At 37.1% G+C, this 275,153-nt stretch overlaps 2 protein-coding genes across 2 annotated transcripts; both read right to left on the bottom strand.

Moving 5' to 3' along the window:
* Nucleotides 1-26,097: 26,097 nt before the first annotated feature.
* Nucleotides 26,098-36,969, bottom strand: LOC131037686 (small ribosomal subunit protein eS21y). Its single transcript, XM_057969869.2, has 3 exons — nt 36,739-36,969; nt 29,327-29,459; nt 26,098-26,435 (listed from the first exon to the last, which is right to left on the bottom strand). The coding sequence occupies exons 1-3, from the start codon at nt 36,786-36,788 to the stop codon at nt 26,373-26,375; spliced, it is 246 nt and encodes an 81-aa protein (XP_057825852.2). The 5' UTR covers nt 36,789-36,969; the 3' UTR covers nt 26,098-26,372.
* A 60,061-nt stretch (nt 36,970-97,030) lies between these two features.
* LOC131037665 (AMP deaminase) lies at nt 97,031-189,934 on the bottom strand. The gene is made up of 19 exons (XM_057969846.2): nt 189,088-189,934; nt 167,894-168,093; nt 167,517-167,730; nt 137,479-137,657; nt 137,220-137,271; nt 136,906-137,033; nt 136,556-136,735; nt 136,297-136,364; nt 136,039-136,181; nt 135,309-135,370; nt 134,774-134,887; nt 134,146-134,286; nt 99,005-99,157; nt 98,850-98,903; nt 98,642-98,752; nt 98,336-98,509; nt 98,126-98,206; nt 97,930-98,028; nt 97,031-97,844 (listed from the first exon to the last, which is right to left on the bottom strand). The coding sequence occupies exons 1-19, from the start codon at nt 189,482-189,484 to the stop codon at nt 97,776-97,778; spliced, it is 2,619 nt and encodes an 872-aa protein (XP_057825829.2). The 5' UTR covers nt 189,485-189,934; the 3' UTR covers nt 97,031-97,775.
* Nucleotides 189,935-275,153: the final 85,219 nt, after the last annotated feature.

Here is a 275,153-nt window from a genome sequence, read left to right as displayed (position 1 = left end):
CAATTTGGGCTCATTTTTTAATATGTCAGTGTATTAGTTTCAGCCAATTGATTCTCGATCTTAATATTTTAATATGACTATTGGAGGTTGGCCTAATTTATGAAATATCTTGGGAACCCTATATAAGAGCATATTTCTTAATTCATTTTCATCCTACCTCCATCAATCCACACTCAAGAACTTTCTTGAGTAGATGTTATGATTGAATTTCTTCATATATGAGCATTATGGAGTAACCAGTTGTAACAATCTTCATGCAAGTGTGTTTTTATGATTGATTCTTTTATGCCTTGTCATGATATGTTATTACGTTAATATTTTAGGGTTTCTTCAAAAAGCATTGCATCATCATCAACAACAACAACATCAACCTTGAGGTATAATATTGTGGATCCAACATTTTACTTCAAAGATTTTATTTTTATTTATTTTTATTGAAGGGTTAATTCCTAACCCGAGATTTAATTAAGGGAAACCCCTATCAACCCAACACCATTTTTCCTCTCTTGTCTATGTAGGTTATAGGTTAAGAAGAGAAGGAAGATACATTCAAAAAGTGTAGACTGGGAAAAAGAGAACCAAATTTTGAAGAAGTAGAAAACCCTAGATGATGTAGCTTAGCTACAGTGTCTGATACTTTTCTAACAAAATTTAAAGGAGATACTCATAGCAACTCCTTGATCCAAAATCTATTTACAATATCCGCATTTGACGCTAAAACTTTTAGGCTCAAATTGTAGACACAAGTTCTTTTTTGACTCTAATTTCTAGATTTGTAGTCAAAGTCTGCATATCTTCTCTAAAACTCATTGTTTATGCTAATTACTTTCAATCTTACATCATTATCCCTAGTTCTCACATTCTCTTATCAAAATCAAATCATCAAACAAAATGATATGGCAAATCATTGTGCCTAACTCACCTTAATAGGTCTAAAGTTTGGCCTAATACCTTATCCCCCAATGTATTGATGTGGTAAATGTGATTACATAATTTGACTAGTGGGTCCTATTTATTCGTCATTACAAGAATACCAAGAGTCACAACTTATAAACACACTTATTTAAAAATAACCTCCAAGTTAGAAGCCAACTATGGACGACCAAGAGTCACCAATTATAATTTCACATTAGATGTCCCATTGGAATTTAAACTTGGTTCTCCAAAACCACACTAGAAACCACCTATGGAATACCAAGAATCACAATTTAAAAATTCATTTATTTATAAATCATCTCCACATTAGAATCCAACTATGTGTAATAAATGCCATTGGTTGCTACTGTTTTTTGTCTAAATTTCACAGGTACCAACTTAACCGAACAAGCTTCTTGTTTTATCTTACAAGTGTTCACTTCATAATTTCTTCAATCACCATATTGGTGACAACTCTATGCCACTACTTATGCTTGCACTCAAAGGTGGTAAGCTCTCAAGGTCAAGATCCCCATTAGACATAGACCTATGCCTCGAGGTTTCATTCTTGATGAGCCTACCTACATATCCCTTTGAGGGAAGTCAGAGACTTTGTAGTTCACCCTTGAAGTTTAAAGGGACTTCATTCTCTCTTGTATGAGATCTTTGATCTCTATTTAAATTAGGGCTATTTATTAAAATTAGTCTAATCATAATGTAGAAATAACTAATTTCCATCAAGTAGTGTACAAACATACACAATTACTCGAGGGTTATATCCTTTCATAATCCCCAATTCCATAAAGAGTGAATCAAGCTCACATCTCAAGAATACTAGCCCAAACATATCATATATACATAATGGCTAACTTAAGAATACGTCACATATACTCAATGACTAGCTCTATTGTGTGTCATATGCATAATGAATACCATTTACATGGTGAGAGTCTAACACATCCACAATGGCTAACTACTTGCCCATAGTACATCCCAACTAAAGGAAATGTTGATGTATTGTGCACTACACCATGGATCACATTCTTTTCCCCTATCTTCTACACCAACGAGCAAGTCAAAGCAAGACTCGATGTATCTCATACTACATTGAGTGTTCATCCTCATCCTAACAAGATCAATTATACCTTTCCACATCAAGATATGCCTAAAATTATGATATGAAGTTGGTCCAATTGTTACGTACCTATTATTCATTATAAATTCTCTTCCCTACAGTCAATCAGACAACTAAACAACAAGGACATCTATCACCAGCATGGAACTAACCCCCAAGCCCACATGCTCCTAGTGGAATTTTTTCAATACCCTAGATCAATGTGGAGTATCCCTTGCCTACATATGAATAGAGGTACCCATCGGCTAACTTGGTGGTAGGAATGATAGTCTACCAATGTAGTACACTCCTTTACTATAGTCAATCTTGAGTGAATAAGTTTATCTTAAGTGGTTAATAGGATTTATCCTTTGATGATCGCCTCAAATAAAGAGGACAAGTTTATATGTTAGAGGAACTCAATCCTCTATCTATGCCCTTGTAGGGTCCTAACTCCATCTATTACCATAAAAGTCAGCTCCTGTACCCTACTAAGTATTGTAACTAGAAGAGTGGTTCCTAGTTTGGAACAAGTAGATCACAATTGATTGATCTAGGAATATATACACAAAGTTTTATAGGACTAGGATTAAATTTCACAAGCACATAAAATCACTTGGATCCAACACAAGATGACCTATATTCATCAAGTATATATAAACCAATAAAGACCATAAAGTATTCAACCCATTCACTTCATTCAACTCATTATTCTAAAGTGCATTATGTACTAAATACAAATGATTAACTTTTACTATCTCTTTCTTCACCATCTAATACCTATTTTGGCCTCATCTAAACCCTACCAAAGAGAGAAGGTCAAAACAATTAGGAAAAACTCCTAAACTTGGGATTTCTCCCCCTTAGACCTCCCCCTGCGAACTTGAGGTCACAAGAGAATTCTTCTTCCAAGTACCACCTTCCTACCTGCTTCCAAACAAATCAAAGTTAGATGTAGTTCTTCTCACCAAGTCTCACAAAGGACCTACACACAACTTCCCAATTTAGTAACACTATACCACATCACTTCTATTCATGTATGTTGAGATCTCCAATTAGACATCATCACAATTATTCAACAAGAATATTCTAAAACCTCTTATAGGTTCACCTCCTTGACACACAAGTTAGGTTGATCTCCTAATTCTCTTTGTTCACACAAACTACACTTATCAATAGACCAAGACACCATTCCATAATAGGGACACAAACAATAAATTACATTATTGTAAATCACAGTTACCACATACAAGGAGTTATATCTTGATGCAATCCATTTAAGGTTTAATTGACTAGCTCACAAGAATGAACAACACTCGTTAGACACATCATTATAGAGTCGAGATCTCTCGATTCTCTATTTAAGTATGATTGGTGCGCAAGTCATGCTCAACACATACAACAACACTATATTATTTATAGCATTGTGTGAAGATGTACATTCAATAATATGATTAGTAGCAGTCTTAACCTTCTAATCTCTTCTACCTTATGGTGTAATCTAATACTCTTATACTATTCTGGTTCATCGTCTATATAATATTTGCCCTCACCTTTTATAATTAATTATGATTTTAATGGTCAACAATAAGTTATTAGGATATGTAATACAAAATACTCACATATGATTCTTAACTCCATCTTATTGAATTAAATGATAGTTTTCATTTATATAATCACACGATAATTTGATACAACTATAGTACCTCACCTTATTTCACATGATATGCTATGCAAAATGCTTATATATGGTTCTTAACTCCATCTTATTGAATTAAATGATAGTTTTCATGTACATAATTACGCGATAATTTGATAGATAGTTCAAATATGCAATTCTTTATATTTAAGAGTTCTACAGTCATTATGTATCTATATGAAGCCTATACTCTCAAACTAGAAGTAAATTAGCCAAAAGTGTCACTTATATAATGTTTTTTATTAATAAAGTAGGAAAACAAGGATGTTGACCCTATACAAAGACAAGCCAAAAAGGCTACATACAACTATCAAGAACATACCTTTGACAACAAAGGCCAAAATGGCCCATTTACAACACACTATCAAAGCAACTAGTAACCGACATCAAGGGTGGGTAGAAGTTTCACCCACAAATTGAGGAAGAGTTTCGAAAGAAGAGGAAGAATTATCTTTCCTCCATTGACACACAACAGTCCACACAAGACTTTCATTTGGAACACCAACACAAGGGGGAGGAATCCCCTTGGTGGGATTGTTAGCCCCAAGAGTAGGATGTTGACCATGTAAGGAAGTTAAGTAGCGGAAACAACTTCCTACACTAACCTTGAGAGGAGGGTAATGCAAAACTTTTTCAGATCATTACAACAGTTATAGAAAATAGAAATAGATATAATAACATTCATACCACAACACAATGATTTACGTGGGGAAAACCCTTTCAGGAGAAAAACCCCACCCTCCAAAAGCAGCTCTATATTTTATTCAGCAATCAAAAACAGATTACAAAATACTTGCAGAGCAAGCTCTTCGCAGGAGTAGCACTAAACAGAGATTCAGAGGCAACTCAATAGCCATAGGACTCTTACACCCAACCTCTATCTCTCACACCTCATAAATAGGAGATACAATACAAGAAACCGTCAAACGGTATTACAAAACCATGGGCTAAAACCACCCAATAAGGTGTAGCCGACCTTATCTTCCTTCTAGATGCCCTATGACATGTTAAAGCACACATCAACACGTTTCGCTCCCTTTTTACAGCTCAATTATGTATTCGATACAAATTATTTTTCCTATTTCAAGAGTACAAACTTCCGGAGGCCATAACTTGAGAACCGGGTGTCCGATTGACGAACCGTTTGAAGCGCCGGAAAGCTCGCGAAGTGCTCTATCACCTTGTAACCTGATTTTCCGGTTATGGCCACTTTTCAGGGCATTTAGGAGCCTCTAAAGTCCCCAAAATTAAGTTTAAACATTTTATTGCACCCCTCCAAGACGAAAACTTTAATATCTTCAAAACTAGCTGTGACCTTGTGACGCAACTTTACCGGAATGCTTATCTAGCCAACCAGAAGCTTCAGGGAGAGTTTCGCACCATTTTGTGCTCAAATGAAAACTTACTATAAATAGTAACCTCGCATAAATGTAAGGTTGAGACACCATTTTTCCCAACAAATCTCCCACTTGTCGAACACCTTGCAAGAGCGGAAGGGAATGTCAACACAATGAATCAATTGCTAGGGGCCATAAGGCCCATAGACTCTGAACACCATCTGAACTTCTCTGTGCTCACAGCCTTAGTTAAAGCATCTGCAACATTCATCAAAGTTTCCACCTTAACCAGCTTCACCCTACCATCTTCGACCATATCTCTAACAAAATGATACTGAACATCAATATGTTTGGTCCGGGCATGAAATGTCGGGTTCTTAGCTAGGCTAATTGCACTCTGACTGTCACAGTAAACTGTCACTGTACCTTGTTTTATTCCAATATCTGAACACAGTCTCTTAAGCCAAATGGCCTCTTTACAAGCATGAGTAGCTACCATATACTCTGCTTCAGTAGTGGATAGAGCAACCACAGCCTGTCGCTTACTCATCCAACTAATTGCACCACCAAACAAAGTAAACACATAAGCACTGGTGGATCTTCTGCTATCAATATCACCTGCCCAATCTGAATCCACATAACCATGGATATCAAGGGAAGTCATGTCTCCAACTGAATTACCATGATAACACAAAGAATACTCTGAAGTACCCTTCAAATATCTGAAGACTCTTTTGACTGCATCCCAATGAACTCTACCAGGATTAGACATATATCTAGAAAGTACTCCCACTGCTTGGGCAATGTCTGGTCTAGTACAGACCATAGCATACATCAAGCTTCCAACTGCACTCTGGTAAGGCACTCTGCTCATGTCTTCCATCTCCAATGGGAATGTAGGACAATCTGAAATAGATAGTTTCATTCCAACTGTAAAAGGAACACTCAATGGTCTACAATTCTGCATGTTGAACCTCTATAACACTGAATTCACATACTTACTCTGGCCTAGCCATAGCTTTCTGTTCACCCTATCTCTTCTAATTTCCATCCCAAGAATGTGCTTTGCTGCACCAAGATCTTTCATTTCAAATTTAGCAGGGAGCTGAGACTTCAGTTCTGAAATCATACCTTTCCCTTTGCCAATGAATAACATATCATCAACATACAATGCAATGAATAAGAAATGATCACCATAAGATTTATAATAAACACAGTGATCTGATTTAGAACGTTCAAATCCCAAACTCAACACATATGTATCAAATTTCTGGTACCACATCCTAGGACTTTGTTTGAGGCAATACAAAGATTTCTTCAATTTACAGACCAAATTACTTTTGCCTTTCACCACATAGTGCTCCGGCTGTGTCATATAAATATCTTCCTCCAAATCACCATGAAGGAAAGCAGTTTTCACATCCATTTGCTCAACCTCTAAATCATAAGCAGTAGCAATAGAAAGCAAAAATCTAATGGACGTCATTTTTGCAACAGGAGAAAATATCTCACCGTAATCAACACCCTCAACCTGAGAGTAGCCTTTTGCAACTAACCTTGCTTTATACTTCTCAATGCTTCCATCTGAACCAATCTTTTTCTTGAACACCCATTTACAACCAACAGGTTTTCGTCCTTCAGGCAATGGTACAAGATCCCATGTATCATTCTTTTTCAAAGCTGTCATTTCTTCCTCCATAGCAATCTTCCAGGATTCTGCATCATTCATACCTAATGCCTCTTCTACAGATTTCGGTTCATCCACACTAGTATTCAGAGCAAAAATACATCTCCAATCATTAGGTGAATACCTTTCAGGTGGTTGTCTATGTCTTGTAGACCTTCGAACAAGCTGAGTTGGAGGTTCTTCCTCCTCTTCTAAAGATTCAGAGCTAGACGAGCTCTCCTCAAATTCTTGCCTATCTAGGGGTCTCGATTCAACTCTTTCAGGTGTAGAAGGAAGTTGAATCACATCTTCCTTTTTAGTTTGTTCTGGCTGCAATGTAACAGAAGGAGACTTAATTTCTCTAAAAATAACACTTCTACTGTGAATTACCTTTTGTGCAACAGGGTCCCAAAGCTTGTATCCTTTCACACCATAACTATACCCGATGAAGATACATTTCACAGCCTTGTTCTCCAACTTTGTTTGCTTCTCCTTTGGCACATGTGCATATGCCTCGCAACCAAAAACTCTAAGATGTCTCAATGAAGGCTTGTGACCTGACCATGCTTCCATAGGCGTTTTATCAACAAGAGCTGATGTAGGAGACCTATTAATCAGGTAGCAAGCAGTGGCAACAGCTTCAGCCCAAAACTTTTGTTCGAGACTAGCACCACTCAACATACTCCTAGCCTTCTCCATCAGTGTCCTGTTCATTCTTTCTGCAACTCCATTCTACTGTGGAGAATACGGAGTTGTTTTATGCCTATTAATTCCACAGTCTTTACAGAATCTATCAAAATCATTAGAGCAAAACTCACCGCCATTATCAGTTCTCAAACATTTTATTTTCTTTCCAGTCTGCAACTCAACCATTGCTTTAAATTCTTTAAAACGACTAAAAACTTCAGATTTACTCTTTAGAAAATATACCCATGTCCTTCTACTAAAATCATCAATAAATGAAACATAATATGTGGATTTTCCAATCGAAGAGACATCTACTGGACCAAACACATCAGAATGAATAAGATCCAAAACACCACAAGTTTTATGAGAACTCGAGTAAAATTGAACGCGGTTTTGTTTTCCATAAATGCAATGCTCACAGAAATCAAAGTCAAGATTACAATCATTCAAACCTTCAACAAGATTTTTATTTTTCAAGGTCCTTAGACCCTTTTCTCCAATGTGGCCAAGTCTCTGGTGCCATAACATAGTCTTCTCTGCAGGTAACTTTGCTTCAGACGAAAGAGCACCCTTAGGTACCCAAAAACCATTTCCATCTGCTGAAGGTGAAACCTTCAAATCTTCCAATGAAGTATCCGCAGATTTACTTTTTACAGAAGTGCTATTACACTCAACAGTGTATGCATCAAGCTTATACAAAGTGCCAAACCTGACACCTCTAGCAACTACCATAGCACCCTTAATCATCTTACATCCTGTTTCAGAAAAAACTACCTGCACACCCGCATCTATTAGTTTGCTCACAGATAACAGGTTTCGTTTTAAACCAGGGATATGCAGCACACCATTAATCCTTTTTATTCTACCATCAGAAAACCTGATTCTAACTTTACCTCGACCAACAATGTCTAGAGGTGAATCATCACCCAAGTACACCTTACCTCCATTAAATCCTTCATATTCAGAAAACCAATCTCTATTGGAAGTCATATGAAAAGATGCACCTGAGTCAATTAGCCAGGCATCATTACCTGTATGAGTCGCCAAAGCCGCAATAAATGCATCGCCATCTTCCTTGTCGGACTCAGAATCAGAATCGAACCTTTTCTTTTTCTTCTTCTTCTTTTCTTCTTTGCAGTCCTTATGGATGTGACCCGGTTTACCACAATTCTAGCAAATGACTTTGGACTTTCCAGGAGATTTTGATCTCCCTTTGGATTTGGACTTGTCGCGCTTCTCATTCTTCTTGCCTTTCTCCTTAGGTCTTCCATGAATGGTTAGGGCTTCCTTTGAACTGATGGATACCTTCCTTCGCATCTCTTCACCGAGTAGGGCACCCACCACGTCTTCAGATTTCAAAACAACAGAAGTACTACCGATAGCCATAACAAGAGAATCCCACGAATCAGGCAAAGAGCAAAACAAGATCTGACATTTCTCCTCCTCGTCCATCTTAACACCGACGGATACTAATTGAGCTACCAACATATTGAATGCTTCCAGGTGGTCTGCAATTCGTCCGCCCTCTTCCATCTTCAAGGAATACAATTTCTTTCTTAAGAAAATTTGATTTAATAAAGATTTCACTTGATACATCTCACCAAGCTTAGTCCATAGCTTCTTTGCAGAGTTTTCTTCATGGACATTGATTAGAACAGAGTCTGCCAGGCACAGTCTGATTAGACCCTTGGCTTTTCGGTCCATAACATCATATTGAGCTGCCGCAGTAGGATCTGAGGGCCTTTGGACATTCGCATCAATAGCATCCCAAAGATCTCGATCTATTAGCAGATCTTCCATCTTCAGCTTCCACATCTCAAAATTACTTCCGTTAAATTTCTCCACCTCTATTCTCCCTGACGAACTCGCCATCTGAATATTCCTGCAACAAGATCAAAAAGTGTCTTCTGCACAAGCTCCCACTCAAATCTGGATTAGTTCAAAAAACCCAACTGCCCACAATTGAAACCAAAGGTGATCAGGCTCTGATACCACTTGTAAGGAAGTTAAGTAGCGGAAACAACTTCCTACACTAACCTTGAGAGGAGGGTAATGCAAAACTTTTTCAGATCATTACAACAGTTATAGAAAATAGAAATAGATATAATAACATTCATACCACAACACAATGATTTACGTGGGGAAAACCCTTTCGGGAGAAAAACCCCACCCTCCAAAAGCAGCTCTATATTTTATTCAGCAATCAAAAACAGATTACAAAATACTTGCAGAGCAAGCTCTTCGCAGGAGTAGCACTAAACAGAGATTCAGAGGCAACTCAATAGCCATAGGACTCTTACAGCCAACCTCTATCTCTCACACCTCATAAATAGGAGATACAATACAAGAAACCGTCAAACGGCATTACAAAACCATGGGCTAAAACCACCCAATAAGGTGTAGCCGACCTTATCTTCCTTCTAGATGCCCTATGACATGTTAAAGCACACATCAACACGTGTCGCTCCCTTTTTACAGCTCAATTATGTATTCGATACAAATTATAACTTGAGAACCGGGTGTCCGATTGACGAACCGTTTGAAGCGCCGGAAAGCTCGCGAAGTGCTCTATCACCTCGTAACCTGCTTCGCCGGTTACGGCCACTTTTCAGGGCGTTTCGGAGCCTCTAAAGTCCCCAAAATTAAGTTTAAACATTTTATTGCACCCCTCCAAGACGAAAACTTTAATATCTTCAAAACTAGCTGTGACCTTGTGACGCAACTTTACCGGAATGCTTATCTAGCCAACCAGAAGCTTCAGGGAGAGTTTCGCACCATTTCGTGCTCAAATGAAAACTTACTATAAATAGTAACCTCGCATAAATGCAAGGTTGAGACACCATTTTTCCCAACAGACCAGGCAACAAATCCTCCACTAAAGACTAGATCAAAACAAGAGAAATAGGCAAAGGGTCCACGGGTCTAGATAGGAACACACTAGTAGCATGAGTCAAAGGAGGATACACAAGGTTTGAGGAGGTCGCACTAGTAGCAAGAGGATCATCTTGTGAGGAATTATCACCATCCTATGAAGATTCAATAGAGGTAGAATCAAAAGTCAACATAGTGAGGTGATCACCATGAGTGTCCTTAAACAATGCTAATATATATATATATATAATTTAAGTTATATAATAATGAAGTTCCTATCACATATCATGTAATTGAGGAACCAATATGATAATGCTAATAAGACATCAAAAGAACCTAGCATTGTAGTGAAAGGAAGCTAAGGTGCAGAAAACGCTTCCTAACACTAATCTAGTGGGAGAGATGGTGCAAATTTTCCTACAAATATTCTATTACAGAAATAGAAACACATTCATAGAGAGATAATAAACATGCATAAAGATAAACAATGAACACAAGATATATCATGGGGAAAACCCTTTCGAGTAAAAAAACCCACACTCCAAAAGCACAATACTTTGTATTCTAGTAATCAAAATCTTACAATACAATGCCAGCACTTAGCTTCTTCAATAGGAGTCTACAACTACAACCCACAACCTGGATTAATTTCGGCAACATAACACTTCTCTTGCAAACATTACATATCTAACACTCCTCAAGACTACCTTTTATACAGAAATACAACTCAAGAGGAAGCTTCTAGATGAAGCATCAAGATGGGGTCGTGCATAACATTTGGCCCTATTTTTTTGCCACAAAAAAGCATGCAAATGACATGTGTACATCTCCAAATGACTCCCCATACAAAACTCCTAAGTTGGGTACCCAAAATTTACTATTTCGAGGTATGACAGATGCTCTTATGTATCTTACTGTTGTCATATCTTACAACACTTACAGTTGTAAGAGAATCCATCATAAATGACTAATTTTAGCTTATTCTCTTACAACTCATCATAACCCTCTCCATGCAAAAGGTATCTCTTGTCACTTGTCCATTCTGTCATAGAATCTATCATAGGCCGACACTTGTCAATATCCTCATGTGTGATGCCTACCTCCACATGTGCAACATATGTTGTTGGCATTGTGTTGTCATTGATGTCAACCGGTATGGGATGACTACCGGTAGAAAAGATGTATGTGCAACGCTATTATGAAGGAGTATAGAATGTGATATCTTGGATATCACCTTGTATTTTAGAACACCGGTAAGGTAAGGAAGATGATCCATAGAGTCATCGGTACACAAGTTTGTGCCTGACTTGTGTGGATGGAATGGTAAGGTTACCGATACTGGCACAGTGTATCACTAGCAAGAAGAGTATGTCAACTGGCAAGTGAATTGTTGGCAATGAGAAGAATGCTTGGATGGTGTTTGTGATGAAGAGAAAGTAGGACTCCCACTGGATGAAGAATGCAGTCACCATATGAAGAGATGACTGACAGTGAATGTGCCCACACTGGATCACATGTGTATGTTTGAAGACATGTTGCACAATCAAGGAAGTCACAAGAGTACATTGTAGGATGCAAATGACAATGTGTCACTCCACCAGTAAGTGGAGCTTATCTCCTATTATGCATTATGTGCATCATAGTTTTGTGAGATAAGGAAGCAAGGGATATGCACTGGACCAACTGAGAAGGCATGTTGAGATGCCGGTACATATGAAGAGTGATGTGTTTGTCACTTTGACAAACCGATTATGATATGGTCAGAGTTGATCAGGGAGAAGGCAAGGCTAAGCATATGCAGCCAAAGGAGAATGGTCAGACTGAAGATGAAGTATGTTGAAGGTTGATGATAGAGTGTCATCAAGAGTGCTTACTGATATGTAAATCCACCGGTTCTAGGGACAAGGTGTAGATACATATGACCTCCCACTTGATGGGAATGAGAATGCTATGCATAGACATGTCTGGAGACTGGTTTTGGTATTCCATCAGCATTTCAGCAAAGAGAAGACATGAGGAGTTAACCGGTAGAATGTCAGATACCAGAAGGGTTAGAAAACCGACAGGAAAGGCGAATCGATAGAGTGTTTGGTCGGTGATCCTATCTGGACCGACATGAAGTATCAAGCTGGCAGTTGGTCGATATGGATGCCACATGGAGTCAAGGTGGCGGACCTACATTCAAATGAAGAAGGAATGTACACCGACGGGGTAGTTGCAGAGTTGGTCAACATTAATAGCAAATCCCACAAATCACGGGACGTGTTGTAGAGTCGTTGCAGAGGTTTGTAGCTCGAGGTCTAGAGGACAACTGAGAGACAGATAAGAGTGATTGATTGAGGAGATCAAGGCAGATGAAGGAAACAACAAGACCAATCTTGGTGTTTGATCTAGAGATCAGTCGATAAGGGAAAAAGCAAATTGCCAGAGATAGAAGGTGTGATCAATAAGGCACATTAATGGCGGAGGTGTATAGTTGGTTGTCAGAGAGATCAGATCAGGAAAGATCTGATTGGATTTGGTTTGCCTCGAGGATGATGAGGAAACCCTAACCGCCCAAAGTTTGAATTGGTTTTTGGTGGGAAAACCAGGCTATAAATATGCAGGCCAAAGACATAGTTAAGTATTGTTGAATAGAAGAATATTATGCTGCTGTGAAGTGATTGAGTATTACTTCTGCATGTGAGAGTGAATCACTAGTTAAGTATTGTTGAATAGAAGAATATTATGTTACTGTGAAGTGATTGAGTATTACTTCTGCATGTGAGAGTGAATCACTCAAGTGCACAAAGCATATCTGAGAAAAGACTGAGTGTGAGGGGAAACCTAGTTGAAGTGTTCAATTGGTAGAAGAGCAAAACTGGCAATGTCCATACCGGCAGAGCAGAAGAGAAGGAAGTTACACAAAAGGCAGACAGAAAACCAACAAAGTGTTGTATCAGCGAAGAGCAAAGAGTAAGGTGGAGATCTAGTAGAGAAGAAGAAGAGGAGAGGTGTACCGGTAGAGTTTACCAGCAGTTAAGCAGCAGATGAGAGCAGCAGAAGAGTGAGTTGGTGCAGGAGAGAAGGTATCTCACCGACAAAGTAAGTTATATGAGATGGTTACAAGATTCACTTGTAACAGTAGTTTAATTGTGTATTTGATGTTATCTTTGTGAACACTGAGTTGTAGCTCGGTGCAGGGGTTGTAGCTCCTTTGGGTTGTAGCCCATAAACAAGTTAGGGGTTGGTGCTCCTTGGGTTGGTGCCCTAAATCAGGGGTTGGTGCTCCTTTGTTTGGTGCCCTAAATCAAGGATTGGTGCTCCTTAGGTTGGTGCCCTAAGCATTGTAACAAATTTTCATTGTGAGGTTGGATTGGAGCAATAGACTCCAACAGCATTGCTCACCGAGGTTTTTCCCATTTTGGGTTTTCCTTGTATAGATTGGTGCTATGTGATGTCCCACTATGTGATTGCATTTGTGTTGGTCTCCCCACTAACCGGTAAGTCTGTTTTGAGCTAGATATAATAACAAGTATACTCACATAAGTCAGTCAAAGGGAAACAGTTTGAGAACCACTGATTCACCCCCCCCCCCACTCTCAGTGGTGCATTGTGTCTAACATATGTGTCATACAGTCATCGCCAAGTAGGATGCCACCAAGCCTATGGATCCCACTAGATGACTAGACATTTGTAGGCAATAAATAAAATAATAAATTAATAAATAAATGCATTAGCCAATGTTAGGATTTGCAAAGGTTGAGACACCTTAATCCTAGCATTCTCCCACTTGTTGAAGACCTTTCAAATATCCCATAAATCAACTGCAAGGGGCTGAGAGGCCCATAGAATTGGAACACCTTCTGAACTTCTTTGTGCTCACTAGTTTTGTCAATGTTCATTCGTCAAAGTGTCAACCTTCTCCAATTTTACCTTCCCATCCTCTACCATCTAGAACAAAATAAAACCGAACATCAATGTGCCTTGTTCTAGCATGGAAAGTTGGATTCTTTGCTAAGCAAATAGGACTTTGACTGTCACAACAGATAGTAATCAATCCCGCATCAAACCCAATATTTGAACACAACTACCTAATCTAAATGGCTTCCTTACAAGCATGAGTAGCTACCATATACTCTGCTTATGTCATGGACAAAGTGAATATAGCTTGCCACTTACTCATCCAACTAATAGCACCACCATTCATAGTGAAAACATAACCACTAGTGGATCTTATGTTGTCAATGTCACCTGCCCAATTTGAATCCACATATCCACGAATACTTACAAAATGTTGAGGTCTAGTAGGATAACTATGATAACAAAAGGAATACTCGGAAGTACCCCTCAAATATCTGAACACTCTTTTAATTGCATCCCAATGCACCGTCCAGGATTAGCCATATATCAACTCAGAACTCCCACTGCTTGGGCTATGTCTAGTCTTGTACAGACCATAGCATACATGAGACTTCCAACTACACTCGCATATGGTACATTGGCCATGTCCTCCACCTCAGAAGGAGAATTTGGAAAATCCTCCACAGATAATTTATTCCCAATGCAACAGGAACTATCATGGATCTACAAGTTGTCATGCTAAATCTCTCCAACACTGAATTCACATACTTACTCTAGCATAACCAAAGCTTTATGTTAGATCAGTCCCTTTCGATCTCCATCCCCAAAATGTACCTAGTTGCACCTAAATATTTCATCTCAAACTATGTTGACAACTGAGACTTCAAGTCAGAAATCAAATTTATATTCCCAAACAATAACATATCATCCACATACAATGCAATAATGAGTATGCGACCATTAACAATTTTAAAGTAAATACAATGATTAGATTTAGACCTCTGAAATCCCAAATTCAACACATAGGTATCAAACTTTTGGTACCACATCCTAGGAGACTATTTCAAACCATACAAAGACTTTTTCAACTTGCAAACCAGATTTTATTTACCTTTCACTACAAAATACTTTGGCTATGACATATAAATCTCTTCCTCCAAATCACCATGAAGGAATGTTGTCTTCACATCTATTTTCTTGATTTCCCAATCATGAACTATAGCAAGTGATAACAAGAACCGAACGGATGTCATCTTTGCAACAGGAGAGAAAATCTCACCATAATCTATTTCCTCAACTTGGGAATACCCCTTCATGACCAAGTGTGCTTTATGCTTCTCAACACTTCCATCAAGACCCAATTTTTGTTTGAACAACCATTTGCATCCCACAGGCTTATGACCTTCAGGCAAAGGTACCAGATCCCAAGTATTGTTCTTCTTCAAAGATGTCATCTCATCATTCATGGCTTCCATCCAGGAATCTGCATCATGCATACCCATAGCCTCTCTAACAATCCTAGGCTCATTAGTGTTAGCAATTAAAGCAAAAATACAACTGGAATCTAACAATGAATATCCAAACCTTTCTATTGAATACCCATATCTAGCAGGTTTCCACCTATCACGAGTAGACCTCCTCAAAGGCTGAGGTTGAGGTTCCTCGTCTTCTTCAGAACTTTCAGAGCTGCTAGAACTCTCCTCATCATCAGGTCCACCAGGAGCTCGTACTTCTTCTTTCTCAAGGGTAGAAGGAATTTGAACTACCTCCTTATTTTGTTTCTCTTCTTTCTTTGGTTGTAGCTCAATAGTGGAAGGTTTCATCTCTCTAAAAATAACACTTATTCTATAGATAACCTTCTCTAACATTGGATCCCAAAGCTTGAACCCTTTAACACCGACACCATAGCCGATAAAGATACACTTCATTGCCTTGTTCTCCAACTTAGATCTCTTTTCATTTGGAACATGAGCATAAGCTTCACAACCAAATACTCTGAGATGTCTCATCGAGGGCTTCTTTCTTGACCACACCTCCATAAGTGTTTAATCAACAAGTGTTGATGTAAGAGATCTATTTACTAGATAGCAGGCAGTGGCTACTACTTCAACCCAAAACTTTTGTTTGAGGCTAGTACCACTAAGAATACTCCTTGCCTCTCCATCCATGTCATGTTCATCCTCTCTGCAACTCCATCCTGATGAGGGGTGTATGGAGTTGTCGTATGCCTCCCAATTCCATGATCCTTACAAAACCTGACGAAATTTGCAGAGCAAAACTCAACACCATTGTCGGTCCTCAAACACTTAATCTTTCTACTAGTCTAATTCTCAACAAGAGCCTTAAACTCCTTAAACCGACTAAAAACTTCAGATTTACTTCTAAGAAAATAAACAAATGTCCTTCTACTATAGTCATCAATGAATGAAATGAAATACATAGATTTTGAAATCGAAGGAACATTAACAAGACCAAAAACATCAGAATGTATCAAGTCCAACAACCCAGAAGATTTGTGAGAACTAGAGTAAAAATGAACACGATTTTGTTTACTATAGATGCAGTGTTCGCAGAAATCGAACTCAAGATTACAATCTTCAAGACCCTCTACGAGGCATTTACTTTTCAAGGTTTTGAGTCCCTTCTCACCATTGTGACCAAGTCTGTCTTCTCTGTTGGAAGTTTCATCTCCATAGCATTGGCACCCTTGGGTACCTAGAAAGCATGACCATCAGATGTAGAAGCAATAGTCCTCTTCACGGATCAATCTGAGAATGAGGATGAAGAATCTAGAGCCCTCTTCTTGGACTCCACAGAAGCACTATTGCACTATACAGTGCATGCATCCAACTTCTACAAGGTGCCTATCCGAACACCCTTAGCAAGAACCATAGAACCTCTAGTCATCTTACATCCACCTTGCGAGAAAACAACCTACACACCCACATCACTCAGCTTACTTACAGAGAGTATATTTTGTGCCAAACCCGGGATAGGCATTACACCATCGATCCCTTGACTCTTTCATCAAGGAATCGAATCTTGACTCTTCCACGGCCAACAACCTTCAGGAGAGTCATCACCAAGATACACCTTTCCATCATCATATTCTTCACACCTTAAAAAACCAACCTCGATGTGAGGTCATGTGAAAAGATGCACCCGAATCGATTAGCCACACATCTTCGGATGCATGCGTTGCCAAGGCTGCAACAAATGCTTCACTGTCATCCTAAGACGATTCGCCTAAATCTTAACCGAAGGGTTTCTTCTTCTTATTTTTATGCTCCTTACATTCTTTATGGAAATGACCAATTTTGCCGCAGTTCCAACACTTTGCCTTGGACTTTCCAGGAAACTTAGATCTCCCACATGATTTGGATCTGCCTTTTTCATCTTTCTTGTCCTTCTTCTTGCCTCTCTTTTGATCTACCACGACTGCAACGGCCTCCTTAGCTGTCTCAGAAGTCTTCCTTCACATCTCTTCAGAAAGCAATGATGATACCACTTCATCCATCTTGAACGTGGTGGTTGTACTCCCAATAGCCATAACAAGGTGGTCCCAAGAATCAAGCAAAGAACATAACAGAAGCATGCAATGATCCACTTCCCCAATCTTGTCACTGACATAAATTAATTGAGCAATAATCATGTTGAATGTATTGAGATGATTAGCAACATATCCTCCATCTTCCCTCCTCAGAGAGTACATTTTCTTTCTCATAAAAAGCTTGTTTACCAGGGATTTAGCTTGATAAACATCTCCAAACTTCTTCCAAAGATCTTTCACAGTCTTCTCTTCACAAACATTTAATAATACAAAGTCTGCCAAATAGAGCCTTACAATCATGCAATCATCTGATTTTTCGGCATAACATTTACTAAAACTTCTTTACTATTTCGAGGTATAACCGATGCTCTTATGCATCTTACAACTGTCATATCTTTAGTTAAGAAGTTAAGAAGTTTGTAATTATTCCAATTATATGCTATTTGCAATTAGTAAAGAAGTTTGTAATTATTCCAATTATATGCTATTTGCAATCATCTGACTTTTCTATTTTGTTAAAAGTAAGTTCATCATGTTATTGCTAGTATATAATTTTATATAGATCTGGAGTAATGTTGTGCTTGCAAACGAATTTCAAGGCCTAAGGTTAACTAGTATCTCAATATCATTAATGAGATTAGATAGATTTTGACTTCTAGAATTTGAACACTTGTATATCATCAATCATGACTTTCAATTTAGGGTCAACTTCCAGTTTTGCCCCATCACATACTATTTATTGCTAACATTAATAAAACCTATCCACATGGGAATTATGCTTCCAACATAGTCAATATAAAGTAAGCTTAGCCACACTAGAACATTGAGAAACAAAAAGTAATCAACTATTCCCCAAGTGAAATTATACATAAGTTACTCCATACAAACTATGTTTGCTCGTAAGAAAATCATAAGATAGAAAGCACTCAATTATGTTAAATCCCCAATGACAATAAACATTATCATTTTATAATTAGTGTATTTGTTTCTAAAATGAGTTGTCACTTCCTCGTATGTTTTCTTAGCAAATAATAGCATATCTCATTGCATCATATAGATAAACAATTACAAGTCAAATGATTGAGGATATGGATAAAAAAGAAGAGACAAAAAGAATTAATGCACCCAATGCCACTAACATGTATAGCAAAAGAGACTAGATGATATAATTGATGAATACTAAGAGGGGGGGTGAATTAGTATACCAAAAAATATTGTACTTAAACACTTTAATAGTCTAGCAGTAAACCAGTAAAACAGTTTAACAAACAAACTGGTTAACACATATGCAAACCAAATAGCAAATAAGGCATTCACCCATAGAAGCACAATCACCATAACACAAGAGATTTTGAAGTGGAAACCCAAATGGGAAAAACCATGGTGAGATGAAACTCACAAGTAACTATCTGCAGAATAGTAACCAGACCAGTTAAGGTCATACAATGTTCTTACCAGAACAGATCCTGTTAGGAATCTCAATCTTTGTTAGGAGATAAGTCCGATTAAAGACTACCTTGTGAGAGGATTTCAGATCCACAGATGTGAACCACCTTGTTAGAGGATTTACAAAGGCTTTTCTGGGCCTACCCGGTTAAGGGTTTCTGACTTGTCAAAGATGTGAGTAATCAACAAGTGAATGATCTAGCAAATGGCACAGTCTGCTTGATTAGATCCATTGTAGCTCATAGCTAATGCTCTTCAGCATTACTTTAGTCTTCAGTAAATCCACACTCTATTGCAGTACACAGACTTGATCTTCTCAGTTAAGATCGCGCATACAAGAGCTTCAACGACCACCAAAACCTAACAGCTACACTCCTACATACACACACAAAACCCTAGACATGATGTCCTTAAAAGGAATCTGATTTCATGTCGGTCCAATAGGATTACATTGCAAGTTCCTAGGTTCATTGTATCTAGACACATTTGGTAACACAGCACAAAATCACCGTCAAAGTGTCAGTGGATGGTAACGCATCACAAAAATATACCGGTTGGTAACTCATCACAGAGTATTACCGGTTTATACTTTTCCGGTTACCGGTTGGTAACTCAGAGTAACACCGGTTCAAACAGATTACCGGTTGACAAAAATTGAAGACTGGGAAAATGATAACTGTCGCTTTTGGCTCCTTTGCTCCGCTCCGCTTGAGATCTTTAAACCGCTTGATCTCTCTATGCTGCTTGGGTCCTTATACTGCTTGAGATCGGTAAACACTTTCTGCATAACATCAATAGTCTAAAGACTACAACATGATACCGGTTTGGAACAATTACCAGTTGAACATAATTCATACATTCACAAAGTGATCTCATAGCAAGTGTGTGTCCATCAATGACAATCACAACATAATCATCAAAATGCCAACAATCTCCCCCTTTGGCATTGATGGCAACACTTAGGAAAAAATTTGACATCTAAGTGTTTTACAACAAAATTATGCCATAATCAAAATTACTCCCCCTAAGCATATACACTATCAGAAAATACAATGTATACTACTTCCTTACTGAGATAAACATGAAAGTATACATAGCATGCATCAAAATTTAAATACAGAATACTACTCCCCCATCAAAATTTTAAATACAAAATACTACTCCCCCTTTGCCAACAATAATGTCACACTCCTCCAAAATAATACTTATGGCCTTTTCATTAGCCTAATCGACCTTGATTAATTATACTTAGTTTTAGCAATGAACTTGAAGACATTTTGAACTAGACGTTGAAATCAACTTGTTCGCTTGGTATGCCACTACGCCTTCAGCTACCTCGTCCCACGTTGAGCCCACCACATCCTAGAAAATGTCATCTTCTCTCTACACCTCCTCCCTCTCCCTATTAATTGATATGTGACTTGTCAATCGCCTATGCTTGAAAGCTCCCCTGAGACTTTTCGATGAACTCAATCATGCATATCCCTACAACCCATATAATGCATGAAACCATGATTTTCTTTTTCTTACTTTGAGGCATTTCACCCAACTTAGGTGTGCCTTCTTGAAGCCTCTACATATTTGCCATGCTATGTTGCCTCCTTTCCCATCACCCCATTTCTTCTCTCACAAGTCCTCCCTCACTCTACCTTCCAAACCCACTCCAATGAAAAGAATGTTATTCAAAGGGTCATGAGGGAGATTTTATGACTATATTGTGTACCAAATTCACCTTCGAGCTACCATATTGGATAGCAAAAGGGCAAGATGCCATGCCCTGCCAACTAGGTGACCATTCCTACCATACATGAACCATTCTTATTAATTTTGGTTCTCTCCCTCTCACATTCTATAATCATATATGGAGGCCCATACCTCCTATCATTTCATCCTTATTTTTTTAAATGTCCTTTTTGTTATTTAACTATTTCTTTTCTTTCGTGTTCATTCATAGTGGAAGTGGTGGACATGGGGATGCGACATTATAGACAATCAAGAGTCACCAATTAGAATTTCAGATTAGATGTCCCGTTGGAATTGGAACTTGGATCTCCACAACCACACAAGAAACCAGTTGTGGAATATCAAGAGCCACAACATAGAAATCCACTTATCTAGAAACCAACTCCACATTAGAAGCCCACTATGGATGACTAAGAGTCGCCAATTAGACTTCCATATTAGATGTCTCATTGGGATTTGAACTTGGGTTTCCACATTAAGAACTCAAAAGCTTTAACTAATTAATCTCAAGCCCTTGAATGATACAAATTTAATATTCCTTTATTGAGTGCCAAAAATTTCTAACCTTTTCCTAACTCTCCCAAAATATATATGGATCTCATGGGGAAAAAAATTGCAAATAGAATTTTTAAAAATATTTGGTATATTTCATATAGCTTTAGTAGCAAAATTTATAGCCACAAGTTTACCGTAAGTTATCAAAGTGACATGATAACTTTTAGATCCATTTCCCCAAATATTAAACTTATTTTGTTTTAGTACAAGGGATATCTACTAGAAACTCAACTATAAGATGTTAGGTCATTCAACCAATATAGTGATCAATATTTAGTTTAATAGAGAGAATGGAATGTTCGACCAATTTGATAATGGGATACTTACAATTATTGAATAGCAAAATATTTTAAAAACATGAAAAATTCACAAGTACTCAAGTTTTAAATGTGTACAAGTTATGTTGTATTGTTCCATTTTTTTCAACAACTCGGGATCAAAATAATAGAAAACTTAAAAACATATTTAAAATGTACAATTGAAAAATGTATGTTTTCACACAAGCCATGGTTTTTTCTATAAAACCAAATTGAATTTTTCTCAGTTATTAAGTGTACAAACAAATTTTCAAACTTTCTTAGAGTTTTATAAACATTATATCAAATATTTTTTCATTATCAAACTAAGATATAATGGCAAACATTTAACATTGCCTTGTTTTGCATTTGTCAACTACACAATGTGAGGTTACACTTTTCAAAAAGAAAAAATCTCAACTTCTTAAACCTTAACCCTATATTAGTTTGTAAGAAAGAGTTAATTAGGGCTAAGATTAAGTTTATTTAAATAAAATGGTAACCATTTTTTTTACCCCAAAACCTCACCTATAAACTATTTTTTAAGTTTTGGGTTAAGGTTTTCTATATTTTAATTTTACATGTAAGGTATTTTGCTCTTTTTTATTTTTTCAATCTAGTAGAAAATACTAAGGTTGGATTTTTGGTTCTTTGAGTAACCCTGAAGATTGCAATCTATTAAATACTTATTATATTACTTTTTAATTAATTTTAATAGCAACACATGTGAATGTGTTTAATTTTGATTTATATTTAATCATGAAATCAAGAAGAAAAAGACGATAAGCATATTGTTCTCTAATTTCTAGCATCAAACCTAGATGCCAACCATCATTGAAAAGCATGGGATGGCGGAAAAATATCCGTGCACAAACAAGGAAACTAAGACCAAAATTTTGAATTACTTATAAAATCCCATTCAACATTGCCTAATTTTCTTGTTACAATTGAAGGTAGGCCCTATCGTTTGATAGCCTCATAGGCCATTACTAAGCATCACATCCAATTAAGGATTAAAATGCACATTCTCTCTAATGGGTGAACTAATAAAAGAGAACATACAAAACTTTTTGGTTACATTTAAAAATGGCACAATCTTCATGAAATCAATAGTTGGATCAAATAAAGTGAAATCAATCCAATTATTTTCGCCATTTGATGAGGTCACGATAAAGGTTGTGCCACATGTATTCCAATTTATCATTAACAACATAACAATATGTGTAACAATATGCAAAGTTCTTGTGAAAAAGTATCCCCCATTATTTTCAATCCCTTGTGAAACACATTGCATTGATTTAATCTATGAGGGTACTCATAAAACTCTATTGAATTAAATCTACAATAGAAGAGGTGGTTTCATCACCAAAATTATTATAATCACCCCAATTTTGAGCATGATGAGAAATATACCAAAGGAAAGGAGGTTGTGAAACTACGGAAAAAAAATTCTATCATTAATTTAAACTTCTTAGTTTTGAATAAATCACTCAATTATCATATTTTCTCTCAAAGGCCTTGTCCAAAATGTGTAAGAAAAACTTATTAATTTTACAAAGAAAATATTTGGTCAAAAAAAAAATTAAATTCTATATTTGTTCTATTCAACCATACTTGATAATCTCAAGAATTATAAAATCCCATTGAAACTTGAATCTGAAATATAAAATAGCAAAATTCATCAATTTCCTAGTATATGCTTGTCTATAGTTACTTAGCTTTGCCTTGCCTTAGGAAGCCACCTCAACTTTGATTCCCTAAATAACTACTTAAATTTGTAAGCTTTTGACATTTACTTTCTAATCTCAAAATTTTGAGAATGCCAAGACCCTTCAATTTATATATCTTTATTAAGAAAAAATTGTGATTTTAACTTCATCATGTTATTATTCAAATGAATCATGCCTACTTTACATTTTTCCTTCACATCTCATAAATGTTATACTAAATAATTTGACCATTTCAATGTTTTTGATTAAGAAAGCAATAAAACAAAGGTGTTGACCTTTTATACAACAGTCCAAAGGCGACAAGTAAAAACTACAAAATAGGAGTGTGAGCCCCTAACAAACCAAGGTCAAACAAGCGAACAAAAAAACCTATCCAATCTGCAAAACACCAAAACCCAGCTCAAGGATGAGGAGAAACACCCAAGGCTTGACCAAGAGGGGTTTGGGGGAGGAGAGAAGGCTTCCCCTTCCACCTGCAACAAACCATAGTCTAGGCAATACTTTCATTAGGACCACCAAAAGATGGATCAAGTGGGAAAGACCCTACAGAGATTCTATCAGCAACAGCAACAAGCTACTGCAATAGAATAGCATTGGGAGCAGAATGGGCAAGAGTAGATTGAAGTTGCAGAATAGGAGAATCGTCCACAATAGGAGAAGATTACTGCTGCGAAACAAGGGCAAGCTTACCAAGAGCAAACCATTGGGGAAGGACGAGCAATAGGAGACAGCCTCAAGGCCAAAAGGGGGCCAGCAAAAGCGACATTAGCAATCAACGGCACAACCTCAACCCCTAAATAATTTGACCATTTCACACACAAATGTAGCCCTAATTTTACAAATAACTCCACATTTGATCTTTTCATAACACCAATCTTCCATTCAATATAACCATTGACACCAACATGCTATCACCCACAATGACAAAAATTTTAATACTACATTTTCATTCCAATTCCCATACTAACCTAGTCCATGTCTAAGAAAATCAAAAACAAATTTTGTTTGTTGATTTATAAAAACAAAAAATTAAACAAGTTATAAACAAAACATCATCCTAAGGAAAAACTAAGAAATACACAAAATAAGCCATTGAGATGCTTCGTCAGCACAACCACTACTAACACTTCTATAATATTGTGAATTCCCCAATGCTTTCATCATCTAAATCTTTTTAAATTTTTGTGGGCCATAGCTAAAACTTTGTTATTAACCTCCTCAGGAGAAACCCCTAAAAGCGTCTACAACACCATTCAATCCCAATTGTATTTTTACAAAAAGCTACCAAGTTGCATTTAATGTTATCATTTGTATATAAATCTCCACAGCATTAGGTCACCACCATGACTCTACTCTCACTACTGCACTAAAATAGAATGGCTTCCACACTAGTCCTAAATCCTCCACAAAGTTGGATCAAACACCAAACAGATGAAGCCCTCTATTCCCATTCTCTCGTCTAATTTCAATGATCTTAACATTTTTCCTTAATTAGGAGAACAATAATAGGAATAAAGTTGTCGAGAAAACGATAAGATTTTTGTCGCACAGTAAGACTTATAACACGGTTTGGTAAAACACAATGTGAACCAAAGCAATAACGAACAACGAAAAAAAACACGGACAGATTGTTCGTCAAATATCATTCTAAGTTATCACATTAGATAAAAATGTAAACGGATAAAGTATAACAAAATTGTTTTGAATTTAATCGTTACTCAATCCCCATACACTAATTCAAATCCAGGAGTTCACAAAAATATCGTCAAGCAGAGTACCTACCGTTTTCCATAAAAATCCTGATATGGCATTGATCACAATATCAGAATAACATACAAAGCAACAAGATTTCTTCATGATCTTCAGCACTTAACAATGTTCTGAGACAAATATCATCCGAACTGCAGTACTTTTGTATACAAGTACGTAAGATAATGGGAATTCAAAAATAAAAATAGTATATAGTCTGGAATTATATATTGCTAATATTTTTTCATATTTTCATTATAAAGTTCAAACTTGTAAAACAAAATGCTAGAATAGATAGAACTGCAGAAGAAGATTTTTGATGAACATCCTACTGCCTATTTGAAATATGCATTGAGACACTTGGGAGATACTCACTAAAGCTGGTTATTCCATTATCATTTGTTATTAGAAAAATATGTTTCCATAGCACTCTTTGAGAGAAAGACTATGGTTGTCTTACGCTGTTTTCTTCCAATTTCATTCTAACAATTTACTTGCAGATAATAAGTAAAACTGTGAAATTAATTTAAGAATATATGTCCACTATTTTGTCCCTTAAATTAACGGCACAATCTCATCAAAAGCGAGGCACATAATGGAATGAATGTGAGTAGCTTGAACAGGTGAGAATAAGAAATTCAAGCTTGTAGTTACCAGAACCCATATAATCATTTTTTCTTTGAGAGAGAATGGTTCTTACATTATTAAAACCTATTATTTAGAGTTAAATTATAATATTACCTGTCAGGAATGACTGATTATACTTCGCTGTCTTCTTCCAATTTCATTCTAATAATTTGCTCGAGAACAAAAAGTAAAACTGTGCTATTAGTTGAAGAAAGTCTCATCATAAGCAAGGCACATAATAGGATCAAATGAGTAGTTTGAACAGGTGAGAACTAGAAATTCAAGCTTCTAATTACCAGAAACCATAAAAATCATTATCAAACAGAAATTCATTTTCCAGCTCTAACATTGAGGATGAAAAAAAAACACTACACCTGAAGAAAAAAAATTTGACAAATAATTTGAAATTCTGGTAAACGTTTTCTTAAAATCCATTTTCCAGCATCCTTAAGACCCAAAAAAAAATGGTACACCCAAAGAAAAATTTCAAGGCAAGTAAATTGAAATTCTGGTAAACATTTTCTTAAAATCTCTTATAAGCCAGTCATTGTGCTAATTCTGCTTTCTTCTTATGCCAGAGTCTATCCACAGAACTATCAGCCTCTCCCTGCAAAAAACAACCAAAAATAAATAATTTGGACTGTTGAAAGCCCAAGGCTAAAACAATAAAAAAAATGCCATTTCTACATATTATGTTGACACCATGGAAGGCATCAAACAGCCAATAGGACTGAGGCATCAATCAAATAGGCAATCTCTAATAGGAGGACGTTTACTGTGGAGCTATGACTTTATTCTCAATTTTGGTCTTCTGACTACTACTTGGCATGAATTAAAAATCTGCATGGCATCAAAGCACCGGTATACTCTAGATGATTTTTCTAATTCTGTCTTGTGTTACATTTCAACTTTGATATTCAACAGTTAAGGTTAAACAGTTGAAGAAGTCAATATAGAACCTAGCGAGGGAAGACTGTCATAAAAGTATATTGTTTGAAAATGGAATTTGCTTGTACTTAAATTATTTCGATATAGACAGATAATGAAGCACACAACTGCAGAGCAAAGAGGTGTTATCTGAAAAAATATTTCTATCCAAAACTAGCTGCTAACAATTTTGTTTTATAAAAAATATCTCTCTATCCAAAACCAGCTACAAACAGTTTTGTCCAAAAGAATTGAATAGAAATGCAAAAGACTGGAAGCAATTGCAAATCAAAGAGGTGTTATTTGCAAAAGATTTCTCTTATCCAAAACCAGATATTAGACAAATATTTTAAAGAGTTGGAAGAATTGCAAGTACTCTAGATGCAGCTGCATATCAAAAAGGTATTCTGCAAAAAAAACCCTCTATACAAAACCAGCAGCTAAGCTTCTGACAGGTTTATTTATAGTAATTCCATGGACGATGACAAAAGCCATCACACACCAGGTTTACATTCAACGTGATGAAGGCACATTTTTTGCATCTCCCACATATCAGGCATCAGGGGACCAATAGAAAATTGGTCCCCATGTAGCTCAAACACAGGATGAGAAGCAACATCCTGAACATATTCTGCATGCAAAAAAGAGAGAGTGGGATGGTATTCTGAAAAAGCATTGGAATATTCATTGAAGTCTATAAATTAACCAAGGCAAAATTACGGTTGAACAATAGTTAACTTTTTATAAATTTGAAAGAACTGAGTTAATTTGAATTTATATTCTTTTAGAACTTTCTACTTTCCAGGTTTGGATGCATCACTACAGCTACAATGATTTAGGTTCCATAACATTATGTACTAGAAAGCCACTGATTTCAGGCAGACTGATCATATTGCAAGTTTTGTGAGTATTGAGGAAATTTCTAGCATCCTTTATAGGATTCACAAGGAGATCCCTCATATCTTAACGTATAATTTGCACGATCAGGTGATATATACATGTCACATAGCTTCAAATCAAACACCAATTAAGATACAGAAAACATTTCCTAGGTATACAGACTTGAGAGCATTAGACCTTAACTGTTCACAGAAGGAAGAGATTCTCTCTCCAGATAGATTTAAGGACACAACATTCTCTCTGCAATGCAGAATTTTCCCCAGGTCGATAGGGTTACGTGCTAATGCAACTGTTGCTAGAACTGTGGTGACAGTTTGGGAAGTTTCCCAATGGCCATGATTGTAACCTGGATAAATGTAAGAAACATGACGCATGCGTTTCTAGCTCAAGATCAAAGAATAATGATCATTTGTCTTTTCAAGAGAGAATATCTTGTTTATAATATTGATCACTAGAAAATTGAAGAATAAGATACTACGGGCACAATAACTTTTTATAAATGGTGCACACAAAGATCAAGTGTTATTTCTGGTCACAGGCCAAGAGAAGTTTTAAGCTTTAGTATGAACTTATGATTTAAATTGTGTCAATAAGATGCTCTCGAAATAGGCCCATAGCTATAGTTAATACAGGCATGTAAAAAGTAACAAGGGCATGATGTCAATGCTTGTAAAAAGAGATGAGCTTCAATTAACATTTAAATAGTTTTAGATGAAAGAAGGTAAGGCAGCATATAGGCTAATAAATAAGGGCTGTACACTGAGGTAAAACAACAGAGGCTAAAGAAAGATTATGTGAGAACCGTACGAATGTAAACCTCGAAAGGGAAAGAACTAAGGGATCAAACTGTGACATCAAAAAACACTTCTGAACCATTCATTGTGGATGGATGTTGAGATGATGATGAATGTCAATCTTTTATAAACTAACTGTAAATGTATGTAAGATGTCAAGTACAAAAGCAAGCCAATGTACAAGTGAGTCTTTAAGAGTGTCATGTAAACATTGTAAAGTGTCACATTTCACGACAATAATATGGAAAACCATTGGAAGTGCAGTTGTACCTATTGGTAAAAGATGATCTTCACAGATTCAATAATATGTGCACATTCAGAAGATTTTCTGTTGCCTATTAATACAAGCTTTGCTTCAATCAAAATTGTTGAAGGTCAAAAAGGATTCTGAGAATGCTCTTTAATGCACAGCTGATCCACAACTCTGGAATAATTAACAGACCTTAAAAGTTGAAAGCAAATTTGAGCTCTATTTATCCATCCCCTAGAGCTTCAAATATTAATAACTCAAATTGTAACACATAGCCATAAAGGACCCTTTTCAAATTCACATAAACAAATATCTGTTTGTAGTTTAATCACATGCACTGAACCTTGCTATATAAGCTAGTGAGTGTATTGATAGATAGATAAGACAAAACTAGTTATCACAGAAAATGACTAGATCATGTGCATTGGTTGCTTGGTGAAATGAAACTAGTCAAACAAACAAAAAATGAGCTAAAAATTGTAGGCATTTGGTATTATCAACAGATACCAACAGTCTATCGGCAATAGAGCATTAAGGATCATAAAGATACCATGCAAGGAATAAATAACTAACATGTTAAATGAACCAACCTATAACCACAAGCATGTCCCAGAATCTGATACATACCTGAGCTCTAACAACCCCACAAAGAGCAAATGTGGTAAACTGGCCTGTGCATATACCATTCTCATCAACGTGTCCTATATTGATTTGGACAGATGCATGGTCTTTTGACGTAATCAGCCTATTGGTAGCCGAGCTGGAGCAGAACAACCAAAATCAGGAAAATACAGGCTATACAGATTTGATTAAGAGAAAAAAAATATAGTTATTTCAATAAGTCACAAAGTTATAAATTTACTTCCAAGAGAGTTCCAAACAAAAAGCTCATAGTAAATCACCTACAACCAAAAACAGAGAAGAATGGTTCAAGGGCTGTGATCTCGTGGCAGAAATATATTTCAACTAAATGAATTGAGTTCCAAATCCATCACAAATAATATGCAAACCTCTATAAGTGGTATAAGGTTTTAACTTTTAAATTATAAATAACTTTTAATATTTAAAATTTAAAAATAATTTATTAATTTAAAATTATGTACATATTTAAAATTTAACAATTTACCCTATTAACAGGATAAGAGACGAACATAATGGTCATAAGAATGACAAATGGGAACCTCCACCCCTAGCTTTCTTAAACCAAACTTATATGATGCTTCTCGAGGCAACCCAGGAATGTCAGGTGTCAGGTGATCATCAGAGATGAGCAATAGAATTTTGTCACAGGTTATTCATTTTTCCTTGAATCAAAATCTAATTAAGGGACTGAATGGATGGTGACTGTTGAAGGTTTGAATATCACCCTGTTGACAAGATGGAAGGACACTCTCCTGGTGGAAGCACGCTTGATATGCCAAAGTTTTAAGAATATCTCCTAATAATATATTATTTTCCTACTGTTCTCAGGAGTCAAACCAGGCAGCAGATCTCATAGTCAATCATGGTATAGACATAGATCCCATGATGAGTCTCCTTTCAGACAATATAGTTGCATGAGAAATTTTGTAAGGAATTATTCAAAAAGAAACGTCACCATAGGTGCTTCTAAATCAGTTGTGTGGTTAAATGAGACTGTACATTGAGAAATCTTTGGAAAAGATTTCCTTTGCAATCAAATATGACCTTTTCATGACATGATGTATGTGTATATATGGCAATCAAGCATTGCCACGCTGGGATGAAATATCTCCTAATAGCATCTTCTTTTCCTACTGTTCTCAGGAGTCAAACCAGACAGCAGATCTCATAGCCAATCATGGTATAGACATAGATCCCATCATAAGTCTCCTTTCAGACAATATAGTTGCATGATAAATTTTGTAAGGAATTATTCAAAAAGAAAAGCCACCATAGGTGCTTCTAAATCAGTTGTGTGGTTGCATGAGACTGTACATTGAGAAATCTTTGGAAAAGATTTCTTTTGCAATCAGATATGACCTTTTAATGACATGATGTATGTGTATATATGGCAATCAATTGCCATGCTGGGATGACCAGTAGCTGAATCCCATTCTTTCAAGGTAGGGTGTGGTAGCTTGTGTGAGAGGCTTTATCAACAGGCACGGTCTTGCTTTGGTCTCATTTGCAATATGGTGTGGCTTGTTTTGTTCTCCAGATGAGCTTGGCTACTTGTGACCCTCCCCTTCGTGGGCTTCTATCTGATAGTAGATCATAAGTACCTTTTGACTGGAAAGGAGGTGTGGGCAGTGCGAAGCTAGGCACCAATTCAGGAAGAAATTGTTGCTCATCTTACTCTAAAGTTTAAGATGTTGTAATTAAAGATTGGCTGCACAGGCTCCTCCTCCCCGAGGAATCTCTTTCAATTCCTTCTTTATTCCAGTTGCCAGCTATTTAAAGTTTGTACATTACAAGATGCAGTATCCAGGAATAACTTTAGGGTTCTTAACCAGTGTTCCACGGGCGTTGGGGACAGGGGGACGGGGGGGACGCGTTTCCGGGACGGAGGGACCAAGGGCCTAAGTTTGGGGACGGCGGGGGGACGGGGGGATGGGGGGGACGCGTTTCTGGGACGGGGGGACCAAGGGCCTAAGTTTGGGGACGGTGGGGGGACGGCGGCGGGGGGGTGGCTGGGGGGTGGCGTGCTGGTGGTGCTGATATAGTTATACATATACATATAGTACTTGAAAAACTAGTTTTGAAAAGATGTATGACAGTATTACAGAGTAAGAATTACATTTCAAATGAGACTATAGGAAATTTGAAATACTAAATCTAAATACCAAGATTTCTAAGTTGTGTTGTTATATGGAGCCTAATCAGACTCGGAGGTAAGATTTTCCCTACTTCTATCGGCGCGGTTTCCCCCTATATTTTTCAACGGGGGTTTGGGGGCAGCGCCCCCAAGTTGGGGTCAAGGGGCATTGCCCCTTGCTAGGTCAAGGGGCAGCGCCCCTTGCGCGTTATACAGGGCGGGGTCGAGGGGCAGCGCCCCGCGAGGCCAAAAATACTTTTATTGTTATCTAAAGGCATCGGGTGTTATTTTTCTATCGGCCCACGTCCAATTAGAGTTACCCCTTAACCCTCAAAAAACTTAAAAAGTCACTTTTTTTTTAAATTTTAATTTTAAACATTGCATATACGAGGGGCGACAGGAGACGTCTGGGCGTCTCCCCGTCCTTGGAAAGACGTCTACACGTCTCTCGAAGGACAGGGAGACGCCCAAACGTCTCCTTGCTCCCAAGGAGACGTGGAGGCGTCTCCATGTCTGTCGGGGAGACGCCCAAACGTCTCCCAAGGAGACGTCTCCACGTCTCCCTGGGAGATGCGGGGACGTCTCCGCGTCCTGGCAACGCTTGGGTGGCGGTGGTAGGACGGCGGGGAACGTCACGTCCCCGTCCCCTTGTCCCTGAGACGTTTCTGACGGGGGGACGCGCCAAAAAAATGGGGGGGACGCGTCCCCATGGAACACTGCACAGACCTGAGCTAGTAGCTTCAGCAATGGCTTCCACTGGCGGCGGCAATGACTTCCGCGATGGCGAGCACGGTTTTGGAGATGCAATGGCGGATGCCAAACTGAGATTCCGTAGAGTTTATTGGAGTTTAGTGACTTTTTCCGTCAACTTTCATCTGGATTTTTGCGAATTTCAAACATGGGTTTCGAGATTCGGCAACTTTCAAACCTGAAGGCAGAAATTTGCCGAATGCAGTGACTTAGACCCATACTGATTGCAACCTTTAAGTTCGTGAAAACTAGTTGGCCTTTCATGGGGCACTCACAAAGATGTTATATTGCAGATTTTGCCTTGAAGATTTCAATTCACTTCTATTTTTATACAAGCATCGCCCCCCAACCACTGCTCTGCCATCATCCCCAAATTTAAGCCCTCGATCCCAAGTCCCTGAAACCCATCCCAGCATCCCCCTGTCCTCTCGTCAAAAACTTTGTGGAACTATGGGAGTAACTACACGGTCTTAAGGTTTTTGGGGTTATTGTCTATGTATTTTGTTGTGCTTATGTTTCTTTCACTGTCGGTGGTGTCTGGCTAACAGGTCTGTTTTCCTAGGCCTCATCTCCATTCCAGGTATATAGTTTTTGTATTCTAGGTATATTGTTTTTCTGTTGTTCTGCTGGTCTCTGTTTGTCGTTGGAGGTTTTCATAAATTATCAAAAAAGAAAACTACTTAGATTAGATTATAAATTTTTAAATTAATTCACTGTTTCCAGAGGACATGTTCCCATGGGTTTTTTGTCATTTCTGACCAGGGACAGATTTTGGGAAAGGAAAAAACCATCATATTCACTTTGTCCTGTGTTTTCTGGGAATATCTTTTAGAAACACCCCTCAAAGGGAAACAAATATAATAATTTTTTAAATGGAATAATGAACAAATATGATATCTCGTGCGTATTTTACCTATATTCCTCTAAAAATAGGTATGCTAGTTTTAAGTATTATTAATAGATAAATTATAAATACAATATATTATGAATAAAATCTAATTTAAATGTTTTAAAATATTAAATTTAAATATATTACTAAAAACTAAAATAAAAATAAAAGTGGTTTAATCATAAAATGCAAATAAAATATAAAGAAAACAAATTTTATTTGAAAAAACAAACATCTAAAAATGAAAACAAAAAGTTAAAAATAAAAACAAAACTTAAAAGATAAAAGACTAGTTCGTGCAAAACCCCGCTTTCTTCAAATGGGCTTCCTATTCCCCCTCCAATCACTTTCCAACCCCAACCCTTGTTCGACATTCAGATCCGTTTGTTGCATTTTGACGGGTCCATTCATTCTGACTGTGAGGACCCATTCATTGTTGACAAGCAATTATAGATTTGTGTCAAAAGCAGCACGAGATCAAGGGTTAAAGGACACGAGCACAGGAGTTTTGCTCGACCCATTCTGGCCATGCGATTGGACAAGGCAGAGCTTCCACTTCCATGGAAAGAAAAAAACATGCCTTATATCCATACAAATCTGAGGTGAATTTCAACAAATTTTTAATCCCGTTTTGAAGTTTGCAGAAATTTGAACTCCATGGCTGAAATTTGGTGAACTCTGTGACACAGTATATATATATAGCCATCCACCCGCCATCCCTCAAAACCTGTCCCCCTCCTAGAAACTTGAAGAAGCATTGAACTTTTTATATGTTAATCTTTTTAACTTTAAATCCCATAGGAAAAATCCAGACTTGGCTGGGGCTGTCGTTGTGCTTAGAGACAATGCATAGATCTTTTTTAATGGTGGTTCTTATTTTCTTGGTTCTAAAATCTGAAACCAACGATGCTATGGAATGGGAAGCAGTGGTAGGTTGGTCTTTCTTTGGAAAAGATTATGGGATGTCAGAAGTTCTTAGTTGAGGCAAAATCAACTATTGTTATTCTTGGTTTGAGAATATTTAATTGCCTGAACTGGAAGCTTTGGGGTGTTTTAAAGAAGTGTTGTCTATTCGCAAGGATTTCAAACATAGAAATAGATATCTTTGAAATGACAATATATTCTGAATCCTGGTATATCTTTTCCGACAGAGATCCCAACATTTTCTTGAACATATACACAACCTTTTCAAAATATCTTTGACCAAAATTTTCACCAATATAAATTATTGGGGATGTCTTGCTGGCATTATCAAAGTAGATTAGCTTTTCTTTTTATATAAGCATCAAACCTGCAAGTTTTTGGTCATTCTACTCTAGAACTTTTATAGACAGGTTATACACCTCTAACAGTGAACATAGCTGTTAAGATTTCCAGCTGCCATTATTAAATAGCAGTTATATATGTTGCCAAGGGACACCGACAACTATTGCTACAGTTGTGAAACACCTGATATAATTGGATTTCAAAACCTTATGACTAGGGAACATGACTATTGTGATTGTCATTAGTGACTATGACTGTTGCCTTTGACAACAGCAAACACTGTTGGCATTATTCACAATTTGTGAGCATAGTCATTAATAGATAAAATTGTCAAATGATTATGCTATCCTTTGACTTGTCATCAGAGTAGCCGGACACTGCTCTGTCCCTGGATACTATACCCACACATGCTCAAAAAACCTTGATTTTCCAACCATACCAAATACAATGTGATTTAATTATTTTAAAATTTTACATAAATCTTTGTAAATTTAATTTAAAAAAACTTCATTAATGCAATTTTAAAAAAATGATATAAACAAAACCTACACCAAATGAGAAAGACAAATGAAACGTTTTTCTATTTCAGCGACCCATTTATTTTAATTATCTTCCAATGCAACTCTACTATTTTTGCATATTGGAAATTGATAAATCAACTTATAATTATTTATGTAGCAATTATGTGTCTGCAATGCTTTTGAAGTAATGAAAAGCTCCTCTAATAACTTTAAAATTGTGTTAAATATATGTGTATGTGTTTTATATGAATGTCATATCCAGCCGTATCCATATTGGGGGTCTTAAAAAATCGTCGTATTTGTATCCGTATCCACATTTGTATCTGTATCCACGTCCATGCAACTTTGCCTGTCATCATTGTTGCATCACAAATGTTAGTGCTACCGTTGTCAAACCTACTTATCAATGCATATTGATGTTGTTATTTCATTTGTCAAACAGTTATATGATTATGGCAGATGTTTGGGGATTATCATCATTGCAGATCAGCTGTTAATATTGTCATATTGGGATAATCATCATTTGCAGATAAGCTGTTAATAATGTCATATTCATTGGTATTGTTGTCCTCAATATTGTCTTTTGACATGACTCCTTTTGTGATTAGTAATTCTCTTATGGTTACTAATCAGTAGCATTCTGTCCCTATTGGACCCACAAATTCTTGATCAGTACGGTGTTCAGTAGCAACCTTATAAAGTACTGTGAACAATTAATATGGAGATAAATACAGCAGTCAACATTATAGGAAATATTACTGATCATGAAACATTGTTAAGACAGTACATTGCTGTCTTGAAATGCCAGGCATGAATGTTGCCACTGCAATAATCTTTAACAGGCATTTGAAGATGTTAGGGAGACTTGGATAGCGACCAGTTGTGGTCACTATAAACCATAGTGACCAGTTGTGATCAATCGTCACAGTTCATAGACACATGCTCTAATCCTCTGAGCTACTGACCAGGGGTCTGCAGGATCTGTATCGATAGAGAAATATGATTACACTTTAAAGGCCACAAATCCAAGTTAGGGAACTCGAGATGACTGATGTCAAGCTCATATACCAAAACCAAGAACTGCAGTAAGGCAACGGAATCCAAGAAAAGCTGCTAGGCCAAGGATTAGAACTAAAAGGCTGGGTTCAAAACTTATATGCAAATCCAATCCGTGTTTTATTTCTAACCAGCATGAAAAAAACATAAATTGTTGTATCTATTGGCTTCCATTCTTATATCTTGGATGCCCAAGCCCTAAAACTGGATAACTTAACTACTACCCAATTCAACCAGATGATTTGCAAATTGACTCAACGGTCATGTTAATCATTCAGTACGCTTGGGGTGGTAAAGCAACTGATAAACATAGTGCATTCATGTCCCCTTGATCTTAGGGGCTTGCTCATACTATTAACTTATAAACGTAAGAGACGGTGTTGTACCACTTTCAGAAATGGACTTAATCAGGGGATTGCGGAATCTTAGAATCTAAATTGACCGAAATCAGTTATATCATTCATCTCTTCTCAATACAGAATGAGCGAAAGAAGGAAAAGAAAAAGAAAATTTTAATAAGAAATTGCAATCTACACAAAAACATAACTCTTCCATTACTGTATCTCTCTTCGATGCAGATTGACTAGCCTTAAGAAAAGAAAAGATGAAATAAAAGGCATACTATCCATCTGTACATTGTATTGATGCATGAGTATAGCAGATCATAACTTGTATTGCATACCAATGCATGTCATTATATATTCAAGAACCCTAAGAAACATTTATGGTTTCATATATATTCATGGTGAATAGAAGTTGTGATAGAAACTAAATAAGATACCATTTTCTGGGGATGTAGAGATCCACATTCTGTCCCTCTTCGTTCTGCATGGTTAAATGAATAGAGTCAACTCAGCTCACAACTTCCTTACCTCGTCTCCGTTACAGCAATAACCTTCTGTAGGGTGTTGCTCCTCTTAAGTGCTATTCTGCTGCTAGGAGACTTAGGGTTTCACCTCAGGGTTTTAATAGACATGAAAACACTAACTGTGGGTGTCCAGATCATTATAATGTTTAATTCATGTGGTGTGACGAATTAAAAGAATTCGTAAATATTTAGAAAACATTTAAAACCCTTAATTTTTATTTTTGTCTTTTTTGTCTCTCATTTTAGTTGTCTTTGAATCCTAACCTATTTTTATTATTTTTTATTATTTTTTATTATTTTTTCAACTCCTTGTTCTCCATGCTTGATGAGTGTCTTACTCTTCCCCATCTTTCCTTTATAGTCTTGAGTTTGTCTTAGTATGATCCAAAACATTGAAGCAAAACGTTGATCCAAAATGTTGATGCAAAAAAGTCACACAATAAAATCCAGAAGGAGTTATACATACTATTATGGATTGTGGAAATCATGATTTTAATCCTTATATGTTTAAATAACATTTAAATAAATATTTTTAAAAATGTTTATATTTGTATTTTGGTGATGCTTATGTTATGTTAAAATTTGTGTCAAATCAGATTTATTATTCACTCACATGATATTCACAAAGCTAGCCGGTTAAGTTTTTAATGGGGTAATTTTTTAAAAGTTGAGGTATATAAATTGTGAGAATTCTTTTTATTTTATTGAAAACAAGTGTCATTTATGTTGAGGATATAGCTTCATTCGGATTGAAGCAAGTAATATATAACGACATTGAACGAAGGGTCATGTCCCCATAGGGTCATGACTCTACGTGGCATAAGCCACGTAGAAGTCATGCCCCTACGTGGACATGACTCTTCATCCTTTTATTTATAGGCATCGACACTTGTTGTGAACTAAAACCAATAACTATGGCAGTTTCATGAACCAGCTATTGGAAATGTGCCTCTAATTCACTTGACCTTTGTTCATACTGATCGGGTTAACTCTGCCTGATGAAACAGTGTGAAGAAAATCTATGAGCTCTATTGGCACAACCTTTGCCGATGAACTCGACATACTGAAGTAGGTGTCGACAATCGGGAGTGGTCTCGGTCTGCTATACTGATACCCGATGAGTCCTCCTTCTTATGTCTTGAAGTGTAACGGAGCTCGGAGAAGCAGATTTGAAGTCATCCCGAAGACCTGATGAAGTCGCCTTCTGTCATCGGGGTAGCATCGGCTATTGGGTGGACTTGTTCAGCGTTACGTCGATACCCGATGAAGTCGCCTTAGGCGATCGGGTTGACATCGGCTATCGGGAGGATTGCATGGAAGCTATGCCGAAGTCCAATGGATCCTCCTTGGGTCATCGGAGTGCTATCAGCTATCGGAGGAGTCTGTGAGAAGCTACACCGATATCCGATGGATTCATCTTCAGTGATCGGGTCTGCCATCGGCCATCGAAGATGCAGTTTTGGAGTTTTGTCGATACTCGATGGAGTCGACTTGTTTGGAGCCGCGTGTTTAGGAACCGCATACTTGTTCGTCGGGGATCGAGTAACCTCGTTGAGGGTCTTCCGATGACCGATAATGTGCGACCGACCGCGGATGCTCACTTCGAACCGAAGTCCAAAAGATGAGCTCGTGGTCACATTAGAAGTTCCTGCCTGTGTATTTGAATACGAACCAGTGCGATTCCTGGGTGCATGTGGGATAATTGTTTTCTCACGAATGCAGACTGACGCAAAAAGTTAGATGTCTAACCGATTGGTGCAAACTAACAGTTGAACGGTCGACATGGAAAATGTATATGAAGCCAAGAGGAAACTCGAATATGGTTGTTGTTCTGATGATAAGCCACATACTGTGGTGTGTAACTGAAGTGATCAAAGTGAACGTCTGTGCTGCGATAACAGACTTTATTGTAAATATTATTTGTTGTGAATAAAGTGCTCTTGTTGTCAGTGGTGGGTTTTTTCCCGAAAGGGTTTCCCACGTAAATTCATGGTGTTTATATGTGTGTGTTTTTTAATTATGATATTGTTTATGTTTTGTATATGCTAGTCTTAGTATTTTGTAAAGTTTAAAACATACTAGTCTTATTTCCCTTGCAAATTGACATTAGGGAAGTGTTTTTCCGCATTGTGCTTTCCTTACACCAACAAGCTATCGATATTATCATAGAAGATTAATAGTTAGAGTTATATATATATACACATCAGAGGTAAAACATATTCATTGCAGTGATCTTATTAAAGTCTATCCTCACTACATATTACCAGACTATTGTATTCTCTATCTCTGATCTAAATTCCTTAACATGGTATCAGAGCCACGTCGATAGAGAACTAATAAAATAGTGACACCTATTTTCTAAAAAAAACTCAGACTTGCACTCAGAATCAAAGGAAAATCGATCATGGTGAACAATGTTAGAGTGGGGGATAGAATCGAAGGTGCATCCAACTTCGTCTCATGGAGAATTCGAATAACAACAATTTTTCAAGAACTCGAACTAGATGCATACATAGAAGAATACTAAGATGCCCGAAGACGAGCCAGAGAAAACAACCTGGAAAAGACACAACAACAAGGCTAAGAAAATCATAATTGATGATGTTAAAGATCACATTCTCCCAACCGTCTCAAAACTAACTATAGCTTATGATATGTTCAAGACCATTCAAAACTCATGTGAAATAAATAATGCAAGCACATTGCTCACTTTAAAACAATAATTAATGCATATCTACATGAACAAAGGAGAAACAATCACATCCTATTTCATGAGGATTTCAGTAATAAAAGACCAATTGTCAACTATTGGGAATAATATAGATGATATGGAGCTATCTCTAATAGCACTTAAGGATTACCATCCAGTTGGGAATCCCTTATTCAAGGCATTAGTGCTCGTCCGACACTACCAAAATTCAATCAACTCAAGAAGAATTTCGACTAATCACAAGAGGATTGGGTCCAAACAAAGGGGGAGAAATTCGAGCACTACATGCTAACACAAGCAACAAAGGGAAGAAAAGGAAGTTCAAATGGAAGAGAGGAAATAATCACAAAAGCAAAGACTTCTCCAAGATTCAATGCTACAAGTGTGATAAATTTGGACACACTCACAGGTTCTGCCCAAAAAGAAAGAAAGCTCAAGCAACCATAGTTGAAGTCAAGGAAGTAGAGAATCCTCTCTTTTTCTTAGCCTTATCAAGCGAACTAAACTCAAACAAACATATGTGGATAATCGACAGTGGAGCATCTCGACACATAATTGGTTTTAGAGATCAATTTGAAACCTTTGAAGGCCACTCAACTGAAGAAGTTACAATAGGAGACAATTCTACCCATCCAATGAAAGGAATTGGGACCTGCTCAATTCAATTAAGAACAAGAGTTACATTACAATTGAAAGATGTTCTCCTTGTACCAGTTATCAAAAGGAATTTAGTCTATATTTCAGGACTAGCTGATCAAGGATTTCGTGTCCCCTTCCATTAAGATAAAGTTCTACTCTAGCCTAAAAACTCTAACATAAAGAATGTTATTCCTATAGGATCTAGAGATGGTAGTTTATACAAATTATGTAATACTAAAAAACAAGCACTAAATCATGAAGTATCAAACTCCAATGAAATTTGGAATAGAAGATTAGGACATCTTCGATTTACTGCCCTACCTTCTATAGGAAAAATTACCACAGGATTACCCAATCTAAAATCTGATCATGTTGGAACTTGTAAAGGATGTTCTATAGGGAAGAACTCAAAAGGGTCCTTTCCCTCAAGTGAACACAAAACAAAAGTTGTACTAGAACTTGTTCGCACTGATTTGTGTGGTCCAATGTCATTACCATCACTAGGGGGATTCTTGTATTACATGATATTTGTTGATGATTACTCTAGGAAAACTTGGATCCATTTCATAAAACTCAAAGAATCAAATGAAGTGTTATTGAAATTTAAAGAATTTAAGGCTCTAGTGGAAAATCAAACTGGGAAGAAAATAAAGACTCTAAGATCAGATAATGGGGATGAATATATCTCTGAAAATTTTAAAGAATTCTACATTTCTATTGGGATTAAGAGGGAGTGTATTGTACCTTATAATCCTCAACAAAATGGAGTTGTAGAAAGAAAAAATAGAACAATCATCAAAGCTACTAAAGCCATGATGCATGATCAAAATCTACATATCTCATTTTGGGTTGAAGCCTCAAATACAGTTGTGTACATTCAAAACAGATGCCCTCATTCAATCCTAGAGAATATAACACCCGAAGAAGCCTTTACAGGAAATAAACCAGATTTAAGCCATCTAAGAATCTTTGGTTCCCACGTGTATATTCACGTTCCTAAAGAAAAGAGAACCAAACTAGAACCCTCCAGGAAGAAAGGCATATGTGTTGGCTACAGTGAAACCACTAAAGGATACAGAGTCTATATTCCAGGATGAAGATCCATTGAAATCAGTAGAGATGTCAATTTTGAAGAACATGTTGCTTATAAACTATCTCTAAGTGCAAAAGATGATCTAACCGCAAAATCAGATGAAAATCCTACAATTGAAAATCAGAGGGAGAATAGCATAGAAAATCATGAACTTCAATCACCTAATTTCGAGAATGCTGAAAATCCTAACAACAAGAAAAGACCACTATGGGAAAGAAAGATGATTGAAGAAAATAATGTGGAACCCGATGAAATCTTCAAAGAGAATAAGAAAACAAGAAGTCAATCATGCTATGTTGCCCTCATGACCGAACTTACAAAATCTGAACCATCAAATGTTGAAGAGGCTTTAACATGTCAAGCTTGGAAAGATGCAATGATTGAGGAATACCAATCTATCTTAAAAAATGATGTTTGGGACATTGTACCTAGACCAAAAGACAAATTAGTTGTCTCATCAAAGTGGTTATTCAAAATCAAATATGCACCAGATGGTAGTATTGAAAAACACAAAGCCAAATTTGTTGCGAAGGGGTTCTCTCAAAAGGCTGGAATTGATTACGAAGAGACATTTGCTCCAATTGCCCGATATACTTTTGTAAGAACCATCATTGCCATTGCAGCTTCCAAAGGGTGGAAGATACACCAAATGGACATGAAGACCACATTTTTGAATGGTGTTATTGAGGAAGAAGTATACATAGAACAACCTGAAGGCTTTGCTACATATGATAGAAATCTCTATGTGTGTAGACTAAAAAAAGCTCTCTACAACCTTAAGCAAGCTCCCAGGGCATGGTACAGAAGGATAGATAGTTATCTCTCCAAACTAAGTTATTCCAAAAATGAAGCAGACTCTAACATATACTTCAAAATATCGGATGGTGACATGTTAATACTTGTTCTCTATGTTGATGACTTGTTGATAACAGGAGAAGATCACCTCATTGCAAAATGCAAACTAGATCTTGTGGCTGAATTCGATATGAAGGATCTAGGTCTACTGTACTATTTTCTGGGCCTAGAAGTATGGCAAAAAGAGAATTATATTTTCCTAAATCAAGAAAAATACACCACTGATATCCTGACCGGATTTGGTATTGATAGATTGTAAGCCTCTATCCATTCCAATGGAAACAAATCTTCATAAGCTCAAAAGTGAAGTAGTAGATTCAGAACCTATAGATCCTACATACTATAGACAAATTATTGGATCTCTTATGTACCTGGTAAACACTTGCCCTAATATTTGTTACGCTACCAATGTGTTAAGTCATTTCATGTGCGAACCTAAGAAAATTCACCTAATGGCTGCTAAGCATATTCTGAGATACTTGCGTGGCACTATTGGACTTGGCCTGAAGTATAAAAATGTTGAGATACAACTCCAAGGGTATTATGATTCTGACAGGGCAGGAAGTTCCATTGATTGTAAAAGTACAACGGGGTGTTGCTTTAGTCTTGGATCAGTTGTGATATCCTGGTTTAGCAGAAAACAGTCAGTAGTTGCTCAGAGTTCCACTGAAGCCGAATATATGGCTGCCTCCATGGGAGCACGTGAGGCAATATGGTTAAGGAAATTGCTAGTTGGACTATTTCGAAAGCCCCTAAACCCCACTGTGATTCACTATGATAATCAAAGTTGCATCAAACTTTTTGTAAATCCAGTTTTTCATAATCGATCCAAGCATATAGAAATCCCATACCATTACATAAGAGATATGGTAAACAGAGATCATCAAATTGACCTACATCAGCATTGAAGAGCAAAGTGTCGACATATTCACCAAACCTTTTGCAAAGTTGAAAGTGGAGTACTTTAGAGGTAAACTTGGTATGACTAAATTATAGTGGAAATTTTTTATATTAATCTTAGTCATATGTAATTGATATATTCATGAATATCTTGAATGCAATATTGCATGTATGTGTTATGTCATGGAAGGTGACGATCTTTCATGTGTAGCCTGATATGTTATCAAGATTGACTACATTAATTTGCTGTCCCAAAATGTGTTGGAAATCTTGATACTAAATTTGCTATGATGAGTTATTGAATTGCTATCATTAAATGATTGTTCTGAAATATGTTGAAAATTATGATAACAATCATATCATGATTGACTACATTAATTTGTTGTCCCAGAATGTGTCGGATATCATGATACTAAAATTATTTCACCTGTGATAATGACAATGTTACAATTGTCACTAGATTCAAGGTTGTAATCTGATAAGACTTCAAGTAGTTGTTGTCCCAGAGTGCTAGATATCAGATAATCCATATATCTCTGAGATAGAGATATGAAGTATTTCACTAGTAAGTGTTACTAAGTGAATGATCATGTCAAATGAATGTGTATATCTAGAATGTTGTTCCTTAAAAATTAATTATGAAATTCAATCCTCTTTTGCTAAGAGGGGGTGTTAAAAATATAGCTCCATTCGAATTGAAGCAAGTAATATATAACGACATTGAAGGAAGGGTCATGACTCTACGTGGCATAAGCCATGTAGAAGTCATGCCCCTATGTGGACATGACTCTTCATCATTTTATTTATAGGCATCGACACTTGTTGTGAACTAAAACCAATAACTGTGGCAGTTTCACGAACCAGCAAGCTATCGATATTATCATAGAAGATTAATAGTTAGAGCTATATATATACACATCGGAGGTAAAACATATTCATTGCAGTGATCTTATTAAAGTCTATCCTCACTACATATTACCAGACTATTGTATTCTCTATCTCTGATCTAAATTCCTTAACAATCTAGTCATAAATACTTGTCTTTATGGTATTATTGTAGAATAAATGATAGATGAGTTATGGTATAGACAAGATAGATAATAGTTCGAGAAGTTGAATGTAGATACATAGGCACAAATATGAGTATATTGATAAACTATTTAGCGCTAGTCTCTAATTAATTTTTTTTAAAGTGAAATTATAGTTGATATTAATCATAAGTTAATTTTTACTTGGCTAAACAATATTATGAACATTTCATATAGTATATTGTAGACACCTAAAATTGTCATGTCTAATTAAATAAATATTTTATTTATTTAATTACTTTAGCCTAATTCTTCTATTAATTAAATAAATCCTTATTTATTTAATTAATTCATTTATCCTCTTCTAGCCTTATTTCTCATTTAAATAAATACATTTATTTATTTAAATTATCCTTTTCCTAAATTAAATAAATATCTTATTTATTTAATTGATCTCACTTCTTCTATTAATTAAATGAATCTTTATTTATTTAATTAATTCATTAACCTTTTCTACCCATGACACATGTCATTCATCTCTTAATTCCTACACTACCTCCCCCTTTCATTATTTTATTATTTCTTTTACCTACCCTCTAATCATAGCCGACCTCCTTTTACACCTCTCAATCTTATCCATCCATTTCATATTGTGTCTTCTATATAAGGAGATGCTTCTTCCATTATCAAACCCTGGCTAACCACTTGATCGATTAACTACTTGGCATAGGTGATCCTACTTGCAACCACATTCTATTCTTTGTTGAGCTCTTGTGCACATAAAATCTGAGAGAAAATATATCAAGCAAGATCAATGGAGATAGGAAGAATGGAGATCCAAACCCTATTGGACATGTGATGGTATAATCTTTGTGATTTCATTTGATTTATATTGTCTTAGGTAATCTTCATATGTTATGGTGGATCTTTGTTCTTGTTAGGCTAGCGTTTTGTGGTTGAATTCATTCAGCCTTTCAATATCGTTATTATTGTTGTATCCATTTTCACCATATACATTTTGGCACGCCCGGTGGGACACTTGTCCCTTTTGCATTTAACATCCTTGTTGCAGATTTTGTGTTTTGAAGTTGCAGATCTGACATTTTCGACAGCATTTTGATATTTTCGCGTCTACGTACTTTCGGATCGCGTTTTTTATTTTCTACCGCGTCTGTGACATCTGGAATCGCGTCTATGTCCTCGACAGTATTTTATTTTGCAGATTTTGGAAACCGCATCCATGTTCCTCAGTCGCGTCTACGATGTTTTTAGACGCGTCTGTGTCTAGAAGTCGCGTCTGGGTTCTCGAGCCGCGTCTGTGTCTCACAGAAGCGCGTCTACGTCAGGGAGTCGTGTCTGTGTAGAAGGTAACCGCATCTATGTGCATTGATTTCATTTTTGGAGTTTATTGATTTAGCTTTTGGTCTTGCATTTAAGGTTTCAGATCCGGTTTATTTTGAGCTAACATTTTCAGATCTAGCTAATGAAATTGGTGCAGCTTGTCTTGAAAGCAAAATCGTTTTGTTGAAGGCCCCTATTTTCACAAAGTCTTTTGGGTTTAAAATTTACCTAACTTGTGTGCTTGCAATAAGGGGTGATTATTTGAAACAATCCAAACTACTAACAACTCTTTGTTGCAGGTCCTTGGCAAGGGTTTTTTGGATTTTTATTATGTGCTTTGTTTTCAATAGACTAGCAAACACTTCAATTGGTGCACTAAAATTGAACCATTGTCTTTTGTGTCTTGAGCAATAGGCTCTTTTTGTTTAATCTTTGGAGGGCTTGTCTTCCCGTGTGGTCATTAGGACTACTAGTGAGAAGAGAACGACCCAATTGGTAGCAAAAGAAAAGCCATCTTCTTCCAAACCACTATAAATAACTGTACTCATGGTGAAAACTATGAATAACGTGTGTTGATTAGTTCATACCGACACTATGTCTCCCCATAAACCCGTTTGATCAAATTTATTTGATCAGTTGTAGGGCGTAACCCCTACCGACTAGGAGTCTTCTGTATTTATAGAGCTGAAAGTGCCGCATGTATGGCCACACGAGCGGATGCCCTTACTAGCACCTTTTTGTTTTAGAAGCCCAAATCCTTATAGTTGTTGAGGCAGGAGGTCGGACCTCTGGTAGCAGCCCACACACATACGGTTCTTAGTAGAGATACAAAGTTCGCCACGGGGAGTTTTCATGGGGACTGATGCTTGGCTAACCCGAGAAGTGAGTGCTGAGGGTGGAGCTAGTGAGGTCAAGCATCTAAGTATCCACTCTGAATAGCGTAGCCTCGGGGGTAAAACCCCATGTGGGATCAACAACTATTGTCTTGGCCAGCCATAAGAATTATGCTTGACTTATTTTAAACATTCAAAACATTCAAGACCAAATAGCAAAACATTGTGTCTTTTGTGTCTTCAAGTGTATGCAAAACAAAAAAAAAATCAAACAACACACTTTTTGGAGTCATTTTGAGTCTAGACACTTGCAAACATTGGGTCTTCATCAACACTGTGTCCTCTTGTCACGAAAAATAGTCAAACAGACATATTTGGTCACAACAAAAATGACTTCACAGATTGGAAAAAATTGCACAAATTTTGCAGAAACGCGTTTGTGTCTGATACAATAGCGTCTGTGTTGTATAACCGCGTCTGTGAAGGCAGAAACGCGTCTGTGTTTCCAGAATCAACAGTGCACTTTACAAAAATCTCAGAAACGCGTCTGTGTTAAACAGAACCACGTCTGTGTTCAGAATTGAAAAAAAAAAAAAAAAAACTTTTACAGTCCAGCAAACAAACAGAGTCAATTTAGGAATTCTTGAGCTTCCTAGGTCATTTCTCCAGGGTTCATTTAGCATTCAACCTATCTTTGGGTCTCACAAAGTCCATCATTGCTTTGCACCTCACATTACATTCACATTTGTCTAAACTTGAGTCAAAAGGTCACTTGCTGGTCCTCATCATACTTTGTCAACACACTACATACAACAACACTTTGCTAAGTGGTCCCTCATCAAGGTCTATCACCTTTGGGTCTCATTTGGTTTTACTTAGAGTCAAGGTCAACTTACCTCATCAAGAGAAACTGTCCTCTCTTTGGAAGTCACACCTACTCTACTACATACATACTCGGTCTTACACTTTGGACATTGCAAGAACACCTTAGATTCATTTACATTACATCCAACTCTTGGTCTTCCATACTTTTTCCATTTTCATCTAGTCTAACACATCTTGGTCAATACCTAGTTCATGGTTGAAACCCGTCTTCAAAAATCTAGGAGAGAAACTAAAGAGGCTCAAGAGTCCGCAAACATGAGTGTTTATGAGTATGACAATGATGTCTTTTTCAATATTGATCATAACACATTACCTGACATGGATGCCTATAGAAACATTCCAAGTGTTGAGCACATGGACACTACAAACAACAATGATACACACAATGACAACATGGACAACTTTTTCGTACATTCAGCAGATGTGGAAGAATCCATTATGGACCCCCGCTTCAATCGATTGATTGAGGAAATAATGAGGAGGGATAGACAATACTTCTTACAAATGATGGCACAAAGTGGAGCCAAGATACCTCATGATTTTGACATGTCTCAAATAATGGAAAATCGACCTTCACAACAAACTCACTCCAACATGGATCAAAGGAGACCTAATAGTGGAGGCAATAGAGGACCATATATGGTACCTGAATCACCATCATCTTTGTTTCAAAAACCAAAGGTCCCACATACACATGGTCAAGCATATGATACTCACCTTCGCAGACCATTATGGAAGTCTTATGCAGAAAGATATGCTCAATCACATACCAATGCTAAGGATCAACCACCAAAGCAATTGGATATTCAAAGGCATGCTCAAAATTTGGACACAAGGAAACCCCGTGTCAAATTTGGGGGTAACACATTAGAACATGACATGCCTATAGAATATGGTATACATGGACAAAATAGATATGGCGTTCCTCAACATGAATCTATACCAAGTGGTCCATATAAGCAGCATCATTATAGACCTCCTCCATATGAACATGTGTATGATCAATATCATCCATATATGCAACATGCTCCTCCTCCAATTGGTGCCTCAAGCACGGGGTATGGTCCAAGAAGTCGATCTCCACCTAAGAGCAATTTGGAACAACAAATCAGGGACTTACAAAAGAAAATGGAGGACATAAATACACCAAAGCCAACATACACAACGAGAGACATATGTCCTTATCCATTTGACAAGAGCATTCCAATGCCTCCTTTTCCTACACACTTTGTGACGCCTAAATTTGATAAGTATAGAGGAAAAGGGGATCCTAAGGCACACATAAGACAGTTTTTCACAGCCTGCATTGAGGTAGCAGCAGAAGAGACATATTTGATGAGATTATTTCCACAGAGCCTAGGCAATCAAGCTATGGAATGGTTATCCCAACTTCCACCTGGTATTAAGTCATGGGGTGACTTAGCAGAGGCATTTATTCAACATTTCTCCTACAACATAGAGATAGACATATCAGTCACTACTTTGTGCAACACCAAGCAAAAAGAGGGAGAGTCTTTTGCATCATTTTTACAAAGATGGAGAAATTTAGCCAGCAGATGCTCTTGTGAAATTCCACAAAAACAAATGGCAGAAATGTTCACCCAAAATGTTAACAAAGAGATTAGCTATGATCTGAGAAAATCTTGTTTGTCTACCTTCAAGGACGTCATTGAAAAAGGCTTAGCGACAGAAAAGGTCCTAATTGAACAAGGAGTCATTAATATATTCAAGGAAAACAAAGATGACTTTAAAGGAAAGGACAAGCCAAGATTTTGGAATAAAAACAAGAACACAGTCAATGATGGTGTTGTTGATGCCAATACAGTGCAACCCAAATTCATTTTTTCCGGATCAAGCTCTACAAACAATCAGGTGAATACTCAAACAACTTCTAGATCACGAAGGAAGTACACTCCATTGGGAGAACCACTTGAGTCAGTTTTCAAAAAGCTAGTGGCAAACAAGGTAATCACAGTTCCAGATTTTCCTCCATATGAACCAAAGGTTAAACCAAATTGGTGGAATGATGATGAGTATTGTGAATTTCATAAGAGCAAGGGTCATAAGATAGGAAATTTTCATCGACTGAAGAACATCATACAAGATCTCATTGATAGAGGTGACATTGAGATTGAGGGACACTCATCCAATCAAGAACATGAAATGTTTAAGGAACCATTCCCAAAACATGACAAGGGAAAAGCTAAAGCCATAGATGACCAAACCAACTATACCAGAGCAACCTATAACTATGATTCAATTATAAATCACATTTGGATGGACAATTACATCTCTACCATTATCATCAAGGATAAAAACCCTGAGAATTCTACCCGGAGACCCAAGATTGTCCTAAAAGGTGTTGGATCTTCTTCCGAACCTACTTCTGAATGTCATGTTACAACCCGTCGAGGTAAATTCACTTTGCAAGGTGCTCCAGCCAAAAACACCCCTTCTTCATCAACCAAGCCTGAGTACGACCTTGTAGAACAATTAGGGAAGACACCCGCGCTCATCTCCATTCTTGAGCTCCTACGCATATCCCCCGCACACAAAGCTATTCTTGACAAAATCTTGAGAGACGCTAACATTCCTACTAATCTGAATGTGGACTAGTTTCAAGCCATGGTGGGATACCTTTCCATTCCACACTCTCTTACATTCACAGAAGCTGATGACGCCTCTGTAAGTAAGCCACATAATGCACCACTACACATTGAAGCCTTCATACACAAACATCGAATAAAACGAGTCCTGATAGATGGAGGAGCTGGTCTAAACATTTGTACATTGAGCACAATTAAACAATTGGGATATTCTGATAAAGCTGTGAATTCTACAAACAAAATCACCATCAAGGCATATGATGATGAAGAGCGTTCATTCAAGGGCACAGTCACCTTACCTCTCAAAGTTGGGCCAGTTACGAAGGATGTGGTTTGTCAAGTCCTAGACCTAGATCTCACATACAACATATTGCTAGGACGTCCTTGGATCCATGAAATGAGGGCAGTCCCATCTACATATCACCAATGCATTAAGTTTCCTCACAATGGGGTGGAGGTAACAGTTAACGGTGATCCTAATCCGTTCATATACTGCAATAACCTGAGATAAAAAAACTGAGACCATCATTCCCAGTAATCGTGAAGCTATTCCTTCTTCGGTATACATTGATCCTGAGTCATTAAAACCTTCAACATCAAAACGAGGTGAGCTTAAAGGCAAATTTCAGGACAAGGGCATGGGGGAATACACTTTAAATCAGACCATGTACTTACAACAAGTCATGAGTTCACCAAAAGAATATGGAAGACCACATCCTAACAAGCAAGTATCCATCATTGTACTCAAATGGGACCCTACTACCTTTCAAAGATGGGGTGAACTGGAAGTGGAAGACTTATACAAAATGCTTTACAAAGACCTTGAAGATGATACACAAGATCACACCAGTCTACCATGTGAGAAATATGGCAAAGGTTTCAAGATCTTACAAAAATTCGGGTATGATGGAAAAAGCCCTCTTGGGTTACGAAAGGAAGGTATCATTGAACCTTTACAACCTGAATTGACTTTCAAAAAGGAACACTCGAAGGGACTTGGTTTCCTGACTTCCAAGGTCCACACTTAAAGGACAGAAGAAGCCCTACAAATCAAAGCTGCCAAAATTCAACAAGAGGATCGCTATTCCACAGATTCCAACGAATGGGAGTGGGGTTTCAGACAAATCTTCCAGTGACTACGAGCTCACCGAGACATTCAGAGAGCCAGATGAACCCACAGAAGAAGAGGAATTTCATAAAAGATTCAAAGTTGGTCAAGAAACAACCCATGAGGATTCCACACAGTCCTCGTCTCAAGGTCCTAGGTTGAAATCACATAGGATGAGAGCACCTATCCCAGAATGTGCTACTAGTGATGATAATTTGGATTCATTCGCGATCGAGACTGATGAGGAGAGTGCCATCGATGACCTCGATAATTACCTTGACATACCCGAATATAACTGCATCTTCACTCTTAGCCCCGCTAACTTCGAAGACATTAAAGGCCTTCCCCTTGTTCACCACCAACTCATTGACTGGGATCATGAAGGACCTGCACAGTTTGACACATTCCAAAATGATGAAGCTTTTATTGACTATCTTGGCATACGAGATGATCTTCCCCCTGGGGACCATAAAATGGGATACACTATAGAACTCAATAGTGTGGCATATTATGGTGAGGGCGTCGGACCTTCCAGTCGCAAAAATGTGAAAATAAGAACAAACCAAGGGTCTTATGGAAAAAACCACACTGTGGCACTGTCTGACCCCAAAAAAGTAAAAAAAAAAGGACATATCTGAGGGTGAAAACCTCTTTGAGGCACCCGAAGATGGAAGGCTCGACATTCTCCCAGCATCATATGAGGAAAAGTCATCCATGTTGGTAGAGGAGACTATCAAAACAAACATTGGTACAGAAGAGGTTCCACACAACATATTCCTGGCTCAATTGTTGACGGAGTCAGAAAGGTCAAAATTCATAAGTTTCTTCAAAGAATGACAAATCAACTTTGCTTGGTCATATGTTGATATGCCTGGATTGAATCCGGATTTGGTAATGCATCATTTGACAATTAAACCAGGGGCAAAACTAGTGAAACAAAAATTAAGAAAGATGCATCCACAAGTCGCATTATTGGTCAAAGCAGAGCTTGAGAAATTATTGGACGTCGGATTCATACGCCCAATTGATTATCCTGAATGGATCTCCAACTTAGTGCCTGTCAATAAACCAGATCGCAACATCAGAATATGTACAGATTTCAGAGACATCAACAAAGCTTGTCCTAAGGATGACTTCCCATTACCAAATATTGACTTGATTGTCGATCTCACAGCAGGTCATGAAATGTTATCGTTGATGGATGGATTCTCTGGTTATAATCAAATAAAGATTGCGTCCGAGGATCAACATAAAACATCATTCACTTGTCCTTGGAGAACCTTCTGCTGGAATGTCATGCCCTTCGGGCTAAAAAATGCAGGTGCTACATATCAAAGAGCCATGACTACTATCTTTCATGATCTCATGCACGTAACTGTGGAAGATTATGTCGATGACCTCTTGGGCAAATCAATAGACAGAAATACACATTTGGACATACTTTCAATCGTCTTTGATCGGTTGGAAAAATACAAAGTAAGGTTAAACCCCAAGAAATGTGTCTTTGGAGTAACCTCCGGGAAGCTCCTAGGATTCATTGTATCCAAAAGAGGAATCGAAGCTGATCCAGCAAAAGTCAAGGCCATCCTGGAGATGCAACCACCAAGAAATATCAGTCAACTTTGGTCTTTGCAAGGGAGACTCCAGTCCATATGAAGATTCATAGCGCAACTTGCAGATAAGTGTAATCCTTTTCAACACCTGCTACATAAAAACATCAAATTCAAATGGGATGATAACTATCAACAGGCTTTCCAGACACTCAAAGATTATCTTCTGAATCCGCCAGTTCTGATGCCACCAGTTCCAGATCAGCCTCTGTTACTATACATATCAGCTACTCCAACAACACTGGGGGCACTCTTAGCACAACAAATTGTTGAGGGCAAAGAAAAGGCAGTATACTATATCAGTCGCACATAGGTGGGATATGAGCTAAACTACACACCAATTGAGCGTGCATGTCTCGTCGTGGTCTTTGCTTCGCAGAAATTACGACATTACATGCTCACTTATAAGACTAAGTTGGTTGCAAGAATCGATCCATTGAAATACCTTCTCAATAAAGCAACACTTACTGGGTGACTAGCCAAATGGGTAATGATCTTGAGTGAATTTGACATCGAGTATGTGGACAGAAAAGTAATAAAAGGAAAAGCCATCGCAGATCAATTAGCAGATGCCCCCATGATAGATGATGTTCCTCTAAGTTCAGAATTTCCAGATGAATCCATTTTAACAATGTCACATGCGAAGCCATGGCAACTGTACTTTGACGGCTCATACACACAGCATGGGCCAGGAGCTGACATCCTCTTTATAACTCCTCAAGGGGATTCTATACCAAAATCATACCGCTTATCATTTCCTTGCACTAATAATATAGCGGAATATGAGGCATTAACAACTGGATTACGGATTGCAGTTCAGTGGAAGATCCAAGAACTTCGTGTTTTTGAGGACTCTCAACTTGTAATCCGTTAAGCAACTAATGACTACCAAACAAAGGATGAAAAATTAATGCCTTACAAAAAAATGGTGGATGACTTGAAACAACACTTCACAAAGATAGACTTTGAGCAGATACCAAGAGAGCAGAATCGAGCCGCAGATGCCATGGCTACAATTGCTTCACTGATCGATCTACCTCCGAATGAGACCCGCTATGAGTTCTTGGTGGATAACCTTTTGGTTCCTTCATATGAAATCAATCCTACTGAGATGATATGTGTTGTCGGTCCCGAGTCTCAGTTATATGGTTCCATTTTCACATACCTTCGTGACAATACCCTACCTCCTGATCTATCAAATAACCAACGTCGCACTTTCATTCGCCAATCCTCTCGATATGTCATTTTAGCTGATATCCTATACCAACAAGGTCTAGATGGCACTCTTCTTAGATGTTTAGAAAGCGACGAAGCTCAGATTGTGTTACGTGAAGTACATGAAGGGATATGTGGTCCACATGCTAGTGGTCCTACCTTAGCTAAGAAACTCATGAGTACTGGATATTACTGGCCCAATATGCAAAAAGACTCATATCAGTTTGTTAAGAAATATAAGCAATGTCAAATTCATGGAGACCTCATACATGCGCCAGCACAAGAACTTCAACCAATTGCGTCTCCTTGGCCCTTTTGTCAATGGGGACTCGATCTCATAGGCAAGATTCACCCTCCTCCTTCCAATGGTCATAAATTCATTATCACTGCCACAGAGTATTTCAGAAAATGGATTGAAGTCGTGCCTCTCACACAAGTCACTGGAAAACAGATTGCTACGTTCATCCTCAACTATATCATTTGCCGATATGGTATTCCTGTTTCCATTATCACTAATAACGGGCGTCCCTTCAAAAATCAGGATGTTCGTGAACTCTATGACCGCTTCCATATTTCCCATCGTTTCTCCATGCCATATTACCCCCAAGGTAACGGTCAAGCTGAGGCATCTAATAAGACAATCCTTAAGATCCTAAAAAAGATAGTCGACGATGCTGGCCATAATTGGCATATCCAACTTAATCCTACACTTTGGGCATACCGCACAAGTGTCCGCACACCTACAGGAGCTACACCCTATTCACTTGTCTACGACGCAAAAGCCATCTTCCCTATTGAGGTTGAGCTACCCTCTTTACGAGTCTCCTTGCAAAACATATCAGTGATGAAGACTATAGGGTCTCTCGCTTACAAGAACTTGAACTACTGGATGAACGAAGACAAACTGCTTTTAATCATCTCAAGGCTTACCAACAATGAATGAGTCTTAGCTACAATCACAAGGTCAAGCCTCGCACATTTGAGGTAGGTGATTTGGTTCTCAGAGAAAACCCCAAAAATCAGCAAGACAGAGAGAAGAAGGGCAAGTTTGAACCAATTAGCTTGGTCCTTACATCATTACAACAACATATGGATCTGGGGCATGTCAGCTCTCAACTATAGAAGGTGAACCTTTGGAGGATCCTATCAACAACATGCACCTTCGCAGGTTTTACACATAGCTCTTCAGAGTATCCTAATTTCAAAAATACAAAAAAAATCAAAAAAATCAAAAATACAAAAAAAATTATAAAACAAAAAAAATTGTTACTTGTTGAAAACTTGGCAAACAGGCGCCTTGTGACACAAAAAACATTGAAAAATCGAAAAAAGTAAAGAGAAATAATTTCGTCCAATGGTGAAAACCACTTTGGTGGCGCCCTGGGCAAGTACCATGGTGAAAAATGGGTCACCAACGCCATGTGTAGAGACATTGCTACTCCCTCCTTCAGGATTCACTTTCATCCTTTCACTTTGCACACACTCACAACCTATTCGTTCATAATAAACTAACACATTCCCATCATGGCTTGTTATTGATCTACCCAAGATTGGTTAGCCATTCATAATAAACCTCCCTTTTCACCTCCCTTTCCATCCATAATAAATCAGATCCTATCTGTGGCTAAGGCAAATCCTACATCTAGTGATGGGTGTGGAACTGAGAACATCACATGTTTCGAAGAGTACAGTTTCTTCCAGCTTCCTTCAGTCTATCCACGCACTATCCACAATAAAGCAACATCTGCATCGCCAATCCGCAATAAAGTTTCATTTTCTCCGCAATAAAGTATCAGTTTCATAGATTCAGTCAGTTTCATATGAGATAGCAGCAACAATGGACTTCAACAAAATCAAATCTTTCAACAGACTCAGACAACATATGGTTCCGTGCTATCTATCCTTTTTGTGAAAGTAAACATTGTGACCACAATCAAATAAGACTTATACAAGTGACAAGAGACACTAAACTTGAGGAATACAGTGGATGTTGGTGTCGAGTCTTGGTTTTCTTTTGATTTTATCTTTTGGTGACATGTCTTTTAGCTTTTTTAGGATGTCTTTGACTAGAGATTCTATCTCCAGGATGTCTTTGACTAGAAAAGCGGGGATGGGGTATCGTCACCTATTTGTATTTGCTGTCTATGGATTGTCTCTTAGTAATGCTATGACTTGTCCAAGGATATGAGGACACTATGAGTCTAGTATGAACTGGGGCATTCTTTGTTTGTGACTGTGTTATCTCCATGCAAATAGGTACAATGACTTTCTGGGTCGAACATATGCCTCGATTGTCATAACCTACTTGCCATAATAAAGCTCAATGATGATAATGCACAAGAAGCTCTTTCACTTTCATATCTTCTATCTTCCATCCCCCTTTCTTGATTGACTTCCATCGTCCTTCTTGAGTCCGCGTAGCCTGCTATCACATGACTGAGTATAATGACACACCAAAAACATTTGCATTTCATGTAGTTGCACCTGTATTACCACATATAAGCATTGCATACATACATATAGATATCACAACTGCATCACATCCTGCACACAACACCTGTTAGCACAATTTACATTTGCATTATCATATTCATCTGCATTACATACATTCACATTTGCATCATGCATACACATATAAAACATAAAAGAACAAAAAGAATATATTGCATTGCATCATATACATATTTGCATCCATATCATAAGCATCACATAAGAACATCTCATCACATAGGTACACATGCATATAGTAGCCACAAAGACGAATCATCTCATATATAATCATAAGTGTCATGATACAATGATGTCAAAATCATATGGCTACAATCACCCGCAGGTGTCTACATCATCATACAAAATGGTACAAAATTGATACAGAGGAACCCACTGATAACTCCTGCCAACACTGTTGGTAGTGCTAATCCTGTCCATGGCATGGTATCCCATGCCACATGTCCCACCCTCATCTCCAATGCCAGATCCTAGAACACTCGTCTAAGGGCATCCCTGTCTCCGTCTCGATCGTACGGAATCAGCTCCCCATCAATCGGTATCCGCAGAATCCTGTATACATCCTCTAGGGTGACTGTCATCTCCCCCATCGGCAAATGAAAAGTGCAAGTCTCAGAGTGCCACCTCTCCACCAGTGCAGTCAGCAATCCCATGTTCACCCAAAACTCAGGCACATACAGAATATGTCTCAATCCCATAGCCTCAATCGCAGCTCGGTCCTCGGCTGTCAACTCAGGTCGCAACCTCTGAGTCGATGGGAATCTCTCCCGTGACTCCAGCATAGGAAAATACTCCTGCAGTCACACAAATCAATCATCCTAGTCCTAGCGACACTCACTGTTCATCACAAAGTGTTGCTTCTATCCTAGTGGTACTCCTTGTTCATCACAAAGTACTACGTGTTTGGCACTCCCTGTTCATCACAAAAGTGCTGCTCACATTTGCACTCACTGTTCATCACAAAGTGTTGCTCATATTTTAGTACTCCCTGTTCATCACAAAGTACTATATCTTGGTACTCACTGTTCATCACAAAGTGGCTTGATCTATCTTATCCTAGGGCCTATGCTTGAGTGAATCCTCTTGAGAAGTTTCCTAATTGGCAACGTATGTTCTATCACAGAATTGTCAATCCTAGCCCTATTTGCAATCCTAGTCTTCCCTAGAGGACCTGCTTGAGTCTATCCTCTCAGCAGCTTATCCAATCGACAGTGTATGTTCATCACAAAACTGTCGATTTGACCTAGAAGACACAAATTCACATTTTTGGACACAAACAAGCTTTCCTGACATAAATGCGCTTGCAGACTGCATAAATGCGCCTATTTTACACAAACGCACCTGAAGCACACAGACGTGCCTATGCTCTGCATAGACGAGCTTGGATGACACAAACGTGCCTACCTAGCATAGATGTGCTTACACAGCGCAGACGCGGCCGCATTTTGCACAGACGCGTTTTCCAGCACAGATGCACCTAGCACAAACACAGACGCGCCTAGCGAGCACAGACACACCTGGCACCAACGCAGACGCGCCTGGACATTTTTGACATTTTTTGGACCCTAACCTAGAGCGCATTTATTACCCTGTCTAGCGTGCATTAATGACAACAATAAATGCAACAAAGTACGAGGAGGTTTTGTGGTACTTACCGGCTCTCCTGCCTCTACTGGCCTCTGGAATTGGCGAACGCAATTGAATCTATGAACAAAAGCCATCGCTGCTAACTGCTGCTGCTCTATTTCGCTCTACACTCTGCTCTTGTGGATGTGTGGATGGCAATGAGGATGGATTTCCCTCATGGTCTATCTTATAGACTGCCCTAGCCCTCGTTTCTCGAGTCAGTCTTCATTATCCCGTGACTCTGTCACTTTATCCGGTCACTCCATTCTATCCCGTCTTTCTTATCGAGAGATTGTTTGTGGTCTTTTCACACATTTTCATCCAATCTCTCAAGGGGGCATATCATTCCCATCTTGGGGCAACTCTGTATCAGTTCATATTATCTTCTTTGAAACAACGCGACAAGCCGCATTGTCTCAAAGAGGGGCAAAATGTAGACACCTAAAATTGTCATGTCTAATTAAATAAATATTTTATTTATTTAATTACTTTAGCCTAATTCTTCTATTAATTAAATAAATCCTTATTTATTTAATTAATTCATTTATCCTCTTCTAGCCTTATTTCTCATTTAAATAAATACATTTATTTATTTAAATTATCCTTTTCCTAAATTAAATAAATATCTTATTTATTTAATTGATCTCACTTCTTCTATTAATTAAATGAAACTTTATTTATTTAATTAATTCATTAGCCTTTTATACCCATGACACATGTCATTCATCTCTTAATTCCTACACTACCTCCCCCTTTCATTATTTTATTATTTCTTTTACCTACCCTCTAATCATAGTCGACCTCTTTTTACACCTCTCAATCTTATCCATCCATTTCATATTGTGTCTTCTATATAAGGAGATGCTTCCTCCATTATCAAACCCTGGCTAACCACTTGATCAATTGACTACTTGGCATAGGTGATCTACTTGCAACCACATTTCGTTCTTTGTTGAGCTCTTGTGCACATAAAATCTGAGAGCAAATATATCAAGCAAGATCAATGGAGATAGGAAGAATGGAGATCCAAACCCTATTGGACATGTGATGGTATAATCTTTGTGATTTCATTTGATTTGCATTGGCTTAGGTAATCTTCATATGTTATGGTGGATCTTTGTTCTTGTTAGGCTAGGGTTTTGTGGTTGAATTCATTTAGCCTTTCAATATTGTTATTATTGTTGTATCCATTTTCACCATATACATATATAAAGCATGATATTAGTTTTAAATTATAAATATGTAATAATGATAAAAGTTTAAATAATTTTTTAGTTTTGTAAAATTAGAAGTATTTAACACAAAGTAAAAGTAGAGTTGATATTAGAAAAAAAATAAGGTTTCGGAAGCCTCTACAATGGAGGTCCTGGATTAGGTATGAATCCTCACAACATGTGCAATGGAAACCATGGCAATTGGAGATTGAGATTGAAAGGGCCAAGTCAAAAAGCAATATTGTGGCTACAGGAGCAAATAGAATACCGATTGGGGTGAGGAAAGATAGAATCCTTCTCAACAAACAGAAGGAAAACCCTGAGAGGAAGTAGAATGGCCCATGGAATAGATCGGGTTTGTAGAGAAACCAAGGACCATTTAGATTCGGTCCACAGGTATGGAAAGAAACAAGAAGAATTTTTTGGTCCATGAATCATAGCAATAATAGGCAATGGAATGCTAAACAATGGGGGAGGAGGAGATCGATGGCCCAAAAAAGATATAGCGAAAGCTTGGCAAAGAAGGGATTCGACTTATGTGAAGAAAATTGGGAGTAAAATGATCGTGCTCCCACCAAAATTTCTTAAATCATTTGTAGATCGATTGAAGGAGTGAGCATTATTTGTCAAGTGGAACAAGTATGAGAGCTCGCAGGAAGAGATTATGACATGGTGGAGAGAATCATATCCAGGCAAGTTAGTCATTCAACCCTTACAGAATAAGCTTTTTCTTATAGAATGCATTGATCTGCATTTGAAAATGGATCTATTGTATGGTAGTCTTGTGTTTTTTAAGGGATATAGCTTTTATAGACTTAACTAGAACCTAGGGTTTAATCCTCAAAAGCATAACATAGTCAGAAAATAAATTTGGATTAGTCTAGTGGGCCTCCCTACATAAATTTGGCTAGAAGAAGCTGCCCTAATTAGAATAGGAGACACATTAGGCACTTGTCTAGGTATAGAAGAGGATTTCTTGATTGGAAATTCAAGTGATCTGGTCAACCTGTATGTGGAGGTTGATTCAAACTCAGGAATATATAAAGAGTTGGAAATCCTATTAGATTTTGGCATATGGAAGCAAAAATTGAAGAACTAAAGAACAAAAATCCTGGGAAATGCATAATGGGAAAAGACATGAAAGTTGGGAGCCCTTTCCCCTCGCCGAGATTAAACAATTCCAATAATGACATAAGAGATAGTATGGAAGAGTGAAGCAAGGATGGGAGTAGAATAGAGGGGGAGGAGTCACCAAACGTAGGGTGTATGAACAAGGAAGTTGCCCATACAAAGCACAAAAATCTAGGAGATAACTCTCAACCAGATTCAACCTCAAAACACATTCAAATGTGATAAAAAGAAGCTAATAAAGATCTCAGGAGCACAAACTCAGAGGTTGGGAGCTCTATTAGGATTTTAGACACCTCAAACATAGTCTTAGAGAAGAGCGTGGACAACAATGAAGAGGAGTCCCCAAAAATAGAAAATCAAAGCATAATAACACCCTATATTGGTGAAATGGAGAATTTAAAGAAAGATAGTGATGTGCTCAATAAGGAGAATTTTTATCAAATAAATCTCCTCAAGGGAGGAGGAAACCTAGAAATGCTAGAGAACATAGATGAAGAAAGAGTTCCTAAGACAATAATGGGAACTCATGGACAGGGGAACTGTACATCTAAATTAGAAGTTGTATGTGAATTTATAGGCATATCCCCATCAACAAACACAAATTCGAAGATTCTTAGAGAAGCTAATTACAAAATGATATAGAGTGTTTTGGAAAATGAGGGGATAGAAGAGATGGAACAAGGTTTACCATTGGAGGAAGGAAATTTATTTAACATGGAGGATGCAATAGGAGATCAGGAGTGTCTAGGTTTATGTCTTTGTTGTCCCCAAAAGAGAAACCAAAATATGGAAAATCACGAGGGAAAAGGAGAGGTAGACAATCGTTAGCTGAACTCAGGCTAATGCATGGTTATGTTATAGATCAAACCAATATTACATCAATGTTGAATATAGCAAAGGGGAAGAACCATCCGAATGAAACATGAAGCTTCTAACATGGAATGTTAGGGGCCTCAATGCCCCTAACAAGAGGTGCTCGATCAAGCGCGATATCAAAAAGTTGCAACCAAATATAGTGTTAATTCAAGAAATAAAACTGAATAAGGATGAAATTGAAGGAATTAAAAAGAGTTTAGGGCCTTGGGAATATAAATCAGTTCAAGCTCATGGTGTTGCAAGAGGTCTACCTTTCCTGTGGAACCCTAGGAAAGTGGATGTGGAGATGATAGCAAAGAGGAATAATTGGATGGCAAGCTTTGTGAGGAGTATTAATAATGGATTAAGTTTTAGAGTGATTAATGTTTATGGCCCAATTTATACAAATAAAAAAAAAATGCATTATGGAGAGACATTGATAATTTCTTAGCAACTATGACTCCCCTCACACAATTATGGGGGGTTATTCAAAGCCATTCTACACCTATCAGAAAAGAAGGGGGGAATTCAAAGGGAACTGCAACCATAAATTGATTTCTGAGATTGGGTAACTCGGAACAATATAGTAGATATAAAGTTTGAGAATGGGGTGTTCACCTGGAATAACAAAAGAAGAGGCTTTAGTAATATAGCAGAAAAGTTAGACAGATTCTTTTTTAGAGGAGATGTATTGTCGTTTAAAGGAGAAATGGCCTCAACCATAATAGTATAGGTGGGATCAGACCATTAACTAGTAATGTTGCATATTATGGAGGAACATAGACCCAGACATAGCCCCTTCAAATTTGAAAACATGTGGACAAAGGATGGAGGGAGAATTTTATGACCTTATTGAGAGGTGGTGGAAGAAGGAGAATTGTGTTGGCTCAAAATTGTTCTGCTTTGTTTCAAAAATGAAATCAATAAAACCGAAGCTGCTAAAATGGAATAGGAAAAAAAATTGAAATATTTTTATAAGGAAAAAGGAAGTGGAGGACGAGTTGAAGATGGTTTCATAATATGGCATCAAAGAGGGTATGGATACATGACTTTATGAACAAGAAAGAATGTTGTTAGCAGAGTATCATGAATTACTAACTAAAGAAGATATTTCCTAGAGACAAAAATCCAGAGAAACATGGTTGGATGAGGGGGACAGTAATTCAAAAAAAATTCATGCGAGCACCAAGCTCAGGAGAGAAACCAATAGGATACTCAGTATCACCAAACATGATGGATCAATGGTGGATAAGCCAAAGAATGTAACAAAAGAAAGTGTTAATTACTTCAAAGAAATATTTAATAACCAGGAAGGCTCTAATTTAACTAACCAAGCAAAGATGTTATCTTGTATTCCCAATAAGATATTTGAGAGACAAAATCTCAACTTGACAACAAGTTTACTGAGATAGAGATACATTTAGCCCTATCCCAATTTCATCCAAACAAACCCCCAGACCGGATGGGTTTCCTGCAAGATTTTATCAAAAATGTTGGCACATCTTAAGTCATGAGATGACATAAGCTTTGGAAACAATTAGAAATGGAGGCAAATTTCTAAAGGAAATCAATAACACTTTCCTAGTATTGGTCCCTAAAAATGAAGATACGAGAGGTTTTGAGGATTATAGACAAATATCTTTATGTAATACCATGTATAAGGTTTTAGTGAATGCTTTAGCTAATCGCTTAAAGCTACTATTACCATAAATTATCATAGAGGAGCAATCATGATTTGTGCTAGGTAGATCTATTTTAGATGGTATTATTATAGCTCAAGAAGCAATCCATTATATTCAAACAAAAAAAAAACCAACATGCTAATCAAACTTGATATTAAGAAAGCTTATGATAAGGTAGACTAGGGATTCCTATGTAAATGTCTAGAAGCATTTGGTTTTAACAAACAATGGATAGAGTTGATATTCTATTGCATAGCCACTCCAAAATTCTCAATAATCATCAATGGTTCTCCTAAGGGATACTTCAAGGCTTCTAGAGGGTTAATACAAGGGGATCCACTTTCTCCCTTCTTGTTTGTTATTATGGCAGAGGCATTGTGTAGAAACATTCTAAGAGCTCAATTATTCAGAAATATTAAAGGGATTAGTATTACCAACTTTGTCTCGAAGGTGACACATCAACAACTTGCAAATGATACAATGCTAATGGGGGTAGGATCCACTTAGGAGGCTTCATACTTTAAGACTATCCTTGATAGCTACACCAAGGTTTCACGACAACTGATCAGTCTGGAAAAGTCAGATGTTTTCTTCTTTTTTCATTCAACCATGGATGGAAAGAGAAATTTTGAGGATACTGAGATTTAGCAAGGACAGTCTACCTCGTAAATATATAGGCCTTCCACTTGAAAGTGGCATTAGGTCATCGAAATTATGGGACCCATTAAAGGTGAAGGTGGAGAAGAAATTGACCTTGTGGAAAGCCAAATGGCTAACATGGGCTAGAAGAGTAGTTATGCTTAGGGCAATTTTGTTTGCTATGCCCATCTATCTCATGTCTTGGCTGGCTCTCCCTATAGGCACATCTAAAAAACTTAACAATAGGATAAGGTCATTCTTTTGGAAAGGATTGGAGGAGAAGAAGAAAATGGCATTAATCGTCTAGGACTCAATTTGCAAACCAAAAGAGTATGGTGGGGTAGGGCTAAGGAATCAAGTGTGGCAGAACCGAGCATTAGTTGTAGAATTAGTGTGGAAAATATATGAGCAACCACATCTCAAATAGGTAAAAATATTGCAAGGAAAATACCTAGTGGATGAAGAGGCAGAGGCAATATTTAAAACAAACAACCCTCCCAGAGGATCCAGAGTATGGAACTTTATCCTCTCGTCAAGAACTGATTATGAAAAGACTGACTTGGGATGTAGCAGAAAGTTCTAAGGCACTATTATGGGATGATTCATGGGGGGGGACATCCGTCTATTAGCTCTATGATGAACACAGAAAGATCGAAGGACAAATGTGAGAGGGCATGAGGTTCTTATGTGCAAGATTTTGTAAGTTTTAAAGATGCAGAGAGAGCTGAGGAGTGGAAATGGAAATCTCTTGATAATCTAAATGTTCCAAGAGAATATTTACGACAACTCCAAGAGATTCTTCAGGGAAGACAAATGAATTTTAGGGAAGCAAGGGACAAATTGATATGGACTGGGGCAAATTCGGGTTCATACTCTGCTAAGGAGGGGTATAAGGATCTCATCAAGCAATAGAATTGGAATCAATCTGAACTACCTCTACAATTGTGTTGGAATAAAGGATGTCCACCCAAAGCTTTTATATTTACTTGGGCAATGCTAAAACGAAGATTCCTCACAACAGAATGGTTCAGAAGAATAGGATTTAACGGACCCTTGAGATGTGTTCTATGTGAGCAAGACAAATAAACCATTAACCATCTTTTCCTACAATGTCCATACTCTCTTCAATGCTATCAGTGGTTGTGTGCTAAACTAGGGTGGACAATAGCACTACCTTTTGATATACTATGCCTATTTAAAAGTTGGCCAATTTTAGATAGATCTGGTATATATAGTGGACAATGGATAGCTAGCCCTTCAATACTAGTATGGGAGATCTAGAAGGAAAGGAACAAAAGATTTTCTTAAAGAGATAAAGATGAATAGTGAAACATTACTTGGTAAAATTGAAACTACCATTGTGGAGGTAGTCAATAGCAAAAATGAGAAGCTATCTCATAAACACTCTTCCTTTTTACATTAGGATGGATTATCCAGGGGTAAATGGGTTGGACTGAAAATCCCCCATTTTTTGGGGAAAGGAGGGTGGGATAGTAAACAAGCCATACTGGATTGATAGTGGGAATCACCTAGAGAGGGATAGTATAAGTTAAATTTTAATGGAGCAACCATAGGAAATCTAGGTATTTTGTGTGCAGGATGTGTCATTTATAAATGTGATGGAAGGAATCTTGCAAAAATAGTTGAACCCCTGGAGCAGGGAACCAATAATATAGCAGAATTTAAAGCATTAGTGATAGGACTCCTCAAATGCAAATCCTTAGGGATTCAACGATTAAAAATTCAAGGAGACTTGCCAATTGTGATCAATGCTCCGAAGAAAGAGGCAACCCTGAATTGGAAATTGAATGTGTTGCTAGGAAGGGCGTTGAGCATCATCAAGGCATTTGAGGCAGTCATGATCACCAACATTTACAGAGTAGGTATCATTTTGCAGATGAGTTGGAAAATATAGTAGCAGATGGCATCATACTAGACATTGTTGAGAATGGATCTCAGTAAAGTTCGGTGGGACTCTGATATGTCTTGGCGACATCGAATAGAGAAATGCACCTAGTGAGGTCACATTTTGGTCATCGCGAACTCACATGTCATTCCGATAAAGTCTTTGGTTTCGGTGAGACATCCTAAATGTCTCATTGAATTAGTAAATGATGTGAGTGTTCAAAGTGACAGTTGATGAATCTTGGCGACCAGTTGGGATTTTGGTGTAACATGTGAGTTCGATAACACTCTTCAAGCTGAGAGTCAATGGCACATTTCTTGGCGATGAGCTTCTGTGTTGGTGAGATTTTGGAGTGATCCTGGTGAAAAGTTGATCTCGGTGTAACTCCGATGTTTGATGAGATGAAGATATAGTCTTTGCTGAAAAGCCAATATCAGTAAGACGCAGATGGAATCCGATTAGACATTGTTGAGAATGGAACTTAGTGAAGTTTGGTGGGACTCTGATATGTCTGGGTGACATTAGATAGAGAAGTGCTCTCGGTGAGGTCACATTTCGGTCTTGGCGAACTCGCATGTCATTTCGATAGTCTTTTGGTTTTGATGAGACATTCTTAATGTCTCATCGAATTGGTAAATGATGTGAGTGTTCAGAGTGACAAGTGATGAGTCTTGGCGACCAGCTGAGATTTCAATGTAACATGTGAGTTCGATAAGACTCTTCAATCCAAGAGTCGAAGTCACATTTCTTGGCGATGAGCTTTTGTGTCGATGAGACTTTGGAGTGGTCCTTGTTAATGGTGAAAGTGGATAACAACAATAATGAAAGACTAAATGAATTCAACCACCAAACCCTAGCCTAACAACAACAAAGATCCACCATAACATATGGAGATTACCCAAGACAATGCAAATCAAATGAAATCACAAAGATTATACCATCACATGTCGAATAGGGTTTGGATCTCCATTCTTCATATCTCCATTGATCTTGCTTGATATATTTGCTCTCAGATTTTATGTGTGCACAAGAGCTCAACAAAGACTGGAAATGTGGTTGCAAGTAGGCTTGATCGCATATGAAAGTTTGAAAGTGTAAAGTAGTCGGGGGTTGATAATGAAGGAAGCATCTCCTTATATAGAAGACACTATAATAAATGGAGGGATAATATTGAGGTGTAAAAGATAAATGGTCGGCTAAGATTAGAGGGTAGGTAGGGAAAATAAGAAAATAATGAGAGGGTAGGTAATATAGGAATTAAGAGATGAATGACATGTGTCATGGGTGAAAAAGGATAATGAATTAGTTAAATAAATAAAGATTTATTTAATTAATAGAGGAAGTGGGACCAATTAAATAAATAAAAGTATTTATTTAATTTAGGAAAAGGATAATTTAAATAAATAATAGTATTTATTTAAATGAGAAATAAGGCTAGAAGAGGATAAATGAATTAATTAAATAAATAAAGATTTATTTAATTAATAGAAGAATTAGGCTAAAAAATAATTAAATAAATAAAGATATTTATTTAATTAGACTGGACAATTTTAGGTGTCTACATTTTGCCCCTTTTTGAGACAATGCAGCTTGTTGCATTGTTTCAAAGAAGATAAGATGAACTGATACAAAGTTGCCCCAAGATGGGAATAATATGCCCCCTTGAGAAATTGGATGAAAATTTCTGGAAAGATCGCAGACAATCTCTCGATAAGAAAGAAAGGCTAAAATGGACTGACAAGATAGGATAGAGTGACAGAGTCACGAGATAAAGAAGACTGACTCAGGAGACTAGGGCTAGGGTAGTCTATAAGATAGACTACAAGGGGAAAACATCCTCATTGTCATCCACACATCCAAAAGATCAGAGTGCAGAGAGAGCAGAGAGTAGTCAACAACGATGGCTTTGGTGCATAGATAAGATCGCGTTCGTCGATTTCAGAGGCTAGCAGATGCAGGAGAGCCGGTGAGTACCGCAAAACCTCCTTGTAATTTGTCGCATTAAATGTTGTCATAAATGCATGCTAGGTAGGAAATAAATGCGCTTTAGGTATCTCAAGTGGGGGGAAAAAATGCTAAGGCGTGTCTGTGTTGGTGCCAGGCGCGTCTGGGTAGGATAGGCACGTCTATGATTTTAAGGTCGAATCGACAGTTCTGTGATAAACATACGTTGTCGATTGGATAAGCTACTCAAGAGGATACACTCAAGTAGGTGCCCTAAAAGATAGGATTAAAGAAGCACTTTGTGATGAACATGGAATGCTACTAGGATTAAAAAAGCAGTACTTTGTGATGAACAAGGAGTACTAAAAAAGAGAGCAGTACTTTGTGATGAACAAGGAGTACCACTAGGATAGGAAGCAACACTTTGTGATGAACAAGGAGTGTTAAAAAGAGCAGCACTTTGTGATGATCAGGGAATGCTACTAGGATTGACACAGTTGATTTGTTTGACTGTAGGAGGACCTACCTATGCTGGAGTCATGAGAGAGATTCCCTTCGACTCAGAGCTTACAACCATAATTGACACTCGAGTATAGAGTAGCGATTAAGGCTATGGGACTGTGATATATTCTGTATGTGCCTGAGTTTCAGGTGAACATGGGATTGCTGAATGCTTTAGCTGAGAGATAGCACTCAGAGACATGCACTTTTCATTTGTCGATAGGTGAGATGATACTCACCTTAGAGGATGTATACATGATACTGCAGATACCGATCGATGGGGAGTTAGTTCCTTACGATCTAGATGGAGACAGAGATGCATTGAGACGAGTGTTTCAGGATCCAGGACTGGAGATGAGGGTTGGACACGTGGCTTGGGATACCATGACACAGACAAGATTAGCGCTACCAACAGTGTTGGCAGGAGTGATCAGTGGATTCCTCTGCCTAGATAGAGCAAAGCGAGGGTTGGTAGTGGGATGGGGGAGTACACTAGAGACATTGGTGACAGAGCACACCAGGTTTGCATGGGGACCGTGTCTGCTGGCACACCTATATTATGAGATGCATCAGTTTGTGTATCATGGGTCAGCAGGATTGGGGTGCGGGATGACATTACTATAGGTATGGGCATATGAGCATTTGTCGGTTACATGATTGATCCACTTCAAAGGCAGAGGACATGGGTGCAGCTGTGTTCACTTATATGATATGTTTACATTGCAGCCACAGATTGGGAGACTGGAGTACTGGCGTCGGGTGATTGACGAGATAGACAGTGTGGTATGGAGGTCGTACCGAGACTGTGAGGAGTGGGAGGATGACGCAGAGGATCTACCATATGTATTTAGGAGCATGTATTTGATTGGTCGGACATCGTATATTATTGAGAGGCAGTTGGTAGATAGGGTGGACAGGCAGTTCGACAGGATACATTGGATGCCATGGGGGTCAGGGATGTATGTGTGGACAATGATAGATCAGATGCACTTGGGTCCATTATTGTCTTATGATCAGGCAATGACACAACCAGTAGAGATGATTCCCTTACGTTGGGATATGTGGGTAGATATAAAGGATGCAGGGATGGATGCAGAGTATACTGCATATTGGGCAGAGCATATGTTTCCATGGTTGACGGATCCAGGGGAGCCGATAGATGAAGATGGTGGAGGTGACGAAGATGATGATGGAGATGGCGGAGGAGGTGGGGCGCAGTAGTAGAGAAGAGAGTGGCTCCAAGGAGAGAGGGCAGAGAGGAGAGACAGACTCACATAGTGAGGGGCAGAGGTGGATTGCCTTTACAAGTGCCAGTAGCACAAGTTCCCAGACAGGTACAGGGACAGGGACAGGGACAAGAGCAACCACAAGAGAAGCCATAGGTACAGGGTGAGGGGGGAGAGGAGGAGGATGAGTTACTAGCTTTGAGGGAGATCTGTCAGTGACAGACAGATGGGATCCAAGATTTGGAGAGGGAGACAGGTAGGCTCAGGAGACAGCTAAAGGATACTGAGTGGGAGAGGGATCAGGCTATTCAGCGCTATATAGAGGCTGAGATAGCACTGAGGGTAGGGAGGCAAGCAGCAGAGGACACAGGAGTTAGATACACCTATGTTATGCGGGTCGGGGAGGAGATAGACTACTAGAGAGACCTATACTTTAGAGCGGCACCACCAGAGCAGCGGGCTAGGAGCTTCCGGAGACCATCACGGACTATGACAACCATTGGAGGGAGAGACAGGAGACAGGCATCTAGCAGTGGGGTCATGGGTCCTCCACCACCACCAAATAGAGGGGGTAGGAGAGATGATCCTAGGGCGGGTCCTTCCAAGGCTCAGACTTCGTCGAGGCCAGTTGACTCCGAAGGAGGGAGTTCATCATAGCCTTAGAGGGCTCCCTATGTATCAGTTTTGTACCATTTTGTATGATGATGTAGACACCTTCGGGTGATTGTAGCCATATGTATTTTGACATCATTGTATCATGACACTTATGATTTTTTGATATATATATATGAGATGATTCATCCTTGCGGCAACTATATGCATGTGTACCTATGTGATGCATGTTTCTATATGATGCTTATGATTTATATATATATATATATATATATATATATATATATATATATATATATATATATATATATATATATATATATATATATATATATATATATATATTGATTCATCATTGCGACAGTTATATGCATGTGTGCCTATGTGATGTTTCTATACGATGCTTATGATATGGATGCAAATATGTACATGATGAAATGCAATATTTTTGTTCTTTTATGTTTCTAATATGTTATGCCAATGTGAATGTATGAAGTGCAGATGAATATGATAATGCAAATAACTATTTACATGATGAAAATGTAAAATGTGCTAACATGTGTTGTGTGCAGGATGTGATGCAATTGTAATATCTATATGTATGTATGAAATGCAGATATTTTTTAGTGTGTCATTATACTCAGTCATGTGATAGCAGGCTACACGGACTCGGGAAGGACGATGGAGGTCAATCAAGAAAGGGGGATGGAAGATAGAAGATATGAAAGTGAAAGAGCTTCTTGTGCATTATCATCATTGAGCTTTATTATTGCAAAATAGGTTATGACAATCAAGGCATATGTTCGACCCAGAAAGTCATTGTACCCGTTTGCATGGAGATAAAACCGTTGCAAACAAAGAATACCCCAGTTCACACTAGACTCATAGTGTTCTCATATCCTTGGACAAGTCATAGCATTACTAGGAGGAAATCCATAGACAACAAAGAAAAATAGGTGACGATACCCCATCCTCGCCTTTCTAGTCAAAGACATCCTGGAGATAGAATCTCTAGTCAGAGACATCCTAGAAAAGCTAAAAGACATGTAACCAAAAGATAAAATCAAAAGAAAATCAAGACTTGACACCAACATTCACTGTAGTCCTCAATTTTAGTGTCTCTTCTCACTTGTATAAGTCTTATTTGATTGTGGTCACAATGTTTTCGTTCAAAAAAGGATAGATAGCACTGAACCATAATGTTGTCTGAGTCTGTTGAAAGATTTGATTTGTTGAAGCCCATTGCTGATGTGTCTCATCTGAACTGAATGAATCCATGAAACTGATACTTTATTGCGGAGAAGACGAAACTTTATTGCGGATCTGTGATGCAATTGTTCCTTTATTGTGGATTGTGCGCGGATAGATTGAAGAAAACTGGAAGAAACTATACTCAGAACGTGTGATGCTCATAGTTCCACACCCATTGCTAGACTTAGGATTTGCCTTAGCCACAGATAGGATCTGATTTATTATGGATGGAAATGGGTAAAAAGGAATGTTTATTATGAATGGCTAACCAATATTAGGTAGATCAATGACAAGACATGATGGGAATGGGTAAGTTTATTATGGATGGATAGGCTGTGAGTGTGTGCAAAAGTGAAAGGATGAGATGGAATCATGAACGAGGGAGGAGCAATGTCTCTACAAATGGCGCCGGTGACTCGGTTTTCACCATGGTACTTGCCCAGGGCACCACCGAAGTGGTTTTCACCATTGGACGAAATGTTTTTCTGTTTACTTTTTTTTTGTGTGTGTCACAAGGCGCCTGTTTGCCAGGTTTTCACCAAGTAATGATTTTTTTATGTTTTTATGATTTTTTTGTATTTTTGAATTTTTTGATTTTTTTTTTGTATTTTGTGAATTAGGATATTTTGAAGAGCTATGTGTAGAACCTGCGAAGGTGCATGTTGTTGATAGGATCCTCCAAAGGTTCACCATCTGGAGTTGAGAGCTCATATGCACCAAATTCATAGGTTGTTGTAATGATGTAAGGACCAAGTCAATTTGGTTCAAACTTGCCCTTCTTCTCTCTGTCTTGCTGATTTTGGGGATTTTCTTTGAGAACTAAGTCACCTACCTCAAATGTATGAGGCTTCACTTTATGATTGTAGTTGGATTGTTCCTTGACTGAATGATGTGTAGCTCGAGTGACTGTCTTCCTTGATAAAAGAACTGAGATAGAATTACTAGCGTGTGGACTACACAGGCCTGTATGTGTGTCACCTGAAGAAGTTCGGGCATCCCTAATAACTGTTGGCATTTTTGATGATTATGTTGTGATTGTCATTGATGGACACACACTTGCATTAAGATCATTTTTGTATGTATAAGTTAAAGCTCAATCGGTACCTGTTCCAACCGATATGATGCATTATAGTCCTTAGACTATTGGTGTTTTGCATAAAATGATTACCGATCTGAAGCAGTATGTTGACCCCAAGCGGTTCGAGGATCTCAAGCGGTACGAAGGATCAAAGTGGCATAACACATATTTCCCAGTCTTCATTTTGTCAAACTGGCAACCGGTATTTTCTATGAGCCGGTAATACTCTGTGATGAGTTACCAACCGATATTTGTGATGAGTTACCATCCATCGATTGTTTGACGGTGCCGACACTTTAACGGTGCTTTTTGTGTCGTGTTACTGAATATGTCTAGATGCATTGAACCTAGGAAATTGTATTGTAATCCTATTGGACCTACATGAAATTAGATTCCTTTATAAGGACATCATGTCTAGGGTTTTAGGTTGCTATTGTTGTTATTGATGTTGTTGCGAGGGTTTAAGGTGGTTGATGAGTTAGAGAGAGTATGAAAGTGTAGAAGACTGAAGTAATGCTGGAATACATTAGGAACGAACTATTAAGGATCTAATCAAGCAATTTGTGCTATTTGTTAGATCACTCACTTGTTGATTACTCACATCTTCGACAAGTCTGTAGCCCTTAACCGGCTAGGCCCAAAAGCCTTTTGTAAATCCTCTAACAAGGTGATTCACATCTGTGGATCTAAAATCCTCTAGCAAGGTAGTCTTTAATCGGACTTATCTCCTAACAGAGATTGAGATTCCTAATAGGATCTGTTCTGGTAAAGAACATTGTATGACCTTAACCGGTCTGGTTCCTATTCTATAGATAGTTACTTGTGAGTTCCATCTCACCGTGGTTTTTCCCATTTGGGTTTCCATGTCAAAATCTCTTGTGTTATGGTGCTTGTGCTTCTGTGGGTGAATGCATTATTTGCTATTTGGTTTGCATGTGTGCTAACCGATTTGTCTGCTAGATTGTTTTACTGGTTTACTGTTAGTCTAGCAAAGTGTTTAAGTGCAAAGATTTTTGGCATACTAATTCATCCCCCCCTCTTAGTATTCATCAATTGGTATCAGAGCCAACCTTTCTATAAGTTTAACCACTTGGAAAGAGATATGGGGGAATACACATTGAGGGAACTTACTCATCGGCTCACTCAGTCTGAGCAATCCTATGATGATTTGATGGTCAAATACAAGGTATCTCAAGCAAAAAGGAGAGAACATGCTGAAAAGTTGATGGAGCTACCTGAAAATAGTTCTTCTGATGAAGCAAACATGGAAGCCCTGATTCAAGAAGTAGAAAAGCTAAATGAATCCAATTCCAACATGAGAAAAGAATTGGAAGGACTGACTATCCGAATGTGCCAAGAGCTTGAGAACCGGAGGAAAGCTGAAGATCTGATAAAGGATAAAGATCATGAAATCTCCAAGCTGAAGCAAGAGATCAGTGCCCAACTGCTCAACTCCATGTGAGCAAAGTGGAAAAGGAAGACATGCAAGGAGAACTAAACATTGCCATCTCTAAGAATGAAAACCTGATGGAAACAAATGCTGCTATTTCCAAAGAACTCTCTGAGTCAAAGGAAATACTTGCTAAGTTCAACAAGAGTACTGTCAAGCTAGAGCAAAAGCTTGAATCTGCCAAACCTGTCAAGAATACTGATGGACTTGGTTATTCCAGTCATGAGGAAGGTGAGACCTTTGGTACAAATGCTGGAGCATCAAAGAAACAATCAGCATCAAAGGATAAAGGTAAGCAAAAGTTTAAACCTGTTTGCTTTAACTGTCTTAAAGAAGGACATACTACCAATGTGTGTAGGAGTAAGGCTTACAATAATTTTCCTTATTTTCTAAATGATAAGCCTAGATCCTATAGATTCAATGGTAACTGTTATGCATGCAACAAGTTTGGGCATAGAGCATCTGAATGCAGGTCTGTTATGAACAACACTGGAAGATATCCTCAGAGGACCCAAGGAGTTGGTCCTGAACCTTTTGTGAACTGGAATCACAACCGGTTTAATGCCTTCAATCATCAGTCAAGAAGCGGTGGATATCAAGCGGCAACTGGATGGAGAGCTAATTGTATGGTCTGTCATGGTCATGGTCACACTGCTGCAACATGTAGGAGGAAGAACGACAACATGAATAATGGACCTTGGAGAGCATCTGGAATGGTCTGCTATCATTGCAACAAACCGGGTCACATGGCCAGATTCTGCAGATCAAGAAAGAACAGATCGGATGATATATCGGTCACTCCAGAAGGAAAGATTCATATTGACACTGTTCAAGCGGATATAAACAAAACCTGGAAGAAGAAACCAACGGTGTTGCAAGAAGAACCGGTTTCTGTACCTAGTGTAGAAATATTGGAACCAGCAAACTAAGCATCAAAAAAGCTTAGGGGGAGCAAACGACGAAATGTTTCAAACCCTCGGTTTACACTGGTAAAAGACCTTAACCGGTATGCGATACCTGTCATTTGGCGGAAGACCGGAAACGGTAAAAGGCAAATTAGGGTTTATGCCCTAATGGTGGAGCATTAATTATGGTAGGTGAGGAATATGTTTAAAAGGAAATTTCAAATCATTTCTCACTATCATTTTTTTCGAACGAAGAAGGTTTTCAAAGTGCAGAGCGATGAAAAAGTGATTTGTGTTGTGGTACAAAGAAATCTCGAAACCCTGAAGAAGATTCAGAAGCAAATATCAAACAGTCAAGAGAAGAACTCAAACTGGTGATTCAACAACCGACGAAGTGGAAGGTGAAGTGGAATTTGCAAGCCCTAAATTCTCGATTTCTGAAAGGTATTTCTCAAGTTTTCTGTTTTGTCATGGCTTCCACATCTCATGATAGTTCTAGTGCAACTGTCGATTCTATGGATTTCATTCAAAGAAAATCGAAATATAATGCTTTATCACAAGTACCAGCTGGGGTTATAGTAGAAGAAGGGATTTCAGATTATATAGACTGCAAAATCGAAGACCTAGGGTCTCTTGTGATTCACTCATAGCTAGGTCTATTCTGTGGGAAGGATAAGAAGATCAAACCAGAGTATAGCATTTTGGAGAAGAAGAAACTTCACAATGCGGTTTACTTCCTTGAGGATTTCACAGATGATCATATTAGAATTGTTCTGAGCAGAGTTCATGGTGACAAAATGTACCTGGAGAGAACGCATGATATCACTCCACAAGCTATTCATGTTGTCACTGGTTTCTGCAATACAGGGGAAGTGCCAGCCCTTAGGAAGGTCAGCAAGACGGAAATGTCCAAGCTCACTGGTTCAGTGAGCGACTCACGAGGAATGATTATTAATTCCATCAAGGATGACCTCATGAAATATGTGTGCATGGTGATTGGATACCGGACGTTCTCTACCAGTAGAATTAACTCTGTATCTATTGCAGCGGTAAATGCCGCTTACCAGATGATCAAGGAAGATGCATCATTCGACCTCTGCACTGGTATGCAAAGGCACCTCCTGTTGAATCTGAAATCAATCAAACAGGATAATGCATTGAAGTTCAAGTTTGGTCAGCTACTGGTCGGATTATTCTTTTATTTCCAACGTTACTTCCCAGGAGTGGGAGATATTCAGTGGTCTGCGGACCAACCGGTTACCAAGCAAATCAAAGAAATCTTGCAAGTAGTTGGAACTGGTTACCCTGATGTTCTGAACAGGTACTTTGATCAGTTCAGAAGCAAGATGAGCCTAAGGATGAGGATATCTAGTGACATTGTCAAGAAGTATGAAGATGATATCTACTTTATCATCAATGTGGATCAATGCATAATGGAGGCCGTTGAGCCCAGACAAGAAGAAGTGGAGCCTATGGGCTATGAGGTGATGTATGATATGTTGGATGGGTATGCCTCTACCCTAATTGCCTCACCCCTAGATCCCAAGGCAAAAAGAACCGACACCTATCTGGAAAGGGTTGCACCAGTTGAAGAATCCCCTGACAAGAAAGGAAAGGCAATGCCTTCGGCATCGACACCGGTTACTGCAGCCAGTCCCAAAGTGACCAAGCGGTCACCTGCAAAGAAGAAATCGGTAGTGGCACCTGCCAAAGTCTTCGAGAGAAAGAGGAAGACGAGGAATGCCTCACCGGACTCAGAAGAAACTGTGCCTGAGGAAAAACCAAAGAAGACAAGACAAGCAAAGAAAAAGACAAAGAATGAACCGACATCATCGACACTGGTAAATATTGACATTTCCTCCTACAAACCTTTGACACATTGTCAAAGAACTATCAAAAACATTAGGAGAAAATTGTTGAATGATTTGATTGATTGTTTTGATGATTTCAATGATGATGAAAAAGAAGCAGTTGAAAAAAAATCATTAAGTATTTATGTGTTAATGACCGGTCACCTTCAAAAATTAGATCTGAGACACCAAATTCTTTGTATAATTCCTTAGACAATAAATGGTGCATTGCCATAGAGAAGGAATAGGAAATGAGAGAGAAAGTTTTTGCTGAACATTTTCTTGATGTATCAAATTCAGAACTGTTCGAAGTAATGAATAAATACAAAGGCCTCTTCTTCATGAGGAGAAGAAGACTCATGTTACTAGAAGTCAAGGGTCAAGAAGTGCTCAAGAATACACACACTCTTGCTCTAGAAGCTCTTAAGATGCATAGAGTGGCTGAAGCCAACAAGAAGGCTGAGCAAGAACCGACAATAACTAAACCAGATGAAGTGTTTGACAATGAAGAAACCTGGTTACTGAACCCATAGACACTATTGATGTCGATGCTCTGGATGGAGAGGATGTTGCTCAGGGTACACCATTGGAAGCAATAGGACAGAAGAAGCAGGCAAAACAGGAAGTAAAGCAAAAGGAAACTGAGAACAAAAAGGAGGAAGCAAAGAGGCAAGCGGAGAAGAAGAAGAAGGATGAAGAGGAGAAGAAGAAGAAGAAGGATGAAGAGGAGAAGAAGAAAAAGGAAGAGGACAAGAAGGAGAAGGAAGAAGAAGAGAAGAAAAGAAAGGAAAAGGAGAAGAGAAAGGAAGAGGAGAAGCGAAAGGAAGCAGAAAAGAAGAAGGAAGAGGAAGATAAGGCAGAAGAGAAGAGGAAGGAAGCAGAGAAGAAGAAGGTAGAGGAGGATAAGGAAGAGGAAAAGAGAAAAGAAGCGGAGAAGAAGAAGGTAGAGGAAGACAAGGAAGCAAAAGCGACAAAGAGCACGCAAATGGAGACTCCAAAGGCAACCGGTAGTCAAGCCAAACCGGCTGACCTCACCAGTCCCATTGACCTCCAGTCTGCAAGCGAAATGGAGCTACTACAGAGCATTAAGGTTGCTCAAGAATGCCTTGAGGTGTTAAGGAGGAAGAAGGAGAAAGATGTGATCCAAGTTGCGGTGGACACTCTTACCGATTTGTTACCCGACACAAACCTCCCCAATACTGACTCTTCATTGGCCCAATTGAAGCTCCTATGCACAGTAGTGGATGATCAAGTGCAGAGCTTAGAGGAGGTAGCAGAGGCAAATGCCAAGAAAGAGCATCAAAAGGCTCTCAACATTGCTCTGGTGAAGAAGCTTAATGAGCTCTGGTCTAAACTGCAAAAAGCACAGAAGGATATAAGGAATGCTCTGGATGAGGGGAATCTTCTACTCAGCAAGATTTGCCAACCCCATATGTTCTGTGACGATGTGCTTGCACAAAAGCAGAAGCTTCAAACTGACTTGCAGTTGTATATGAGTACCTTCAAGCTGCCATATGACTCTTTTACAACTTACGGGCAAACCGTTCACCGGTTTCATATCGAGTCTACTAAAATAGAGCATGAGATCAGCACCCGGTCACGAGATTTGCAGGAGCTACAACTGGTTCTACTCCCACATCTGCAAATACTTTAGAAGTGCTATCTTAATCTGGATGCCTTAATGGTGACATAGGAGATGAGCACACTAGATGCCATGGAAGAACGGGTCTCCTAGATGCAGACAGAGAAAGAAGTGGCAACCTCCCTACTTGAGTCATGGTCCTTATCTATGAAATAATTCTTGCAGGACTTCAAATCAGTTTTTGCCAAGTTTTATTCCCTATTGTCATAAACTCTTATTCTTTTAATACTAATGACACAGGTGTTCGTCTGTAACATTCCTTATTATTGTCATTGTTGGCAAAGGGGGAGAAGTATAAATTTTGAATGTTTTGATGTATACTTTCATGTTATTTTTGTTCAGAAGTATTATACATTGTATTTTTTGCAAAAGGGATAGTGTATATGCCTAGGGGGAGTAATTTTGACTCTAGCATATTTTTGTTGTAAAACACTTAGATGTCAAAATTTCCTAAGTGTTGCCATCAATGCCAGAGGGGGAGATTGTTGGCATTTTTTATGATTATGTTGTGATTGTCATTGATGGACACACACTTGCATTAAGATCATTTTTGTATGTATAAGTTAAAGCTCAACCGATACCTGTTCCAACCGGTATGATGCATTATAGTCCTTAGACTATTGGTGTTTTGCAGAAAGTGATTACCGATCTGAAGCAGTATGTTGACCCCAAGCGGTTCGAGGATCTCAAGTGGTATGAAGGATCAAAGCGGCATAACACATATTTCCCAGTCTTCATTTTGTCAAACCGGCAACCAGTATTTTGTATGAACCGGTAATACTCTGTGATGAGTTACTAATCGACATTTGTGATGAGTTACCATCCACCGATTGTTTGACGACGCTGACACTTTAACGGTGCTTTTTGTGTCATGTTACTGAATATATCTAGATGCATTGAACCTAGGAAATTGTATTGTAATCCTATTGGACCTACATGAAATTAGATTCCTTTATAAGGACATCATGTCTAGGGTTTTAGGTTGCTATTGTTGTTGTTGATGTTGTTGCGAGGGTTTAAGGTGGTTGATGAGTTAGAGAGAGTATGAATGTGTAGAAGACTGAAGTAATGATGGAATGCATTAGGAACGAGCTATCAAGGATCTAATCAAGCAATTTGTGCTATTTGCTAGATCACTCACTTGTTGATTACTCACATCTTTGACAAGTCTGTAGCCCTTAACCAGGTAGGCCCAAAAACCTTTTGTAAATCCTCTAACAAGGTGATTCACATATGTGGATCTAAAATCCGCTAGCAAGGTAGTCTTTAATCGGACTTATCTCCTAACAGAGATTGAGATTCCTAACAGGATCTGTTCTGGTAAAGAACATTGTATGACCTTAACCGGTTTGACCTTAATCGGTCTGGTTCCTATTCTGCAGATAGTTACTTGTGAGTTCCATCTCACCGTGGTTTTTCCCATTTGGGTTTCCACGTCAAAATCTCTTGTGTTATGGTGTTTGTGCTTCTGTGGGTGAATGCATTATTTGCTATTTGGTTTGCATGTGTGCTAACCGGTTTGTCTACTAAATTGTTTTACCGGTTTACTGTTAGTCTAGCAAAGTGTTTAAGTGCAAAGATTTTTGGCATACTAATTCACCCCCCCCACCCCCCCCCCCCCCCCCCCCCCCCGCTCTTAGTATTCATCAATAACAAAGTCCTTCAAGGAAGCTCCATTAAAGGTCCATGATGTATCACCAGAAGGGAAAGGATGTGTGGAACGAGTGGATGAGTGATGAAGGCTTATGATTGTGAAAAGAAGTGAAAGTAGGATAGCATGATGGAGACTTAGGATCAACAAGTAAATTTTGCCCCCAGTTATTTTGATATTAGGGGAGATCAACTCTTGTTCTTTTTTGTTTAGAGGATTTTTATCCTTTACTTTGATTTTTACAGAGTCCAATAGCTTTTGATTTTGATTTGGACTAAAGGACTTTTCTTTATTTTTGACTTTTAGATTTTTCTTTTCAAAGCTTGATTTGTGATCCCCAATGAGTAAGGGCTTTTGTGATTATTGTTGATCCAAGTCTAGGAGAGGACTAGAAATGGAATGTGTGGATGAAATAATAAGGCTATGTGAGTTCTCAAGAGGGTTGGCGATATGCTCAATAGATTCTTCGTTGGAACCACTCTTAGGACTATTGATAGCCAAAGATGCTTGCACCACTAGAGGAGATTTGCCTTCAAACTTAGTAGCCACAACACTAGGTGGTTCATACCCAATTCCTTGGCATTGCAAATTGTTTGTAGGTTGTTCTTGTTGACTAAATACCTTAGGAGACAGTGGGAGTTGATCAACATGAAAGATATACTCACCACATCTCAGGTTTTTAACCTTGAATTTTTCTTTGAGGTCTGTTTATTTTGATGAATAAGCTTTCAAGGATTCAGAATCAACATACGTTGAAGATGGAACAACTTCTCGATTGACTGGGATTGTTATTTCTAATCTAGGTCACAGATTGTTGCAATATATAAATGGATTTGGATCAGCTTTGACGGTCACTTCAACTCCATTGTATGGAAACTTGATACATAAATGATATGTAGATGGGACTGCGCTCATCTCATGAATCCATGGACATCCTAGCAATATGTTGTATGTGAGATCGAGGTCTAGGACTTGAAAAACCACATCCTTAGTAATTGGCCCAACTCTGAGAGGTAAGGTGATTGTGCCCTTGGATGAGCGCTCTTCGTCATCATATGCCTTGATGGTAATTTTGTTTGTAGAATTCATAGCCTTTTCAGGATATCCCAGTTGTTTAAGAGTGTTCAAAGTGCATATGTTAAGACCATCTCCTCCATCTATTGGGACTCGTTTTATTCGATGTTTGTGTAGGAAGGCTTCAATGTGTAAAGGTGCATTATGTGGTTGGCTCACATAGGCGTCGTCAGCTTCTATAAATGTAAGGGAGTGTGGAACAGAAAGGTATCCCACCATGGCTTGAAACTGGTCCACATTCATATCAGTGGGGACATAAGTGTCTCTCAAAGTTTTGTCAAGAATGGCTTTATGTGCAGGGGATATGCGTAAAAGCTCAAGGATTGAGATAAGTGCGGGTGTCTTCCCTAACTGTTATACAAGGTCATAATCGGGTTTGGTTGATGAGGAAGTGGTGTTTTTAGCTAGAGCACCTTGCAAAGTGAATTTACCTTGATGAGTTGTAACATTACATTCAGAGGTATGTTCAAAAGAAGATCCAATTCCTTTTAGGACAATTTTGGGTCTTTGGGTAAAATTTTCTTGTGTTTTGTCCTTGATAATAATGGTAGAGACATGATTGTCCATCGAAATGTGATTGATAGTTGAATCATAGTTATAGGAAGCTCTGGTATAGTTGGTCTGCTCATCTATGGCTTTAGCTTTTCTCTTGTCATGTTTTAGGAATGGTTCTTTAAACACTTCATGTTCTTGATTGGATGAATGCCCTTCAATCTCAATGTCACCTCCATCAATAAGGTCTCGTATGATGTTCTTCAGGCGATGATAGTTTCCTTTTTTATGTCCCTTGCTCTTATGAAATTCACAATACTCATCATCATTCCACCAATTTGGTTTAACCTTTGGCTCATATGAAGGTAGATCTGGGATTGCTATTATTTTGTTTGCCACTAGGTTTTTAAAAAATGACTCTAGTGGTTCTCCCAATGGGGTGTACTTCCTTCGTGATTTTGAAGTTGTTTGAGTATTCACTTGATTGTTTGTAGAGCTTGATCCCGAAAAAATGATTTTGGGTCGTACTGTATTGGCATCAACAACACCATCATTGACTGTGTTCTTGTTTTTATTCCAAAATCTTGGCTTGTCTTTTCCTTTAAAGTCCTATTTGTTTTCTTTGAATATTTTGACGATGCCTTGCTCAATTAGGACCTTTTCTATTGCTAAGTCTTTCTCAATGACGTCCTTGAAGGTGGACAAGCAAGCTTTTCTTAGATCATAACCAATGTCTTTGTTAACATTTTGGGTGAACATCTCTACCATTTGTTTTTGTCGAATTTCACAAGAGCATCTGCTGGCTAGATTTCTCCATCTTTGTAAAAATGATGAAAAAGACTCTCCATCCTTTTGCTTGGTGTTGCACAAAGTAGTGATTGATATGCTTGTCTCTATGTTGTATGAGAAATGTTGGATAAATGCCTCTGCTAAGTCACCCCATGACTTAATTCCAGGTGGGAGTTGGGAGAACCATTCCATAGCTTGATCACCTAAGCTCTATGGGAATAATCTCATCAAATATGTCTCTTCTGCTGCTACCTCAATGCAAGCTGTGAAAAATTGTCTTATATGTGCCTTAGGATCCCCTTTTCCCCTATACTTATCAAACTTAGGTGTCAAAAAGTGTGTAGGAAATGGAGGCATTGGAATGCTTTTGTCAAATGGATAGGGACATATGTCTCTCATTGTGTAAGTTGGCTTTGGTGTATTTATGTCCTCCATTTTCTTTTGTAAGTCTTCAATTTGTTGTTCCAAATTGTTCTTAGGTGGAGATCGACTTCTTAGACCATATCACATGCTTGAGGCACCAGGTGGAGGAGGAGCATGCTGCATATATGGATGGTATTGATCATACACATGTTCATATGGAGGGGGTCTATAGTGATGCTGCGTATAAGGACCACTTGGTATAGAGTCATGATGAGGAATGGAATATCTGTTTTGTCCATGTATACCATACTCTACAGGTATGTCATGAGTTTGTTCTAATGTGTTGCCCCCAAATTTGACACAAGGTTTCCTTGTGTCCAAATTTTGAACATGCCTTTGGATATCCAATTGCTTTGGTGGTTGGTACATAGCATTGGCATGTGATTGAGTATATTTTTCTTCATAAGACTTTCATAATGGTCTGCGAAGGTGAGTATCATATGCTTGACCATGTGTATGTGGGACCTTAGGTTTTTGAAACAAAGATGATGGTGATTGAGGCACCATATGTGGTCCTCTATTGCCTCCACTATTAGGCCTCCTTTGATCCATGTCGAGGTGAGGTTGTTGCAAAGGTTGATTTTCCATTATCTGAGACATGTCAAAATCATGAGGGATCTTGGCTCCACTTTGTGACATCACTTGTAAGAAATATTGTCTATCTCTCCTCATTATTTCCTCAACCAATTGATTAAAACAGGTATCCATAATGGAGTCTTCCACTTCTGCTGAATGTACGGAAAAGTTGTCCATATTGTCATTGTGTGTATCATTGTTGTTTGTAGTGTCCATGTTCTCAACATTTTGAGTGTTTCTATAAGTGTCTATGTCAGGTAATGTGGTATGATCAGAATTGAAGAAGATATCATTGTCATACTCATAGGCACTCATGTTTACGGACTCTTGAGCCTCTTTAGCTTCTCTCCTAGATTTTTGGGAACGGGTTTCAACCATGAACTAGGTCTTGACCAAGATGTGTGAGACTGGATGAAAATGAACAAGAGTATGGAAGACCAAGAGTTGGATGGAATGTAAATGAATCTGAGATGTACTTGCAATGTCTAAAGTGTAAGACGAAGTATGTATGTAGTAGAGTAGGTGTGGCTTCAAAAGAGATGATAGTTTCTCTTGTTGAGGTAAGTTGATCTTGACTCTAAGTAAGACCAAATGAGACCCAAAGGTGATAGATCTTGATGAGGAACCACTTACAAAAATGTTGTTGTGTGTAGTGTGTTGACAAAGTACGATGAGGACAAGCAAGTGACCTTTTGACTCAAGTTTAGACAAATGTGAATGTAATGCAAGGTGTAAAGCAATGATAAACTTTGTGAGACCTAGAAATAGTCTAAATGCTAGATGAAAACCTGGAGAAATAACCTAGGAAGCTCAAGAATTCTGTAATTGATTGCTCTTGTTTGTTGGACTGTAAATTTTTTCAATTCTGAACACAGACGTGCTTGTATACTTCTCAGACGCGGTTAAATGACACAGACGTGGTTGACCAATGCATAGACGCGTTTATGATATTTTGTGAATGTAATTTTGCTTAAGAGAACACAAATGCGTTTCTACCCTTCACAGATGTGATTAAATGTCACAGATGCGATTCTATCAGACACAGACGCGTTTCTGGAATTTAGTCAATTTTTCCAATTTGTGAAGTTGTTTGTTGTGACCAAATCTGAATTTTTTGACTGTTTTTCTGTGACAAGAGGACACAATGTTGATGAAGATTCAATGTTTGCAAGTGTTTAGACTCAAAATGACTCAAAGAAAAGTGTGTTGTTTGATGTAAAATTATTTTTCATACACTTGAAGACACAAAAGACACAATGTTATGATGTTTGGTCTTGAATGTTTGAATGTTCAAAATAAGACAAGCACAATTCTTAAGGTTGGCCAGGACAATAGTTGTTGATCCCACATGGGGTTTCCCCCAAGGCTACGATATTCAAAGCATATACTTATATGCTTGACCCCACTGGCTCCACTCTCGGCACTCACTTCTCCGGGGCAGCCAAGCATCAGTCCCCACGAAAACTCCCTGTGGCGAACTTTGTATCTCTACTAAGAACCGTATGTGTGTGGGTCGCTCCAGAGGTCCAATCTCCTGCCCCAACAACTAGAAGGATTTTGACTTTCTAAAACAAAAAGGTGCTAGTAAGGGCATCTGCTCGTGTGGCCATACATGTGACACTTTCAGCTCTGTAAATACAGAAGGCTCCCAGCCAGTAGGGGTTACGCCCTACAAATGATCAAATAAATTTGATCAAATGGGTTTATGGGGAGACATAGTGGCGGTATGAACTAATTAGCACACGTTACCCATGGTTTTCACCATGGATACCGTTATTAATAGTGGTTCAGAAGAGGTGGGTTTTCCTCGCTACCACTTGGGTCATTCTCTCCTCACTAGTAGTCCTAATGACCACATGGGGAGACAGGCCCTCTAGAGATTAAACAAAAAGAGCCTATTTCTCAAGACACAAAAGACACTAGTTCAATTTTAGTGCACCAATTGAAGTCTTTGATAATCTATGAAAACAAGGCACACAATAAAGATCAAAAGAAAACCCTTATCAAGGTCCTGCAACAAAGATTTGTTAGTAGTTTGGATTGTTTCAAATGATCACCCCTTCCTATAAGCACACAAGTTAGCTAAATTTTAAATCCAAAAAGACTTTGTGAAATAGGGGCCTTCGACAAAACGATTTTGCTTTCAAGACAAGCTGCACCAATTTCGTTAGCTAGATCACAAGATGTTAGCTCAAAATAAACTAGATTTGAAATCCAAATGATGAAATAAAGCCTCAAAACTGGATCAAAAAATTGAAATGCCAAAATATGAGACACAAACGTGGTTAAACCTAACAGAGACGCGACAGAAAATTGCAAACGCGCCTAAATCCGTCACAGACGCGACTTCTGAACACAGACGCGTCCAAAAGCTGCACAGACGCGATTTTCCAATAGAGACGCAACCCTGCAATCTGCAAAATAGGATAAAATAATGGTGAACACAAACATGACTACAAAGGTCACAGACGTGGTAGAAAAACAAAAACGCGGTTCCAGGATGCGCATACGCAAAAATGCCGAAAGTTTGTCGGAAATGTCAGATCTGCAACTTCAAATACACAAAATCTACAACAAAAGATGTTAAATTCAAAAGGGACAAGAGTCCCACCAGGTGTGCCAAAATGTTTATGGTGAAAGTGGATAACAACAATAATGAAAGTCTAAATGAATTCAATCACCAAACCCTAGCCTAACAACAACAAAGATCCACCATAACATATGAAGATTACCTAAGACAATGCAAATCAAATGAAATCACAAAGATTATACCATCACATGTCCAATAGGGTTAGGATTTCCATTCTTCCTATCTCCATTGATCTTGCTTGATATATTTGCTTTCAGATTTTATGTGTGCACAAGAGCTCAACAAAGAACGAAAATGTGGTTGCAAGTAGGCTTGATCGCATATGAAAGTTCGAAAATGTAAAGTAGTCGAGGGTTGATAATGAAGGAAGCATCTCCTTATATAGAAGACACTATAAGAAATGGAGGGATAAGATTGAGAGGTGTAAAAGATAAATGGTCGGTTAAGATTAGAGGTTAGGTAGAGAAAATAAGAAAATAATGAGAGGGTAGGTAGTGTAGGAATTAAGAGATGAATGACATGTGTCATGGGTGGAAAATGATAATGAATTAATTAAATAAATAAAGATTTATTTAATTAATAGAGGAAGTGGGATCAATTAAATAAATAAAAGTATTTATTTAATTTAGGAAAAGGATAATTTAAATAAATAATAGTATTTATTTAAATGAGAAATAAGGCTAGAAGAGGATAAATGAATTAATTAAATAAATAAAGATTTATTTAATTAATAGAAGAATTAGGCTAAAATAATTAAATAAAGAAATAAAGATATTTATTTAATTAGACTAGACAATTTTAGGTGTCTACAGTCCTAACGAAAAGTTGATTTTGGTGTGGCTCCGGTGTTCAATAAGACATTTCATGAAGAATGTCGCAGACATAGTCTTTGTCGAAAAGCCAATATCAGTATGATGCTGCCAAGTCTTGGTGACAAGCAGTTTTTGGGTGTAATCTTTGATGTTTGATGAGACATGTTAAGCCGATAACCGAAGTCATATCCTTCACAGATAAAGTTGAGTTTAGTAAGACATTGGAGTTTGATAAAAGAGTTCTAGGAGAGTGTCAAAGTTCGAACTCTTGTCGATAACCTTAGGGACTTAGTGGGGACCATGTCCCTATAATAGGCAAGTATTCAGAAAAGGTATATGCATGAAATTCTTTTCTTAGTAGTATATGTGGTAGATCGAGTAGTAGGTTGGGTTCTGAGCAAGGCATACATCTCAAAGCAATTTTATTATATTTTGGATATTTGGTCTATATCAAGTTACGAGTCTTGGAGCATGGTCAAGCATGGCAAAATTTGCCATCTGATATAAGAATGTAACATCTTTTATATATTTTAATTTAAATACTAGCTAAGGCCTATTACCGAGCAAAAAACAAGTAGAGTTAATACTAACCATAAGTTAATTTAACTTGGCTAAAAAATATTATGAATATTTCATTAATATTTAAAGCACGATATTAATTTTAAATTATAAATATGTAATAATGATAGAATTTTAAATAATTTATTGGTTTTTTAAATTTGAAGTATGTAACACAAAGTGAAATTAGAGTTGATTTTAACCATAAGTTAATTTTGAAGAGGGAAAAATCTAAAGTCTAATGGCTAGTGTATAAACCAAATAAAACACAAAATAATGCATTCAAATACACAAATAAACCATTATACCTTAGCTTCCACTCTTCTTCAGATTGAGCTTGATGAAGTAGAGGCACCCTTGTTGCTCTACTTGATTTGCTCCTTTGATGGTGGATTGTGGATTGCTCTCCACTACACAATGAGATTGGTTGGATTTGGATTGGATTTGAATGATGATGGATATGGATTAGATGAGAGAAGATTTGGGCATTATAGGAGTATGATAGGGGTTTTTCATCCTCAAATGGACAACATGAGCATGTGATGGAAGTGGATTTTCATGATTTGTGAGGAAATGAGACTCCAATTTATAGATTGGAGGAGGCCAAAATAAAGGGTCAAGATTGACTTTGGGATGAAGGGTTGAGATCAATTTGAGAGAGGGGAGCACGTTGATTGAGTGGACAAGGTGTGGAGACCAAGAGATATGCCATAAAGACATTTTTTGTCTCCACACCTCTCAAGGTACATGGGGAAGAGCTCTCGAGTACATTGGTAAGAGAAAAAGAATATTAAATTCCATGGGGGGAGGGAGGAGGAATTAAAAATTCCAAAATGAGAGGATGTGTGGGAAGATAAATGGAAAAAAGGAATTAAAAATTCCTTGGGAAGAGGATGCATGGGGAGATTAATTTTTTTTTAAATTTACTTGAAAGGATCAAAGTTGACCCATGATTAGGGATGTGTAAATGATTAAGGGGATTGATTAGGTGAGTTGATGATGGATTAGAATGCAAGTGGGAAAGTTAGGAGGATGTGACATGAGGAGAGAGAATGAGTGGATGAATACGAAATTAGAGAATAATGTTAAACATGATTCTAGAAGAATTAATTAGGCTAAGTATTTTTTAGAAAGCACTTTAGTTAAGTTAATGAATTAGGATTAATTAACTAAGAGGAATTTAGAAGAATGGGGAAATTAATTAATTTATTGATAAATTAATTATTGGACTATAGAGATAAAATTGATTACATTTGATTTAATTAACCTTGAGACAAATGGAATTAACACAATTAAATTGGTAACCCAAATTTTAGATGTTTAAAATTTTTACTTGACTCCAAATAATATATATATTTTTGGTAACCCAAGGTATCCCTGCGACTTTAGCCCAACGACACTGGTTTCCCATTGTGGGGCGAGACCAGTCCCTGGAGATGAGCCAAGCAACCCGTCATCCAAGCCCATTAGGTGATCCTAGGCCTCAGAGTCGAACCCGAGACCAATGGGGAGCTAACCCAGGGTCCAAGCAAACTCTGCTACCTGTTCGGGCCAAATATTATAAATATTTGATATAATCGTCATATTAGTTTTAAATTATAAGTATAAATATGTATAAGATAAAATATTTAACTACATTTAATTCTTTCACAATAAATAATATATGATTTTAATTATAATTATAATTTAATATTATTAAATAAACAAAATTAAATCTATTACATATTTAACAACATAAATTTTTTTAATAAACATAACCTAATTTATGGCTTAATCTTGATGGATTTATCTTTATGATTATAATTAATAATAATAATTTAATATTATAATATTTAATATATTTATATGATAATTGTTATTATTGAAATTCTTAAAATAAAAGTTAAAGTAGATAAACTATTAAAATAAAATAATATTAATTTTATCTTTTTTGTATAATTAAAATCTTAGGACATATTTGACAAAAGAGATAATTGTTATGTTTTTTACAATATTTAATTTTATACAACTTGTGAAAGTAACATATATAAAATAGGAAATTTTTGTGGAAGGTTAGCAATAAGATGTAATCATGTGTTATTGTCAATGCTACACATATATAATTTTTCAAAATAGAATTCTCTCTATTCAAACAATGTATACTTAAATGAGTTTATATATGGCTATATGACTCTAAATTATGTCAGTTATAATTCCCTTTGGCTAATTTTTTAATTATCATGAAATTAAAGATAATGCAATCCTTGTGAGGATGTGGAATAAGTATTATAGGTTTTGTGAAGTACTTATTAATTCAACATATAGGATGTAATAAAGCTTATAAGTGTTTCAAATGTACAATGACACCAAAAATATTTTATTTTCATGAAAACAAATTGTTTGTTCAATTAACTCAATTAAATATAATAATATGACTTGAGTATGTAATGGTATTTTGTTGGGTGATCTTATGTGATCGTATATAAATGAATAATAAAATAAGTGGATCATACAATGACATTTTGATTGTGTGTTCATGAGTAATCATGTGAGACTTGTTTAGTTTAATGGTTGTGAATACTTTGAATGGTGAATATGCAAACCATGTGTAAATGTGCTTACTTTTTTATTTGTATTCTTATTGTTGAATGATTGTAATGACCATAAAATCTACCAAAAACGAGTGAGCATTTTTTTGTGGTGTACACAATAAGATCATGTGTATTAGTCTCATCAAAAGTGAGCAACATTGAATACCCCCATTATGTGGCAAGCAATGTGGGGGTGTCCAAGAAATGATGATTTGATCACATCATTAAAGAGAGGAGAGAAGGCAAAATCATTGGTTAAGGGGTGCAAATTGTGGCATGTACCCCCAATGCAATTACGTCATATCCATGGTGGGAAGGGAACTCCCAATCAACTCATCCAATGGTCATAAACAATATGGTTGGTTTAAAACGGAGGTCAAAGATCGCATGGTTATGGATACACTTTATAAACTTACCTCATAGAGTGAAGAAGGTTAGCAACTTTAAAAGTTTAGAGAAAGGACCCCTCTTATGATTTAAAGCACGTAATAATAATAACAAACTAAAAAAGTTTTTTTTTCCCCTAAATTAGGTTTTTTGTTGGTGGAAGATTATACTGTCATTGAATCTAGGGCATCTATTAGAAACCATGATAATCCTTATGGTTGGTTATAAGAAGAGCTTGCATCTGTTGATAGCCCATTTACTAATTAGGCAAGGAGCAAGGAGGATGGGGAAAAGGTATCTCCATGCTTTGCTCCTCTTCCACCTCCATTCTTTATTGTTAGAAAAGGTATATCATTTTTTTTAATATTTAATTGTATTCTATAGGGATTGTATTTTGTTGTGGATTCTAAAGAAGGAATTGAAAGATGATCATATGGAGAGAGTCTATTATTACTTTTGATTGTAACTATTCATTTCTTTTGTTACAACTTCTTACATACAAATATTTGATTACTAGTTCTCTTATTTGCACATTTATATGTTATATAAATCAAGTAATTGTGGTTCATGATTGAAGGCAAAAATGTGTGACAAAGGGCATCTGATAACAAAAGAGTAAAATAATAAGAATAGAGAAGGATTTCAAAGATTCACTAATGGATTTTTGTATATGCAACAGATAAGAAGAAAAGAAGATGAACATTTTAGGAGAACAAGATATACGTAGGACCACAATGTAGCTTTTGCACAAGAGAAGCCAAAATCAAAGAGCTGTTTTTTTAAGAAACAAAAATAGAGGTGACAACAAGGAGTGGAATACAAATCTAGTGAAATACCCAAAAAATGAATCTACATCAAAAATTAGTAATTCAACAAAGGAAGCAATGGAGGAGGCATTAATGGGAAAATTCTATAGAATTTGACCTATGAGAAAAAGAACTAAAAGGTGGGTAAAAGAAAAATAAGGAGATAACCTAACAACAAAATGCCTTCAAAAGGATTCTTTTATGTTGTGATGTTAAAACACAAAAGAATGAGACAATATGATGTGTAAAGGTCGTGAAATCTAGATGGAAAAGACTTGTTTTTCAATAGGCACCGAAATTTGATCCTTTAATACAATGAAAGTTTGTGGATCCCTAATATGAAAACAAGTCAATTAGTAGTCAGAGACTATTTCACACAAAGGAGACATTAATCTCTACATATAAAAATTGTAACTTACATTCCAATGTGCTCTACATACAAAAAAATGATAAAAATATATGCATATTAGATTTCATAACCGAATGATTTGGGATATCTTTCAAATCTCAACATGTGATAGAAAACAAAAACCAATTAACAAACAAAATGGCATCATAATAATTTATGCTAACCTCCTAACAACTAGGAAATGGGAATTTGACTTCCAACTTTTGACATTTATGTTTTACATAAGATAACATAAGACAAACTGATTAAATAATAGAATAATAATCCTATACTATAACCAATATTGGCATTAAACTCCAATGCGCTCAACAAAGAAGAAAAATTATAGATAGTTGATGGTGAGAGATTCAATGAGCTTGCTATAGAAGTTGACCTTGCTTGGTAACAAAGTAGGAAGTGGTAGAACCATTTAAGTCTAATGAGCTTTTGTGTCAAAAACTTAGTCAAACTCAAGTGAAACCAAAAAAATCAAGAACAACATCTACAAGATAGTTGATGGGAAGCTTAGTCTCTAGTGTTGACTCATAATAGTGCTTGAGAAGATCAACATTAACAACATCATGGATGTCGAATTACACTAGAAGATCAAGTCAAAAAACATTGTTGAGCACAATTTGAAGAATAGTATAAAACCCACAATGAAGTGGCTTGACCTTACTGTGTGCAATCTCCCGGAAATGACATTTGTCCAAGTATAACCAAGCTTTATCCCCAGCTTCAAAATTATGAGGAACACGATGACAATCCATAAGTTGTTTTTGTTTTTTCTTTAGTCTTTTGAAGAATATGAAGTGTTTTGAACTAAAGCTTCTACACATGTTGGATGAACTTTTACGTCTTATCTTGCTCTTTTTGAATATGCATGGTGAATAGAGAGGGTAAAGATAAGGGCAACTCATATGGAATCAAATGTTAAAGACCAAGATATACCTCAAAGGGTGTGTGCCCTCTATATGAGTGAGTTGCTCAATTGTATGTGTGCTCAATGTGGGTTAGGCTCAAATCCTACTTGGTGAGAGAACGATTGTGATAAATTCTTGAACTTTATATAAGATTTTGGCTCACAACATCTATCTAAACATTTAATTAAGGATAAAATATGTGAAGTTAAGGTAAACTCTCAAAATATTCTACAAATATTTTTAGAAATAGCCCACAAAATGTGTGTCACAATAAGAAACAATGTTAGTTGGTAAAACAAAGGATCATCTTGTACAACTTGAGTTGGCCTAGTGGTGGAGAACTTGTGCTCTTGAAAGAGAGGTCACAAGTTCAACTCCCACAAGGGGGTAGGGTATGTACACCTTATCGGCTTCGGCCCATTACCTATAAAAAAAACAAAAAAAAAACAAAGGATCATCAAACAAAGTCACATAAGAGAACACAATCATGTTGGTAAAAAGTCAATGGAAAGTCACTAACCAAATCCATGCAATTGTTTTCCGGAGGACAAGTAGGAATAGGCAAAGGAATAATCAATCCCAATGTTATGTTTATTAGATTGGAGTGACCACAAAGTATACATCTCTTGAGAAAATGTCCCTTTCTTTCTTTCAATTGGTATTAGAGCCTGTCAATTTGGTTCCATTAATGTTAGGTTTATTAAGATCTAAAAGCAAAGAAACCAAGCTTCCACAAACAATGAGCACACAATAATTTGAAATAGTATTATGCAAGACATAAATGTATGTACATAGAAGACATAGTTATATAGAAAAGCAAGTGAAGTGAAAAGGTAGCAAAACATGAGTAACTAACCCTACATAGATAGGTGACACATCAAAACATTTAACAAGTGTATGAACAAGTGGCAAATGTGCATAAAAGAGGTGTCTGACTAAGTGAGAACACATGTCTCGATCATATGAGATTAGACAAATCACTAAATAACCACTATGTAAACCTAAGCTAATGTGAATAGGTCACCGACTAGAATAGTTAACAATTAACAAGATATCAAATGACTCTATCTACACCAACAATTAATAGGTGGATTTTTTTAGCTAATCTCATTTGAGTGGAAGCTTGTTGTAAAGCATTTTGTGACCTTGTTGCATGAAGTACATAGCTAACACAACTAAAAGGATAAAGATGGAGAAGTTTAATGGTGACAATTTTGAGTTGCAAAAACTTAATATGGAAGACATGCTCATAAATCAAGACCTATGGGTTGCAATATTTGGTACCAAACTTATCAACATGACTCAACAAAATTATAGGAAACATTTGAAAAATATATCAAACTAAATCTATGGTAAATAATTTATTCTTGAGGAAGTTGGAATCTCTAAGTATGGAAGGAGGATTTATAGTTGATCATATCAATGTGTTTAATATGCTTGTTGTCTAGTTAAGTTATATTGGTGTTAATATTGAGGACATTTCTTTTTTCTTTATCAAACTCATGGGACCATCTTGTGATTGCCACTGGGACTACCACCATCAAGTTTAAGATGGATAAGGTGGTTGTGTCATTGTTCTCCAAAGAGAGGCAAAGATTGTTCATTGAAATGGTTTAGGAGCCTCTTATAGTTCAAGGTAGATTGAAGGAGACATGCAAGAAAAATGATAACGAGTAAGAAAAGTATAGATCCAAATCCCATGAGAGATCGAAGTCTCTTGTAATGTCGAAGGTGAAGATTTGGAATTGTGACAAAATAAGAGATTTTCAAAAAGAGTGTGAACAGGAGAAAATAATATCTCTAATTTTGATTCTAACAAGTCCTCTCAAGATGATGGTGATGCTTTTGTCACAACTTTGGCAACTTGTGCATTAGAAGATTAAGGCTTATTGTATTAGTTGCATCTTTCTATATGACTTCACATTAGATTTGGTTTTTGAACTAGATATAAGACGTGTCATCAAGCAAAACTCATTAATGACCTTTCTTAATATCCTCCTATTTTTAACAATTCTAATTCATTGTAGATCACATTTATGCTAAAGTGGAAGAAAATTGTAAAGATAAAAAGTGCATACATGACAATATTCCCCTAGTTTTGCATTAGTGCCCTCCTTTCTAAACATGACTTGTGATTATTGTTGATGCTTTAGACGACAAGTTTACACTTCAACTTATTCCTCACTCCAAAATTGGGCCCATGTCACTTTTTCATCTTCACATACCCCTTTTTTGACCATTCTCACATCCTAGACACTTGTGTGCCAAACTCCAATGCTCATGGATAACACTACACAATGCACACCCAATGGTGTCCAAAATTAAAATATCCTTCTGGTACCCACATACTTCTTTTTTTCTCTCACAAACCCTAATATAACCAAAACAGATAAATAAGGAAAAAGTGTCTAAAACAAAAGATCACCAAGGAAATGAACAAGAATTAAACAATAGAAAAGGACCACAAGCACAACCAAGCATCTATGCACCAAATTGGGATTCCTTGACAAGTGCATTTTTACAAGTTTAACCAATTGGATGTAGATCCTTGAAACAAGCAATAAGCACCCTTTAACATGTCAAGTTTGAAGTTGGGTCAACCAATTTTAGAGACATTATCACTCACATTAGGACACCAACATGCTAGCACATAGACATGGTTAGGTGTGTTGTTGTTCATGAGTTGTCTATTATGACAAAGTTTCAAAATTTGAACTTGGTGACTCCAAAACCTTTTCTATCTTCTTCTCTATCATCTACAACTTTTTTAATTGACAAAACAAACATGCTAGCACATAGACATGGTTAGGTGTGTTGTTGTTCATGAGCTATCTATTATGACAAAGTTTCAAAATTTGAACTTGGCGACTCCAAAACCTTTTCCTATCTTCTTCTCTATCATCTACAACTTTTTTAATTGACAAAACAAACATACTTTCTTCTTCCATTTCTCATTTCATCTTTTGATCTAAAATGAACATGTTCTATCTCAATTTTGTAGTTCCAAATTTTAAAATATGTTAATTAAAAATTTATTGGCTATAAAAATAATAAAATGTTGGCTACGGTCTTTTATCGATCAAAAAAAAAAAAATTACATTTTAATTAAACAAATAACCACACAACTCGATTACAAAACTATTTATAATCACACAACTATTTTAATTTATAATTACACCTAATGCAATGAGATCAGACAACTTTAATGATAATACTTTTAGGTTAAATACAAACAAAGAGAACAAATTATGTCCATGTTCAATGTATCTAAATTAGATACTCTTAAATTTTTATTGAAAAATTTCTTTGAACTAGTGATTCTTTATCTCCCACCCCTTGCAAGATGGAAACTTCTTGCTTCCTAGTGACTACAAGACAAAAACTTCATGATAATTTTTCTCCACTTCATTAATATATGCTATACACAAAGAACACAAATCAAATAATTTATTGTAATTATAATATTTTTTGAATACTAAAATTTAAGCTTTTTTATGCATAATTATCTTAATGAAGATAAAGATTTACTTTAATTATAATATTGAATGATTTCTTATTCCCTTTGAATACATTTTACCATAGAAAAATTATATATATATATTTTTAATATATAATTTCTTATTAAAGCACATATATTTAAATAATAGTCAATTCCATTTTGATATATTTCAACTTTGATGAAAAAAATTGACTTTTGTTATAAGTAAAAAATATATAATATAATTTTGTATAACTTGAATTATTAAAATTAAAGGTTTTTTAATACATAATTATCTTAAAGAAGATAAAGATTTACTTTAATTATAATATTGAATGTTTTCTTATTCCCTTTGACTACATTTTACCACAGAAAAATTATATAATTTTTTTAATATATAATTTCTTATTAACTCGCATACATTCAAATATTTCTCAATTCCATTTTGATATATTTCAACTTTCATTGTTATCAAGTAAAAAGTATATAATATAGTTTTGTATAACTCAAATTGTTATTAACTGGAACTTAGCTAATGCTTAACGTTTCCTTGCTCAATCTTTTCAAAACCAAACAAAATTAAAAAATAATTGTTGAATGCATCAACTACGTTATCAAAACATGAACATGAAACTAGTTGCTACATAACATTTTTTTTTTTAAATTTAAATATAATAATAAACTTTTAAATTTTATTATTTAAAAGAAAGAAAAAATTCCTTTAAAATGGCTCTTAAAAACCAACACAATTTTTTTTTTTTTTTTACTTCTTAAGACTTCTCCCCATTTTACACTAAAAGATTTTAGATCTAAATGATCCAAAAAGGAGTTGTTTTGAAGTCACCGTACCTCCTTTAAGTGAACACAAATCAGGTTTTGGATGGTATACTTATCCTTCAAACAATTTAAGATGATAACACAAATCCTTTCAATTATTTTAGTGTTCCAATAATTTGACAAGATAACATCATGTTAGAAGACTCGTATTAAACATATCAAGCATGAAAATTGGGCGTGCTCTAATACTATGTTGAAATTGACACAATTACCTTGTGGCACCTATGCCCAAATACTTTTCTCGATAGACAACGAGGCAGATGACAATTCTATTGTAGCCAAGAATAATCCTCCTGTAACCATATATGCTGAGCTTGGCATAAGCTCGCCATGCTCTAAAAGGTTCACTACTTATGCTTATGTCTACTATTTATATTAGTAAGACAATGTGAACACACGGGTCATTGTCCATTAACAAAAAGTCCACATTACACCTACCATGTGCACACTCTTAACCATAAGATAACAAACCAAGCTTTAGTTCAGCTACTTAAAACATTTTTTGATGTAAATGTGTAAAAGTACGTCATGTTGAATCCACCATATACATCGAAAGCATTAAGTGTTACATAAATACAAATCGACCCACATAAGTAGGTGCAAATAAATGCAATTGACTTATTTGTATATACTAAATGCACTGTAGCTATCTTTGTGCCAGTATAAGCAGAGTGGATATGTTTTGTTTCAGTGCCAAAGGCCTTCCCTTATGTGCCTAAGCCATGAAGGCACATGCACAAACATTTCTTGCTCGCCCTCTACATTCATCAAAAGACCCTTCCCCGAAAAGACTTTGTAATTTTATGTAGTTTTCATGTTTTGTGGTTTGAATGCTCTATATTTTCCTTGAAAAATTACCATTAATGTTAATATTTAGTTACTTCTAAATAACCCAGGATAATTTTATCCCAATTCTTCTCTGAAGAGATGAATGTTTTTTTTCTGAAACTCATTGACCAAATTTAGTCATTTATGGACATCAGTAAAATTTTTGGTTAGGAAGATATCTGCTGATGCATATGGCAGCACCAAAGTCTAGTAGCTTTATTTGCAAAACTTTTAACATGTGGCCAAATAGACAGAAATAGAATTAGACTATTGATCAAGATTCCAAAATCGGCACCTGTCCTGAACTTTGGAAGCATTTTCTTTTAAGTTAACTGGCGAATTAGAATCGTGAGCACCTTTAGATGACTATTTCAGTGTTGGTTTGAAGTATTTCTCTGGAGATGGTTTGCAGCCTAGGCTCCGTATGACCATTATTTACCAGTTGATTTTGTGAGAGTGTGTATGCAAAAGTTGCATAATAAACCAATGGAGACTTTTTGGTACCTTACATTATCTATTCTCACGATACACCTGTAAGTCTGTACAATGAAAGTAACTACTTCCTGAAAAATTGCAAAATCCTTTGCAAGGATTGCGAATTTGAAGTTGCTTGAATCAAATCTGGAAATCAACAAAATGGCATAAACAAGCCTGAAAGAAAATGTCTACTGCAGTTTATCAAGGACAAATGTAGGAGTGACAACCTCTCCACCTCTTTTTTGAAGAAATTGATCACTTATTGATAACTGACCCACAGGGATATGCATCTCACATTACATATGCTGGCATCAAAGTCCAAGAAGTTTGTATGTGACATCCCCATACCCCAGCATATGAATACCTTTATCATGGTACTTTGTCAGTGGGCTCTTTAGTTAGCTTGGATGCTTGGGAAAGGTATGTTGACTCCAATTACGATGTAAATTTATGGATAAATTTCTCTAGGAGTTTTGGCTTGTCCAAGGTATACAAATTGCATCTCCTCTTTCCAAACCTGCAAAGAGCCAGGTTTTGTTCTATAAATCAAAAAGATAAATATATAGAACACTTTCATTTTAATAAAGGTTTGAGACTTATACCTCATGGCGAAATTCAACTCGCAAATGAGGTACATTTGTCCTATGTATGTCATTGCCTTCAGGCCCTCTTAAGAAATACGAGCTTCCTACCCAATGGGACTGACAACAAGAGAAGCCATTACCAACTTTCCAAAATACTTCAGGAACTAATAGAACTAAGAGCTACACCAGTTAGAATATATTTCTTTTCGCATACCTTGCAAGCATGAGAGAATCCAGACTGGTAGACAGAATTACGAGCTATTTCACAAAGATCGCAAGCACTAAGCTTCCATACCTGTGAAGAATTTCATTTTTCATGGGACCGCTTTAGAATATATCACATACCACAATCCAAGGCTAAAGCTACAGCCTATCCTTTTCATTAAATCCAGCATAAACATGAACACACTGAGATTAGATATACCTGAGCTGCAACACTGTATTCCTCTACAAGAGGCTCTTTTGTTAAATGAATTTGTAACGGGTCATCTGTTGAAAGTGATACATTGAGACCACGAGCAAAAAACATGGGGAAAGGGTTTCGATGGTAATCCAGAAACAGCGAGTTATTGCTTAAGGGAGACATGGCTAAACCAATCTTGACAGAGAAAAAACATTGACTTCATCAGAATCACAAGCAACATGATTGCTTTACTAAATACTCCCTACCCACTAAACATTATTATTTTTCATGAAAGAAAAGACTTAGAGCAAATCATTGGTCTATTACCTGAGCAAGATAATATAAATACTGCAAACCAGGTGACTTCCTAAGATTATTTCCATGGGCAATATTATGAGACACCAGGAATGTTGCAGCCAAGTGATCAATATCACCAGCCTGTAAAATAAGAGAAAAAAGTTGAAGTCAGCTTAGCGCTTCAGATATGTGTATAGCATATACATCAAAACACTACAGAACTGACTGATTAAAATACCTCGCCACAGTGGGGACGAAATCTAATTGTTGTCATTCCCTTAGATTCGCGAAGCTGTTTAATGCAACATAGAATATCAAGTTAGATGTGCTTCTATTTAAACGACTGCTGATAAATAAATCCCATTATATACAATATTGCAGATAGCACGTTACCTTGTTTAGTGTGTACAAATTTGCATAACAATAGTAAGCATAATATGAAAAGGCAGGATTAAATGCATTTGTCCATTGAGCAGGTGTCGGCATGTGCTTCGTTGGTCGCCTTTCAGGTTTGCTTTCATCATCAACCATATCAAAGCCAACTACCTAGAAAACACAACCATTTTAGAAAGGATAAAATTCAGACGGCTAATACAGAAGCTTTCTTTTTCCCTTCAAAATTTCAAATAAACAATGACATTTTTAATCAGATAGAAAAAGATGGTTTCTTTAAAAAAAAGAGATGATCTTCAATCAGACAACCCTTTACTATACAGAAAAAAAGAATTTTCGACAGTGAGAAAAGAATGAACCAGCAAATAAATTAGCTTAATAAATGCCAACCCCAGTATTCATTATAATCCAGTGGAACATCACAATTTAGTACCATTTTACCTATGCTAAGTCTATTGGATGGCAATGTGTTGCTCCCTCTCTCTCGTTCCCTGCTGAATGTATTAATAATATTGGCCATTGTGGAGCTCTCTATCTCTGCTTGTTCCCTGCCGAATGCATTAATAATATTGGTACATTATGGAGACGAGAAAATACCGTGGTGGGTCTCTCTCTCTCTCTCTCTGCAATAATATTGACACATTCTGGAGATGGGCAAATACCATGGTGGGAACTATCTCTCTCTCACATACACAGTTGCAGTCAAGTCCTAAAGATGCTTACAAAGGCCCAAATGAGGGTGTAGAAAGATACTCACATCTTCAATCCATTACAAACACTTACCAAGATTATTTGTATGGAATACATGTAAGGCTGGTGAAAAGCAACCAAGATGGCATTGGCCAAAGCCAGAAGAGATAAATAAGCCAGCACCAAAAAGGAATTCAAGAAGAGAAAGATTTACCCTTAATTGTTAAGGCTAGCAGCATTGCAAAATTGTTTCCTGGAATAATGAGTGGATGGCCTTCAGAGCTCCAAGACCAGCCAAATTGACCTTCACCATGGCTGCTTAGATGTGTTCTCCATTGATCAGAAGGCTAAGTTCATTATACTGAAGTTCACGGATGGGCTATGTCTTCGGGGTTCTAAAGTTGCTGAATCTGTTGGTTGACAAAAGAATCATCCATCCACATCCTTTCAGTACTGAGGGTTATTCGAAAAGTATATGTTCTGTTAAGAATATTGTGGTAAACGTGTTCGCAGAATGGCCCAACCCTCTTCCCTACATGCTGATACATAGGAGGAAGGCACACTGGTTATCTTTATTAGCTTAAAGATTTTGCTGCAGTAAACTGCAGATCTATTTGTTTTAAAATTTTGCATCTTTTGTTGTATCCCCATGGTCTCCATGACGGCATTAAGTGTACAATTTATATCAGATAAGTCTAGATGGATTATAGTTTCAAAAAAGCATGAATTTCTAGGTTTGGGATTTTGTCATTAAAAGCTGTACTGATATTATTTCTGCAATTAAGGATTTATCAAAAATACTGCATTGAGGTTCATCCTTCAGGAGATGTAAATGGAAGATAGTTCTATTTGCAATTTGACTTAGAAGAGAGGGAAATGGTGTGCAGTGAATCTAGAAGGGGAAATGTGAGATGGAAAATATGCAGACTTGGTGTAAAAGCAAAGCTAGCATTGAACTTAACCTTGCTGATCAGAGTCATTGCTATTTAGTATTTTCAGAATCCTGTGCAGCAACTTAGTATTGTTGGAGTGTATCATCCTGATAGTCCTCATTAAAAATGATGATGACTTGTCCATTATTCTCACCAGATTAATTTGTTCATCTCAGTGGTACTCATCATAGAAATAGTTTAAGTGAAACAATTCCTCTTTTTTTAATAAGTTTTTAGCAGCTTGTTACTTGCTGTCACATATATTGAATTGCACATGGAATCCAGAGCACTCCCTGGGCATTCCTGGGTGTACCCGTGAGTACCCAATGGCGCTCAGCACCAGAAAGTAAAAAAAATTATATTTTTACATATTTTTACAAGTAAAAACCCTAAAAGCATCATTTCACCCAATACAAACATCATTTTGCTCTTTTTGCTCTTTTCACTCTCTTTTCTCATTTTGGCATTTTTGAAGGGCAGTTGGTTTTTTTCAAAGGTGATCAATTGAGGAGTGGCAAAGGAGCAAAGATAGCTTGCACAAAGGAGGTTTAATCATCTAAGGCAAACATTTTATCCTATTCATTAGTCTTTCAACAAAAAAATTCAAGTTTTTGATGATTTTTTCAATTTTAGTTTTTAATTTATTTTTTTTAGAAATAAAGAAACAGGTTTCACTATTTGTTAGAATGCTTTTTAATCTTTGTTTTGAGCTTTCGTTAGTTTGTACATATTGTCACCTCGCATTTATTTTATTTTATTTTTAATAAAATTAAATAATTTCTCATAACAGCAAAAATCAAATTGCAAGAATGGTCAATAGTTCAAGTTCAATGGGTGTTGATGCGAACAAATTTTTTTAAATTGATTGAGAATCTTTTTTATGGAAATATACAACTTCCAAGAGGTGAGGCATTCCTTTGGAATTGTAATGAGTTAAAAACCAACTTTAAGAGCTCGTATTATAGAGTGAAAGATCACTTCTGTAGAAAAAGTGAGAAAAGGGTTAGAGTATGTGAAGGGTCATCTGGGAATGGATTGTCAAATGAAAAAATCATGGCATACATTAGAGAACGAGAAGAAAATGATGCTGCGACTCAAAGAGCAAAACTGATATCTCATCCTTTAACAAAGAAAAAAATCATTTTATTTACCTACAGATTCTCATTCAGTGATGGCCTTCCAACATCCTTCCTTGGAGACACCCTGTATCCAACAAGAAGATCTCACTCCTTCCCGCAAAAGAGGCCCATTGGACAAGGCATTTCAAAATGAAATAATATAATAGACATTGTAGAGGAAAATGTCGCATGTTGCATTTATGCCAATGGCCTTCCTTTCAACTTGGGGAAATCAACATTACAGTGTTGTAAATTGTATCCACATACAATTTCGTCCTCGCCTAGACCTCACCGTGGCGCTCCAACTTTCAATGCATGTTTAGATTTTGCTCACACCATCCACAGACCTACATTTTCATCTCCTTCTTTGCCTTTCCTCCAAGCCCGAGTCCTGATTTAGGACCTGTCATATATTTTAATGTTTTAATTAACATACTTTTTACATGATCCTTGATTGTTGAGACCCGATTTGCATCACACACGATCATCTTTCGACAACTTAAAGGTGTGAGAGGCATTGCGTGCCATGGTGATTAGCAACCAATGGAGTATTTGGAAGCAATCATATTTAGAGAGGGCCCAAAAAAGTCATTGATCCTAGACGATGATTTGTGGGCTCACATTGAATATGTCTTGAATTTTACCAAGCCTATCATGAGTATGATCAGGTTTGCTGATATAGATCGACCATATTTTGGGGAAACATATATTAGTATCACGAAAAGAGAATGACCCCAAAGAAACATTTTTCCAAAGTGTGAAAAAAATCATTCATTGTCACTAGAACAAGATGTACACACTACATCCTTGCATATGCATTATCTCCCAAATACTATAACTCATAGGTACTTGCTTTGCTATGAAGAACTCCACCATATAGAAATAGTTAGTTGCTAATGGGTACACGCAGGCATTCAAAGGACTCTTCTCAGATCTGAAATGATGGAACATGTTAGGAAAGAGTTTCACTTGTTCATCTCAGGACGAGATCATAGTATTTGTGCTCTTCTCTTCAAGACCAACACATTGTAGATGCTCGTACATGGCAGTACCTCCATGGAGATTTGTTCCTCCAACCTCTTGCAATCAAGATTCTATCACAAGTTTTTTTATTTTTAATATTTGTATTGTAGACTTTAGTACTTACCATTCTTCAATTTATTTTGCATTTTCTATTTTTAATTTGTGTTGGCTTTCTTTCCAATTTCAATAGGTTGCAAGTTGTTCTTCCGCTGAACGGTATTGGAGTGCATGCTCCTTTATCCACTCATTGACGTGTAACTAGTTATAAGCATGAACACTACAAAGAAGGGTCAACGACTGGGACATAGCTCCTGCATGTACCAACTTGGATGCACCTATTGAAGAGTTTGCTGGAGTCACTATAGATGATGATGATAAGACACTTACATATGATGCACCTAGTGGGAGTGGCACTGCATTTACTTGTGGTTCAAATGATATTGAACTTGAAGTGAACGATGGTCTTGATCTAAATCTTTTTGATGATTAATGAAGATTGTAGACAATTATTATTTTTCATTGCATTTATTTCAATTTTGTAACTGTAATGATTTTCATTTTAATCATTACCCTAGACATATATGATATATATTATATGGCATATGACATTATATTGAAATTCTGAAGAATCAATTGGCATTTAATATTTATCTTTATTACTACCATTTTGGCATTTGGCATTGATCAATGATGAAAGTATCATACTATCAAATATCTGTTCCTGTATAACAGACAACTCAGTAGTAAGATAATGAAACAGAGAATTTATACTTTATTGTTTAGTAGCTACATCTATTTGTTGATATTTGATGGCAAGTACAACTCTCTATCTACAGATTTACACGTAATGTTTCAAAGCCATGAAGGCTAAGAATTGTCAAGGAAGATGAAACAATTCATGTTCCATCATGACACTTCACATTTTGATAGTTAGGCTGAATGCGCCCGCAAGTACATTTGCACACTCCTTTAATTTTCATTACTATGTAATGAGTTCAGCCCCCTAGACTTGCTGGTTTGGTTCTGAAATGGCCCAAATATGGATTTGGGTCCAGTCCACCATGGGGGCTATCCAAGGTTCTTATCCAACCCTTTGGGTCTGCTCAAGATGAACTTGGGCAAACCTGAGGTGAATTTTGACATATTTCAAGCCCATCTTGTCCTACAGAGGTGAACCCATCAAGTTTTTGCCTTTTGAAAAAAAATAATCTAACTTGCCATATGACTTTGTCCACATGCCTAACAACACCCCCTAACCCTAAACTGTTGATTCCAAGACATTTTGAAGACAAAACAAAGGCATTTTTCTTTGTGAATGCATAAGAAAATATCACTTATCCTTTCTTAACTTTCATTCTTTCTTGCCATTGCATGAGTAAAGTTAAAGATTGATTTTTGAAGGTTCCAAAGTGGTTGGTTTGCTATTACTACACATTTGTAGGAACCTATTTGTTGCCAAAAAAATCATAGAGGAAGATTCTTGTAAAAGAGGTAGGTTTTCCTTAAGTTTTTGGATTTTTTCACTATGTAAATGGATTGGCTTTCAATGCTATTCGCTCACAATGTTGGCAACAAATGGTCTTAGCAATTAACTGTTAATGCATGATAGCTTTGGTAAGATAAATGATTGAATGGGAGAAAAATGAAGTCTCTCATTCAATCATTTATCCTATCGATAGTTATGATGAATAACTTCAAGCTATTAATCCTTCATTTGATAAACCATTCTTCATTTGTATATGATCAATCTAATTAGTTCGATCAAATGCTTCACTGTCGATTATCATTCTATAGCATAGAATCCCGATTTAATATCGGTTACATTATTTGTGTTCACCGATTATTAAATCGGGTTAACCAATGCAATCCGATTTATATCGGTTAACTTATTTAATAATAAACAAATGATTATCGGGTCAACCAAACACCGATTAGGATCGATGTTAATATAAGTTTGCACCGATTGATATCGGGTGATACACCGATTAATATCGGGTGGCAAAATAAACATACAGCGATTGTTATCGAGTGTTAAGACAAGCATACACTGATTGTTATTAGGTATTAATGTAAACATACACCGATTGGTATCGGTTGTTAAATGAACACCGTGTATTATTATTGTGATTAGCAAAGGGGCACGATCAAGTAAAACATGACCGGTCAAGGCATTGCTTGATCGTACCTAGCTTGCTATATATATCAAATGGCATTTGTGAGAAAGGACATCGAAATTAATAAATGCTCCTCTCACCTGCCATACAAAAGAAGATAGTCAGATTTATATTTTAAATCAGTAATACATAGAACAAGATATTATCAACTAGAATATAACTTGCATATTGAATGTAAATTGAACATCATTTACATGGTATCAGAGCTATAGTTAAATCAAACCCGAGGCTGTTCAATTTTGCAGAAAATTCAAATCAAGCATATATTCAACATCACAATTCTTTCAATGGCTAGCGCTATCAGATTTGAAGACAGACTAGGAGGAGGTGATGACTTCTCAACATGGAAATTCAGAATTCAAATGATTCTAAAAGAAAATAAAGTCGAATCATTTGTAAAGACTGAAACTGCAGAACCTGAGACTGAACCTAACAAAACAACTTGGAGAGAGGGAAATGAAAAGGCTATTAAAATCATAGTTGATGGGGTAAGAAACAATATTATGCCTATCATAAGGAAACATGAAACAGCCTTCAACATGTTCAAAGCACTTGAAGATGCTTTTGAGATATCTAATGCCAATAGAACCTTGGCTTTAAAAAGAGAAATAAATCACATAGCCATGATAAAAGGAGAATCAGTCAATGCCTACTTCATGCGAATATCTGCCCTAAGGGATGAACTGGCAACCCTTGGATATGAGATCCAAAGCAAAGAATTAACCCTCATTAAATATGTTTCACTTTAGCAAAACTTTTACTTTTAATATTTTAATTTGATTTTCAAATAGTTGTTGAGATCCATTTTGCATCAAACAAAATTGTTTTGAGATGACTTATGAAGGTTTGGGAGGCACTTTTTAATATTGATATCAGCTCAAATTGGTCCATATGGAGGCAATCTAGCACTACAAGGGCAGAAAATATTAAGCGGATAATCCTAGATGACATTTGGTGAAATCATATTAAAATCTGCTCAGTTTCATCAAGTCAATATTGAGTATGATCTGTTATACCAATATGAATAGGCCTTGTTTGGGAAAGATGTTTGATGGCATCGACTCAATGGTTGAAAAAATGAAGACCATCATAAATGAGAAAGAACAATATCTTAAAAAGCTTTCTTCAAACAACTGCACCAAATTATTCAAGAGAGATGGAACAAAATGACCACCCCACTACAGAGTCCCAAATATTATAATGTTGAGATCCTTTATGTGTCAACAAGGATTGCCCCATAGAGAGATGTTGAAGTCAGCCAAGGATACAAGACAACACTTTGTAGCCTCTTAATTGATCCTCACATGCAAGATACATGTAGGATTGAGTTCATTAACTTTTTACACTCCAACTTTAATATTGATTCTTTTCATGACAAGTTTAAGATCGATGCTCACAATTGATAGTACTTCCATGAACAATCCTTCACACACCTACAACCTCTTCCAATCAAAAATTTATCACAACAAACTTTTACAAAAATATTCTTTTAAGTTTCATTTATATTTCATAATTTAATTATTTTTATTTTATAATTATTAACTCTATAATTTTGTATTAATAGGTTACTAGTTCATCGACATCTAAGAGGAATTGGAGCACATACCCCTCCATCCACTCAATAAAGTGCAATTGACTACACTCAAAAATGGAGAGAAATTAATGTACGTGCATTCAAACTTGTGTTTCCTTTCACACAAACATAGTTGCTACAATGAAGTGACATATTAAGCCATAGCATACTAACTTGAATGTTTTCACTTCCCACTTTGTTGCACTCGATGTTGAAGACAACCTACATAGCATGTATGAGAGAGCCAATGCTAGTGCCAGTAACAATGGCACTATCTGTAAGTTTTCTAATATACCTATACCTTCATCATCTTATGTGAATGTTGATAATGGTATTTTTGAAGATCTATATAACGATGCTTGATCATATGGTTGATTGTTAACACTTGACATTATTGTTTTTTAGATTTAATACATAATATATATCATGACATTTGAGTTTGACCAATTGACATTGTAATATTTTTAATTCTTATGGTGGTTTTGTTTATTATACAATATATGATGCTATGTATATATGTTTCTTACATTTATATGTTTTTGCATGGAGGAATTTGATCAAACCCATGAACTCAACCATTTAACCCAAAACCGAACCAATACCAAGACTGATAACTTAGCATCACTACATTTCCAAGAAAGGACATTCATTCTGGAATTTTGACATGATATTATGTATTATTCACATGTTAGAAAGATGAAAGTGCTTTTATTCCAATATGAAAGACTTGCTATCATGAAACACCCCTAAAAGCATCATTTCCCACAATAAAAAGATCATTCTGCTCTCTTCACTCTCTCTTTTCTCATTTTGGCAATTTTGAAGGGCAGCTGATATAAATTATATGGCATATGACATAATATTGAAATTCTGAACTATCAATTGGCATTTAATATTTATCTTTATCACTACAATTTTGGCATTTGGCATTGATCAATGATGAAGTATCATACCATCAAATGTAATTAGCTTTAAAATTCTGTATATTTCTTTAAATTTTTACTTTTTTTGTATAAACACACGAGCACGCACACACATACACATACTGTACGCAAACGTACCGTACACAAGGAAAAAAATTGATGTATCGGCATACCCATGTCTTGTACCTGTACCTGTACCGGCAACTTAGGAACTAAACAATGATGCTTTCTAGGTGCCATACAGTCTAGGGCGATCAGACTCATATGACAACCAATCAGCAACCAAATCAAATGATTAAATTGAGGTCAACATCCATTAATCAGGCAGTTAAGTTTGGGGGTTGTCATGCCTGAAACCCTAGCTCAGGTGTCAACAATTTTCCATGAAATTGAGCAAATCTACCTATTGTTGAGTATAGAGACAAGCAGATCAGCAACCACTCCATTTCTATCTGCTGGGTGATCAGTGTATACGTCAGATCTGGGGTGTGTACATCAGAGACAGGGTTTCCATTCCATGCGCATATCAACAAGCAGTTCTAGAAACCACAATAACACCAGCCAAGCTAATTATTTCCCCAATAATTCATCGGAATTCAGATATAGAGTTTCCTTCTTCCTGCACAAGATATTAAATCATCTTCAAGATGATGTAACTGCTACCAGTAGGGTTGTATAGAAACATAAATTGTTTTGTAAGAGGACTAATACCTAGTTTATTTCTTGCTAGCAATCACTGACGGAAATAATTGTATTCTGAGTGCATTTGCTTAGTGGTATTGCCCTGAATTGATAATTATTTCCATACTTGCAATTTTTGTTAACATATGCTAGGACTTTAATTGCAAAGCAAGAAGTTTTACCAGCCTGTTATGCATTGCAACAGTTAGGTTTAATATTGGACGGAATTGCAAGGGGGACCTTGCAATTCCACCCTAAAAGTAATCATCATTCTCAACAACACCTTGCATTCCGACAACTATGACAACATTGACAAGATTTGACAAGGTTTTGCAGCATTTGACAATATTGACAACTTCAATCCCATCCTTCTCACAAGCCAAAAGGCCAAAAACCACGAAACCATTGCCAAGACAAGACAAGCTAAAACACCTAAGCTAAGAAACAAAAAGAGGGGGTCCCCATTTGCAATGAGGCGATGTCCCAATATTGTTTCAGCAAAGAGGATGGAGATGACTTTTCATAGAGGCCAAATTGCTTAGGCAACAAAGTGTTTGATAACAAATACAAGTCCATCAAAGGGATGGGAGATCTTATCATGTTGACATACAGTCCATGTTGGACAAACATGGCAAGACATTCATTGAAACTCCCCCAAGTTTACCACCAAATAGGTGCTTTCAACATGTGTTTGAGCTAGAGTAAGCAGCAAAACCAATCATCACTACACCTTATCATTACCCTTGGAGACATAAGAAGGCGGTTAAGGAGTTGTTATATGGGACAAAAACCGACCTAGCTTTACTCCCATTTGCTTTTTCATGGTGTTGCTCAAGAAAAAAAGATGGTGCTATGAGAATGTCCATTGACTACAAGCCCTCAACAAGAAGACCATCAAGAGTCGCTACCCCGTACCCACGATCGATAAATTGATAGATGAGCTTCATGGTGCAATGTACTTCTCCAAGATTGATCTACAATTAGGATATCATCAAATAAGAGTCAAAGATGAGGATGTGTACAAAACAACTTTCAAGTGTCATTTTAGGAATTCTGAGTTATGGCCATGCCATTTGGGTTCACTAATGCACCTACCACATTTCAATCATGTATGAATCAAGTATGTATTTTACAATTGAGGAAATCTGTGCTAATTTTATTTGATGACATCTTGATTTACAATAAGACATGGGAATACCTCTTGAAATACATTGATTAGGTGCTTGGGCTACTAGACTATTATTCATTCAACACCAAAGCATCTAAATCGGTATTTCGTTTGACAGATATATTGTATTTGGGACATAAGATTAGTACCCAAGGAGTTAGCATGGACAAGGAGAAGATCAAGGCAATAAGGGATTGGTCTCGACCTAGAACTTTGTCACATTTGAAAGGGTTTGTGAAAATTTGCAACTATTATAGGATGTTTGTCAAAAGATTTTCACAGCTTTCAGCCCAACTGATACATTTGACGAAGATGGGAAGCCTTCTCTTGCAACACTTCAACACAGATTTTTTGACAAGCTTGAGGAGGTAAGTTCATGCATTGTTTTGGCTATTCCAAATTGTTCACATCTTTTTAAATTAGAGTCTGATGTTTCAAGGGTGGTTTCAATACAAAATGGAAACCCCATAACATTTAAGAGTAGAAACTCGAGTTAAATAAGATCTTTTCTATCTATGATAAGGATTTGCTAGCCATCATACATATTTGGTTTATGAGAAGTATGTGATGAAAACGGATCATAACAGTTTGAATGTATTCCTCAATTAGAAGGATTTGAATGTAGACAACAAAAATGGGTAAGCTACAATCCTATGATATTGACACTATGTTAAGGGAAAGAATAATGTGGTAGCTGGTGTACTTACTAGGAAGTCTTATTTGTGTTCTATGATTAATATATTTGCTAATTGGAAGGTTTTTATAATGTTGAAATACCAAGAACACATTTCAATTGATAAGGTCGTAGATAAGCTCATTCTTTATAAGGACTGGGTGCATCTTATCCCAAAATCAAAGATGAAAGAGAAAACAAATTTGAGGGCATGTCATGACACACCACTAGTTGGTCATCCAAGGTACTACAAGACATACATAGGTAAAAGAGCGCTTTCATTGAAAGGGCTTAAGAGCGATGTTTTGAGGCATGTTCGGGAGTGTATGGTTTGTCAATAGAATAAGATAGAGCATGTACCTCTAGCTGGCTTGTTGCAAGGTAAAAAGATCTTTGTGGTTGTAAATAGATTCCCTAAGCATGTTCATTTTCATGCTATATCTTCAAAGTATAAGGCTCCACAAATGGCTGACTTGTTCTTTAGAGGCAAAGTTAGATTGCACGACCTGCCAAAAAACATCGTGGATGCCAAGGACAGTAGATTGATCAACTTGTTTGGCAAGAACCATTTTGATCGACAAATCTGAATTGACTCCAAGCACTAGCTGTCACCCTCAAATACATAGACAAACAGAGATTATGAACAAATGGATAAAAACGTATTTGAAAAATTATGTTACAGGGCCGGAACACCATGGGTCAAATGGCTCCACCTTGGGGAGTATTGCTAGAATTCTACTCATGGCATGTCTATTGGTATGACTCCTTTCAAAGCACTCTATGATTATGATGCAAATGGATGAACAAACAAAAATTATGAACAAATGGATAGAAAGGTATTTGAAAAATTATGTTAAAGAGCTGCAAACACCATGGGTCAAATGGAACCCACCTTGTGGAGCATCCCTAAATTCTACTCATCACATGTCTATAGGTATGACTCCTTTCAAAGCACTCTATGATTATGATGCAATTTCATTCATGGATTTGATTCTTTCAAATAGTAGAGTTCTTGGGGGTAAAGATTTGGTTCAACAGAGCTTAGAAATTATTAATGCAGCCAAAGAGAACCTACAATATTCCCAAAACCAACAAAAAATGTATATTCAACACCACCAAGAGACAGAATTCTAGAGGTAGGAGACATGGTTTTCTTGAGGTTACACCCCTACAGATAATCTTCCCTCAATGGAAGTGATGCAGAAAAGCTTAAGATACGGTTTTAAGGACCTTGGAAGATCATAAGGATAGTTGAGGTTACAAATGATTTTAAACTTCCAGAAAGAAGTAAAATTCATAATGTTCTTCATGCGTCATTCATTAAGGAAGCCCTTAGATAACAGATCACACCTTCATCAGATCACACCTTCATCGATTAAGGAAGAAGAAGCTACAAACCAAGGTCATTCTTGAAGTACTTGATGAAATGGCAAACCTTTCACTTTAGGATGCTACATGGGAAGGAGTGGAGATATTTGAGCATCCACGTCTGAAATTGCTTAGGCACCCAATTTAGGGCCTTAGGACTTAAGGTCCTAATCTACAATCAAGCATTTAACCAGACCTAGGCGCCATTTGGAGGACACTTTTTGGATGGTTTACCATGCAACAGTTTTTCTTAGTCAAGCAGAGACAAAAACCTCTGTGATTGAGTGCAATGGGATGAAGATGAAAACCCTCTACACAAAGTTAGTATTACACACAATTTCAGAGTTGCAGATCAACAAATTCTCAGATCAACGAGGTTGAAGTTCTAGCTGCGAGCACTTGAAAAAGGACCAATAAATCACTCCACAGTTAGCCAAACTACTTCAACAGGACAACATAAAGTTTTGTGATAGTCAGCTGGGTTCCAACACCCTCAGCAAGCTGCCTATGAGAGACTACTGAATGGGACTAAGCCAAATCTAGGCAAGAGGACCAAAGGTTCAACCTACAGGCTACAAATCACTCAAGTAATCTCCCCATAGCTCCATAGTCCTACTATATTTCCCTATATGTGACCAAAACTAAACAGCAGCACCTTCTACCCACCATAAAATCCAAAGTGACGAGCCTAATACCAGAACCAATCAACAATCAAATCAAGTGATTAACCTGAGGTTGGTGTCCATTAGTCAAGTGGTTAGGTTTGAGGGCTGTCACCCCTCAAAACCTGGCTCAGGCATCAACAATTTCCCATCAGAATAAGAAAATCTACCTACAGTTGAGTAAAGAGACAAGCAGATCTGCAACCATTCCAGTTCTATCTGATGGGCGATCAAAGACAAGTGTATACATCAAATATAGTGTCTGTGTGCATCAGATCCAAAGTTTCCATTCGAAGTGTTAATCTGTGAGCAGATCCTGAAACTCAAATGACACCAATAAAGCTAAACATTTCGCCAAAATTCATCTTAATTCAGATCCAGAGTTTCCTTGTTCCTATTTCGTTATTACACCATCTTCATGGCATTATAACTAGTGACAGCAGGGTTGTATGACAGCATAAACTATTTTGTAAGAGGGCTAATGACCAGTTTATTTCTTCTTGGTAATTATTGATGAAAAACAGTTGTATTTTGTGTGCATCCACTGACTGGTATTGCCTGTAGAGGAGAGGATTTGCTACCCTCAAGATGATGAGACTTGAGGAATAAACCTGCCTTCGCTATCTCACTAAACTGGCGCTCTAGTGAGCCAAGAAAATATATAGAACTACCTACTATTATTCTTGAAAACAGAAACAATAAATAACAGGACATCTAGTCACGATAAAAATATTTTGGCTACAATGTTAAAGAGTATTCCAATCCAATTTTTTGAAAAATGGAGGAGCGCAAGAGGAAGCTAGGGTTTTCAGGTGGAGCTGCGGCTCAATCACGAGGATGGGATCACGACCTTGGACAGAGGGTGTATCGGCGACCATGGTGTCCACCGCGTTCAAACCAGTGGCATTGGCAAGAGTCGAGAAGGAGTCGGAGGGAGGCTTGCATCAGGGGGAACAACAGATTCCCTTTTGAGCACGATAAAGCCAAATGGGGCCATTCAAGGTATCTGAACTTTCCAAAATGGAACAAATAGCAGTCGAAGGAAAGGATAAAGAAGAAACTCCAGCTCCCCCCGAAAGCCCCTTCCCTGGGTGGGATACCGATCACGACTGAGATGCGGTCGGTGAGTATCTGCATTGAATCGGAGGCCTGGAAGGAATCGGTACTATTTCTGCGCGAAAGGGCCTTCTTCATGAAATGGGGAGGTGAATGGCCAGCTTTTCCCAGAGTAAGAAACTGGGTCAATGAAGAATGGGGTAACCACTTTGAGATAAAAACTCTTACTAATGGGTTTTTTCTTATCATTGCTGGTTCGGCTGAGGAGAAGACTGCTATGATGGAATCGGGGCCGTTTTTGATGTCAGGAGTTGGTTTTTATATCAGGGATTGGACCCCTAATTTCGACCCAAGACAAGCGACCATTGAGGAAATTCCTATGTGGATAAGATTGTACAATCTTCCTCATGAATATTGGAAGGAGGAAATCTTTAAGAGTGTAGGGGAGAAAATAGGGAGATTTATTAAGTCAGATGAAGTGGTTGATAAGCTTAGTTCATGCATGTATGCCCGTGTCTGTGTCATGTGGAAGCCGCATCATGGGCTCCCAAAGGTTGTTGAAATGAGGTCTCCAGAAGGAGTATGGAGACAAGATATAGAAATCGAAGAAATCATAGTCAAATGTAAGATTTGTAAAGAATGGGGCCATGAGGATCGAGATTGTTTGACTGGGCAAAAGGGTAAAGGAAAGGCAGATCATGCTTTGGAGGAGCAGCTATTAGTTGGTTCGGTAGCAGACCAGAGCTTGGGAAATATCAATCTGAGTTTTGCTTCGGAGGCCACAAGGGATGAGGTTATTCGCCATTGTTCAGATATGCAAGTAGGGGTGGAAGAACTTTTTGACTCCAACCCAGGTCAAGAGAAGCTGCATCAGGCCGCTGTGTTGGATGGAGATAAGTCTGCTGTGCTGGTGTCGGGTGGATTGTCTGAGCAGGTCGTTGAGTTTTCTCAGAATCAAGGAATTCGTTTGGGAGAAGAGAAAGAGGATCAAGTGTGCAAGGGCAGCGGTTGGGGAGGTGGTTCTCGATTTGAAGGGAAGCTGATGGAGGTAGGATTTGGGCCCGTTTTACAGGATAGTGAATTCGAGGGAGGTTATCCATCACAGCATAGGTTCTACAACACCTCGGTGGATGGGCTGAAGGGTCAGGAGATGGGTGAAAGTGCTAAGTCCCTGGTAGTGGCAGAGGATCCTAGTGTGAATGCGGATGGTAACATAATTAGATTCAAGGACATTCACATGTCCCCAAGCAAGGGAAATGGAGTAGCAGGAGAGATGGAGTCTGAGGAGGAGGAAGGATTAAGTGATGATTCTTTGGGACTGTCGGCAGAAGTAGGGGAGACAGAAGTTCGGACTATCAAACAGTCTAAATTAAACCCACCTAAGTCTAAAGGGAACTTGAGAGGAAGAAAGAATAGGCAGAGATTGCTTGAGGAAGCAGGCAACATGAAGGGCCAGACAAGGCTTCTAAGATCCAGGAGAGACTTATTCTCTCTTGGGCAGCAATGAAGTTCCTAACCTGGAATGTCAGGGGCTGCAATGCCCCTGACAAGCGACATATGGTCAAAAGAGGTTTTGATCAGGCCAAGCCGGAAGTAATTTGTATTCAGGAGACTAAGTTGGGTCGTGATGCTGCTGCTTGCATTTTCGGGGTTAGGCAGAAATGGTCGGGTCACTTTGTGGATTCAGATGGGGCGTCAGGTGGTCTGGGCATTCTGTGGAATCCTTTGGCTGTTCATGTGGAAGTTGCGTCAAGCTCTAAGTATTGGCAGATGGTTAAAGTGATTTCAAAGACTATGAATTTCTCTTGTTTTCTCGTTCGTGTCTATGGGCCGACTTTGGCTATAGATAAGTGTAAATTATGGGAGGATGTCTCCAGGCGCCTAGAGGAAGTGAGGCCCTTTTTAGCCATTGTTGTTGGAGATTTCAACGCCACCCTCTCTTCCTCTGAGAAGCGTGGAGGGGTGAGGAGACTGAGTTGGTCGCAATTAGACTTCCAATCCTTTGTTAACGAGAATGCTCTTTTAGAAATGGTTGCTAAAGGAGGGGATTTCACTTGGACTAATAGGCGTAGAGGTTTTTCCAATATTGCTGAGAAATTGGATAGATTCTTCCTCGTAGGAGATTGGAGTGTTGCCCCTGTTGTTTTTGAGGCCGAGGTACTTGCCATCTCAGGGTCAGATCATTTTCTGATCTCCTTGGCTGTGCAGAATGATGCTGTTCCAATTCGATGTCCCTTCAAGGTGGAAAAGATGTGGCTTAGGGAACCGAGTTTTAAAGAGCTTGTAGTGGGGTGGTGGAAGGAGGCCCCAGTGGTGGAAGGGTTCTTGGCCTATCAGTTTTTCAAAAAGCTTAGTTTTGTGAAGCAGAAATTAAAATCTTGGAATAGGGAGGTGTTTGGTAATATTTTTGATGAAAAGAGAAGACTCAAAGGAGATCTGGGGGCCTTAAATGCTAAAGTCATGGCAGAAGGAATGGATGAAGTGGACTTCCTTGCGGAGAAAGACCTTCTTAGCAGGTATGGAGAAGTTTTGCAAAGGGAGGAGATCTATTGGAAACAAAAGTCGCGTGTAAATTGGCTGTAAGTGGGTGATAGAAATACGAAATTCTTTCATAGTTTGGTGAAAGCTAGGCTAAGTCTTAACAAAATTCTTTCGTTGAGGCTTGCGGATGGTTTGATTACTGAAGACCCAGATCGTATAGGTAAAGAGGTTGTGGGTTTCTTTGAAAATTTGTGGAGGAGTAGTGGGATCGTTCAGTCGGGGGTTCAAATGGAGCTTCTGGAGCTGATCCCTCCCTTAGTTTCCAGGGAGGACAACTCCGTGTTGGAGGAGCCTGTTTCACTGAAGGAAGTTAAAGTTGCGATGTTTGGATTAGGTGGGGAGAAAGCACCAGGCCCAAATGGGTTTCAAGCGTTCTTTTTTCAATCCTTCTGGGAAGTGCTTGGTGAGGAGTTGCTGGCAGTGGTTGAAGAGTCTAGGTCCAGAGGCTTTGTTTTGAAGGAATTCAACTGTACGTTGGTGGTGCCTATTCCTAAAAAGGCCAAGCCGGCTGGGATGGAGGAGTTTCGTCCTATTTCATTGTGCAACACCATCTACAAAATCATTTCAAAAGTTGCTGCCAACAGACTTAAGTTAATTCTTGATAAGTTGATCTCCTGTGAGCAAAGTGGTTTTACCCCTGGAAGGAATATTGTGGATGGGGTGATTGTGGCCCATGAAGCTATTCATACGGCTATGAAGGGTAGACAGAGGAGAATGATTTTAAAGCTTGATATCTGTTGACGTGTTTTTTGTACACCATCATACACAGAATAAAATACCAATAGGCATCTTATCCTCTCTTGAGAAAATAGTCTCTAACTGCTGAAGATTCGCGTAAAGGATCAGTTAGGTAGACTCCAAGGTTCTTTTAGTGGGGTCTCCACGTGTGGACAAGCTTTTTTAGTGGTATGATGTGATTTGCTGTTTCCTCCAAGGGGTCTTACGTATTCAAAGCTCGAAGATTTTACTAAACTAAAAGGAATTTTCAAAAAAAGCAAAAAGATAGGGTTTAAGAGGTCTAATCTAGCCTAACCCTATGAATGACTTAGCATGGACGAGATTTGGCAAGACTCAACCAACTTCAATTTTGCCATAAGATAACAACTCAATTGAAATTAGTGCGACCTTCTAAGGTAATATAATGATATTCAATGCATCAAAGACCAAGGACACTACTACGAAGGTACATATCCAAGACACAATGATAATTGAAGATTAAGGACTCAAAGTGTTCTCCAGTCGACCACGCAAGGCGTTCCTACAATCAGCAAGAAGCTAGTGGTTTGGATTGTGAATCCTACCAAATATCAAATCTCACACTTAGTCTTTCAAATTAACAAACTACTTCGATTGAGCACGATTCAAGTGTATCAAACAACCATGAAGATAACTCAAGAAATTTGCAACAAAACACCATAACTTCAATATTTTATTGATTTCCAAGTCATCATGTACAACAATTGCTTGAATTTCTCTCTTCAAGACTCAATCTTGCTACAAAATAAAATTGCTTCTAGCTTTAATCTCTCTTCTCTATTACATCAACCATCTCTATTGAAATGAAAAATGGGGGTATATATAGCATCCCCAGTTACAATGAAAGGTCCAGATTGAAAGTAAATCAACGGACAAGATCATGACACCTAAACCCTAATTAGGGTTTGTTACAAATGACCTCCTTTTTACTGAACAATATTAAATACATAGCCAAATATTAAATTTGGCACAAAAACCTAGGAGGTATCAACCAATGACAAATAAGATGTCATGTCATCTGTAACAACCTTTCATCTAGAATCTTATTCCCTTTCCAATTCTCTTTCTTAGCATACGCAATGAATTTTGTCACGATTCCTTCGATTTCTGTGATTGGAATCTCGGGAAGATTCTTGATACTCTCTTCTAAGTGGATGATCTGATCGAATGCATCTAGAAGAGCTGCGTCCCAAGTAGGTTCAAGTTCCTTTGTTCTATCAATCAGGAGCATGGTGGCATACATCTGATCATACTGTTCATCTGTAACATCTGCGTCCTTGCGAAAGATGATCTTGATTCTATCCTCAAATTCTTGTATATCCACATCTGTCTCGACCTCGATCCTTCTGCCAAGAATGGTACGAAGTACCTCAAATACTCTGTCCTGGATCGGGTTGATCACCTCCTCAACTTGACCACATCTAACACTGATGTCCTCGAAGAGAACACTCTTTATATGGAGTAAGGTTGACCACTGGAACAAACTGTGAGAATCACCCTCCAAGATCCTCTCCTGCGCTAAAATTCTTCTGGATGTATGTCTTATTACTTTCAAGACAGGGATGACAACGTCCTTGGTATGGGCAAATGCAGCTACTGTTGCCATCAATCTGTGGATTATCTCAAGAACTTGGATAGCCTGATGAATAATCTTCGTCATCCTTGTAACAAACTCCTATGGCCACTGTATAAGATCTATCCATCCAACTACATGTACGCTGGACCAGGTTCCTGAATCTTTCTGCTTCATTGATCGATTGAAGGGGCAATGCCTGCACTGGTGATCTAACTAGATCCTGACGTCCCAAAGGTTCATTGATGTGACTGAAATATGCCCTCCATGCACCGACCTCTCTCTCAAGCTTTCTATTCTTTTCCACTTCTTCTCTAAGCTTGTCCTTCAATGCCTCAAATGTGTCGGTGGCATCATCTAAAGTTTGCTCTGCTGTGGATGGTCCTAACTCAAAAGTCTGTATATCATATTCCTCTGCTAGGATCTCACCCTCATATTTGTCTGCTGCCGGTGTAGCTATCTGCAGTTTTCTGGATCCAGTCTCATCTCGAATCATCTTGGACATCTTGGTAGCCTTCTTCTTTTCTGTTACTTCATGTGAGCGTCCAACAAGGCTCTCTAAATCAATTGCATTGTCCTCGTCCTCTACTACGATCACCTTAGTCAATCTTTCCTTCAACCAATCTGGGATATTTGATCTTGTCTCTTGAACTTGAATTTCTTTATGTACTATTTCTTCTTGTCTGGGAGGAGATGTTATTTCATTATCTTCTTCTAACTCATAGTCTTGGAGAGATCCATCTAACGAAACATGCTGTGCCTGCCCTTCCTCCTGCCTGTCATTCTGTACCATCGACTCCATGGACTCTTCCACTCGAACTGTTCTATCCTCTGGTCTGGAAGAAGTACCTGGTGTTTGATCTTTGTTGGCACCTTGCTTTTTCTTGGAAGGCTCTTTCTTTTCTGATCTTTCCTTTCTCTTCGAACCTCTCGGATGGAGATTGCCCTCACTGGCACATCGAAGGTTACCTTCACCTGAATTCCTAGGATTAGGATTGCCTTCACTCACACTTGCTCCACCTTCGGCTGGTTTCTCTTCCAAAGTAAAAGACATAGCTATGCCTTGTTCTCTCAACTTCTGATGCTGAACGTCTACCCATCTGCGAGTACAAGACAAGATTGGTGCCATCAAATCATCTAAATCCACGACCTCGGGCTCATTCCAATCCAACCTTATTGTTTTGCTTTCTCTATCATAGGAAGACTGGATGTGCCTGCCATTGTCCTGAGCTTGGTCGGCCACTCTGTAAATCCTGCATTTCCTGATGAAATCCAAAGGTAATCTAGAATGTATCTTTCGTTTCACTTCGAGATCATCTAGGAGGTTCATCATAAAATCTTCAATTTGGTGCTCATGTTTAAATCTTCTGCCAACTGTCTCCTCTAAATGTCCATGTGGATCAAAACTATTTCTCCAAGCAAAAGAAGAAAAAGAATACAAGGCTAACTCCTTCTCTGCGTCATCCATGGCTAAGACATTAGGACATACCTCAACTGAATTACCCAAAATGATAGGTACTTGAACTCCATTCTGATGTCTGTGTCTGAATGCGCATATGCTGCTAACTGCCTTGTTACTTCAAGTAACACAATTCTGTCTGTCGGATATCTCGGCAACATGTATGGAGGTAAAGGACATCCATGCACTCTAATGTAAGTGAACTTGGGAAACTGAATGAACCAAGCACCGTACCTCTTGATGAATTCCTGGGCATCCTGAGATAATCTATTGTGAATCCCACCTTGCAACGTCCTCGTGATGTTCATCGTGAAGGTATCATTAACTAACTTGTAGTTTTTTCCTGGCGGATGATGCAAGTAGGCATAGGATTCACAAGCTCTGACCTCGCCGGGTCCTCTTCCAATCACTCCTCTGTGAGGCAGTCCTGCGTACTCAACACTCCTGATCAAAGCATAGATGACGTATGAACTCATGTGGAAGGACTTAGTAGCCCTGAGTCTCCTCAACTGTACGTCTAAGCAATGGCTAATCATCCTAGCCCAATGTATTGTACCTTTACCCTGAACAATCACCTGGATGAAGTAGAACATCCACTTCTCAAAATAGAAGGCATGAGATGCTCCCGTAACTCGGTTAAGCATGGTAATCAAATCTCTGTACCTGAACTCCATTCTAAACATCCACTTCTCAAAATAGAACATCCACTTCTCAAAATAATAGGTACCTGAACTCCATTCTGATGTCTGTGTCTGAATGCCTTCACATATGCTGCCAACTGCCTTGTTACTTCAAGTAACACAATTCTTTCTGTCGGGTACCTCGGCAACATGTATGGGGGTAAAGGACATCCATGCACTCTAATGTAAGTGAACTTGGGAAACTGAATGAACCAAGCACCGTACCTCTTGATGAATTCCTGGGCATCCTGAGATAATCTGTTGTGAATCCCTCCTTGCAACGTCCTTGTGATGTTCATCGTGAAAGTATCATTAACTAACTTGTAGTTTTTCCCTGGCGGATGATGCAAGTAGGCATAGGATTCACAAGCTCTGACCTCGCCGGGTTCTCTTCCAATCATTCCTCTGTGAGGTAGTCCTGCGTACTCAACACTCCTGATCAAAGCATAAATGACGTATGAACTCATGTGGAAGGACTTAGTAGCCCTGAGTCTCCTCAACTGTACGTCTAAGCAATGGCTAATCATCCTAGCCCAATGTATCGTACCCTTTCCTTGAACAATCACCTGGATGAAGTAAAACATCCACTTCTCAAAATAGAAGGCATGAGGTGCTCCTGTAACTCTGTTGAGCATAGTAATCAAATCTTTGTATTCCTCCTGGAAATCAATTCTGTGCGGTGTGTTCGGTACCTTGCTTAGACGGGGACGACTCTTAAGTAGCCAGTTCTTGTTGATTATGCTTAGGCAAGCATCTGGATCATCATCGTACACTGATCTGGCTCCTTCAATGCTCTTATATATCATGTCCCTGTGCTCTGGAAGATGGAAAGCTTCACTTATAGCTTCCTCTGAAAGGTACGCTAAAGTGTTTCCCTCATTGGACACAATTGTCCTGGACTGTGGATTGTAGTGACGGGCACACTCGATCATCAACTCCTGGCACTGAATAGCTGGAGGAAAACCGGCCGCCTTAATGATGCCACTCTCTATTATTCTCCGGGCGACAGGTGATGGCTTGCCAATGTAAGGGACCTCTCGAAACTTCTTCATGCTAAAGTTCCCCAAGTTTGTATCTCCAATGTTGCTCCACTTCGACACGATCTTGGTCTCCACTTCTTCGGTCTTCTGATCTTCTTTCATGAGAGCTGAGCGGCTGGTGGATGCTCCCGCCTTCGGGGTCGCCATACCTACACAACATTTCATTATAAGAACTATATTTTGCAATGAATAACGTTGATTAGAGAGATAAAGTTCTTAGGAAACCTCATGATAAGTCTTTAGAGTTATCATTTCCTAAAAACGAAAGATTGAGCAAAGAGATTCAAAATTCAAAACTTCAAAACTTAAAATATGACGATCAACAAATAAAGCAATAAAAAACAAATCGCCATACCTCAATAGAGAGCTAACTCTAGAATGCAAAAAGACAAAATTCGCCTAGGCAAAATTGATGTATAAATAATCTTCAAAGTTGTCTCCTCAAGATATCAATTTCGCCACCTTTGTCTTCAACGTGATCTTCAAGCTCACCTTTGGCGTGGTCTTCAATCCTTGGCAAATTCGCTCCAATGAAGTCTTCAAATATCGCACCACCCTTTGGTAGACTAGCGCCACCTTTGGTTTGAATTCGCACCACACATGAAATACTTCGCACTATCTTCGCTTCTCCTTATTTCGCATGAAGGATAAAAATAATGATATGACAATAATAGTTCTCACCCTCCATATATAGCGCTTGCATTGCATTCATCCCTTAGGCCGACTTGAGAATATAAAACAATTTTTTAATGATTTTAAATGATTTTAAATAAAACAAAAAAGCCGACTTCCCTTAAATGAGCGCTCCATGCGATTTTTATTAATTAATTAATTAATTATTAAATGCCTTACGTTTTTTAATTTGCAAATTTCGATTTTAATAAAGGCAAAATAATTAATAAATGATCAACGCCATATTAAATGCCAAATTAAATAGGATTTTCAATTTTTTATCGATTTTAGCATTTAAGGAAATTCGAATTGTCTATTTGGCGCCAAAATTATGAAAATAAAGGGACGTACCTCATCGCCCTTGTCCCTTGGAGAGGGACAGGAGCGATCCATGATTTTGTCTTGATTTTTGCATTTTTTACGTCCAACTCCTTCATCTCCACGTTCAATATTGATCATTGATGGGTCCTCCGAATTAGATCATCTTGTATGTGCGCATAAGTGCCTTTGGGTGTTCATCGCCCTGGTCCTTGTTCAAAGGACAGGAGCGATCTCCATGTTTTCACGTTCAATATGCATCTTTGATCTTCGATCTTTCATTGTAGGGCGAATAACATCTTTGCTTGTTTCTTTCATGCTCGTTCCATTTGTTTTCATGACGTGTTTGGACATTTAGGGGGATCATCGCCCTTGTCCCTTGAAGAGGGACAGGAGCGATCCATGTTTTCTCCTTGACCTTGGCAACTTCCAACTTCGATCCTTGTTGTGATGTCCTCCAAACGCCGTCCTTCACCTTATTCATCCTTGCTTTGCCGCGACTTTGAAGGAACATGAGTGCCTTTGATGAGATCGCCTTGGTCCTTGTCCAAAGGACAGGAGCGATGTGAGCTTTTAGCTTGACTAGCAACGTTTGGACGTTCAAAACTTCGGCATGAACTTGGAGCAAAACGAAGGATCCAAGGCAAATCGCCCTGGTCCCCTGGAGAGGGACAGGAGCGATATGGTCTCCATGTTCAAAATGATGATCATTCTACGTTCAAAATCTCTATATACCATCTTCAAAAGGCACCATGGACCCTCTAAGACCCTACAAAATCTTGTCCTTACGTAAAACTTGCATGAAGTGGCCAATATATCCAACATCGCTCTGGTCCCTTCCTGAGGGACAGGAGCGATCTAGGTCTTAGAGTGCAAATCTCTTCATTGTGATGGCCTTTAAGTGCTTGTGCTTGATGAAGACGCCTTGAAATGTCCTTTGCCACCTTGTCTTGACTTAGATCGGTTTTGAACTTGGAGGAAAAGCAATATATTCACTATATCGCCCTGGTCCCTTGGAGGGGGACAGGAGCGATCCTCCTTTTGTGGCTCTTATTTCACTTTGTCAGGTTCTAAATTTATATTCACCGGACTCGTCATGCTCTACTCCATTCGTCCATGCCTTAACATTGCTTGTAACTTGGCCAGAAAATCATTTATACCAAAAATCGCTCTAGTCCCTTCCTGAGGGACAGGAGCGAACTAGGCCTTTTGGGACCCCTGTGGACGTTTTAAAATCTTCAATTTGTATTCAATGAGTTCATCTCATGCTTTCTCTTGCTTTTGAACGTAAACTTGCCTTGGTTTTTGCCTGGATTTTGCCTAATGAAGGATATCGCTCTGGTCCCTGGGAGAGGGACGAGAGCTATAAGGTACTTCGCCCTGGTCCCTTGGAGAGGGACAGGAGCGAACTTTGCATTCTGGACCATTCTCCTTCGTTTTTGCATCTCAAATTATATTCATTTGGTAAAGCATCTCCCTCTGGACGTCCTCAAATCATCAAATCGTCGAAATCTCGCAAGGACAAGGCAAAATTTGATTTGTAGCTCCGGTCCTTCACTGAGGGACAGGAGCGATTTTCTTCCTGGAGGCATTTCTGTGCTCATGAAAATCTTCAATTTATATTCAATGGAAAGATCTCGCCGTTCTCCATCACTTCCAATTTGAAATTCGTCTTGACACTACAGGAATAGTGAGATATTTGAAAACGAGCTCCCGTCCTTCACTGAGGGACAGGAGCGATTTTGCTCCTACAGGCCAAAATAACATGATTTTTCACATTTTAACACTTCACAAGGCGAAAACAAATCAATTCCAATGCCCAGGATCAAAAATCAAAAAAGTCAAAATTTGGTCAAAATATTCAATCGGACAAAAATTCACACTTGACTGTCAACACTTAGACAAATTTAAGCTCTGCATCAACATTCCAATTGAAAATTAGACCATTCTGGCGAATTCATTGCATTCAAAATTTGCATCCTAGAAAAGGAAGCTCAAAAGCTCAAAAAAACGACTGGATTTTGGCCTGAAAAGACAAAAATAAGAACCCTAAGGCTTGACCCTAAATCCAGACGATTAACCAACTAACAAAATCCTAAAAACGAAGGCGAAAAACGAGGGGAAAACAAGCAAAAAGAGGGGGTCCCCATTTGCGATGGGGCGATGTGTGAAATGGTCACAACAATATCCGAAAAGCCTATGATAGGGTGGATAGGTCTTTTCTTGTGGCTGTGTTGGAAAGATTTGGTTTTGGTAAGTCCTGGATTAAGTGGATTTCCAGTATGATTATGCAGTTCTCAGCTTCGGTTTTAGTTAATGGCAGCCCTCAAGGCTTCTTTTCAACGTCTAGGGGTATTACGCAAGGGGATCCAATATCCCCCTTTCTCTTCATTTTGATGGCTGAAGTTCTTGGATGGTCGATTGCTATTAAGAGAGATCAAGGGTTGTGGAAGGGTATTGAGATTGCCCAAGGGGTTGTCTCCACAACTCATTCTCAGTTTGCGGATGACACCTGTCTGTTCGGTGTTGCTTCTATGCGCGAGGCTTCGGTTATGAAGAAAGTCTTGGACAGATTCACGTGGGCTACTGGTCAGGAGATAAACTGGCTCAAATCAGAGGTTTTTTTCTTTCATACGAAAGGTTGGTCCCAGAGAGCTATTGCTAGAGTGTTCGGGATAAAGATTGGTCAACTCCCTGGTAAGTTCCTTGGCATGCCGCTCTTTGCTGGAGCAGGAAAGTCGGATATGTGGAAAGGGTTGCTTGATGGTTGTAAAGCTAAGATGGAGGGCTGGAAGAGTAAGTGGCTTTCTTTGGCTGGGCGCATCCTAATGCTGAAGACAGTTGTTTCGGCTATGCCTATTTTCCCAATGGCTTGCTTTAAACTCCCAGGCTCTGTCATCAAGAGTATGTAGTAGAAGATGAGGAAGTTTTTGTGGAATGGTAACCAGGATCAGGATAAAGTCCCGCTCATGGCTTGGGACAGAGTTTGTAAATCCAAAGGAGGGGGAGGGGCGGGACTCCGTGATTGGAAGATTATTAATGAGGCCATGGGGGCTAAGTTGGTTTGGCAAATGTATAGTAAACCGGAACAGAGATGGGTTAGAATTCTACAAGCTAAGTATTTGGATAGTAGGGAAAAGGAAAGGATCCTAACAGTGAGAGATCCCCCAAGAGGGTCAGCTTTGTGGAACTTTTTGGTGAGTTGTAGAAGCCTGATAACAAATCACATTTCTTGGAGTATTGGTGATGGGCGTAAGGCGAACTTTTGGCAGGATTCCTGGGATGGACATCCATCTTTAGAATCCCAGGCTCCTCAGTAGACAGTTTTAAAGACTTGTCAGGTTTGGGGCTCTAAGGTGTGTGATTTTTTGTCGAATGATATGCCCTTGCTCGGGAAGAGATGGAGCTGGAAAGACCCTCCGGAGTTAAATTTAGGGGAAGATGAGGAAAGATATCTGAGCAAGATCTTGGGTAATCGTGAGGTTTCGTTCTCGAGGGAGGAGGATGAAATCATCTGGTGCGGGTCGAAGAGCGGCTGCTACTCGGTGAAAGTGGGAATCACTCTTTTGGAAAGTGATGCCAAGTCGAAGGAGTGGGAATCTAAGATTTGCTGGAACAATGTGTGCCTTCCGAAAGCTGGAGCCTTTGCGTGGCTAGCTGGCAATAAGCGGATTCTTTCTGGAGATCGCCTGAAGAAAATGGGGTTTGCAGGTCCTTTTCGCTGTGTTCTATGTGAAAAGGCTGAGGAGGATGTGGATCATCTTTTGCTAAATTGCGATTTTGCTCAGAAGGCGTGGCTTTTTGGGCTGTAGAGATTGAATTGGATGGGCCCCATGGCCGGGAACTTGTGTGAGTGGCTGGAATCTTGGCCGAGTTTGGGTAAAAATTCTATCTTTGCCGCTATTTGGAAGATTTTGCCCTCTACCGTGTTATGGGAACTATGGAAGGAGCAAAACCGAAGAGTGTTTGAAGGTAGAGTGGAAAATTGTAAGCAGTTTTTGACTAGATTGGAGAGGGCCATCTCGGAATTGGTTTCGAATGCTGCCTCTAATGTAAATTTAGCCAAGACTCCTTTCTCACAAGCTAATGCTAATTTTTTGTTGAGCTGGCCTCTTGTCAAATTTAGGCCTGTTAATGGGCTGCTGAGGGCTAATCTTCAGAGTAAGGGCAATTCAATCCCGGAGTGGACTCCACCTGAGAAGGGGTGGACTAAGATTAATTTTGACAGAGCATCGATGGGCAATCCAAGACCCTCGGGTGCTGGGGTGATTGCTCGAGATGATCAGGGAAACATTATGGCCATTGCGGCCAAGAGATTGGTGGATGGGTCGAACAATGTTGCCGAATGTCAAGCTGCGTTGGAAGCAATCCTTATGGTTGGGAAATTGGGAGTCAAGAAACTTCATTTAGAAGGTGATTCTCAGGTTGTGGTGAATGGGATCGCGCGAGGGCGAATGGAAGCGTGGTTTCTAGATAAGCAGGTGCGTAGGATGCAATTTCTGCTGAACAATTTTGAAGATTTTAAAATAACCCATGTCCTGCGGGAAGCTAATTTGGAAGCTGACAAACTTTCTAATGTGGGAGCAAATGGTTCCTTGGAAAATTTGTTTAGTATGTTTGAGGACTTTAGAGATCGTAGTCTTCTTGAGTAAGATTTGAGTTGATGGCTTTTTGGAAAAGTGAACCCAAGTTCAAATTGTTGTGTCTACTTGCAACCTTGGCTCTGTGGGAATTTAAGTCCCTCGTGGTGTGTGTTCTTCAAATTTGTTGCAAGTGGCCTTGAGGTGTTGGTTGATGATGGAGGTGTGCGGAGTGAGTGACTGGCGATGATGTTGGGAATAATGCGAAGCGTGTGAGGCTTTCATGACAAGAGATGGAGGCGGCTTTTAAGACCCTTGTGTGTTGATTCCTGGCACTTTGTAGTAAAAGCTTGGTGTTTTGACGGAGTGCTCAGGGTTGCTTTCTATGTAGCGGAGAGTTAGGATGGAGGTGAATTTTTCGTTGGAGTCGGACGAACAATTGCCTGCTTTTCGAGGGTCGGTTTCGAGAATCAGGCTTTCGAACGTCTTCAGAGTGGATGGAGACATCTTCAGGAGGGCAGTTAGGCTTCTGTTGGGAGAGGAATTTCTTTCTCAGGATTGGCGACCCAAAACAAATCTAGACATCTCATCTATATTTACTGCTTTGGCCTTGCAGGTGGGGAAGTCGAATGAGGAAGTGCAACTGATTTCTTCCCTAATTTTACGACCCAAATGGGCAGGAGGTTTGCAGGATGTGGTGGCCCGTTCTGTCATTGGTGTGGGGCTGAGGATGGCAGAGGGCCCAAGCAGGAGGATTGGAGTGGATGTTGGGGAGTTGCAGCCTTTTGTTGTCTGGTTGGCTTCTCGGCCAGTCGCTTCGCAGGTGGAGGACGCAAGTAATGGCTGGGCAGAGATCATGAACTTTGTTCGCCAGTTGGGGCCAACTGAACGTTTCAATATCCGTGGGAAGGTGACTCCCATTCGGTCCAAGGCCCCCCTGGACGAGAATGGGAGGCCTTTGGTTCGACATCAGCTCCCAAAGAAACCAGCGAAGGTGGTGGAGCGTGGGTCGTTGTGTGGAGGAAGGCCTGGAACAGTGCAAGGTGGTGGGAGTGAGTAGCAAGTGGCTGGTTCCAACAAGGGCATTCCCAATTTCTCAAGAGAGGAAGCTTTGGGATGGTTTCAAAGCTAGGTTGGGCTAGTTGGGGTTTGTGGTGTGGTCCTTTTTGTATATGTAAGCGACCCCTTTTGTGGCTATGGGTCTTAGTAGGTTGATGCTTGGGTTCTTTTTTGTAGTAGGGGCGCGACCCCTTGGTTTTGCAGATTGTCAATCTGCCCCTTGATTGTAATACTTTTCTTTCAAAGCAATATATTACTATATGTTATCAATCAAAAAAAAAATATTTTGGCTACAGAAACAGAGAACACATGAATCACAGAAGTTACTGTAGACTGGATTAAGCCTCGACATCGGATGCCAACACGCCACGGGGACATCTGCGCGTTGCACAATTTTCTATGCAGACTGAAAACAGTAACTGTACGGAATCACTTATGCAATCTAGCTCTTATGCTTCGAAACCTATTCGTCACCTACACACACTGAGATAGGAAAAATGTTGGGGGCCGTATAGAGGTTCACCTTTGTCAAACCCCCGCTTTGGTGTTTCCACCTCCACAGATTGTCAGATAGCCAAATAGATAGATTTTGGAAAAACGATAAATGGATAGCATAATAGAAACAAACCCACTTAATGGAGGAAAACCTCTAATACAAGAAATACAAAGATAAATTGATCGAAATGCAACTAGATGATTGATGTATTTAAAGATTTGAAAAAATGAGATAATGCAATATTGCAAGATAAAAGATGAATAAGATAACAGAGAAGAAGCCCGTTACAACCAGAACCCTCTCTTCAGATAGTAGGACGATAAAGCCTTGAGAGAAGATTGTTGTGAGATCTAGTATCAAGTTTGGCAGAGCTTCGTTATGAACATAAAAACAAGAGCCAGCAAACAAAGAGAGCCAAAAGAGAGCTAGAGAGCCTCAAATGAATGAAAAGTGGGGTTTTTATACCTAGAACAGGTGGGAGTAGCTGTTTAAAATGCATCCAAGCGAAGGGACACACATCAGAAAAATCCTAATGCGAAATATGCTATTTTGAATTTGGAAGATCTCGGGACATTTGCACATTGCACAGACATCCGCGCGCCACGCTATCCTCTAGCACAAAATAGTCCCAAAGAAGGCTTTGTGGTGGTTAGAGCTACTTCATCTTTGAGATTCATGATGTCAGAATGATAAAATCTTGATCATGAATTGTCATAAATGCACCACGCTTAATGCGAAAGTGTCATAAATGCACTAGGTGCAATTTGTGACACTACATTGCCCAAATTAAAAGTTCTTTCTAGATCAACAATTTTTGCCAGCATATGTTAGTGTTTTAGCTGTAATTTGATATTATTCCATGTTGTCTCTAGGACAAAAACAGTGGGATTGTGTGTCTTGGACTACAGTGGCAATGCCAAGATGCCACTTCTTTTGGACAAGTATAGAGGCATATTAGAAATTTTATACATAAATACGGAGAATTCACAAATATAACAGTACATGACATCAAGTTTCAACTTTGTTACTAGGTCTGCAAGAACCATGGCCAAACTTGTGCATGTGTGCAAGTGCTTGTCCTAGTCCTGTTGATTTGGTCAAGATATGTTCAAATGTATCAAGGCTAAATCTACAAGCCTAGGGATCCACTTAGAACCAAAAATAAATCATTTTTTAAAGAAAAAGGGAAAATAGTTATTACCACATTCCACGGGGACGCGTCCCCCCCCCCTTTTTGGGCGCGTCCCCCCGCCAGGGACGTCTCGGGGACGGGGACGCGACGTCCCCCGCCATCCCGCCACCACCACCGCCACCCAATCGCCGTCGGGACGTGGAGACGTCTCCGCGTCTCCCAGGTAGACGTGGAGACGTCTCCCGCATCCCCACACCTAAACAAACAAAAAAAGCAACATTTTAAAAAACATGTGCCTTTTGGGGGGATTAAGGGGTAACCCTAATTGGACGTGGGCCCCACCCAACCCCCCAAAACAACACAAAAGCATGTTTTTTTTAGATTTAACTCTCATTTTGGTAAACTGATTTTTTTTTCCAGCAAGCTAAAGAGGAGGAAAAACTTGAAGAAGACTGATTGAAGGGGTGAGAAAAGCTGATTGCAAGTGTGATAGGAGCTAGAAGAAGCAAGAAGAAGAGGAAGAAGAAGATTCTTCTACATTTTGGAGAGATTTTTCAAGCACAAGGTAGGGTTTTTCAACTTTTTCTTGTTTTTTTTGAATATTTTCTGATTTTCATTGTTCTCTGTCATTTTTGGATTTTTTTTCCCTATTCATCTCAAGACTCAAAATGAGATTTGATGTTAAATAGGAAAAAAATTTAAAAATATATTGTTAAACTAGGATGATTTTATTTTCATTTTGTGAAATGCAGTGTCAATTTCACAATGAGCTCCCAAGGCATGAGTGAAGATGACATGGAAATCCATTCTCATAGTGAGAATGATTCAGAATATGAACCTGAAAATGAGGGGGGTGACCATGGGGCTGATCCTGGAGCCCAATCTAGCTCTATGGCAAGTGCACCAGCTAGTACAGGTTGCCCTTCAGAGTTGTTGGCACCATATGCTAGGGGTCATTTTGATCCTAAGTCTCCTCTAAAACAGTTTGCTTCACGAATATCAATACAAGGCACTACATCACATTCAAGTGGGGGAACAAGGAAGTGGAAGTGCAATATTTGTGACACAGAATGGTTCGGTAGCATTAGTAGGGTGAATGCACACTTTTTGTTTTGGAGAGGCGTGAAACATTGTAAGTTTTTGGAGGAAGCCAAAAATATACAGTACAGAATTGAGTTTAACAAGATTTGGGGGGTTCCAGATGACACAAATATTTCAATGCCTACTACTTTGTCTGCTAGGGCAGCACTTCATACTTCTCATGCTTCGCAGACGGGAGGAATGATGTTTGGATCTCCATCCACTTCCACTTCTACTGCCGCCAGGGCTGGGAAACGTAAGTTGCAGACAGCACAGAGCAACCCCATTACTGATATGTTTAATGTGCAGCTGAGAGATGAGATAGATGAATCCATTGGCAATTTCTTCTTTGCCAATGGCATTCCATTTCATGTTACACGGTCTCCTTATTATAAGAAGATGATGGCTATGGTGGCCAAGGGAGGACCATCTTATGTGCCACCAGGGGAGACGAAAATGAGGACCTCGATCTTGGATAAAAGCTATTCCAAGATCAATATTTTGATGGAGAAGATGAAGGCATGTTGGGTGGCATCGAGGTGCAGCACAGTTATGGATGGGTGGACGAACATTAGCCATCGTCCACTCATCAACGTCATGGTCACATGTGCAGAGGGCCCATACTTCCTTAGAGCAGTTGATTGTACAGGGCATCGTAAAGATGCTGATTTCCAGTTTCAAGTCCTCAGGGAGGCTATTGAGGAGGTTGGGCCACAAAATGTGGTCCAAGTAGTGACAGATGCAGCCCATGTGTGTAGAGCAGCAGGGAGACTCGTTGAGGCAGCCTATAGACACATTTGGTGGACCCCATGTTGTGTGCATGCCATGAACAATGCACTCAAGGACATGGGGAAGATAGACTGGATTAGAGGAGTGGTCACCGATGCGAGAGATGTGCAGATGTTTATCTGCAACCACCACACTTCACATGCACTCTTCAGGACCTTCGTGAAGGAGTTCTTGAAACCAGTTGAGACTAGATATGCATCCTATTTCATTCTCTTGGAGAGAATGATTGAGTTGCAAGAGGCATTGCAACTCATGGTTATGACTAATGAGTGGAATAGGTGGGCTGAGGCCAAGAAAGAGCAAGGGAGAAGGGTGAAGGAGATAGTGAAGAGTGATGTGTTTTGGACTGATGCGAAATATATTATCTCTATCATTACTCCAGTATTCCAAGTGATCAGATATGGGGATAGGGATGCACCTAACCTTGGAGAGGTGTATGAGTGCATTGACTCTATGCTTGACCAGATGAGGGCTGTTGTGCGAGTGAAGGACCCCTCTTTAGCATTCTACAATGAGCAAATCCAGCCTATCATTCAGCGTAGATGGGACAAGTTGAACACTCCTTTGCATATGGCTGCCTTTGCCTTGAATCCTAAGTGGTACAAGGCTAGACCGGGTAGACTGACACCGATTCAGGATGATGAGGTGAAGGCGGGTTTCTTTAGGTGCATAGAGAAGATGTTTGATTCCAGAGATGCCGGCACAATGCGCACTGAGTGGGGAAGATTTGCCACTCTTAGAGGTTATTCAGATGCGGCAAAGATGGATATAGACAACATGGCACAGGAGGACCCACTTTTATGGTGGAATTGTCATGGCCCGAAATCTTTGACCACCACTCTAGCCATCTGTCTGCTATCCCAGATTTCCAGTTCTTCAGCTGCTGAGAGGAACTGGTCTACATATAGCTTCATCCACTCTCTTAAGAGGAACAGACTTACCTCTAAGAGAGCAGAGAAGCTTGTGGTTGTACACAATGCTTTGCGTCTCATTGACCGCAAGACACTTATGTACAAGGAGAATCTAGCGGCACGATGGGATGTAGAGCCAGAGGAGCCTTCACAAATTGATGAGGATGATCCTACCACTTCAGATGCAGGGCTAGTTGGTGTGAGCTTGAGGGACCTTGATCCTCAGGAGTCCAGCAATTCCAATGAGGAGGAGTTCGTAGATGATTAGAGGCCTCCATTAGCTACAGTTTGAGTTTTCACTTTTCAGTTTTGTCATTTTGTATTTGACTCTAGTCTCTTTTGTAATGCTATTGCTACACGTATTTGTATTTGGCTACTCATTGTAATGATGAATCATGTAATCATCTTTATTATTATAGACTTTGCAATGGCATCAGATATTTGTATTTTCGTTTTCCTTTTTCGATATTCATATGATAGAAATGAGAAATCTCCAATTTGACAATTTCATTTGTCAAATTTTATTTACTTTTAGCAATTAGTTACGTATCACTAATCTAAGTAATCTTGGTATTTCCTATAGTTTCATTTGAAATCTAATTCTTATACTCAGCATAGCAGCAAGGTATAAAAAGCATATCAAAATCAACTTCTAAAATTGAGTCATGCGAGTAATGCCCACTTTTTTTGTCCTTTTTCCTCTAGATTAAGACTGACAGTTGCAGGGATGTCTAGCCATCCCTAAAATGGTTAACAGGCATCTCAGACATTTTATGCTGTCGTAGGAGCAGCCACACATCCCTGAAATGTCACACACCTTTATAACATACTTTGAAGAGACGTCCCTAATTTTGAGCAGCTCCAGGACACCCAGGGGACATTTTTTGCCCATCCTCATTATTCAGTTTTGACAATGATGTTCTTTATAGTTGCCTGTCCTAAAGTTCTTATCTTCCTTCTTCCTGTTTTGACTTGGGCACTTTCACTAGCCTCTCTCATATGTGGTTGCCTTTCATTGTCATGATGATATAGTCAAACTGTTCACTGTGAAATAAATGCCAATTGTGGGTTATATCAGTTGCATGCAGACATTGAAAGGTCACCATCCATAACAATGATTACAATAGAAATGAAGCACGGCCATCATCTAGCCAAACTACGCCTTGCTAGAAAAGTGTAGATGCCATCATCTAGTTCCCCATATATGCCATCATCTTAGGATACCATGTATTTCAAATCCGTCAAAGAAGCGTGACACTTCCATTTATTCATACTGGAAGCAAAAGACCACAATCAAGTTAACATTGAATATTTAGACAATTTGAATTACCAGCTTCTCTAGGATTTACTGTCTACTTCAGACCAAGCATTCCTTGTTAACCATTCATTCCATGCACTACCCCAAACTTCAAATAAAATATGCATCATAGGCAATGTATCTTATCACTTTGATGATCAAAAAATAAGCCATCTAATGACAAGGCCACCATTAAGATAAGAGTTCTTGTAGCCACTATTTTTATTTTTTTTTTGTCAAACAATCAAAAGGAACATTTATTTTTTGATAACTAAGATTACAGATTACAAAAAGAAAAAAAATCATCTTATCTAGAAAAGGTTTCTACGAGAACTTTAAGCGAATTTTCAGTTCTTGTGGGAAGCATATTAAAAAAAAAATGACTGGAAAAATGGGTAGCATATAAAATCTCGATGACAACTCTCTCCAATACTACCTCCGGATCAAACTTGCCAAGTCTTTGACCTAATCAGCCATATCTATCATAAACATATTCTTAGTCTCATACTACATAGTGTTTGGAGCAGAATTTGTTACAAATAAATGTCTAAATTCAAATTAGCAAGATAGTGGAAGCCAACAATTATAGAAAATATGAGAAGGCTACTTATTCAAGGTGTATACAATAGAAATTTTTAGATGGCTTTTATATTATCTTCCACCAGAATTAAAACCATTTAATCAATGATGAAATGAAATTGAATTTGCAATGCTCACCTGTTTCAAAAAGACATGTAGTTGAGGATGAGAACTAGGGTCAACTGTAACCTCAAAAAGAGGAATAAAAATGTTATCCAACATATTCTGGAAAGATGTAACGATTCCCATTCCTTTGTATACGTTGTATAATCGAGGTAACTGAAATAGAAAAAAGACAAACTAAGTATACTAAACTAAAGATGAATGCTTTAATTATCAAAATGTGAAAATACAGAATTCAAGGCCTATATTCATCTAACGTCTCCAAAATCAGCTTTCAAAGTTCAAATCCCCAAACACTTACAGCTTGAATCAAATTTCAAAGGATTACACAAAATATTTTTCCCTCTTTGAAAGAAACTCAGAAAGAAGATCACTCTATTAATTGCTAGATAAAGGCAACATGTTAGGAGATTATTACTATTAGACGTTTATACCACCCATATCCTGTTAGGCAAAAGATAGAATATTTTCATTTTTAAACAACAGAAAGTTGGTTATGCATGACCATCACAGACCAACTATATTAATCCATTACCATACATTTCAAGAAAAAGGATATACTACAAGTCAATGTGAAATAAATCTACAATATCCTAAGACTGATATAAATCTAGGTGAAGACTTGAAATATTTATGAACAAACCTGAATTAACCAAATAGCATTTTCACTATATATATCATTGTTCACAAACCAGCTTGCCAGCTGGTCCCACTCACTCTGTTTCCTTCCATAAACTGATATCCTATATTCTGCCATCTGTATCAAATTTAAGGATGATTTTTGTATCATTAGTAGATATTTATTTCTATAAAATACATATGTGCAATACAAAGTGGTGGTAAAAATAGCATGATTATCAACTCAGATGGAAACAAGTTGGACAATATCAAAATGATATTCATATAATATCCCATCCACAGAGAGTAAATAAATTAGGTACGTTTCTAGATATATGGAATTTCTGTCAATAATAATCCATTGTCAATCAAAAAGCTCTACATTATCAACAGTTCTACGTTCTGCTTCCATTCAAGTACATTTTGGAAATCAAAACGGCTGATAACAATAAAACTTAATGTCAAACAAGAATGAGAATAAAATAAAGGTGAAGAAAAATGAAAATGTATTACACTAAAATTGAAAGGGTTTAACTATCAAAAATTTGCTAAGAACCAACCTGGTATTTACTTGCCACAAGATCAAACAATACTTGCTTTGTTAGCTCGGCAAGAAAGCGACCTGAAATACACAAAATTAATATTTACAGATAAACTTTTATGCTTTTAAAGGTATAAAAGACAACAGAAATCCCAATTAGGACACAATGCTTTAAAACGTGCCATATTGCTTCATTATGTTTAAGTAACATTCATGAATTCAGAAAAGTGAGTTTTCAGATTCTGTATTGAACAGCAATGTTAAAAAAATCAAATGATATGCAAGTAGACATAGTTAGAAAGCATATGCAAAGATACATGTTCATTTGCTACTAGATACAAAGCATATCAAAACATATGACACCACGCAACATTGAATTTTCTACTTCAAATATACTAGATATATATAAAATAGAAATTGTGCTTCAATTAGCATCTAAAATCAACAAGAGGAGTAACAAAGAAATGAAGAAAAACAATCTAGTAGGCTTATTTATTACCTGTCAATGAAGTGCTTCCAACTTACACAAGCCATATCACTAAAACTCCAATGAAACACATGTTTGAGTTTAAATATTGGAGATTTCCACAAGCTGCTGGGTTTCCCATGATCAAATATAAAGAACAATAAAAATGATAGTGTATCACACCATGTCATGAGATGACATGAGGAGCAATATTTTCTGTTTCATTCCTAAGTTCCATAAGTATCCCCTTCTTGGCAACAAAACAATATCATAAGAAAAATACCTTGAATGAGATTATCTTGCTTTAAGAAAATTTCTCTGAGTCTACTTTGCCCACAAGGGTTGTATTTCAAATTAAACTTATCAAATCGATGAAAAGTATTCTTGTCTGCATGTACATCCAGGAGATCAACATTAAGATCATACCTGTTTGATAAAAAACAAAATCTACATCATTCATCCATGGATATATATATAAACCTTTTAAAGATAAATATTAGCTGCAAATTGTAATATATGGCAAAGCTCATGTCCATCTCACCCTGTCAAGTCTAAGCTCTCAAAGACCTCCTTTAAAGTAAGATATTTTCCATCACGAAAAATAACCACCTGTACCAAGTACAAGAAACATAGGAGACAGAAACTGAAGAGGTTAACAAAGACAACACAGCCAGGCACATCTGTGCTATGAGATACAAAGAACCAAAGATTACAGCACATCATTGCAATATTTGCCATGGTAAAACCTATGCCTTAAGCCAGTTATGATGAAAACTTTAAAGATTGCATTCAATGATTACCTCATCAGGTTCTTTCCTCAGCTTAGATTTGATAAAACGTAACAGATGCTTCTGGTTCATACATGCCGAGTGATGAACATGGGTATCAACTTTTCTAACATTGTAAAAGTCACGATGGGGTGCACTCTTTTGAGCCATAAACTCTCTGTCTGCATTAAGCATCAAATGAAGACTAAATTTCTGCAAAAATATGTAGATATAAATCAGCCATTGGTAGTAAAAGATAGTCTACAATGTCTGAGAATCCCGAACATTGGTGAAAACTTTACATCAGTAAATTGCTACTTAAAAGTTAAATAGATATTTCTATCGAAACCTATCCTTCTTCAACAACTTGTGATCAAATTCACCTGTTCTAGAAGGCGTAATCGATGATGGCACATTGTTCTAACATTTCCTAAGGCTATGATTCTAAGGATCCGATGCAAATCAGTGAAGAATGTTGTTGAATCAGCAACTGGGAAAAGTTCTTCCTTTGCTGGCAAGCAATTAGAAAATTCAAGCAGAATCTGTTAGAAAAATCACAAATAAAATTCACATAATAATTTAACTTTTCTGCAGTTTAAAACTGAAAGATGTTTTTAATATAACCTGTACTAAACATCAACTTTTTGAATCCATAAACCCTAACAACAAGTTAAAAAGAAAATCTTGTTTTTCTCACCATCTTTATTTGCATAAACATGTACCACACCGTCTTCCATAACAAAATGATGCTGCAAAATCAACCAAATGTGTTCAAGAAAAGCCATAAATTGGGAGCCAAAAATAAACTTTCCTGTTCAAAGATTTTATGCAGGCAAGTAGAACTCTCTGGCTAAGCATGCAAAAGCCTGAGGATTCCTAACTGTAAATGAAAGACTGACATTCAGTAACAATGAATAAGAATTTCGAATATTTGATAGGCAAAAATTTAGAATTACTTCACTTGCTGGCTCGTGCTCGTAATGAAATGGATTAGGATTTCGCTTTGGTGTACAAGGATCTGTTATGATCTCCTTATCCCATGGAGCAACATTTTCTCTAAAGACGTACTTCTCTCGTAGATCAAGACACTCTTGCATCATCAGACATACCTCCTCCTCCTCACAAGTTGCTGTGTCTGCAGAAGCAACCAGAATCACAGAATAAAACTTATTAATAGCCTTGTGCAAACTAAAACAGACTTTGAAACTAGAAAGTAACAAATATAAACCATAAAAAAAATTACAATGAAATGAATGGATTCAAACTGTTATTTCTCTGAATTGTTCCATTCTAAAGGGATTGGGGACTACAACTAAATTTAAAAAAAAATCTAATGCTGCAAAATTAGGTGTAATTTCTCATTCTGCTTTGGTCCTGGTTGGATCTATGGAGCTCCTAAATAATTTAACTCATAACATAAAATTGCACTGTAGCAATACCGAAGCATATTTCTCTGTAGCTGCAAATTTGAGGTTCAATGAAAGAGACCACACAGAAGCAATGTGAATAAAGAAAGTTTTTGCAGTGCCTTGAGTCAGAATTTCTTATCAACTTTGCATTAAAATAAGTTCCAAGAAAACAATCAAATCAATTAAAGATATGATTCTAATATTCTAAATCAAACAATTTTTAAAATGAGTTATGGGTGAAAGATTTCAAAAAAACCTGTATAAAACAATTTCTAAATGAGTTATGGGTGAAATAAATCAAAAATATTAATTTAATGCATTTTGGTATAGATAGGCCTCTACAGATTCTTAATTTTAGTACTAAAAGGTCAGGCTACTCGATTGATGACATTAACAGACCCTGCACTATGCATTATTTAGTGGATGATAATCCTAGTATGCTGCTATAGATACCCATGACGAGTTGTTCTCTTCTACCATCTGGGACAGTTTTCTAAATTGGATTTCATATTACCTTCTAGTTCCAGTCTGTAAAATTTACATAAATTCTTAGCTAAATTCTATTCTTGTAGTATATTAATTTTTAAACTATATCCTTTCTGTTTACTTTTCGGGTCTTTTGTTCATTTAGGTTTCCCCTCGCTGATTGTATCTTTACAGCTGTCTTGCAACCTTACCAATCAACTTAGTCTTAGGTTATTGGCAAAAAATAAGCTGGTTTCTTTCTACCATATTAATATCTTTCAAAGTCTTCTCTTGATTAGCATCTATGATATTTAATCATCAACAAGTAGATCAACAAAATGCAATTTTTGTTCAGCTAGTTTCAGCCCACACAACCTAATTCCTATGTTGCCAAATCCAGCTGCACAATGGCCGGATCTGGGTCCAGTCTGCCTACGGATTCAAACAAGATCCTGCACAAATGTTTTAAGTTTTTGGTTTACCCTGGAAGAACACAACATGAATCTCGTGGAACTCAAGCGAACCCATCATTTCCCTACACATTTTTTATTTTTTTACATTTGCTTAGTCTTTGACCTGGGAGCCTGTTGTGACGTTTTCACACATCACCTCATCGCAAGTGGGGACCCCCTCTTTTTCGCCTTTTAGTGTAGATGTTTTGCTTGGATTGCCTTGGTTTAGCAACAATTTCCTAGTTTTAGCCTTTGCTAGTGAGGGAGAAATGTGGTCAATAGGATCAAACATGTAAAAAATGAAAATTTTTAATGCGATACTAATTTTGTCTAAGTCTGGAAGTTGCAACAGGTTTTAAATTTGAGCGTAAATATGTCTAAGTGTTGCAAGTCAGTGATATTTTTGTGCTAGAGCGTCAAAGAGTTCCTTTAAGGGTCATTTTCTTGCTCCTAGTAGGTAAATTAAGTCAAAATTGCACATTGTCCCGATACATCCCAATTTTCCCACTCAAAATCCAATTAAAATGGTGAATGTCCCAATGCAAAACGATAAAATTTGACAAGTTTGGGCATTTTTAGTGCAAAAATCATCATTGTCCCGATGGAAAATGTCTTTTTCCCATGAAATTAAGGCCTAAACATGAGTTGTCCCGATGAACGACGTTTTTCCACTGAGTTTTGAATGCATAATGGACTTTGTCCCAATGGGAGATGAAATTCCCCTTGAGTTTCTCGACTTTGTCCAAATGGACGGCGTTTTTGCCAAAGTGTTCTGACTTTTGTCCTGATGAACCACATTTTTCCTTTGGAGGACCTAATGTAATGTCGCCATTAGGGATTTGCCTTGGTTCAATCCTGAGACAACCATTCAGACTTAAAGTGAGAACTAGAATATAGAATTTACCCTAACTGAATACATTTCATTATGATATTTAATTTAAATTTTAAGAATAATTTCAAAGGATAGAACTGTATTCTTGAGATATATATATTTCCATGTAATAGTGCTGCTTAACTGAAAACTTCAGATTAGAGTCATAATAAGATAGATTTTCCACCTTTTAGGCTCCTTGCATATATCTTCCATTTCTTAGAGATATGAGCCTTAGAGTGGATAATTCTATCAGAGAAATATCCTCCTATTAATCGTATCTTGTGTCCTCCTAACTGAGCCTTAAACTACTCTTCTTTTCTGATCGCTGCATTTGATATATTTAAACCTTTTATATTGCTGTCTTTAGTTATACATTCCCTAATGTCTCCCAATATCGAAATGAAAGTCCGTTGTCTCCAATATGCCTTAATGAATATTCAGATGTGTACATGGATATTCCTTACAGTGATCTGTTGCTGTCCCTGATCTCTAATATAATATATAAATGTATAGAGAAGTATTTTTCTTAACAAAATCACTGCAAACTAATCATTGTTTGTTAATCACTTCATGTTCTATATTGAATCACACGACTTGTAGTGTATCGTATTCTTTCATAGTTGCTGCAGATTATATGTATCAAATCGATCCTTTATCTTAATGGCCATCTCTGTCTAGAACAGTCAAAAGACATTGTCCTGATCATAAAAGATAATTGTTATCATTGCTCTTTAATTGATCTTCAGGGAACACGATCAGCATTCCACTATATCTTCTATCGTATTGAGTCATACTTCCTCACTAAAGCCCAAGCGTTGGCTCAGGATGCTCGAAACACTTATACTGATATGATGCCATTTCTGATTGACGTGATTACAACCAAGGCGACGCTCATCCTTATATCGAACTTGTTCTATAACCGACCCTGATTACCCGGTTAGAATATGCTTTAATGAGCAGATCTACGTACGAAAACAATAGCCAGCCCCCCGAAAAACCAACCTCCGTCCAATGTCTGATAAGGGAACTTATTCCCCTGATACAATTCCACGTATTCGTGTGATTCGGTTCACTGACTCTGCTCATGTCCAATCATCCAAACTGCCCAATGATGGTCCTGTTCACTAGAACAGTCAAAAGACATTGTCCTGATCATAAAAGATAATTGTTATCATTGCTCTTTAATTGATCTTCAGGGAACACGATCAGCATTCCACTATATCTTCTATCATATTGAGTAATACTTCCTCACTAAAGCCCAAGCGTTGACTCAGGATGCTCGAAACACTTATACTGATATGATGCCATTTCTGATTGACGTGATTACAACCAAGGCGACGCTCATCCTTATATCGAACTTGTTCTATAACCAACCCTGATTACCCGGTTAGAATATGCTTTAATGAGCAGATCTATGTACGAAAACAATAGCCAGCCCCCCCAAAAACCAACCTCCGTCCAATGTCCGATAAGGGAACTTATTCCCCTGATACAATTCCACGTATTCGTGTGATTCGGTTCACGACTCTGCTCATGTCCAATCATCCAAACTGCCCAATGATGGTCCTGTTCTCCCGGTGATATATAGAATTGGTCCATTTAATATGTAGTGAAAAGAGTGTGAATGTAAACGGCGCCACCCTATATGAGAATACACCTCATATGAAAACTAATCGACGTTGTTGACTTGTTAATTAACTTAAGCATCTACTACTCTTCCTTGTCGGCAATTATGGGAAGGTTTTTACGTGAATCGCTTGCTATTATAGTATCGATGCTAATGTTGCGACTTGTCCTTTGGGTTTGATAAGGAATATCGATTGGTTTGCTGATACTTGATAATAATCTATTCTTTTCCAAAATTGATTATCCATTTTCATCCTAAAGATGTTGCTGAGAACTGTTTACACTCATAGTCGATATTCTTTCATATTGCCTATCCTTATCAATTCTAATTGTATTTCCATATCAACCGACACCTATGACTCTTTTCATATAAGTAATTGTTGATGTGTCGCATAGCCACTTCTCTTTGGGTGACTCCTGTGATTACCCAAGTATAATCTATTTGTTAGCATATCGATATTCTTTTGATTTTCTCAGATAATTGAGATGCAAGTTTTTCCCTCTTTGCTACGTAGCTTTCCTTGTCTAGTTGTTGCAAAGGCAGCCAAATCTGGCATGTGTCAGATTTGGTCTGCCACTATATGTTTATTTAATAATTATTTTGAAGTAATTAATATTGATTGCAAATTAATATTTATTTAATAATTTATTATTATAGAGATAAATGGTTATTCATTATTTAATAATATATTACTGATAGAAATAACTGGATGATTAATCAGCATTAAATAAGTGTGTTGATATTTAATTTAATTTAATTTTTAAGTTTTTCTGTTTTTGTATTTTAATTTTATTATCAGTATTTATTATTAAATTATATTTCAAAGTGGGAACATCACACCTAAAATTTGACTAAGTGTTGGAAATTTTCCCGATGAGGTGCAAATTTCCCCAAGAATGAATGATGAACTTAAATGCGAACAAACTTCCTTGTCCTGATGAAGTGTGTTTTTCCCTTGGGAGGATTGGTGAGGTTTTAATGAATTGTGTCTTGATAGGGGTTGTTTTTCCCCAAAAGCCAACTGTGTGGACAAGATGAACAAATGAATGAATTTTAATTGTCCTAATGCAGATCGATTTTCCCCAAATGGCCATTTGCAACGAGTTATGGTGAAATTTAATGAGAATTATTATCCCAATACAAGGCGGTTTTCCACCACACTGTTATAAAGGCAAGTTTTTATCCCACATTGCTTGTGTGGTGAACTATCAAGGAAAAAACATGAATAAGTATGCCCAGCCAACATTATAATATTATTGTATTTGCCTTGATGTGACTGTTGAAGACACTGATTGGAGGCAGATTGAAGACTACAGCTGGGTGATTTTTGTCTAAGTGTCATTTAGACACCATTGTCGGAGGAGAATTGCAGATTGAAGGGGGCGATTTTGCCCAAACAAGTTTGACGCCACCATTAGAGCCGGATTAACAGTGGTATGCCACATTTTTGGGCGATTTTTTGAATGCATTTGTGGCGCCATTGCTGATGTAGAGGGGCGAAAAGTTCAAGTTTGGTGCCATAGCTGGGAGAATTTTTTGACACCATTGCTAGCCTTAATCTGAAACGTCATTCCCAGCCATGTTGATTTGTTCTCAGACCGTATCCAGCTATCATTGGTGAAGGGTGATTTTGTTTGGACACCATTTTTGAAGAATTTGGAGGTATTTTGTTGGACACCATTGCTGGTGCAAGTCTGAAGCATCATTTTCAGACTTGTCTTCAGACTGAAAGAACATTTCCAGCCCCATAGTTGTGCCCAGGCGTGGCCATGTTGGAGTTTCAAAGGGCAAAACAACTTAAGTGCAAAAGTACACCATAGCTGTGACCACTTCCAGCCATTGATGTTCACTATTTTCTAAGTATTTTGTCTTTCAGAGGGTGTATTCAGACTTTAACATCAGAAAATCAGACTTCAATATCCCTTGGAGGAGTTATTTTGTGCACATCTATGAATGATTCATTGGGACAGCAGAAAGATTTTATACACAGTATAATTTATTAAATGGCTATGAATATATCATTCAAAAGCTGGAAAATATAACCCAGTGTTTTATTTCATATGGATGTGGGTGTTACATTAGATAACCAGTAAATATTCTAAACCTGGTACATTATATAGTATCGCTGTGAGAATATCTTTGTTAGATGATGAGATATAACACTGTGAATTGTTAAACTAGACATTATAGTCTTGTATTATGAAACCCCGGTTGGGTTTCAACTAAACACTTAAAATATTTGAGGTGCAATTATATATATATGAGATTATGAAATGGGTTCTATCTTTCAGCTGTGGAAGCTGCTCAAATGACTTGAGATTAAAACGTCAGTCAAGATGGTTAACTTATAGATAGTTTGGTAAGAAGCGACAGGCAGGAGTAGAATTTCAGTGCTCATTAATGCAGTTTGGCATAATAAATGCTATAGGAGCACTTATACATTGAGTAAACAATACCTTAGTGCGAAAAGATTTGATAGGCAAGGGAGCTCATAGCGCTTCTTAATGCAGATAGCTTATCAGTTATTAATAAAAAGTACTCAGATAATGCAGTGACAGCAGTGTCATGTCATTCATGAGATACAAATTAAAACCTAAGGTATACATGAGATCTGTCAACTCTCTAGCCTGTCTTATCTTTCACAGCTAGGGCGTTGACTTAAATCAACTCTTCATAAACCGTAGCTTGCTGAGCTTGAATAGCTAAAAACGTTATTTACCATAATTACCAGCTAAGCATAAGATCTTGCACAACAAAACTAGCTTAACATGTATCCACCCTGTTGGTTGGGGTTCATTCGTATTACTAATTGTAACCAAGGAAATATTTTGGTAGATGCAATAGTAGAAGCCAAACTCAGAAAATAAATGACGTTCGTGGAATATGATTGAATCCACAGAAGGGCCAAGAGAGAGACTTATCACTGGTAACATCTCTAAAATTAAATCTGCTGATAGATGATTATTGGTAATTTATATCAGTTCCGAAACTCACCGAGCCAGAGTTAACTAGTTAGCAACCCTCACTTTTGGATAATGCTTAATCAATCCTTAGTATGAAAGGGGTTAGCTAGACTAAGGGTACTCGGTGGTATTCCTTAAAATACAAATGATTAATATTAAGTTTTCCGGAATGGAACAGTGGCAGTTCTAATTCATAATTCATGCTGAATATAAAAATTTGGTATAAACATGAGGGTTAGATACCTCGTTGCCTACCTTACCTTTTTCACACTAAGGTAATATTTTTCAGAGGTAAGACCTTAAATTGTGAATCCAAAGGGGAACACAAACACCTTTATATACAGTAAGGTTGAATCTTAATTTCGAGTAAGTTTGGATACTGAGTGGAGAATAAAGTTCAAACTCAAAATATGAACTATGTAATTGAAATCCAAAAAAATGGCCAAGTGTACATCCGCTACTTAAGTTCTTAGGAAAGAACCGATACCTAAAAGTTCAAGTTGCAACCATGAAGGGTTAAAAAACATATGCAACTCAATGGCTAATATCAGCTAATAAAGGTCAAGTATGGGCTACTTTTCATGAGTGAACAGTATTGAAACTGTGTTAAATGTGAAGTATTTAACTGCTGTTATTTAAAGACTGAAAAATTTGTACAGGGAATTGGCACATTAATAGAGGGATAGTGAATTCTACATATCCATTAAGCATGGATTCATTCTTGTACTCGTGAGAGAGCGGGTTGCTAGCTCAAGGGCACAAGTGTGAACTCTGAAATTAAATAAACTAGGGTTTTGTCAAAGATAGGTTACACCCTAAGAGTATAAGTCACCTCAAGTTTGTTGACCAGCATGTGAAACTTGGGTCCAAACATAAATGATAGACAAAGAGCCCCATAGAGTGAGAATGCAGTCAACACAGAGACAGACATGATGACTTGAACACCTTCAGGAATTTAAATTCGACCGGGTAAGGTTATGAACAATAACTTCTTGAATTCGTGTCAACCAGTTTGTTAATCCAGATACACAACCCAGTCAGAGGTCATGCTAGTTAGGGGTAGCCTATGGTGTATGACCGACTAGGGATCTATGTAGGATTATCCACCAATTCAGATGGCATGAGTTCAACTTCCGTTACCTCCCTGCGAAGGGTCGGGTCAATCCAGTTGGATATGGCACAGGGGACGAGTAAGTCTGTGGTTGGGCAGAAAAGTGCCCTGATGATACTTTCCCCCCTCAATGATTTATTGATAAAGTTATGAAAGATCAGAATTTTGGCATCTGGAAAATGTATCTTCTAAACCTTTCTATTCAGTTAATTTGAATTGTTAAACTTTTCATTTGTATCAATTATTTTGCTCAAAGCATAGATTTTTGTTCAATTCAAGTTTCAGTTCAATGTTGTTTACAAAAAAAAAAAGTTGCAAGTTTTTCCGTTCTTTTATGCTTCAAAGATGTAAAAGTTGTAATTTCAAATTTGCATAGGTTGTTGCATGTTACAAACAAGGAATTACAAATGTCATGAAGAATGTTCAAAGCAAATTGATTAAGTCTACAAGGCAAGCTGAGGTGGCATCCTAGTCACCATTCATGTAATCAAAGAGTACCAAGTCAACGTTCATTCAAGGAGGGAATAAGTGACAAGTGGCACTACATCAAATAGTATTTACCGTACTTAACCTCATCTCTCATTGGCCAATGTAATGGTGGTTGTAACAAACCCTAATTAGGGTTTCCATCTTTTGATCTTGGCCATTGATCTTGAATCAATCCGAGCCATTATTGTAATGAGCTATCTATATAAGGCTCAGAGCTCTCATTTGTAAAGGTTAATAATAGAATAGTTAGCAGTTAGATAATTAGAAGTTAGAGTAGTGGGGTAGGAGAAGAAGAAATTGTTGCTAATACTTGTAAATGAATATACTCTTTTCATTGAAGATATGGTGAAATGTGTTGTTTCAACAAGTTGCATGGCTTCCAATTTTCATTTGCTTTAATATTGGTTAATTGAATGAAAGATTTTGTGGATGATTCATGGTGAAATTCGTTTAGTCCATAACGCTAGCTTCTTGCTGATTGTAAGTTCGCCTTGCGTGGTCAATTGAAATTTTATGTGAACTTAACTTCAATTATTGCCCGTTCGTTGGTATACATTGCCTTGAAGGTATTGATGTTGATGGTAATAATTTGAAGATCATACATTTAGCTTAGAAGATTGCACTAGCTTTGTGGAATTGTTCAATGATGTCGAAGCAAAGCCTAGTAGAGTCTCACCGAGTCATCCACTACATCCTACATTCCTAGGATTAGATTAGACTTTCTAAACCCTTTCCTTTTGATCTTTCTTTGTTAGATGAGTTAGACTCGAGTTCCAACAACGTCCTAGTATTCAAGCATTCATGTAAAACGTAAGTACCCTTGTGATTCCAACATTATCACATCAAACTATTAAGCTTATCGACATGTCAAGACCTGACATTTCATAACCTTGGAGTTGTCTCATTTGATTGCGAAGCATAGCATTTGAGAGACTTTGTTCAAGAGAGCATAAGATACCTTGGTATTTTATTCTGTGTTCGATTGTGGATAAAAAACACATCAACAGAGCCTTGAAACGAATTTGAACCCTTGAAGTCACTTCTAAAACAAAATACAAAAATTCAATCCAAGAGGCTGAAAATTCATTTTTTATTGTTGAATCAACAAAGAAGTTGATGATTGATGATCACTTATTGTACAACAATTGCATTGCCATTCTTACGTATTTACAAGTGTCCAATAGATGCCAAGAAGATCACAGAAGAATATTTTTGCAAAGAATTAAGTTTTTTTCACTTTTTTTCTTCCATTTTTGCTTGACAAGCATAAAACAAACTCTTTCCTTCGTTTTCCTAAGTTTCTTTCATTCTTCTATGAATGCATCAAAAGAGCTAAGTTTTAAATATCTATTTTCTATTTTGAAAGTGTTATTTATAAAATTTATTGACATAGTAGTCACAATGGCAGCTAGTTCTAGCTCGATATCTCGACCTAAATTCAAAAGAGATCGAAGTTATCATCTATGGAAGTATGTTGATATGATACAACCGATCCCAGGTTGTGGGGGTTATATTTGGATTTGCCAAAGATCTATTGTTAGATATTCAAGTTCATATAGTTGAATGAAAGCCCATTTGAGTGGAAACCTTGGACAAAGCACCAAAGCGAGTCATTGGAGCAAGTAATAGCAAAAATTATGGGTAAGAGCAAGTGAATGAACTATCATGTTGTAGATTAAATCATCCCTTACCACAAAAAATTAAGAAAAATAAATAAAAAATTAAAGGGAATGAACTCCATGAAGCCCCAAAATGCTCCATCTAATCCCAATGTTGTGCTAGAGAGCCACCCATTTTTTACCACTCCTAATAGTGAACCCACTACAAATAAAGACCCAAAGTGACCTTTGGAAACTACATTTCAAAATGAGACTTGAGACAATACCAATCAACACATAGCAAGATGTATTTATGCAAATAAATTGGCATTCAATGTTTTTCACTCACCATATTGACAAGAAACAATGGAAAAAAAATTAAGGAGACTCCAAACGGGTACAAGGGTCCTTGTTATAAGAAGGGGTGTGACACCTTATTGGAAATGAGATCAAGCTCGTAAAATATTCATTGAAACCCATAAGGAATTCTATGATTGACAGAGGGTTCTCCATTGTTTCCGATGAGTGGAAATATGCTAAACCAGCTCTTGATCAATGTCATCGCAATGTCCCCTAAAGAGGCAATGTTTTTGCGAGTTGTGGGTTGTGCAAGGTAAGTAAAAGATGGCTAATTTATTGTTGATATTCTCATCGCATCCATTGAGAAAGTGGGATTTTGTAACATTATTCAAGTCATAACGAACAACACATAGAATTGGACACCTTTAATGGTCCACTCTCTCAATCTTATGCCACAAAAGGTTATGGACAAAATTGATTGGATCAAAGAGTTGTATGCAGAGGTTGAGGACATCTAAATGTTCATCACCAGCCACCACATGTTGTCATGCATTTTTTCATCATTTTCAAAATTGGAGCTATTGAAGGTACGTGAAGTAGTAAACAATTTTGCATATTTTGTGTACTTTGATTATCCTTTAAAGTTTACTTTTAGTTAATTTATTTTATATTTCTGAATAGGTTGTTGAAACCCAATTCGCCTCTAGCACAATAGTGATCAGATTTAGATATAACTCAGAAATAACACAAAGCAATCACACAAAAGAGACAAGACACCAAGAATACCCTGGGAAAAACTCCCTCTTGGAGGAAAAACCCAGCATCAAGTTCAGATCAAAACCTTTTTCATTAATTAGCAGATTACACTTATCTGATTAATGACAGATGCACAGTCATCTAGCTTGTCCCAATGCTGATGTGCAGATCGAAATCAATCAGCAACTGAATCTAATTCAGATCTTCAAAGGTGATTGCTGTGCTCTTAATCAAGTTCGCTCTGCTCTAACAAGATTCGCTAAGCCTTCAATCAAGTTCGCTGTGATCTAATAATGCTTGCTGACTTCCGATTAGGATTCGCTGTCTTCTAGATATGTTCTGCTGATTACTGGATATGTTCACTGTCTTCTTGATGACATATAGGAGATATTCGCTCAATGAGATGAAGACAATTCGCTGAATGAGTTCACTGAATGAATTCGCTAGTCTTGCAGAGATAATTCGCCGATGTAATGTGTATGTATAATGCCATGCAATTTACTTGATTATATACTTGACTTGAGGTGTCAAGTTAGCAAGTCGGCTTGCTTATATGTTTTACATTTTATAATTAGACCGCTCAATAGGTCCTGCCTCATAATTAAGTTATTTTATTTCCTTGCTTTTGGCGCCACCTTTTAATTTACAAATTGGGGCCACACTTTACATAACATTGACTTAGGGCCCAATTTAAAATTACAATAGCTAATTTCTCACATATTAATTAAATTTTAATTGCCAAGGCAACATTAAAAACATAGCATAGCAGAATTCCGATACTAGCTAGATATTTCAACATTTTCTAACATGGTGATTAGACAAAATTGATACATATGGAGGCAAAGCAACACTAAGAGGACAACAAATGTTAAGCAAATAATCTTAGATGACTCTTTGAAAGATCGTGTGGAGGATCTCCTTAGTTTCACCAAGCCCATTTTGGGAATGATTTGTTATACTGATGTAGACAAGCCTTGTTTGGGACAGACCTATGATGGCATTACCTCAATGATTGAGAACACAAAAGACATCAAAAATGGGAAAGAGCAAGACCCTAAAGAAACTTCCTTCAAACAAGTGCATACAATTATTGAAGAAATATGCAACACAATAACAATCCCACTACATCTTCTTGCCTTTACATTGAGCCCAAAATACTATAGTGTTGAGATTGTTTTGTGCCAACAAGGGTTGCCCCTGTAATGTCCCCTTTTTGGGTTACCTCATATTTTGCCCTAAATTCACAAATTCAATGAAAGCAAGAAATGAAATAAAGTTAGAGAAATCATTTGCCAATTTGAATTGTTGAACAAGAGAGATTCTGGCTGAGGCCCTACTACGGTTAGGAAAATTATTTTAGTCATATGATATATTTAATTCATTAATGGAATTCAATCATAGGAGGGTTAGCGTAAGGAGACATGAATGGGTGCCTGAAACGATACTCTACCCTAGGCCCAAGAGCGGAAATACCATCCCTCTTGGCCTCATATGGCCCTTTGCCATCCATACGAAGCGATATACCTAGTGAGGAGTCCTATAGCCATTCCTCTCTTCTTGCCACCCTTATTCTCCTCCCCCTCTGATTGGGGTTCCTTAATCCAATAGTCAACCATGGTAGACGTTCAGGGCAAAACTGCAATAGGGTGTCCGAAATGCCCTTCCTTTCTAAGCCCAAGGGCGAGGCACTCGTTGCACCCTCTTGGGCTCATGGTACTATCAATCACCACCATGAGGTGGCGTGCTTAGAAGAGGACCTCATAACTATTTACATTCCTTCCTTACTATCCCTATCATGATTGATGGCAGCATTTAAACAGGCATATAAAGAATTACACATTATTGTCTATATTATATATAAGGGATCATAAAATAATAGCACATCCTTAGATTGCATACAAATTGTTCATACATGAGTAGTTATATATCAGATTCATTATGCTGCCCACCACAAGAATTATTACTTCATACTAAATCACAAGTATAAGACTAAATCTCTGCATGCCTGAATCCGATTATCTTATATCAGATCTGCTCCTGTTCTATCCCTTCTTCCCCTCAACCACTCTTATTACTCTTCTTTTATATGTTTATGCCACTTGAGGAAGAGGTGTGATCCTATGAAGGGAGTCATTCCTTCTCAACATAATCACTGCCCTAGGAATTAACAAATCACTGTTTTTCAAAGTAACCGCTGCCTTTCCTAACTGCTGTTCTTTAATTACTTCCTTTAATATTCCATCCCTCCCCTTTTATTAATTGCTCCACAATAGTTCTTATATACTTTAACTTGGGCACTTAAATAAGTTTCTTTGTGCTCAACCAAAGGGGCAGTTGGCCCAATGTAATGTTATTTAGTTTTCTTAATAGCATCAATTCTAAAATGAGGGTCAACCTAAGGAGGTGTTGATTCCTTAAGGGGGTCACCCTGAATTACTATCGCTGCTCTTTTTGCTAACCAAGCCAGATCACTGCCTTATTATATCATTTTCTGCTATTTCTAATTCTTTTTCTTGGTTCAATGCTCCTATTGCATACCAATTACTCGTTAATATACAAATCTGTTGTAAATGATCTGACCTGATCTCCTTAATATAAAAAATCAGACTCAGACTTCCTTATTCCAATTTTTTGATCCCTTATGGATGCTTTCAATCAATGGCATTCCCTCCTATTTATATGTTCATGGTAGGAGAGACACAACCTTTCATTGAGTCCATTCCCTTGCAAGGGTCAGCCCTTATTCAATTAACAATTTCTTTCTTTTTATTATTATTTATTTTCCTTAGCCCTAGGTCAGCCAAGTACGATTTCCTTTCTTTTTTACTATAATTTATTTTCCTTAGCCCTAGATCGGTCAAGTACAATTTTCTTTCTTTTTTATTATTATTTATTTTCCTCAGCCCTAGGTCAGCCCTCTTGCATTTATTTATACTTAATCACCTAAATCAGCGATTGCTATTAATTTTGCCCTAGTCTCAGGAGGAGTATGGCAGCCCCATATAGAGATTTTGTAATTGCTCAAGAGTAAAAGGTAGCGTTTTGTAGACCCTTCCCTTATCCTGATTTTCAAAATGTAGTCATGAGCAAATTCATTAATTTTATACACTCAAATGGTCAAAATTTAAGGCTCTATTTGATAAGTTTAAGAAGGATGCTCACAATTGGTTGTACTTCCATGGCCAACAATTCCAAATCCTACAATCCCTCACAATTAAAGTTTTATTACTAAAAAAAATTTAGTCTTTAAAGTTTCAACTTGCAATTATAGTTTTAAATATTTTTATTTTTATTTCATTTGCATATGAGAGGAATTAGAGCACATACTCTTTCATCCACTCAGTAAAGCGCAATAGACTACACTCAAAAAAAGCAGAAAACTTAGTCTATTTGTATGCCAACTTGTGTCCCCTTTTGTACAAACAACATGACTACAAGGAAAGGGGCATGAAGTTGTGCGATATAGAGCCAGAACATACTAACTTCGATGTTTCCACTTTCCAATATATTGCACTTGAGGACTCCAAAAGCCAACACACTTTTAGTGGAAACAGCCCTGGCACTGGCACTACCGATGGTTCATCTAACATTACTCCATCATCTAATGTCAATAATGATGATGATATTGATGATTTAGAAACTCATTTGATGATTAAAAGTTTAAAACAAATTGTTGAACTTGATATTATTATTTTAATTTTGAACTTGAAGTTTGAATGATGAATATTTCATAATATTTATCATTTCTTTTTAATGGCATTCAAGCTTATGGTGGGTTTGTTGTTTATATGATGCTATTTGATATTTTGATATTAATCACTACTAGATAAAGCAAATTGACTTCATATGCCAGCTTGCCAGCAACCCCCACACCCCAACTCACCCAAATAAGGAAATAATATGAACTTTCTTTGTTTTTGTATTTTCATATTGTAGTTGAAAGTGACACTTGCAACCTTTGAACATTTTGTTGTGACTTGTATACTGTTTTTTAAAATCACGTGCATGTTGACAATGAATTATGAAAGCAATTAAATTTTAACATTTGCTAATTTGTTGGACTCTCATTTGAACTCTCAACACACATGTCAATTATTAAAGATCTATAATGTATATGATGAATGCTTTATCAATGATATTATATGAATATTTAAAATTTTCCTATATATTTTAAATTTTTCCTTGCTTTATATAGTTGTCCCCTTTGCCATCTCTTGTCATCCCCAAAAATGGCCCCAAAAAATCCTATTACCAAAACTCGTCCCCCTTCCCTTGATGTCCCCATCCTAGAAACTTAGCATAACATAGTTTAAAACATAGCTGAACTACTCGCAAAAAGAAAAAGTTGCCAAGGCCCAAGAAAAAACTAGACAAAAACTCTGAAAAAAAACTCGGAACTTAAAAAATTGCTTAAATTTAATAGAATTGCATATTTTAGCAAAATTCAATGAGGAGATGCATCCAATGAGTCCATAAATGAGTACACAAAAGAAACAAGCTAAGTCTAGAAATATTTGATTGATTTAAATGCAAATTGGGTACAAAATGGCATCCTCTTGTGGAATGTTGATGGCTGATAGACTGAAACAAAATGAAATATCAAATTGTTCTTGTAAAACTAAAAGTAAATACTACATCAAAATATTTTACATCTTCCTCTTCCCAACTCTAGTGAAAACCAGGGGAGAGATAGAACTAGAGGATCTAGTCCTAGGAGTCTGATGTGGCTTCTCCACCTTGCCAAAATTAGGTTTAGGGTAGCACCCCTCGCAGGGGTCTGCGAGTGAGAGAGGGGTAGAGAGATAGGTCTAGATCTTGGGGAGATAGAAGAGAGTGAGAGAGAGAGTGGTAGAGAGAGGGGATAGAGGAAGACTGATAGGGAGATAGATAGGTCTAAAATTTGGGGCAGATAAATTGAGTGAGATAGAGAGAGCGAGAGAATGTTGATAGGAGCCCAATGTAATTAAATGATAAAGTTTTTGTCTACACAGGCATCTTAAGCCTTTGTATAGTTTTTTCCTTTCATTTGTCTCACTTTGCAGATTGAACCACAATAAGAATATATTTTGCTAGATGAATATTTCTAAATCTTCGTGCATAAATTGCATACTAAAGCTTGTATTTCGTCATGTATACTCTTTTCCTCTTTTCCTCAAGTATGTAAAGTTTCCTATTTTTTTAAGGAGGCTTCTGAAGACATTACTAGAAGTCATAATTTGATGTCTCAACATCTGAAAATGTTCTCATATGCTTCTCCAAAAAGAGGATGCATTTTCAATATTGAAGATGTGTACTAGGCTTCATGGTCGAGTTTCTGTTGGTATGTTTGTCGTTGCGCCAAAAGCTTGAGCTATCAACAAACCTCACAAACACCAGACTTACCAAGATCCACAGGAGGCGATTAAGCCACATCACAAACCCTCAAGGAAGTGCTAACCACCAAATCAACAATGTCCCCCTCAGCACTAACTGAGGGTTCCACACCGACGGAATGAAAGAGACCTCCCGAGATTCAAACCCGTGACCCAAGGCTCTAATACCAATTGTTGGTATGTTTGTCATTGCGCCAAAAGCTTGAGCTATCAACGAACGTCACAAACACCAGACTTACCTAGATCCACGGGAGGTGATTAAGCCACGTCACGAACCCTGAAGGAGGTGCTGACCACCAAGTCAATAGTTTCAAAGTAGCTAAATTAAGTATAGCAAAAGATACATACACACACACACACACACACACACATATATATATATAAGAAGCTTTGAAAAAACTTACTCGCTATTGATGGCTATTGAAATTCTCTGGTCTTCTCCTTCAAACTGCTTTACTAGGTTGTGAGCACACTGTTGGTGCTTTTGTGCTTAGAATGCTTGAACGATTTTGTCTAAGGGCCTTATTCTACTTCTGATCTGAATTTGATACCTTATATCTTGGTGATGCCCTAAGTTGTCAGTACGTGTATGAGTACGCCATTACAGCAATTTTTTTCCCTTGGGTACGATAAGTTTTGGATATATATACAAAAATTCAAAGAAATATATAAAAACTATAAAACTAAATACATTTGATAGTATGACACTTCATCACTAATCAATGCCAAATGCCAAATGCCAAAATGGTAGTGATAAAGATAAATATTAAATGGCAATTGATAGTTCAAAATTTCAATATTATGCCATATGCCATATAATATATATAATATACGTCTAGGGTCACAATTCAAATGAAAATCATTACAATTACAAAATTGACAATCATAAAAAATAATTGTCTTCAATCTCCATCAATCATCAAGAGGATCTAGATCAAGATCATCATTTGCATCAAGTTCTACATCATTTGAGCCACAAGTAAAAGCAATGCCACTCCCACTAGGTGCATCATGTGTAAGTGTCTCCTCATCATCATTGATAGTGACTCTAGCAAGCTCTTCAATAGACGCATCCAAGTTGGTACACTCAAGGGCTATATCCCAATGCTTTGTTGACCCATCCTTGTAGTGCCAATTGGGTATGCTTCATTGAGTGGATAACAGAGTAAGTACTCCAATTCCGCATAGCAGAAGAACTTGCAACATGTTGAAATTGGAGACAAAACCAATACAACTTAAAATAAAAAATGTAAAATAAATTACAAATTGTTAAGTACTAAAGTCTACAATACAAATGTTAAAAAATTAAAAATACTTGTGAGAGAATCTTGATTGCAAGAGGTTGAAGGAACAAATAATCTTGCCCATGGGGGTACCACCTTGTACAGGCATCTATAGTGCATTGGTCGTTAAGAGCACAAGGACTATGATCTCGTCTTGAGATGAACAAGCCAAACTCTTTCCTTACATGTTCCACCACTTTCGGATCTAAGAAGAGTCTAATGAATGCCCACTTTCACCCATTAGCAACTTCACTATCTCTATATGGTGGAATTCTCACTGGCAAAGTAAATATTTGAGTGCTAACAATGATGAATGATTTTTTCAACATTTTTGAAAAATTTGTGCTATTATGCCCTTTATTAGTTCTATCATGGACTCCATGCCATCATAAATTTCCCCCAAACATGGCTGATATGCATCAGCAAACCTGATCATACTCATGATAGTTTCTATGAAATTCAAGGCATATTACACACGAGCCCACCAATCACCATTCAAGATCAATGACCTAACCTTCTAGACCTTCTTTGAATTTGAGAGCTCCCAAACACCCATTGGTTACTAATAACCATGGCACCCAATGCCTCTCGCACCTTCAGAAGTCATCTCAAACAAATGCATGTGATGCAAATCGGGTCTCAACAATCTAGGATCATGTAAAAAATAGGTTAATAATAGATTAGAAAATATTATAAACATATTAAACATGACAAATAAAATTAAAAGATAGATTAGATTACCTTCAACAATTCCAACCTTAAAAAGTCCTCAAAAATGCCTTGTGATGTATGATGGTTTGATTTGGATCTCCTCACCCTCTTGGTATATATCTTTCACCCACTCTATTTGAGTGCCAATTGCTTGCATCACCAAGTTAAGCGAGTGAACCATGCATGGTGACCAAAAAATGTGGTCATATCTTTGCTAAACCAAAGTACCTACAACCCTGCAATTTTTTGCATTGTCTGTAATGATTTGGACAACATTTTTAGGATCCACCATCTCTATGGACTCAATGAGGATCTTAGTAATGAACTTTGAATCTATGATGAGCCCCTCACAATCAACAACCTTCAATAACATTGCCCCTTCCGAAAACAGTGCAATAACATTTATTGAAGGACATTTTTTGCAATGTTTCCATCCATTTGAAACAATAGAAACCAAAAGGTGCACTATTGATTGCTTCCAAAATTTCATACCCAAGTCTTGTGAAACCAAAAGGTGCACTATTCATTGCTACCAAAATTTCCCACCAATATGGCGATCGCACCAGGTTGAAAGGAAGAACACTGGCATGAATGCAACATGCAACTTTTTCCTCTGCAATGTCTCTTGCTTAATTTTTAAATGTCTTGCCCAATGGGCTTCTTTTGCAGGAAGGACTAGGATCTTCTACTTGGATAAAGGGTGCTCCAAAAACTAATATTGGGAGGCCATTACTAGTTGAGAATCTGTAGGTAGTCCTTCTTTTTTTCTTTGAAGGTTGAGATCTTAATTTCTCTTTGAACCATAGCATCAGCGTCTCCTTCATTTGACAACCCCTTCTTATCTAGCTCTTAACATACTCTAATCCCTTTCCCACCAATACCACAAAAGTGAAGTCTCGCTCAATAATATGAGCTCTTAAAGTTGGTTTTACCCATTACAATTCCAAAGGTATCCACCATGTCCTAGAAGTTGTTCAAGCATCCTAGTATGCCTCTATAGAGGAGATGCTTTATCAATTTTATTATTTTTCTTTGCATCCACACCCACTAAACTTGAACTATTGGCCATTCTTGCAATCAGAATTTGCTATTAAAAGAAATTATACAGTATTAAATTAGAAAAAAAAAAAGCAAGCCTACAATATGTATAAGCAAATATTAGTTCAAAATGAAGATCAAAAAACATTATAACCAATAGTGAAACTTGTTTCTTTTTTTCTTAAAAAAAATCTACAAAAGAACTTGAAAAACTACATGAAAAACATTTAAAAATTGTTAAGAGACAAGAGAACGGGGTAAAATGCTTACCTTAGATAATTAAATCTCCCTTTGTGCAAGCTATCTTTCATCATTTGGCAATCCTCAATCGACCACATTCGAAAAAAACCAACTACCCTTCAAAATGCCACAATGAGAAAAGAGAGAGTGGAAAGCAAAATGTTCTTTTTGTGGGGTGAAAGGATGCTTTTAGGAGCATTTTAGGATTTCAATGCAAAAAAAAGGTAAAAATAATTCTTTTTATTTCTCTTTCGATGCTTTTTGCTATTGGGTACCTACAAGTCCCCCTAGGTATGCACAAGGTGCACCTCGAAAGCCCCAATTTCCATGTGGGTATGTGCCTACATACCCATAGGGAATTCGATGCATCCATAACACACCCTAGGCGTAACCCCAGGCAAACCCAAACCCAAATGAACTAGGTGCGAGTGCTGGAAGAGAAACCAGCACACCTTGCAACTTAGGTGGTGCCTAAAAACATCTATATTGTACACTTATGCTACCCCTTCTCTATTGGTAATAATTGTCTTTTGAAAAATATTAATATTTTGGAGTTAAAAACTCAAGTGAAACTTCCTCCAAATGATGTCGTTAAGGGTTTGGAGGCTTTCTCTAACCTAAGGCCATATTCTAGGCCCCTCCAAATCATTTTTGGATGCACTCTATATTGTCCCATATCCTTATTCCCTAATGAGGATATAAGATATTTTAATAAAGTGGCCATGAATTGGAGAAATAGATGCACTAAATAAAATTATATTTATTTGTGAGCATCTATAAATGGCCTGCATGGGTATTCATAAAGGAGTTTTGCAACCCCGAGACAGTCGTTAACTACATCATGATAGATCTTATAGCAAGTCAATTAATTGGGAGTTAGAAATTGGTATCCATGACAAATTTTGAGCTTTTGGGGGGAGGAATTTTGCCTCAATTAGTTAGTATTATTGTGTAGGGATATGGAGTATTGGGATTTGGGCACTCAAGTTAGTCCTCGTAGTGCTTATAATTTTGACATGCTTGGCGCTGCTTGAAAATCCTGCCATTTTTTACATATAATATCTATCATAGTTTGAGCCTTGCGTTCAACTATCAATTAAAGGATGAAAAACCTTGGATTTGAAGATTGAAGACAAAACCCCTCTAGTTTCCTAGGGGCGATCTCATCCAAAGTTATTATGGGGACATAATTGGTAAAAAATTATTGTTGTATTTACGAATGATCATGAAGATCATTATAAAGAATTACAAAGAAATACAAAATAGAAAGTTTCTAATAAGAAACTAAAATTACAATATATTACATTATTGAGCATTAATAACTTAGGAAAATATAATATTAATACCCTCCCTTAATGCTCAAACTATCAATTACACCAATAGACCCCCTTAATTTTACAAACTTATCTGGACTAAGGGGCTTGGTGAGAATATCGGCTTGCTGCTCCGTTGTAGGAACATACAACAACTAAATGGATCTGTCTTCAACCAACTGTCAAATGTAATGACAATGAAGCTCTACATGTTTGGTTCTTTCATGGAAGACTAGATTCTTGGCAAGTTTGAGAACTCCCTGATTGTCAGAGAACAAGGGAGTCGGACCTACTTGAGATATTTGCATATCTGCAAGCATCCAGCGAAGCCAAACTGCCTCACAAGCTGCCTTAACGGATCCCCGATATTCTGCTTCTGTCGAGGAGAGAGCCATTGCCTACTGCTTCTTACTAGTCCAAGTGACTGCACCAGATCCCAAACTGAACACATATCCAAAGGTTGATTTCCTGTCATCAACCGAGCCTGCCCAATCTGAATCTGTGAACCCACTGAGTCTAGGATCATGACTCCTAGTGTAAAGAAGTCCATAATCAGAGGTGCCTTTCACATAATGCAGACCACGCTTCGTTTCTACCCAATGATCAACCTTGGGGGTTGTCATGAAGCGTGAAATGTAGCTCACTGCATAACTGAGATCAAGTCTAGTAGCAGTAAGATAGATGAGACTGCCCACTAGTTGCCTAAGTTGTGTTTCATCTACAGGAGGAGAATTAGACTTGGCTGACAACTTCAAGCCAGTCTCCATAGGTGTGGAAGCAGGTTTGCAATCCTGCATTTGAAACCTGTCAAGCAAGTTCCTGGCATACTTAGACTGACAAATAAAAATGCTACCATCAGTCTGCCAAACCTGAACACCTAAACAATAATGGAGAAGCCCCAAATCTGTCATATCAAAATCCTTGCACAAATCCTGTTTGATTTATGCAATCAAATGTGTTGAACTTCCAATAATGATCAAGTCATCCACATAGACAACAAGAAAGAGAATATCATCACCACAGTGTTTGTTATACAGATTACTGTCAGAAGGGCAACGATGAAAACCATGAGCAACCAACAAACTGATCAATCTTAATATACCACGCTCGAGGAGCCTGTTTAAGCCCATAGAGTGCTTTAACGAGTCTACATACTTGATGTTCTTTGCCGGCAACCTTGAAACCAAGAGGCTGCATCATGTAGACTTCACCCTGCAACTGACCATTGAGGAACGCACTCTTAACATCCATCTGATGGACTTTCCATCCAAACTGAGCTGCAATAGCGAGAAGAAGACGAATGGTACTCATCTTGGCAATAGGAGCAAATGTCTCCTCATAATCAATGCCCTCCCGCTGTGTGAATCCTCAAGCAACTAATCTGGCCTTGTACTTATCCAAGGTACCATCTGCATGATAATTGACCGTATAGACCCATTTGCAGCTAATGGGTTTCTTCCCTAGAGGAAGATCAAAGAGAACCCAAGTGTTGTTCTTCAGAAGGCTCTAGTATTCTGCGTCCATTGCCTCTTCCCACTCTGGAATCCCTTTTGCTTCAGTACAAGTCTGAGGCTCATAAATACTATGAATGTTGGCCATGAGAGAAAAGTTAACTGTATTTTTGCTACTTGCCCTTATTTTTGGAAGATCTACCCTCAATGAGCTCATCAAGACAAATATCACTGATGGTCTTAGCCCACCACTTAGGCCGGAGAGTAGATGTGCCAACATCAGATGGAGGAGGAATAAATGGAACTGGAGGTGGAAGAGGATCTGGAACAAGTGGAAGATTAGCATCATCCAGAGGAAATTCATGTAGTGCATCATCAAATACAGAATCTGCATCATCCCTCCCATCAGGTAAACCAAATGGAAGACTAACACTTAAATCAGAAGCCTTCAAAGGCGGATCCTCAGAATTCTGCTCAGAGGAGGAAACCTGAAATGGTCCTCGATCTTCATCAAAGACAACATCGCGACTGAAGATGAGACAATCAATGTTTACATCAATCAACCGGTAGGCCTTATGGTTGTCACTGTATCCTGTAAACATAAGCTTCTAACTCTTGGAATCCAACTTAGAGCAATTCGCATCTGGAATCCAAACATATGCAAGAGAGCCAAAAACTTTCAAATGACTGATCCTGGGTTTGCAACCAGTCCAGGCTTCCTCATGAATCTTCCCTTTAACAGCATGAGTGGGAGACCTATTAAGGAGACAAACTACAGTAAACACTGCTTCTGCCCAATACTTCTTGGGAACATTTATGTGTTCCAGCATAGACCTAGCCATTTCTGTAATGGTGTGGTTACAACGTTCTACAACGTCGTTTTGTTGAGGTGTGTATGGTTTGGTTAACTAACGTTTTATGCCATGTGTATCACAGAAAGTGGAGAAAGCAGTAGAACAAAACTCCCCCCCATTATCAGACCTAAGAATAATAATAGAACAACAAAACTCTTTTTCTACCAAGGCCTTAAATTTCTGAAATACAGGAAACACATGATTTCTGTCTAAGAAAGTACACCCACATCTTACGACTGTAATCATCAACAAAAAGTAAGAAATACCGACACCCAATAATAGTAGTATTCATTGGACCACATACATCAGCATGGACCAGCTACAGTACCTTAGATGCTCGCCATGAGTCACCATCCTTGAACGGTGTCCTGTGCTGCTTCCCAACCTGACAAGATTCACAAACTCGCTGATTTTGAGTTTGAATTTCAGGTAGGCCATGTACTAAGTCTTCCCGAACAAGCTAAGCAAGATAGTAAATGTTCAAGTGACCATATCGTTGATGCCATAGACGAATGATAGAGGAGGATTTTGTTGCGAAGGCAAGCTCAAGAGAATCACCTGTATCCACAAGTTTGTAAAGACCATGATCCTCAACACCAACAACAACTGTAGTGTGTGTCGCACGATCAATAATAGAACACTTAAGTCCACTGAAGATGACATCAAGATGAGGAGAATGTCGCATAATCTGACTCACAAAGAGAAGATTCAGTTCCATGCCAGGAACGTAGTACACATTGAGGAATATGAGGTTCCTCCCACTAGACTGTATCCGAACGTTGCCCTTGCCGACAACTGTATACTCCTCACCTCCAAAAATAACTGAATCAGTATAGGGAGTGAATTTTGTAAACCAATCACGCTTGTGCGTGTAATGCCGAGAAGCACTAGAATCAATGTACCAAGCAGAAGATTTCACATGGTCTACAAGTCTTTTAGCCATGAAGGCATAAAAGGCAAACTCTTTCTGCTCTGTGTGCTCAGCGACATTGGCCTTAGGTTGAGACCCTCCCTGCTTTCGTTGTTCGGAAGCTATCCGATTACGACAATCCTTAATCAGATGGCTATATTTGTGACAATAATTGCATTGAACCTTTTTCTTTTTCGAGCCTTCCTGTGACTGACTAAAGCCCTTTTGCTGAGAGGACTGAAATGACTGAGATTTGCCTTTATCCTTGTGAAAGGATTTGGCTGCAAAGGCTTGCTCAAAGGAGGATGAAGTGGCACTGCTACCAAACTGTTGTTTCCAGCGATCCTGCTGCAAAAGTTTGGTGCATAACTAGAGAAATTTCAGATCAATTCGTAGACGTAATGTTGAGAGTCTCTATGAAGTGCTCATAGGATTTTGGTAGGCTTTTTAGGGTTATGACTACCATATCCTCTTCCTCCATTTTGCGACCAATAGCTTCGAACTGATCTCAAATGTCCTTTTATCTTTGTGAGATGCTCCTATAAGGACATGCGTTCATCCATCATGATGGAGAACAATTGGTTCTTTAGAAAGAACGCTCGACTTTTGTCGGATGTCTCATGCAACTCCTTCAGATGCTCCCAAATTTCTGAGGCTGACTTGCCGGAAGGAATCTAAGGTAACTGGTCATCTGTGACAGAGAGCTTGAGAAGCATAACAGCCTCTCGATTCCGATCATCAAACTTGTCCATATCTGATGCGGTTGTGGTAGGACGAGATTTTGTTCCCAAAACAAGATCATCAAGGCAACGATATTCAAAAATAGTCAACATGCACTACTTTTAGGTGTTAATAATTCCCGCCATTAAATCGTTGTCTGCCTTCCAACATCAAGTTGGTCAATGACGCCATCTTGCACATTTTCCAATGCACAGAAAACAAAAATCCGAGAAGAGGCGATAGCACGGAATACAAAGCACAAATCCCAATGCAAAAAACAGAGGCATATACAGGTACATACTTCAAAAAAATATGAAGTACATCTGGCACAGATTTCAAGAAAAAAATTCAGCTGACTCGGAAAAATCCGAAGACAACCCAAAAATCCTTGCAAAAAACCCAAAAAGAACAAAAATCAAAATTGAAATACGTTGGCTTGAATTTCGATGCACAGAAAACGATGCACCCACAAAATTCTGAAAAACAACCCAGTTGAGCTCTCGAAAAACCCACCAAGAATCTGCAATCAGAAAAAAAATTCGCCTTCATCTGAAGGGTAAAAACCCTAATCGAAAATGCAGATTTCCATCCAAAAATAGCAGAAAAAAAATTTGCAGGTGGAAAAAATTGTATCACGCACGGAGGATTAATGGCGTCGCGGGGCGAAGTTCTAGTTAAAAAGAAATCCGCCACAGAAAACACGAAGAACAGTAGAAAAAACCACCTGGAAGAAAACCCTTTAAAAAAAAAATTTGAATTTCAAATTCTGAAAAAATCGCAGGCCCTACATTTGTTTTTTCACTGATGAAAAATTTCATTCAAAAATTTTTTTTTTTAAAAAAAATTTCTTTCTGCTCTGATACCATATTATGGGGACATAATTGGTAAAAAATTATTGTTGTATTTACGAATGATCATGAAGATCACTATAAAGAATTACAAAGAAATACAAAATAGAAAGTTTCTAATAAGAAACTAAAATTACAATATATTACATTATTGAGCTAATAACTCAAGAAAATATAATATTAATAATTGTGATATCATAGTATTTCGATTTATATGTTGTTTATTTGAGATATATTAGCATATTTGTTCAGCTCCAAAATAATTTTATTGTTCATGCAATCTATTGCTACATATTTTAGGCATTGTTGTTTATTTAAATAAAATATAAAAAATCAATATTCATCCATTGTATGCAGCTCTCACCTGCCCCTAATGGGATCTTGGTGATCAAAATCAGTCAAATAATAATATTTACTCACGTATGCTCTCACCAAACCCTCATGGGACCTTGGTGATGAGAAAGTGATAAATATTTAATATTTTAAATTGTGGACATTACCTTCTCCACAAGAACAAAGTTGTGAAGAGTAGAGAGGGGCTCGGAGATTGTAGGAACACTATGAGTAATTCTGAGAATCATTCATGCCCTAAACTTGACCATAAAGCCTCGAAACACTATGAGTAATTCTGAGAATCATTGAGAATCATTCATGCCCTAAACTCGACCATAAATCCTCGGATTCACATTCAGATGTTTGGAAAGGTTGTAATTTAAGTCTAGAATCTAGAAAGATGGTTTGATCACAAAAAGGGCAAATCAAATAACTAAGGCAATTCCTGATCAAAACAAAGAAGTGGATGAGTGAGAAAAAACCTTGATGTTGCACACTTTATTTAATAGGAAAACTGAATGATTTTTGGCCAAATCTAAGTAGCTTGTATGAATTGGTTTCAAGATTTGAAAACCCTTGTTGAAGAAAAGAATTTGCATTGTCTTGTGTGAACACTATTTCTCTAAGGGTACCATTAGTCCCCTAATGATAGAAACATAATTTTTAGTTCAAGGTTGTGGTTATAGGACTATACTTTAAGTGTTAAACCCTAATTTCAATCTTTTGATCCCCTTCAAGACTCTTGGGAGCATTCTCAAACTACTTATGCTCAAATTTGTGTAGAAATGGATTTGTATAAAGGGCGGCCAAAAGAGATCATATATAAAAAGGATAGCATATCTTGGGCAAATAAGTCGAATTATGTGAATATACCCTTTTAGTGCCACTATTGTTTTGGTTATGACTTTTTCACTTTTCATTGCCCAAGAGGACCTCTATTCCTCCCCAAGATAGCAAGAAGAACCTCTCTTCTTGAGCAAGTGGGTGAAAAGAGGAAGGGCCACATGATTGTATAATTTGCCCAAGAAAGAAGAAAGAGGATTTTGAGGTTGAAAAGAATGATCGAGTCCACCAAGAGGTTTTGAATGCTTATTCAAATAAGTACAATGGAGGCTCCAATAACAAGTATGCATTTCCACTTAAGCAAGTAGTGTTGATGATGAAAGAAAAGAATCTGATTCAGCTCTTTCCCAAACTTTGCAAGAAGCTCCTTTTACAGTTTCAAATTTGGATCCTAAGACACCCTCAATTTTGAAGGCTAAAAGGGATAATATGATGCAGCCTAAGGATTCAAATCTTGTTATGGAAATGCAAACTTCACCTCCTTTTGAGCATGATTTGGCTAAGGTGAAAAAGAAGAAAGAGCACTCACAAGAAACAAAAAAAACTTCTCTTAAGTTGACACCCAAATCTTCAACAAATATGAGGAAGAATTCACTTGTTTAGTTGCTGTGAAAATACACTTCTGTTGAGATTCAAATGAGTTGTGTGACAATTTGAATTTGGCACTGATTGTTTGTTTTATTTTTGCAGGCCTTATACTCTTACCCAAGTTAATATTAGCAAAATAATTGCTCTTCTTTAGAGTTTAGTCACTATGTTTTCCAAACTAGCCTTATTACAAGGAGCAACATCACCAAATTAAAAGAGAAAAGAAGCCCTATTCAAGTTTCTAATACCAAAAGCTTTAGGGCCATAAGCATAGCATTGAGAGTCACCTAGACTTGTGAGTCTAAGTCCATGGTACCCTTTGTCTATGGATTAGCTTGCAACTCACAAGTTTGTACAAGCTCCTATGTTTACAGAGTTGGAAGTCCCAAATTAGGACTCAATGAATTTGTAGGGCTACTAGTCAATATATAAAAAAACATAAAGATCAAAACATACATTTTTCAACTCTAAAAAGCACTAACACTCTAAAACACTAACTTACCCATTTAGAGCATAATTTCACCAGCAAATTTGCTTAAACGGATATGTATTAGATACAAATATGCCAAATTTACAAGAAACCTTGATACAAATATGGCAATATTTAGCAACTATAAAAAATATAAATATATTCAATTATTTATACATCTAAGTATACAAGACATAACTTTTTGTATACACTTTGGTTTTTATTATTTATTTAAAGTCTTTGTGGCTGCAAAGCCCTTAATTTGGGTTTGGTAGTGGTGTCTTTGAGCCTACGTCCCACCCTATATTGCAACAAGTATTGCACTCAAGGCACTCTCCCTGGACCCTATGGGTAGTGCTGACCCTCAAACTCATTTTCGACAAGTCTAAGTCGGAGTCACAAATGGTTTGCATAATTTTCGACAAGACTAAGTCTTAACACCATGGCCATAAGTTTCCCACCTAGTTTTTCATCTAATGATCATTTTCTTATATAAAATATCGGCATGAGCATGAAGTAGACGATTCAAACTGGGTTCTAGTTTAGGGATAATTGAAACATCACTTCATTGTAAACATTCGACAAAAACTATTTTCTTGATGCCAAATGAATTGTCAAAGGACCACAATGTAAGCTTGTGAGGATGATGGCTTAGGCCTTACCAGAACACAAGCTGCAACTAATTTGATTTTGATGTTGCAGAATGTTAACATATAAAGCAGAAAAATAATTACAAATCTGAATAACTAATAGCCCGGGAGGGCTACATCATATAAAATGATGTGAAAGGACTGAAATGTAAATGGAAGGATGATGATAAAATTCTTCCTAGAGCCCAAGATGCTCTCCCAATTCAATTGTCACATGTAAAACCTTCTACCCATAAAAAGGAACAAAGGAAAAGAAACAGAACCTCAAATCATTCATAGTAAGTTTTTTTTTTGAATGTTTAAATAGATAATCTATAGCAGATTAATAATCAGCAAGTCCAGAGATCAAACTGCTCTTGCAGATTTCCCAGCCCAAGTTGACCTGCATACCTTCTCAAAGAAGTCATATGTATTGTCTACAATCATTATAGTATTGACGTATTAAGTGTTATGTTGCATTTTCTGAAATTCTATTTGAAATTCAGGGGAGGGGGGTTGCAGAATAGGGGGACAAAAAATATCATATTTTAGAATTAGATTTTTCGTTCAACACAGAATCTCAGATTTCAGCATTAAAAAAAGTTAATCAGATTAGATTCAGTTTTATATCCAGTTCCAAATATTTTTGGTATTTGACAGAACTTTTTTGAATTTCCTGCTATCTAAATCCACCTAACAGTTTCTGTTTATTGCTAGATTTTGGGCAGAATTTAAAATGGTGATACAAGAACACAGACTATTGCTTCACTTTTTACACTCAAATCAGATCTAATGTCACAAATTATCTGAGCAGAACTAATTCACTGCAGAAATGAAGTGTATGGAAAACAGTTGTTTACATGTTAAATTCAACACATCATCAACTGTGGCACTAATTAATTCTGTAGAATATCATCTTATAGAAGATGGATGCAAGCAAATAAGCAAACAACTAACTAATTGATTGTCATTTGGAGGATGGCCCCACACTACATTTTAATATACAACAACAGGTATATATTTTATTCAAATATTCTTACAAAGAATCGATTTTAAGTTTGATTAATATTGGAACAACCCATCTATATGAACAAACAGCTTCAAATGCCCCAAAAAGGCTGATCCTATGCATGTATTCTTTTTACTCTATAACATCGTGCCAGATTAAAAGATATGTGCATCACCAGAAGCATGAGCTTAGATCTGAACAATTTGGCTCTTAGCTTGTAATAATACTCACCAGCGACAGACAAAATGTACAAGCTACCACTAGCCTATTACATAAAACAGTGACTGATAAAACTTTATCTTTGAATTTAGCTAATCAACAAGTAACTCTAAAACCTACCGATAGGAGTGACTTTCAACCGTACAAGTGTGTCTTGTTCTGGTTCTCTCCTTAGAATATCTGCAACCACGGGATCAGGTGCATGCATCGCAAAGTCCCCAGATATGCTATGTGATCTCATCATAATTGTTCCAGACTTATGGTTCTGATCTACATCAGAATTCATAAGATCTGGAGTAACAAGGGCTGATGATGTATGATTTCCACTTGTTTCCTGCACAGATTGAATCCAAATTAGTTCTTCCCATCATATAGAAACAGTACATTGTTAATTTATTACAAATCCCACTCCATTTTTAAGAAAATGAAGAAAATCAGTCTCCAATCCTGAAGATTTAAAACATTGAAGATTAAATACCACAGTAGGAGCTTCTTACAACTGTGCCTAGAAGATCATCATTAGCATTGTCATAATTAAAATGATGATCTTCTTGGTTAACTAGAAGATCATCCTCCTCATCAGAATCCTCAACACTTTCAAAAGCACTTGCAACAGGAGATTTAGGGGTAGTTGGTCTAATCACTGGTGCCACTGCTCTCTTTCTCGAACCTGGATGATTGAGAGATTGACTGCTTCCTGGCATAAAATTAAAAAAGATCTGTAAATATTTATAAATCGAAAGGCAAATCTTGCAGATATGTTAAAAATGCAAAAGTTTGACAGAAAGTTTCTGGTTCGTGCCTCTCCAAACCTTAACTCCATACAGCTACAATATTTATCAGGAGCTTTCATTCAAATAATAGTTCTTTCCAAATAAAGAAAAATTCGATGTAGGTAGATATGTTGTCTAGTGGTTGTGATTTGTAAATTGCTGATTGGAAAGATTAAAAACCTCTAATCTCACTAACCAAGCATGTAAACTCTTGTCCATCAGTGACAAGTGAGGTCAACTTACAATGCACAAAATAATACAACTTGTCTTGCTCAATGTCATGCAATCAGTTTTGTATTAACAATTAAAGGTACTTAAAGCAAACAAAAGCTTAAATCTAGAATGAGTTCTTGAAATTTTAATGTTTTGAAGCAAAAGGCTTCCCTCAGATTTGCAATTGTGCAGGCGTATGGAACCATTTCATACAAAAACCTCACTTTTTTTGGTTTCAAGCCAGAGGGGCAATTAATTAATTGATTGGTTATATGGTTAGAGAACAGTGCACGCAACAATTATGGCAATGGCAGAAGGTTCTACCAGCAGTGTTCACTGTGTGTTGTTACATGGGTGGATTATCTGAGTTGGAACTTTGTTGGACCTTTAAAATTAATATCTTGGACGACCTTGAAATTGTGAAGGATATTGGTGTTAAAGGTCCGTCACGTGACTTGAAGGATGCATGCTTTTCTGGGTGATGATTTGGTCAGTATATTGGCGCTTTTGTTCAGTACGTTGGTGCTTTTGATCTGTTCTGTGTCACATCTGGTTTATGTAGACTAGGATTTTGTTGAATCATCTTTCTTGAATCTGCAGTTCTAAATCTTCCACATTTTCAGTCAGATCTAAGCAATATCAATCTAAAACTAACCCTCTAACCTCATTTTAGCATCATTTCCTAGGGTTTCATCCTTTGTAGTTTGTTGCTTCTTATTTGTGAGCAGAATTTCAAGACCTAAAAGTTAACAAAGATAGCTTGGAGCTCTTCACATTGCATCAAGGGAAAATTGGAAGCGTTAAATTCAGGTTCACTTGTTCTAAACCCTCTCATTTACATTTTCAAGTGATCATAATCTTTACTAATCATCATAGAAGCACTGTTTGCTGTACACTACTTGATTGTTATGCCTTTTTCACATTGAAATTGGGCCTAAATTTAAGCTTTCACATATGTATTTGGTATCTAAAATAAAGGAGTGTCTTTTAATCCCGAAGATCTACTTACTTATGCTCTCATCTTGCACCATAGAGCAATCTTCAGGATCAAAAATAAGTGATCTTTCTTTTTCTTTTTATCTTTTTAAGGTGCCTGCCTAGTAAAGTGATCACTCTAGGGAACGACTTCAACTCTCATGTTCCAATGGAGTATAAAGAGCGGGGGGTAAATCAAAAGACACACCCCTTGAAAGTGGAATATTATATATATGAACTAAGGGCAGGTCCCCATGCCAATGCTAAGCTTATTTTTGCTAGCAGCTGCTGCTCAAATTTTTTAGGAGCAATTTGTGGTGCTAGTGGCCCCATGAATCTCAAATTTTGGTGCTTAGGAAAATAAACAGTCATCTTAACTTACATTATTGAAAAAATCTATGTAAATAATTTTTCACACAAATTTTGGAGAAAAAATTGGATGCAAATAAAAAGGGAGGAAAAAAAATTGTGGAGCCATGTGTCAATCTTCCCAATAAGCAGTTGCTGCTTATTTCTAGCCCCCCCCCCTTTTTCAAAGCTTATTTTTCAAATTTTAAGCAGTTGCTGCTCCACTTAAATAGGAAAAGATTCTAATTTATCCTTTCCCTTTAATAAAAAACTTGCATGGGAACACTCTTGCTGTTTAATTTTAAGCAGAAATTGCACTTAAGCAGCCGCATGGGGACATGGGGTAAGCCTCTAAGAACTTTATGCCTTGAGAAGTGAAGGTGGAGAGTGGGTTGCTTTTTCTTCCTCACTGTTATTCAATGTTCCTACCATCTATGAATTAGACTTCCATATACCCTTGAGGTTTATCGAAGATACCCCTAGTTCAGCTTGTAAAGCCTAGTTGAACCGTCTTGGACATCTTTTCTTGAGGTACTTTGTGACTGCAAGGATTGATACACCCAATTGCGTAGGCTTGCTAATGTGTCTTGTGTGTTTGAGTGTTTACACCTCCATCCCCTCTTCAAACCAAAAGAGGACAAAAATCCAAATTGAGCCATAGGGAGGTTGCTTTTTTCTTTTATATCTTGTGTGTATGCTTGCATATTAAAAAGGACATTCAGAAAACAATCAAGTTCAAACAAACAATTTTATTTGCATTTGTGGAACTAGGAGGGTGTATGCATTCTGCATTTTATGTTTACGCACTAAAACTTGTTCAATTAGATCATTTATTGAGTGAAATCTCTTGCCAAATTTGGAAAACTTGCAAAAGCATCCGAATATCAAACTAAACATCTGGTCTGTACTTTTGGCGCTTTTGGTCTATAGACTGCATATTTGGTTCACAGAATTGTGCATTGTGTTCACCAAATTGCTCTTTTGGTTCACAGTACTACGCTTCTGGCACACAAAGCTACGCCTTTGAACTATTCTGCTAGGAATCTGGGCTATTCCAAACCATTTTTGGATCAATGTCTTTCAAAAATCTTTCAAACCCAACACTTAAACAAATCTCCACACTGCCACAGCAGCAAACTTGAAGAAAATCAGATCTGAAACAGCACCTGAAACAAGCTTGAAACTTAAACCCAACACCTTGATAGGATTTGGAAAACAAGATACGGATATAAGAAGCTGGCCAATTCATTAAAGTCTAAGTTGAATCTCCTTTATCTTTCATTTTCAATTCGCTTTTTACTTGGTCTCACAAGTCTATTCCAAGTTGAAGAGCTAGATTATCTTTTATCATTAGTGAATTTACTGGCTTTGGAGTCTTTGTCTACTCTTGAGACCGTGTATTTCACTTTTTATTTGTTTGTTTGGGCTCACAAGACTAGTTCAAATAAGTCTTTATCTTTATCTTTATCATTTTGATGATCCATTTTATCTTTGATCAATTTTAGCTTTGAAGCAACAAGTATCTTTTATCTAACTCATATCCAATCTCATTCAAGATATCACATTTTCACATGACAACCACAAAATCACAACACAAGAGAAACACGGAAGCAAATCAAGAGGAACTTAAGAGAATTTGAACAAGAACCTGAAGGGATTAGAGTGCCAAAAATGGTCCTTCTTCAAATCTGAATCATTAGTTGTGTTGATGGGTGTTTTGTGACACTATCTAACACAGAATAAAATACTAAGTATTATACCCTCTCTTGAATAAGGAAACCTCAAATGCTAAACAATGTGATCAATTAAGGTAACCCCAAAGTTCCTATTGTCAGGACTTGACATGCAATGAATAGTCTGAATGAAATGATGTGATTTGTTGTTCTCACAAAGGGACTTATGCTTTTCACTGCTGCAAAGCACCTAGAACTTGAACATTTGATATAGCAATTTAATGATGCTTTCTTCCTAAACTAACTTAAACTTCAACCAAACAAAGATCAAAGGGATAAGGATTAGGAAAACAAAGCTAAGACCCTAGCGAAAATGATGATAATGGATAGTGCTTTAGACAAATGGATTCCTTAAAATCAAGCATTACTTCGCCATGATAACAACAACTACACAACACTAATGTGATCTCCAAAGGTAGTGAAAGATTTTCATATTGTAAACATGCATCCAATACCCAATTCTAACGCAATCCAAATGAACATCCACAATTGAACTAAGATCATAATAAGTTCAGACTAATCATGCACATCAATTTGCAATCAACAAACTACAAATGGTATGAACCAAGGAATTCATCAAATATCTTCACATTTTTCCTTTAAAATCAATGAACTTCAACTAAAACTTGAGAAGTAGACACCATGCAAAATGTTGAAACCCATACAAAGATACACAATATCTTCAATAAAAATTATTAACCTACTAACTAATTTCTAGTCTCCTCCTACTACTAACTTCTATTCCTGCCTCTATTCTTTTATTAACCTTTACAAATGAAAAGGCCAAGCCTTTTATAGACTTTGAGTAACAAAATGAAGGGCCCAAATTGATTCTAAATCAATGGCCAAGATTATTCAATGAAACCCTAAGGTGGAGTTAGTTATAACTAACACCCTAACTACCACCTTCTTACAACTTTTGACCAATGAGAAATAAGATATCCTCAATGACACAATTTGCGAGGAACAAGAGCAAATAAGATAATTCCATGTCTTCTAGGATTGTGCGCCTATTATCTCTTTCTTGGGATGAATGAAGTTCGATGAATTTGGACATGTTGACCTCAAATTATTTGATTGGTGGAGGTGAGTAAACACCACCTCAGCTCTTACACATCTTGTAGACTTTCTTCACCTTGTTCTTTGTTTCAACTCCACTTATATATCATCATAAAGAAGTCTCTACATCTCCAGCAATATCTCTCGATACTCAACATCATCCCCTTTTTTTGACTAATTGTAATGGTTCATATTCCCAAATTGCATCATCTCAGAATCCTTCATGTTGTGATGTCTTTGTCATCTTCTTGAATGTCTTGATTTTATCTTTTGCACTTCCATCTCCATCTGTCACCATCATTTTGTATGCTTCCTTGCAATCAATCCTGAAAAAAGAAAATACATTGAATTACAATTATGAATGGATCCTAAGTCAATTCCAAAACTGTAATGTTCCCTTCCGCTTGACAAGCAAATATAGGATTGAAATTTGCTAGGCTTTACTATTCCCAAAGGCTAGAGCTAAATTTAATTAATAAGGGAATAAAAATATAATTAAATATGAATGGCGCCCAGTGGCATTGAGAGTGGGGTTTTCCATCCCACCAAAGTGCCAGCACAAGCCAGCCCCCTCGTGGACACGTGGCTGCCCAATCGTGGGTGGGTCCCAGCCTTGGGTACACGCCCAGCAAGAATCCGCACCACCGCACATTTAGGCTGGAATATAACAGCCCACCACGCTCCGCGGGGCTCCACCTCGAGACCTTGACTCTGATACCAAGCAAGTCCATCACTACACCAAAAGCCTAGACTGGTGGTGAATGGCGCCCAGTGGCGTTAAGAGTGGGGTTTTACGTCCTAGCAAAGTATCAGCACAGGCCAGCCCCCTCGTGGACTCGTGGCTGCCCAATTGTGGGTGGGCCCCAACCCTAGGTACACGCCCAACGGGAATCTGCACCACTGCAGCATTTAGGCTGGGACATCACAAAAACACCTTGAACGAAATGCAAGAAGATCATGATAAGAAAATGAAAATCAAACGCCTTGCCTTCCTAATTCATTTTGAAGAACTCAAAAGAATTTTCATGATAATCGTTGTTCAAAGAGAAATTGTGAAACAACTTGTATATTAAGCAACAAAATCATTTGGATTTTCAAAAACTCTTAATCCATAATGCTTCATAGGATGTTTCACAAACCCTTCCAAGCCCTTGATCTTCCCTTTTGCACAAAATTTCTAGAAAATTGAAGCTTAAAGACTTCTGATTTCACCTTTAACAATCTGGAAATAACTTCGAAATTCTGGAAATAATGTTTCAAGTCTGGAAAAAGCTCAAAATGGTGAAGGAAATCACTCAAGTCTGCATATGAATGTCTTGTTTTTCCTTCAAAGAATTGCCTCCCTTCAATGTTCAACATCAATCCTCTCACACAACACTCGGTTTAAAATTTGATTTTCTGACAGAAATTTGCATTTACCTGATGTAGTTCACACCTTTCTGCTATGAAATTCACTTTTCTCTATTGTGGGTTGATTTGAAGTGATGATAAAATGATTCTTCTAACCTTGCATTTATAAGTGCTCAAGTCAATCACTTCTTGTCAAGGGAGATAGGCCTAGTTTTTATTTACATTATCTTAAAATTTGTGAACTATTTCCTCTTCATGAGACAGCCTTCTTTTTGCAATTTTCCTTTTGCTTTTGCATGGCTATATATACAAGTTTGAGTACTCATATTTCCAATTTCACATTGCTCATGCATTTATCCCATGCAAATTTCTACCTTGTGAATGAATTTTCCAGCAAGTTTTTGACTTCCTCTTGCATTTTAGGGTGGAATTTGACTAGGATCTTACAATTCCAAAAGGAATTTAGAGGTATGCATGCATAGTTGGGCTGGATTTTCATGTCCTCTTGCACTTTGTGATGGAAATGCTATGTAGGCTTGCAATGTAGGGTGGAAATAAGGGGTATGCATGCATTGTTGAACAAGTTTTAGACTTGTACATGCAATTTCAGTGGGAATTTCACCTCTTCATGCATTGTTGAGCAGAAATCCTAGGGTACCTTGCAATGTGGAACGGAAATTTGAGGTTATCTTGCAATTTTGAACCCTAAACTTGAATTTTTTCCAAGCGGAAATTCACCCTTATCTTGCACAATTTTTGCTTTCATAATTTTAATCTTGCAACAAATTTCCTTATTCTTTTAAAACCTTTCCTTAGCATTTTTCACTTTGCACTCTCATATTTGCAGAAAAGACAATTCTTTCATCTTTGAAAATTTGACAAGAACTTAACCTTCTTCTCACTTCTTATTGAATTGTCCTTCGTTTTGTTGCATTTGAGAGCGAATTTTCATGTAACGTTAAAATTTCGGGTGAAGTTGCATGTGAAACTTGCAATTCCTAAATGTCAAGGTAGGCTTACATTTTGTCAAGCGAATTTTCCTTATTCCATCTTACCTTATCCTAACTTATGTGAAGGCTTAGACATGTAATTACTCATGACTTAGCCATCTCTCCATTCACAAATTTTCGCTCTTTCAGTTTTTACTTTGAAACTTCATACACCCACATTTCTTCACTTTCCCAATTTCAAGTTTTGAGTTGCAATTTCATGATTTTCATCCTTGGAGTTCACTTCCACACAAGACATGTTTTCACAATTTCAACCTCAACCAAGCTCAAAACTTGACAAAACCAAACCCTTCATTCTAAGGCTAGAGACCCTAAAATTATCGCCAAGCTAAGCAAAACAACTATGCAAAACACTAAGCTATCCAGCAAAAAAAAGAGGGGTCCCATTTGTAATGGGTCGTATGTGTTTACAGCACAACAAGTTGTTAGTTCAAAAGGGTACCAATATTTTCTCTAACTTTACCATACATTCCACAAAGTCAACCTCTGATATCTACCTACATTCCACCTAATCAACCTCTGATATCCACATACATTCCACCAAGTCAACCTCTCATATCCACATATATCCCACAAAGTCAACCCCCTATTTCCACCTATATCCTTACCGATGCACTCCCTTGGACACCCATAAGTGACTTAGCATCCCAAATTAAGAGTTTGCAACAAGAGATAGTGGAGATGAAAATGCAACACATTAAGAAGAGCTAACACCCTTGAGGATGTATGCCCTTATCCCTTTGATAGATCTATACATGTGATAACTTTCTCCCAAAACTTTGAGATACCTAACTTTGACAAATACAAGGGAAAAGGTGATCCACGTGAACATGTAAGGGAATTTTACCTAGCTTGCATGGAGGTTGCCTACAATTATAATTACCTAATGCACCTCTTTGCTTGTAGTTTAGGACACCAATTTGTTGAGTGGTTTTCACATGGAGATTAAAACTTTTCATGGGTTAGCAAAAGATTTATCAAACATTTTCCATACAAAATTGAACATGAGGTTTCTATAACTGATTTATATAACACAAAACAAAGAAATGGAAAAATATTTGCTTCTTTCTTGCAATGATGGGAAAAATTCACGAGCAAGTGTCCTTATCATATTCTTGAAAAGCAACTTGTTGACATATTTGTCCAAAATTTAAATCAAGAAATGGCTTTCCACTTACAAATTCAATTTTTTAACTCAATTGGTGAGATCATAGAAAAAGGAATTACCATTGAAAAAGCTCTCATTGTTGAGCATCTTTGTGAAGATTTAAAAGGATGACAAGAATAATCCTCTACATCTAATGATTAAACCTCATCTTTGGGCTAAGAACAAGAATGTTGTCAATGAAGGTTATTCAAAACAAACTTCATAGCAATACACTCAAGGTATCACCCTTTCTAAAGAAAACAACACATTTAGACAAAAGAACAACCCAAAAAGTAAATTTACTCCTCTATGGGAAGCTATTGAAATTGCCATGCAAAAACTTGTTCAAGCTAAAATCATTTCCCAAAATTAGAAATCAATAACCAATAGTGACACCCCCATGGTACAAAGACAATGAGGTTTGTGAGTATAATAGGATTTCAAATTGTGTTAAACTGAAACATCTTATCCAAGACCTCATAGACAACGGTGATGTTACTATTGAAGACACTCCTTCCTCATCAAACAATGACATCACGATATTTAAACTCCATAAACATGGGAAAGAAGATGCTTCTAATAAAGGAAGCAATGTTAACAATGCCAATTATTATGTTGTTCAATATAATTACACCATAGCTTGAGCAGAGGGATTCCATTCCATCAAAAATGCAATTCATGTGTACACACTCAACATTTGGGAGTTTAATAGCATCCAATGAACTCATTTCACGTCTAGGTCAAATTAAACCTTCTATTTTATCCAATTATCCGCTTCCTAATCAAGATCAAAGCATCCCTTGCATGCCATCTCATAATCCTCTTCATAATCAAGATCTATGTGCTCCTTCCATCCCATCCAACGATAATCCTCCACCTCAAAAGAAAGATATCCCCTCCATCCCATCTAATGATCCTATTCCAAGCCAAGATCAAAGTTCTCAAGATCCTAACATCCTTCCTAATCCCTATCATGGTCATAATCCTCCACAAGATCCAATCATACCTATCCAAGCAATGCAGCACAAAATAAATTGGTATCCAAACTTGCTCATTCAAAAGCTTCATACTCCCTTAAGTCATCCATCACGTCATATCATATATTTCTCAATACTATACAAATGCATTTTTTCTTCCTTTGATCTTAATTGTCCTATCCATATCCTCCATCATATATTCCTCATCCTATCTACGTCTTCCCATCACACTTTTGGTCTTCAATTATCTCTTAGCTTCCCTATCTAGCTATCATTTACAAGCTTATCAAAACCATCTTTGTCATAGATACAACAAGAATATCAAACCTCATAAGTTCAAAGCAGGGAATCAGCATGCCAAATACAAGATCCAATCATACCACAATAAAGCTTTATCTATCAACCCCATCCCATCATACCTCATCCCTAACTTGGGGCAGCTCCTTGACCTAGTTTTTCAAGTGGCTAGACATCATCATCTTGAGAAAAGTATTATCACAAACCTAAACCTTGAACCAAAACAACAACAAAATCAAGCTATGCATGTCAAGAGACAAGGACATTGAGCTTTCATGAAAATCATAAGCGAGAGATTAATGTTGATCTAAGACAGTTTCCTGCATACATGCTTGCCTAATCTATTCTATATCCATCACTATCTCTTCATCTATTCATGCCTTAACAAATGTATCCTTCCTATATCAGGCCTTAAGCTATCTACACTTTGATGGATCTATCTTTCCAATATTAGGCACTATCTATTTACATTGAGCTTATTCTTTTTTGCAAGAAATATGTTGGTTGTTGACTTGTTTGTCATTTGATCTTTTGTGTTGATTTATCCTTTGATCTACTACATTTATCATTTTATTGTAATTGTTGATCCTTGATCTTTTTATCTTAAACCTTTGATCCTTGATCTTTTTATCTTGATCTTGATCTTTGATTTTTTATCGTAATCTTTAATCCTCAATCTTTTTATCTTGATCTTTGATCTTTGATTTTATCTTTTTCCCTTTTGATCTTTTCTTTTGACCTATTTTGAGGAAGCTCAAGGAAGTCTCGATCTTGATATTGTGGTGTGGTGACGAGTGAAGAATGGGGCATGGTCATTGCTTTTTATTATGTTGATTGCAAAGTCATAGTCCATGAAAAGGAATACCAAAGTCACCCTGGTTATCCATATCTAGGTGTACATATATCTATTTGCCCTTATAAAATGTTCCATAACAACAACAACAAAAAAGAATTTCATGTCCTATCCCATCCATTTTTGCACACTTGCCCATTTATATGCTTCACCTTGCATTTGATAAATGGCCTAATTTGCATATAGTTATCTCTAGTCGCATTCACACATCTTTGCACACCCAATCACATATCCTTTCCTTCTTGTCGCGAGATTAACCCAAAATTTGTTTCTTTGGCCAATCTTTAAAGGGGGCATCCATCTGGGGCATATCACTAGTGTCATTTTCTTTAAAACAACACTATAAAAAGCATTGTCTCAAAGAGGTGCAAAATTTAAACATCTAAAATTGGATAATGCATTTTTAGGACATCATCCCTCCATTATTTTTCTTCTATCCATATTAATAAAATAACATTAAATTATTTAATTTAAACTAATTTTTCTTCTATAAATTAAATAATATTAATGTTTGATTTATTCACCATTTTCTCTCCAACATTAATTAAATAATGTTACTATTTAATTAATTTCTCCTATAATTAAATGATTTTCATGAACACTTTCTCTCAAAATTAAGTAAATTCAAATAATTTATTTAATTTCTCACCTTACATAAATAAGATAAATATTTTATTTCTTTCCTCTATGCATTACACCCTCTTTATTCTTCTACCTCATCAACCCATGTGCTAATTATAGGGTCTTACCCTCTCTCAAATTTTCTCAACATTGATCTTTCTAATTAATCTCCACCATTGATCAAATGTTAAGTGAGGCATATAAATAAGACCTTCAATCATTTATGTTTGGCTTAGCACTTATCATCAAATCGCTAGCACTTTTATTATCAAATCACTAGCATTCTCACGAGTATTATCAAGCAAGCAAGCATCAAGCCTTCATCTTATCATGTTGATATCAAGAATATGCTAAAAATTTCAGGAAAATAATAGTGTCATTAATTTGCCTCTATATTTGTATTGCAACATCTTCATATTTGTATATCGGACTTTACAATAATCAAGTGATTATATTATTTGTTGAGCTCCAAACATTTCATTGAAATCGTGGCTGGAGGAGTATCGCAAGAGATTGATGAACCAACTAATTAAGTGTCTCGTATATAAGCTTGATGATGTGGGTAAATATTTGTGGACTTCTATTATCGATTCAATAAAGAAAAGACTATTGTTCGAGCTAAATATTTCTTTGAACTTTGACATCAGAAATAATACGAAGGTTGCCAAATATCTCCGCATTGTTACAATTGCACCTGAGTCCTAGTTGCATTCCTTAAATTGAGTTATCCCTTTCTAGAGTCGTGACGACTAATTTTGCAAGCCGAAGGCATTCCCACAATTCATGTGACATTTTGAGGTACCCTGCAAAGCACCGCAGCTCAAAATAAAGACAGAGACTCTTATTGAAGGTGCAGCGTTTCCTATCAGTGTGTGGATATATTTGCTGAGCGTGGAATTAAGATATTGAGGCCAGTCTATATCAGTGTTGAGTGCCAATCACTAACCTAGCATATGTTCAGATAGAGTTGAACCAAATATATAGAAAAGTTTGTGCCTTCAAACGCAAACCTTTTCTAATTCGATATCACATCAAACTGTTCCAATCTGCATTCTCTATTTTCAGTGTTCTGCATATTTAGCATTGCTGGGTTATGTCGCTTGAATCGAACTATAAGAAGGTCATTTGATACCCGATTCTCAATACATAGCTGAATGTATGTTCATTTTAATACATTGAATGACATTGTGATGCCCACTATTGAATGTACTATAATAATAGATTCTGCAATCTGAAATTAGCATAGTTGCAGATTTAATTTGTGGCAAGTGAAAACTATATGTAATCAGAAGTGAAATTCGAAAGATATTGTTATTCTCTATTATTTGTACTTGGGGATATTACAGCTATGATGAACATCATGCAATTTATCAAACAATGACACAGCTATAAGAATATAGGGCAGTCTCAGATAAAGTGTAGGAGTTTAAAATCATTATATAGCTCTCATTTCCAACCATTAGAAATCATCATGTGGCATATTAACTGTACTTGGCTAGGCTGCCATATAAGAAACTCAACACAACCAAAAACAATTGCCACACAAGTATAAAGAACACTGCATAAAACTTGGCATAAGCAATAATGTGAAAATGGTGTAGCCAATGGACAAATAAGTAAAGAGAAGATGAGGCGGCTAATGGAAACTCATAAACTAGCTCCTTCAAATCTAGTGCTCAGCTGCAGCCAAAATAAAGTATGCACAACCATATAATAAATGGCAAAGCCATTTAAAAAAATGAGCACAGCACTATAAGAGTAAAACAAAGATCTACATTATGATAAGAATTTGTTAATCGCTTACACAAAGTTCATGTGATTGAGGAGACAACAAGAAATTTCAAATGATATGTTCCATGATATGCTACATGATGATTTCTAATGGTTGGAAATGAGACCTTCTTCCCTTTATATCTTCCATTGTGATGGAGAAGTCACACCCCTTCATCATGCCTTCCCTTGGCAAGCGTCACAACCTTTCACAATTACCACCCTGTCAAAGGGTCACAACCTTTCACAATTATTTCCTTCATCAAAATTATTTCTCTTTCGATCTGTTGAATGTCTTCTTTGGTGTGATTGTGCTTGTGTGTTTTCTTCCTCCTCAAATGAGACTTTCCCTTTATATCTTCCATTGTGATGGAGAAGTCACACCCCTTCATCATGCCTTCGCTTGGCAAGGGTCACAACCTTTCACAATTACCACCCTATCAAAGGGTCACAACCTTTCATCATTTCTGTCCTTAAAAGTCACTTCCTTATTTTCTGCCCATTCCTTTCTTCTTCCATTAACCTTCCTTAATCCCTATCCTTCTTCCTCTCTTCCTTCTATATCCTTTTATAATATCCTATTTTATTGAGGAGACATATCTCTTGGAAAAGAGACATCCACTTAAAGTGTCATGTCTCCTCATTGTTGTCTTATCAGATCTGCACTTCGAAACCCATGAGTGTTCCCCTCTCAAATGAGGTTCTTTTCTCCCTTTTATATCTCGTGTGAGGGAGTTGCAACTTTTCATTTCATGTCTTTTGACCATTCATTAACTTAATTAAATTTTAATTATATTTAATTATATTTAATTATATTTAATTATATTCTTTTATATATTAATTTTATTTTTATTTTTATTATTTTGTATTTTAATTTCATTATTAATATTTATTATTAAATTATATTTCAAAGTGGAGACATTACAGAATTACATATTGTGCTATTGGCTCAAGAGAAGAGTGTTGTCACTCCTCCCAACATGTTGACGTGTTTTTTATGATAGCGTCCAACACAATAAAGTTTTCCAACAGTCACTTTACTCTCTCTTGATCAAAGTTCAATTGTATGCTAAGATTGAAATAAGTTCAAACAATTGACTCCAAGGTTTCGATTATGCAATGGATGTGACTCAGTTGGCTTGATGTGGTATGTTGGTAATCCAAGGGGACTTACGTTTGGATCGTTCTCACACTTCTTTGTTGTGATTGGAACTTCATCATCAGATATAACAATTTTGTGATGCTTCTACTTCAAATGAACTGAACTGCAATTAACTGAAATTTAAAGGGAAAAGGATTAGAAGGATCTAAATCTACTGCTAAGGGCAGTGATATCAATAGATAGTGCTTTAGTGGACAAATTCCAAATAAACCAAATTCTGCTTTGCCAAGATTTACTACAACTCTGCAAGAACCGATGCAATCTTCTGAGGATGTTGAAGGATTTTCACACTGAGAAAAGTGCATTTGAATACCCAACATGGCGCAATCCAAAGAACTATTCACAATCAAACTTAACACAAATTTAGTGGCTCAGGCTAACTTTACACTGCAACTTATAATCAACGAGATGCAAAAAGTATGAACCATGGAAATTCATCAAACACCATTACATTCTCCATTGAAATCAAAGCAATACTCTACTTCTACTCAAAGTGAGGAAGGTGAAACCATGCATATAACTTAAGTGAACATCATCAGAGAACAATGCATCATTGTTATTATCTCAAAAACTTATCGCAACAATTTCATACAAATCTCCTTGCCTTACAAATGAAGGGGTCACCCACTTACATAAGCCTTCAGCCCTAATTACATGCAAACCCTAATTAGGGTTTGACCCAAAAGATTCCACATACATGATGCAACAAGGTGGGAATAAATATTAAATGCCCCTCATGCTCATTTACAATAAATTCTTTCCTACCCAAAATGGCACCCATTGTGCATTAAATGCACCACTTCTTTCAAATTCACCTTGTGTATAATAAATGCACCATCACCTTTAAAATCAATTACATGCAAAAGATGCTCCACCACTGCATTAAGCATAGCAGCTGACATGCAATGAATTAGCCACCACCTTGGTCAAATATTCCAACAATGAATGCGCCACTATGCCTTCATGTACTCAATAAATTCTCGCCATGCAAATGGACCACACTGTCATTTAGAATTTTCTTGGTTGTGCTTCATTAATATGGAATATTCTCTTTGCATGTCGCCAACTCATCTTTTACAAGAATCTTTCCATTTTGGGCTCACAAAAGACATTTTGAAAGATTTTCCTACCCTGGAATAATTTTTAACAAATTTATCCGCTCCTACAGGAATCCTGCTCATCTGGAATTCTTGGAGAGAGATAAAAAATTTCTTGACCACTGACCATTTTCCATGCTTAGGGAATTTTGTTTTGTTTTGAGCTCTGAAGAGAGAAAATCTTCTCATTTAGCCAACTTTCCTTGTGCCATGAAATTCTTCACCTTGGGTACATTTATTCCCTAAGGAAGGAATTTCTTCAATCCTTAGCCCAATTTCACATTTTCCAAGAATTTCCAACACTTGCCAATTTTTTCACTTTCTTGGAATTTTGTCTTTAAGGAAGGAATTTCCAACACTTAGTCAATTTTTCACTTTCCTGGAATTTTGTCCTGAAGGAAGGAATTTCCAACACTTAGTCAATTTTTCACTTTTCCTACTTTTTAGGAATTTTTCAAAATTTGAGTTTTGGGGTCCAAAAGAGAGAAAATTCTCACTTAGCCAAATTTGTCATCATCTTGAAATTCGAACGAATTTTCATGCCTAAAAGAGGATTTTTTTTTTAAATTCCGAGGGGATTTTCCTTTTCTCAATTTCATCCTTGACCCCAAATGTCAATGCCTTGGAATTCATCCTCCAAGCTTGGGCGCTAGAATGACCCTGTGGAGGAATTTTCTTTTGGAAGGAAATTCCTTCCCTCTCTTGGTTTGCCTCCATGCCTTGGAATTCATCCTTCAAGCTTGGGTGTTGGAATGACCCTGTGGAGGAATTTTCTTTTGGAAGGAAATTCCTTCCCTCCCTTGGTTTGGCGCCCTGATGCACACTTGGACACTAATTGCTTGTGGTGGAGGAATTTTGGGTGTGGAGGAATCTAGCGCTCCTTCCTTGACATGAGCGCCAAAATAACCTCATGGAGGATTTTCATGCCTTATGAAATTTTTCTTCCTCTCCTTGGTCTAAGGTTCTGGCTTGGACTTGACCTTGTTTGACCCAACCATGATGCCTCGAGATTGAACTTGATGTCTTGACGAATTTATGCTTGGGGAGGGAAATCCATGACTCCCTCTATTCAAAGCCCAACCTATATACTAGAGCACTAAACACATGGCATGGAGGAATTCTTGAATTTCTTGCCTTTCCTTGACACCCCTTTCCTAGCGCTCTACATCCAACTTGGGCATTGTTTTGGCACAATGGAGGAAAAAGTGGTGTGGAGGAAAATTCCCCCACACCCTTGCTTGAGTGCTCTACCTAACTCTTGGGCGCTAAAACACTATGGTGGAGGAAAACTTCCTCCACGACCATGATCTAGCGCCCATCCACTTTTGATATGCATTTCAATGGGGTGAAGGATTTTGCTTGGTTATTTTCCAGACTTAGTCAATTTTAGCTCATTTCCAAATCAGGATGCCATCTTTGGAATTGAAGTGAATTTTTGCTCTACCAAACTTAGAAGATTTTTCAGTGCTTTCCACTTCTGGAATGAATTCCACACTTAGCCATTTTTTGCTCAAAAGCATGCTTTTTCAAACTTTCCGGATTTAGAAATGTTCAATAATGCTCAATGTTTAGTGTCGGGGCCCTTACTTGTTGATGAACCTGCCAAGAATAGACTTACTATAAATAGTAAGTATTTCAAAATGTTAAGATTAGGGCAAAACAGGACAAGACAACACCTATTAAAAATAAAAACTTACTAAAAATCGTAAGCTTGATTTTGGTGAAATAAAGACAATCCAAGAGGCAGTGAAATCCCTAAAAAAATAGGAACTTTCCAAAAATAGAAAGTTGCTCAAAATTCGCTCAAGTTCCACTAGCGGATCCCTTGGAGAGCTCTGATTCCAATGCAACGCTCAGTTTTTCCAAACGCCTAAAAGAAAAGGCCTCAAATCCAAGTCTGAAGGGCAAAACCCTAAAATGGACAAAACAAGTTCCAGACTTGGCCAAATTTATTCAAACGACTTGTAGACTTGATCAAATTGACCCCAAAACACTTGCGAAACAAGGAGATTGAAGAGGCTGTCGCGAAAAGACCCAAAGAAACACAACTAAAACACCAAGAGGACCTAAAAAGTAAGGGGTCCCCATTTGCAATGGGGCGATGTGTGAAAACGTCACAACACAACACTTTTCTCAGAACCATTCCAATCATCCACATCATCAATTTGTCCAATGATTATCACATGAGTAGAGTCGTTAAAATTGTTTTCAAGAAATGATGAGCCATTGACCAGCCAATGAGTTGAGCTCTCCTCAACGTAAGGGAATCAAAGGTGGTTATCAAAATTGCTTCTAAATCTTCAATAAAGCCATAGTGGAGATGCAATGTAGTAAATTGAATACCTTTACAATTTCACACTCACTTTGGCGGTGTGCCTAATGTACCTAATTCATGTCTAGGAGTGCTCAACTTCAAGACTGTGTACGAGCTGCTCAAATTCGAAAATTGCATACAAAGAGGATAACTTCAATCATGATGAAATTAGGATCCAACCGCTCCTTTTATAGTTGCCTTTGTCAGGCCCTTCATTTATTTTATTTTTCCTCCAAGTATTTAAAAATACTTTTTATATATAAGTGCTTGAAAACACTATTTGCAATTTATTAAAATAATATTATTTAAGTTCCCCCACAAATAAAATTGGCCAGGTCCAACTTAAATTAATACTAAAATTTATTTCCCTTGCACTATCCTTTAGCCTATGGAAATGGGGGATAGGCTAGAGGTCTTCTTTGTGATACTAACTCAGAAAAGGGGACGTGACAATATGAGGACCAGCTACTGAAATAAAATATGAAATTATTAAATTCAAAAGAATCACCACCAAGAAGAAAGGAGGCAAAGAAGGTGGTGGCCTAGGTGCCAAATAGGAAGAAGATAGATTCCACTTGTGTGGTTGAATCACTCAACCAATATGCACAAGGAGTAATAAGGAAGAGATAGAAAAGTTTACAACCAACTTGATTGGCCTAAAAGAGAAGATACAAGATATTCAAAGGCAAAAGGTAAATTCGGTAGCCATCAGAACCCTAATTTGAATTTTGGAAGGTTCTTACGTACCCAACATACCTGGATTCACACTCTATATTGGCTAAAGTGTTATGAATGTGGAGAAAGAATAGGGGCAAGATAAATTAACTGTGTGAGATAGCAGCTAAGGTTCAAATGGTGGAGAATTCCTAGAAGCAACACAATATAGGTTATTAACAGACCTCACATTCACATTATAACCTTCATTGAATTTGAGGGCTAGTGTTTTTAAAAAAATTGTAAGTGACATAACCTAACTGTCCCAGATGAACAAACAATTGAATCAAATGGGAAAACTTAGGCAGATTCACTATTTGTTGCATTAATTTTGACTCAATTAAAGGCACTGGAGAGAAATTGGATCGCCATTGATGCATAGCAGCAGCTATGCTCCGCAGTGTTAGTTCAATCCTGATAAGAGTTTATTAGAACAAAGGTAGTGAGCAACACTATTTTGGACGAGTTTTGCCTGTTACCAGCAAGGAAGATTGAAAGGGCCAATACACTGGTAGAAGACAACAACTTCTTGCTGGAGCAGAGAGCTGGTGACCTCTTTGAGACGGCAAAGAAGATGAACAGCGAGGATATTATTAATTTGTCTTACATAAACTCTCTCTAAATCGCCTGCAAAATGATAATATTCAGGATGGAGGTACTCACTAAATAAAATCAATGTTTAATTGATTTTCTTTAACTATCTAAGAACAGCAAATGCTGCAGCTTTTCAGTTTTCTTTGAAAATGCAAGAGCAAATGCCCAGACTACTGTTATCAATATGTGAAATAGCATTGATGAAGGGTTAAGAGAAATAATGCAGATTTTGAATCTTTTGTAGAAAGATACACTCCTATTCTCACAAATTTAATTCAAGAAGCTTTGTTCTCTGCAAATTTCATGGTAATGTGTTGTGTATTAATAACAGCATAGAAGTTTAGAACATATTATTAATTTAAGCCCTATTATTATAATATTGTGTGATTCATTCATTATCAATGCATTCACTATGCGAGTTTTGTGATTGCAGAATACATTTGAACCTCTGACATTTGTATGCATGATTGCAGCATCTAATTCATGCTGTTTGATTTCATATATGTGTGAACTATTGTTATTCAAAATTAAAACTGAGATATCCATTTCCTAATCAGAATTCTTGCACTTTCTCTGCAAATCTAGACTTACTGTCATTTGTTTTGTAAGCAATTATATAACTTTAACAAAAAAAAACATCATGCTCAATTGGGTTAATGAATCTGCTTTATACTCGGTACCTCCTAGCAAGATCTGAAAGATTGAGTTTGTTCATTTTAAAACTTCATTCCCTTATTCTATTACTTCTGCCTGAACATCATTAGAATAGGATTTTATCTTCTAAAAGTAAGTATTTCCAGGTCTTAGGAAGGTGTAAATGACCCATTACAAGTTAAGGGTTGGAGATTTAGATTTAAAACAGGAAAGTTCTAACCTCTTATCATGTCCATGCCAAACACTGGACAATAAGATTGGTTTTATACTTTAATATTATCTAACACTTTCTTGGTTTTAAAATCTATACACTTTAGTCACTTCTTCTATGCTCTGAGGTTGATGCTAGAATGGTTTTCTTTCTATTGCTCTGCCCAATCCCTCCTCCATATCCATTTCCTCTTTTTTAAAATGGACTTCAGCCATGGATTAAATTGTCTGAAAGAAGAGAGAAAGGTGAGAAGAGATCTATCTTTAATTGACTGAGCTAAAAGATCTACTCTCTGTTGTTTGAGATTTGTTTCTGGGAGGAAATCACAAACAGTGAGAGAAGTTTTTGATAAGTTAATCTGCGAACTCAGCTTGTTTACTGGGGTTGATAGACTGAGAGGAAAGGATAAAGAATGAGAACAAGTGAGCTTGGTTCAATCTTTGCATTCTGAATGGCTGAAATTGATCATGCTATCTTCTCTGCTTCAGTGAATCCTAGATGGAATTCAGATAACGTTCCTGTCTCATATGATCTGCCCCTGAGGTGTACCAAGATGAGTTGCCTCAACCTAACATGGATGAAGCTTTTTAACCAGAGTTTAGTAATATGGTTCTGAGTACAAAGACAATGGATATGTCAAATGCACAGGCTAGATGAACTTGGCATATGTACAATTGCACGTGGGACACTTCTTTCTTCTGTTTTCCTTTTCTCCTTGATTTTTGGGGTTCTGCGCAGCGAGGAATTTTATTGAGAGAGCGTTAGTGAGGCAGAGGTGTCTTGTATAAAGGTATGAGTATGCAAGCTGCTCGAGCTACATTTCATTTAATGGCAACCATCTCATGTGTGGGGTCATTATTGTGTGGGGTCATTATGGTCTGGATCTGTTTGGTTTGTTATCCAATGTTGTTTTTCCTAAGATAATTGGATTTGGAAATCACAAGCACTCCTCTCTAAGGCTTATGTCAAGGCTTCTCATCTCTGTATTATAAGTTACCGTGGGGTTGATTATACCCTATCTAATCTGGTATTGTATTCTTCCTTTTACTGATTATAAAGAATCAATGTCTATGAGTATGCAGCTCAGATTTCTTTCTGAGTCTTGGTCTCCACACTAAGGTGTAGGATTGGGTTGTAGGATTGGGTCTACGGAGATGTCCAATTCAATTAGAGAGAGCGAGATAGAGAGAGATTATTGAACTCCTCTTTGGTTTTATTATTGCAAGGATGGATGTATGCGCCCTGGTGTGATGGAGTGTTTATGACCTCTTCATGATATACTTTCTATTTTTTACCCACTGGGAAGAGTGAGTATACTTCCGATATGTGGTGAAGTGCTTATGGCCTCGCCGTGATTCACAGATACATTCTATATTTTTACCCACTAGGATAAGTAAGTATCCTTTCGCTGTTGGCTCCTCGCCAACTATCTTCCCCAAACCGACCATTTTGCCCACTCCCTAGGTTTGTTAGAAGAAGAAGAAATAATGTATACTCCAAAAATGTAAACTGTTATACAATTCAATAGCTAAAGGGCTTTTATTTCAAGAATATCTGAATAATCTCCAAACCAAAAATTAATGAATACAAAGCCATCCATGACAGAAAAAGATTAGTTCAACTTTGATCAAAATAAATTGCCCAGGAAATATCTAGAATCGCTAAATTCATCGGATGACCAAGTGCCGAGAAGTTTTCACTGAATAAAGGGATTGGCCCAAGAAACACCTCAATGCAGGCGTCAAAATTGTGTTTATTTAGCTTCTCATATAAAAGGAAAACGAAGGCAATAATCCATAACCTATGAATGAAAACTGACCTTCACGGTGAGTTTGGAGCCTGGGGAGACCAGGAGGAATGGTAGTGAGGCTGCCGAAGGAGGCAGTCTTATCGAAGCCCCCAGAGGACCATCCAGCGGCGGTCACGTCAGGCATTGAGATCGAGCTCCTGTATTCCGTCTTCCCCGAAGACCTCCTTTTAGTGTTACTGTTACTGCGTTGTTTGCGCCGCTGCCTGGGCGTAAGGTGCTCTTCTTCTTCGTCCTCCTCTTCTTGGCCACCAAGGGTTCCTTCAAGGGCCTGCTGGAGCAAGCGGTCGACGCTGCGTTTGTGAAGGTAAAAAGCGGATGCGGCCATGAGGGCAGCCCCGAGCGCCGCTGCCATTCCCAGCTGCAGGGCCGACGCCGCGCCATCCTTCCCTGTCGACGAAGACCCCATCGCTCCGCTTAACAGCAACAGCAGTAGCAATCGTTCCAGAAAAAAAATTCAAAATGGCGCGGCAACTCCGACGCGCAATTAAACGGATTAAAATTGCGTTTCGATTCCATAAACAGCTGGGATATGAGGCGATGCACTCAAGCTGTTTTACCTTCCTCTGACGTTAACAGAAAACCTAACCCAGCTGCCACGTGGCCTACTTTTTGTGGGATCTCCCGCGTGATATTGTCGGATAAACGTCTCACTAAAATAAACAATCCTTTTTCGGGATCCTCAACCAATACGCTGTAGGCGAATGAAATTCCTCCGCGAGGATGCCCTAAATGCTTGCTGTTACAGCCACTAGGCATATACAACTAAAAATGTTCTATTTCAATCGTGTACTCCATTAAAATTGCCAGTTCCCCTTCCCATTATCATCGAAAACGATAACAAGCCTTCTTTTCGAAAAAGATCGCCACTTCCCGCTGTCATCTCAAACGAAAGGATAACTAGGAAAAAGTTCCACGTAACTGCTCTTTTTTAATATTTTTTCTGGTTGGACATATTATTTGTTGTGACAGGTTTACTGGCAGGAAAGTTGTCAGATTTTGATTGAAATGACCGTTTGTAGCCTGTATTTATTAGAAAATATATTTTTAATTAATTGTAAAATACGATTAAGAATTTAGGAAGACCTATATAATGTGACGTGACATGTATTGGATAGTTTGTTAAAAAATATAAATTGATTATAAAAGGCATGGATATGCAAATTTAGTATGGAGGACAATTTAATTGAAGTGGGTCCAAAAAAATATGGCGAAATGATTTGAAGGTGCAATTTTGAAGGTAGTTATTAGTAAATAGTTTTATTAGTCTTTAGGCAGGAAATTAATGTTTTCGTTCGAACTCTTCTTTATTAATTTCTGCAAATTGAAGGTAATTTTTTTGGTTTTTCTATCTAGATTTGATAAATAACATTTTCCGTGATTTTTGCTTTTTGTATTGACTCTTATATTTTTCTTCATGGTTTTTTCATTTTAATTATGAAAATTTGAGAAAAAAAAAGAGTGTTCACACGTGTTGTCTTTGTAATGTTCATGTAAGTTCATCGTTGCTAATATAACTAGCATACATATATTCTTATTATATATAAAATACGCCAACTCATATCTTTCTCTTGGCGCTTATTTGACATTAGGATATAAAATTGATTAAAAATAGGCGCCTCGAGAAGGATATGAGTCGGCGTATTTTATATATAATAAGAATATATATATGCTAGTAGCAGTGGCCGCAGAAGGTAGCAGACATTAAATAAGTAGCTAATACAAAAATAGGTTGTTGTATTATTAGGTTTCGACTTAATTTTTTGGGTTTATGTGTAGATTTAGGGTTATGATCAGAGTTACGATTAATGATAATCATGCATAGGAATTATGCTTAGGATTTATGGTCATAGGGGTGATGGTGTTCGTTTAGGTATTAGAATATTTTAAACATTTCGAGTAAAATAAATTGAGTTTAATACATTTTTCATATTTGATCAGTATAATAAATATTTGAATTTGAAAAGATTTGTTAAAAATTGTCATTAGAATTTTGATTATATTTAAGTAATTGATTAGTTGTTAGTGTTAATTCAATTAATAATCAATTAAACTAATTGAGTGAGTGTTATTGAAATATTTTGAACAACTTTCATATATTAATAAAATACATTTCTAAAACATACTCCAATTTCAGAATGATTTTTATATCACCATACTCACCGTACATGTAGCGGACATGAATCGAAAAAAATTTAGCGTGTGATGATCAAATTTGAGAACACTGAGTGAAGTGTGGTTTGTTCCAACATGTGTACAAATTCATTCAACATCAATACAAGTAGAGAAATATAAATTGGAAGGGTAATACAATTATATATTGCAGTGATAGTCAATGCAATACATTTTACAATTGGTACTTATGAATGTAAAAGTTGTGTCCACGTCTTTGGGTTTATGAAGCACCTGTTAAAAACAAAAGCAATTGACATTAATATTAACATTTTAAAATATGCCAATTTAGAGGTAAAATTGTTTATAATTAATGGTTGGAAAAACTGAAAACCTTATTCTATAATATGGAGGGGGAGTAATGTACATTTTCATTTGTACAGAGTGATATTGATGTCATAGAAATTTCATTGTGTTTTCCATGTCGTCAATTTTATGTTAGGGCATGTGAGAAGAAAGCAAATTACGATTAAGATTGTCATTCTTATTATTGAAAATATTGATTGTCATTAACAGGTTTTAATTTTCATAATATAGTAGTATTCAAGTAAGTGGAAAATAGATGTACTTCATGAAAGCAAAACTTACGTGAATTGTTCTCGATGGATTGAAGCCTTTCTTCTTCTCTTTTCCTGCTGACGACTTGTTTGTCTTTGTTCAATTTCTCATACCTATCATAGCTGAATGGTGGCATGATCCGTAGGCCCTGTAAGCTTTTCACGTGAGAGATTGTCACGAACGTGAGACTGGTTCTTTTTGTTGGCCCTATATCGATGGTAGCCTTTTGAAGAGTGAGCCCTTGAGATTTGTGTATCGTTAGTGCCCATGCCAAGCGCAATGGTATTTGAAAAGAACCACCTCTTTCAATTGCTGAAATTGGAATTGTGGATGGATGACGATCATCGAATGGTAGTCCAGAGTAATTCTCAAATTCAACTAACATGTATGCTGGTGGTTGAGGTGGTGCACTTTCGGGTTTATAAACAATTTTTGTAATATTTCCTAAAGCTCTGTTGACAAGTCCTGCTTCTATCCATAGATTTGATGTCAACATTACTCTGACATTTTTGGATAATAATAATTCTACATCAAGTTCATCATCCATTCCACTTTCGTTAGCAGTAAAATTTTGTACTTGTATACGGTGAAAATGGATAACAACAATATTGAAAGACTAAATGAATTCAACCACAAAACCCTAGCCTAACAACAACAAAGATCCATCATAACATATGAAGATTACCTAAGACAATGCAAATCAAATGAAATCACAAAGATTATACCATCACATGTCCAATAGGGTTTGGATCTCCATTCTTCCTATCTCCATTGATCTTGCTTTATATATTTGCTCTCAGATTTTATGTGCACAAGAGCTCAACAAAGAACAGGAGTGTGGTTGCAAGTAGGATCGCATATGAAAATTTGAATGTTAGGATGCTTGATTATAATGTGTATGTCCAGGGGTTGATACTGAAGGAAGCATCTCCTTATATAGAAGACACTATAAGAAATGGAGGGATAAGATTGAGAGGTGTACAAGATAAATGGTCGGCTATGATTATAGGGTAGGTAGAGAAAATAATAAAATAATGAGAGGGTAGGTAGTGTATGAATTAAGAGATGAATGACATGTGTCATGGGTAGAAAAGGTTAATGAATTAATTAAATAAATAAAGATTCATTTAATTAATAGAGGAAATGGGATTAATTAAATAAATAGGATATTTATTTAATTTAGGAAAAGGATAATTTAAATAAATAAATGTATTTAGCCAAATGAGAAATAAGGCTAGAAGAGGATAAATGAATTAATTAAATAAATAAAGATTTATTTAATTAATAGAAGAATTAGGTTAAGATAATTAAATAAATAAAATGACTGGACAATTTTAGGTGTCTACGGTACTTTTGATGCAATGTTGCGTGCAACTGGATTTTTTAATGATTGTATTTTTTTCTTGTCGTGGTTGTGAACATTGTCATTTGTTGAAAATAAATGCACACGGCTATCAAATTCTTGATTGGTTGTTGTATCAATTGTCGTAGAAGACCTTGTCATTAGTAATATCCAATCTTCCAATGTTGGTTTTGCATCTCTTATGTTCATTAGCAATTGTCGAAAGTGTTCTTGGTCACTGCCTTGGCCTTCTTGTCGATAGATATGATTCAAAGTAATAATAGTTTTAAATTGTTCCCACAAAATTTTTGCCCGTCTTCTACTATTATATGGTGGCCTATCATTCACCGGAGGCAATTGTCCAAGATCGCCAACCAGAATCATGGATATTCCTTAACATTTTGTTAGAACTCTTAACTACCTTACTTTGTATGTATCATGATATTCACATTTAAACATTTCTATAGTACAATAGTTGAAATAGAATGAAATAATTATAATTTTTAAAATTTTCATAGAAAACATACCTGTGAAATTTTCATTAGCATTTGAAGGAAAAGCTTGGCGTAGACATGCATCTATGTTCTCCAATAACCTTTCGCCAATAAAACTCATTTCATCGATCAAGATATATCTCACATGTGTCATCTCCTTTTGGAAGGTAGTTAGTCTTGTTCCCTGAAGATCTGTAAAATCTCTTATGGGTATTCTTAGTCTTGAATGAATGGTGGATGCTCCTATATTGAAGGCAGCAACTCCGGTTGGTGCAAGCACAAGTAGAGGAGATCGATTTGGAATGGAAACATTTTTTAGTGCTTCATTTATAGCGCCTATTAAATGTGATTTTCCCGTTCCAGCCGTACCTTGAATTATCATGAATAAAGGAGGCTTTGTTCCATCTGTGAGGTAGTGCGAAATGATAATATTGAGTGTTTGTTCCTGTTGATTGTTGAGGTTCTAATAGTTGACAATCTGTGGTATATCATCATGGATGAGAGAACCAATAGTTTTGATGGTGGCAATGAAATTCACGGCCTTGTCAGTATATTCCTCACCTTCATAATCAGTGGACCAATTTGTCTCTTTATCTAAGTCCCTCCTGCAGAGCATTTCTAACTCTAAAGTTTGCATAAATTGGCCACGGTGAAGCCTAGATACTATCTCCCACTCATTTTTTGTTGTTTCTTCTTGCCTAGTATCATTTTCAGAGAGTTCAATGTTGTCATCATTCTCGGTTTCTATTCTCCATTGCACGTGCCATTGATCGTAATTGAAGTTATCCCAATTTGTTTGTATTGTATCATTATTATTCCCAATGTCCCTTTCAATGTTGCGAAAAGGTTTGTATAGTAGCAATTCTAAAAAACAAAATGTGAACCATTTCTCCGATCCACGTGTGGGAATGGACACGAACCTAGGGAATACTCTGACAATAGTTGCTCTTTTCCGCAAGTTCCATTTGTTCTCACTTTTTCTTTTCGGATTGTATATCCGTGAATTTGTTGTATCAATCAATGATATTGCTTCCATAGAAAATGGCCTGTTTCGAGATGCATCTATGAATGAGACTATCTGTTCTTCATCATTTTTTTCAACATCTTCTACCACATGCTTGAAAACTTCAGTGGAGACATTCAAATTAATAATTTTTCTGCTACTTTCTACCAATGGCAATTCCAATAGCATGTGGCTCGTTTCTTGTGCTCCAATGTCTCTCTCAATTATTGTTTCAGTTAGTAGCTTTTGATAAGCCTTTGTTGCAGAATCATCTGGGTTTTCAATAATTGCCAACCTTAGTAACATCTGTTGGTATGTTTCAGAACTTTTCTCTGATTTGGCTGCATACTTTGCGATGTATTTAATTATTGCATGTCTTGAGAGAACGGGTTGCCAATCAATGTTTGCTCTCCAAAGTCGTAATAGGTACCTATTGTGTGTATTTACTCTATCATCATTTCATGTGGGTTCAAACTTCTTCTCACCCATCTATGGATCATTGTACATTTTTTAACCATGCAAATTAATTGGCCACAGAGCGTTGTATCTGTTGGTTAAAACTGTCAGATGGTTGTATAATATTTCAATGTATTCTATTATGGAAATTGTTGTTAAATTAAATTTCTTACCAAAAACATTACCTGCAAACCATTCTTTCTTTTTTCTTACGTAGACATGCTCCTTCTTTGCACATCGTATGTCTTTCAACTGTGTTGAGTATTTCTTCGTAGTCATTGTCAAAATCAGCATCTACAAGTTGTCTTGTGTTTTTTAGACATGGATGGAAGGAGAAATCTCAAAATGGCTGCAAATAAATTTTGAATCGATTAATTTATGATTTTATAAGGATGTTGATAATGAAGTTTTTTGCAAAGATCGAATAGTTGCAAACACACATGCAAATTTCATTGATGTCTATCTTTTGTAGGGTTTCATGCATGAACAATGCTGTCAAAATATTTTTCTGCATTTTTTTGTTGTACATCATTCGACCAATCAATGTTATCCATGTTTGGCGATCCATGTATCCAGAGAAATCCATGTACATGTGCAGATCCTCTGTGTTGCCATTCATATCGATACCAGTAATTTCTAACATCTAATCCTTTCTCAAGGACATGTTTTCTAAAATTGGAGTTTCGTAGATGCATGTATTGTGCAACAATATGTGGATAATCAATGACATTTTTTTTCGCCATAGTTGAGCTTCACGTGGATTTGACGGTGTTATACCTGGCATGAGTGCATGTAAGTCTGGCCAATACAAATCTACGTTCCAATCTGATGTAGCATGTGATAAGTTGAGACTTTGTCATGTTTTTATCATCAAAACTCTTAGGTTTTTGACATCTTTTGGTTTGCATAGTAGTAGTGAAGTATTGTAAATTGATTATATGTATTCCATGTGTTAAACCTGAACTTATGAAATCATGCTTGAAATTTGTCGGTCTATTCCTGCAGCCATGCCATTTATTCCTGCAGCCAAGTGATTTGTTCTTGTTGCTATGCAGATTATTTAGGGTAATATAATATGTGAATTAATGAATGTATTAATTAAATAAAATACGTATGCATGTCCTTGTATGTTATTTTTGTTGTAGGGCAGATAATAAATGATGTCGCAGTTGATATTCTCCTTTCGCGCCTGAAGAAGGAAGAATCACGTAGGAAATAACTAGAGATCAAACTGAAGAGGAGCCAAGCGAGCGCAAGGTACGGCATGAGCGGAGCAGCCACGCAACACTATGAAAGTTTAACTCTAGTGGGCATTGAATTCGCAAAATATCACTACGGCATGTAAAGACTGTGGTTCGGTTTAGATCCACGTTTCCTACAACCAAGCTCTACTTATGTTCTTCATCAGTCAATCATCCGCCTCTTCTTTTGGGCGTGATTTGAGTTGTCCATTGTAGTTGATCTTTGCTTTTTAATAAGCTCTTCCTCCTTCTCAGATGTTAGACAGAATATAAAGGAATAGAGCAGAGAATTTTGATAAGTATTCTAGAGTTTTTCTTTTAAAATATGTAATCATTTTCAGGAAGCAATGAATAAAAGATATGTTGTTATGATCTGCTAAAAGTATTTTTCTGGAAGCTTGATATCACTCATCTAAGGGGGCCCACCTGGTGAGTGATCATGTGTTTATGCTCATTGAAATTAGTTCTTCTTTAGTTGCAGTAGAAGTTCATGCCTTGACTGTTCTTGCAGCCACTAGAAATAGATCCACTGACTATTCCTGCAGCCAAGCCAAAACAGAGTGATTTCTATTATTTATATTAGATCATTCCAGCATTGTTTTTTATAAGTTTTCTTGTAGCCTTCTATAATTTCCATTCTTGCTTTTCCTTTCCGCGTAATGTTAGTTACTGCAACAATGCAAAATAGCCATTGAAGGAGCTTTGTGCATATATAGTGCAGACCCATTTCAAGTTTTGTGTCCCTGGATTGATAACTAAATGAACACTAGCCATGAAAATAGTAACTTTACCAGATGAATATCCAAACTTCGGGTTGAGATTTTAATTAGAGTTATTATTATTATAGTTGGAGTAGACGACATTTTTGGCGTCGTTGAAGGGGATGGTATCAAACTAGGAACCTTTCATGGTTATTATAGTTTCTAGTTAATTGTTTTTTAGATTCCTTATTGTTTGAAAATTTCATGAATCTGCATGCATAGAAGAAGAAGAGACCCCAGAGGTAGATTTCTGCTCACTCATCCTAATCATGTAGAAGATAATTTCCCAGATATAAATCCTTTTGCTGAACTTTACCAAGCTCCACAGAATTTGAATCACCTTGAATCTGAATTTTTGGAAGATAGTCTTCAGTTCCTTTTTGGTCTTCAAGAAGAAGAATTTCCTACAGTAATAACCCCACAAGTCTAATGCAAGGGAACCCTCCTCCTAGTGGGAATAATCCACCACCACCACTAGGTCCAACGTTTGAGTTTCCCATCTCTAATCATCATGATAACGCTAATCTCAAGAACATTCCAGCATCTTCACTCCCTAAATTCTATGGATTGGTAACAGAGGATCCAGACACATTTTTGTTTGAGTTTGATGTTCTCTATAGGAGTTTTGACTATACTACAGATGCCCATAGACTCAAAAAATTTCCTGCCACTTTGAAGGAGTCATCCTTGAGATGGTTTATGAGCTTGGGTAGTAGCACAATCAATAAATGGGATGAGATGAAACAATTGTTTCTTGCAAAATACAAATATTATTGTAGAGGTACTGATCCTCATGGGGATGATATCTTTAGAATGACACAAACTGAAGATGAGAGTCTTGAAGATTACCTGGAAAGGTTTCTGTTTAGTGTCAAAAAGTCCAAGCATAGCACTCTCAATGAACATTCCCTCAAATTGATATGTTTGAGGGGAATCAGTGATGAATGCACCGATTCCTTGGATCTTATGGGAGGAGGTGATATTACACAATCCACTTGGGCTGAAATAGGACAAATTTGCAAGAAGTATTCCAGATCTACTTCTAAGAAGAATAGGAGATTTAAACTAGGGGCACCATTGTCAGCATCTGGAACTGGAGTTTCTAGATTGGAACTTAGTCATCTGTTAAAGGACTTCAAGGAGGACATTATAAACAATATGGCTACCTAGTTGGATACACTGGCATCTAAGAAGAAGCATGAGGAAGCTGATGCATTCCTTGCAGAATTTTGTCCTCATTGTAAACAACGAAAGAAAGATTGCAGATGTAAGATGGTTACAAACGTGGAGGTACCTGACTTCAAGCCAATTCAAGGTGAGGATGAGCAAGTCTTCTATGTTGGTCAAAGAAGACCAAATTTTCAAAGACAAGGTATGCCACCTGATCCACTTTATTTTTCTGGTTATAGTGGAAATTCTTATGCACCAAATAACCAATGGCAACCACAGTATTCTCAAAATCTTGGTAACTATCAAAATTGGTATTGCTCACAAGGCCAAGGGCAACATTTTGCTAATCAAATGCTACATGGCAGCAGCCATAGGGAAACTGGTACCCACCTCAGGGCCAAGGAAACCAGTTTCAAGGGAATTGGCAACCTACTTCTCAATGGAGGGGAAGCCAACCATGGCCACCCCAATCTTCTAGTTATCAGCCACCTATTCAGCAACCACAACCTCCTGCTTTAATGCCCCCTCTTGCAGCTACTGCTGCACCGCCTAAACCAACACAGTTGCCTACTCAACTGTTGCCAAATCCAAATATCAAGTCTCAGCAGCAACAACAGGCTTATTCAGCTGATGTTAATCAGTACCCAGCTTATTCTTTATCACTAGATGACATTCACCTCCGATCTGGAACAAATTTACCTAATCCCTCTCGTCTAGTTATCACTGAGGTACATGAGGAGCAAGAAATCTCTAATTCAACAAATACAATACCCCATAATCAAATATTGCCACCATTTCCCCATAGATTGCAAGAAAAAGAAGTCCCCACTGAACAACAACAAAGCTTTGATATTATTGATCAACTAAAACACATTTATGTTAAAATTCCATTGTTGCAAGCAATAAAGGATGTTCCCATATATGGTAAGGCATTGAGAGAAGCATGTCTAAAAAAAACTGGCATAAAGAAAAAGGATCCACAAATAGTGCATGTTATGGGTCAACTAGCCAATATTATGTTAGGTAAGATTGTCATTCCAAAGTATTTTGATCCAAGTAGTCCTGTTGTAAGTGTAGTCATTAATGGCAGTCAAATAAAAAATGTTTTGATTGATTTAGGGGCAGCCATTAATGTAATGACAAGGGAAATACAAAAACATCTTGAGATCAATAGTTTAAGGCCTACACCCACAGTTCTACAGCTTGTTGATGGCTCTACAGTGAGACCTGATGGTATCATAGAGGATGTAGTGGTTATTCTAGATTCCTATGAATATCCTGCAGACTTTATGATTTTATCTCTAAAGGCAACATTGGGAGGATATTTGGTCATTTTGGGTAGACCTTGGCTTGCTACAGTTGATGCATATATTGGGTGTAGATCAAGGGATATGACTATTTCAGATGGGAGTTCTACAAAAACATTAGCCTTGTATTCTCTAGCACAACCCCAGATTGAACAACAACAAGTCGTTTGGCCTATCTTGGGAGAAGAATCTGAAGAAATTGACTCTATTAATCACCTTATGATGATTAATCATGGACCACTCATGCAGTTATATGATGAGGAATCAATTATTTATAAAATCCTGATAAATGAATTTATAGAAGAGCAAAAATTGCAGGAATTGGTTTCGAATATTGCAAGTTTGGACTTTCCTGCAGCCGCTGATATATTGCATACTCTGTTGCCGCAGGAATTATCTTTTTCTTATTTTTCTGATATAAACCAGATTGATCTTACTATTAAGATAGAGGTGGAATGGAATAAATATTTGAATATCAATAGAAAACTAACAGATACTCAAAAAGAGGGCCTTGTGGACTTTCTGAAACTTCATAAAAATGCTTTTGCATGGGATTACAAGGATATGAATGGGATTGATCCAACAGTTTGTACCCACCGTATTTATATAAAGGATGAGTGTTGCCCACTCAGACAACCTCAAATAAGAGTCAATCCTGCCTTGAAGGAGATAGTTGAAGAAGAATTACATAAATTGTTAAAAGCTGGGTTTATTTATCCCATCTTTGATAGTCAATGGGTATCACCTCTGGTGATAGTCCCTAAAAAGGGAGGAAAATAGAGGGTATGTGTTGATTATAGAGCTCTGGACTTAGCAACCAGAAAAATATCATTTTCCATTGCCATTTGTGGATCAGGTATTGGATTCTCTATCTGGTAAGAGATATTTTTCATTCCTTGATGGCTTTAGTGGCTATAATCAGATCTAGATAGCCCCCGAGGATCAAGAGAAAACAACATTTACTTGCCCATGGGGCACATATGCATATTTTGTTCTTCCTTTTGGGTTGTGTAATGCTCCAACCACTTTTCAAAGAGCGGTGATCGGTATCTTTTCTGATATTTCTCAAGATATTATAGAAATTTACATGGATGACTTTACAACTTATGGTTTTGAATTTGATCAAGCATTGGGTAATCTGAAGAAAGTTTTGCAGTGATGTGAAGACTACAATTTGTCTTTAAATAGTGAGAAATGTTTCATCATGATGGAATAAGGAATAGTCCTTGGTCATCATATATCTATACAAGGCATCCAGGTGGATCCAACAAAGATTGAGGTCATTCAGCATATTAATGACCCTGTGAAGCAAAAAGATGTAAGAAGTTTTCTTGGTCATGCTAGATACTACAGACGGTTTATCAAAGATTTAAGTAAAACTGCAAGTCCCTAATATTCACTGCTTACTAAAGATACAAAATTTAAATGGACCCCAACATGCAATGAAGCTTTCTTAAAGCTTAAGCATGCTTTGACTCAAGCACCAGTTCTTAAAGGACCAAATTGGTCTCTACCATTCCAAATCCATATAGATGCATCTAATTATGCAATAGGAGCAGTGCTAGGATAGAGAATTGACAAATTGGAAAATGCAATATATTATATTAGCAAGAATTTGCAGGGACCTGAATTGAATTACACAGTTACCGAAAAGGAAATCCTAGTTGTCATATATGCACTTAACAAATTTAGACACTATATCACAAGATATCCCATATTTGTGCATACAAATCATATTGCAATTAGATATCTCATGAATAAGCCATCAATCACTAGTAGATTAGCTCACTGGTTATTGTTGATGCAAGAATTTGATATCACAGTTGTTGATAAACCAGGGAAGTCTAATGTGGTTGCAGATTATCTTTCGCGTCTTCAATTGCAAGAAGATTCTACAATAATAAATGACACTTTTCCAGATGAACATGTGTTTCTCATTCAAGCTCACACTCCTTGGTATGCTGATATTGCCAACTATTTAGTTGCAGCTAAGATGCCAATTTATTTCTCTCCTAAGGAAAGAAGGTTGCTAGTTGAAAAAAGTTTTAACTTCTCATGGATTGCTGATTGTCTATTTTATACTGGACTTGACCAAGTCATGCGAAGATGTGTCAGAGAAGATGAAACATATGACATCCTCCATGCATGTCATGATGAGCCATGTGGAGGTTATTTTGTTGCCAAAAGAACAACACTGAAAATACTCAATATAGGATACTATTGGTCCACATTACATAAAGATGCAACTCAGTACACACGAAAATGTGACAGATGTCAGCGAATGGGAAGACCTACAAAATCTGATGAGATGCTACTATATCCTCAAATATCACCTACACCATTTGACAAGTGGGGTTTAGATCTTGTTGGCCCAATTGATCCACCTTCTAATGGCAGATCTTATATCTTGGTATATACAGACTATGTAACAAAATGGGTAGAAGCTCGTGCCATGACACATGCAAGAGATAATAAAGTAGCTGAGTTTCTTTATGAAGAGATATTTACAAGATATAGAGTACCAAGGGAAATTGTCTCATACCAGGGACCTCAATTTACTTCAACATTGATAAAGGCCTTGGTCAATGAATACAATATAAGGCATGAAAAATATACTCCATATCATCCACAAGCTAATGGACAAGTAGAAGTTACAAATAGAGAGCTTGAGGCTATTCTTACAAAAACAATGTCTGTTCACAAGAAAGATTGGTCTCACCGCTTTTCAGAAGCAATTTGGGCATATAGAACAACTTGGAAAACACCAAATGGTTTCACACCTTTTGAGATGGTTTATGGCAAAACATCAATGATGCCTATTGAATTTGAGCATAAAACCTTGAGGACAACTTTGTAATTAAATATGACATTGTCTGAAGCACAGAAAGAACGCATTCAACAATTAAATGCTCTAGATGAATGGAGAAAGATAGTTGTTCAACAGACAGAATTGATTCAAAATCAAAGAGCAAAATGGCATGATAAATATACCAGGGAAAAGAAATTCAAAGTTGGTGACTGGGCGCTACTATATGATTCCAGATATAAAGATGCTATGGGAAAGCTTCAAACCAGGTGGTTAGGTCCATATGAGATAGAAGAAATTTTCCAGAATGGAGTTGTTCATTTGTCCACAATTGATCCTGTTTGATTTAAACTCTTAGTAAATGGTCACCGACTACATCTATATCATAAGCCAGCTACTAAAGAAGAGTTCCTGCAGCAGTTTGCTCCGCAAAGTGACAAGGTTCCTGCAGCAACTGATAATGAGCCTGCAGCAACTCATGAGCTTCCTGTTGCAATTGAGTAGGGTAATAAAGGTAAAGTTCTTATAGCCTCTACAGTGAACATATTTGTCGCTTCATAATAAAATGTTTCCATATTATATGGGAATATTCTTCTCCATACATAAAATCCCATCCACGACATTCCATCCCACATTCTTACCTGTCATTTCATTTCTTTTCGCCATCATTTTCGTACAATTGCAGGTACGTGTATATTGTGTTTTATTTTAATTATGGATTTATTACTTCATTATAATTATATCATGTTTAGATCCGCTCCACTGCTCGAAATCTTGTCAGCTTGTATGGACACGTGCTAGGTTAAGTTGGGGGGTGCTTTATGGTTCGGTTTTCAAAGTGATTAATTATCAGTCCTTTTTGGTACTCCGATTATTATTTCACGCAAGTGAATAATAAATTTTGCTGCCAGAATTGAGATATGTAAGGAAATTTCAATTTGGCAAGACTGTCAAATATTTTTGTTCAGCCGCAGAGAGAAAAAATAGTAGAGAAAGAGATGGGTGGTGATCCAATTCATCATGAGCCAATGGTTCATGAAGTGTTGCTGCAGGATGCTCTTTGTGAGCATTATTTCAGACACCACGGTTGGTTGGATTACTTCTTGAAGATCAGGGATTATAACGAAGAAATTATTGCAAAATTATTGCATTCCTTTAATGAAGGAGAAGCTATAGTTAAAGGTTTGAGGGTTATTGCTACGGAGCAACGAATTGCTGAAGTAACGGGGTTGCCGCAGGAAGGAGAACTCTTTCCAGAATCAAAAGACACAAGAAGTGTCGGGGAAGAGTTCACAATTCCCATGGATGGACCCTTAATGGTGGACAAACAAGGAACTAGAAGGGTTTCGCTACCAGCACATTGGCCTCGAGTAGCTTTGTATGTTATGAAATACATTACATGTGAAAGGCGATATTCAAATCTGCATTCACCTCATTTTAAATTACTTAGTCATATGCGGCATGGCCGGCGAGTGAATGTTCTTAATTTCTTATACCACCTCATTTTTACAAGTGCTAAAGAGACGCGAAAAAATGGAAATCGCTCCGTTAGCCATCATGGATTGGTTAAGCTACTTGTACAGTGGTCCCTGATAGATGTTTCACAAATGAAATGGGGTGTATTTGAGGATATACAACAATTTAGGGTTGAAGATGCCCCTATTGCAGATAACCTTTCGATTGAAGAAGAAAATGTTGTAGAACCCTCTTCCCCCGTAGTTGCTACAGATGAGGATTTACTTGTTGCTGAAGGAGCCACAGTTATTATGGAAGAAAAGACAACGGAATCAAGTGAAGAACAACCCTCTACTTCTCTTCAAAGAGATTCGCCAGTTCTGTGAAGGAAAGGAAAAGAGTTGGAAAGGGATGAAACAGATGAAGAACTTATGACCCAGTCGCTGGTAACTCAGATTCCTCCTGCAGCCAAGAGGCGTAGGACAAAAATAAAAACTCCTGCAGCAACTTAAGCAACTCCTGCAGCCATTCTGAAAGTTTATGTAAGAAGAACACATAGCAAGACACAGAAGACTCATCCTGTGGGTAATCCGACAGAGGTTATTACAGTGGAAAATTCAGAAGAAGGAAGCCCTGCAGAGGATGAAATCCAAGAAAATGTTGCTGAGGATAAACTAGCAAATCTTGCTTCTGTGGCACAGCGATTTGAAGAAACTATTGAAGATATTCTACAACAGCTTGAGGAAAATATTGGAGAGATGCTAGCTCGGATTGAGGGGTTTATTGAGGAAATTCCATGGTCTAAGGTAGTACCTATTAGACCTTCTTCATCCCTAAGTAGTTTATCCATTGCTTTAACATTTTATAGACAATGGGAAATAGAGAAGGCTAGGTTGCAGGAGATTATTGATAAACAACAAAAAGAAATTGAAAAGAGGGATAATAGAATTGAGGAATTAGAGGCTAAGGTAGAAATAATTTATGGTATGCTTCCTGAGTTGATGCAGTGTAGGGCACCTCTAAGAGTTTATGCAGTACATTTGAAAGAGCGGTATCTAAACTTCAAAGTAAACCGCATTGTTAGGGACCTTAACCCCTCTTTAGAAACACTTGAAGAATTCTTTTATGCTTACCAAACCTCTCCACCTGTTGTGAAGAATTTGCTATGTGAATTATACTTGCATAACTATGTTGTACCCTCAGACAGGGAGTGGAACCCTTTGTTGTATATTGGGGATATCCATATCAAATCTTTAATGTCATGGATCCAAAATGAGATTATCATGGGGGCACAATCCAAGGAATATGAAAAATTAGAGTTTGGTTGTCCATTACCATTAAGAAGGGAATCAGAAGCACCGAGAGTTCTTTATTATGATTGGTAGAAGTTACTGGTAAGAGATGATGTTAGAAAATTAGTGCTTCCAATGAGAGAAGAAGTCTATCAAGCATACGAGCATTTGATTTAGACTGACAGGACAACTGCAATAAGAGGGTTAACTCAGCACTGGGATAATCTACCGGAACATTTAAAACAGGGAGAACCTTATTCACTACAAAATTTTCATGTAGCCATGCAAAGAGCCCCTAGATAGATACAATTAGGTAGGGAGAAATCCAACAACTGGTTACCATTGATCTTTCAACCCCCAATCCTTGTGTGGCCGCTTTTGGCATGTCAGCCTATAGAGCATAACTATGATGCAATCACAGAAGAAACAACTAGATGGTCCAGGCAGGAAAAAATGAAAGGATTTTATTAGAACTTGGCTTCAGGGGGGATAGGTCGGGGCACCGTTGGTGATTTAAGAGTTACAACAAGAGTCAAAATTTTTCCTTTTGTTGTAGGATCAACAAACTCTTAAAGTTGGGGGGCAGGATAAGTTGAGACTTTGTCATGTTTTTATCATCAAAACTCTTAGGTTTTTGACATCTTTTGGTTTGCATAGTAGTAGTGAAGTATTTTAAATTGATTATGTGTATTCCATGTGTTAAACCTGAACTTATGAAATCATGCTTGAACTTTGTCGGTCTATTCCTGCAACCATGCCATTTATTCTTGCAGCCAAGTGATTTGTTCCTGTTGCTATGCAGATTATTTAGGGTAATATCATATGTGAATTAACGAATGTATTAATTAAATAAAATACGTATGCATGTCCTTGTATGTTGTTTTTGTTGTAGTGCAGATAATAAATGATGTCGTAGTTGATATTCTCCTTTCGCGCCTGAAGAAGGAAGAATCACATAGGAAATAACTGGAGATCAAACTGAAGAGGAGCCGAGCGAGCGCAAGGTACGACATGAGTGGATCAGTTAGGCAACACTACAGAAGTTTAACTCTAGTGGGCATTTAATTCGCAAAATATCGCTATGACATGCAAAGACTGTGGTTCAATTTAGATCCACATTTTCTGCAGCCAGGCTCTACTTATCTTCTTCATCAGTCAATCATCTGCCTCTTCTTCTGGGCGTGATTTGAGTTGTCCATTGTAGTTGATCTTTTCTTTTTAATAAGCTCTTCCTCGTTCTTAGAGGTTAGACGGAATAGAAAGGAATAGAGCAAAGAATTTTGATAAGTATTCTGGAGTTTTTCTTTTAAAATATGTAATCATTTTCAGGAAGCAATGAATAAAAGATATGTTGTTATGATCTGCTAAAAGTATTTTTCTGGAAGCTTGATATCACTCATCCAAGGGGGCCCACTTGGTGAGTGATCCTGTGTTTATGCTCATTGAAATTAATTCTTCTTTAGTTGCAGCAGAAGTTCACGCCTTGACTGTTCCTGCAGCCACTAGAAATAGATCCATTGACTGTTCCTGCAGCCAAGCCAGAACAAAGTGATTTCTGTTATTTATATTAGATCATTCCAACATTGTTTTTTATAAGTTTTCCTGTAGCCTTCTATAATTTCCATTCTTGCCTTTCCTTTTCGCATAATGTTAGTTACTGCAGCAATGCAAAATAGCCATTGAAGGAGCTTTGTGCATATATATAGTGCAAACCCATTTCAAGTTTTACGTCCCTGGGTTGATAACTAAATGAACACTAGCCATGAAAATATTAACTTTACCAGATGAATATCCAAACTTCGGGTTGAGATTTCAATTAGAGTTATTATTATTATAGTTGGAGTAGACAACGTGTCTGTTAGTTCTGCTCGATATTTTGTCCAGTAAGATCTTGTACCTCTTAGAGTTGTACCAAATCGCATCAACCTATCAGCCAAGTGTGAGTTTGGAATATTCTCCATATGCTCATGTAGTTCCATTATAGTGATTGGCAATTCGCCTAGATTTCTTTTGATGAAAACAGTTGTTGACGTTTGTGCTCGATGCCTCATAATCATATTTGTAATGTAATATCAGAACCTAGGATGCTTCCCAAAATGGTTATCTCTGTATCGAATTAGATTCTTTGCATATTCATGGAGATGTACTTGTTTTATCCGTGGCTCCAACCAGTCACATTTCCCATCAGGAAATAATGTTGGGAATGCCATATCTAGTAGTCCCAATGTAGTATATTCGTTGATTGGAGATCCACCAATTGATGGCCACTCGATCAATGATGATGGATGTGTGTTTTTGTTGTTAATCCATGCACGAATCAACTCCATCTCTCTTTGTGCATTTGGTGGTTTTGATGCCATCGATGTCGTGTGATCAATAATGTTATCTTCTTCAATTTCCAAGAGTGGTCCGACAAACAAAATTTCATTTGTGTCAGAATCTAATTCCATGTTTACAGTTTTCAGTTGTTCAAATATATTTTGATCAGCTCCTTTTGATAAATTTTCTAGTGCACATGTATCAATCGTGACGTCTGCATAAAATTTGTCATTCTGAATTTTGTACTATAGTTCTCTATACACACGGTCTCTGTTTACTGTAAAATTGTAACTCGTCTCGCGTTGATCTCTCCTTTGCACTATAATTATTGGCAAGCTTGTAATAGAATGTGGCAATTTTTCTGCTGTTTTTTTGATGTGTTGTGGAAAGCTAATTGTGTGTCCTTTATATTTGAATTGACCACCTATGGCATGCGTAACTTGTAATATTGGATTTACACGTGCGATAAGCATTTCTTCTACTTGCATCAAACATGCTAGTTCGGGTGGTTGGGGTCTGGGATCCATATTATTGATAGCTGATAATTTGTTTATTCCTCTCTCTTGCTTGCATTTGTTGCAAACAGGTCCTTCCGGATTTCGATATACTTTCATTCCAATATAAGATTCTTGGCAAATATGACACATACAAGGTGATTGGTAGGCATCTAAATGATTACGAAATGTCATTTGCACCTTTTTAAATTCAGTGCAAAGTAATCCATTTGGATTTGGAATGTTTTCTGTATTAAAATCGATTGGTGGTTGGGATTCCCCTTCTCGAAGATTTCCAACGTTTTGTGTGTTATTTTGATTCAACGTTGTTCGGAGAGTTTCCTCCTGAAAACCGATTTGTTGTGGCTGTGCATCTTGAACTGGTTGTTGACATGTAATGAACTGTAAAATTTCAGATTCACTATGTTGTGCCGGTAATTCTTGGGTTGATAGTTGTAATCTTCTAGATGCATATGTAGCTCTTTCCATTTCATTCCTTCGCCTCTTTTGCTCTTCCTTTTGGGCATTTGACATTTGTTCATTTTTTTGTTTCCTATATTGTCTCTGATATTCTCTTTGATATTCTCTTTTATATTCCTTTCTTTGTTCTTCAGATTCAAAAAATTTCTTTGATCGACCCATTTCTACAAATTTGTTAAACAAATAAGGAACATATGAGTCATATACATTGATCAAATTAACATTCATAAAACTATAGATTGTATCAAGTTATCAAATCATTATTAATATTGCCAACCTTGTTCAAGTTTGCAACTTTATTAATATTAATATCAATATATTCATTTTTATTGTAATTTATCTAATTATTGCAATATTATTAGTTGATTATTAAATATAATTGAATTCAATATTTTTGTAATTAATGTTTAATTGAATTTTGACACTTTCTTTTCCTAATTCAATTTATTTAGTCCTTGTATACAAAATTGAATTCAAACTTTTGTAGTGAGGTTGATAGCCATTGTTTGTATTACATCATTAACACAGAGACTCATAGATATATCATATTAGAATATTATTAGTTGATTATTAAATATAATTGAATTCAATATTTTCGTAATTAATGTTTAATTACAAAATTGAATTCAAACTTTTGTAGTGAGGTTGATAGCCATTGTTTGTATTACATCATTAACACAGAGACTCATAAATATATTATATTGGAATATTATTAGTTGATTATTAAATATAACTGAATTCAATATTTTTGTAATTAATGTTTAATTGAATTTTGACACTAAATTTTACTAATTCATTTTATTTAGTCCTTGTATAAAAAATTGAATTCAAACTTTTGTAGTTAGGTTGAGTATATTCAGTATTATATTATATGTGTAAGTAATCGTTGAAAAAGAATGTGCAAGTGCAAGAAACGAAAGAAAGAAACATTGTGGAAAATTTATTATCCATGTATTTCATAGTTTAGAAAAGCATTTACATTTGTTTTTACAAAATGTGGAATTAAATTTCCACATACATATACGTCAAAACAAACTCAACAATTAAGAGGACAAACTAAACTCTAAAGCCAAACTCAACACACTCAAAACAAAAGCTAAACTCTAAAGACTTAAAACTTTGTAGAGACACTATGCATATGTTATGTACATATTAGCGGTGAAGTTTGAACTTTTTGCATTATCTATTGATTGAGGGAAAGAACAAAGCCTTCTTTGATTTCCCTGCAATGTTCTCCTTGATATTGCATTTCATCATGTGCGATCTCTTTGAAAAACTGGTCCAGTGGTTGACCCTTGAAATTTAAAAAATGCATCATTTCCTGAATGTCACAAACTTGCTGCATGTCTCGATCATTAATTGTTGCAATCTCAACAGAAATATTTTCTAAATGATCAAGAATACCATGGATATGACGTTCGATTCCATGGAATGTTGTATCCATGAATGAGGGGGTGAATATGTTTGAACTTGATGACTCGGTTGGGGTGGGAGGAGAATTCACAGATTTCTGACTTTCCGCTTTGTCATTACAAAGCTCTTCACTGTAAGAGTGTGCATCCATCTTCTATTTAAAAAATATAAATTCAATAAAAAATTATTTTCAACAAATGATAACTATATATCAATTTCAAAGCTATGTATAGATATGAACTTTAAAAAACAAAACCTAAAAAATAAACAACAATACCATTATTTCTGTACAATCTAAAATAGTAAACAAACATGCAAGATGAAAATAATTACTATTGGATTATTATTACTTTAGTTTAATATAATATATTTACGAGTCTGTGTGTTCATGATGTCATACAAAAAATGGCTATCAATAATGTAAAATAGTCTTTGTTCATCACATTCAATAATTTAAATCTATTTTTAAAAATAATTAATCTATTGGCAAAGTTAATGAAATTTCAATACTTGTAATAATAACACCATTTCAGTAATTTAAAATTTATTTAAAAAACATCTTCTATTTAAAAAAGATAAATCCAATAAAAAATTATTTTGAGCAAATGATAACTATATATCAATTTCAAAGCTATGTATAGATATGAACTTTAAAAACAAAACCTAAAAAATAAACAACAATACCATTATTTCTGTACAATCTAAAATAGTAAACAAACATGCAAGATGAAAATTATAACTATTGGATTTTTTTATTTTTTTTTGATAGGTAGTTGGCCGAAGCCTGAATAACTTTTGACTGGAGCTATGAACCATTGGGGACACAATAGGGGGCCCCATCCCCATTACATATCTTTGAATTATTATTATTATTATTATTATTATTATTATTATTATTGTTATTACTATTATTATGTTTGATTAGATTGACCCCGAGACCTTCCCCATCTATGGAAGGCCAAGAGTCACAACTTTAGAATTCCACTTTAGATGTCCTTATTGGGATTTGAACTTGGGTCTCCACAATAAGAACCCAATGTTTTAACCAGTTTAGCTCAACCCCTTGGACTATTACTATTGGATTATTATTACTTTAATTTAATATAATATATTTATGAGTCTATGTGTTCATGATGTCATACAAACAATGACTATCAATAATGTAAAACAATCTTTGTTCATCACATTCAATAATTTAAATTTATTTTTAAAAATAATTAATCTATTGGCAAAGTTAATGAAATTTCAATACTTGTAATAATAACACCATTTCAATAATTTAAAATTTATTTAAAAAAATAATAATTCAAAAAAATTAAATATTAATTCTTCAGCCTCTATTGCTAAAACAGTATTCTATATTTTTTAAAATGCATAATTTTATACTGAAGGTTGAAATTGTCAATAATGATAAATTAAAATTCCGCCATCGATAAACAACGATTCAAGGGAATAGAGCAAAGATAATGGAATAGAATACAGCTCCCTGATGAGTGGAGTTAATGTTGATAACCAAGAGGAAACAATAGGAGATAATGGAAATAAGGATGATAACATTGAGGAATCAGAAAACTATTCCACACCATGCACAATAGAGAAGGCAAGATGCTCTAAAAAAAAGAAAAAGAAAAAGAACAAAAAAGGGGAAAAAAAAAAAGAAAAAGGAAAAGGTAAAAAGAAAAAGAACTCCAGTAATAACAACAATGAAAAGGATATAGAAAGGATTGAAAGAGAAAATAACAACATCCTTGAGTATGTTGGCAATGAAGTTACAAATGACCTCATTGAGCTATTCATAAATGAAATAGCAGATGAGGAAGAACTAGCATTACAAAAAGTATTGTTAGCCAGAAAATTATTCAAACTTAACGTAACCAAGGAAGAGTTACAGGACTGTAAATATGAGGAAGTAATGGAAAAGATGGACAACCTGGGGATAGCTAAAACCATTGAAACCTGCTCAACCTCAGATTATGCTACTGAACTAAAAAAGAGAGGAAGAAAATCAATTGCAGAATTACTAATCAAAGCAGGAAGTGTTGCTGGCCAGATTAAAATCACAAACCTTTTTGAGGCAGGGAAGGGGAAGGACCTTCCCATGGAGATATGAAACTCCTTACTTGGAATGTTAGGGGCCTGAATGCCCCTAACAAGCAACATGTCTTCAAATGTTGCATAGCTAAATTCAATCCAGAAATATTCTTAATATAAGAAACTAAATTAAGTAACAATGAGATGACAAACTTCAATAAAAAATTAGGTATCAGAGAAATAGAAGGTCAAATTGCTTGCGGAGCCTCAGGTGGGTTGGCCATCATATGGGATCCTAAGCTAATATCCTTTAAGCTAATTAGCAAGAGCCCAAACTAGATGTGTGGCTGGGCTATAAGCATTAAAAGCAACTTAAATTTTATTATAATAAATGTATATGGACCTATCCAAACACAAGCAAAAAGACAAGTGTGGAATGAAATTGAGGACTTCCTTTCAATTGACATGGATCAAACATACATAATAGGTGGGGACTTCAATGTCATCTTAGATCCCAAGGAAAAATTGGGGGGGGGGGGGGGGGGGTGTAATAAAAAAATTTCTCAAACAATTCAAGATTTCAAAGAATGGACACATAAGTGTAACTTGATGGAATTCAAGACAAAAAATGAAGCCTTTACTTTGGAATGATAAAAGACAAGGATTCTGCAACATTGCAGAAAACCTGGACAGGTTCTTCCTATGTGGGAATCTCACATAGTCTTATGAGTCCTCAGTTCTCCCGTTCTCAGGATCAGACCATTTCCTGGTCCAATTGACCATAATAGAGGAATTAAAGCCAACCAAAACCACTTTCGCATTGAAATAATGTGGCTAAGGGATGAAAACTTAATACAACTAATAGAAAAATGGTGGAAAGAAACAAAAGTTATAGGCTCCAAAACTTTCAAAGTAGTTACCAAATTAAAAAAGATAAAGCAACAATTAACAATATGGAACAAAATGCACTTTGGAAACATCTTCACAAAAAAAAAGGAAATTGAGATAGAAATGGAAAAAACTAATGAAGAGGTAATTAAGCATGGGATGGATAACACGTTTTATCAAACGGAAAAGACCAACTTGGCCCAATACGAGGAAATCCTAGCAAGAGAAGATATATTTTGGAAACAAAAATCCAGGGAACACTGGTTGGAAGCTGGGGATAGAAATACAAGCTTCTTCCACAACAACACAAAACATCAAAGAGCTATAAATAGAATCAATAGAATAAAATTAAATTCAGGAGACTTCAGTGAGGACCCTGATAGTATAGCAAGGGAAGCAGTATGGTATTTTGAAAATATCCTTATTAATAAAGAGGGATCTAGGTGGTCAAAAGAGAGTGAATTCTTAAAATGCATTCCCAAAATAATCTAAGGAACACAACCTGATGCTTAATAAAAAACTATCTAGGGAAGAAGTAGAAACAACTTTATTCCAAATGGGACCGGATAAGGCTCTTGGCCCTGATGGATTCCCAACACACTTTTTTCTCAAAAATGTTGGAACTTCATGGGGGAAGAAATTACTGAAGCACTGGAAGGGATGAGAAATTCAGGAAAGATTCTAAGAGAACTAAATAACACATTCATAGCTATGATTCCAAAAAAGGAAATAGTAGATTGTTTTGAGGATTTATGACTAATAGCATTATGCAACACCCTTTATAAATTACTCACAAAAACAATTGCAAATAGACTTTACAAACTCCTCCCCATAATAATTAGTGAGGAACAGACTGGCTTTGTGCCAGGTAGATCTATTTATGATGGCATAATCATTGCTCAAGAAGCAATCCACTCAGTACAAAATAATAAGGAACCAAGTATGATGATAAAATTAGATATTAAAAAGGCATATGACAAAGGAAATTGGCACTTTCTATGTAAATGTGTTGAATCATTTGGATTTAATAAGCAATGGATCAATCTGACATATGAATGCATAGCAACACCTAGAGTATCAATCTTAGCCAATGGGGCCTCAGAAGGTTTCTTTGAAATTTCAAGAGGACTCAGACAGGGGGACCCCCTTTCCCCCTTTCTTTTTATCATCATGGTAGAATCATTGGGAAGGATGATTAATATGGAAAGAGAAACACAACAGTTGAAGGGTATAAAAATTACATCAGACATGGAACCAATAACTCATCAACAATTTGTTGATGACACCATGTTGTTTGGACAGAGCAATACAATAGAAGGAAAAACACTTAAAAAAATCTTAAAAAACTACACTATGATTTCTGGATAGGAAATCAACACTTCAAAATCCAACATTTTTTTCAACACAGATAAAGAACTCCAAAGGAAAATCATAAACATACTTAAATACAATATAGGGGAATTACCATGTAAATACCCAGGACTTCCCCTAGACAAAGAGAATAGATCATCCAAATTATGGGATCAAGTGGTCTCCAAAATTACAAACAGGATCTCCTCATGGAAAGGGAAATGGTTATCCTCAACTGGAAAGGCCACCATGATTAAGTCAGTTCTCTCAGCAATGCCAATATACCAACTTTCATGCATGGATCTACCCTCAACCAAAAGAAAGGAAATTACAAAACATATCAGGACATTCTTCTGGCAAGGTTCTGGAGATAAATTCAGACTCCCATTGGTTGCACGGGAAAAGATATGCATGCCTAAAGACCTTGGGGGTTTAGGTATCAAAGATCTAAAAATTCAAAGCAAGGCTCTTGGAGCAAAACTAGTATGGAGAATGTATAATAACCCAAACCTCAAATGGGCAAGGATCCTTTATAAAAAATACCTTCATAACCCGGATCGGTTGTAGAGATATCATAACGGATAAGCTAACATGGAATTTAGGAAATTGGGAGGATGCCTTATTCTGGAGAGATTCCTGGGGGGCTCAAACAACCATCAACAAACTTCATAACTTTAACAAAATTATACCCATCATTGAAGAGAAATGGGGAGATAAAGTGAGAGACTATGTGGAAGAATACAACATTGAAGGCCTCAAACAATGGAGATGGAAATCACTGAATAATTTTGACCTACCGGACTAGGAGAGATCCCTCTTAGCATAGATCCTAGCCTCAAGGAACCCTGCATTAAATTCTGAAAAAGATAAACTAATATGGGTAGGATCCAAGAAGGGGAAGTATGAAACTAAGGAGGGATATAAACACCTATTAATCAAAAAGAATAACCCAAAAACTAACCTGCCCCTAACGCTTTATTGGGATAAAAGATGCCTACCAAAGGCAAGCTTGTTTGCATTGTTAGCAATACAAAACCGGATCCTCACCAATGAAACCTTCATGAAACTAGGATTTGAGGGCCCCAGTAGGTGCCCATTATGCGAAAAGGAGGAAGAAAATACTAATCATATACTGTTAACCAGTGAATATGCACACAATTGTGAGGGTTAGTTGAAAAAACAATTGAATTGGTATACCCCTATTCCTAGTACTCTCTCTGACATATTCCATGCATGGCCCATTCGGAACATAGGATGTATGTACGAAAATCTATGGGTCATAGCCCCCTCCCTTGTGATCTAGGAAATCTGGAAGGAGATAAATAGGAGGATTTTCAAATATAGTAAAATGCACTGGGCCCAACTAACCAATAAAATCGAAGCTACCATAGTAGAAATGGTAAATAACCAGATCTCTAACAGTTAGAGGGATGTCAATATGTCTTGTTGGGATGAAAAGATGAGACTAAGGTGGAAGGGTCTAAAGATTCCACCTTTCATAGGGAAAGGTCCACCACCCAACAACACAAAACGTGCAGAATGTAAGTGGCTACCCCCTAAAGCTGGATGGGTTAAGCTTAACTTTGACGGGGCATCTAGGGGCAACCCAGGAGATGCTGGTCCTGGTTGTTGCCTTCACAATTCAAAAGGAGAAGAATTGGCTCACATGGCCATTCCCATGGGCAAAAGCACAAACAATGAAGCAAATATGAAAGCATTAGCTGAAGGTATAAATCTATGCAAAATACTAAATGTAAAGAGGATTAACATTGAAGGGGACTCATCAATAATCATTAATGCCCTTAGAAAAGGGGCAATGCCTGATTAGAAGCTAAATGCTTCCCTAACTAAGATACTGATGGACATCAAAACATTCGACAGAGTCATCTATAACCACATCTACAGAGAGGGCAACAAAAGGACCGACTACCTAGCTAACATGGGGGCAGATGGCAAAACAGTGATCCATGTGGCCCCTAACATCTATCCTTAACAAGATTTTACAATGACACACAACCTATAAAAATAACAACATTTATACAGATTTATCCACAAATTGACCAGATACAACATCCCATTATATACATAGAGAATGCTTGAGTCTAATATTAGGGGTAGGTGATAAGGATTATATATCTAACACAACCTTCTACACTTGCTGCTTAGAACACTCTATATATATAAACCCATTTATAATCACTCATATAAATATGTATATATATACATAATATTTTGTATATATATATATATGCATATATATACTAATTATATGAGTTTATATACATACATCATTTTATATATATATTGACTTACCACTGGCATTAAACTTTTGTTATAAAATATGCAGTAATCACATACTCTTTCAAGAATACTAACACCAAATCTGCATATTAAATTTAATTTATTGTATATATATATATATATAGATTGTGTGTGTGTGTGTGTATATATATATATATATATATATATATGTTATCTCATATATTTATATATATTTTATACTCACTCTGTTTATTATTTATATGTCACTTATCACATGTTAAAATATTTATTCTTTATATTTAATGCCTTGGTTTAAGACAATCATTAGCTCCTTATGATGGGTATACTCAAATTCAAATATTTACAATATTATGGAAATCAATACTCTAAATCAAAGCGTCCGGTCATCATTACACATTTGATCTTAGAGAGATCCGGGCCATTATGGCAAGTTAAAGTCCCAACGAACAGGACATTAGTTGGTTGTATTAGTTGGAAACTCGAAAGAATATTAGCCAAAATATGATTGTGGCTTGTAATTAAAGAAAAGGAAACTCAAAACGATATCTTCACAAGTGGATCTTCATCTGAAGATTTGGCAATTATACTAAATTAATTAGAGATGTCTGAAGGGGATCAAAGTATGCAAGATTTAAGAGAGGATGTGACACTTCAATCATTAACATAATTACCTAACGCGACTATTAAGCCAAGCCTTCATGGTAAAATTAATTAGCTTCATGACCAATTTAGGCCTGTCTAGTTCTGTATCATTGATACCTCCTGGTTCTAAGTTAAACCAGAGATGGATACCCCTATTAAACTGAGCAGCTCAAAGAGGCAAATGGCCTTCGATGGGGTCATCACTAGGGATCGCCTCAAACGCATTATTCGCTTTCCTCATGCCTTAGTACTAGATGCTGTAGAGAACATCCTTGGCCCAGACTATCTCACAAACACTGACTGAACTAGGGCAAACTCTGATGTGGCGGCCATGTTCTTGGCTATTACAGTGTTCTCCACCAAGAACAGAGAAGACACAAGCACTCTATGCAAGGAGGTCTTCATAGCCTTGATCTTGGGCGATATGGAGAGGGTTCTTGTCAATATTGACAATGATTGGACCATACCAAGGCCAAGAGATTATGATGTTTTTATAAGAAACAACAAGTCGGTGCCTTGATTCCCCATTATCACTATGGATGAGGAAGAATTTACCAAGGAAAGGACTGTTGAAGTGAATAGGAATGTTAATTTCATGTTTCACTTATTTCATGTGAGGAACCTGCCAAAGACTACTTGGTTCGAGGACTTCTTAAAGGAAGAGGGCTTCGAACTGTATGTGGGGGAAGGGGTGACCCCTTCCCCTTCAAGCTCGAAATAAGGTGGCTATGGATCCTGGACAGAAGATGTGACGATTCTGTTCCTTCCTTGTCACTTTATATTTTGCTTGGCTTGGTACTCTAGCTTATTACTATATTAAGAAGAACAATGTTAGCTTATGATCAATACAAACTTTGAAAGAGATATTAATCTTGCCATATCTTAAGGATAAACATAGCTGGTTTAAATTCAATTAAAAAGTGTGAATTAACTGTTAATTTTATGGTTTTACTCATATCCACTTCATGAGAGTAGCTCGGACTTTTCTGTAGTCACATAAATCTGTCCATTTTAATTAAATAAATATTTCGTATTTATTTGATTAAAAAATGACTAGCCATCAGTTAATTAAATTAATATTTAATTAATTCATCTTCAAACATTCTCCTATTAATTAAATAAATTATTCAATTTATTTTAATTAATTCATTAAACCAAATTCACAATCAATTAAATGAATAAATTTTATTTATTCAATTTAATCCTCTTTCCTCTTTTAAATAAATTAAATAAAACATTTATTTAAATCATTATCCCCCCCACTTACATTTTCCTACAAATGCAAGTTGCAACCACAAGTTGAAATAAATAAATTTTATTTTAATTAAAATCCTATTTTCTCTCACCCCCCCCAAATCCACTTGCACTCCTAAACCCCCTTCTAGAGTCTTCTAAACCCTTCCTAATTAACCTAATCCATCCACTAATTATTGTCACATTCCTAAGCAACTTGGAGTCACTTCTCAAAGACTTCGAAGTCTTTGAAAAGCATTTAGTGCTTTGTGTGTTCAACAATTTAACCTCTAAAAGTCTTCTAAACCACTTATGGCTCTTACATGACCATTTATGGTTAACCCCTAACTCAACTCTCATGTGACTCGTGTGTCTCCTCAAGCATTTATTGCTTTGACCATGGTTATCCCTTTTACCTTTGCACAAGAGTTTATCCATTGGATAAAATCATTATTCTTTGGATAATGAGTTTATTTACTCAACCCAACCTTGACCTTAACTCCCAAGTTAACCTTCAGGTCATGTCAAGCATTTAATGCTTATTCCCCCTCCTCTCAACCTATCTCATATGACACTTGTCATCCTGAGATTGGGTTGAAATCCCTCACATGGATTGAATATCATTCAATCCTGACCCTTGTTGAGATTACTCAATCTCAACCATCCATTGTTCCATTTTTCCTATAAATAGAGCCCATTTCTTCATAATCCAGATCCCGAAAACTTGCATGCATTTAATCTATAGAGAATTTTAGAGAGAGCATTTAGTATAAATCACATATATTGTCATTTTGGACTAAAATAAATCTTAGTTCATTTCATAATATGTCTAATTAGTTTGTTTTACACTTGCATAACATAGTTAAAATATTTCAATCTTGAACCTCCATAAGCATCCATAGTGCAAAAAGCTGCTGAGAGCTACACTAATTTGGAACTTGGAGAGGAGAGGAACAAAGGAGAAGGAGCTAAGAGCATGTTAAAAGGCATCTGGAGATGCCTTATGGTATTTACTTCCATAGTTAAATCCTTTATCATGTTTTTAGTGTCTCTTTTGATATGCTTGCTTAAATTATTTTTTGGTTGATTAACACTAACAGTTTCTTGTTTTTTTGTGTGTTATACGACCACATTATTTAATCTAACACTTGTCCATTTTGCAAAGCATCACTTTCATTTTAGTTACTATTGTTTCTCCTATTCATATACTCCTACATATATTGAGGATTGGCTGATATATTCTTACACTGTTTTTATATTCATATATATGAAGATATACTCATATATATGAATATAAGCATTTGTATATACTCATATATAGGTATATAATCATATAGGTGGATACATAATTAGTGAGGGATTTGTTAATAAAGTCTACAATGAAGGCCTTTGACATCTATATGTGTAGACTTATATGAACTAAGAGCATCAATTGCAAGATCTATTAGTTCTGCAAGTTGTTAAAATATACTTGTATGTCACTTGTTGCTGTGCTATCTATATATGGAAGATTATCTGACATTCTACAGACTACGGGTAATAAGTGGCATACATGCAGAATATTCTAGGTGAGAATTAAGTTAAATATTGCCATGATACTCACCCGTTTCTATTGCCCTCTTCATATAGATTTTACATGGTTGTGTGAGTTAGCTTGACACCGATACAAGCATGACAGAATCCCCTTTATTCCCTTTTGTTATTGTATCCTAGATATCATCCATTATTAGGGATAGCATCCTGATACAAAAACAAAAGGAAGTAAATTGGTGGTTCATAACTATGGATGTGCATTGTTCAAAAAGGGAATTACTATGAACCCTGTTTATGAATATATCATATCTACTACTTTTCACTTGTAGATAAATGAGGTTAAGGTTTTAAGACACACTAAAGTAGGAAATCGAAACACTCTGTTTATATTTCTTTGTTTAAATTTTGGAATCGCAGTTCCAATCGGATAAATGGTTGAGGAATAATCCTAGACTGGAATATAAAATATAGTATTTGAAATAGGGAAATTAAATTTTACTAACAATCTTGGCAAGTGGTATGAAAACTAATCATGCAGGGTGAGCAAGGCCATCTTAAACAAAAGAAAGGAAGATAGTTGTGCTGAAAAGGCCTATAAACAACATTAAATCAAAGCTCAAACTCAAGACAGGGCACAAGGAGAATAGTGATACTTGTAATATGTTAAAAGGGGCCTGTAAGGGAAATAAAATATCTTCCCACCCTGATCACCCTTAGCCCGGGGTGCTATTGTAATTTTAAAGAATCTTGTTCTTATATGTTATAGTTGTAGAATTTTTCTGGACTCTGGTCTCGGGCAAGGCCGAAGGTTTTCTCACCTCCACTCTTTCCTATCGGCGCCCGCATGAGTGAAGTGTTGTAAATTTTATTAATGATTAATAAAATTTTCGGCTTCGGCCTTTTACAAATCAAAAAAATAAAAAAATTATGATAAATTAAAAATGAGATTCATGACATCTAAATTAATGGGTTGGTGCAGACATTATTGTTTGTTAATTTATTAATTTCATTTATACCTATTCTATTTAATTTTCTTCTCCCTATCAAACGGGGCATGTTTTACTTCCCAGACCGCAACAAATCAATCAAATCTACGATACAAATTTTCATTAGATCTGTGAAGATCCTCAGGAAAATAAAAGAAATAAAATACCGCAAACATGGAATAGTGCAATCAATTTAGAAGCTAAATTGGTTAAAGAGAAAAGATTAACTACTACTCATGCATGTTATATTCTTGCCATATTGTTGGAGAATGTGGTTATAATGTTTGTTCAGAATGCAATTGATACAAACAAAATGTAGAAATTTGATAGAATACCTCTAAGAAAGTCATTACAAGACTTGCAGGGTAACTATTTGTTGAATATGTTTTCGAAACTTCCTATAAAAGCGATGAGTCCAAGGGTAGTCGATATCAATACACAGTTTTTGACATTCATAAAACTACATGAGATTATCTTAGTGCACAGTGGTAGTCCTCAAGGCAAAATGAGGAGCGGCTAAAAAACACATTTTGGCTTGAGTACTTTTGTTGACTATGTGCCTTCTAAATAAATGCACACAGAGGAAAGAGAGGAAATCCATTGCATGTTCAGAAAGATATGTCAGTTTATAAGAGGATGAGAAGAAAAATACAAGTGCAGGAGTAAACAATGTTGTTATGATGCATACCTGTTTGTTTGAGCAGTTCTTAATCTGAAAAGTATGAAGAAAAGGAGAAGAAGCCGAAGTGTGAATTAGGAAATACAAATTGTATAAACAGAATGTGAACCTTCCAAAATTCATTGCAAGCTAATATTTGTCAGTGTAAGGAATGCAAAATACCTGTATGAAGAGATTCAATGTCAAGTTCGCTGCATAAAGTAGTTGATAGACTGCAAAATCTTCACATTACAGAGGAAGCTTATCATGCAATTTGGAAGCTTTTGTTGTTACAATAACTATCTGTCGTTGCAACGTTGAATTCGAACCTTGCAAAATTCAGTGGAAGCTGAAACTGTGACAATATTTGTCAGTATAAGCAATACACTAATACAAAAATATACCTATAACATATGTACAATAAAGATATTCAATTTGAAGTTCACAGAGCGACACGATAAAATGTTTTCAAATGTAAATTGTGGAAGCCTTTGAAATCGATATCGTGCAAATTGGAAGGTTGACATGCAAATTCGAAGCTTCCACCGGTATCATAACTGTCTCTCCTTGCATTACAAACAAGACACGTGTAATTATTGGTAGAACATAACATCGAATGGTGGTGATAACAATCGTGGCCTACATTTAAGGAGAGAAAGAATAAAAGTTTATGACAGATGCCTACGGTTGTAGGGTTACGCCTCTCGACGTAATAATTAAGAGTCACGAAGTATTCGTGCTAGAGTTTATTTTGATGAAATTTGTGAAGACTCGTATTTTTTTTGTTTAGCTCAATTTGAAGGAAGCCCGTGCATGGTGTTCTCGCAACATAGATTACTTCGAAAAGCTCAAATAGATTGGAGAAGGCACACGCGGGTAACTTAGAAATTTATTCTTTCTTGATACCCATTTGAATGGAATTTTGTATTTGTTTATTTCATTATTTGAACCTAGTAATTATATTTTCAGTTCTTCAACCTTTAATGGTTGGAGCCTTGGTTCTGTCAGAGATTTCATTTCGTAGTCTGTAAAAATTTATGAGATTCAAGTGTTAATGTTCCCTTTAGTCCCAAGAAATTGTTTGTTTGTTTTCTAAAATTTCATCAACAAAACCTTACAGTTAGGGTTTTTTTGTCTTCCATAATGAAAACGTTAGTTGTATCTCAAAATTCATTTTGTAGGTTTATAACAATTAAGAAAATGAATTGTAACCTTTTCCCCTCATACCCAGGTAGCTAGAATTTGTTTTTTTATGCATTTTGTCTGTGAAACCCTGCAACTAGGGATTTTGTCTATCTGAATGAAATCCTTATCTGTTTTAGAATTAATTTTGCAGCTTGTGTAATATTTTTGTTTTTTGGTAATTCAAATGAGGGTAGGATGAACTCTCTTACTATTAATATTGAAAATAATTACAAAAGGATCCATGTCATGACTCAGGGCAAAGAATTAGGATAAAACATCGAGCACATTACTAAGTCAACTTAAATTACATATATGTTTACAAATGATGGTGGTGAATAAACATGAAATTAACATGATATCATCATTTTTTGAAAGTTCTTACATAGTTGTCCAGTGGTTCAATACACTTCTAATAATTAGTTTCATAGGACTGTCTATGGCCTTTTTCAAAACAATAATTAGCAATTTTGTTTCCTTCACAATAAACATGAGCTATTGTCAAGGAAGATAAGTTGTACATTATTTCCCAAACTTTGGTTAGAATTTTACTTATTAACCAATTTGAGAAATGTTTCTTTATGTATAGAATAATGATCATGGAGTTGCCCTCTAGCTGAACTTTTTCAATGTTACAGGATTGTAATAGCTAGAGGCCTAGCAAAAGAGCTTATGCTTTTGCCTTGTTGTTTGTCCTTGGGCTTAATTTCTTGGAATTTTCTTTTACCATAACAATATATGGCAATGCAACCCACACCCGAAGGGCTAGGATTGCTTCTTGAGGCACAGTGAAAATTAAGTTTTCATACTCCATTCACCATCGATTGTTCTTTTATATGTATGATCCATTGTTGTTTCAGTCATTGCCCTTTTAGTTTCTTTTCAGATTGCTTGGGATGTGAATCGATACCTTATTTTAAGTTTCTATTGTTCTTTGTGTTTGGTATTTTCTCATTTATATCAGTCCTTTCATTGCACATTAAAAATCTGCAAAAAATTCAAACTTCATGCTACTCTATTTGCTAACACAACCCCTAGTCTTCTTTATATAATTAAAATATGCGATACCTTTCCCTAAATTGATCAACCTAACCAATGTTTCATTTGCCTCCATCCATAACTTATCCGTTTTGAAAGTCTTTTGACTTTCATTCGATGGGTGACATTTACCCAAACTATGGAAGTTGATTCGATTTCTCATTCTTCCAAAAATAATGGTGTACTTTCATTAATATTGGCCTTTTGCATTTGCTTAAAGTTTCCAAAGCTTTTTCAACCAATACATTTTACCCCTATCACATTGCATTTGTTTGAAAAAGTCTAAAGTCTTTCTTCTTCAACAAATCCATTCTTATGCATATTCTGTAAATAGTACGATGAGACGTAGTGTGCACCCTATCTATGGTTCCACATTTAGAATACACATCTATGAGGGAATTATTGTGGCTACAACATCTAGCGAGATCCCATGATGATGTCCATGCCTTATTCTAAACCTTCCACTAGTTATGGCTTGCTTCCAAGATTAAGGAGTTTGCCATTGCATCATCCAATAGCATGAGCCTAAAAGTTTAGATTGTTGTAATAATACAAAATTTGTATTCTTCTTAAGCCTCTAGGATTACCAAAACTTTGTTGACCCCATTCTTATGTTTTGAAATGAAGTCAAACATGGTGAGATGTCAAGTGAAAATCAAAACAAGCCAAAATTTAATAAACAAATTAGAAACCTATTTAGTTTTTGGTTGGTGCTGATAATAAACAAACTAGAAACCTATTTAGTTTTTGGTTGGTGCTGATTGTAGAGACTCTTGGGTGCTTTGCACCAACAATGCTCAATACTCTTTGAGGTTACCATCAAGGAGTACCTTCATATGGCAAGGGAGTAAGCATAGGAACCTCTCGGCATATTAATAAATTTTTTTTTAAAATGACTAGCATTTACTGTCCATTCATTATATTTTTGCTAGCGTTCTATAAATTTTATTGTTAAAAAATAGATGACAAATCCTTCCAAAAAATTGAAAGAATTTCTTTGTGTTTTATTCATTGCACAACATCGAGCAAACAAACCATGTGCCTTATCTTTGCTAACACATTTTGCATAATGTGTGCAGGTACACAACAATTGCAAGCAATATACAATATTAGTAACATTCTTGCTTGAGGAAATACTTTTGAACACATCTCTTTGGCTATAGGTATGGTCACTGCTTTTCTTTTTCCTATTCCTTGGTTAACCTCTAGTGCAATGCAAAAATAAATAAAAATCACTCATCAAAGCTATAAACAATCAGTTGTGATTTATTGGGTTTTGGAGCATCGTAGTTGATTCCACGCAAGTGCATAATTAAAACATTTTGAAGACAACTTTTTTTGCAATGATTAATTAATCCATCAATATACTTACAAATGTTGCTACTAAGAAGCAAAATATGTCACAAAACTCGATCATAGTAGAAACACACAAACCGCAAATCCATTCACTAATAATATTGATTTATCAAGCTCTGGATAATGCACAATGTTTCCAAATTAACTCAGTTAATTACACAATTGGGGATTTTTTTTATTTCAGAACTAATGTTCTCAGTTGAGCTCTTCCCTTGTTAATTTGTGCAAATTAAAGGTAATTTTTTTGCCTTTTCTATAGTTTCTAACAGCTAGATTTCATGAATAACATTTTTAGTGATTTTTTTTTCTAATTGGTTTGTTATACTTTTCTTGATGGTTTTTTCGTTTTAATTATGAAAAATAGGGGAAAAAAAGTGTTTGCGTGTGTTGTTTTCGTAATACTTGTACAATTGCATATACACGCCAGCTCATCATTTATGACATAACAGTTAAGACACACGCAGTATTCATGCTAGAATTTATTTTGATGGGATTTTTTTAAACTCGTAGGATTGTTTAGCTCATATTATTTGTATTGCATTTAATCAAGGGTTGGGTAAGGGCTTAGCAATAGCTTTGATATATGTTGGTTGTTTTTGTTTTAAGAAATTTCTTAGTTTAGTACTTTCATGACTTTTTGCTTAAACTGTCTATTGTCATTGCTTTACTATTCAAACGACTTCCAATTTGTTCTTGATTTAGCTGTGGCTATTTCAATATGACCGTTTATTTTTAAAATCTAGCTGTTAATTATAACACATTATGTAATCAACTGATTTTGAACTGTGCTTATTAGCATTGTTGTTTGTAGAAGAAAGCTAATGCTTACTAAATAGCATTATTTCATATTCTAAACAAATTGTAATATGTTTGGACAATAAAACAAACTAAAAATAGTCATAGTACCTACAATGAAAGTTGTGAAATCAAAGGACTGATCTAATAGAGCTAGACAAAGAAATAGGAACAAGAAATTCAATCACCATACCTACAAATATCATACAAAACATGTTAGCATAGACAAGGCACACGAACTATTTGTTGAATGCCATAAGATTTTCTCATTGATTTTTAATAATAAAAAAATAAAAAATGACTAGCATTTACTGTTTATTCATTATATTTTTGCTAGCATTCTATAAATTTTATTGTTAAAAATTAGATGAAAAATCCTTCCAAAAAATTAAAAGATTTTTTTTGTGTTTTATTCAATGCATGACATTCAACAAACAGACCATGTGCCTTGTCTCTGCTGACACGTTTTGTATAATGTGTACAAGTACACAACAACTGCAACCAATATACAATATTAGTAGCATTCATGCTTGAGGAAATACTTTTGAACACGTATCTTTAGCTATAGGTATAGTCACTGCTTTTATTTTTCCTATCCCTTGATTAACCTCTAGTGCAATGCAAAAAACATTTTTTTGCATTCATTGAGTTGCACTTTCTATTCATTGGGAGATGCCAAAGCTAGAAATAGTTAGTTGGTGCTTCTATTTCTTCATAATCCTAATGTTTTTTTTTATCTCATTCTTCATTATAGACTCTTAAAGATTCCATCTACACATGGAAAGTTGGTTGTTCCAACATCTGCGTAACCGGTTTATATTCAGTAGCCAAAACAGATAAACTACTAGTCTTAAAAAGGCCACTAGAAGCCAATCTCTTTGAGAACATTTCAATCTATATACAAAAAAAGCAACCTTAGCAAATGCATTTTCCATGTTCAAGGTTGAAATCATTCTAATATTCTAAAGTAGTCTCTTTCCAATTTTTGATATATTTTTAATTTGAAAACTGCAAATACACACTGAAAACTGCCATACATAGCCATGTTGTATTACTCACCCAAGTTTTCAACTCAATAAAATTGAAGAGCTTTTGCAATGGAGCCTCTCGTAAATTAACATGGGCTTGATTTCACTACGATTTATTCAAGTCCAAGACATCTAATTATTCAATAATTGAGTTTTTCTACATAGTAAGTGATGTAGTACATAGTACAAGACAAGAAGGTTGAAGCCAAAAATATAAAAACAACATCTAGACTCTTAGAAACTTAGAACTTATAGCATGCATCTCTAACAATCAATCAATTTAGTTAAGATGTGGAAACATAAATTTATATTTCATTTATTTGCCATATAGATGACTCGAATAATTTTATAGGAATTATGTGCAACCACCTTCCTTCTCTTTGTACTTCAACTAAGGACTGCTTATGTCATAACTTAGCATGAAACTTAACAACTTACCCTCTTTTTTTGTGAGGACCTCTCCACCTGCCACAGTGTTGGGCCTTAGATAGATTTCCATCTAGCCAATTGCTCACATGGAGGAACAAGCATTGTCAAAGTGATTAAACAAGAGCCCTTAAAAACCTCTCCTGCATAAATAATCAAAAGTTGAAAGATTTACCTGGGAGATGCGGGATGAGAATTCCCCAATAGAACTCCACGGGTCATGACAGATCCAGATATTGATTTACAATAAATATTGAATCAACTTCATCCCATCCTAGTAGTGCTTTGGTTCTTCTTTGGTAACGACAATTACTAGCACCAAGAAGGCAATCAAAGTCACTCAAATAAGATAATGATATCCAAGCATCGTCTATTGCCTCCTCATTTATTAAATCTAATACTACAACCAAAGAAAATAAGAAAAGTTAATGACATAGATTGTTAATTATTAGTCAAGAGCTTTTGTTTAGAACTTTTGGTAAAATAATGCAATGATTTCTTTATAAATTGACCTCAGAAGCTACTCTCATCTTAAATGAATAAAGCCTACAATTATGAATGGATATGTGTGGGCATACCTTAAATGGCTACACATTTTAAGTTTCAGGATTTATTTTCCATCAACACCATGAAAAATATAACAAGCCAATAAAAAAAGAGCAAAATAACACCAAAAATGCTATTTATGAAATCTAGGTGTTAGAAACTATAGAAAAGGCAAAAAAATTACCTTCAATTTGCACAGATTAATAGCGGAGAGCTGAGCCGAAAAGATAATAATATCAATTTATCAAGCTCTAGATAATGCATAATTTTTATGAATTAACTTATTCAATTACATAGTTGGGGATTGTTTGTTTGACACAGTCCATGTCTTGCTTCATTGTGAATACACACATATAGAAAACAGCTTAAAATTTGTTATTAATTTATCTCTAGACGAATGTTTTTAAACCTAAATGGATGGTACATGTTAGAATGCCTAGCTTTGTAATTCCATATTCTAAATAATTTGTAAGTTGTTTTAACAGTGGGGCAAACAATGAATAGTTTCAAGAATAAGTGACACTACAACTAAAGCTAAAACTTTAAAATGAAAATGGTATGGCATCAAACACCGTCTTTGAAAATAGCCAATGCTTAAAGATGAAGAGATCAATCCCGTACTCTAGCTTCATATCAAACTTGCCATGAACAGTTTGATTTGTCATTGTTCAAACAAAAAGTTTTAAAAAATCCCATCAAAATAAAATATGGCACGAATATTGTGTGAGGCTTAAATGTTAAATCAAAAATGATAATCCAGCATGTACCTGCATCTATACAAGTATTACGAAGACAACACGCATGAACTTCTTTTTTCCCCTATTTTTCATAATTAAAACAAAGAAAACACTTTTATTTTTATTTTCAAGCATTGGTTATTTTTAGAGACAGTTTTTTATTCTAGACTTTTTTTATGTACTGCAATTTCATTTATAGGTTACAATATATTCTATTGAAAGTATGATATCTGCCATAATGCCTAGCTTGACAACACAATGTTCATACAAATGATTTTCCCGTTTTCAAGAACTTGCCTCTTTCAATAATGTAAATGTTTTATATTCAACAAGCCATAAGCATTTGCAAATGACACCTACATCCAAACATATGAAATCAAAAACCTAAGCCACTAGAGCTAAACGAAGAAATAGAAATAAGAAAATCAGTCATCATACCTGCAAATATCATACAGAGTGTGTTAGCAGACACAAGGCATATGAATTATTAGTTGAATGCCATCAGATTTTTCTTCTAATTTTTAATGATAAAAATAAAAAAAGTGACTAGTATTTACTATTTACTCATAATGTTGTTGCTAGTGTCTTTAAAATTTCATTGTTAAAAGTTACAAGACAAATCCTTCCAAAAAATTAAGAGAATCTCTTCGTGGTGTATTAACTAGATAGCATTCAGGAAAGGTACTAACACATTTTGCATAATGTGTATAGGTAACTAACAAGTACATAGCAATATACAATACAGTTGCTCGACCAATAGTTCTGATTCTCTATTTGGCCACATGTATAATGATTGATTTCTTTTCTTCAATTAATGCATGTGCTATCCATTTAGCATTATATTACAAAATAATGCAAAGTTTAGTTTCATTAATATTTACATAGCATTGCGAAGCATTGTATTGATACATTGAAGTTCGATTTCTTAGTGTTACATTTTAGACTTTAGCTACTAGCCTTTGTCACAAAGAATTTGATTATTGCCATACCTAATCATAGATCTAAATTAGAGCCTACCCATGCATCAAGCATATTAGAGGTCTGCACAACCCAATCTGCTATTGGTCATATATGGCCTTGCATTTGCTAAAAAATGTAACAAAACACTTGTGTTGATCTTGCTAATAGTTTTCGTCAACTGACCATAACAACAAATATGAACAATAATCTGATATATACATTTGTCCTTCTTTAATATCTAGAGTATGAAGATCATTCAATATGTTCTCTACAAACTCCTTTCTTCCTTTAGTGTCACCTATTTCATCAAAGCATATAATCAAGCACCCTTTATAGCTCCAAGGAAAGTATTGGTTTAAGAAAGTAGTTTTTGCATGTCAATATGAACACATCAACTGGGCTCAAGAGGAAACCGAATACAAACTTTTCATGTTTCTCCATCTAGTAAACCAATACCAAAACAACCCTCCTCCTTTGCTTTGTCATTTCTTTCACTTTTGATGTCATCAACCTCACTTTCTTTTAGATGTATTGGATTTCACTCGCCAATTTCTCTTTTGCTTACATATTTAAGAACTACTCTATTGAGTATTGGAGAGACTGATAATATTGAAATGAACCATCTCACTAAATTTATTTCATTTTAATATCAAATGTTTATAGCTTTCATAATCCAAATCGTATACCTTCTCTCTAGATTGCACTTGGCACTTGCTCCTATCTACATTGGTTTATGTACATGTGTTTTCATATTCAGATTGATATATTTATTCTATGCATTATAAATTTACATGTAAGAATTGTTCTTAGGATTCTAGTTTGAAACTAAAACAAAATGAATTACAATATTGTTGTCCAAAAGCATTTTGGAATACCAGGTCATTGGTTTTAGACCAATGCAAAATTTTGATTATTTTATCCTCTGTTATTTTTATAATGATTCTAGCTCAACTTGCCATGGAGAAAGAAAAATTAGAAAATGTTTTTGTACCATGTAGAACATGTATCCAAAACTATTATAAAAAGCATGGTAGATATGTCTCTTTTTTTAAGCTCATGCTCGAAGAACTCGTGGAGAAGCTAGTAAGTTCTATACTTCTTTTCCTACAATGTTTTTAACTTTAAAAAATCTCATATAACTTATTTGAAACTTGTGAAATTCAATTGAGGAAGGTGTTACATGCAGAGCATTCCCCCTACATTTGTATTAATTGAGAAAGCTACCCATGTGGTATTGCAAGGCACAAGCGGGAAACAATGGAAGGTGCAATTAGTAAACAAAAACAATAAACTATAATTTGGGCATGGCTAGAAAGAATTTATCAAATATCACATGCTATAATTTGGAGATATTCTTGTCTTGAACTACACACAAAATTGTTGCTTGGACGTTGATATGTATGCAAGAACTTGGTGCAAAAAAAATTCTAGTGTTCATGGATTTCAATACCTTGCTCCCAAAAACCATAGTTTTCTTTAAACAATGAACAATAAATTGGTGATTGATTTAGTTTATTATGATGAAAACAATCATGAACTTGAAGTAGTTACAAAAAAATGAAAAGCAAAAAGGAGATCTTCATTAACCAATAAGAAAAAGTTTAGCTCAAAAAGTAAAACTTAGCTTTCTACTTTTGTAGATTCCATAACTCGATTAACCGTATCAAATTAATTATTCTAATTTTGATTTAATTAAGTAAATTGATCAAACAAGAAACTTAATTTTGTTGCAGGCCAACCATGCATTGTGCCAATTGAGTATGTTGCTCTTTTCAAATCAGATAAACCTTTTTGTACAATGGTTATAAAATTGTGGAATACAAACTGGTCACTAATCTTGATAAGATCAAATCCTCTAATTTCTTATATTTTTATTTGCAAATTAAAATTAGGGGTTTTATAACATTATATAGGTATTTAACAAAATGATTTATGGTTCAAATAACAATATTTTTGACATAATTTGCAAATGCAGAAATTCTAGAAGAGTTATGCAAATGCAATTTGATTGCCTAAACAACAAAGTGAAGTAGCTCTTTTGGTTGGGCAAGATAATGAATGGAAAGTTCAATGCATCATTAACAATATTACACCTATCTTCTCTATAGGCTAGAGATGCTTTGTCCATGATAATGATTTAAAAGAAGGAGACATCTGCATTTTTTAGCAGCTAAATGAAAATCAAAACAAGTTTATTTTTAGAGTCCATATCTTTTCTCATGCAATAGACAGTAGGCCTGATCCGCAAAATGTTGCTGGTAAATACAAGTGATTTGCAATGTTTTGTCTATGATTACGAATACATATTTAGTATTTATTTTGAATGCTAATCATAAAATTTACAAGCTTTTATCATTGTAGGACATGTGAACAGTGTCATATGTATTTACAATGCAATTTTTCTTTTGTTCCTTGGGGTCTTAATTGTGTAGCAAACTCAAGAAATTCTCACATGTTTGTTGTTCAAAGTCAACAATCAATTCTTATAGTTCACTCTGATTATGGTTTCAAAACATATCTACTTTCTTTTGTGTCCAAGCTTGACATTTGCTTAGTGCTACTTAAAATTAGGTTCTCTTTGCTATTTTCTCTATTTACATTTTTTATATTTATCAATTACTTCATACTTAAACCATTTTCAATACAAGATTTCTTAGATTCATAGACTAATTCAATAATATGCTTACAAACACTACCACCAAGAAACAAAATAATATTTTATATTTTATGTCTTCTAAGAAATTTACTTTATGTGCCACTTAATATGATTATAGAATTGCACTTGTTTCTTCAATTGTTTTCTACTAATTAAACAAATCTTATGTCATTTATATTCATTCATAATACTTGTCAATTTTGTAGGTTCTTGCATCCACAAGCTACAAGACATCAATACCTTCATGCTCCAACTACTGAAGACCGTGCAATGATACTCTCATAGCTATAATGTTTAAACCAATTTCTAGTTTTTGTAAACATATATCATGAACCTCTTGAACAAATTACAATTATTTATTTTTCATTCATAATAATATTTACAATCCTCAAACTTATGTTTTGTAAACATTTATCACGAACCTCTTAAAGAGCTTCTGGTTATTCACTTTTGATTCACACTAATATTTACAAGCCTCAAACTTATGTCCATTTTTGTGCATAAATATTTTCACTAAGATATGTATCATGCATAGCTAAAGCATTGTCACAATCATCTATTGCATGCTTGATTTTTTAGTCATGACATTAATTGTAATTAGAATTGTAGTCCATCTGAAAACAAAATCAACTGTTCAAATCTGTTCTTTTTCATACTTTCTAATATAATCTTCTATTTTCATTGTCACTTCACTGATATGCAAAATTAGTCAATAGAGAAAAAATTGAGTATTAATTCAGTACATTAACATGGAAACTACAACCTTATCCCAAAGATTTATATTTGTTTCTATTAAATTATTCAACACTTTGTTATTTATTTATTTTTGAATAAAAGGGTAAAAACTTTATTGAAAATTAGACACAATAATTACAAAGAGATCCAGAGCCCCGAGGCCCTAGAGAAGAAAAACCACCAACCCAGCCTCAGATCATTCAGCTTCAAAACCCTCCATGTCCTCAGTGAAAATCTTCTGCAAGTCTTGACAGTAATCCCCGGATAGATGCTCCCAACCTTCAATTTTCCAATCACTACCATGTTCTGAGGCCCACTTGGCCAAACAATCAGCTGCTCTATTCCATTCTCGAGGGATGTGGATGAAAGACACCTGCTCCATTAAAGAGCTAATTTGAAGAATCTGCTGGACAATCCCTGCCAGCTGCCACTGAATCCCACTCACCTTATGCTCAGTCAACAAGTTAACAACAATTTGTGAATCCGATTCACTAATCACCTTCCTTCAACCCAACACCCAAGCCCACTCTAGTACATAGAGAATCGCAAATCCCTCCATAAAATTATTAGACTGCCATCCTTTATGCACCGAAAAGAGGAAAACTACCTCCCCCCTACTATTCCTGCTAACACCACCTATTCCAGCAGGGCCTGGGTTACCCCTAGATGAGCCATCAGTATTAATCTTGATAAACTCATCCTGAGGGGGTATCCACCTTCCCACCCTATGCACCTTCTTCATAGCCTTTCTACCTCTCCTAACACAAGCAGAAGTAGGAGACAACTCATGCAGGCCAAGCCTACTCACAATATCTGCCTCATCTCTACCCAAGGGAAAATTCACCTCACATTTAGCTTCCACTGTCTCCCGGATCATAGCAACGATCCTATTCCAAACTTGCTGAACAAACAATCTGACCTCACGAAAGATCCTCCTGTTCCTTTCGAGCCAGATTTGCCACAGAATGAAGATGAGCCCAATATACCAAACGGTCTGGAGGAAGGAAGACAGGATAGGAGGTCTGCCCAAATTGCTCCAGAACTCCACCAAAGAATCTGCATGGACACAAGGATGCTTCCACACCCCCCACCAATAGTGCCAAATAAGCATAGAGAAGGGGCATCTAAAGAACATGTGTGAGTAGTCTTCCTCCCCATTACCACACAAAACACAGATAGAAGGCCCCAAGAATCCCCACTTGCAGATATTGTCCCAAGTTAGACATCTATTCAAAGCCAAAGTCCAAGCAAAGCAGTTACACTTCAGCCAAGAAGCATTATTCCACACTTGTTTCTACCAGTTCACCTCTCTTCCCTCAAGTCTTCGGTTCAACAATTCCCTATATCCACTAGCCACATAAAAAAACACCCTTAGGATTTGGAGACCAAGCAAGCCTATCCCTACCCTTGAGGGAGCTACAATGTCTACTCACCAAAATGCCATGCAACTCAGCACACTCTTCCTCCATCCCAACAACTGACCACTCATTAGGAGCTTTCCACCACTCCAAATCCAGCCGACCACACCTATAAACAGACTTGAAGTCACTCACCCTTGACCATCCCCCCTCCAAAAACCTCTGACACAGATTCCCAAGGTTAGGAAACTGATCAAGGATGGGAGGGTATCCATCCCAAGAGTCATTCCAGAAAAGGATCTCTTCCCCCTTCTGCAAATCCAAAAAAGTCTAGCCTTAATGAGAGAAGCCCCCTTCTTGAGAGTATACCAGATCGATGAGCCCTTTCCCTCAAGCAGATATCTAGGGATTTCCTCCCTCGGGATCCTCTGCATATATTTGTTGGCCAAAATCCTAGCCCAACCTCGATCCTACTCAACACACCACCTCCAATACAATTTAGTTGCAAGAGCTTCCCCAAAAAGAATAGACTGCCTTAAACCAAGCCCCCCCGACTGCTTCGGGCTACACACTAGATCCCAATTGACAAGACTCCATTTGAAAGAGGAGAGATTACCTGCCCATAAGAATTGCCTAGCTAGAGAATCCAAACCCTTCAAGAACCACTTAGGAGCCACCTGAAGCATACACCGATAGATCAGAAGAGCTTGAACCACTGATTGAATCAGTTGAACCCTCCCTGCAAAGGATAGCCATCTATGAGTCCAATGATCAACCTTCGAGCGAAATTTGTCCAAGATACCCTACCATGACTCTCTAGGAGGGTTGCCAGGAGAAATAGGAACACTCAAATAAATCAAGGTCAGGGAGCCAACTTGGAATCTCAAAATAAGAGCAATCCTCCTTTGAATAGTTTCAGGAGTGTTGAAAAAGAGGATAGAAGATTTATCCTCATTGATGAACTGGCCTGATGTTGCAAGATAAACATCCAGGACCTTATGCAGATTAGAAGCTTCTCTGATCCTAGCTAGCCCCATAAGGGTCGTGTCATCCAAAAACTGCAAATGAGACTGTGGCTGCAAGTCATTACCCCATCTCCAACCCTGAAAAATACCCAACCCCACATTATGCTTAATCAGCCTCCCCAGACCCTCAGCTAGAAGAATGAATAAATAAGGGGAGAGGGGGTCCCCCTGGCAGAGACCCCTAGAAGCACCAAACAACTCAGTATGGTCTCCATTGATAAGCACAGAGAAAGAAGTAGACGTAACACAACTCATAACCCACTGGATCCACTCATCAGCAAAACCAAAAGCCCTAAGGATCTTCTGAAGGAAGGACCGCCGAACTCTATCGTATGCCTTAGCCATATCCAACTTGATAAACATAGCTTTTTCCTTGGAGGTTGCCATAGAATGAATGGTCTCCATAGAGATGACCACACCATCTATAATTTGGCGCCCTTCCACAAACCCACTCTACTCCTCAGAAATAACCTTCCCCAGACACTTCTTCAATTTATATGCTATTAGCTAAGAGATGATCTTATAAATCACATTGCAGAGAGAGATAGGGCAGAACTGGCCTAACCGATCAGCCCCATCACAGTTGGGGATTAGAGCAATGAAAGTCGCATTCAACGCCCAAAGCATCTGCTTATTCCTCTGGGACTCCTGGACTACTTCCAATAAATCCAGCTTGATAATTACCCAGAACTCTTGTGAAAGAATTTAATCGGGAACCCATCCAGTCCAGGAGCTTTTCCTTTCCTCATGTTAAAGACAATCCTCTCAAGTTATTCCAACAAAATAGGACACAAAAGTTGCTCATTCATCTCCCCCATGACAAGAGCAGAAATGCAAGCCAGAACCAGATTCTCCTCCACCGTTTCCCCCTGAGAGTCCTCCCTGAAGAGGGACTGGAAAAACTGATGCGATTCCCTAGATATCTCCTACAAGGATAAACACTGCTCACCTCTATCATTAACCAGAACAAGGATGGAATTTCCATGTCTTCGTGCTTTCACTGAGTTGAAGAATAAAGCAGTATTCTTGTCCCCCTCCTTCAGCCAATCAATATGAGCTCTCTGCTTCCAGTATATTTCTTCCCTAAGCTCCTATTCCTCTACCACCTTGACAGCCCTGACTTCCTCCCTAAGCAAGTCCTCAGACAAACCATGCTCTCTGATTACACTGGTAATCCCATTCAGCACATCTTGAGAAGCTTTCTTCTCATGAAAAATGTTCTTGAAACTTTTTCAGTTCCACTACTTAATTTGAAACTTAACAAACTACAGCTGCTTGGCAAAAGAGTACATGGTAGTGCCAAAGGTCGGCCTCCCTTTCCTCCACCACTCTGCAACCAGAACCTGCAAAGTAGGGTCCCGAAGACACATAAGTTGGAATTTGAATGAAGGTGAGCAGGCAAATTGAGCCGATGAAGACACCAACTTGATGGGCTAGTGATCTGACCCTCTCTAGTCAAGAATCTCTGAACTTGTGGACCATCCCCCACCAATCCAAAAACTAGAAACCAGAAAATGATCCAGCCTCTCTGCAATCCAATGCTCTCCTACCCTCCTATTGTTCCAAGTGAAAAAACCATTGCCAGGCTTAATGTCAACTAACTGCAACAAGGATATACAATCCTGAAAAAGGAAAGAAGAAGGTTCCAATCGCTTAACACCCCCCTTCTTTTCACTCAACTCCAGGATGGCATTAAAGTCTCCTGCCATAATCCAAGGATGAAAAGGGGCCAACCTTTGCATACAAGAAACATGAGACCATAAGTTTTTCTTACCCCGAAGATCAGTAGGAGCATAGATGTTCAAAAACAGGATGAATTCCCCAGTCTCAAGACTAGATATCACCCCGGATAATGAGGATCTCGAGGCAACCCACTGGACAGGGCGAAACCTTAAAGGGTTCCAAAGACAGGCCACCCCTCCCGAGGAACCAACTGCCCCAACACACTGACACTCACCTCGCCCCCATAGCTTTGGCACCAGACCCAACATACTCTCCACTGAAATTTTAGTTTCTTGCAAGAATAGGACATCAGGTGAATGATTCCTAATCAAATCTCAAATAGCTTTTTGTCTAGGGCCACTGTTCAAGCCCCTTACATTCCATGAAAGCACGATCATTTTGGAGGATTGGAAAAGTGTGAATCCAAAGTCTTTACTGACCCTGACTCAACCAAATTCTCCCCCATCAATTTGATCTTATCCATATCCTTCTTTCTCCCAACCTTTGAGCTCTTCTCTGAAGCACTTTTCTTAATATCTTTCTGGTGTAGACCCAGGTGAACAAAGGACTTATTACTTTTAACCCCAACCGGTTCCAATTTCAAAGATATCGAAAAACCCTCCCCCTCAACCAAATTCACCTCCAAACCAGGATCCAACCCCAACTGTACCCCTACTGGTTGGTCCATCTCCATTTGTGGGCTTCCAACCAGTAGAAGGGCTTGGGTAGAGTCCTTAATTACACTTTTCGGAACCCCTCCTAATGCACCTTGATCCAGAGGGATAAACCCCAAGTTTACTTCCTAATGGCTAAGGTCATCCAAGACCTCAAATCTGTTAAAGGTATCCTCTTCCTATCTCTCCTGTAAGGGCCTCTTTTGTCCTCTGTTCCTGTTCTTTGTCTTAACTAGGACAAAACCATCAACACCCTCAACCTCGACCGACATGGCAGCTTTCCTTTTCTCAATCCTAACTAAGTTTGGGTCAGACTGCAGAGTTTGTCGCACCACCGGTTTGTATCTAGGGCACTTGCATTGTAAATGACCATACTCATGACACAACCGACAATGATGGTAAAGTCTCATAATCTAACTGTTGAACTCAAGAATAAGAGCCTGCACACATATCTATAGCATCTGGCAAAGGTTTACTAAGATCAATTTCAACACAGATATGCACAAAGGTCATTACCTTTCTCCCTAGGGTTTGCATTGAGGATCCCACTGGCCTCCCAAGTAGAGAGGCAAGCATCCTTAGCACATCCTCATGACAACATTCCATCTGAAAACATGGTAACCAGACCCACACTGGAACCCTATTTGGGAGCTCCTTTGAAGGATTAAACCTCGCATGCCAAGGCTTGATGAATAATCCTACCTGGTTGTAAAAATACGGGCCTCCTTCAAAGACCCTATTGCGATCCTCCATTCAATTGAAAGAAACCATGAAATAGTTATTTGCTAGCAGCATAATCTCCATTTCCCCTTCCGGTGCCCAAGTCCTCTGCGCCCAGTTTTCCAAAAACTGCAAGGAAACCCTCATCCCTAAAAACTTGCAGTATAGCGAGTGATTTGAAAAATATTCAATGTCTTCAGCTATCATCTCCGGAGGAATAACCAGCTTTGGCCTCTCACTGCATCTCTCCAGACAACCATTTATCTTCCCAATGCGAGAGCTGCCAGCACTCCCAAACCTCAAATCTGATGAGAAAAGATTATTGTTGAAAGTCTTCATCCTATGCAGTGGGGGTTTTGAGCCCATCACAACACGAAAATCCATGGCTGGAGCAACCTACGAGGCCTCACCACCAAAACTCGCCATTGGGGCGCAAAAATAAAAAATAAAATAAAACAAGAGGGCCAATGACCCACACCCCAAAGGGCCACTCACGGAGGCTCAGCACCCAAGGCACCTCCCCTCCCCCGCACCATCAAAGAGAGGGGTGTGTTGGAGATCCCTATCACACAGGACTGCCCCAGGCTGCAACAGTTTAAAACCCCACCCCCGCGCAGCCTCCACGCCTCCCAACGACCACACTCACACCCACCGCCGAGCCTTGCTTAGCACCGACCACCACCGCTAGCCCTCGACACCCGGCACTTCCCTCCCCCCTGCACGAACCTGCACCTGTGCCTCCTGCGAGCTAGGGCAGTGAAACCCTAGCTCGGCCGCTTGCGAGCCTCCACATGAACGCCATCCCTTATACATTCGTTCACTTTGTTATTTATTTTGTTTATCATTGCACATTAGGTATTTTTTTGGGCTTCATTTCTGGAAAAAAAATTATCGATCCTTATTGACCATGGCATCCATTCAATTTCACTATAAAGCAATTTTAAATTTTTGCTAATTAGTACTCAAATGCATTCCAAATATTTTTGGTCCACTTCAAAAATATATTGTTGGGTATGTCTATTGGTGGATGCCAAACACATGCACAAGCTATTCTATACAAAATAGGTTTACCATAATATATTCACTATTATTTCTTGCAATTGGTAGGGACTCCAACTCTCGCAAACCTCTTTTTGTTTATTTTAAATTTAATTTATTTACCTTAGCATGATCTAAAATAGATAGACTGAAGACTCCTTTAATCATGCACACATTAAACATTCTCTCTCGAAAGTGGAAAGTGGGCCCCCCTATATTGTTCATGATTGATATCTAATAACAAATGTAATTGTTTGTCTTGACCATTTTGTTAATATGATTGATCCATATAGTCACTCAACACTCTTATATATGTGGATTAAATATTTTTCATTTAGACTTTTTTTTTTTAATCGATAATATTGGATTTTATTAAAGGAAAAGGAAATTTACAACTTTAAAAAAGAAACAGTTCTCTGTCATGAAACCACCAACAGTCACCAACCATCCAACCTAGACAAAACTGCCTACCCAAAACCATTGTTCAGACCACCAACCAAAATGTCTACAACAACACTTTACACAAATACAATAATCGATATTAAACATGAAAACCAAAATTGAAACAATCTGAGTAACAGAGAAACGAGAATAAACTCCCAAACAGAGACCAACAACATAAACAAATCACACACTAGCTAGAAGGATTGCAAAATTTTGCTTCTTTCCCACCACCACCATCTTCGTACGTCTGGACCTCGACCTTAGCCTTCGGCCTGTCTCTTCCCCATCCTCTGCTTCCACCCAAGCCTGCCGAATTATCTCCTCCGGCTCCATAATCTGTGCAAACATTTTTAATGCCTCCCATCCTCTCCTCGTTGCCTCTTTGTATCTAGCCTTCACCGGCTCCCATCACCTGAGAAAAGGGATATACCTACCTCTCAATTTTTGATGGACCTCCAACACCCTTTCAAAGATATCAAACCCTTCGCTCGGAATAGCCCACTCTAGAAGTGACTCCATATTTAAAAGAAACTCCTCAGGTATAATTATCGTCAAAACCTTTCAAACTTGCTCACAGGAAGTATCCAATTCAAGTCTCCACGCCATGATAAGGGAATATAAATCCGCGGGGGGCTGATATTGATGACCAATTACACCCAAATCTTCCCCAATGACCAACTGCACACTCCTAATCAACAACGGGTCCTTCGAGCGAAACATGTTCTTCAGCCTCCGCTCCAAGACCAGTCCCCAAAAGACAGTGAGAAGTTTGGATGTCTTCAATGTAAAATTGGCCTCCATTGTGATCAGAAAAACCAGGTTGCCAAACTCAAAACAATTTGATGAAAAACCTCGCTCGCAGACCAAAAATCTTCTTGAATACGCAAGGACTGACACACACTTCTCCATTCTCTCCATAAATGCACTCCCCTTAGGCTCCATCGTCATTGAATTATCGACATTAATTGCCAACTTCAAGCGAGCTAGCCTAAGCTCTCGGAAAGAGAACTAGGCATTCACATCACGCACTTTTCATTAACAGGCAAGTACGAAACAGTGCAGACCGATTAAGAATGCCATTGGACAATACCGTCACCACCCCCCCACACCATCTTGTCAAACATATATCCAATTCACATGCCACATTGGATAAAGCATCCACCACCATATTCCCCCCCTCCTAATATGGGAGATATGAAAATCCTAAAAAAAAATCAATTTTGAGCAAATAATTGATATAAATTTATTTAGTCGCCAACTCGAAGATACACCTTTCACAATTGCATCCACCACCACTTGAGAGTCCCCTTCAAAATACACTCTCGGGATATTCATGTTATTGGCTAACTCCACTACTAATAAGGTGGCCCGAGCCTCAGCCTCATTATTTGTCCCATTTTGCAACCTTTGCGCACCTTTGAAAAGGATCTTCCCCTCATCATCACAAGCAACGCACCCAACACCTGAGATGCTTGGGTTACCTCTTGACACCCCCTCAAAGTTGATCTTAATTCGTCCCTACTCCGACCTAGCCCACACCTCTTCACCTCTCCTGACCACCTTACCCGGAGGATGAACCCTGGAGAACCCATGAATGGGTCTCATTTAGACTTGTTCATTCATGTATATAAACAAAAATTAAAATATCTTTCTCATAATTTATAATACCAAAATCTCTTTATTCAATGTCAATGTCAAGTAAAGGCTATGCAAAAGGAGATCATGAAGGAGATGCTTACAAATAAATGTGTTGTCATAATCTATAATTTCAAAATCTCTTTACTTACTATCAACGTCAATGTAAAACCTTGACAAAAGGAGATTGTGCCAAAGAGACTTAAATATACTAAGGTGAGTCTATTCATGATTATAGCCTCAACATGTATGCAAAATAATGTTACTTTGTACCTCTTCGTACCTATTTGAGACCCAAAATAGTAGTAGTCATAGACCCAATAAATGAGTTTACCCTTTTCAAGATTATCTTTTGATGTCATTCACTCTTGAGGGTATTGAGGCAAAGGGAAAAAATTGGTTCAAAGGACAAACTTTTCATGGAGGGTTTGAGGGTAAAAGTTTACAAGATCAACACTAAAGTAATTGAAAGAAGCTAAAATACCTCATCTTGCCTTGGAAATACCTATGATACTATAATTATTTTTTTATCAAATTTAAAAGTTTGAACAAAACAAAGTAAACGAAGTTTAACAATTCAACTAATAGTCCCATTTTAAATGGATTGAATTGAAGCCCGACTTTAAATAAAAATAGTATCATTATTTATGTCTAAGTATACTTTATAGCCATATATATCATACACAATATCTATATTTAACTTTCTTAATATATATCATCACAAAACATAGATGATATTGCAAACTAGTAATAGGATCTTGCATAAGAAAAGAGAATGCTCTAAATGAATGGAGAAAGCATCCACTGTCGTTAAGATATAAAATTCTTGGCTAATCACTAAATACTGAAATATTTATTAAATCTATTTCACAAAGGTAACATTATATTGAATAATAGCTATGAAATTTCCTGAACTTCTTTGGGTCTGCATGGGGTAATAATTCGTAGACCATAAGAAATATGTATAGTATCACTAGTCACATAAGACTAAGAGTAACATCATTGGAAGTATTCTTAAAGTTTTAGTTACTTGAAGTTTTATGGTTGAGAAATCTACACTGTCATTATTCAATACCAATGCAAACTATTCTCAAGGTCAAGACTAGTTATATGCTAATAACTAGAGTTGAATTCTCAACTTATGTTATCATCCAACACTAACTATCAACAAATAAATACTAGGTGTCTCTATTAAGAACTTGAGTTGTTGTGTTGTGTTGTAATTGATGTCACTATGTGTTGCAAATGGTTCAAAAATGTATGTTCTAATGTTCTTGGGTGGTCTATTAGTGATATTGAGTAAGGTTGAGGTATTTCCAAAAGGTTGGTGTAGTGGACGTTTCAATATGAAAGGTACATTATTTATGTAGGAAAGAGTTTTTAATGTCTCAGTGGAAGAAGATTTTGCATTCCTTCAGTATGGAAAGATTATGGAGTGTGGTTATGGATGTAATATGTGTGTTGTACTATCAAGTTTACAAGTCCTATGTTGCTCAGATGGTGGAGTTAGTTGTTGTTGTTTCTGAAAGTGACGATTTGTCAAAACTGGTTTGGGTAATGCTTGGTGGTTCTCTGATTAGTGGATTCAAGTGTTTTGTCTTTGAGGACATTTTTATTTGGTTTGTGCAGTGTTCTAGTTCAATTTTCTAGTGATGGTTTAACCAACGAGTGAAGTTATGGTGTTCTAAGTTTTGTGTTATCAACTAGTTTTGTTTTTGATTGACTGTGGTAACGTATCCTATCTAGATCATGCCTTTTTGGCCTAGATATGCTTTGGTGGTTGTGTTTAGATTTTGATATGGATCTCACCATGGCATTTGTAGATCTGCATTAAGTTTTGTGTATGGGAAGATGGTTTTTGGGTCGACTAGTTCGCGCGTCACATTGTTTATACATGTTTCATTTGGTATCGACCTTAGAAGACATGTTAGCATGTGCAGTTCATTGGAATTGTTTGGGAAGGATGTGTTGTGATCCCCTCTATCTCCTGGATCAAACTAAAATAGATGTTATAGGTTCGAGTGGCCAAATTAATGTAATTTTTATATTTTGTCTATGGCCAACCTAGCTTAGGGTTTCAATGAATTATCTTGCATATACAAGAGTGTGGATATATGAGTTGAGTATGGGGTGTATTTCAATTTATGTGAAATGGATTTGAATGATGTGCAAGCAGATTTGGTATAATAGTTGTGAAAAGCATTGAGACAGAGTTTGAAGTCATATGTGTTTTCCACGACATTGTTTGCTTAACAGAGTGGTTCAAGGACAATTTAATGATTAGGAGATATTATTCATTTCAATCCATTTGATTCTCTACACTTTCTAAAAGAATGTGTATTCCTTTTGGCAGTTTGCGCACCTTTGTTTCTCGCCCCAAGGTTGTGCATCTTAGTCTTGCAAGTCCTTTCAAGGGTAGTGAGCTCCTTGGCCTTGATCTTGAAGATTATAATTAGTTATTCATATTGTGAGTAAAATTATCACTATGGTTTTTCCCCATTTAGGGTTTTCCACATAATATGGTGTTCATGTGTGTGTTTTGTTTTGTGCTTTCATGTTTCATAATTGCAGTAATAAGTTAATTGTGGTTTGAAGTTTATTTAATCAAAAGCAAAGTGTTTTGAGGTTCAGACTAAATCGCCCCCCCTCTCAATCCTATGGTGTTTAACAATTGGTATCAAAGCTTGCTTCCTCTTAGAAGAACTGAACCAGTTGAGAAACATATGGAATGGAGCAGGAAGTTAATTTTTAGGCACCAAGATTTGATGGTACAAGTTACTCTTATTGGAAGGAAAGAATGGAATGTCATTTAGAATCTTTGCCAACTGGAATATGAGAGAGTATCGAGAATGGGTATAGTGCTTTGGAAAATGGTCCTTAGACTTCAGATAAGGTTAAAGCATAACAATGCAAAGGCTATAGTTGCAATTATCAGTTGTTTAAGTGATGTGGTATTTTCTAAAGTTGTTGGGTTGAAGTATGTTAAAGAGGTCTACAAGAAGCTGAAAGTTAACAAGCCTAAGAAGTATGTTATTAAAGAAAACCATGATATGGATAAATACACTGTGGATTAATTGTATGACTCACTCTTGGCCTTTGAGATTATTGAGCTAGATGAGCTACAAAAAGAGAAGAGGGATGTTGCATCAAAGCTAACAAGAAGACTGAAGATGAACCTGAAATAAGCAATGGCGTGGATGAGATAGAAGCAAACTTTGTAAGAAGACTAAAGAAAGGATTCAAAAAGTACAAAGGTAAGTTACCCTTCAAATATTTAAATTGTGGAAGAAATGGTCATTATGTTTCTAGATGTACTTATAAGAAAGTCTATGATAGAAGATTTGATGATGATAATAAGGGAAGAGATAATCATAGATGGAATAATAGAAATAGGAAAATAGATTATAGAGACAAATATGAGAAGAATTTATGTTCAATGGAGACCCATTCATATAAAGAGGAAGATGATGATGATTGAAATGAAGAATCATTATTTTTATTTGTAGAGGAGAAGAGTGGAAAGGTCTAGTAATTCAAAAGATGTAAAGAATAGTGAAAAACTAGAGAATGAGAATACTACACTACATGCGAAAGTAGAGCCTAAGTCATGGATAATTGACTTTGAACGTTCAAATCACATGAAAGGTGAAAACAAAAAGATCATTGATTTTGAAAAATATGATGGTGGTTCTATACAATTTTTAGGTGGGGAAGTTGCACCTATTTGTGGTAAAGGGTATTATTTCAATTGATGGTAAGCATAAGACTGATGATGTTTACTATGTTAAGGGTTTGAGACATAATATTTTGAGTGTGAGTCAGATGTGCAGTAAGGGATATAAGCTTATATTTCATGGATTCAAATTTAAGATCAGGAAAGAAAGTTCTAGAAGATTAGTTGCAGGAGGTATAAGAACTAATGGCAATGATTACTATGTGAAGGATAATAGTGGTAGCAGTTGTATGTTGGTGCAAAGTACTGAATGTTGGTTGTGGCACAAAAGGATGGGACATATAAATTTTGACAATGTGGTGAAGATCAATTCTACTCATGTTGTAAGACATTTACCAAAAATTGCCAAACCTATTGATCCTATGTGCAAAGAATGTCAACTAGGAAATCAAACAAAGAGGAGATTCAAGAACAAGGAGTATTCAACATCAAGGTATTTGGAGTTGGCTTATACAGACCTATGTGGACTTACAAGGACAAGAGGACTGAATGGTAAAAGGTATTTTATGTTGCTTATTGTTTATTATCCTAGAATAACATGGGTTTCTTTTTTGAGAGAAAAATCTGAAGCATTGGAAAGGTCTAAAGTATTAAAGTCTATGGTTGAGAATCAAATTGATATTAGAATTAAATATTTAAGATTTGATAGAGGAAGAGAGTTTAATTCAAATGAATTTGATAGATTCTATGAAGAGCGTGGTATTGGAAGACATTTTTCTGCTCCTAGGACCCCTTAGTAGAATGGAGCAACAAAAAGAAAGAATAGGATAGTTGTTGAAATGGTTAGAATTATGATGAGGGATGTTAATCTACCTAATGTATATTGGAAAGAGGTTGTGCATATTGTTGTTTATATTCTTGTAGTGTCATAAATTGCATCCCTATGCAATTTCTTGCTCAACTAGGCCCTATTTTAGCATGTATGGCCTCCCACATCCAATCTCGTTCATTTCAGCTCAATTCCACATCTCATTCCAACTTCTCCTTCATATTTTGGACCCTGAGTCCCATTTTAGGGCCACATTGGAGGGAGAAAGGCGCCTAGGGTGACCTTCGCCCAAGACTAGGCTAATCAAGGTGCCTTATTCCCGAGTGTTCGGACCCAAATTTAAACCACTTAACGATCATCTTGGTTGCGAGGGAAATCTTTGCTCGTGTCAACCTACTTCAAGTTTTGCACCCTGAAAATGCTTGGGAGAGGTATATAAGCAAGGTATCATCCATCATTTTGGGAGAGGAGAGGAAGAATAATGAATCACAAATCAAAGATGAACGGAGGTAAATGAGAGGAAATCAATCCAATTCAAGCATTCAAGGCATTTCATCCCACTATATTCTTCACTGTAGCAACCTTTATGCAAGCATGTCCTTTATGATTTTCTTTTAGGTCTTTTGTGGAGTCATGCTATTGCATCAACATTTATGATCATCTTCAAACAAGAATTTGCATCATCAAGATATAAGACATTTTCACTCTTAGATCTAGCCTTTTCTACATATCGAAATGCTTTCCTTTCAAGTACATTTCAATTCAATTTCAAGGTTGCTTCAAAAATTGGGGTTTGACTTAGGTAAATCCCTTTCTGCCTGACATTTTCCCTCTTTTCTATTTGTAGAAATAGGTGACTGACCCATGAAAATAGGTACAAAGCAGGCAAGTGGAGATCTACAATCTGCAATTCATAGAAGTTGAAACTATCAGGAGCAGGTTGAGCCAGCCACCTTAGTCCTGGGAGTAGGTTGACCAGTGCACCCTAGTCCCACCGATTTTGCCTAAGATTTGTTTTGTAGGTTAGTTACAATCTTCTCTACTAGATATTCTTCCATAATCAATCTGTTAGTTCACTATTTTTCTATGCACACAAAAAGGTCATCTTGTCACCCTATTTATCATCCCTCTTCCTAAATAGCAGAGTTACATTTCAACTCCCCCCATGAGGGACCACTGAATTCACCCTGTTCTTAAGAACATCATGGGCCAAGTGGATCATTCTCCCTCTCAAAGTAATTAAAGTGGAAATAGGCCTAATCTTCCTAGTTTACCTGTACAAGATAGTGAACCCTATTTCCCAACATTACAATTCTTAACGAGGTTCGGATAAGAGTGAATCACACAAAGACACCTCATGAGCTATGAAATGGAAGACCTTCTCTAGTCAAGTATTTCAGTTTCTTTGGAAGAAAGTGGTACATAAGGAGAGGTGGAGATGATCTATGGAAGTTTGATGCAAGATTAGATGAATACATATTTGTGGGATATTCTAAAATGAGTAAGGCTTACTAATTATACAACGAGAGGCTAAAAAAGATTGTGGAGAGTGCAAATGTCATAGTTAGAGAAGAATGGAATCAAACTGAGACTATACCTAAATCTGAGACCGAGATAGAAGTTGTTTTGGTTGTTGTAGAAGAGAAGGTTGTTCTGGAAGAGAAATAACATACAAGTGTAGAAGAAAAGGAACTTGAATAGACTCCCAAGACACCAATAAAGTATGTGAGGAAAAAACATTTAGAGGAACAAATTATTGGAGATAAGAATAAAGGTGTTTAGACAAGAAGAAGACTTGCAGAAAGAAGTGAACAAGAAAACTATTGTTTCTTATCTCAGGTGGAACCAAAGACCTATGTAGAAGTTAGCAAGGATGAAATTTGGATTGGGAAAATGGAAGAGGAGCTAAATAAAATAGAGAAGAATCAAACATGTGAACCGATACCTAGACCAGTGCGTAAGAATGTGATAGGAACCAAGTGGGTGTTCGAGAACAAGTGGAATGAAGATGGAAAAGTTACAAGGAAAAATGCAAGATTGGTGTTTGAGGGTTATTCACAAGTTTAAGATATAGACTTTGAGGATACTTTTTCTTTAGTTTCAAGAATGGAAGATATAAGAATGTTTCTTAAATTTTATACTTACAAGAACTGTAAAGTATACCAGATTAATGGCAAGTCAACATTTTTGAAAGGAGAAATTGAGGAAGAATTATACTTTGAACAATCATATGGATTCAAGCTATAAGAAGATGTGGATATGGTTTTCAAATTGAATAACGCACTTTTTGGACTCGAGAAAGCTCCTGGATCTTGGTATGCAAGGTTCCATAGGTATTTGTTACAACAAAACTTTAGGAAAGGTATTGCAGATAGGAATCTTTATTTCAAAGTTGAAGGTGATAAATTGTTGATTGTTCTTGTGTATCTTGATGATATCATTTTTGGAGGAGATGATGTATGTAGGAAGTATGCAAAAGAGATGTAGAAGGAATTTGAGATTTCTATGATAGGTGAGATGCCATTTTTCCTTGGTCTTCAAATTACTCAATAAAAAAAAGACATTTTCATTTATTAGACCAAGTATATCAAGGAAATGTTGAAGAAGTTTGAGATGTAGAATTCTAAACTGGTTGCAACACCTATGACTACTAGTTGTGAGTTAAGAAAGAATGATGGATCTCTAGAAGTTGATCAAAGAAAATATAGATCTATGATTGGAGGATTGTTGTATTTGACTACTTCAAGACGAGATATTATATAGGTTGTTTGTTTGTTTGCTATATATCAAGCTAATCCTAAGCAATCTAATGATAAATAAGCGAAGAGGATGTTCTGATATTTGAAAGGGACTCTAGATTATGGATTATGGTATAGGCAGGATGATTATTTCACATTGAAAGCACATACAAGTGTTGATTAGGCCAAATGTGCAGATGACAAAAGAAGTACAAGTGGTGGTGCATTTTTCTTGGGAGACAAATTGGTCTCTTGGTTGAGTGAGAAATACGATTCAATGTCATTATCTATTGGAAAAGCAAAATATATTGGAACAACATCTTGTTGTACTCAAGTTATGTTGACACTAATACATTTGGCCTAAAATTCCGACAGAGGTTTCCGACGGAGAAGGTATATTGTGATCAAATTTGATTTTTTTTTTTGTAAAAATGCCCGCTTTCATCGGAATTCCAACGATAATGCAACATTTGGTTTCGACGGAGAAGGAATTGGCAATGACATTTGTGTTTTTTAGAAAAAGTGCCTGCGTTCATCGAAATTCTGATGACCGCGGGCATTACTTAAAAAAAAAAAAAGACCAAGTCATTTGATAAATCCCGCCTCTTCATCCCGTTGACCTCTGCCATTACAAAATCCCGCCTCTTTGTCCCATGGACCTCTGCCATTACAAAACCTCCAGCTTGGATAAGTCTCCTCTGGTAGGGAACCTGTGGGTTTAATTGCTGTAGGATGTAGGAATGGTCAGCTATCGTAGTGCCACTTTCCTTTCCTTTCGCATTTGAGCCAAAGGATGTGTTTGTCAGGGCGGCCATTTCAATTATCATCGCTTCACTCTAAATTGGCCATTACAAGATCCGGTTGAAGAAAAAAGGTAGGGTATAATCAACCAATTCATTGTTATACATATTCAAATATTTAGATTCAAAGTTTATTATAGATTTATCAGATTAATTGCCAATAGCAGAGATGGTAAGAGGTTTTTGTAATATGATATGGTCGATTTAAAAGAAGAATTTCTTACAAGACCTAAACCCTTGAACAATCCTACAATCATGTATTAATTAAACACTGCATTTTAAATAATGAACAATATAGTAAGCCTGAAACATATTAACACTACTTTCCATTTTAAATATCCTAATTAAGGAGAGGGATGACCTAAACCTGCGTGATCGAGTGCCATTATGTAAAATATATCCTAATTATGGATGCTAGTATATATGGTTATGACAGAAAATCCCTGCTGCAGAACCGTGAGAGCACTGTGTAGTGATCGAGTGCTATTTTTTGTTGGTGTTTTGGAAGGGAGCATAAGTGTACCATGATAGGAAGGTGGTATAAAATGGAAGCTAAGAGGTATAAGGTTATGAGGTGTGGGTTAGGATAAGATAGGAAGGTAAGTGATGAAGGATGTAATGGTGAAAGAGTAAGTTAGGATATGTTAGGGGTTTGGAAGGTAGGAAAGTGAATGGGGGGAGATAAAAGGATGTGAAGGATGGAATGGGGTTAGGTAGGTGAATTAAAAGTAAGTGTGTATGAGGTTAAGGTTTAGGATGGGATGTAGGAAAGTGAAGGAGGTTAAGATAGGGGATATGAAAGGTAGATGGAAGGTAATAATGATAGGAAGTGAGGTAAAGGTTATGAGGTGTGGGTTAGAAAATAGGGTGTAGGAAATGGAAGGAAGGGTCATATCACTTTGAGAGTTTTCACCATGATGAGTAGTCCGAGTATGGACCTCAAATCTTACAAGCCATGAGGATCCACTTGTAGTAGAGGAGCATATACTTGCATCTTGGGAGCTTATTAGGAGTTCACCTTGAATTTGGGAAATACACATAAAGGAGATAGAATATTGATCAATCCACATTGCCTAGCCTCATCATGAATAAATACAAGAGGTATAAACTATAGCAAGCACATATCATGAGCCAAAGGATCATATTCGAGAGTTGCTTCATCTCCAATCCTCTACATTTTTAAGATCCACAAATGGGGTTGAGGATAAGTCTTGGTTATTTAGCTTGGACTTATGCTTTGGGTTGCATCTATATGTGAGCAACCTAAAGGCATATTTTTCAATGCAATTTTTGAGAGGAATTTCTTCCACCTTGTGGTACTGGGAGGATAAAATGCACCAACTCACATTGGCAACCCTCTCTGGATACCATTTTGGAGTGCTTCAAAGTGTGTTCTATTTCAAAATATTTTTGACAGAGATGCATAGATGAGTTTCACAATTTACATAGTAAGGTTTCATAGTGGCTCAACATGAGAGTTAGTTTTTGGAGTTCTTTTAGTTTGTAGATTACATTCAAGACAAGTTACTTGTCAATTATTTCATTAGGGGTGGAAAGCCCAAAATTTCAGTTTTCCTACACATGGCCAATCCAAATGACTTTAGGGTTGCTATGGAAAAGTCTCTTATGGAAAAGGAGGTATATGGGAGGACACAAGAGGCATGATAGAAGTTTGTAACCTTGATGAAGGGACTAAAGTGTCCATAGGCCTCCCCATCCTTCAAAGGATAATTTAGACTTACTAAATGATTTACAAAGAAAAACCCAATAGTATCAATGTAGTCACACAAATTTGTCCAGCTTAATTAAATAAATATTCGCTATTTATTTGATTAAAAATGCACTAGCCATCAGTTAATTAAATTAATATTTAATTAATTCATCTCCAAACATTCTCCTATTAATTAAATAAATTATTCAATTTATTTTAATTAATTCATTAAATCAAATTCCAATCAATTAAATAAATAAAATCTATTTATTTAATTAAATCCCCCTATTCCTCTTTTAAATAAATTAAATAAAAACATTTATTTAAATCATTATCCCCACCCCACTTGAATTTTCCTACAAATGCAACTTGCACACATTTATTGAAATAAATGAATTTTTATTTTAAATAAAATCCTATTTTCCCTCACCCACCAAATCCACTTGCAAAAATCTAATCCCCTTCTAGATTCTTCTAACCCCTTCCTAATTAGCCTAATCCATCCCCTAATTATTGTCACATTCCTAAGCAAAATGGAGTCACTTCTCAAAGACTCCAAAGTCTTTGAAAAACATTTAATGCTTTGTGTGTTCAACAAATTAACCCCCAAAGTCTTCCAAGACCACTAATGGCTCTTACATGACCATTTATGGCTCTTACATAACCATTTATGGTTATTGCAAACTTGTCTCCCCAAAACATTTATTGTTTTGACTATATTTATCCATTTCACATTTGTATAAGAGTTTATCCATTGGATAAAAGCTTTATTCTTTGAATAAAGAGTTTATTCATTCAACTAACTTTGATTTTAACTCCCAAGGTCATATCAAACATTTAATGCTTATTCCCTCCCCTCTCAACCTATCTCACATTGACACTTGTCATCTTGGGATTGGGTTGAAAGCCCTCACATGGATTTGAAATCATTCAATCCTGACCCTTGTTGAGATTGCTCAATCTCAACCATCCATTGCTCCATTTTTCCTATAAATAGAGCCCATTTCTTCATAATCCAGATCTTGAAAACTTGTATGCATTTAAGCTATAGGCATTTTAAGAGAGCATTTAGCATAATTAACTAATATCTTGTCATTTTGGATAAAATCAATCATTTTAGTATCAATAGCTTAATATTAGCTTCTTTATTTACATTTAGAGCAATATTTCAATCTCAATCCTCCATAAGCATCCATAGTGCAAAAAGCTGCTGAGAGCTACACTATTTTGGAACTTGGAGAGGAGAGGAACAAGGGAGAAGGAATTAAGAGCATGGTAGGAGGTATTTGGAGATGCCTCATCATATTTGCTTCTTTAGTTAAATATGCTTTCATGTTTTTAGTGTCTCTCTTGGTATGCCTGTTTAGATTAGTCTTTGATTGAATAAACACTAACGATTTTCTTATATGTCTTGTGTTGTTTGTCTCTTAGACTAACCTTGTCCACTTTGCACGACATCATTTGGTGAACCCGACGTGAATCCAAGCACCAAAAATATCATCTTTTTAGCAAACTAACATGTCTGAATGTTGAAAATGTCACACAGGTTGCGTTTTGGCGCTATTGAACACGTTCTAGCGCTACCGACACTTATTCTTTTAGCGCTATTATTCTTACAATAGCGCTATTGCCCAAATTTCAGCGCTTTTGGGTTTGTTTTGGCGCGTTTGTCGTTATTTTGGCGCTATTGCAATCTTTCAGTGCTTTTGTCTCTCTGGCTTTCCCATTCTTTCAGCACTTTTGTGTTAAATAGCGCCTTTGTTCAAACGCAGACTAGCGCTATTGTAACAAAATGTCGTAAAAATTGCCTTGTAACCAAAAAAGTGAAAATTTTAGGCTTGTGGAAGCCCCCCCTTGGACATCGATTTTACTAACACATTGTTGTTTGTACAGGTTAAAACGCACCATTAAAAATCACAAATTTTCCTTTGGTGCATTAAAAATTGAACACAAAACAAAATTCCATTGCTTTCTAGTTAGGATCACTTGTCTTTTGGTGCTTAAAATCAACAACACAAATTTGATTTCCTTGCATCAATTCGGACCTAAAATTTACAATCCACACTTCAAAATTTTGGTGCAAATAAAATTCACAATCAACTTGTCTCAATTTTGCACAAACGATTTACTTTATGCAAACGTGCTTTTTATTAAGTTGACCAGGACTTCCCATTTCTAGATTACAACATATTGCTTTTGAAGTTAAAAAGAACATCATGATTGTTGGAGCAACATCTCCAAATAGTTAGACCACATTTGCGATGATGGGTTAAAAAGAACAAGTGTTTTCGTGCTTGGCACACTTGTGCAAAAAGTTGGTTGAGTGGTCCCACTTCTAACACACACTATCCTCTCCCTTGGCTTTCATGGTCCTAGGTGCAACAGAAAACTTTTAGTAACACTCAAATTTTATCTTTTTAAGAGAGGCCTGCCAAGGGATCGATACTCTTGGGAACGACCTCGCGTGGTAAATCCTTTGAGCCGCTATAGAAATCAGGTGAGAGCGAAAGCTGTAGCCTTGGGTATAGCTGTTCCTACAGTGTAACTGGCCGAAAGGACAAATGGGCCCCACCACCAGTTACAAGGCTCTTAAGTGAGTCATTGCAGAATGAACTTATGTCCAAAAACATCGAACATGACTAAACACCTTTAAGTAGTAGCCCACTCGTTCTATTGATTGAGGATATTTGCGATATAATTTAGTGCAAGAGCATAGATGGTTTTGCTCCCAAGATACTCACCATACATATTTCCTTGAGTAGAAACATAGCTTTTTGAAAAGTCACTTGTGGCTTGATAAAAGTGGTGACTCCCCCATCATAGGGATCATCTATTTGTTATGCTCGTGCAAGACTTAGTATATCACATCCTTACCTACCATGGCGGGATTCATAAGGTATGTAGTACCAAAGTCGAAGAAATATCAAGATGTGGGCTAAATTTATCACAACTGGCCATTTGACCTTAGGGATAAAAAGTTTTTGAAGTGTGTTCGTTTTAAAGACCAAGTGCAAATTGAGCCGACTTCAGGTTTTGGAAATACACCTAAAAATACATCTAAAAGGAAGGGTCATATACAAGTCCAAGGATTGGGTTGATCTAGACCCATACTCATTTGTGCCTTTGAGGCTACATTCTTGTGTTTGTGCTTGCTTTGTTTTCTTGTCAAAGAAACATCAAATTGGAAAATCAATCTCAAAAACAAAGTATTCATCCAACATCTTTCAAAACAACCCAAAACACATCAAAAACAAAGTGCAAAACAACAAAGAGTCAAATTTTATGACCATTCTTCACATCTTGCGAAAGAAGAAGCGTCATCAGAATATCAACTTGAAAAGAAGACCATTAAGCTCAAAGGCTTTGATCAAAAAGAGGAAATTCTTCTATATCAATAGACAAATCTTTGTCTCCCATCGAGTTTTTTTACGACACATGCATGTCTACCTTCAAGGCAAAACAAACGAATTTGATTCAGAGACATTGAACCGCAGAGCTTTTATGCAATATAGAGCTCTGAGTTATCACAAAAACCAAGGAGGTAAGATTAATCCCAACTTTTTCCCAAACGTCTGTATCACATACAACACAACTCGAGAAATACCACTAACACCCGAAAGGGAAGAGGTAGAGTTTGTCCCATTTGTAACACAAAGCTTTTATTGAAGTTGAAAACATTTCATTCATCATCTTATTCATCCATCATCACTTCATCATCAATCCGTTCCAACTCTCAAAACATTAAGAGGTTCTTGTCCCAAGTTCTCTTTTAGATATTGCTTGAAATCAAAACACATCACATCACTTTTTAGATTGTTTCTACATATAGGATAAGCTCATCCTAAGAAACACATCTAAGCAGGTTAAAACTAGTTCATGAGTGAATCCTCTCATTACTAGGTAGTTCAATCTGTAACACATCTCAGATTTCTCTACACCTTATCACATCAAAATCTTATCAAACAAGCAAGCAATTCAAAGAAGGAATTTCGGTTACATCTACCTTAAAAGTGCTAGAGATCTACATGCAACACCATTCACCAACCATGAATCTTTCATTTCATCAACAACTCATCATTATTTTCACTCAACTTCAACAAAGACTCATAAACAAAATGGCTCAAACCCGATCATGGTCAAGGCAACGAGAAATAGAAATGGAAGAAGAAGAAGAGGAAAATCTCAATGAATTTCAAGAAGCACTTGGAGGAAATGCAAATGATGAAAACTCAAGTACTCACACTCCTGCAACAATAGAAAGGGCTCAGCATAACCCTCTCTTTAACAGACTGTTTGATGAAATACTCAGGAGCAATGCGGATGCTCACTTCTTAAAACTCGCTCAAGAAGGAGCAAAACTCCCCTCCGACTTTGATCTTGCCCAATTAAGACAAGCATCAAAAAGACAAAGTTGCCATGAAGAGGAAAGAGGTAGAGATCCCATCAGATATAACATTCCTCGAGGTAACCCACCACCTCCTCCTCCAAATGAAATGGAGATGTTGCGGCAACAAGTCAAGAATCTTGCCCAACAACTTCATAGTGGTGTCAAGACTAACCAATTCTCACTCAATGACATCTGTCCCTATCCTTTTGATAGGAATCTTTATATGCCACCCTTTCCACGAGGATTCGAAACACCCAAATTTGAAAAATATAGAGGAAAGGGAGATCCCCGTGATCATGTCAGAGAATTTCATTCTGCTTGCCTCGAAGTGGCATATGAAGACACATACCTAATGCACCTTTTTCCCCAAAGCTTGGGAGGAACAACCACATCATGGTTTTCCCGACTATCAGGTGGCATTAGAACATTTGAAGAACTCATCCAGAAGTTCCTAGCTCATTACTCTCATAACATTGAACGTGACATTACCATGGCTGATCTGTGCAACACTAAACAAAAACCAAGTGAACTATTCTCAGTATTCGTGCAATGATGGCGCCAAATGTCTAGCAGATGTTCTCTTTAGTTACTTGAACGAGAACTAGTGGAAATATTAATTTCCACCTTAAACGAAGAAATGGAATTTCACCTGGATGTCAAAGACACAGACTCTTTTAATGATATGATCACCAAGGGTTTGAAATGTGAAAGGGCACTTATCAAGAAAGGACTCATCAAAATTTTTAATGAACCAAAAGATGGTCCTCGCCCACGCTTCAATAGTGACAAACCAAGCTTTTGAAATAAAAACAAGAATATCGTCAACGATGGGGTTGTGGATGCCTGGACTATCCAAAATGCACAACCTGTGGTTCAGTTTGCAGGACAAAATCCTCCACCTCAGAATAACACAAATGTTCCTTCCAATCAAGGTCGCATCACATCTCACGATGAACCAAGACCTCGTCAGCAAAAACAAAAACGAACATACACTCCCTTAGGGGAACCCATTGAAACAGTATTGCGACAACTCATTTCTCAAAATTTGGTCACTCTACCTAAACTATCAAACTATGAGCCTCAGGTCAAATCGACATGGTGGAGAGATACTGAACTCTGTGAATTCCATCAAGGAAGAGGACACAAGACAAGTAATTGTCACCGATTAAAAGATCTTATTCAGGATCTTATTGACCAAGGAGAAATTGAAATTGAAGGACATGACCCAAAAACAACCAATAATGATCATCTGATGTTCAAAAATCCACTTCCATCACAAGATCAAAGGGGTCCTTCCACTTCCAGGCAAGGCACTGACACCACTGATTATACACAGGCTGCGTATAATTACACTGTAAATCATCTGTATGATGCCAGTGAACAAGTTGCAACAATAACCTTCAAAAATCCCAACTCAAATTGCAATGTTGTTACACGTCGTGGCAAAGTTACCATAAAGGTAGCTCCACAAGGCACCACCTCCATCCCAAAGCAGTACAATCTTGTGGAACAATTAGATAAAATGCCTGTGCTTATATCCATTTTAGAGCTATTGTGCCTATCGCCCTCTCATAAAACTATCTTGGATCAAGCACTCCAAGAGGCGTCAGTCCCTGCAAATCTGAATACAGACCAATTTCAAGCCATGGTTGGAAGTCTAAAGTCATCACCTTGTCTCACTTTTTCCGAAAGTGACAACTCTTCCTTCCAGCAACCTCATAACGCCTCACTCCACATCGAAGTATTTATTAACCAGCATAGGATCAAGCGAGTCTTGATTGATAATGGAGCAGGCCTGAATATTTGTACACTACAGTTGGTCATAGCATTGGGATATGCAGTAGAATTAGTGGATCCTCATAAGAAGATCACAATCAAAGCCTATGATGATGCAGAGTGGTCATCCAAAGGAGTTGTGGTACTACCAATCCGAGTGGGCCCTGTGGTAAAGCACATCATCTGTCAGGTTCTGGACCTTCCTTTGCCATATAATCTATTGTTAGGAAGACCTTGGATACATGCCATGCAAGTCGTTCCATCTACCTACCATCAATGTATCAAGTTCCCACATAACGGTGTAGAGATCACAATCCTGGGTGATGCAAATCCCTTTGCGTACTGCTATAATATCAGCCATCAACCAGAGATTACTGTTCCTAATAATAGAGAAGCCATTTCTTCCACATCATATATAAGTCCTGCCTCTCTTGCCAGTTCAAAAACCACTATACCCAAGCAAGAAAAGCTTAAGATGAAAATAGCAGAGGAAGGTCCTGGGGAATACAACTTGAGTCAACTCTTTTGTGTGGGACAAATGCCCACTTCTCCTAGAACACATGGTAAACCATAGCAGATACTCCAACAACCACTAATCATTCCAGCATGTGCTTTGACGCCTTTCATCCTTGGAAAGAGTCAAGAAGAAGAAACCCAAGATGAGGACTTAGCGGACTGGATCTATAAAGATCCCATCACCACTGATATACCGCAAGTTAAACTTCCTACGGATCAGTATGGAAAAGGTCTCCTCATTATGAAAAGAATGGGGTATGATGGTTAGAGTGCTTTGGGATATTGCAAACAAGGACAACATGAACCTCTACTACCGGAATTAAAACCCAAAGGTAATACAGGCCTAGGCTTTGAAAAAGAGATCTTTCCTAAACTCAAATTCAAAGGAAAACCCAGCAAACCATTATGTCAGCCTACTACAAAAAGGACACCTTTCATTATTAAAGCAGCATCAAGCACCATCCCAACTGCCCCACCGAGGCTCAAAACCCCAACAACACCATCTACAATACCAATCATCCCATCCGCAACAACCATTACATCAATAGTACCATTAGCAATAGCAACTGTATCAGAACTCGCAGCAGCATCTATGGCACCAGCAGTTCCAGCAGAAGCCACTGAGTCAATATTACCGATACTCTCTGTACCAGATTCCTTTATCCCCATCAACCTTCCTGCAGTACCGATCACTACAAAGGTACATCAACCAATCACACCTGCAGTATTTAACTCAAAAGACATCCCAGTATGGTATAGTAATCGGATGCTGGAAAGTGACTCAGAGACCGACTCACATGAGTGGGAATTTGATTCTGTACAGCTTAATACTTTAGATGAGGAAGACACATCACCACCTCCACCACGCAAAGACATCCCTGTTTATGGAGAAGCACAGATAAAGACCACTTGGGTTCCTGAACTGGAAACATCTTCCACAGACCCTACGTCTCATCCTACGCCTGATTCTGACAGGGAGAGTACCATTAACGACCTTCACCATAACATCTTAACCCTCATTGATACATCTAACACACTTAACCTAATCGATGAAGTAATGCCCATTATCCACCCTGAACTCATCAAATGGAACCAACCAAATCCCCCATGTCTTGACCTCTTCCAAAATGATGAGGCCATCATTGACTTTTTGGAATTAAGGGATAACCTACCAAGCGGGGATCACAAAGCTGGATTTGCCATTGAACTTAATAGCGCAACATACTTTGGGGCGGATGCCAAACCTTTCAGCTGCAAAAATATAACAATAAAACATGGATCTTCCAGTGAAAACCACACCGTGGCACTGTTTGATCTGACAAAAGTAAAAAGAAAGAGCGTATCCAATGGTGAAAACCTCTATGAGGCGCCTGAGGATGAAGGGTTTGACATTCTCCCTTCTAGTACACAACAGGAATGATCAACGATTCTCATCGAGGAAACCAAAGAATACAATGTGGGGACTCCTGAAAATCCTCATCTCATACATCTAGCATCTCTTCTCACTCCAGAAGAATAGCCTAAGTTTATAGAGTTCTTCCAGAAGCGTCAGATCAACTTCGCATGGTCATATGCAGACGTGCCTGGGCTTGATCCTGATTTAGTCATGCATCACCTTACCGTAGCAAAAGGAGCCAAACCTGTCAAGCAAAAGCTTCGTAAGATGCATCCTCAGATTGTAGTACTAGTCAAAATAGAACTCAAGAAACTCCTAGATGTTGGTTTCATTAGACCAATTGATTATTCAGAATGGATCTCCAATATTGTGCCTGTCGGCAAACCAAAAGGGGGCATCCGCATTTGTACTGACTTCAGAGATCTGAATAAGGCCTGTCCTAAGGATGACTTCCCCCTACCAAATATCGACATCATAGTGGATCTGACAGCAGGACATGCCATGCTTTCACTTATGGATGGCTTTTCAGGATACAATCAAATAAAGATCGCACCAGAAGATCAACATAAGACAACCTTCACCTGTCCATGGGGCACATATTGCTGGAATGTAATGCCTTTCGGTCTCAAGAATGCAGGAGCAACCTATCAAAGAGCAATGACCACCATCTTCCATGACATGATGCATACTATGATGGAAGATTATGTGGACGACTTACTAGCAAAATCACTCACCAGAGAAGGGCATCTCCACATCTTAGATAAAATATTTGATAGACTGGAACAATACCATGTTCAACTCAACCCAAAGAAATGTGTCTTTGGAGTAACCTCCGGGAAACTTCTAGGATACATTGTCTCAAGCAAAGGCATTGAGGTCGACCCAGCAAAGGTAAAGGCAATCATGGACATGCCATCACCAAAGAATATCAGTCAGCTAAGGACATTACAAGGGTGACTTCAATCCATCCGAAGATTCATTGCACAGTTGGCAGACAAATGTCACCCATTTACACACCTGCTACACAAGAACATCCACTTTCAGTGGGATGCCCGATGCTAGCAAGCATTTCAGACGCTTAAAGACTATCTCATGAATCCACCATTGCTGATGCCACCAGATCCAAGTAGACCATTGCTACTCTATATCTCAGCGACAAGTACAACATTGGGTGTACTACTGGCACAACATAATACAGAAGGAAAAGAGTGTGCTGTTTACTACATCTCTCGCACACTGGTGGGCTATGAACTCAATTACACCCCTATTGAGCGAGCTTGCCTAGTAGTAATCTTAGCAGCCACTAAACTGAGGCACTATCTGTTAACACATAAAGTACAACTCATTGCAAAGATTGATCCACTCAAGTATTTACTCAGCAAAGCAGCATTGACGGGTCGCTTGGCCAAATGGGTGATGATTCTAAGTGAATTTGACATCGAGTATGTGGACCGTAAGGCTATCAAAGGGCAAGTCATTGCAGATCAGTTGGCCGATGCACCTCTCATAGGTGATCATCCTCTCATTTCCAATTTTCAAGACGAAGAGATATTCATGATCACAACAACACAACCATGGAAATTATACTTTGATGGTTCGTACACTAGGCATGGCTCGGGGGTAGGCATTCTGTTTATCACACCTCAAGGTGATAGTATCCCAAAGTCTTACAGGCTCACATTTCCATGCACCAACAACATAGCAGAGTATGAGGCCTTGATCACAGGACTCAGGCTAGCCGTACAATGGAAATTACAAGAACTGCAAGTATATGGCAACTCACAACTGGTCATTCGATAAGCAACAGATGAATATCAGACCAAGGATGATAAACTCATGCCATATAAGCAAATGGTGGACACTCTAAAGGCATCATTTACTACTATCACTTTTGAGCAGATACCAAGATATCAGAATCGAGCTCCTGACGCTATGGCTACCATCACATCTCTCTTAGATCTTCCACAAAATTCAATACGCTATGAGTTCTTGGTAGAACAACTTTGGATTCCCGCTTATGATATCCCCGAATCCGAAATGATATGTCGCCTTGTCGGTTCTGAATCCCCATGGTATGGTGAATTCTACACCTATCTCCGCGATCACACCCTTCCTCCCAACCAATCGAATAACCAACGTAAAACCTTCATTCGCCAAACTGCTCGATATACCATTATTGCCGAAACCCTATACCGCCGCGGTCTTGATGGTACTCTCCTTCGATGTCTGGAACGAGGTGAGATAACAAAGGCTTTGGAAGAAGTCCATGAAGGCATTTGCGGGACTCACTCAAGTGGTCCGTCACTAGCCAAGAAACTCCTACGCAATGGATACTATTGGCCATCTATGGAAAAAGATTCCTACTACTTTGTCAGGAAGTGCAAGAAATGTCAAGTTCATGGTGACCTGATACATGCACCAGCTTAGGAACTGCAACCAATCACAACACCATGGCCTTTTTGTCAATGGGGCCTTGACCTTGTGGGTAAGATTCATCCATCTTCATCTAATGGCCATAAATTCATTATTACCGCCACCGAATATTTCACAAAGTGGATCGAAGCTGTTCCACTTACCCAAGTCACCGGCAAGCAGATCGCCTCATTCATCCTCAACTACATCATCTGCCGGTATGGTGTGCCCATGTCTATCATCACAGATAACGGTCTTCCTTTCAAAAATTAGGATGTCTGTGAACTTTGTGAAAAATTTCATATCCAACACCGCTTTTCCACTCCCTATTACCCACAAGGCAATGGTCAGGCTGAAGCATCCAATAAAAACATATTAAAAATCCTCAAGAAGACAGTCAATGATGTCGGTCATGATTGGCATGTTCAACTAAATCCAGCACTATGGGCATATCGAACTAGCATTCAAACCCCTACAGGTGCAACTCCTTATTCGTTGGTCTATGGTACAGAAGCTATCTTGCCTATTGAGATTGAGATACCATCACTACAGGTTTCCTTGCATAATCTGATAGATGATGAAGCTTACAGAGTCTCACGCCTTCAGGACTTAGAGTTACTTGATGAGAAGTGACAAGCTGCATATAATCACCTCAAAGCCTATCAGCAACGCATGAGCAGAAGCTACAATCACCGAGTTAGACCTCGTACAATTGAGGTAGGTGATCTTGTTCTACGAGAGAATCCTCACAACCAACCAAACAGAGAACATCAGGGCAAGTTTGAATCAAACTGGCTGGGCCCATATATTGTCACTGCTGTGTTCGGGTCCGGGGCATATCAGTTGGCTACATCAGAAGGAGAACCGCTTTCAGATCCCATCAACAGCATGCACCTCAAACGGTTTTATACCTAAGGTGTACAAAGCATTAGGCTCCCCTGCATACCAGAAAATACTAAAAACATTCAGAAAAATGTCTTGAAAGAAATACAAAAACACCAAAAAGAGTAAGAGAAAAATCATACATCCAAACGGTGAACAACCACTCCGGTGGCACCTTGGGTAAGTGCGATGGTGAAAACCTGGCAAACAGGCACCACTCGTAAAGACAATGGCTCCAGTATCTTTCAGGCTCGTTGCAATCACATTCATGCATCCACACATCCATCCATCAAAACCATGGCTTGTTATTTGATCTGTAATCAAAGAAAGTACTTCATGTGTCTAACATCTCGCTTTATCATAGTCATGTCTACACTTGGGGGCAATGCCCTTAAATCTAGTTGATGGAAGTGGATTCTGCATTACTAGTGATTCATTCGGTAACACATTCAAAACTGTTTCACAAAATCCAAAAACATTCAAAAACGTCTCACAAAATCCAAAAACATTCAAAACAATTTAAAATCCAAAAACATCGACAAACCATTGAAAAATCACACAAAAACATGGCAACACTTTGTACATACTCATCCATGCAGATACCAAAACAAACATTGACAAACTACTCACACGATGACCATTTACCAATCAAACCACACAATCACCATCAACACTCAGAACTGTCTTCAACAAGGATGCATCCTTCCTTACCAAAGCAAAGACAAAAGTGACGTTTTCTTTGACAAGAAAATTATGTTAAGCTATCAAATACTTGGTTGATTTGTGAGTACAATCATTTGTTTATCTGTATCGGGATCTTTCAGCATTGTTTTGTATTGTTTGCGCATTATTTCCGATGAAGTTCTGGGGCATGTACTAATGGTGTCTACATGGGAAGTTCACTAAGCTACGTGATCATAGGCAAAAATACAGTCATAGATCACTACGGCTTGCTAACTATAGCGTATACCTCGACCATATGGGCATGAACCATTACCAAGGATCCCTATTCTTTATTCTTTATGTATATACTATTTGTTTGCAGGTACAATGCTCATTCTTTGGTTCCTCCTCATCCAAATTGGATAAAGGTTTTATCTCTTAGTATGGTATGCACTTGTCTCAGGATATGATCAGCCTAAGATCAAGGAGGACGATCCAAGTCATGCATGAACAGAGATAATCCTTGTCTGTTCCGCAAGCAATACTCTGGTCGACTTGACCCTTATATCAAGTCGCTTGTATTAACTTGCTATATCAAATCCATGTAAGAAATACTTTGGTCATCTTGAATCTTTATGTCAAGTTGCTTGTATTTTCTTACAACATTTTAAAGCTCAATGATGAAAATAGAGCCCTATGGATCGTCATCTCATCTCATATGTATATATTGCATTTCGTTGCATTTCACCCATCCATTCACTCATTCATATATAGGCTTTAAATGCAAAAGTGACCATAAAAGCTGGTCTTGGATACAATCACGACCGAGTACTCTGATACATCATCAGTGCATCATGCAAAGTCTTAAAAACCTTGCATTCCTCATGGTCATATCATCATCGCATTTAGTTGCATCTTGCATTAAGTCCATTTATGTCATTTTTAAATATTGCATATAGTTCATTTTTTGACATTAGTTTTCATTAAAACATTTGCATCATTGCATCAATCATAAAAAATTAGATTCATTCGTGAGATCAATTGTCTTTTGATTGTTTTAAAATCATTTACTAGGCATTCATATAGTATCGATTATCCATCATCATTTTATCATCTTTTATCATTTATTATTGCATACATTCATTTATAGTTAAAAAGTGCATTTTGTCATCCGTTAACTAAGTATCATATTATGCTCATTTTAGGATTCATTCACATTGCATTCATTTATCCTCTTTTTAATTGCATTAAGGTGCAGTTATTAAAACATTAGTTATAGTATCATCACATTATCATTTATACTTAAAATCATATTTAAGCATTTAGAATCATAAATCCCTTTGTTTACAAAACATTGGTTTTTAACATTTTATATCCATTATATATATGCATTCATTTAAAACATTATCATATAAACATTTGTACTTTACATTTTGTTTATCCATATTACATTCATTTAAAAACATCTAGATGCATATCCATACATAACATCATTCATTCGACCATTGCATTAACATCATCACATAAATCATCTCATCATTATATCAAAATAGGAAACACCAAAATCTTGTTCATAAATTATTATAAGCATACATCATCATCATGGCCTTACATACATAAAGCATTACATAAAAAATCAAACAAATCATACATATATAAACCTGCATTCATATGTCAGTATCCAACATCATAAATCATCATAAAAACATGCATATAAGAAACATCTCATCAAATGCATACATATACACAGATCCATCTAAGCAATAACTCATCATCCTGCATAAACATCCATACATAATCAACTGCATATTATCAAAATACGGGATCTCCTCATATATATCTCATCTCATATATCAGAAAGCAATAAAGTCTACAAAATTGGCTACCAAGAGCCATCCAAGATACAGTCCAAAAAATAAACAATGATACAATACATATATGCATGCAAAAATGCTCTCTCAAATGCCACTCTGGCCAGATGCTGTCCCAACACCTCCACCTGCTCCACCACTGGTACCCGCACCCCCTGCTCCATCTCTCCATGGAGGCCTCATCGAACCACCACTCCCTCCGGCATCCCCTGATCTCTCCCTCCGCAGCGGACCCATCACACCCCCACTACTCTGCACCTTCTGCGATTGCTCTGATCTAGCCTACCGCATCTGTGAATAGCTAAGAGCTCGCTGACTAATTGGCACCACGTGCTCATATAAACCCCGCCAGTACTCTATCTCCCCCTGTGCTCGCCGCATCTCCCTCATCACCTCCCCTGTAGGCCCCTGTGCTCCTACTCCAATCCGCACTCTCTCCTACAGCTCCGCCAATCTCTCCACTGCACTATCCCTCTCCCGCAGCACCACCATCAGCTCTGACTCCCATGCAAATAGCTGCACATCCCTAGCTGCCACCTCCGCCTCCAAATCCTCTATCCGCGTCTGCAAGCGTACTATCATGTGATCCCGCAGATCTCCAGTGGCTCCCTCCTCGGTATCCATAGCTGCCTCCCCTGCACCACCCTCTCCAGTAGTCCCCTCCCCTCTGTCCATCGGGATCTCTCTCTCCATCCCCCTCCCACTCAGCTGAACTCCTCCCGGTATCAATGGTCCCTGTGATATCTGTAGAGGCAGTCCACCTCTCCCTCTTCGCTGACTCCGCATCCCCAATCCTCCTCCACCTCCTCCATCTCCTCCACCACCTCCTCCATCTCCTCCAAAACCTCCTCCACCTCCTCCATCTCCTCTACCACCTCCTCCACCTCCTCCACCTCCACCTCCATCTCCTCCACCTCCTACTCCTCCTCCTCGACCTCCTACCCTCCTTCATCTCCGTCCCCTCTCATCCTCAAAAGCTGGGATCGGCTCTGCTGGATCCAATATCCGTGGGATCGGGTGCGCTACCCGGTACTGCATATACTCATCTGTCACACCTACATCCACGACCCTCGGTCGTATGTCCCATGGTCTCGCATGTAGTGTCCAGAACTCTGCCAGTGCCTGATCATACGGTAGCACTGGACCCCATGCATACCTCTCCTGAATAACCCGAGCATACTCTCCTGATCCATTGGGCAGTCCCTGCTGCCGTCCAAATTGCCTCATCACTCGCCCAGGCACTTGTCTCTCCACATGGTATGCGGTCCTCCCAATAAGGAATCGGGTCATAAAAACGTAAGGCAGTGCCTCTACATCATCATCCCATGGCTCACACTCCAAGTATGGCCGCTATATAACTGCATCCAGATCGTCTAAAGCCTGCCGCTACCACTCTAACTTCCCCAAGTGGGGCTGACTCATCATGCCGCTATACATAAACATATACGGCTGGTCTACTACGCGAAATCTAAGACTCACCGGTCGAGTCACTGGTAGGTGCTCCTAAGCCCAAATATGCAGCATTGTCATGCCCATTGCTAAGGAACCCCTCCCCCGGTAAACCACCTCATGGAGCTCTTGGTACATGTGCACTAGCACGCACGACCCCCACGTAAATCGGGTCCCCTCGATCATCATCATCTCGATAACCTGTCCCCATCCGACGGCCAAACCATGTGATCGCCTGTCTGGACATAGAAGACCTCCCACAATACCCAACAAAACTGCTGGTAGAGGCTCATATAAAGCAGCTATATCCTCCCAGGCAATCGAGCCATCATCAATGAAAACATCCTCATCAAAAATCCTCTGCACTGCAAGAGTCCCCCAAGATCTATCATATGTGACCAGCTCCCCTCGTATCGGAATCCGCAGGATGCGCCACACATCCTCCAAGGTCACTGTCATCTCCCCCTGTGCCAAATGGAAGGTGCACGTCTCGCTGTGCGACCGCTCTACTAGTGCTGTGATCAAACCGTGATTCATACGAATCACGGGCATGTGCATCACCTCATATAGTCCCGTCGAGGCAATGCAATCAATCTCCGCCTTTGTTAATCGATCCCGCAACCCCTATGTCGCAGGATGGCGCTTCCGTAACTACAACACGCGCAACTCCTCCTGCACATGAACATTCATCAATCACCATCAATTGTTTTGTTTTCAAACTTTCTTAAGTTTAAACCTAGACTATCAACAGATACTTTGATCAAGTATCTTCGGGTCTCAACAGGTAAGCAATCATGGCCACCTAGACTTCAATAGGCATTTATCCTAACAAATGACCTAAGTCTCATCAGGCTGCTATGGTTCAAAACAACTCCCACTTCACATCGCCAACCATCCATCATTGACATTGAGAGATTAGTCTTCATCCACATTGGGGCATCTCTTTATCCTAACACAAAAGCGCTAGTTTTCAAACAATAGCGCTACAACCCTAACAAAAGCGCTCAATCAGCTATACAACAACGCTCACACTGCAAAAGCGCTAAAACAACTATACAGTAGCACTACTTGCAATCAATAGCGCTCAATTAAGCCCTCAATAGCGCTTATTTAGCAACAACGCTAAAACTTGCATACAATAACGCTATAACAAGACAAAAGCGCTCAAACAATGGGTCAATAGCGCCATTGCGGTGCAATAGCGCTAGTTTATGGAGCAAAAAAGCCAAAACCGTAGTTCTAGTGCTCTTGCTCCGACTTGACTTGGACTCAGCTAAAAACCTATAAAAAATGCATAAAAATTAAATTTTTGAATTTGCGTACCGCTGGTCCATAGTCATCTGGGCGCTGGAACCGTCGAACTCGCTCAAAGCTGTGCTCGGTAATCGGTATCGGGATCCTTACTGCTGCTCGCTTCTCCAAAATGTCCCTATCAGAGCTTCGATTTCCAAATGGCCGCGGTCACAAATGATCCTGTTTTCACCCCTTTCACGCCATTTATACCCTTCGCCGTCACCGTAACTTTCCCCCGCTCATCGTCGTGGTCCCTGTGAACTTCCCGAGCCCCCCATTTCTCCATTTTTCCCCCAATTTCTTCTATTTTTCACCCGTAAGGCTACCTCCTTCTCTTCTACCACCCTGCCAATTTTCATTCTTTTTCGAGAGATCGCCCGATTTTTCAAAAAAATTTGGCCCATCTTTGGAGGGGGCATACCACCCATTAAATTAACATTTTATGGGGCATTTTTTCACACCTATTTTTCTTTTTTTGAAACGACGCGATAAACCGCACCGTCTCAAAGAGGGGCAAATGTAGTCACACAAATCTGTCCAGCTTAATTAAATAAATATTCGCTATTTATTTGATTAAAAATGCACTAGCCATCAGTTAATTAAATTAATATTTAATTAATTCATCTCCAAACATTCTCCTATTAATTAAATAAATTATTCAATTTATTTTAATTAATTCATTAAATCAAATTCCAATCAATTAAATAAATAAAATCTATTTATTTAATTAAATCCCCCTATTCCTCTTTTAAATAAATTAAATAAAAACATTTATTTAAATCATTATGCCCACCCCACTTGCATTTTCCTACAAATGCAACTTGCACACATTTATTGAAATAAATGAATTTTTATTTTAAATAAAATCCTATTTTCCCTCACCTACCAAATTCACTTGCAAAAATCTAATCCCCTTCTAGATTCTTCTAACCCCTTCCTAATTAGCCTAATCCATCCCCTAATTATTGTCACATTCCTAAGCAAAATGAAGTCACTTCTCAAAGACTCCAAAGTCTTTGAAAAGCATTTAATGCTTTGTGTGTTCAACAAATTAACCCCCAAAGTCTTCAAGACCACTAATGACTCTTACATGACCATTTATGGCTCTTACATAACCATTTATGGTTATTGCAAACTTGTCTCCCCAAAACATTTATTGTTTTGACTATATTTATCCATTTCACATTTGCACAAGAGTTTATCCATTGGATAAAAGCTTTATTATTTGAATAAAGAGTTTATTCATTCAACTAACTTTGCCTTTAACTCCCAAGGTCATATCAAGCATTTAATGCTTATTCCCTCCCCTCTCAACCTATCTCACATTGACACTTGTTATCTTGGGATTGGGTTGAAAGCCCTCACATGGATTTGAAATCATTCAATTCTGACCCTTGTTGAGATTGCTCAATCTCAACCATCCATTGCTCCATTTTTCCTATAAATAGAGCCCATTTCTTCATAATCCAGATCCTGAAAACTTGTATGCATTTAAGCTATAGGCATTTTAAGAGAGCATTTAGCATAATTAACTAATATCTTGTCATTTTGGATAAAATCAATCATTTTAGTATCAATAGCTTAATATTAGCTTCTTTATTTACATTTAGAGCAATATTTCAATCTCAATCCTCCATAAGCATCCATAGTGCAAAAAACTGCTGAGAGCTACACTATTTTGGAACTTGGAGAGGAGAGGAACAAGGGAGAAGGAATTAAGAGCATGTTAGGAGGTATTTGGAGATGCCTCATCATATTTGCTTCTTTAGTTAAATATGCTTTCATGTTTTTAGTGTCTCTCTTGGTATGCCTGTTTAGATTAGTCTTTGATTGAATAAACACTAACGATTTTCTTATATGTCTTGTGTTGTTTGTCTCTTAGACTAACCTTGTCCACTTTGCAGGGCATCAATCAATATTAGGGACAAAGGTATAGAGCATAGTAGGGGCCATAGGGTAGTCACATGTGACCATCATCTACACAAGTATATTTTAGGTATGAGAGACTATAGGGCTATCAAGCTAGGCCTTCTATGACTCAACAATCTTTTAAGGGAGAATCTAGTGTTTTTAGTAGTTAGGATCTTCTAATTATGGTGGGGCCTAGCCAACATAGGGTTATATAAGAGGTACATGTTATGTATATGTTAGTATCATATAAAGAGTACCCACAAGGTTTTAGAGTAGGTGGACACCATCCTAGGATGTCGAAGTAGATTCACTACTGCAACACTCACTTTTTGTGACAGTCTCAAGCACTTAGGACAATCACTCCTTTCATGGCCATTATTCTTCACACAACACTCTCTAACATTAATTATGATGATAGTGTACCTCCTTAAACCTTCCACCAACACCTAACTCAATACCAAACTCTTTCCCAATCTCGCTAATGGACTAACTCAACTCACTGTCAAATTATGACAGTCAATGCAAGGTTTAGGACAGTAGTAATTAGGATCTTCTAATTATGGTAGGGCCTAGCCAACATAGGGTTATATGAGACAGGGGTAAGTTCAACAATGATGTGTATTATATTATCATCAAAGTTTCCTGTTAGTGTTACTTTGTATCAACATTAACGACTTATTGTCATTTCATTATAACCGATTTGTTATTCCTTATAAGAATTTGTAGTATTACCATAATTTGCATAACCTGAATCTGATTGTATTATGTATTCTTGAGATTATGTGCATATATATATATATATTTATATGTTATATCTGGCAGTAACATTATGTTATTTTAATGTTGTTTGAATAAATAGATAAAAAATACCCTCTTAACTTAATATGATATTAACTGTCATTGACTTGATTAAGAACATCTTAATTTATATTCAATGATGCACTAATACATATATCACTCTGATGCCTTCCTTAATTTGATATAAGGTCCCTCTATCCTGTTAATGCATGATAGCCTCGGTAAGATAAATAATTGAATAAGAGATAAATGAACTCTCTCATTCAATCATCTATCCTATCGATAAACTATGATGAAGACTTCAAGCTATTGTTCCTTCATTTGATCGATGATCATTCTTAAATTTGTATATATTCAACCATACTTGAAAAGTTCAATCAATGCTTAACTACCGATAATCATCGGTTGTAAATCTCATAGCACATAATACCGATTGGTATCGGTTTACATTAAAACCAATGCACTCCGATTAATATCGGTTAACATATTAACTATGAACACCGATTGTTATCGGGCTTAACCAATGCACTCCGATTAATATCAGTTAATATATTAACTGTGAACATTGATTGTTATCGGGCTTAACTAATACATACTGATTAGTATCAGTTGTCTTGCACATGATAGACACGTCGATTAAGTATCAGGTGGCTTGTTAAGTGATATACACCGATTTAGGTTTCTATCCTCCTCCTTTGTTGACATCCCCTCCCCCATTGTCTAATATATCTATGACTTTTCCAACAACTTTTAATATCACAACAAGAGATAATTTTGTATGAGTTTCTTAAAGCCAACTTTATTACTCTCCCCTTGAAAAATTGAAGAAAAAACCATAAACAAAATTAGGACAATCCTTTTTTCAAGCATCATCAACCATCATAATATCATTTTGCTATTGTTGACATCATACATCCTCATGCTACGTTGGCAATTCATCGAGCTCTTCAATTTATTCACTCTTTATATGTTAGTGACTACCTTTAACTTATGAACCTTCAAATAAATCACCATAATGACCCCTTCACTATCTTGTGTTGAATGAAAATCCTTCAACTGGACTGCATTGTATAAGAATTTGGTGTGGATCTTTCATTCTTTCCTTGATTTGCCATTTTTTATTGTTCCACCCTACAATCTTGTATTTGAGGTATGTAAAATAGTTGCTCTATAGAGTTTTTTTTATCTCTCTGCATTCTTTTGGTTGGCTTCATTTAAATTATGTTTAATGTTTCCATAATATCTCTTTTACAACTATCTCTTCCTTTCTTATAGCAATGAGGCATGTACAAGGATCTTTCTTCCTAGCTTGGAATGCATGTATGTTTATTAAGGGTATCTTCTTGGTGTTGAAGGTTCTTATCGGCCTTGATTGTTACCTACCTTAAGATATCAACCTAGAGGTATGTTGACATCTTAAGGGGAGGCATATGAGCTCTCCTATTTTCTCGTGTTAATTCATTTATGTTATATCCTCAAACTAGAAGTGTTGCGGTACATAGTGCCCCCTAGGGCATGGTTTTTTTTTTTTTTGAGATTTGTTACTTGGAATAGCATGGATTAATGCTAGTGTGACCATTGTTGTTGTTTACACCTTTGCAAGTGTTGGTTATTATTGTTGTTTGTGTTTTGTGTCACTACAACAACCATTTTATAGTAGAGTTTTTGGATTGCCTTGCGAACAAATGGTTTTGTTTGTTAATCTTCTCTATCATGGATCACATAGCATAACACAACTTGCTAGCCAATGAAATCCATGATGTAACATGAATCACCCAAGGTTACACAACTTGTTAGCTAGTAGTATTCACGTTTCTTCCATTTTCTCTTATCATATGACTAATAGTAAGCATCTCCCTAGTAGACCTAGAAGACATATCTCTTCTCTCGTGACAAAGTGTTCAAGTAGAATTGTTGGGACTAGGAGGTGCGGATCGACCAGATCCTCCACCTATCGGATGTAAACAAAATGAATTCTTATGCTTTTCATGCCATCAAAATTTGAGTTTGATTGTCATCATTTACTTTTCCAAATTATTCACATGTAACTCCTGAATCAATTTCGTACACACAAATTGATGAAAAATAGGTTTGTTGATGGGGGATTTCCTAGGTCAAACGTCGGGTTGTGAATTAACCTTGAAGTATAATGTTTTCCTTTTGAGGGAAATGATAGATCTAATCTAAAAATGCTTAAAATTGAACATGATACCTTGATGAATCTTTCTTGAATCCTCACACAAGGTTTTAGGATGTCATGCAGAATGGTGTGCTTTAACTTGAAGTCTCCTTCAATTCTTGATGAATTCTTTATTGCTTGTTCACTTGGAATTGAATTGATTTTATAATTAAGAGATCACTTGAATTGTAGGTAAACCCCTTCAAATGATAGGGTAGGTGATGCAGAGATCTTGTGCCTAGCTCTCCAATTCACCCTTACTCACGCTAACTCCTCTACTCACCCTTTTAATCAAGCTCCTCCAAGGTAACTTGTTAGGGTACAGTCCTTAGACCTCCAAGGCCTAAAATCTACTGGCTTGCCTCCTAGGTATAGCCTCTTGAGATTTCTTTTTCCCCAAACTTTCCTAACAACCCCAAGATATTTTTATGTATTCAGATACCCATTTGGAAGTTAAACAAGATCACAAATTTTCCCATCTGGGTTTTTCGTACAACTAGGGTAACTAAAAAAGAGCTATTTTTAAGGGGTTTGAGGCTTCCAGGCAGTTTTGGAAGATGTGCTCCAAACTCTTCACCAGTCAAAATCACCAACCCAAAAAATCTTGGATTATTTTAGTACACCCATAGAAATTTCCAAAATACTATGGGTTGTTGGGGTATCACTTCTCCATGGCTCTGAAAATGAGCAATCTCTGCTACCCTCACACACTAGCTACAAGCTTGTGTGTTATTCATCTCACCCATTCTCCTCCTTGTGGCCTGCAAAAACACAAAACGCCTACTCTAAAACTATTTAAAGAGTCTACCCAAGCCATCCAATGGATTTCAACTTGTACCATTCAAGGATGATCAGGTAAAATGCATTTTTACAGTCAAAACCCCAAGTTTCAAGGGTTTGTGAGCAACTTTTACAAAAACAGTGATAACTTTTGATCACCACTAGGCGTCCTTTTATAACTAATATATGTCTTGAAAGAATTTTATCCTGATGGATTTAAATTACAGTACTTTCTCTTCTATCTGGTATTGGTGGAGTAGAGGTTGCATTGCATCGACCTAGGATACATATTTCCACAGATACAACAAAAGTTAAATGTATCCCTGGTTGATGCAAAGCAACCTCTGCTCCAGAGATCACCAAAAAATAGAGAAAGAACTTTAATTTAATGCCATCAGTATAAAAGGCTTTCAAGACAGATAAATGGTATGCAACTGTATCTATTTGGAATGCATTACCCAAATAGTGCAATCGATCAGTCACCTTTGAAAAGAAAGTGGTATGATGAAATATTTGGGCATAAAATAGATGAAATGCACTCCATACTACTACTGCACAATATTTTGGTTGATGATATTTTTAAAATAGTAAAGGAAGGTGTATGGAACTGGCCTACTCTTATGATTTTCATACCATCAAAATTTGAGTATGATTGTCATCATTTACTTTGGCAAATTCTTCACATGTAACTCCTAAATCAATTTCCTACGCACAAAATGACAAAAATAGGTTTGTTGATGGGGGCTTTCCTAGGTCAAATAGGTTTGAATATACCTTGAAGTGTGCAATATGGAAGGTTTGTATTCTTAATCTCCTGCCCATTTCTTAATTTAAAAGATGATATCTTTATTAAATATCTCCTCTATTTTTGGAGGTAGACATCTTTAGGAAAAGATCTCTTCCTCCCTCTTTAAAATGATCCCTTTAGATGTAATCTAAAAATGCTTAAAATTGAACATGATACCTTGATGAATCTTTCTTGAATCCTCACACAAGGTTTGAGGATGCCATGCAAAATGGTGTACTTTAACTTGAATTCTCCTTCAATTCTTGATGAATGCTTGATTGCTTGTTCACTTGGAATTGAATTGATTTTATAATTAAGAGATCACTTGAATTGTAGGTAAACCCCTTCAAATGATAGGGTAGGCTTCCTTTTATACCTAATATATGTCTTGAAAGCATTTTATCTTGATGGCTTTAAATTACAGTACTTTCTCTTCTATCTGGTATTGGTGGAGCAGAGGTTGCATTGCATCGACCTAGGATACATATTTCCGCAGATATAACACAAGTTAAATGTATCCCAGGTCGATGCAAAGCAACCTCTGCTCGAGAGATCACCAGAAAATAGAGAAAGAACTTTAATTTAATGCCATCAGGATAAAAGGCTTTCAAGACAGCTAAATGGTATGCAACTGTATCTATTTGGAATGCATTACCCAAGCAGCGCAATTGATCAGTCACCTTTGAAAAGAAAGTGGTATGATGAAATATTTGGGCATAAAATAGATGAAATGCACTCCATACTATTGCTGCACAATATTTTGATCGATGATATTTTTAAAATAA

Source organism: Cryptomeria japonica, chromosome 10, assembly GCF_030272615.1.
Source record: "Cryptomeria japonica chromosome 10, Sugi_1.0, whole genome shotgun sequence".
NCBI classification, from domain to species: Eukaryota; Viridiplantae; Streptophyta; class Pinopsida; order Cupressales; family Cupressaceae; genus Cryptomeria; species Cryptomeria japonica.
The sequence above is the reverse complement of the archived record's forward strand: the minus strand, read 5'-3'. Positions and strand labels throughout refer to the sequence as shown.

Bases quoted from the DNA above. Each gene is read 5' to 3' on its own strand.
- LOC131037686 (XM_057969869.2), bottom strand. From the start codon at position 36,788: ATGCAGAACGAAGAGGGACAGAATGTGGATCTCTACATCCCCAGAAAA. The intron at 29,460-36,738 runs GTATCTTATTTA...GTTCTGCTCCAG, and splicing joins CTCTACATCCCCAGAAAATG to CTCGGCTACCAATAGGCTGA. The intron at 26,436-29,326 runs GTATGTATCAGA...TGTTTTTTGCAG, and splicing joins GTGGGGTTGTTAGAGCTCAG to GGAGAGGCTGATAGTTCTGT.
- LOC131037665 (XM_057969846.2), bottom strand. From the start codon at position 189,484: ATGGGGTCTTCGTCGACAGGGAAGGATGGCGCGGCGTCGGCCCTGCAG. The intron at 137,034-137,219 runs GTGAGAAAAACA...ATTGCTTGCCAG, and splicing joins TGTTTATGCAAATAAAGATG to CAAAGGAAGAACTTTTCCCA. The intron at 135,371-136,038 runs GTATTTTTCTTA...TGTGTATTTCAG, and splicing joins GCAAGATAATCTCATTCAAG to GTCGCTTTCTTGCCGAGCTA.